The sequence below is a fragment of the Furipterus horrens genome, unplaced genomic scaffold, assembly GCF_987537825.1.
Source record: "Furipterus horrens unplaced genomic scaffold, mFurHor1.1.pri manual_scaffold_3, whole genome shotgun sequence".
Lineage (NCBI taxonomy): Eukaryota > Metazoa > Chordata > Mammalia > Chiroptera > Furipteridae > Furipterus > Furipterus horrens.
Window position 1 is genome coordinate 138,324,409 of NW_028327173.1, and position 288,358 is coordinate 138,612,766.

General features: G+C 41.5%; 4 protein-coding genes and 5 pseudogenes across 5 annotated transcripts; 7 read left to right on the forward strand and 2 right to left on the reverse strand.

Annotated features, from left to right (window-relative positions):
* The first annotated feature begins 20,681 nt into the window (after positions 1-20,681).
* Positions 20,682-60,619, forward strand: LOC150016105 (maestro heat-like repeat-containing protein family member 7; annotated as a pseudogene).
* Positions 60,620-82,084: 21,465 nt separating this feature from the next.
* On the reverse strand, positions 82,085-117,033 carry LOC150016106 (olfactory receptor 4Q3-like). Its single transcript, XM_090268326.1, has 4 exons — positions 116,974-117,033; positions 93,881-94,020; positions 92,144-92,263; positions 82,085-83,054 (listed from the first exon to the last, which is right to left on the reverse strand). Exons 1-4 carry the CDS (start codon positions 117,031-117,033, stop codon positions 82,085-82,087), a joined length of 1,290 nt encoding a protein of 429 aa, XP_090124452.1.
* Positions 117,034-121,583: 4,550 nt separating this feature from the next.
* LOC150016107 (hsp70/Hsp90 co-chaperone CNS1 homolog) lies at positions 121,584-140,683 on the forward strand. 2 transcript variants are annotated; one of them, XM_090270302.1, is made up of 10 exons: positions 121,584-121,694; positions 122,259-122,376; positions 123,363-123,524; positions 125,269-125,346; positions 127,028-127,152; positions 132,043-132,129; positions 133,765-133,979; positions 134,569-134,650; positions 137,418-137,500; positions 139,874-140,683. In XM_090270302.1, the coding sequence occupies exons 1-10, from the start codon at positions 121,584-121,586 to the stop codon at positions 139,974-139,976; spliced, it is 1,164 nt and encodes a 387-aa protein (XP_090126428.1). In that variant the 3' UTR covers positions 139,977-140,683. The 2 variants fall into 2 exon arrangements, with proteins under 2 accessions (XP_090126428.1, XP_090126429.1); XM_090270303.1 differs by lacking the exons at positions 133,765-133,979; positions 134,569-134,650.
* A 46,647-nt stretch (positions 140,684-187,330) lies between these two features.
* LOC150016108 (S-phase kinase-associated protein 1 pseudogene) lies at positions 187,331-188,027 on the forward strand (annotated as a pseudogene).
* Positions 188,028-235,066: 47,039 nt separating this feature from the next.
* Positions 235,067-236,464, reverse strand: LOC150016109 (ras GTPase-activating protein-binding protein 1 pseudogene; annotated as a pseudogene).
* Positions 236,465-239,967: 3,503 nt separating this feature from the next.
* Positions 239,968-242,019, forward strand: LOC150016110 (double-stranded RNA-binding protein Staufen homolog 1 pseudogene; annotated as a pseudogene).
* Positions 242,020-248,716: 6,697 nt separating this feature from the next.
* Positions 248,717-249,846, forward strand: LOC150016111 (proteasome subunit alpha type-1). The gene has a single exon (XM_090271894.1). It carries the CDS (start codon positions 248,764-248,766, stop codon positions 249,553-249,555), a length of 792 nt encoding a protein of 263 aa, XP_090128020.1. The 5' UTR covers positions 248,717-248,763; the 3' UTR covers positions 249,556-249,846.
* Positions 249,847-269,082: 19,236 nt separating this feature from the next.
* On the forward strand, positions 269,083-270,038 carry LOC150016112 (olfactory receptor 10G2-like). The gene is given in 2 exon segments (XM_090271895.1): positions 269,083-269,221; positions 269,224-270,038. Coding segments are annotated over 2 exon segments (954 nt in total).
* Positions 270,039-283,927: 13,889 nt separating this feature from the next.
* LOC150016113 (large ribosomal subunit protein uL6-like) lies at positions 283,928-284,702 on the forward strand (annotated as a pseudogene).
* The last annotated feature ends 3,656 nt before the right edge of the window (positions 284,703-288,358 follow it).

Sequence of the window (288,358 nt, forward strand, 5' to 3'; positions counted from 1 at the left end):
CCAGGTTTAAATGTAAATAAGGAACTTTCTCTCGCGGGTATAAGAGCATTTGTTTTCCTGGTGTCACTATGTTGCGGCATACATCTAGAGGTGTCGCACACACGCACCTGCGTGCCTCCTCTTCCAAAATCAAGTCCTTCAAAGCTTGAAGACGTCTAGAAATTGAAAAGGCTTTGCCAACTGGTGCTGGACTAGAGGGAGTTTTGAAGGGACTTGAAGCACCCTGCCACTGTACAGGATGTAGGTAACCCGGTTCGTCGTCAGCAGATTTCCACATGGTTTACAAAAAAAAAAAAAAAAAAAGTTTTTTTTTTTCTTAAATCCATGTTCTATCCACTTTCCCCCAATTCCTTAAGGAATTCACCTTAAGGAAATTACCTGGGTGAACTTTTTAGTGAATGTAAATGTTCCTTTATTGAGCATGAGACCTTCACCCATTATCCTTTATAAGATTATAAAGGGTCTTAAGTCTGAGAGGGGGGAATTGTTATTTTTTATCGTTATAAAAAATTAATTAATTTCAAAAAAAGAATAATATAGGAAAGGGTGAAGCCAAGGAACTTACATGCACGACCCATGCACGACCCATGGACATGAACTAAGGGGGATGGATTTGCTGGGGGAAGTGGGGTACTGGGCAGAGGGGAACAAAGGGGAAAAAATTGGAATTATTGTAACAACATAATCAATAAAATATACTTTAAAAAATAAATAAATGTTCCTTTATTACCATAATTTAGTCAATGTACTATGCTTGCTTTTTATACTCTTCTAATAGTTACAGCTACAGCTTTAAAATATTTTAGAGTATAATAGGTTTACTGACTGCTGTCTTCATCATGCAGGATTTTATTATTAACCATTTATTAAGCATTCACAACATCCTAGAAACTCTATGTATTATTGCCAGTCACTGCCTCTCAAGACTATTAAATATTTAAAGAAATAAATACTGCAAAAGCTACCATATGTAAAACAGTGACTGGTTGGCTAAGACCCTAAGAAAGGGCTGGGAAGGAAATAATTGCATCTGTAACCTTCCATCCCACGTTCTAACGTTCTCTGACAGGTGATTAATGTAGTGACATGATGCTTCAGGAAGTTGAGGCTTTAGAAATAAATTGTTCCAAAGTTACTAAAACTACAGTGGTAAGCCCAAACAAAACCAAACAATTTTAAAGAATTAACTTATTTCAGCTAAGTAAAGAAATTCTATCCTTCAACTGAATACAGCTATTCTGCACATTTTACCTATTCTCTATATCTTTATACTTATTCTGTTATAGTTTTAATCAACAATCCTTCCTTAAAGGGTTGAATTCTTTCCCATGACCAGTGCCCTGGTGTGAATTTCTGCCTGAATTTCTGCTTGATTAATGCTGTCTTCCTCTATCTACTCTATGTTCTGCATACCATATAGATATGTGAATAGAAAATATCTGTCAGAATCATGTCACAATTATGCAACCCCCATTATTATAGTACCTGGCTCTGTCATTCTAACTTCCCTAGGCTTGGTCTGTTGTTGCTACTGCTCTCTAGGCTACAATTACTTTCTCCCTCCTTCTCTCTTGGCATGCTGTGCTTTTGTGCATTGCATTACACTGTTCTGGCTCCATTTCTTCCTCACTGTGCTCTGCATCTGCTCTTAGGAGGATGGAAACAAATATTTATTAACCTCCTACTAAGTTCCAAACACTAGGCTATGAGATTCCCTTAAGATGTCCTTTTTAAGGCCCTCTGTTCTATCTGTCCATGGCGGCCCTGACTTCCAGGGGGTGCATCTCTTTCTACTCTCCTAGCATGCCTTTGAGCATGTTCGTAGTGCTTAATCAAGACTGCCTTTATCAGAGTTACTTACAGGAAGTGACTGAGTTTTGTATCAATGGATTCTTTTTATCCTAGACAGCTCAGGGCTGACCCACCAGTTTTTGTAAATCACTCTGAGCTATGAAAACCTCAAGAATGTGTACAGGGGCCAGGAATGGAAATGCAGATGGGCAAATGGGCTGAGTGAGGACTGTGGCAAATTGGTGACCCTTTGCCACCTAAAAGGGCATCTGTCACCCATCTCCAGCTGATTATTGTCATTTGAAATATCAGCTCACTGCTGCTAAATTTAATATTTTTAGAGCCCTAAGTCCTGAATTTTATGCCAAATCTCTCAATGTTTAATTGTCATCAATCCATTCAAGTTTTTTGGTATTCTAAAAACAAAAACAAAAACATGGCCCACCAAAATCATATCTGTTTTCTAGATTAAACCCAAGATCTACAAATTTGCTTTCTCTGGTTTCAAAGAAGGATATATAAGAGAAGGTAATAGAACACAAATAACTGACTGAAAGTGACCAGAGGAGAGGGGTGGGGGGATAATTGTGGAAAGCAGAAAGAAGGGGAAAGGACTAGACAAAGAACATGTATGAATGGCCCACAGACATGGACAACAGTGTGGGGAATGCCTGTGGGAATGGGGGTGGGATGGGTGGTGGAGGGCAAAGGGGAGAAAATTGGGACAACTGTATTAGAATAACAATGAAAAATTATTTAAAAAATAGAACACATCACATGTGAGATTAAATGGCAAAGCAGGGAGGGAAGCTGAGCAGTGGGACAAAAACATGATTTTCTCAAAGAGTCAGTGTTTGTGTCCCTGTGGAAGCCAGCTTGTACCTTTCTCTGCCCATCCCTTATCAGAATTTTCTGCTCACAACTTAAGCCAATTAGAATATTACCCCATCATCCCCAGCTAATATTTGGAATCTGATTGTAGCATGAATTTATCTCTTCTTGAATGTAATTGTTTTAGTTAGTAGCTCCAGGCTGGTGGGACAATCTGGCTGTGCCATCCGCCAACTCAGTGAAAGTCAGAGTGGGTTTGGTGGACCTGGCCGCCAGGGCAGTCCCTCCCTTCCCCTCCCTGCTTGCCATTCCATTTCTGTCTCCCCTAAACCACTCTCCTGAAGGGGATGACCCACCCACAGCACCCCAGAGGGAGTAGATGCTGTTACTTGGATGACGAGAGGCCATATGTTTACCACACAAATAAATAATGTAAGGTTTTCTCTTGATTTCTCTCCCTGTTATGTCTGCCTCTCTTAACCTAGCATTAAAAGATTTTGTGGAAAAGTTTATGTTTATCTTAAACATACCTTAAATAAAATCAATCAAATACCTTCCAGTATTTCTAGAATAAAGAGCCTAATTTTTGGTCACTCTTCATTCTACGTTACATGTTTATGTTTGCAAAGACTAAAGAGTAACTTAAGTCTTCCAATAAATATAAAAATATATGTTTAAAAACAAACTGATCATCTTTTTTCATGAAACCTAGATCATATTTTATTTCTAAATTATACCTATTTTTCCTGATTAGGAACATAACAGGAGCTCTTTGCCAGAAGTTTGGAAAACATTTTTAAAAAAGGATTTTTAAAAATCTTACTTTAAATATCCACAGTCTCACTACCAGGAAGTAACCTCATATACCACTTTTGTGTATTTTCTTCATCTTTTTTATTTTTTTGACATAGTAGGAATGATACTGTCTGTAATCATACTTTACAATTTATTACCTTGCCTTTTATCACTTAATATTATATTGCAAGCAGTTTTCTCTGGTCACTAACACTTCCTAAACATTTTTGTTGTTTTATCATATGCATCAACATTTATTAACCATTCCCTTCTTATGGAATGTTTGGAAGATTTCTAGTTTCTGGTCTTATAAATAACTGACATATTTACACTTGTTATTACTATAGAACAGATTCCTACAAGTAACATCATTACCTCGAAGGGTACAAACATTTTTAAGACCCTTTGATGCATATATCCAAAGCATTTTTTAAAACAGTCATGCCTGCCAATTTATACTATAACTAGCAGTAAATGGGAAAGCTTGCCTCAGGGAACTCTCACTAGCATTTTTAAATCTTTACTAATTTGACAGGTGGTAATCTTTTATTTGCACTTTTTTTATTGTTATTCTGAGGTTCACTCACTTTTTTTATTGTAGCAAAAAATACATAACATGAGATCAACCCTCAACATATTTTTAAGAGCACAGCACAGTATTGTTAACTCTAAGCATAATATTGTACAGCAGATCTCTAGCACTTTTTCATTTTGCATGACTGAAACTTTTTACCCATTAAACAATAACTCCCCATTTCTCCCTGTCCCCAGCCCCTAGCAACCACCATTGTAAATTCTACTGCTGTGAGTATGACTACTTTCCATACATCATATAAGTGGAATCATGCAGTATTTATCCTTCTGTCTTCTTTAGCAAATTGTCCTCAAGGTTCTTCCAGATTGTAGCATACGATAGGATTTCGTTCTTTTTATGGATGAGTAATATTTCATTGCATGCATATGCCATATCTTTCATACAACCCTGTTTTATTGAATTTTTTCTACTTTTTCTGTTTTCTATTTTGTTTATTTCTGCTCTAATCTTCATTTCCTTCCTTCTGCTAACTTTGGGTGTAGTTTGTTGTTCTTTTTCTAGTTCCTTGAGATGTAGAGTTAGATTATTTATTTGAGATCCTACTTCTTTTGAATGCAGACATTTATCACTAAAAAGGTCTCTCTTAGTCCTGCATTTGCTGCAACCCATAAGTTTTGGTACATTATATTCTCATTGGTCTCAAGATAGTTTCTTATCTCTGTTTTGATTTCTTCTTTGACCCATTGATTGTTCAAGAGTGGGTTTAGAACAGGTATTAATAATCCATGGACATGGACAACAGGGTGGAGATTGACTGTGGGGTGTGATTGGCAGGGCAGGGGACAGCAACAGGGGGGAAATTTGGGACAACTGTAATAGAACAATTAAAAAATAAATAAGTAAAAAGGAAAACAGGTTAAAAAAAGAGTGTGGGTTTAATTTCTGCATACAGCGTTTTTCAAGTTTCTAATTTTCCTTGCTATTGATTTCTAGTTTCATTTAATTATGATCAGAAAAGGTACTTGGTATGATTTTAATCTCCTTACACATGTTAAGACTTGCTTTGTGACTAAACATGTGATCTATCCTCAAGAATGTTACCTGTGCGCTTGATGATAAGGGTGTGTATTCTGCTGCTGTTCAGAGGATGCATTTACTTTTTTTAACAGCCACGTGGTTGGGTCATATCTAGTTTGTGGTCAATAAAATCTTACTAAGTTTTTGATTGACCATTTTTAAATTGAATCTCAGGCTTTTATCTGGGATTTGTTTCCTTCTGCCTAAAGAATAGCTTTTATAAAATATTTAATGAGAGTTTGTTAGTAGTAAGCTTTTTTAGTTTTTGTTTGCAAAAAAAATATATCTTTCTTTAATCTTCATTCTTTAAAATATTTACACTGAATGTAGGATGCTGAGATGTCTCTTATTTTATCACATCAAAGTTAATGCTCCATTTCCTCTGGCTCCCACTGATGCTATTGAGAAGGTAGTCTGCTAGGTTTTGGGTGGGTTAATCTGCATTTCTGGCTGCTTCTAAGGTCTTTTACTTTAGTGTTCTGCAATTTTACTATGACATATATAGTAATGAACTTATTTTTTTCTTCCTACTTGAGATTTATTGTGATTCCTAAATCTAGAGATTGGTGCTCATGAATGGTTTTGAAAAATTTACAGAAATGTTGGAAAATATTGCCTTTTCTTCATCTTTCTTTGTTCTTCCTCTGCAGCTCTGATTAGATTCAGGTTACCTCTCTCTCTGTCTTAACCTCCATAATATTCCCAGCTCTTTTCGTTTTGTTTTTTTTTTTTTTGTCTGTTTTGTTCTTTGTTTTTGTTTCTCTACGTTAATTTCTGGATAGCAGTTTGAGATCTTATCTGATTTGCTAATCAGCTGTGTCTAATCTTAAGCCTTATATCCTACTGTTGTTTGTTCATATTTTCAAGTTATTTTTTATCTTTAAAACATTAAACATATGAATCCATGTCTGATAATTTTGAATTCTAAAGATTTTGTGAGCCTGAGTCTGCTGTGTACTCTGTCAGTTTTCACTCATGGTGCCTTATTTTCTTACGAGTTTTGGGTCTATTGAAAATTTGCCTGGGAATTCTTTCTTTTTTTAAGATTTTATTTATTTATTTTTAGAGAGAGGGAAAGGGAGGGAGAAAGAGAGGGAGAGAAACATCAATGTGTGGTTGTCTCTTGCACACCCCCAAGTGGGGACCTGGCCCTCAACCCAGGCATGTGCCCTGACTGGCAATCAAGCTGGCAACACTTTGGTTTGCAGGCCAGTGCTCGATCCACTGAGCCACTCCAGCCAGGGCTGCCTGGGAATTCTTTAAGGTCTGGGTGCAACTATGATCCTCTTGAGGAAGCTTATTTTTGCTTCTGTTCCTCACCTTAGGGTACCACGTACTTTAAATTTCACCATTTGGAGTTTGGGGACCACCCAGACCGTATGAATTTGGACCAAATATATATGTCCCCCAAATACATATGTGTGAGGGACAGCTTGTGATTATTCATTTTCAGGGGAATTTTTTGTCCCACCAAGTGCAAATATCAAACCAGGTCAGTGGTTTTATTTCTCTTTGATTCTTGCAAGGGTGTAGCCTTTGGGGTACCATTCCATGAAGGTGTGTCCCACTAGAATTCCCCTTTGGGGGGCGGTCCTAGGCTTAAGCTCTTGTCATCATCACCTGTGTAGCCATCGTAATGGAAGCAAAATTCCTCAGGACAAAAGTCAGCCTTAACAATTGCTTCCCTCTCAGGGTTCCAGCGTTCATGTCAGTTTTTGGTCTTGTGGATTCTTTACTATTATACCAGTTTAGAGTTACGCTTAAAAGAGTATTTTTAGTTTATTCAGCATTTCAGTTGTTTTCAATTGCTAGCTTTTTTCAGTGTTTATAATCCATTATACTGCTGGAATTTTCCCCCAGTCTCATCCCCTACCATTTCCTACTGTACAATTTCTGCTTTAGCAACCCAGTGGTTCCCCCAGACTCACAGTGATGATTCTTGCCGCCTGTCTTTTCTAATGATGTTCCCTCCATACAGAATGTTCTTTCCCTCCCAATTTTCCCCACTTCACTCATCCTTCAAATCCCAGTGGCTGTGGGAACAGGACTCTTTTTATTGGCCAAGCTTGGGTTGCAGGCCCGCGCCTATTTGAAGAGGGGGATAGGTGGGGCTTCAAGGGTTCAGCTTCATCTAACTATATGGAATGGGTAACCCACAGGGAAGGCAGGAATTCTTTTACCAAAGGAAAGATGAGCAAACCTGGGGCTGACAAAATAGCAACTATCTACTACTATAACAAATGAGAGTTTCATTATAAATTGTGATAATGGTTGAAAAAAGAGAGTAAGCTGATGCACAAGAGGATCACAGTGGGACCCCCATTAACCCAAAGGTCAGGGGAGGCCTCTTTGTGGAGCGGAAGGCAAGCTTAGACCTGAAGGACAGGTGTGGGACCTGGGCAAGGGGACGTGGCAGTGAATTGGTCCAGGTAGAGGAAACTGCCTTGTGCAAAGGCCCTGAGCCTGGAAGCTTGTCTGGCCAGTGTGGCCAGAGCATGGTGAGTGAGGGAGAGCAGCGACAGTAAGGCTGGGGGTAGGGTCAGGGAGAGTGACCTGGCAAGACCTTGAAGGCGCTGACAAGGATGCTGACTTTATGCTCAGTGAAGAGGGGTGCCATTGAAGGGTCAGGGTAGGGGGAGCCCAGTCTGGCTGCCGGGAGAGTAAGGATTATAGAAGCCTAGTTGGGGAGGAGAGAAGGGACTGTGGGTCCCTAGGTATATTATATCTTTCTACTCCTTTCTTCCCTCATCGAAAGAACGACATGCAGAAGCCTTTGATGACGTGGCCTCATGCCTGGTGAACGTGCCGGGGAAGAAAGAGGATGGCTACAAAATGACTCTGGTATGCATCCTGCCCAACAAACAGCTGACTTCCTGGGATGCCCCCCAGCCCCCACTCCCCAGCCCCAGCCATCCCTCTTTCTATGCCCAGCTCCTCTTTTCTCCATGGTGTTCATCACCATCCGATGCACAAGATGCTTTCCTATTTTTATCGGTCTCTCTCGCTATATGTATCTCCTATGCACTGGGCATTTTCATCTGTCTTATTCCCAGCTGTATTCCCAGCATCTACTGTGGTGCCTGGCATATCAGAGGTGCTCAGTAAGTTTTCTAAACAACTGAATGAATTGTGAGAGGATCTGTACTGGAGACAGAAAGGCTGGAAATGGCCTGTTTCAGGACATAGGCCTGACGCAGGTCTTGGCCACGCACCAGGCCTCGGGAGGCCAGAGAAAGCCAGTGTCTGCAGGACTTGTTGAGGGCCAGTTGGGGCAGACGGGACAGGCTGGTGGACACGAATATGACACACAGAATGTGGGCAAGGCTGGCTGATGGACAGAGTCTGGAGGTAGGGGATCCACCCAGGTCAGGACTTACAGGGGGGAGGCCCTGCCCTGCCCTCAGGCTGATTCAGAGGCCAGCTCAATGCAGCATGTGGGTGGGGGTGGGGAGAAGCTGACAGAACTATGAAGAGGTGTTGCATTTGGGAAGCATCTGTCTTTACCCCACGGCATTGTTCCAGTTGTCCACCTTGCTCTTGCCACACTAGCCTTCTTCTGTTCCATACCAAACTCATTCTTACCTCAGGGCCTTTGCATTTGTTATTCTTTCAGGAAGGTTCTTCCTATATGATAGGACTAATAAAGCTGAGGTGAGGTCTGTGTTACATAATGTATGCACAGCACTGAGCACGGTCCCTGCACAGAAAGAGTTTGTTACTGCAATCACTTGGCAAATTTAGGTGAGCCCTTGCTATGTGCCAGGCACTGTTTCAGGCACTAGAGATACACTAGTGAAATGACATTCTACTTTGGAGAGACAGACAGACCCTCCTTCTTGTTTTTCACATGGCTACCTCTTTCTTGTCATTCAGGACTCAGTCTAAATATTATCTCCCCTGAGAGGCCTTCCTGGACAGTGTTCTAAGTGAGCCATCCCTCTCCCATCACTTTAGTAGCCAGAGTCATTAATCGCTCTTTAACAAACTGCCTCAACACTTAGTGGTTTAAAAGTTCACTCTGACAGCCAGGGAAGTAAGGATGGAAAGGGCCCAATTTCTCATGATTCTAGTGTGACTGGGCTCAGCGGGTGGTTCTTCTGCTCTGTGTGGTGTGGACAGAGATCACTGGGGGAGGGGGCCTGGAACATCCAAGATGACCCCATTTTCCCAAGTCTCTGTGTACCTGACGTTGCCATTCCATGGCAGCTGGGTTCCAGAGGGGAAGGGCTGCCAGTTTCTTTAAGGGTTAGGCCAGAAACTGCACAGCAGCACTTGCATGGCCTTCTGTTGGTCCAAACGAGTGGTGGGATGAGCCCAGAGCCGTCTTGATAGGCAGAGTAAGAAAGAACTTGTGGGATCTTGAACCCACCACACTGTTCATCTGATTACCTTGTTTTGCTTTCTTTACTATATGAAGTCATTTTATTCATTATTTTATTTATTTCATGTTTTTTTCTCCTTCTTCTGCCCTAAGATAAGGAGAATGAATAGATTAATTGGACATTAGTAAATGTGTTGCCTCTCTCAGGTAGCAGAGTGCCTTAATCTGATTAGGACATGTCCTTAAGAAGGGTAGATAGCAGAAGGCCCATAGGAGGTATTACATATGGTGAGATTTCAGCTTGAGGTGTGGGGGACCCTTTCTGTCCCCGCAGCCGCTGCTTCTCCCTTAGTTGACTGGCAAAGGGGGAGAATTCTGCAGCCCCTGATATCTGTCCTCTTCCAAACGCTGGACTTCAAGGATTATCCACACACCCCTGCGGTCACCTTCTCAAGGCTCACCCACTCCCCAGCTGTTCCCTTTGTGGGTTCTCATTTCTCTTGAGCAACACTGGGGCTGGCAGCTGGGGAGGAGCAAGCTGACATGCCTGCAGGCGGCGGGTGGCTGATGCAGGGGTAGGGACAGCCCCTGAAAGCTGGGTTCAGTGCGGCTCTCACCCTGTGGCTTTGCCCTCTGCTGCCCCCGAGGCTGAGAATGTCATCACCCTCCAGAAGAGCCAGGATGTGCTGGAAGGTGAAGGAGAGAAGAAGACTATGGTGAAGAAGATGATGGTGCGATAGCCACGTCTGGTCTGTGGCATTGGGGTGGGAGGAGCGGAAGTCCTGAGTCTACCCACTGATGAGACAGGGGGCTAGGCAGGGAGAGGAAGGACGAGGAGGCAGGGCACTTGGCCTTGAGTCTCAGCTCCACCTCTAGCTGCTCTCTGCCTGTCTAGAGGGAGCCCAGGCAAGTCATGTCCCTTCTCTGAGCCTCACTCTGCTCATCCGTGACAATGCCTGTGTCACTGCTTGGTGGGGGAGAACACAATCCAATGGTTTACTGTAGAGCATTGTGTACCTGGGAGCAGTTTTATTACTTAATACCAAAAGTTAGTTCTGGTGGGGAATTTTCTTATCATTTTGCTAAATACAGTCATTTCTCAGTTATCCACCAGCATGTGCTGGGTGGGGATAAGCAGAGAAGTTTCCAAAATCATACTTAGCTTTGAGTCCCTTAGAGAGGGAAAATATCCTTGCCCTTGATACCTTCATTTAACTAATATTAATTGAGCACCTATTGTCTGTAGGTAGTAAATCAAAAGTGAGAAGTAATTAGAAGAACATTTTAAAAGGAATTCAACTGGATTTCTCTCGAGGGTCCTTTGTGGTGTTTTTGCTTTGGGCTAGTAAGCTCGTAGAGCAGTTTTTACTGAAGTTCTCCATGATTCAACTGCATTCTCTGCTTCATATGGTCTTGGGTCAGTTGCTTCCTTTCTTAAGTGATCAAATTTGAAACAGATTCTATTTTTTGGATCCAAAAACTTTCCATTTCCCACATCACCATGTTCTGTTATCAATACCTGATCTTCAGAACCTTCAATTTTTACTGGAGTAAACTGGTCCAAGTTATATTGTGCAAATGCATGGGTTGCTCCTTCTCTGAGATTATCATTATTAAGCAGTAACTGAACATCGTTAAACACCTCATTAAATTCTCCAGGAGGGGCATGAATGATGAATTTTGCTGCGATACGTACCTTCTCCTCATCAGACAACTGCTCCTCCAGGTCCGCCATTTCCCTTCGGCGACAAACCGCGGCGGCAACGGCGGCCCTGCGCGCGGCTCACCCCCTCTTGAGGGTTTCAAAGGCTGGGAGATTTGGGGGAGGTCTAGGGGAGATCTCAATAGCATGTTCATTAGCTTTCTGCTGAGGAGCCAAAATGAGATTTATTTCCCTGACTTCATCTGTCCTTGGGTGTGGTTGGCACTAATTGGATTTCTGTTATCTATGTCAGTGAGTAGGGTGATTTAAGTTATTTATCCTCTGGTTAGGGAACAAAGGATTTCACGATTTACCAGATGGTTGTAAACTGCTTGGTCATTTAACTATCTCAGTTTGCCTGTTCCACTTGTCCTGGTCTACAAGCCTGTGTCAGAAGAACACTTAACTGCTTTTCACTGGTGCGTTGGCATGAGCAAGGGCCCCATTGGCTGGGAACTCCTGTGTCATCATGTCGACCTCACAAAGACTGTAGCACTGGCCTGGGCTTGGGGGAGCCTAGGTAACCTGAGAGGTGGCTCTGGAAACATTCCAGGAGTGGGGGCAGCCTTCACAGCCTTCACAAGGCAGTTACGGTCTTGACCCCACCCACCCTTCCTGGGTAAAAGTCTCTCTCCTAGGGTTTTAATTCCACAATTGGAACTTCATACCTTTGTCTTAAAGCTGAATTTTCTGTTACCACATGGATACTCCAGAAGGAGGTAAGGCATTGAACTTTACACCAGCAACTTCAAGCTCACGGAGAAAATTTTGTGAGTGTGGTGGGTGGGAGTTGGGGGCAGGTGAGGGGGAAGAGAGTGAGAAGAAGACTCAAGGAGGCAGGCCCATAGGTTGGGGGACAGAGAAGGCAGACAACCCGGAAGCAAGACTTGGTCTTTTTCTCAAGTCCCACTGCCCCCACTGTACCCTTACCCAGGGGGAGGAAGAGATGGTGAGGATGAATATTTATTGAGGGCCTACTGGGGGCCAGGCCCTGTGATCATCACTCTCTGCATTATTCACTTTGTTCCCTACAGTAATCTTGTGGATTGCATATTAAGATTGATGCTCATTGTGGTAAGGCTACGTGCCCAGGCTAACACAGCTGGTGGGAGACAGGGCAGGTTTTGAATTCAGGTCTATCTAATTCCAAAGCCCGGGGTTTGTGTATTATAAGCATTGGGAGACTTTTGTTGCTTTCATTGATCTCTTCCTTTTAGGATAGAGGCCTAATAGTGGCAGAGGGTTTAGAGAATGAGAACTGGGAAGACGTAGATTCACTCAGTGATTCATGCTTGGAGAATCTCTGAAATATTGTAGGGAAACCTGAGTGTAGAGGACCTGGGCTTGAATCCTGCCTCTGCCACTTGCTGGGGACTTTGCAAAAATCACTTTATATCTGTGAACAGTCTGAATTAATATGCCAGTAAATAAGGTTAATGACACTTACGTTGAAGAGTTGTCATTCATTCATTCATTCAATTTTTTATTTTATGAATATTTTCTGAACTTCCCCTGCGTGCTAGGCACTATGTCATGTGCTGGGAAAACAAGGGTAACTAGACAGCTAGACACTCACTAAGCTCATTTTCTAGATGGAGACGTATATGTACAAGTAAATAAACAGAGCAATCCTCTGATAAAAGAGTTGCTCATGTGAGGAAGGTTCCTCACCCACATTTGAGGGTCTCAGGAAGACTCCTTGAAGAAAGAGATTCTTAAGCTGGCATCTAATACGTGACTATATGTTAGCCAGGGGAGGTGATGGAAGTTTAGTTGGGTAGCCTTGGGTAAGTTTATAGGAAGAAAGAAGAGTATTTGCAAAGTCCCCAAGTCAAAAGGTTGGTCAATGCACTTGAGGCACTGGGAGAAGTTGTGAATGGCTTGAGCACGGGATGCAACTTAATTGAGAGTGACTCAAGGATTGCACCAGGGAAGGGGATGGATGTCGCTGAAGAGATGGAGGGGTGAGGCATGTGGGCAGAGCTTACTGGTAAAGGAAATACACATATCAGACAGCAGATCAGGGTGTCCATCCACCAGCTATGTGATCATCACTTTGGGGAGAGGAGGTAGGGAAGAGCTTGCCAAAAAGGCTGATTCCTGGGCCCCTTCAGAGCTACAAAGTAGAGTTTCTGAGAGCAAGGTCCAGCAATCTGTCTTTTAAAAAAATATATAAACTATATCCCGACCCCAGAGTCTGAAAGCCTATGAGAAGTCACAGAGGAGGTCCGAGAGGGAAATGGTGTAGTTGGATTTACAAGCATTTTTCCTTTATTTGAGAATATCAATATTTCCACTTAATTCCTGAAAGAGTCTTGACAGAAAATCTGTAGTTGGCGGTTCTTTTCTTTCAGCAGCTGAAAAATGTATAGCACTTCTCTTTGGCCTCGTGGTTTCACATAAGAAATCCACTGCCATTCAAAGGGATGTTCTCTTAGAGGTAATGTTCTCTGGCTTCTCTGAAGATTTTTTTTATTTCTCTTCTTTTTCTTTTAGTTTTCAGAAGTTTAATCATGATGTTTTGAAATGGATTTCTTTGGGTTTATCCCATTTTGGATTTTCTCAGCTTCCTGAATCTGTATGTTTATATCTTTCACTAAATTTGGTTTATTTTCAGCTACTATTTCTTAGAAATTTTTTTTTCAGCATTCTTTCTCTTCTCCATCTGGAATTCTCATGATAAAAATGATTATATATATATATAATTTCCTCCTACATATCTCTGAGTCTGTATTTTTTTCAGCCTGTTTTCTCTTTGTCAGTGAAATTAAGTAAATTTATTGATCTGTTCATCAAGTTCATTGATTTATTGTCTGTCATCTCTACTCTGCTATTGAGCTCATCTAGTGAGTTAAAAATTCTTTTTTAGTTATTGTGCCTTTACAATAACTTCTACTTTAATTCCAGTTATTGTATTTTTAATAACTTTATGTATTGATTGAGATTTTGTATTTTTATATGTTTTAATAATGCTCAGAAATTCTGTACTTCTGATTCATCTCAGTGTTGGCGTTAGTTGATTATCTTTTCTTAAGATAAGATTTTCCTATTTTTTGGTATGATGAGTGATTTTTGATTGTATCTTTGGTGCTCTGGACATCAAAAGTCTCTTGACCCTACTTTAATCTTCTGTTTCAGCAGGGAGTCAACCTTGGTCTGCTTTGTTCCTCTGGCACTGCTGGGGCTGCCTGTAGGGGCAGACGGTGCTTCCCTGGGACATATGTTGTCCTTGGAGATCCAGGAACTGTGGGACCTGGCAAGTTCTCTGCCACTGGGTAGAGGGCCCAGAGATGCAGGGCTCTGCTAACACTGACACTGAAGTTGGATTGGTCTGTCACGGCCTAGATGTAGATGAAGAGTAGGGATTTGGGCACCTCACTGGGACTTCCCCTCTATTGGACTTCTCCTTTCCTGATCTTTTGGTCAGAAAGCAAGCTTTTCTTCTCCTTTTTCTCTCTCTGTGCGCATGTGTGTGTGCGTTTGTAAGCATTCTTGGCAGAACTGTGTTGCAGGCCTCTCTGGTGCTCAGTCGGAGTTTTATGGGAGATAAAAAGAAAACCTGGGAGCACTCACTCTCATGTCATCCCTTAAGTCCTGAGGTTTCTAGCTAGTTCACTGACTTGTCTGTTGAGCTTTTTTCAGGGTATTTAGTTGTATTTAGGAGGCAGGAGTAGGGAAAAGTGGGTCTATCCCCTGTTGTCTGTTACAAGCATTTAAAAATTGTGATACAATACACTTAGCATAAAATGTATTGTTAGTAACATTTAGTACCTTCACAATGTTGGGTAACACCACTACCTAGTTCCAGGATATTTTTTGTCAGTCCAAAAGGAAACTGTGTACCCATTAAGCATCACTTCCCAGTCCCTCCTTTCTCTGCCCTGGCAACTTTTTTGTCTGCTTTAATGTGCTTTCAGCATCTCTAGATTTGATTATTCTAGTTATTTTATATAAATGGAAGCATCCAATATGTGACCTTTTGTGTCTGGCTTCTTTCACTTAGCACACTTTCAAAGTTTATGTTTAGCATGTATTTAATTCTTTTGTATGGCTGAATAAAATTCCGTTGTGTGGATATACCATTTTTGTTTATCCATTCACCAGCTGACAAACATTAGGGGTATCTCTACCTTTGGCTGTTGTTAATAGTGCTGCTATGAACATGTGTGTACAAGTTTTTGTTGGAACACCAATTTTCAATTCTTTTGAGTATATACATAAGAGTAGAATTGCTGGATTGTATGATAATTCTATGCTTAACTTCTTGAAGAATTACCCAGTTGGTTTTTACAGAGGTTACATGATTTTACATTCCCACAAGCAGTGGGATTCCAACTTCCCACATCCAATTTGAGGGCTCCAATTACTATACATCCTTGCCAACACTTGTAATTTTCCATTAAAAAATTATAACCATCCTAATGGTGTGAAGTAGTATCTCTTTTTGGTTTTGATTTGCATTTCCTTAATGACTAATGATGTTGAGCATCTTTTCATGTGCTTGTTGGTTATTTATATATATATATATATATATATACACACATTTATATACATATAAAATATTTTAAAAATATTTTATATATATGGTCTGTCCAGAAGATATCCAGCCATGTAATATGAAAAATAGAGACATTTATTGAAGAAGCTACAGGTTACAAGAGACATTGTACATAGGACAATGATGCCCCAGTTCCCTTCAAAGTAGGCACCTTGGGACCTCACACAGTTCTCCCAGTCACCATCAGCTGCCCTGTGGTATTTTCCTGAAACTCATTGGTTTTAGTTTTGGGGAAAGCCAGAAGTACCAAACCTGGGCTGTAGGGGGGGCCGAGTCACCTGGGTGATTTGATGTTTCACCAAGAACTCTGCACAAGATGTGATGAATGAGCAAGCACATCGTCCTCATGAAGCTGCAATCACCTGTTGCTCATAGCCGCAGCCTTCTGAGTCATGCGAACAGTTTCTTCGGAGGCGTGTTCAAGCTGAATGCAGAACCGATGCAGATTCATGCTCTAGTCGCTCAGTCACTTTGGATGTGACAGCCACGCAGCACACATGCTCACTCAGCGGTGGCTACCACCTTCACTGACTAGTGCAGTGCAGTCATCATCATTTACACATGTGTATTCCTGTCCACTCGCCTTGGCTACCAGCTTACATTGATGTTGCACAAACCTTTCTTGTTCTTTAACCATGGCTGGACTTTTTCCAGACGGACTATTTTTCAAGTGTATGTGTATGTGTGTGCGTGTGTGTATATATATATACCCCCCCACACACACACTTCCTTTGGAGAAGTGTCCTGTTTAAGTCATTCGCTGATTTAAAAATTGGGTTGTTTGTCTTTTTGTTGTTAAGTTGTTAGAGTTTTTTAATTTTTAGTTTTCTCTCTATATTTTTATTTATTGAATTTATTGGGGTGACATTGGTCAATAAAATCATAAGGTTTCAGGTGTATAATTCTATATGCATCAGCTGTATATTGTATTGTGTATTCACCACGCCAAGTGGTGAGTTCTTTATATATTCTGGATTCTAAACTCTTGTGAGATATATGATTTACAAATATTTTCTCTATTCTATAGATATTTCTCTTCTTAAAAGTATTTTTCTTTTTAAAAAGATTTTATTTATTTATTTTGAGAGAGAGAGAAAGGGATGGAGAAAGAGAGGGAGAGAAACATCAGTGTGTGGTTGCCTCTTGTGCACCCCAAACTGGGACCTGGCCCACAACCCAGGCATTTGCCCTGATGGGGAACCGAACTGGTGACCTTTTGGTTTTCAGGCCAGTTGAGAGTGTCTTTTGATGCGCAAGTTTTTGATATTAATGATGTCCAATCTATTTTTCCTTCTGTTGCCTGTGCTTTGGGTATCATATCTAAGGAACTATTACCAAATCCAAAGTCATGTGATTTATTCCCATGTTTCCTCCTGAGAGTTTTATAATTTTAGTTCTTACACTTAGGTCTTTAGTTTATTTGGAGTTAATTTCTGTATGCAGTGTGAGGTAAGGGGTCAAATCTCATTCTTTTTGATGTCAATATCCATTTGTCTCATCACCATTTGTTGAGGAGACTATTCTTTCCCCATTGACTGGAGTCAGCATTCTTATAAAAAATCAATTGACTATAAATGTGTGGATTTATTTCTAGGCTCTCAGTTTTATTCCACTTGTCTATATGTCTACCCTTAGACCAGTGCCACACTGTTAAATGTAATTTTTAATTTAAATTTTATTTTGTGTTGGTTTCAGGTATGCAGTTTATGGATTGGACAACCATATACTTTTCATAGTGTTCCCCTCCGTATTTCCAGGGTCCCACTGACACCATACAGAGTTATTGCAATATCATTGACTGTATTCCTTATGCTATACTTTACTTCCTATGACTATTTTGTAACTACCAATTTGTGTTGAATGCAATTTTAAGAAGATTTTGTGGCTCAGTTTGGAAAATGGTTTATTGGGTGCAGTCCTTAGATTCAGGGACCATTGTCAAGAGGGCAATTCTAAAACTGAGCCCCAAGGCAAGAGAGTTTCATTAGGGTCTGGGAGTGGTGATGGAGATGTGGCATGATATTTAGGAGCTTTTTTTGGAGCCAGAATGAGCAGAACTTGGCTAAAATGTGATGCAGCAAGTGAGGAAGAATTGTCAAGGATGATACTGTTTCTGGCTTGGATAGTGGAACCAGTTCCTTATAATGGAAGAAAATAGGAGGGTCCCGTTTGGGGAAAGGATAGCAAGTTGTGGTTTGGGTTTCCTAGGTCTGAAATGTCCTAATGCCAGATGTATGTGTGCACTGGCACATGTGCATGTGCACACACACTCACATGAGTGCCTTACACATTCCAGGCCCCTTCATCTGATAAACGTGTTCTCAGTGAGGAACTGGAAGATCCACTGATTTCATTTTCCTGAAAGCACCAGCAGGGGGCTGGAAGGGTTCACTGAGGTGGAGAAGACATGACGGGAATCAGTCCATGATTCTCTCAGTCTTGGATAAGACTAGCTGTTCCATGGCCATTCTCTGCCCTCCCCATTTGGGGCCCTGGGGCCCTGGGGCTTCAGGGCAAAGGCCAAAATATAGCATGTGCCTGTCAAGACAGTAGTGAGTTCCTTTAGTTCCTCTGGGTCCCACCCAAACCCCTCAAGAACCATCACTTCCCAAAGCACAATGACCCTTTAGCAGAGGGTGATGTGGGCTGCGTCAGTCATTGTAGTCAGCTCTGAAGTGTGACTTTTCTGTTGCAGAATAAAGGAGAATCAAAGGAACAGGAGAAAGTTGGGGGAGATCTGCTTTTTTCTCATGAAAGAGGGAGGGTCAGTCAGGGCTGGGACCTGCGGCTTTCTGCCCGTGACTGTGCCTCTGCTGTGTCAGAAGGGCGTAGATTACTCTCTTGGATAGCCCAGACCAGTTAGGCTTTCCAAAATCTTATGCACTGCTTCAGAGGCTTGACCTGATTCATATTTTTTTCCAGGTTGAAAATGCCTCTCTTTGATAACTATGGCATGTGTATGCATGCATGTGTGTGTGTGCCCTTGTGTGCGCAGGTGGAAGGGGTGATGAAGGGAAGATCCAGGGTTTTCTGGAGCCTGAAGCTTTTCATAGTTTTGAGGCTCCTCTTTAAGGAAAAGGAGACAAATTTGTGGATGCAACATTAAGTATAGTTCCTTTGTAAAGGGACTTATCAGGCAAGGAGCCCTGGAATTTTCGATTTCATTAGCTTCAGGGTAAAATTGCTTCTGGTGCCAATGGTGAGTGAACCTTTCCTACTTCTGAGGCAGGACGTGAAGCTGCTTCGTTGGAATGAAAGCAGCTCCCACTGTGCTCTGCCTTACTTTTCCCAATGCACAATGGGCCTTATTCCCCTCTGCCCACAGTGCCTGGCAGAGAGAAATAGAGCAAATGGCAATGATTTATAGAAAGCAGTAGGAGGGCTATTTGTGTGCAACAACCCTGGGTAGCAGGCTTTGTCTTCCGTATTAGCAATGAGGAGGATGAGGGTCAGAGGGGGAAAGTCTCTTACCCAAATTCACTAACACTAGTGAGAGGATGAGCTGGGACTTGAACCTGGGATAACGTGACTCCAAATCTACGGCCTTTCCAAAGCCAAGCTGTAAAGATGCACAGCAAAGTTTGTGGAGTAAGTGATTTAGTAAATAAGTGCATGAGCAAATAGTAAATGAGTAAGTGATGAAATCAGCTAGTGAAAGAATGGGTGAGGAAATGGAGACGAGATAAAAAGATGAAACAACAAGCTTACTTATGGAACATTTGACTTGTGCCAGGTGCTGTGCTAGAGTCTCGTGGATCTTATTGTCTAGTGGAGAAACCAGATATTATGTGCCAAGAAAAGGGAAGTGGACCAGATGCCTTGGGAACTTACAAGTGGACCTCGCTTATGTGGGGGACCTGAAGGCTTTTAATATTTGAGCTGAAATCTGAAGTGGTGGAGCTGTAGGTGTTAGGCAGGGCAGAAGGCTGGAGAAAGGGGTGCCCAAATGTGGAAGGCCCAGATCTAACCTAGGAGACTGGCTCTTTGAAAAAGCTCAAAGGAACTGAGGAATGGTGGAATGGAGTTGGGAAGGGAGTATGGAGGGTCAAGAAGGGTGAAAAGAGAGTTGGGGCCACACACAGAATGGTGCTTTGGGTGTTGCTAAGGGTTGAGAATGTTGTCCTGAAGACAATGGGAAGTTATGGAGGGTAGGCAGACAGTTGGCATAAAGAGATGGTCTTGGCTGCCCTGAAGGTCAGTGGAGTGGGTGACCTTCCTCTATTTGAGCTCCACTTCCTTAAGTGTATAATGCAGCAATAATATCTCACTTTGGGACTCTGTATGTGTACACCTGACTTGTAGACTTTGCTCAGTAAGTATTGAAAAAGCCACTCTTCACCTGACTTATCTCCTCCTGTGTCTCCTCCCAGGGACCCATTCCCGACTAAGAGCACCACGCATGCAGGCGAGCTGTGGTCTAGGTGTTGGGCAGGATAGTGAGGGGGCGGGGATTAGGGAGGTCAGCCAGCAGTCAGATTGCTGGGTTGAGGCGGGCTGTGTTTTTAATGATTGCCCCAGCTTGTCCTCTACGTAGCCAGCCCCACCCAGAATAGGCAAACCGTTAGGGACGGTGGGCAGCTCTGCTAAGTCTGCTTTGGGAGTCTAGGCCACAGTCCTAGCAAGTTACGGGTTGGTTGGAAGTGGAGTGACTCACAAGGAAGCTCCTCCTTCCCTTTTTCTACTTAATGTGGGAGAGGTTCCTCATTTATGGACTTCCTACCATGCACTTAGCACAGTGCTAGGTGCTGTGGATGCCCCAAGGACTAAGATATGCAGCTCTTGCCAGGGTGGAGCTCTGCCCAGCACGTGGCTGGCCTACTAATGGAGTCATTGGAATAAAGGGTGATGAATATTTTGTTGTGTAGGGTGGGGCTGGAAAAGTGGGCTGGGCGTGGTCATGGAGGTCCCTGTAAGTCACACAGGGCCTCATTTGAAAGATAGTGGGGATCCATGGAGAAATTTTAACAAGTGAGGCATTGCCTTTTCTCTCTCTTAGGAACACTGCAGAGAGTGTAACGGTCAGCTATTTGAGAGAAAGGGGCAGTGGCATTGAGGAACGTCTAGACCAGACATGGCTCTGAGTCCAAGGGCCAGTGTGGCCCTCGATGAAGAACCAAAGATGACACCGAGTCTCAACTCCACCGGGGCCCTAGGTTTAGGCTCTGGCACCATCTCTGGGCCAAACCCAGATACAGACCTTGTTCCTATCTTGAATCCACCCGGGAATCCTGGCTTGGCTCTTCTTCCAGACCTTAATCTAATTCCGAGTCCTGTCTCTGAGCCAGCCCCTGGCCTGGTGTCTGATAACAGCCCCAGGCCTGTTGACAGTGAGGCCATGGCTCCAGCCTCCCTCCAGATCACCACTTCCCACTCTGGTGAAGCTCTGGGCCTGGATAGGAATCACATCTCAAGGCCCAGCTCACAGGGGCCCCCGTGTTCAGCCTCAAACCTTGTTCTGAGCCCTGGCTCTACTGAGGCCCAGTGTCTGAGCTGGAACAACTCCTCGGGGCTGAATTCTGAGGAGGCCTTCAACTGCCACTCAAGCACAATTTTTGATTTGGGTCAGAGTAACTCCAATCTTCCCAGGCCTGAATCAGATCCACTTATAAGGTCCTATTCAAGAGAAGCCCTAGCTCTGGGCTCATGTATCTCCAGGCCAAGCTCAAAAGGCCGCCTTACTCAAGCCTCAAACTGTTCTCTGGATACCAGCTCCAATGACCTGCTCAGTGTGGGCTCAAGAGCTACCTCCAAGCTGGACCTGAATGTGGCTCCAGGTTCCTGTGGGACCCCAATCCCAAACACCAACGAGACCATCACTTTGGTTTCACATAACACCTCAGGGTCTGTTTTGAAAGGAGCCTTTGGTACAGCCTGGAACGCGAGTTCCAAGGGAACCATCAATGTGGCTTCAAATAGCAATGTGAAGTCTGATTTGAACATGACCGTCACTCAGGCCTCATGCTTGGCCCTGAGTCCTGGCTCCAATGATGATATTAGCCTGCACTCCAGCACCTATGGACCCAATTCCGCCTTTTCTCCACCCTCATACATGACCTTGATACTAGGCTCCAAGGAGACTCTGAGTCTGGGCTCCAGCGAGACTCTGAATCTGGGCTCCAGCCTCATCTTCAGGGACATGTCCACCCTGACACTGAGCAGCCAGCACGATTATTCTGAGGACAACACCATCCACACTGTGCCCCTGGAGGGAGATCAGCAGAGCTTGAGCAAGATGGCCGGTGCCGAGGTGGAGGACAACACCATCCACACTGTGCCCCTGGAGGAAGATCAGCAGAGCTTGAGCAAGATGGCCGGTGCCGAGGTGGAGGACAACACCATCCACACTGTGCCCCTGGAGGGAGATCAGCAGAGCTTGAGCAAGATGGCCGGTGCTGAGGTGGGCCAGTTCCCACTGTTGTTCCCCACCCACAACACCACAGACAAGGACACCAGAGCCTTCCAAAGTGTCCCTGAACGTGAGTGTGGCAGGGGTGACAGCCCTAGAGAGGGCACTGTCCTAGAAGAAACTTGTATTTAGACTTGTGGGGCAGGGAGGGGAGAGGAGAGGGGAAGAAAGGGAACATCAATCAGTGGATAACATGCAATATATTAATTATGCACAAGAGATTCAGTGCTCAGCCTCTGCTTGTTGAGGGATTTGGGACAAGCTATTTAATCTCTCTGAACTTCAGTCTCCTTAACTCTAACATCATTCATATGATAATACCTTTATTATGTCCAGATTACAAGTCAACTAACTATACCTTCCTTTCAAAATGTATGCCTCTTTCTTTTTTGATAAATTTCAGACCTGGCTTTCCAGATCAATGGAGGAGGCAGGCTCTAGGCTCAGCTCACCTCTATTATAGAGCGTTTGAGGTTCCCCACCTGAGCAAGGCCTTGGGGTCCTATCTGGAACCTTCACTCACTTCTGATATACAGGTGTTTTGGAAATGAATCTCCTGTTTTTGATGTTGTAAGGATCTCTCAATTATTTAGATCTCCAAATATTTATGTTTTGTTTGTGGACCAATACTATATTGCAATTAAAAAGTTACCATGGCTTTGCAAATATATATTCATATCTGGTAGGGTAAGAATCTCTTTAAAATGTCTCAAAATTATTCTGAGGATAACAGCAACCAAACCATGCTCTGATGTCTATTAGAAAGCCCTCATTCTTCCATATACATTTTATTTTACTTTTTAAAAGATTTTATTTATTTATTTTTAGAGAGAAAGGAAGGGAGGGAGAAAGAGAGGGAGAGAAACATCAATGTGTGGTTACCTCTCTCATGCCCCCAAACGGGAACCTGGTGTGCAACCCAGGCATGTACTCTGACTGGAATCAAACTGGCGACCTTTTGGTTTGCAGGCCGACGCTCTATCCACTGAGCCACACCGGGCAGGGTCCATATATATTTTAGAATATGTTTGTCTAGGTCTTCAGAAAAATCTTGCTGGCATTTGTATTGGAATGCTATTAATTTATCCATCTATTGAAGTTTTCCTTTATATAGGATATAGCTTTTACTAGAACTGAAAAATTCTCCATCCAGATCTATTGTATTTTTCGATAGGTTAATTCCTATGTACTTTATAGTTTTTATTGCTTGCATGAATCATATCTTATTTTTTAATACAATTCCTCTTTTGTACTGATGATGCTTGATGGTATAGAGAAATTTTGTTTCTTTATGTTGAACTTTTTAAAATACAACTTTATTGAGTTATAATTTAGATATCATAAAATTTCCCCACTTTAAGTGTATAATTTAATGGTACTAAAATACACACAGAATTGTGCAACTATCACCACAATCAACTGTAGAACATTTTCATCAACACCCCCCACCCCCCAAGAAACCCCCAAACCTCTTAGATATCATCCCAAACCCACTGTCCCCCAGTTCTAGGCAACCACTAATCTACTCTCTGTATAAATTTACCTGTTTTGGACTTTTCATATAAATATGTGGTCCTTTGTGATCAAAACACAGTAACCCCACTTAATTCCTTCCCCCTAATTTATATGCTGTCCTGGTAATGCATATTCATTATTTTCTTAATCCTATAACATCATTATTATTTTATGTAGTTAATGTTCTTATAGTTACCCAAATATTAATCTTTCTTTTATTTCATTGCTTATTGCATCTCAGACCTTCCATCTGACATTGATTTCCTATGGCTTGAAGAGCATACTTTAGAATTTCCTTTAGTGAATTCTGCTGATGGTAAACTTTTATCATTTTTTGTCTGAAAAAGATTGCCTCTAGTTCTCTTTCATTCCTTTAAAACATGTTAAAACAATGAAAACTTGAAGAAGAATTGAAAGCACAGTATAAAATTTTTTGTCTGTGAATAATTTGATTAAATGGCCAAGTGATGTCCCACATCCCTGAATTTTGTTTTTTATTTCTTACAAAAAAGAACAAAGGTTAACCATCAAAATCATGAAATCAATGTTAATACACTGTTACCATCTAATTCGCAGACCCCATTCAAATGTCACTGATTGTCCCGGTAATTTTTTCTGGAAGAAAAAGATCCAGTGCAGAATAACTCACTGCACTTTTTTGTCTAGTTTGTTTTGTTTCCTCAGTCCTCACCTCAGCCTTTCCTTGACTTTCATGTTCTTTTTTTCTTTCTGAACATGTGCTTCAATGAGCTGTCAGGCCAAGGGGGCAGCAGCTGAGCAGAGCTCAGGGCCTAGAGGGGAGTCACCCATGGCTCCCCTTTGTCACCTCAGGAAGCCTATTTTTTTCCTTTCAACCCTGAGAAAGTGTCAGAGGCTTGGCTAGCAGTCTTGTGGATGGTTTTCTGGGTGTACTTGGCCACCCCGTCCATGGCTGCAGCCTGGGCTACCCCTTCCACTTGTGCTTCAGGTCCTGCAAGCCCTTGCTGGCTATGGCTGCAGGGGGCCTCTGAGGAGTCAAGGGTAGCTGAAGCCACATTGGATCTCCGGACTTTCATGTTCTTGATACATTTGAAGATTACAGGCCAGCTGTTTTGTAAGTTGTACCCAAGTTGGGGTTTGTCTGATGCTTCCCCATGATCACCTCCGTGTCATGCGCCTTTGGCAGGAAGAGCATGGAAGGGGAGCTAGCCTTTTCTCATGGCGTCCCACGTGGTGGTGTGTGATTTTGGCTTGTTCCGTTACTGATGATGCTCACTTCGGTCACGTGAGTGAGATGGTTGCTGCCAAGTTCACCACTGTGAAGTCAGTATTTACCCCTTCGTAATAAATCTTGTGTGAGGAGGTTATCTGAAACTATGTAAATACCCCATTCCTCATCAAACTTTCTACTTATTCATTTACTTGTTTATATTAGTATGGAGTTGTGGCTTCCTAGTTTATTCAATGGACTGTATCATGTGTTGCTGCCATTATTTATTGTGATACCGAAACTTTCCCCAGTTTGACCAGTGGACTCCTCTTCAAGCAAGCTTTTGTGCCCTTTGACATAGCCTCATTGTTGCTTGAGTTCTCTTGTTGTCCGTTTCAAAATGTCTCTTCCTTGTCTTCTAGCTCATCTTCTATTTTTCCTGCCCAAGTCCTAGAATCAGCCCAAGGAGCCTTGTTCCTTTTAGTGGAGAATGGTACTTAGAAGCCAAGGTCTTGGTGCTGGCTGTATTTACTACTATTGGGATGTCTCTGCTTCTTTCTCTTGGCTTAATGCTCCAGCAGCCTCTGGTGGCCAAGAGGGCCCTGAAGTTCTAGGCTCTCATAGGTCCTCAGAAGGAGAAGACACACTTTCTTAAATAAAGAGCTCTATTGCCCTGCTCACCCAAGAGCCCATCCCTGGACCAGTCACTGTGGCTGTGGGCACAGGACTCTTTTTATTGGCCAAGCTTGGGTTGCAGGCCCGTGCCTATTTGAAGAGGGGGATAGGTAGGGCTTGAAGGATTCAGCTTCATCTAACTATATGGAATGGGTAACCCACAGGGAAGGCAGGAATTCTTTTACCAAAGGAAAGATGAGCAAACCTGGGGCTGACAAAATAGCAAGTATCTACTACAACAAATGAGAGTTTAATTATAAATTGTGATAATGGTTGAAAAAAGAGAGTAAGCTGATGCACAAGAGGATCACAGTGGGACCCCCATTAACCCAAAGGTCAGGGGAGGCCTCTTTGAGGAGAGGCAGGCAAGCTTAGACCTGAAGGACAGGTGTGGGACCTGGGCAAGGGGATGTGGCAGTGAATTGGTCCAGGTAGAGGAAACTGCCTTGTGCAAAGGCCCTGAGCCTGGAAGCTTGTCTGGCCAGTGTGGCCAGAGCATGGTGAGTGAGGGAGAGCAGCGACAGTAAGGCTGGGGGTGGGGTCAGGGAGGCTGACCTGGCAGGGCCTTGAAGGCGCTGACAAGGATGCTGACTTTATGCTCAGTGAACTGGGGTGCCATTGAAGGGTTAGGGTAGGGGGAGCCCAGTCTGGCTGCTGGGAGAGTAAGGATTAGAGAAGCCCAGTTGGTGAGGAGAGAAGGGACTGTCGGCCCCTAGGTATATTATATCTTTCTACTCCTTTCTTCCCTCATCGAAACAACGACATGCAGAAGCCTTTGATGACGTGGCCTCATGCCTGGTGAACGTGCCAGGGAAGGGAGAGGATGGCTACAAAATGACTCTGGTATGCATCCTGCCCAACAAACAGCTGACTTCCTGGGATGCCCCCCAGCCCCCACTCCCCAGCCCCAGCCATCCCTCTTTCTATGCCCAGCTCCTCTTTTCTCCATGGTGTTCATCACCATCCGATGCACAAGGTGCTTTCCATCTTTTATCGGTCTGTCTCGCTATATGTATCTCCTATGCACTGGGCATTTTCATCTGTCTTATTCCCAGCTGTATTCCCAGCATCTACTGTGGTGCCTGGCATATCAGAGGTGCTCAGTAAGTTTTCTAAACAACTGAATGAATTGTGAGAGGATCTGTACTGGAGACAGAAAGGCTGGAAATGGCCTGTTTCAGGACATAGGCCTGACGCAGGTCTTGGCCACGCACCAGGCCTCGGGAGGCCAGAGAAAGCCAGTGTCTGCAGGACTTGTTGAGGGCCAGTTGGGGCAGACGGGACAGGCTGGTGGACACGAATATGACACACAGAATGTGGGCAAGGCTGGCTGATGGACAGAGTCTGGAGGTAGGGGATAAGGACTTATAGGGGGGAGGCCCTGCCCTGCCCTCAGGCTGATACAGAGGCCTGCTCAATGCAGCATGTGGGTGGGGGTGGGGAGAAGCTGACAGAACTATGAAGAGGTGTTGCATTTGGGAAGCATCTGTCTTTACCCCACGGCATTCTTCCAGTTGTCCACCTTGCTCTTGCCACACTAGCCTTCTTCTGTTCCATACCAAACTCATTCTTACCTCAGGGCCTTTGCACTTGTTATTCTGTCAGGAAGGTTCTTCCTATAAGATAGGCCTAAATAAAAGTGAAGTGAGGTCTGTGTTACATAATGTATGCACAGCACTGAGCACGGTCCCTGCACAGAAAGAGTTTGTTACTGCAATCACTTGGCAAATTTAGGTGAGCCCTTGCTATGTGCCAGGCACTGTTTCAGGCACTAGAGATACACTAGTGAAATGACATTCTACTTTGGAGAGACAGACAGACCCTCCTTCTTGTTTTTCACATGGCTACCTCTTTCTTGTCATTCAGGACTCAGTCTAAATATTATCTCCCCTGAGAGGCCTTCCTGGACAGTGTTCTAAGTGAGCCATCCCTCTCCCATCACTTTAGTAGCCAGAGTCATTAATCGCTCTTTAACAAACTGCCTCAACACTTAGTGGTTTAAAAGTTCACTCTGTCAGCCAGGGAAGTAAGGATGGAAAGGGCCCAATTTCTCATGATTCTAGTGTGACTGGGCTCAGCGGGTGGTTCTTCTGCTCTGTGTGGTGTAGACAGAGATCACTGGGGGAGGGGGCCTGGAACATCCAAGATGACCCCATTTTCCCAAGTCTCTGTGTACCTGACGTTGCCATTCCATGGCAGCTGGGTTCCAGAGGGGAAGGGCTGCCAGTTTCTTTAAGGGTTAGGCCAGAAACTGCACAGCAGCACTTGCATGGCCTTCTGTTGGTCCAAACGAGTGGTGGGATGAGCCCAGAGCCGTCTTGATAGGCAGAGTAAGAAAGAACTTGTGGGATCTTGAACCCACCACACTGTTCATCTGATTACCTTGTTTTGCTTTCTTTACTATATGAAGTCATTTTATTCATTATTTTATTTATTTCATGTTTTTTTCTCCTTCTTCTGCCCTAAGATAAGGAGAATGAATAGATTAATTGGACATTAGTAAATGTGTTGCCTCTCTCAGGTAGCAGAGTGCCTTAATCTGATTAGGACGTGTCCTTAAGAAGGGTAGATAGCAGAAGGCCCATAGGAGGTATTACATATGGTGAGATTTCAGCTTGAGGTGTGGGGGACCCTTTCTGTCCCCGCAGCCGCTGCTTCTCCCTTAGTTGACTGGCAAAGGGGGAGAATTCTGCAGCCCCTGATATCTGTCCTCTTCCAAACGCTGGACTTCAAGGATTATCCACACACCCCTGCGGTCACCTTCTCAAGGCTCACCCACTCCCCAGATGTTCCCTTTGTGATTTCTCATTTCTCTTGAGCAACACTGTGGCTGGCAGCTGGGGAGGAGCAAGCTGGCATGCCTGCAGGCGGCGGGTGGCTGATGCAGGGGTAGGGACAGCCCCTGAAAGCTGGGTTCAGTGCGGCTCTCACCCTGTGGCTTTGCCCTCTGCTGCCCCCGAGGCTGAGAATGTCATCACCCTCCAGAAGAGCCAGGATGTGCTGGAAGGTGAAGGAGAGAAGAAGACTATGGTGAAGAAGATGATGGTGCGATAGCCACGTCTGGTCTGTGGCATTGGGGTGGGAGGAGCGGAAGTCCTGAGTCTACCCACTGATGAGACAGGGGGCTAGGCGGGGAGAGGAGAGACGAGGAGGCAGGGCACTTGGCCTTGAGTCTCAGCTCCACCTCTAGCTGCTCTCTGCCTGTCTAGAGGGAGCCCAGGCAAGTCATGTCCCTTCTCTGAGCCTCACTCTGCTCATCTGTGACAATGCCTGTGTCACTGCTTGGTGGGGGAGAACACAATCCAATGGTTTACTGTAGAGCATTGTGTACCTGGGAGCAGTTTTATTACTTAATACCAAAAGTTAGTTCTGGTGGGGAATTTTCTTATCATTTTGCTAAATACAGTCATTTCTCAGTTATCCACCAGCATGTGCTGGATGGGGATAAGCAGAGAAGTTTCCAAAATCATACTTAGCTTTGAGTCCCTTAGAGAGGGAAAATATCCTTGCCCTTGATACCTTCATTTAACTAATATTAATTGAGCACCTATTGTCTGTAGGTAGTAAATCAAAAGTGAGAAGTAATTAGAAGAACATTTTAAAAGGAATTCAACTGGATTTCTCTCAAGGGCCCTTTGTGGTGTTTTTGCTTTGGGCTAGTCTGTGGTTTAAATAAACCTCCCGACCATGGGGCTTCAGAGACGCAGCTGGTTAGAACGGGGGGTGTTTGGGTGGCTTTGAACTGAGGCTCCAGACATGTCTGAGCAGTGAGCTGGCTCCCTCCGACTGGAGGCTGCCAGAGCGTGGAGGTGGGGAGTTCTGCCCAGGCTGAGGGGCTGCTGTAGCTGCTCCTGGAGGGGTAGCCGCAGCCCTGGTGGTCTGCAGCGGCCTGCTCCCCTCATCGGCCCTTCTGTGTGCCCTGCTCAGAGGCAGATCCAGGAGGAGCCACTGGATTCCCTCTCCAGCCCCGTCCGCCAGCAGGCCATGGAGACCCTGACGCAGCTGAGGTGTCCACAGCCCCTCCCCGACCCCCATCTCCTCTTCTTCTTGCCATGGGCTCCGCCTCTGCCTTCTGGAGCCTCTCTGCTGTGCCCTAACCCCACTCCTGGGCCTTCTCCTCTCCCCGTGCCCAGTCCCTCCCAGGGCTGTCTGCCCTCCGCACCCACTTCCCTCCTCCCCCCACCTCACCTCACCCTTTGTGGATCTGAATCTCAGGCCCACGCCTGGCACCCCGTCGAGGTACCCTCGCCCCAGCCCTGCATTCATAGCTCCAGCCTCCCTCACTCTATGCCTTTGCTTTCTGTCTCCTCACCAGTCACAGCCATCCTGTGCTGGATCTTTGGGAAAGGTCAGAGCTGGTGAACACGTGTGTGAAGAGTGTGTTCTCCCTGCCTTCTGTGCAGGCCATGCAGGAGAAAGATGAGGCCAAGGCTGACACCGTACAGGTAAGCAGCGCCCTCCCCGGTAGGTCCTAGGGTGGTCCAGGGTCCTCAGAGTTAGGTACATGGTAGGACTCCCAGCAGGGAAAGGAAGGGTGCTTGCTCGAGTTGCAGGGCCTGGGGCAATGTGCTGACCCTCTCTTGGTATGAGAGGGATGTTTGGTGAGTGAACGGATTTTTGGAATAGGGATCAGTCCCTCATCTGGAGGGTTCTATTGACTTCTGAGCCCTGCCCAGTGAGAGGCAGGTGGGCAGGCATTGACATGGCCAGAGGAGGTAGCCAGGATTGACAGGAGGCTGGTTGAGGGCTAGGTCACAAGGAAGAAAGACTGGCTGTGGCCCAGAGAAGCAGGACCTCAAGGAGCTCAAACACATGAAAACCTTTCAACCTCTGCAGTTGTCCTAGGAGGAACGGTCAGAGGTGACCTTTAGTGTAGGGTGTAGGGTCAGTGGGGGAAGTCAAGGGAGTGGTGTTTCGGCTCAGAGTAAAGCTCATTCATTCATTCATTCATTCATCCTTTCATTCATTGAATATTAACGGAGGGCCTACTAGAAGCACAGGGGTGGGATAGAGGAGGGGCAGGGGTAGGGGTGACATAGACCTTATCAGAGAATTATGCAGTTAATGCAAAATTACAACACTGGTACATGCTGCGAGCAAGAAGTACTGCTGCTATGAAGAGCCTGGAATGGAGGGGACCTGGTCTAGGTGGGCGGGGGTTCAGGATTCTTGGTGCTGGAGCTGAGAGGTTAAAGAAGAGCTTGTTAGCTGAAGGGAGTGAGGCTGGTAGAAGGAAAAGCATGCCGGACCGAGGGAACAGCCTGTGCAGAGGCCTGAGGCTGGAGAGAACATGGTGACAGCAAGGATGACACTGAGGCGGTGTGGCTGGAGCCCAGGGTCGGGCGAGAGTGCTGAGAAGTGAGGCTGAGAGCTGTAGGGGCAGAGCATGCGGCGGTAAGAGGGCTCTGGGTCCCAGAGGTGGTGCCCTGAGATAAGACCCAAAGGAAGGGCGGGCAATCCTTGTTTGGGCCCAGGAAGGCAGAGGCCCCCTTGTAGTAACAGGTCCAGCCATCAGAGGTCAGCGCTACACAGTGCTGGGCTGCAGATGAGAAGGACCAAGGGGCGTAGCTGGACAGTGAGGTTTGCTTGGTCGTTGTGGTGCAACCCTGGTGTGAATGAACAGACTCAGGAAACCTGGGCAATACCAATGTGAGAGGCAGACATGGGGAACTGGCAGGACAAGGGAAGGCAGAGGAGAGCGGGCCTTTCCAGGGTGGCTCCAACCCATAGCTCAGCCTTGTGTATGTGTAATGCCTGCACCTTCCTAAAACCGAGGCCTGTGGTGTGATTGACAGGGGAGGAGCCCGGGCATGGGAGAGGTGGCGGCCCTGAAGAGGCGACTTGGAAAACCTATTTAAGTATAGCAATTAAAAAAAGAACCAGAGCACTTCCCTAGAGACAATAATAAAAGTTTACCTAGCTCTTAGAGTCCTGGAGCATTTTCCCACTCACCCTCTCATTTGTTGCTTACTTGGCCTATGGTAGATTCTTAGTGAATGTTGGGTGTCTGCTTCCTTCACTATAAGGTAAAAAGTGCAGGGATAATAACGACCAATTTGTGGATAAGGAAACTGTAATCCATGGAGGGGAAGTAATGTGTCCAGTATCATACGTTAAGTTAGTCTCGGGTGGGACCGAAGAGCAGCTTCCTAGGTCCACACAAGGGGTTGCCTGGGGTGAGGGTCTGCTCCAGAGGTCTGCTAGTAGCTTGGTCCTTCTCCTGTCTACAGACACTTTACTGTCATACCTTGGAAGCCCTGCAGACACTGCTCAATGCTCTCTTTGTTGAGTGCCCCATTGCTGCTGGACTGACGAGCATTTTGGAGGTGAGGGGACAGGGGAGAGGGGAAGGGTGGAGAAGAAAGGAGGATTGGCTTAGGAGGAGGGGGTGATGGGTGCTGGACCCAGAAGGAGTGATTTGATTTCAGGATGTGATCTTGTGTGTGTTCTGCCTCCCTGTCCCAGACCCGTGCCTCTTCACTCTCTCCCTCCCCTCCATACTCCCATGGTAGCTGCCCCCGTATCTTTGCTCTATTCATTGATGCCCCTGTCTTCTTCTTTGAGCCCCATGATTCTCCATTTTTCATCTCTCTCCTCATTGACCATCCTCCCTCTAGTGTTTCAGTCCTATTCTCAGCTTCTGGACCCCATGACTCCCTATGCTCTAAGAATAAGAGAAGAACTGTGGGGAGTGGTCTTTATGCTCTCCCCAGAAGCTGATCAGTGAAGACTGGGCTGCCCACCCAGGCAGTAGGGGCTGGCAGCCAGCCTGTAGCTCTGAGTCTTACCCTTGTCCTCACAGCCCCTGGGGCCCTGGATGAACTCTGGAAAGGCCCATGAACGAGCTCGTGCTGTGAGCAGCAATGTTTCTGTGTTGAAGCACACACTTCTCACCCTGCCTTACTCTGTGAGTGGCCTCTGGGAGATGGGGCGGGGGCGTCCTGGGGGGAATATTCCCAGTTCTGAGGGAGCCTGTGCACCTGTCCAAGCTGTCCAGAGATTCCCAGGTGGCCCTTACCATCCTCAGAGGGCTCCACTATCAGGGACAGACATTCCATCTCTTTTTACCATTTGCTGTATAGCATTATTGAACCTATAAGACTCAGTCCCTAAGATTATTATAACACAAATAGGTATGTTTCGGATTCACGGGCCTGGGGCTTCTGCTGGGAAGACTCACCGTTCGCATCGGGGATCCCGATGAGCATATTGGCCGGGAGGCTCTGGAGGGCATCGCCATCCTTTATACCATCCTGGACGTCCGAAAACGTAAGTCTAGAGCACCTCTGAAGCAAAGCTTCTGAGCAGGCAGGCATTCAGCTAGGCACTTGACTAAGGCAGTAGCAAGGCACTGGTGGGTGGGAGATGGTGAAGACCAGCACAGGTCTGATGGGGTATGTAGAGGTACAAAGAATTAGTCCCCACAGGACCAGGGACAAAGGCTATAAACAAACCTATTTTGATTGAAGCAATCCTTCTATCTAAGCTTTTCCTCATCCTTCCAAATGTAATCTGTGACTCTCATTTTCACATTCCCGTGGAACCATGTATACTCAGGCATGATAGCCCTAATCTCTTAGTTCCTGGTCTGTCTTCTCCACTAGACTATAATCTCACTTGAGGACAGGGCAAGGCTGTGTCTTGTTCACCGATGAATCCCCAAGGGTTAGCCATGGGCCAGGCACGTGGTGGGTGCTCAGTGAATATTTATGGAATGAATGAACAAAGAACAGATTGTATCTTAGAAGCACAGTGGTTCAAACCTGTAAGTGGAGAACATTCCTGGGATGTTCTTCCAGGGAGCTAGCGTTGCAGCATGGGCTGACACAGGTGCCCAGAAGGCACTGCACCTACAAGCGCACCGTATCATCGATTACTTGTGTCCTTCTTTTTCCCACAGTCCCAACACTGCCTCAAACCAAGGGTCCTTGGCATGTTGTTTAAACTGCCCTGGCTCTGGAGGCTGAGTGACCTGGGTACAAGACCTGGCTCTGGCCCTCCCTAGCTGTATGACCTCAGACAAGTACTTTCCTTGTCCAGGTCTAGATTTATTCATCTGTAGAAAAGGGTAAAATAGCATATAACTCGCAAGCTTTCTGAAAAATTAAATGAGATCATATATGTAAAAAGACCAGCTCAGTACCACACATTATAGGCACTTGTCAAATAGAGCTTTCTTTTTTCTTTCTTAAAGACTTTATTTCCTTGTTTTTAGAGGCAGGGGAAGGGAAGGAGAAAGAGAGGGAGAGAAACATCAATATGTGGGTGCCTCTTGTGCACCCCCAACTGGGGACCTGGCCTGCAACCCAGGCATGTGCCCTGACTGGGAATTGAACCAGTGACCGTTTGGCTCGTAGGCCAGTGCTCAATCCACTGAGCCACACCAGCCAGGGCAAGTTTTCTTTTCTCCATGCCTACAATGATGGTCTTATTAGTTTCAGGCCTTTGGGATCTGTCTGGTGTCCCTGCTTTTCTTGACCTCTAACATTTGGGACAAAGATTTGTCCCCTGGACTATTTTTGCTGCTGCCCAGTAACCACTCAGACCTCCTGAGTAATGGGTAAAAGTGATATAAGTCATGTTAATAATCAGCCTTAAGGTCAGGAATAGTATAGACCAAGTTAGTATTGCTAGATTTTACAAATAAAAACACAGAACACTCACTTAAGTGTGAATTTCAGATAAACAATGAATAATCTGATTGAAAGTATTATATATTTGAGAGATATTTTCACTAAAACTTATTTGTTTACCTGAAATTCATATTTAACTGGTTATCCTGTATTTTATCTGGCAAGCCTAGGCCAAATCCACTCTGTTAGATTCTGCAGGAGAAAAGTGGTTTGTCTGGACCCCCTGACCGTAGGAATCAGCAAAGCTAGAATATAAAACCTGCGTTTGCCTGATGCCAGGTCCCAAGCTCCTTCCCTTTACAAAAAACCCACGCACTTGGTTCATGTGGTCACTCCACCTGATGGACCTTTCTCATGCCCATGTCTTGCCTACACTGGCAGATCCAGGAAGGACCCAGGCCAGGCCATAGTAAGGGCTCATAAAATGCACCTGAAATGTTTTTCCTTCAATAGAAAATACAAACCATCATGTGCCAGATACTATTCCAGGCACTGAGACACAGCAGTGATGAAATAAATATAAAATCAATTAATCAAATAATCCACCCTGTTGAACTTACCTTCTTGTTGTCAATAGACAACAAAATATAAAAAGTAATACCTATAGTAAGTCAGATGATGATGAGTCCTAAAGAAAAAAGAAAGCAGAAAAGGGGAGTTGGGAATGCCAGGAGCAGGGGGATTGCCGATTAAGGGGCATTGCCATACGCCTACCGGAATGGCAAAAATGAAAGGGACAGTGCCGCATGCTGGTGAAACGTGAGCCACTGGAGCTCTCAGGATCTGCGGTGGGAGCATCACTGGCCTCCACCGCGGAAAGCTGTTTGTCAGTATCCCCTGAAGCTGAATCTATGTCTACCCAAGGACACAGCAATTTCTCTCCTAGTTATCTGCCTAGCAAATGTGTCCATGTAGTCAGCAAAAGACATGATTAGACATACTAGAGTGTTTATAGCAGCACTATGCACAATAGCTGGAACCAACCCAAATGCCCATCAGAGGTAGGACAGATACATAAATTGTAGTATATTCATACCATGGGAACTTGGGCAGCACTGAGGATGAATGAAGCAATGCTGCTTGCAACAGGGGCCATGAATCTCACCCACATGATGTTGAGTGAAGGCCAGACATCAAGGATCGCATAATATATGAGTCCATTTGTAGAAGTCCAACAGTAAGGTTATCTAATCTGTGGGCTGAGAAGTCGGAATAGTGGTTACCCCAGGGTAGGGGAGGGACAGAGTGGACTGAAAGAGGGCATACGAGGGGCTTCTGGGGTGCTGATCACATTCTGTTTCTTGACCTAGGCGCCAGTTACGTGGATAGGTTGAGCATTTGAAAATTTATTTAGCTGGGTACCTATGATTTATGCACTTCCTACAATCTATGTTTAACAAGAAGTTTTAGAGAAAGGGTGATCAGGCCTCACTGAGAAGGTCCTCTTCTTACAGGAGCCAGGGATGAGAAAGAGATCCCCAAGACGGAACTGTATGAGAGCAACAAGCGTTTCCTGGGGCCCTACAACCCCGTCAGCCCACGCCAGAACATTCTGCGTGTGATCACGGTGACTGCTTGCTGCCTGCCAGCCCTGGGCCTTCCCGGGAATGGGGGAGAAGGGCAGCACCAGCCTGCCCAATGCCCTCCCCTCCTCTCCCATCTTCCAGGAAGGCTTCCCTGACCACATGGGCCATCCTGAGTGCCCATGACCCCTCTGGTCTGAGCCACAGTGAGTGGGCTGAGTCACCCAGCTCTGGGGCCACGTTGCCTCTTGTTTTGCAGCTCCTCCCCAGAGGTTGCGGGCTCTCCCTGCTGACCTCTGAGTGTGCTTGGTGGTGTTTATGGATCTGTGTATGGCTCATTCAGGGTCTGTCCATGTGTGCCAGCATCTCTGTGCCTTTGTTTCAGGAATTCAGAAGCTTCCTGGGGCCCGAGGAGGTAAAGGACGTGTTGCTAGCAGCCCTGGAAGGGCTGAAGGGTGCCTCGGAGGCTCGGGGGAAAGACTCAGGGGTGACGATGCGGCTGGCCTCAGAGATGACACTCAGCTCAGCGCTGCATTGTTACGAAGACAGGACACTGGAAGTGGTAAGGCCCCTGGGAGTGGGGGCTGGGCTGGGAGACCCCACAGGGCCTGCTCGTCCCTCAGGTAAGGCAGGGGTGGTGGTGGCTGAGTTCAAGGCAGGGAAGAACTCACCCATCCAGTGTGGGGCAGCGGGGGTGGGCAGTGAAGACAGAGTAGCTCGCTTTCAGGGAAGGAGCAGGCACTCTGCCCACTTCCCAATTTCTCTCCTGTGTGTCCCCTTCTATCCTATCACTCCTTTCCTCCTCCGTCTCCCTGCCCCCACAACTCCCTTGGCCTCGCCATTGGCCCTCTGCGTGCTCATGGCTTCCCGCCGTCCTCCAGATCCCAGAAATCACGGAGGCCGTCTACGTGCAGCTGAGCCACATCCAGGAGCCACAGGCACAGAAGGTGGCCCTGCTGCCCGTCTCTCTCCTGGCCAGCTCCTTTATGCCCGAGGTCATGGACGCCCTGCTCCTGTGCCCTCTCCCACTAGACAGGTACCAAGGTGGGGGTTGGCCTCAGAGGGTTGAAGCAGCCCCCGCCCGGGCCTGGGACTCTTCTTCTACCCAGAGGAGTCCCTTGCCCTTCTAGACGGCCCCTCTTCTGTGATCCGTGGTACTACGACGACCATTAGGCACTTCCCAAACACTGCTAGCTGTCTTTTCTCAGCATTAATAGTGCAATAACCCCATTCTACAGATGAGGAAACTGAGGCTCAGGGAAGTTTCTTACCCTAGGCATCCACTGAGCCAGCAACAAAATGAGGACCTGAACTCAGATCTGACCAACTCCAAGCCCAGAGCTCTATAATGATGCAATAGAAAGGAGGCCGGAGTGACAGTCCTGACTCAGCTTTCAGCTGCTGTGTGGTCTTGGGTAGCCTGCTTGTCCTCTCTGGGCTTCAGTTTTCCCCCATAGGCCAAAGGAAGAAATAATCCCTGCATTCCCACTCCATATGGTGGTTGTGCCGAGTAACACAGCCAGTTGTGCCGGGTCCGTGCAGGAGGGCGCACTGTGCCCTCAGCCTTCAGGGAGCAGGTGGTCTGATGGGCAGAGGGGACTGTGGCCAATGGTGAGCTCATGGCCAGGAGAGACCAGTGTGACTGGTGCAGCCTCCTGGCCCTGGAAATGCTCCCACACCTTTGAATGACTAAATCAAGGCAGAAAGCGTGTGGTCCACATCTTAAGATGGTTGGTTGAGAGTGAAGGTAACAGAATTGTGCAGAGCTATGCAAATGGGGTGTGTCTCTAAGAAGGAGAGTTGGTGTCATTCACAGAAGCCAAGGACATCAGCGGTGAGGGCTGGGGTGACACATATCTGTCCTCCCACCTGCAAGAATTTAAACCTTGTGACTGCACTGCCCACCAGAGGGTTTGCTTCTTAGAGCCACTAGTCATGCAGACTCACAAGGCTGCGGAGGCCACACTTGAAATCAGAGTCACTCAGGATATAGGACAGGATGGCATCAGGGGCTCCTCTTTGCAGGAGACCTTGCAGCAGCCCATGAAGCTGGCCAGACGGAGCAGGAACAAAATTCAAGGAGGCCCTTGCTCTCAGGTGACCTGCCTGCCTGCACTTGTGTGAGCCTGAGAGTGAGGGACTCCTTACGTTTTGTGCCCTGGATGCTTCACTTCCCTTACCCCAGCCTTGGCCCTGGTTCCAAGAGTTGGTCTCGTGGGTCTCAGGCGGAAGGTGCGGGAGCTGCCTTATAGCTTAAGTGGCTCAGGCCACACGGGAACTAGCATTTCTTCTAACAACTCTATAGACTTGGCTTCCAGGGTCCCCACAGGGACAAGCACAGTCACCCCAGGAAGCTCAATGCTACAATGTCCCCATCGGTTCTTATAGTTAATTTATAGTTCCTCCCAGCTCAGATGCAATTTACCAGTTGGGTCACTTTTCCCATAAACAATGTTACCTAGCAACATAGTTGACATACTATCTGTATCAGGTTTCCAGGGGAACAGAGCTGGAAAGTTAATGGGAGGCTCACATGTTCCTGCAGAAGGTAGAAAGGGCTGGGTTAACCCTGTAGCTCACCGGCCCATCAGAATGCCCGCAGGCCGGTGCCGCCTGGCGCAGGCGCCTTCCCCTGCCTGGGGTACTGCCTCCTAAGGGACAGGGGCGTGGGCTTCTTGATATCATGTGACAGATGCAGGGTCCAGGCCCCAAAGGGCTCCTTGGCCTGGGGGAAGGAGCACAGGCTTTGGGACACCAGACCCGGTCACTTCTTGATGATACAACTCATGAGCTGTGTTGTCTTAGACTGGTGACTCCACGTCTCTGAGCCTCAACTCTCCATGTCTAAAATGGGAATAACAACCCACCTTGAGGGTCATTGTGAGAATTCAGTGACCCTGAATGTCTTAAATGTCTGTTCGTATCTGTATCCCCAGAGATATGCTTAGTGCCTGGACGATAGCAGATGCTCAATATTTGCTGAAGTAATAAATTGTATGTAAAGCACCTGGCATAATAGCTAGGAAATAGGGTTTTGTATCGCTGTTAGCCCCCTGCCTCATAGGGAGTGTTTTCTGGACCATTCCAGGAAATTGCTAGCATGCCCATGGGTAACAGTGGGAAGCTGGGTTGCCCCCGCGGGCCTGGTCCCCATAACTCTCTTACCCCCAACCTCCCAGCAATGGAGCAGAGATGTGGAGGCAGCTGATACTGTACAAGTACAGCCGTGATATCAAAAAGGTCCTGGACCTGCTCCTGCTCATCCTGAAGGAGGAGCCTGTCACCAAGAAGGGCGGGGCCTCCAGCAAGCCACTAGCGGTGAGCCCTGTCTGCCTGCCCCTTTTCTCCTTCCCCCTCCTGCTGGAGTCAACCCGCCCAGCTTCTAGGGTGCTGCTCTGCGAGCAGCTAGTTGTGTGGCCTTGGGTAAGTGTCTGTCTGTCTGCTCTTGACTGTGATCCATCGATGGCAGCAGTGCTGCTACTTACAGTTACGTCAGTGGCCTGGAATAGTAAACGTCTAACATTTACCTGGCACAGAGCAGATATTCAAGAAATTTCAACTCATATATTTAACAATTGTTTATTGAGCACACGTAAGTTCTGGAGACTCAGCAGAGAGCAAGACATTCTGAGGGAGGGAAACAAATAAGCAAAGATATGGGGAATGGAGGAGTGGGTGGTATTATCCTTTACAGAGGGAGATCCTCCTGTTTAGGAACAGTCTGTGTCTTGCCCAAGGTCACACAGCCATTGAGTGGTGGTGGCAGGACTCAAACCCAGATCCTGTGCTTCCCCATCGGATCTCTCTGCCTCTCTCTGCCAGCATCGAGCTCTATGGATCAGGCACCCCGTGCCCTCCCTGATTTCGGCATTTAATTCACTCCTCCCATGTATTCTCCAGTCACTCATCCATGCGTCTTGCTGAACAAGCATAGTTTGAGCATAGATACAGTGTGGGCAAATTTTTACCTTGTGGCATTGATACACCATTTGAGCAAGATTAAGCCAAGAGCAGAGCCTTATGGCACATCACCAGAGGCTTTTCTCTATACCGCAGACTGCTTTCTTTGAATAAAGTATTAGTTTTGGGCTGCTGACAAGTGGAAAGGCTTTGATTCCAAGAGACTCATCTTACCTCTGCCACTGCCTCTCTGTGTAACCTTGGCCAGTCACTTCCCCCTCCTTAGCTTTCATAGTAAGATCTGTCAAATGAGTAGTCATAACTCTTGCCTCTCTGTCTTACCTGTTGAGAAGAGTGAGATAGTGGATGCGTGAAAGGGTTTCCTAAGCCGTGAATTACAAATAAGGGCCGTTTATTGTTCTCCTCCAGCCCATATTATGTCATTTATTTCCATGGGAACAAGTCATGGGCTCTTTCACTTCACAATTAAATGGGCCAGCTGCATGGTGGCACAAATTTCAATCATTTCTTTAGGAAGCAGTCTCCCTTCTCCTTCATTCACTTCTCACCACATCTGTGGGGCTGGCTGGACGAGGCCCAGTGACCTCACCTTATGGAGGATGAATCTGAGGCTCAAAGGGGGGCAGGGAGCGGTGGAGCCAGAAAGAGCCATCAGGTCTTGTGACCCCAACCCATTACTGCCTGCTCCCTGCCCCCACATTGTCCTGCAAGTCAGGGAGGATTCAGTGAGCCAAGTGTGAGGGGTGGGCCCAGGCCAGGACCAGAGTGAATGTAGGTGGGGAAGTTGGAGGGGGACAGCGGTGAGTGCAAATTTGGTCCTTGGGAACCTGGTGGGACAAATGCCAACGAAGCCAAATTCCCAGGGCTTGGGAGGATTGGTGTCGGGGAGGGTGTGTGAGGCAGGTTGTCATGGAGTTCAGAACAGGTCCTTCCTGGCTCCTGCTCCAGGCTGCGGCTTGTTTCTTTTAGCTGCTGGCCACATGGGGAGGCAGTGAGGGCAGTCCACCTTAATGGCCCAAAGTAAAGGGTCAGCTGGTGCCCCTTTGCGGTCTTTGTTCCTGTGGTACAGAAGAGGAAGAGGAAGGGCATGCCACAGCCCTATCTGAAACCCTCGGTTCAAGACTCAGCCCTGCACCCCAGGGGCTAGGTGACCCTTGGGCAAGTCCCATCACCCCTCTGCTCTTGTCTCCTCACTGGCACAGTGGGATCAAGACCACCACCATGATCTTCCAGGGGTGTGTCAACATCAAAGAGGCAGGCTTTTGTTATTGCTCCAGTGCAGGGCTCACCCACAAAGCCAGGAGTGGGAGTCGGGATTCGGGAAGATCTGGGCTTTCCCAGGCCACGCCAGAGTAGAGCAAAGATCCAGGTCTGACCTCCTAGAGAAGCAGTCCACCCCCTGCCAGCAATGCTGAGACAGTGGGCCAGGACTTCCCACACGCCTCTTCTCTGCCCCCAGGCAGCCAGCGGCCTGTGTGAGCTCCTGTCCGTCGACAGCTGCCTGGACCATGTGAGGCGCATCTATCCCCAGCTGCTTCTGGCCTTGCTCGTTCAGGTGCATTACCACATCGGCCTCAACCTGTCTGGCCTCGTGGGTTCCCACAAGGATGCCAAGGAGGATGCACAGCTGTCTGCCTTCGTACCTGTGCGGTATGCTCCTGCTGTTCCTGGCTCAGGGAGGGCCACCCCCCAAGGGCCCTTCTGAAAGTCTTTAGGGCAATCGGTAAATAGAAATCAGCTGTGAGACTTGAAGAGAAAACAGAACCACACTTCTATGAGAGGCAATCATTTGTTCAGCAACTATTTGTGAGCCCTTGCTGTGTGTCAGACTCTGCTTAGTGCTGGGCTGCGGGAGAGAATCGGCCCTCCCCAGGGGGGTTTTATCTAAGGCCTGAACATCCAGTTTTAAATGATTAATTGGAATAGGTAATAAATGCACATGGTAAAAATCTCAAAAGATATTTTCTTCACCCAGTCACCCTCCCCAGAAGGACAGAGTTCTTTCATGACCTTCCAGAGGTGGTGTGTACAAAGATAAGCACACATTTATTTCTCTGTTTTTCCACCGATGGAACTGTGACCCTTAAACGCAGTTACACATTTTCGCTTTTAGCATATATTATGTCTTGGAGGTCATTACATATAGTGCCACCCATTATTTTTCACAGCTGCATGATATTTCCATGTAAAAAATTAATTTCAATGTTAATTTCAATGTACCGTAATTTATTTCACCAGAGTCCTCTTCATTTAGGCACTTTGAAGCCCTTTGTGATTACAAACAATGCTGCCATGAGTTTGCTTGTCCACATGTCTGTATGTGCACACATGCGATCGTATGTATAGGAGGAATTCCTGACAGCAGAATGGCTGCAGCAAAGAAGGTTTCTGCATCTAAATAGTCAGGTGGAATAGGAATGTGTGGGGAAAAGGGTTCTTGACCAGTGATGTGATGGAAGAGAAATTGCAATATATCCTAAAGCAACGAACTTGCCAAATAGCCTCCAACAAGGGCACCGCCACCAGTGGTGTATGAGTGTCTGTCTCCTCACATTTTGTCAGCACAATACTGTATAAAACATTTTCATCTCAGCCAGTCTGAGAACTGGGGGAAAAAAGGTACAGTAGTCCCTCTCTATATCGCAGTTCACTTATCGCAGCCTCACTGCATCACGGAATTAAAAAATATATATTATATTTAATTATTTATCGCGAATTTTTCGCTATATCACGGGATTTTGTGGTACTGTATACGTATGGTGTTAAAGTTACGTAGGTTTCAGAGTGTAGAATAAATATAAATTTCCTACTTCATGGGGGAGGGGGCTCTAGAACGTAATACCTGCGATAAGTGAGAGAATGCTGTATTTTGCTGCAATTTTAGTTTGTGTTTCTCTTATCGTGAGTGGGGTTGAGGTTGAGATGCTATTTGTGTTTTCTGTGAGCCACTTGTTCTTGTCCTTTGTCCAATTTTATACAAAACTGTTGGGAATTTTCCTTAATTATTTGTAAAAGCGCTTTACATATTAAGGACATTGCTCTTTGTCATTTATATTCTAGTTTGTTACGTGACTGGCAACTATTTTATTGTTTATTTATTTTTTGTTTGTTTGTTTTTGCCACTCAGACATTTTAAATGTGTGTAGACCAGTTTGTTAGCTTTTTCCTTTCTGGCTTCTCTTGAGTGTTATGCTCACAGAGGTGCACTTTGAGGGGCACAGGGCAAGCAGTTGTGCAGCTGGGCTTGGATTTGAGTCATGGTTCCACCACTTTGTGCTTTGCACTTTAGGGAAACTACCTTAACGTCTTGGTGGCTTGTTCCTTTGCCTATAAAATGGGGTAAGAGATTTCTACCCCGTAGGTGTGTTGTAAGGACTAAAGAGGATGGCATCACAGCAGGACACTGGCTCTCATTCCCCTGGCGCTCACAGGTGCTGCCATGAGGGTGTCACCCCTGACTCAGAAAGCTGGTGGCTGGAGGGAAAACAAAACCAGAGGAAAGTGGAGGGGGCAGTGGAGGAGGAAGAAGAGGAACACATCGTGGAAAAGTCCTGGGCTGCCGAGTGAAGGTGCAAACTCCGGACATGGAGGGCTTCAATCCGCTGACGCTTGCACCAGGGAGCTGGAAGAGAGCCTGAGCGCCCCCCCCTCACCTCTGCCTCGCAGGAGGCAGCACCTGAGACAGAAAACCAGAGGTGGGCAAGTGCCACGCTGAAGGGGACCAGAAAAGCCACAGGGTGGTACCTGGGTGGAGAGGGCTGCATGCTGGGTCCCACCTGGAACCTCCAAGTGTGACCTTATTTGGAAAAAGAGTCTTTGAAGATAATTGAGGAGCTTGAGATGACATCCTCCTGGACGAGCCAGGTGGGTCCTAAATGCAGCAGTAAGTGTTCTTACACGAAGAGGAAAAGACGCACACGGAGGGGAAGGCCACGTGAAGAGAGGCAGAGACCGGAGTGCCGCAGCCACAAGCCAAGGAACGCCATGAGTCACCGGAAGCAGGCGGAGGCCGGGACGGGTGCTCTCCTCGACCTTCAGAGGGAGCAGGGCCCTGCTGGCAACTGGATTTGGGACTTCTGGTGTCCAGAATGGAGAGAGAATAAATTTCTGTTGTTTTAAGCCACCAATTATGTGGCCGTTGGTTAGGGCAGCCCGAGGAAACTAGGCACCGGGGCGTGGAAGCCAAGTGGGTCGTGGGTGCTCCAGGCCCCGGTGAAGGAATGGAAAAGCTCTAAGGAGATGGCTAAGTGCACAGAGACTGTCGCACCCTCCCGTGAGGAGAGGTGGGTGGAGGCGATGAGTGTGGGCACCAGCTCTGTCACACAGACTTGGGTTTGACGGGGGTGGGGGCGTCCTGCTGGACCGGACACCATAGATAGAGCTTGACAGTGCATTGCGTGCAGTCCAGCTTCCATGCTCTGCAGCAGCCTCGGGCTCTGAAGCAGCTGGTGTTAGATCCTTGCTCCCTGCCCTCTTCCCACCCCCCATCCCAGTGCAGGAACAGGGCAACACTGGCTCCATTTGCTGGGAAAAGCCAAGAACCTTCCAGGAAGGTGAAGCTCGCAGAGTTGGTGTTTGGAGAGCCGAAGGAAATGCACCCCCTACCCCGCAGCTTTCTCCCAACAGTGTACCTCTGCCTTTTTACAAAGCAGCGCAGGCTGGCCTTCTTTGGGCTTTTCCAGGTGTCTCTTCGGGAGTGAGGTGGGGAGGAAGGGTGATGAAGAAGGTCATTTTTGTTAAACTTTGGAGCCTTATTGAGAAAGTGGTGAAGTGGGAGAAGACAAACTATGAATGACGTAGCTCTGTGTTTGGAAGTTTTGGCCTAAATCTACATTCTTTGTGGGCTGCACAGATGAGGTCAGGGGTCTACTGTGACTGTCTGAAACCTCTTAAGTCACATTCTTTTCTGTGGAGCTTCTGAGCCCTGAGCTCAATGCTGTCCCCAAACCAGTTAGCGAGAGACGACCAACTGCCACCGGACATGGAGGCACATAACAGAGAGCACACGCAGGTGGTTCGTTCTGTTTTAGTTAAAGGTGCTGCTAATACTGGAACTGGAAGGTATAACCTTCCTTCTCTAAACAAAATGCATAAACCTCAGCTTAGCCAGTGCTGGGAGTTTCAGGGGCAGAGGGAGGACAGTGGATGGGAGAGTTGGGGAGGGTGAGCCCTCGGCTGTTAGGGTGAACAACACCTGGGGTCTGCCCCACTGCATCCCCTCGTGTGTGTGTGTGTGTGTGTGTGTGTGTATGCATGTGTGTGCATGTATGCACGTGTGTGTGTAACTTGAAACTCTTAACGGCATGGCTGGTGAAGGACTGTCCCCGACAGCACATGTTTCAAAGAATCCGCACAAGGATTGCATGACTGGAATTTCTACACTGGACTCATATTCATTACAAAACCCCAAACAGAAAAATTCAGAGCAAATTCCTGAACATCACCTGAGTTCCAAAATGCTTTGATGCCTTGTCCGGGATGCTGAGAACCACCAGCCGTGGGCATCAGCTGAACTATGCCCACAAAACTGTGTCTTAAACTCTTAAAGCAAGGGTTTGGCTTTCTGGAAAACTGTGTTTAAATGTAAACTTTATTACACACATTGTCAGTTTTTATTTTACTAAAGGCTCATACACGCATGCACAGATCTACACGCGTGCATATCCAGACACACACATATACAAGATATTCCCATGAGCAGCCGGGGCCGTGGCAGGCATGCAGGAGGATGACAGCCCCTGGTGGAGCCCTCCTTCTGCTCCCTCGTACCGGGGCTCCTCAGGCCCACCCAGGGCCTTCAAAGCACAGACCGGCGTCCCAACCTGATAGTCCCCGGGTTGCGCAGGCTCCCCAGGAACTTTTGTTGTGCACCTAGACTTGGGACTCACTACTTAAGTGTCCTGAGCGAATGAAGGACTCAGGGTTGGACAGGAGACTGTGTGTGAAGGAGCAGAAAGGACTGTCCCATGGAGCTCCCCCCGCCATGGGCTTGATGGGGGTGGAGGGCAAGGTTGAGGCAGGACCTGGGCGGCGGGAGGCTCCAATCCAACCTCTCCATTCAGTAAAGAAACTCAGGGGAAAGGGAGGGTAAAGCAGCAGCTCCAAAGAGAGGGACATCTTGCTTCTGTTTACTTTCTTGTTCTCAAAGCTAATAATTGTTTGTAAAAAAGCCACTTTTTGTGGATCCACTGGACACCACTAGCTATTGATTAGCATGACAGAGAGGAGCTTGTCTGGCCAGATGGGAGCTGATGGTGGGAGAGTCCTGGGTGGAGGGCGGCCCAGCCTACTGGGGGGGGGGGGTGACATGAGGTCTCAGCTCTCTTATCTTGGCAGCTGGGTGGTCAAAGTGGTGAAAACCCTGCTGCTGAAGATGGGCTGCTCGTCCGAGGCCACCTTTCTGGATGAGCAGGGTGGCTGGGAGCTCATGGGACAAGCGGAGAACCACCACCGAGGAGTGTCCCTGCTGGCTAGGTGAGGCCAGGGGCCCCCAAGGCAGGCGTTGGAGGGAGGGGAGGGACCTCAGCGTCTTCAGACAGACTTGGGTTTGCATGTCTCTGGGCAAAACCCTTCCCTCAGTCCATCACCTCTCCTCTAAAACCAGCAGATCCTGTCTGCCTTGGTGGATAGACAATATAGATGTGAACGATGGTACATGCTCTTCAGAGCAAACTGCTTACCACAGTACCTGGCAAAAGCAGAGCACTTAGGTTGTTTATAAAGCACCTTTCCTCACAGCATCATGAATTTAATACCCCCAATGCTAAAGAAATGATGGGATGGCTGAGAGGTTCAGAGTGTGGCCTTGGAGGTGGTCTGCCTGCATCTGAATGCCCGCTTGCTGCGTTCCATCTGTGTGACACAGGGCAAGTTACATCCCTGTCCATGTCTCTGCTTTCCCTTCAGTAGTAAGGAAGTAATAATAGGACCCACAGCCAAGATTTGGGGTGAGGATTAAGTAAAGAAGTTTGAACAGCCCCTGGCATATGGTCAGAGCTCAGACACACAGGTTAGCTCTTACTATCGTTATGCTGCCTGGTGGGGCAGGAATTACTGATGCAGAGGACGATGCCAGAGAGGGACAGTTGTGTCCCAAAGGTCACACAGCCAGAAAGTGGCCAAGCTGGGAAATGACCTGCTGACCCCAACTGGGGCTCTTCTCTGCAACCACACACAGCCTCCCATGGGGTCAGGAGAGGACAGACACCTTGATTTTAAAGATGTGAGTCCTGCAGGAATGCCTGCCTCAGCCCTGCACCAAGTGCCCAGGATGGGGTCTCCTTGGGGTCTCAGGATACAAGCACATTTATTGAGCACTTACTATGCTTGAGGCACCATGCAAAGAGCTGTATGTATGTGGATTATTCCATTTAATTCTCACCGCGACTGATGAAATAGTACTACTGCTATCCCAGTGTTCCCAAAGAGGAAACCAAGGCACAGAGAAGTTAAGTGACTTGCCAAAGTCACACAGCTAGTGGTGGGGCCAGGATTTGAACCCGAGCTGCCTTACTCCAGTCTGTGCACAGCTGCCACACTTCCTGGGTTCGCTGATAATGGAGCATAGTGCAGTGGTCCCCAGACTTGAGCAAGCAGGGCTTGTTTCAACACTGATTGCTGGGCCCCACTCTCCGAGTTTCTGATTCAGTCGGTCTGGGATGGGGGCCCGAGAATGTGAATTTTTGACACGTATCTAGGGATGCTGATACTGCTGATCGAGGGGCCACGTTTTGAGAACCACTGACTTGGTACAACGAACAAGGCAGCTGGAGTGGGGGGCCCTGGGCTGGGGCGCCAGCTCTGCCATTTTTCCAGTTCTGTGATCCTGAGCAGGTTACACTCGAAGCCCCTGTCCCCTTATTTATGAAAATGGGAATAATAATAATGGTAATCTGCTCGAGGCTTAATGGGGAGGATCAAATGCAATAACAATGTGAAAGCACCTGGCTGCTGCCGGGCGCTTAGTGAGTGGGTCCTCACACCCTCTCCTTCCGGCCTCCTCCTCCTGGGGTGGTCCTGTTCAGTGGGCAGTCTGAAGCCAGGCTGTCTTACTGATTTGCCCTGTGCTGTTGGGCAAGCCACATTCCTACTCTAAGCCTCAGTTTCCCCATCTGTAAAACAAAATAGTTAAACTAGATGGCCTCTGAGGTCCTGTCCAGGTGGGAAATCCTGGGAATGCAGAAGCCCAGGTGACCCTGTCTTGTCCATGGTTTGCAGAGTCTCAGCCAGACTCCCACACAGCAGGCCTCCCTGGGGCCGGAGAGCCTGAGGGACTGTTCCCCTTCCCCACCTGCAGGGCCATGGTGCACTGCTCCTGCGAGGACCTGTGCCGCGTCCTCTACCTGCTCATCCCGCTCCTGGAGCGAGGCGACGAGAAGCACAAGATCACCGCCACCGCCTTCTTTGTGGAGGTACCAAAGGGGCACCGCGTGCAGGATGGGGCTGCTCCCAGGCCTTCCCCTGAGCATAGGCTTCAGTTCACATTAGCGGTCTTTTGTCCTGCGCAAATAGTACTTAACAATTGACAGCCTGTCGTGCGCATGATTTCTCGTGAATGTGAAGAGCTCCTTCTTCCCTCCCTTTTCTCCTCCTCTCTCCACTCCTTCACTCCATTCCACTCTTCTCAGACCCCTTCTGTTCCCCAGGCAACCGCTATCCTTTGCTGGGCATTTCTGTATGCCAAGCACCAGATTGGAGCTATAAACATACGTTTGACTCTGTCCTGCCCTCAATGAATCCTTGGTGCAACAAAGGAGCGAGATGACATCCTCGTTATAACATGCGGTGCTGTAGAGTGATGTGTGCTATGATGGGGATCATCAGGGAGGGCTTCCTTGAGCAAGTGATATCTAAGCTGAGTGAGTGTGTGTGTGGGTACTAGGAGGGGGTTGCTGGGGAAAGATTAGTCAGGACATGGATAGGGTCAGACCCAGCAGGAGAGACTGACTTATAATAATAGAACATGTACTGAGCACTTACTACCTTCCAGGCACATTCTAGGAGCCTTACACATACCGATTCATGTAATCCTCACACAATCCGGTGGTGCAGATACCATTCTATCTCCCATTTCAGAGGAATAAACAGGCACAGATTTAAATAACTTTCCTAAGGCCGTGCAGCCTGTAAGTGGCAGATCCGGCATTCAAACCCAGACATCTGAGCTCTTAGAACACTGTGTGTATGTGTGCGCGCGTGTGCGCGTGTGTGGTAAAATACACATGGGGCAAAAGTAGGTTTACACTTGTGAGTACATTATTTTTGTATTATTATTTATTAATTATTGTATTATTTTCCATACGAACAGCTGTAAGCCTACTTTTGCCCCACCATGTATATCATAAAACTTACTGCTTTAATAATTTTAACTGTACAGCACAGTGGCATTAAGTGCATTCGTAGTGTTGTGCAGCCATCACCACCATCATCTCCAGAACGTTTTCATCTTCCTTCCCAAACTGAAACTTCCCATCCACCCTCTCCTGGCCCCTGGAACCACCTTCTACTTCCTGTCTCTATGAATCTGCCTTTTCTAGGTTTTGGATAAGTGAAATCTACACTATCTGGCTTATTGTACTTAACATAAGGTTTTTAAGATTCACCGATGTTGTAGAATTTCGTTCCTTTTTAAGGCTAAATCATATTTCGTAGTATGTATATACCATGTTTTGTTTATCCATTCATCGGTTGACGGACACTTGCAAAACCCACTCTCTTAACCTACCCCTGTGTGCCTCTTTTGACCTGCCGATTGTCATAGAGCGGGTCAGAGCTATCACCGGGGTCTGTACAGTGGGGCTCAGAGGCAGGAGGCTCAGTTAAGGAAGGCTTCCTGGAGGAGGTGCCATTTGAGACAGGCCTTGACAGGTGAGCCAAGTCTGCCAGGCGGACAGGAGGCAGCATGGCATTCCACGTACTCCTTGCATATTTTCTGCCTCTGCAGAAGTCCTCTTCTGGACTGCGAGTCTGCAGAACAGGGGCCATGCATTGCAGCCCCAGACCCAGTCCTCAGAGGGCTCCCAGATGGGGAGATTGAATAGAGGAGTGAGGGTCGGAATGGACACTTTGCCTGGCTTTGCAGGCACCAGCAGAACATCACCTCCAGGATGATAAGCATGGGTCTTACTTCTAATTTTCCGCATGGTTCCAGTGTGGAAAGGGAAAATACCATTTCTTGAGGGCCTACTATGTCCCAAACCCTGTGCTGACCGCTTTCATTTGTTAGTTACCCTTCTAATCTGCACAGCAGTGCTGCAAAGGAAAACTTGTGATGCTCAAGTTTAGGGACATTTTTCCAGGTCACGCAGCTCAGGAAGTCCAGAGAGCTTCAGACCACGTCTCCATGACTGGCTCTCCTATTGCAATCAGCCTTAGTCTTAAGTGGCTGCCACACAGTTTCTTTGGGGAGGGGTGGGAAGTTGGACCTTGCCAGATCTCAGGGGATGCTCTTGTTTTCACCACAAGGTCATGGATTCTAGACTTAATCTTCCGCAGCATTCCCCTGGAACCCTGAGCAGTGGCCCTTCCTCTGGGAGCAAGTGTCCTCCCCTAGGCTCTCCTACTTCCCAGAAGAGGTGGTGGTCTGCTCCTGGCCAGAGCCAGGCCTGCTGCGTACACTCTGGAACTTTGATGTAGCTCAGATGTTCCTCCCTGGCTCCCCCGGCCCCTATGCTGTGAGTGTCGTGTGTGTACTTGCTTCTACCAATGGCCGGAGAACTCCTCTAGGGAGCTTTGTGACCTTGGGTGAGTCATGGAGCCTGCCTGTGCCTCGGTTTCCTCACCTGTAATATGGGGATAATGAACTGCCCATCTGATAGGGTTTCGATGAGGATTCAGTGAGTTTACATCCAGCACTCAGAACAGTTCCAGGACACAGGAAGTGCTCTCTGTGAGTCAACTCTGTTGCTATTATTACCACCATCATCATCTTTACTCTTTCCTGTATTTCTAGTGCCCAGCACAGAACCTGGTGCATAGTAGGCCTGAGTATCCTGTATGGATGGGTAGGAGCCCCTCTCCCCAGCTCTCTCTTCTCATTATACAGACACATGGTCTCACTAGTCTCAGTAGATATAGGGCAAGGTAAGAGGTAGGAGAAGTGTTTATTAGGACAACTAGGAGGAAATTGAAGAGCGGTGGTTGTGGTGGGTGGGGAGGGTGTGGAGGGAGAGGAAGGAGGTGAGAGTGATGCCTGGTTTGGGGCTGGGAAAAGAACTGGGGAGGGTGGGGGTTTGCTAACCCTGCAATGGGGACACAGGAGGAAGGGCAATTCTAGTGAGGAAAGGATCCAAATTTCATGTTTCAGGCAACAAGTGTCCCCTAAGCACATATGCCAAAACACAGCTGTCTCAAAGGGACCCAAAGGAGAAACACTCGTTTGTGTCCTCAAGGAAACCCACAATGGGAGAGGGCAGGCAGATACATTAGCAGAGGGGAGTCCTAAGGTCTCCATGTTCAGGGCCCTAGGGGGCCCAGAGAAGGGAGCCAGCTGCCGAGGTGAGTCTTGGGGGCACTGTCAGACATGGCTTCTCAGGGGCTGAGTTCTAGATGGAGTCATTCAAAGTAAGCATGGGCTAGAGCGGAGGTGGCTGCTGTGGCAGAAGGGCATCCTGTCCACCCTAAAGGGACAAAACAGTCTGGGTCATTCCATGAATGATGCGCAGCTTGTTTAGAAGCTGGTTGATAGTGAGTGTGGCTAGAGGGCAGGCAGGCACGAATGGGGCCCCAGAGCAATTAGGGTTGATGGTGGAAGGCAATGGGGGAGAATGGGGGCTCTGAGCTGGGTAGTGACATGTTCAACTCTGACATGAGGTGCTGGACATCCAGTGGAGGTGTGCGGTAAACTGTTGGTTTTCCAAATTGGAAGCTCCAGATGGAGGCTGAGCCGGAGGCACAGACTTAGGAGTTATTTACCCAGGGACAGCAGTTAAGATTCTGAGAATGGGGGGCTCACTGGGAAGAGTAGGCAGAAAGGACAGGGCACAGGGCCGTCACCACTGAGTGCCGGGTGGAGACAGAGGACCAGTGGCTATCACTAACCAAAGCTGGACCGTCCAATATGGTTGCCACCAGCCACATGGGACCTAGTGACCCTTGTAATGCAGTCTGAATTGAAAGGTGTTTGGAGTATAAAATTCACACCAAGTTTCAGTGTGAAATATATCAATAATTTTTATATTGATTACATGCTGAAATGATACTAGTTTGGATATACTGGGTTAAATAAGATGTATTAGTAAAGTTAATGTTACCTATTTCTTTTCACTCTTTTAATGTTGCTATTAGGAAGTTTAGGCCTGCATTGTGGCTTGCATTGGACGGTGCTGACTGGGCAGTAATTGTTCGTGCTCCACACCCGGCCCCTGGTCATCCGGCCTGTGCTACCAGTGCATGGGGACCCAGAGGGCTGCCTATCCCCTCCGTCCAGGGAGTAATCACTGTCCCTCCCTTAGCTCCTCCAGATGGAGGAGGTGCAGCGGATTCCTGAGAAATACTCTTTGGGGCGGATGGTGGAAGGCCTGAACCACCGCGATCCCATCATGAAGGTTCTGTCCATCCGAGGCCTGGCCACCCTGGCCCGCAAGACTGAGAAGGTAAGCCGAGGGTAGAGGAAAGCCCAGCCCAGCTGGACTCTGGGTTGGAGGAAGGACAGAGCTGGCTGTCATCGACTTTCAGATGCCGGTGACTGGAATCAGAATCGGAGCCTGTTTCTGTCCCTGCCTCAGTTGCTCCATCTGTAAAATGGATATCCCTTAATAATTCCCTAAATACTTCATTTGTTTTGAAGTAGTTTGTAATCCAGAGTTTTCACAATGTCCCTAAAGGCAGCGTGTGTGAGAGAGGGGCTGGGGATGGCAGTAATTATTCCTGCTTTACAGATTAGGAAACCAAGGCTAGGATTGTTGGGACATCATTAGCATTTCTTAAAGTGCTTTGCTTTTTTCTACCAAGCACTGTTACGGCTCATGATATATATATATATATATATATATATATATATAGCAGGAGAAATGACAAGATGTAGACTCTAAAGTTAACTAATAATTATACAATGAAGGGAGTAGACAGCCAAGTGCTTCGGGTATTCAGGCCAGGAAGGAGTCGGCAGAGCCAAAGAAGACTCTGAGGACAGCAAGAGCTTCAGTGAGGGTGTCCCAGGCTGGAGGGATGGCAGAAGCTAAGGCCTGGAAGTGAGCCTTGTTGCACTAAGTTCTTCTCGGTGAAGCAGAGGCTGGGTCTCCCACCTGTTAGCCCAAGTAGGAGGCCCCATCCCAAATGCTCCTGCCCCACAGACCACCAAGGTGCAGGCTCTTCTGCCGTTCATGGTGAAGGCTCTGAAGGATGTGGATGGGCTGCTGTTGATGGAGGCAGGCGAAAACCTCAAGACCATCTTCAAGGGGTTGGACCACAAGAAACTGAATGACAGCTCAGCCTATGTGGAGCTGCTGCAGATCCTGCTGCCACACTTCAGTGATGTAAGGGACCCCCTTGGGTGTGGGTGGGAGGGGTGGGAGTTGGCTATAGAGGATGGTTCTTTACTTCCCTGCAGGTTGCAATACCTCCATGGCCCACTGGCACCTGGGCAGTGCCAAGTGGGCAGGGCCAAGTCAGCCCAGGGGAAGGGGTACCTCATTCATCATTCCAACTTGTCTACATCTTTTTGTAATAGGTCTGCATAGAAAGGTCCTTTTCTAATTGTCTCGCATGGAGGGAGCTCTTCTTTTATAATCAAGTCTCCCAGTGACTTGCTTCATTGCTATTGGTCCACCTACAGGAGGTGCATTTCTTATTGGTCCAGGCAGAGGGCTCATTTTCCCACTTGACTCTAAGACATGTTTTGGGTGAGCAGGAGGCCTGGCTGGGAAGAGCGGGAGGAGCTCCAGACCTGGGCTCCAGCAGGGAGACACCAGCCCCAGATCAGGCCCACCAGGGGGCCTCTGCTCTTCTCTGTCTCTGTGCCTCCTGTGCCTGGAGGGCCACTCAGAACGAGTGGAAGGAAGGCCGTGGTGTGTCCCTGTGAGGCGCAGAGGCCCAGGCTGCCTCCTGGAGGAGGGAGCATGCCTAAGCCTCCACGTCTCTCCCAGTCACGAGAAGACGTGCGCTCCTCCTGCATCAAGCTGTACGGCAAGGTGGTCCGGAAGCTGCGGTCGTCGCCCCGCACCCCTGCCATGGAGGAACAGCTGATCAGCGCCTTGGTTCCCCTGCTGCTGACCATGCAAGAGGGCAACACCAAGGTGGGCCCGGTGAGTGCGCGCAGGCCCCTGGCCCTGCGTGTGCCTCTCCCTCTATGGAAACTGACCCGGAGTCACTAACCACTCTGGTGAGAAGTCTGTTTTCCGAAAGCACCTGTGTCAGGATTCCTCTTCCAAACACCAGCTGCGCTTGTCCACTTCAAATAGGAATTGATTCTCCAAAGTGCCGTTTCACACGACTTTCTTCTGGAACATGTTCTGGCTGTCCCGGAACTCCACAGCTCTGGTATTCTCTTTCTGTTGGTCCTCAGTGCTGCGTGAAGACCCTGTCCCGCTGTTCTTGCTTCATGGCGTGGGACTTGCCAAAAAGAGCTTATAGCCGGAAGCCCTGGGACAGCCAGCAACGGACGGTGGCCAAGATTTGCAACTACCTTGTGAGTGCTTCCAAGACGCCAGTGGTTCCTTCTGAGTATGTTGGAGGTGGGCAGTTCTTTCCTTTCCTCTTCTTTCTTTTTACATCTTGACTGGAAATTCCAATAGCACCCATGAGTTGTTGGCTCCTGAATGTTCATCTCGGTCTCTAACTTCTCTCCTTACTCCTAGTGTTCCCTTTCCAGGGGTTTACCACACACAACCCCCAAACTGAACCACACAAACTGTGAGCTCAGCATGTCTCTTCGGTACTTATGACTTTCTGTTGCAATTTTGCTCTGTCCCTCTTGAGCCCCAAAGCTGAAACCCAGAATCGGCCTAGACGCCTTCATCTCCCTCACCTTCCACACTGGATCAAACTTAAATATCTTAAATACGTCTGAATCTGATTTTCCCTCCCCACCCCCACTGTCACTGCCTTTAGTTCAGGTCATGGATGTCTCTCAGCTGGGACTTGGGTCTAGCCCTCCAGTGGGTCTCCCAGCTTTTATTCTCACCTTTCCAATCCATTCCCCACTCAGGCCACCAGAGTGGTCTGGTGAAAACACACATCTGTTTATCTTGCTGAAAGGGCTTTACCGGCTCCCTTTTCTACAACAGTAATTCCCAGAGTGTCTTGTCTATGACAACGGTTCTTTTGTTTCTTTTTATCCTTACCTGAGGACATGCTTATTGGCTTTTAGAGAGAAGGGAAGGGAGGGGGAGAGAGGAAGAGGGAGATGAACATCGATGTGAGAGAGAAACATCGATCAGTTGCCTCTTGTATGCACCCTGACAGGCCTGGCCCCCAGACCTAGGCACGTACGCTGACTGGGAATAGAATCCGAGATCTCTTGGTTTATGAGATGATGCTCCAACCAAGTGAGCTGCAGCAGGCAGGGCTGTGACACCAGTTCTATAGGATATGCCCTACTGGGGAGAAAGGACGTTCTCAGACGTCCCAAACTAGGTTTGCGAAACACTGCATTGTCATCTTCCTCTTGGGTATTTGCAGCACCATCAGCTCTTTAAAGTCTCTGAGATGTTCCGTGCTAAGGACACGTTTCATGGCTGTTTAATTTACGGTTTTCCAAACTTATCTGACCACACAGAACCCCTTTTCTAGGTAACACCTGAGAACATCCTAAGGTAGTAAAGTGCTGGGTATGGCCCAGTACCTACGCATAACATTTAGGAAGGTTTGGCATCTGGTCCCACTTACCCTCCCTGTTGTCATGGGCAGGGTTCCCCTGGATGCAGACTCTAAGACGGATTAGCACGCACGGGGTTTATGAAGGTGCACCCTTGGGGTTAACACCTGCAGAAGGGAAAGCGAGGAGCAGGAGTGGTAGAGCAGTCAAGTCTCCTCGTGGTTGCAGGGAGGCCTCAGCCAGCACTTCATGAGATTCCCCAAATTGGAGTCGGGGGTCATATCTTTACATCCTGCCTGTCTCTGGCCGCCAGTCCCCCTGGGAAGGGACGTGACCTTGGGTTAACGGTTTTCTTCAGCCAAAGCAATCTCCATAGCTGGGGGAATACATTTTTCAAACCCAAAGGGAGATTTGGACCGAGCATGTCAGTATTCCCCATACCAACCTAACAAATATATACAAAATATCAGATTGGGAAGATGTTTCAGGACCACCATTCTCAGGAAGGCTCAAAATCTCCTCACCCAGTGTCTAATATCGTTACCATCATTTTACACAGAGAGAAAACGCCCTGGAGGAAGTGCTTGGCCAGGGCGCTAATTCACATACTTGCAGTGCCCAGGGACTGGGCAGACATGATCACGAGTGACGTGGCAGCGGTAGTGCCTGTGGCAGCCTGCAGGGCCCAGTCCTGCTGAAAGCCTGAGTGGAGTGCTCCAACTCACTGTGCAGCCACTCTTGCCAGGTCCTCGCCTTCACAACAGAAGCTAGAAACCCAGATTTTTTTTTTTTATTAGAGAGAGAAACATTGATTTATTGTTCCACTAATTGATGCATTCATTGGTTGATTCTTGTATATGCCCTAACCAGGGATGTGACCCATAACCTTGGCATATTGGGAAGACATTTTAACCAACTGAGCTACTTGGCCAGAGTGAAACCCAGATTTGTATAAGACATTAATCAGTAATCAGTTTAGCTTGCTTAAAACACTGTGTGGGTCACCACTTGGCTGGTCACTTATGGCCCGTGCGCTGCCAGCTCGTGACTCTGCAGGATCCTCTGTCCATAGTTTTGCTCACGCGAAGGTTAAGTTCTACCGTTTGGTTTAGGAAGGGGTTGGGAACCTAGTCACCAATTCATTCATTCACTCACTCACTCACTCATCCATCCATCATCCAACAGTTTCTGGGCACCTGCAGCATGCCAAGTCCTGTGCAGGGCACTGAGGCCCTGAGTGCAGTGAGATGGCTCCTTCTCTCTGGGGAGCTTAGGATCCGGTGGAGGAAACGGGTATAAATAATTACAACACAATGTCATAGGTGCTGTGACAAAGATTGTGCAAGATGCTGCAGAAACATCACAGGTGCTGGGATCAGCTCTGCCTGAGGTTTGCGGGAGCTTCAGGGAGGAGCTGGCTTCTGAGCTGAGCCTCAAGGGATGAGAGGGAATTCCTCAGATGAAGAGAGGGAAGGGCGCTGCAGTTAGGAGCAACTGCTTGCATCAGGCACAGATCTGAGGAGAACTGGGCTACGTCCTGGGACTGGAGCATAACGTGCATGGCAGGTGAAGGCAGTGCAGAAGTTGAGGCCGAGAAGGAACATGATCATAAAGGCTTTGCATCATGCCCAGGAGTTCACTCCGTGATGTGGAGATTGTCAACAGGGGAGTGATCAGATCAGATTTCTCTTCATTTCCCACAACAGCCTCTTCGCAAGATGTCTGCCCCCTAGTTTCTACTTGATCAAATTCATCCCAAACACCACTGTCAGATTATTTTGCCCAAATTATTGCTTTGCCATCACCTTATCAAGAACGAATGTTGGGCTTTGGCTAGTGTGGCTTAACCCATTGAGCGCTCACCTTCAAACTAAAGGGCCTCTGGTTCAATTCCCAGTCAGGGCACATGCATGAGTTGCAGGCCAGGTCCCCGGTTGGGGACGCACAAGCAGCAACCACTTGTTGATGTTTTCCTCCCTCTTTCTCCCTTCCTCCCCCTCTCTCTAAAAGTAAATACATAAAACATAAAAATAAGACAAAAAAAATGAATGAATGCTGGCTTCCTATTTTCTAAAGCATAAATCAGCCCTCTGCCTGCTTGGCTTTTAAGGGCCTTTAAGAACTTCCTCACTTTCCGGTTTATTCCCACCTGCTCTGCAACTTGAATCCTTCACCCTGGTCAGACCTTTCTCCTTATCGATCATGTCCCTTGTACGTCATGTGCATTCTCGCCTCTGAATGGACTTGCATTTTAGAATTTTCCTTCCAGCTGCAGCAGGGGGGTGGGTTGGAAGAGGAGACACTCGAGGCAGAAAGACCACAAAAGTGATTTTTGTAATCCGCCAGGAGATGAGGCCTGGCCTCTGGGGGCTCAGGCAGAGATTTTCAGGAAGCAAGAGGCCAGGGCTTGGCTGCCTGACAGTCACCATTCCCAGCTTCGGGAGGAGTGGATGAGTAATTAGTTCTCATGAGGGCTCAGCACTTTGGGGGTTCTCTTTGTCCCAGGTGAACACCCACCGAGACAGCGCCTTCACATTTCTCAACCAGAGCCTGGAGTACGCCAAGAATTCCCGAGCCTCCCTGCGGAAGTCCTCCGTCATGTTCATAGGTAACCTACCTGGGCACTAGTGCTGCTCCTGGGGCTCTGCACAATCTCCAACTTGGAAGGAAGCTGCTAGCCCTTTGGGCACCTGGGTGGGTGCCTCCCCTGGGGTTTGAGGGTTGGTTAGCGGATAGTTGTGGTGCAAATTAGAAAGGTCTTCTCTCCTCTGAGATCACTGCGTGGACCACAGGCTGGATTCAGCCTGGAGTCCTTGTGCAGGTCAGAACCTTGGCAACTATACACAGCAGAACAGTTCCCCCTGGAGTGCAGCCTGGGCCCAGGTGCAGCGAGGCCCTGCCACTGTGGACGTGGAAAAGTGACGTCGAATCTCAGCTCCATGACCCCCCTTTCTGAGCTCAGTTTCCTTACCTGTGAGATGGGGAGCAACTACTGTTTCACATACTAGACAAGAATTTTTCTTTTTTTTTAATGTGAAGCCTGGCACGTCAAGGTGCTCACTCAGTGTTAGTTACCTTCATTCTCGCCACAGTGCCAGGCTCTGTCTCTGTGTGGAAAAAACAAATAGCAGATTCCCCTCACCCAGAATCCCCTGCAGGACCCTTCTGATGACATGCTGGGTATGTCTTCTTTCAGCTATACTCCTACTCCCCACAAAATAACTACACACCCTTCACCAAAGACCAGGAAGCCCTGCTGCAAAGAGGCTTAGAGAGGATGACGCTCCCAGCCCTGTACTTTGTAGAGTGATGTTTCCTTGACTTTCCTCAAATCAGTTGCAGTTTTTTATCCATCCATCCATCCATGGATCCCTTCAGTGGTTTGTGTAGCAAATGGTGGTTGACCGTCTACTCTGTGTCAGTCACTATGCCTAGTCCAGGCAAACAAAGAACCCTTCAGGGGGTGATGCCGTTCACATGATCAGTGATGGGACAGAGGAGTCATGCCCTCAGAATGTGGGGGCCTGTTCAGAGGCAGCTTCTCCCGGGGAGTGACATTACTTCCTAAATCTTGTTCCAAATTAATCACTTCTAAAGATGTTGGTGTTTAACACCGTGGGAGTCTCCTCTCTGCCAGGCGCTGTGCTGGGGGAACAGAGTTGAGCATTGCCAGCCTTGCCCACAGACAGCCCCCACTGTGGGGCAGGACTCCAGCCTCCATGGGTGACCGATCTTTTGTGAGCCTCTGAAGAAAGTTAGGAACACCTTTTCTAGGAAAATGCATATCTGCATACAGTTGTGCCCATGCTCTAGGATCCTTGGAGACTGCCCTCCCTCTCCCCCAGGGAGTTTAAGCTGAAGAAACCCCTGGTCTGATGGGAGAGTCATAAGTCACATGTAAAATACAACAGGCCATATACAGATAGAGAGAGACTCACAGGGACTCTGGGAACCCAGAGAAGCATTTAACCTAGCTTGGGGGCAGGGGCAGGAACGATTTCCTGGAGGAGCAACTATGTTGAGCTGAATATTCAAAAATAAATAAGAATTAGCCAGGTAAGAAAGTGTAGGAAGGGCCTTGCAAGAGGTATAGGCCATTTAAGGATCTGGTGGCACTTTGGGAGCCAGGCATGCAGGCTGGGGGCAGGGGAGGGCTAAGTAACATCGCTGAGGAGCTGGGTCTCAGCCCCTCCATGGGCCCTGCCAACTGCCTGCCTGGAGGGTATGCCAGGCACTTGGTGTCTTTCATGTTATTGTGGTTCCAACTCCCCAGAGAAGGGGCAGCTGGGGCAGCACCGCCTCCAGTCTCAGGTGAGGATACTAAGGGCCAGTCTGACTAAGTGACTGCCTGGGGCTGTCTGTCAGAGTTGGCTACAGCCCACATCCTGCCCCTGTCCTGGAGCCATCCCTGCCCGTTGAGCCTGCCACCTCTCTCAGGGCCTCTGTTGCAGGGTCAGAATGAAGTTCTCCTTTTGTGTCCTCATTTGCAAGGCTGGAGAAGGGTGGGGAGAGCTTGTCTGAGGAGGTCTGGTCCGAGGGTGAGATGGGGGTGGGGTCAGAGTAAGGAGGTAGGTATGCTCACCTCTCGGATTATGCTCAAGGGTCCCTGGTCCCCTCCATGAAGAACGTGATGACAGAAGAGCATCTGCGTGAAGTTAAAGCTGGTAAGTTGTGCTCTGCGTTGGTGAGATTTCAGGGGCGAGTGAGAGAATGGGTAGGCTCACAGTGGGTCATAGAACAGGAAAGGGATAGGTCCCAAGGGAAGGGTCCTCAGCTCAATCCAGTTAAGTCTTTATGCAGATGAGTACATGTTATGTACCATGGAGTCGCCAAGACAGAGAACATAGCCCCATCCTGATGGAGTTTATAGTGTAAGAAACCAGACTTCAGGCTTTGAAGAAGCTGGGAGGAAGGTAAGATGACGGGAGGTTGAACAACGGGTGCCGAAGCCCTGTCATGGAAGTGAGAAGGAAGGTAAGGTGTGAGACCCATGTGGAGACCTGGTCTTCACAAGTGGTCCCTTTCCTTCCCATGACTCAGCTCTGAAAAACTTGAGACACGACCCAGAAGCCTCCATATGTATCTGTGCGGCCCAGGCCCAGGACAACATCCTGGCCAGCTGTTGGCTGAACTCATCGCCACTGCCACATGGGGATTCAGCCATCATACATCGCGGGAGCCCTAGTGATGAGAACCTGCCCACTTCCAACCGGCGGCGCTCCTGGATCATGCGGGCACTGGGCTTCTGATCGATGTCCTTGAAGCAGTGTTTTGATATGATATGGTTACAATAGTTCCAAGTTTTTCCCGTTTACTCCCCTCCACCCAGCACCCCCGCCCCAGCAATCCGCCCCCAAGTCCATACCCATGGCTCATATGTACAAGCTCTCCCGCTTCACCCTTCTATGTATTCTTTTTATCCTTCTTCTTTTAATAAATAATTAATGATTTTAAGAATAAAAAATAACAATCCCTCCCTCTTAGATATTAAGACCCTTAATAATCTTATAAAGGATACTGGGTGAAGGTCTCATGCTCCTCTAGCTGCTTCAAGCTGGACATGGTCGTCATCCTACCTACCCTTGCGTCCAGAAATCCCTAATAAGAGTGGGGGTGTGGAGGGGAGGGTGGCCTTCCCACGTGGGGAAGGATCGTGCAGACTCCAGGTCAGTTGGCTGTCTCCGGACAACGGCGTGCTTGGTTAAACAGGCTGGCCTCCTTGTTGTATTCTGGGGGCAACGTATTTGGCAAAAAGGGTTAAAAGACATCATTCAATCCATAACCACTAGATGACAAAAGGCAGGGATTAATTTTTCAATGTTCCACATTAGGAGAAAAAAAAAAAAGGCTTCTTTGGAGGAAAGTGCTAGGCACTACTCACCTGTCCAAAACCCTTTTGCTCATTATACTTAGTTTTGGCTGAGGGAAATATTTTAGGTTTCCCCCCTCTCAGACCTCTGGGCCCTTTCAGTCCACGCCATTAGGATAGAAAAGAGAAACCAGTTTTAAAGTGAAGCCCACAGACCACCCCATTCTTCACCAACCCAGCCACTTAGTTCAGCCAAACCGTGGAGTCTCAGGAGGCAGCGCTGCAGACAGGATTAAGTGAGACCTATACGTACAGACAATCACTCGGGTAATGCGGTCATAGGCTTATGCCCTTTGAAAACAGAAAACACATGTTAATTTATGTATCATAACCTACAAACAAGTCTCTAAATCTGTAAGACTGTCTTATTGGAAAGACATCCAGTTGCAAGGCATTTGACATTCTTCTTGCCTGTAACTTAAATATCTCTGATGATACCACAGACGTGGTTTAACTTTCAAGTGAAAACATATTTTAAATGAAAAGAAACTTTAAAGACGGTTAGCTGCACTAATTTATAGTTTACCGCTGATCATTGTGGTTTTGCTTGAATAATGGTTTTTCTCCCTAAGATTACTCTCCTTGTCATTAAAGGGACTGCATTAAGTCCATTTTTAATTTATTCTGTTCATTTGCATAAACACAACAAGAGCAGCAAATGATTACTTATGTTCTTTAGTTTTCCTTTGCTGGAACTTACCCAAGGAACATTTAGGTTGACCTTCAGTCTGCTCTTCAGGGCACAGAAGCTGGGCCACATACCTGGCATTCAGCCTTGCCTGTACACTCCTGTCTTTTCCAAGTCCTTCTGGTTTTTCATTGTGCCTTAAGGTCCCTTCTAGCCATCTTTCAGGAAAACAGCCTTCGTTTCTTCCCTGGAAAGATTGCTCTGGACCGCACAACCAACCATGGTAGCAGGCCTTTTATCTCGCGGGCTTTTATTACCTTCAAAAGTCATTCCCAGATCCTCAGGGCTTTTTGGTAACAACCTGAGCCAAAGCATGTCTCTTTTGGGCTTGACATTCCAGTCACAGTCTTGGTCAAAAAACAAAACAAACAAATAAAAAAAATCACCCTCTATTCACAACTGGTCTTATTAATTTTCTGCAAATAAACTTATGTCATTACTTACTTCTTGAGAATGCCAAACTCTGGAAGGATCAGATAGGGAAAAAAATATCCAGTGTGAAGGAAAATCCTAGTCCTTCTAATATTCACTGAACTGGCATTTCCATTCTTCATATTTTCATTTTTGCCCCACTAAAAATTTTTTTGTCTGTTTTCCCATTACAGTTGTCTCAAAATTTTCCCCCTCTTGCTTCCCTGTCCCTGTTCCCTCCCTCTCCAACATTTAGTCCCCACTCAGCTGTCCATGTCCGTGGGTCATCCATATATGTTCTTTGACTAGACCCTTCCCCTTCTCTCTCGCGCGCCTCCCTCCTTGTTACTGTTAGTCTACTCCTTGTTTACATACCTGTGGTTCAATTTTGCTCATTTGTTTGTGTTGTTCATTAGTTTCCTGTAATAGGTGACAGCATAAGGTATTTTTCTTTCGTTGCCTGGCTTATTTCGCTAAGCATAATTCTCTCTAGTTCCATCCATGTTGTTGCAAACGGTAGAAGTTCCTTCTTTCTCTCTGCTACATAGTATTCCATTGTGTAAATGTACCACAGTTTTTTGATCCACTCATCTACAGATGGGCACTTAGGTTGTTTCCAGCACTTGGCTATTGTAAATAGTGCTGCTATGAACATAGGGGTGCATAGGTTCTTTTGAATTGGTGTTTCAGGATTTTTTGGATATAATCCTAACAATGGAATTGCTGGTTCAAAAGGCAGTTCCATTTTTAGTTTTTTGAGGAAATTCCAAACTGTTTTCCATAGTGGCTGCACCAGTCTGCATTCCTACCAGCAATGCACCATGGTTCCCATTTCTCTGCGTCCTCTCCAGCACAAGTTGTTTGTTGATTTGTTGATGATGGCCATTCTGAGTGGTGTGAGGTGGTATCTCATTGTGGTTTTTATTTGCATCTCTCTGATGGCTAGTGATGTTGAGCATTCTTTCATATGTCTATGGACCCTCTGTATGTCCTCTTTGGAGAAGTGTTTGTTCAGGTCCTTTGCCCATTTTTTAATTGCGTTGTCTGTCTTCTTGGTGTTGAGTCGTGTGAGTTCTTTATATATTTTGGAGATCAATCCCTTGTCTGAGATGTCATTGGCGAATATATTTTCCCATATGGTTGGTTTCCTTTTCATCTTGCTGATGTTTTCTTTAGCTGAGCAGAAACTTTTTAGTTTGATGTAGTCCCATTTGTTCATTCTTTCCTTTATCTCTCTTGCCTTAGGAGATATAGCAGTGAAAATGTAGCTACGTGGGATATCTGAAATTTTCCTGCCTATTTTTCCTTCTAGGACTTTTATGATATCACGGCTTACATTTAAGTCTTTGATCCGTTTTGAGTTTATTCTGGTGTATGGTGTAAGTTGGTGGTCTACTTTCATTTTTTTTTGCATGTCCCTGTCCTGTTCTCCCAACACCATTTGTTGAAGAGGCTCTTTTCACTCCATTTGATGTTCCTTCCCCCTTTGTCAAATATTAGTTGACCATATAGACCTGGGTTTATTTCTGGGCTCTCTATTCTGTTCCATTGAGCTATATGTCTTTTCTTATGCCAGTACCAGACTGTTTTGATTACCGTGGCCTTGTAATATCGTTTGATATCAGGTATTGTGATTCCTCCTGCTGTGTTCTTCTTCCTCAAAATTACTGTGGCTATTCAAGCTCTTTTTTGGTTCCATATAAATTTTTGAAGTATTTGTTCTAGGTCTGAGAAATATGTCACTGGCATTTTAATAGGGATTGCATTGAATCTATAAATTGCTTTGGGTAGTATGGACATTTTAATGATGTGGATTCTTCCCATCCATGAGCATGGTATATGCTTCCATTTATTTGTATCGTCTTTAATTTCTTTCTTCAGTGTTATGTAGTTTTCTGAGTACAGGTCTTTTATCTCCTTGGTTAAGTTTCTTCCTAGGTACCTTATTTTTCTTGTTGCTATGGTAAATGGGATTTTTCTTTCAGTTTCTATCTCTGAGTTTTTATTGTTGGTGTACAGAAATGCCTTCAATTTCTTAATATTGACTTTGTACCCTGCTATTTTGCCAAATTCACTTATTAGGTTGAGTAGTTTCTTTGTGGAGTCTGTAGTGTTTTCTATGTACACTATCATGTCATCTGCAAATAATGACAGTTTTACTTCCTCTTTTCCAATTTGGATGCCTTTTATTTCTCCTTCTTGTCTGATTGCTGTGGCTAGAACTTCCAAGACTGTGTTGAATAGGAGTGGAGAGAGTGGGCATCCTTGTCTTGTTCCTGATCTCAGGGGGAATGCTCTCAGTTTTTGCCCATTGAGTATGATGTTGGCTTCAGGTTTCTCGTATACGGCCTTTATTATGTTGAGGTATGCTCCCTCTATTCCCATTTTGCTGAGAGTTTTCATCATAAATGGGTGTTGTACTTTATCAAATGCTTTTTCTGCATCTATTGATATGATCATGTGGTTTTTGTCTTTCATTTTGTTTATGTGGTGTATTATGTTTATTGATCTGCGAATGTTAAACCATCCTTGCATCCCTGGGATGAATCCCACTTGATCGTGGTGTATGATATTTTTAATGTGTTGCTGGATCCGGTTTGCCAATATTTTGTTGAGGATTTTAGCATCTATGTTCATCAGTGATATTGGCCTGTAGTTTTCTTTCTTTGTTGTGTCTTGACCTGGTTTTGGAATTAGGGTTATACTGGCTTCATAGAACGAGTTTGGGAGTCTTCCCTCTTCTTGGATCTTTTGGAATAGTCTGAGGAGGATAGGAGTTAGTTCTTTCTTAAAGGTTTTGTAGAATTCCCATGTGAAGTCATCCGGTCCAGGGCTTTTGTGTGCTGGGAGTTTTTTGATTACTGCTTCAATTTCACTAGCTGTTATTGGCCTATTCAGACCTTCTGCTGCTTCTTGATTCAGTTTGGGAAGACTATAGGTTTCCCGGAATTGGTTCATTTCCTCTAGGTTGTCAAATTTCTTGCCATAGAATTGTTTGTAATAATTTCTTATATTCCTTTGTATTTCTGTTGTATCAGTTGTGATTTCTCCTCTTTCATTTCTGATTTCATTTATTTGGGTCCTCTCTCTTTTTATCTTGATGAGCCTGGTTAAAGGCTTGTCAATTTTGTTTATGTTGTCAAAGAACCAGCTCCTACTTATGTTGATCTTTTGAATTGTTAGTTTCGACTCTATGTCATTTAATTGTGCTCTGATCTTGATGATTTCCTTCCTTCTACTTGATCTGGGCTTTGCTTGTTGTTCTTCCTCTAGTTCTTGTAGCTGTAGGGTTAAACTTTTTATTAGAGATTCTTTTAGCTTTTTTAGGTAGGCCTGTATTGGTATGAACTTTCCTCTCAGGACTGCTTTCGCTGTATCCCATAGGTTTTGGGTTGTTGTGTGTTCATTATCATTAGTTTCCAGAAACTTTTTGATTTCTTCCTTGATGTCATTGTTAACCCATTATTATTATTTAGTAGCATGTTATTCATTCTCCATGAGTTTGAATGTTTTTGAGTGTTTTCCTTGAGGTTGATTTCCAATTTTAAGCCATTGTGATCTGAGAAGATGCTTGATATAATTTCAATTTTCTTGAATTTGTTCAGGCTTATTTTGTGTCCTACCATGTGGTTTATCTTTGAAAATATTCCATGTGCACTTGAGAAGTCTGTATATTTTTCTTCTTTGGGGTCAAAAGTTCTATATATATCGACTAAGTCCATTTGATCTAGAGTGTTGTTCAGTGCGTCAATATCTTTGGTGTTTCTTTGCTTCGAAGATCTGTTCCTTGTTGACGATGGGGTGTTAAAGTCTTCTACTATGAGTGTATTGCTGTCTATATCTTTCTCGGAGTCTTTTAAATTTTTTCTTATATATTTGGGTGCTCCTAAGTTGGGTGTATATATATTTATAAGGGTTATATCTTCTTGATGGACTTTTCCCTTAAGTATTATGAAATGCCCTTTTTTGTCTCTTTTATGTCCTTTGCTGTGAAATCTGTTTTGTCTGATATAAGTATTGCTATGCCAGCTATTTTTTTCTTTTCTTTTTTTTTAGCTTTTTTTTTTTTTCATGTCCATTTGCTTGAAATACTTTTTTCCATCCCTTCACTTTTAGTCTGTGTAGATCTGTTGTTCTAAGGTGGGTCTCTTGTAGACAGCATATATGTGGGTCATTCTTTCTAATCCATTCAGCTACCCTATGTCTTTTAATTGGAGCGTTTAATCCATTTACATTTAAGGTTACTATTGATAAGTACTTATTCATTGTGATTTTCCCCCTTTGTACTTGTGTTCTTGTCTGTCTCTTTCTGTTTCTTTATCTTCTTAAAGCAGACCTTTTAGCATCTCTTGCAATGCTGGTTTGGTGGAGATGTATTCTTTTAACCTTCTTTTGTCTTGGAAGCTCCTTATTTCACCCTCCATTTTAAATGAGAGCTTTGCAGGGTAGAGTATTCTTGGTTGTAGGCCTTTGTTTTTCATTGCTTGGAATATTTTTTGCCATTCCCTTCTGGCTTGTAGTGTTTCTGCTGAAAATCTGATGATAGCCTTATTGGAGCTCCCTTGTATGTTATTAGTTTTTTCTCTCTTGCTGCTTTTAGGATTCTCTCTTTGTCTTTGAATGTTGGCATTTTAACTATGATGTGTCTTGAAGTGGGCCTGTTGGGGTTCAACTTCACTGGGACCCTCTGTGCTTCCTTGACTTGCATGACTCTTTCTCTCCTCATGTGAGGGAAGTTTTCTGTCATTAGTTTTTCAAAGAGGTTTTCTATCCCTTGCTCTTCTTCTTCTCCTTCTGGAATTCCTATGATACGGATATTATTATGTTTCATGTTGTCCTGCAGCTGTCTTAGAATGTCTTCAGTCTTGTTCAGTATTTTTTCATTTTGTTGCACTGTCTGGGAGTTTTTGTCTACGTTGTCCTCTAGCTCCCTGATCCGATCTTCTGATTCCTCTAGCCTACTTTTAATTCCTTCTACTGTGTTCTTCAGTTCAGAGATCGTATTCTTCATTTCCTCCTGGCTCTTATTGATAGCTTCTATGTCCTTTTTCATGCTCATGTAATTCTCAGCAAGTTCCTTGTAGTTTTTTTGGAGTTCCTTGTAGTTTCCCTGGAATTCTTTGTAGTTTCCGCTGAGCTCATTCAGCTTCTCCATAATCCATGTTTTGAATTCCATATCTGATAGTTGGCTCCCCTCTATTTTACTTAGCACTCTTTCTGGGGTTCTACCTTTCCTTTTGATGGGGGGTTGTTTCTCTGTCTCCCCATTTTTGTGACTCCTGTTGTGTGTTGGTGCTTCTTAGAATGATCTGCACTTCCTGGATCTGCCCCTGTTGGCGTCAGATCCTGTATCATTCTGGGCCTAGGGAGCCTGTTGGAGACTTCCAGGGATCTACTGCCTTTGTCTGTCTTCTTTAGTTGTTAATCTACTCAATCTATGAGTAGCCATCAGGCTTAAGGACTATGGGTGTGGCAGCTTAATTCCTGTAGGCAGGGATTTATTTCCCCTCAGGCTGATGCCACTCAGAGGGGAATGGTCTGCCTGCAGTTCTGGGGATGAGTCAGCACTGGGACCTGGTCGGCTGCTCCTCCAGTTCTCCCCTCAAAGCCACAGCGTCAAACTCTCCCCAACTGTCTTCAGTCCTCTCTGCCTCCCCTCTGATTGAGCTCAGGGTAAGTGGGGGCCAAAATAGTTTTGTATGTGATTCACTTAAGAGCTCTTTTTCTCCTGCTGTTTCTCTCTGGCTAGCAACAGACCGTGTGGCTTTTCACTTGTCACAGTTGGATACTATTTTACTTTCCACTCTGTTGCTGTAGGCTGGGAAGCCCAGCTGTGGATTTAGACCCTGCCCTTCTCAAGGGGAACCCCCGGCTGCTAAGCTATTTCTCAGTCCCTTCAGCTGCTACCTGTGGGATCCCAGCCAGCCCTTCTGCGTCTCTGCACTCCCTACCAGTCACGTTGTGATGTTGTGACCTTTTCTGTCTCTCCATGGTTATAAGACTTCTTTCCAGCTGATTTTCATTTGGTTATTCCAGATGATTTCTCCAAAGTTAAGTTGTAAATCCAGACTGGTCCTGGGAGGAGGTTCGTGTAGCTTCCACTTACTCCTCCGCCCTCTTGGATCTCCGTCTGTGTTGTCCTTTATGTTATTTGTTTAATCTGTCTGGTTGTATTTCAGCTACTCTTTGGTGGGCCTTTTTCTCTTGTTAGTTGATTGAGAGTCACTCTGCCCACCTTGTCTTGAGACCTTTTGTGGTGGTGCTGTTAAAACGTAATCACACAACTCAGGCAAGAAACCCACACCCTCCAATATCTCCCCCAACTACAGCCTCACTATAGGTTGCAAATGAGCCCATATTAATATACTTGTGGAGATATTGGGACTAGTATTTCGTAGGAGAAACAGATAGCAGTTGTTTTAAATGAAGGAAGGGTAATTTTTCAGAGGGAAGTTGATAGAGTAAAAATATTAGCAGTTGGGATCAAGGCTATGTAAGACAGCAATTAACATATACACTGTATGTTTGAAAAGGAGGAGAGGGGAACAGTATGTAGTGAGAAAGTGGAAGTGTATAGTATTAAGATTATATAATCGGTATATGCTATATGTTTAGTGTGGAAGGGAGGATATAAACAACAGACATCCAGGTAGACAGACAGCCAAAAATTGAAGCAGAAGGCTGAGGGGGTTAGAAGGTAAGAAACAGATTGAGAAAGAATTTTTCAAGAATAAAAATACAGAGTAGAAAATAGCAGGACAGGAGGGAGTGAGGAAAGAGACAGAGAAAGTAGAGAAGAGGAGGGTAGGAAAGAGAACGAAAGAAGAAGGGGAGGGAGAAGAGAGGGAAATGGATTAAAATTTTTAAAAAATTAGAAGATTAAAACATGATATAAAATAGCGAGATAGAGAGAAAGAGAGAATATATAGGGAAAGGAATAAGAGATGGGAAAGGGAATAAAAAAAGAAATGAATGGAGAGGGGGGGTAAAATAAAGAGAAATATTAATAAAAGTACTTAGAAAGAAAGAAGAGAAGAAAGAAGAGGATGAGGGAGGGAAAGAACACGGGGGAGGGAAAGAAATTGAGAGGAAGAGGAGATATTAAGGAGGGAAAAAATTGAAATTGAAGAGTTGACAAAAGATAGGATGAAGGAGAGAAATAAAATAGGGAGAGAAAGGAGAGAAGGGATGGGGAGGAAAGAGAAAAGGGGTAAGAAGGGGATGGTGAAGAGGGAGGGGAATATATTAGAATTAAAATTAAAAGATCAGAAAATAAAGTGGACTAGGGAGGAAGAAAGAAAGAAAGACAGAATATATATAGGGAGAGAAGGAAAACAAGGGAAAGGGAAGAAAGAAAAACAAACGATGAGGGAAGGGGGACAAAATAAAGAAAGAAAGTTAATAAAATTGAAAGTGCTTAGCGCAGAAGAAGGAAAGAGAGAGAAAGGCAACAGAGGGAGGATGAGAATAGGGGGGGCGGGAAGGAGATAAGAAGAAGGGAATAGGAAGGAATGGGAAAGAACTTGAAATTAAAAAATTAACAAAGAATAGGATGAAGGGGAGACATCCTAAAGGGAGAGAAGGGAGGGAAGAAGAGGGGAGAAGAGAAGAGAGAATAAGAAAGGACGGGAGGGTCAGTAATAGAGAGAGTAAGAAATAAAAGAATGAGATGATTTTAATTCAATTCAACTTTTGGACACAGTCTCTGTTTTTTCTTTGTTGTTGTTTGTTTGTTTTTTGTTTTTCCTTCCGTCCTTCCTGGATCCACCCCTATTCAAAATTCAATGGGTTTCAAATCTTTTCTGGTTGGTTGGCTGGCTGTGAGAGGGTTCTGCTTGGTTCTGGGATTGCTAGTCTTTTATTCGTGGGCCTACTGCCGCTCTGCTGGGAGCTGCGTTTAGTTGTCCCCTCCTGTGGCACCCTCAGCCCTCCTCAGGCTTGTCCAGCTACTCCTTCTCCCTGTTGGTCCAGCCTGTGCCTGCCAGCAATCCCCGCCCTGCCTCTAGTCGTGTCTCTATTCCCAGGCTACAGCTTCTGCTCTCTTCCCTGTCTATATGCCTGCGCGCCCTACCTCTCTCCCTGTCTCAAGACCATCCCTTTGTTCTGCAGGACTCTGGCGCAGTCGGTCAAAGCACCGGGCCCAGTGGCACTCTCCTGTCCAGGGCCTCTTCCCTAGTCTGGAGCTCTGCAGTGGCTTTCCTGCGTGGGCTCCTCTCCTTGCCCCAAAACTGTCTCTATTCTGAGCTCCAGCTTCCGCTGGCTTCCCTGTCTATAGGCCTGCGCGCTCTATCTCCTTCCCCGCCCCAGCACCATCCTTTGTTCTGCAGGACTCTAGTGTTGTCGGTCAATGCTGCGCTCTCCTACCCAGGAGCTCTCCGCCAGTCTGGAGCTCCACAGCAGCCTTTCCCCGTGGGCCCTTCTCCCCGCCCTAAAACCGTCTCCACTCCCAAGCCACAGTCTCAGCTCGCTTCCCTGCTTACATGTCCTGCGTGCCCTATCTCTCTCCTAGCCCCGAACCCGCCCTTTGTTCTGTGGTATTCTAATGCCATCACTCAAAGCGCTGGGGCATGCACTACTCTCCTGCTCAGAAGCTCTCCCCCGGTCCGGAGTTCCACAGCGGCTTTTCTGCACAGCCGGTCTCCTTGCCCCCAAACTGTCCCTTAGTCCTGTAGGGCCCTAGCGCCGGTGCTGCGCGCACCCGGAATGCTGAGCTCTTGGTTGGAGGTTGCAGCTGAGGAGGTTTCCCTTTAGACTCAGATCACACAGTTTCTCCCAGTCCTGGTTGTTCACTGTTCTCTCCCTCCTCTGGCTTTTTCAGCCAAATCCTCTCCCTAACTCCCTATAAGAATTCACTTATCAGTGTGCCCCTAGCAGGGGGAGCCTCCAAGCAGCTCTCAGCTATTGAGCCCTCAGGCGTGGTACTGCAGATGACCGGGTCCGAAATGACTCAGCCTGCAGTGCGTGGTAAACCCCTCCACCCCCCTCCACACTGCTCCCACACTCTCCTCCCTGTTCACGCTATCGGAGATCCACACCCACTCAGTCACTCCTCTCCGCATTCGTTCCTGGAGTCTCTCCTTAACAGGAGTGAGCAGAGAACACTGTCCCTACTCCGTCGCCATCTTCCCCTCTCTTTTTGAGCTATTTTCTTTCTTGTTAAATTGAATTTACTGGGATGACATTGGTTAATAAAATTATATAGACTTCATGTGTACAATTCTAAAATACATCAACTGTATATTCTATTGTGTGTTCACCAACCTGAGTCAAGTCTCCTTCTATCATTATTTACTGCCCATCCCCGACCCCCGCCATTCCCTCTTCTGCCTTCTCTTATCCCCCTTTCCCTCTGGTAATTATCATACTGTTATCTACCTCTATGAGTTTAAAAATCATATGTAACTATTGTATTAGATTGCACTTCTCTGGATTATTACAAGAATTCTTACTCACTTAAATAATAGTCTTTCTCATTTATTTGCTGTTTTTCATGTTAACCTTTTCCTTTTTTCTTTGTTCTGGAGAACCACCCAAACTACCAACAGGCTTTGCATAAGAGAGAAACAAATTGTTAACGTATAAAACCAATGAAATTTCATGCATTGGAAGAGTCCACATAGTTAAAATGGCCAGAGCAATAGAGATTTAGTGCAATCCCCGTCAAAATTCCAATGGTATTTTTAAAGCAAATGATTTTTTTAAAAAATAATCAGATTTGTATGGAACCACAAACACCCTCGAAGAGCCAAAATAATCCTGACAAAAATAAATGAAGCTAAAGGTATTACACTCCCTGACTTCAAATTATACTGCAAAGTGCAAATAATTAAAACAGCATGGTATCAGCAGGAAAAGAAACACACAGACCAATGAAAGAGAATTGAGAGCTTAGAAATAAATGCATGTGCATATGGGCAAATAATTTTTGACAAAGAAGCCAACAACACACAATAGGGAAAAGAAAACCTCTTCAATAAATGGTTTAAAAAAATTGGAAAGCCAAATGTAAAAGAATGAAAATAAACCACTGTTTGTCCCCATATACAAAAAATAACTAAAAATGAATCAAAGACGTAAATATAAGACCTGAAACAATAAATCACACAAAAGAAAACATAAGTACTAAACTTATGGGCCTTGGTCTTAGAGAGGATTTTATTAACTTAACCCAGAAGACAAGGGAAATAAAGGCAAAAATAAATGAATGGAACCATATCACATTGAAAAGCTTCTGGACACACACAGGAGACTTCTGGCCAAGCTGGAGGCCTAGACTGACACACTCTGTCTCCCTCCACAACTAAGAAGGAATACAACTACCACAAAACCAGAAAAAAACAGAAGTTCTAGAAAATAAATGGAAGTCCAAAACATGAAGTTATAAAGAAGTAGTGCTCATCTGGACAGGTAGGAGGGGCAAAACCGGGGCAGAGAGGTAAAGCTGTGCTTGCAGCAGCAGCAACAGTGACAGTGGTGGGACGGCGGTAAGCACAGACACCTATATTTAAGGGGAGGTTAGAAGCACTGGGGGAGCACCCCTAGCTGCAGACCAGATCCTCCAGCTTGAGATTCCAATGCCGGGAAAGGCAGACCCCCATTGCCTTGGACTGTGAGGGCTGGAAGATGTGGGGATGGAGGAGGAGGCTCCCATTCTCTCAGCGGAGAATGAATGGCAGGAATCCATCTTGGACTCCCACCCCCACAGAAAATGCTACAGCATGGTGAGAAGTGTTGACTGGTTGTGATGAGTGCATGGGGCTCTGCCCCCTATAGCGTAAGAGGTGTGACAGCCCCACCCAGGAAGAAAAGCTAAACAGAAAACTGTCAGGATGGCACAGATCATGATAGAGATCCCAGTGAAGGAGCTGACCATCTAATGCAAATATCTAATCTAATGAAGCTGCAGATAGGAAATCTTTCTGAGGGACAGTTCAGAGCTCTTGTTATGAAAATGCTTACAGACCTAACAGAAGATCTTAAACAAGATGGAAAAGGAATGAAGGCTAGTTCTGTTGAAATGAACAAAGACACATACAAAACTAGTGGTGAGGGAAATAAAACCAGGGATCAAATCAATAAATCGGAACATAGAAAAGGAACAAACAGTCAACCAGCATAGAAAGAGGAAACAAAAAGTGAGGAAAATGAGGAAAGGCTCAGAAACATATGGAACAGCTATAAGTGGGCCAACATCTGTATCATAGGGTTGCTAGAAAGTGAAGATAAAGAACTAGAAATTGAAAAATTATGTGAAAAATAATGAAGCAGAACTTCCCAAACTTGGGGAAGGAAATAGACTTACAGGTCCAGGAAGCACAGAGAGTCCAAAAAAAACTGGACCCAGGGAGAACCACACCAAGACACATTATAATCAAATTGTCAAAAATTAAAGATAAAGAGAGAGTCTTAAAAGCAGCAAGAGAGAAGAAAAGAATCATGTACAAAGGGGTCCCAATTAGACTATCAGCTGACTTCTCAAGGGAGACTCTGCAGCAAGAAGGGACTGGCAAGAAGTATTCAAAGTAATGAAAATCAAAAACCTAAAACCACAAATATTCTATCCAGCAAAACTGTCATTCAGAATAGAAGGGCAGAGAAAGTGCTTCCAGGACAAAATAAAACTGAAGGAGTTCATTAGATCCAAACCACTATTATATGAGATATTAAAGAGAATGGTTTAGAAGGAGGATCAAAACTATGAACATTAAAATGAAAACTCATTACAACAACCAACAACAGAAGCTAGGGAATCGAAACAAAGGGAAACTAAGTAGGCAATGAGAGTGGAGAAAGAACTATAGGTATGGGGAACATACTGGGGGGAGGTCAGAAGGTGGGGGAAGGGGGAGAGAGAGGGAGATGGTATAGGAATTAAGAAGCATAGTAGGAGGGAATGGAATAGACAGGAAGAGGTTGAGAAGAACTATATGCACAACCAATGGACATGGACTAAAACGGGGGGACAACTGGAGAGAGGGAGGCATCAGGTAGAGGGCAGCAGAGAGAAGGGAAATTGGGACAACTGTAACAGCATAATCAATAAAACATATTTTTTAAAAAACTATGAACATTAAAATGAAAAATGTATCACAACAACCAACAACAGAAGCTAGGGAACTGAAACAAAGACAAACATAGTAGGCAACGAGGGTGATAAAAGAATTATAGGGATGGGGAACATTATAGGGGACGGTGAGTAGGGAGGGGGGAAGGGGGACAGGGAGGGAGATGGTACAGAAATTAAGAAGCATAGTAGGAAGGAGTGGAGTACAGAGGAAGATGTTGAGAAGAACTATATGCACAACCAATGGGCATGGACTAATGGGCAGGGACAACTGGAGGGAGTGGGTCACTGGGTGGAAGGGAACAAATGCAAAAGAAACAGCATAATCAATAAAGCATAATTTTAAAAAGGAAATAAATTCTCTTTGGTATAAAAAATTAAATTAATTATTAAGTGGATAAATTAATTTTTGAAGCTGGAGGTAAAAGCAAAAAATCAGAATCCGAGATGTGATCTCTAAAATTCCTAGCTAAGTCTTTTTGATATAATACCTGCAGAGCAACTTCAAAAGAATAACATTCTACTTAATCAAATGAGAAATACTCCATTTCCAGTTTCTAAATTAGGTTGGAAGTTTTAATACAACTAAAACATTCATTTCAATACATTTTTTGTGACTGAGAACAATATGTACAGTGGCCGCCTGCTTACCAACAACCTATGCTTATTAATCAACATTGGAGGAGTTTGTGTCCTAAGCCTTGACCTGCATGTAAAAATTCTAGTTTGCTTGCCAGTAAGGAATACATGAGGAGTGGTCCAACTATACAGAGAAATACTTTTTCCTATGTTGCTCTTAAGAGTTGAAAAGTTTAAAAATTATTAAAGCCTCTATCATCCTCAATCCATTTGCCTTGAAAAAACCCCAGGTAATTCTCTGTCTTTGCAATCACAGGTAAGAATTAGGAATAAATTTTTTTTATACAGATGTTGTTATAAATGGCATTTACAAAATAGGAGTCTGATACTGTTTTACAAATTATATGTAAGAAAGGCTAAGGCATATGGAGAAAACTATTGAATAAAAATAATCAGAAAGCATTCTTGAAATGGATGAATTATAAGACAACATCTTAAGTTTCTCAGAATAAAAATGGGTTTTCTGAATCATGCAAATTACTAGTTATTCTTCATCTTTTCTGGGAACATCTCTTTTCTGCATGGACAATGGAAAGAGCACTGCCCAGAAGCTGAATGAGTCAATTATGAGCACCCTCACCAGCTGATACCTTTGGCTAAATCTATTTATTTTTTCCTGAATCTCAGTTTTCTCATCTATAAAATGTGTGATAAAATTATTTACCTCACAAAATTGTTACAAAAATACAATGAGATTGAAAATATAACTTTTTTTTTGTATTTACAAAGTGTTTTGTAATAATAATTTGATCTATGACGTGGGATCTCTCTAGTAAGTAGAATTTGTAATTTGATTTAGTCAGCTATTATATAAACATTATATAATGTTCCTCTATATCCTTGAATATTATTTGAATCAATGAAAATTGCACTTGCCTCTTTCACTGGTTAAATGCCATTCCAGTTGGAAAACTTTCTAGCTGTCTTCTTGATCATGGTCCCACCACATGGATTTGGACAACCCGCAATCTTCTTGGATCAATAAAACTTTCTGAGATAGAAATGTTATCTATATCCAGATAGTCACACTACAAAATTGTAATATGTATAGTGTTGCTTCTTTTATGTATGTGCAGCTTAAGAAGAAGTCCTGAGTCTGTCTGCCCATCTGTTCCTCTCTCCCAGAATTTTATGAGTTTATTGTTATACCATTGCTTCTGAACTTGGTCTGCAAGAACTTTTTATGTTTCTGCTTCAAAGAGAGAGAAACTATAAGCAATCTTTATGACTCATCACAACCCTGAGGGAATAGTTGGGCCACTGATTGAGCAGCAGCTGGAGAGTATTGTTAGGCAGAGAAAGTACAAGGGTAATTACCACTAAATGACTCATCGTAAAAGTATAGGCTATTTGATAAGTAACTAAGTAATAAATATTGAGGCCATTTCTACAGTTTTGCACAATTTACTCAGGGAAGTGGAGAGGGTGGTTCTCAGTGTCACTATATTGAACAACTAACCCAACAACAAAATATTGGTTTATAAGACTTTTTAAATATTTTGCTTTATTTTAAAATTTGCTAAAGCTCAAGTAGGCAAGCAAAACTTTTAATTTAGTGGTGCTGTGAAGGTGCTGCCTCAGTCCTATTACATGAATGAGTTTCGAAGGTATTTACATCAAGGGAGCTTGCTAGAGATGAGGATTACACTTCTGAAATTCAGTGTAAAACTTATCACTGAATTATAGAGTGAACTTTCAGGTCAAGCCTAAAGTTCCATATGTTTGAATGGCACAACCATACTACAGAAAAAAATATAGTAACCCAAATAACATTCACCTTGCTAGTGATTTCCTGAGGCAAAGGTGATTATCATGTTGCAGCTTAAAGTGTTTTTTGTTGTTGTTGGAAACAGTTTATTATTGCAATAAATAAATGTATCAAATCAATACATTGCACCAGGTCTGTCCAGAAGGTATCCAGCCATGAAATATGAAAAACAGAGACATTTATTTAAGAAGATACAAAATACAAGAAAGATTGTACACAGGACAATCATGCATCAGTGTCCTTCAAAGTAGGCACCTTGGGATCACATACTGTTCTCCCAATGCCATCAACTGCTCCGTCATATTTTCCTGAATCTCATCGATGGTCTGAAATCTCTTCCCTTTCAAAGCTGATTTTAGTTTTGGGAAAATCGAGAAGTCACAGGGTGCCAAATCTGGGCTGTAGTGGGGCTGAGTCACCTGGGTGATTTAATGTTTCATCAAAAAACTCTGAACAAGACACGATGCATGAGTGTGTGTTGTCATGATGAAGCTGCCAGTCACCAGTTGCCCATAGCTGTGGCCTTTTGAATCATTTGAATAGTTTCTGCAGAGGAATGTTCAAGCTTAATGCAAATTTGATGCAGATTCATTGCTCTACTCACTCAGTCATTTTGAATGTGACAGCCACATAGTACATATGCTCACTCAATGACGTCTACCACCCTCACTGACTAGTACAGTGAAGTTGTCATTGTTCATGCATGCACATTCCAGTCCACTCTCCTTGGCTGCCAGATTACAAGGATGTCACACAAATCTTTCTCATAATATTAACAATGGCTTGACTTTTTCCAAACAGACCTCGTATGCACCCCCATGTTCATTGCAGCATTATTCACTGTAGCCAAGACATGGAAACAGCCAAAATGTCCTTTGACAGGTGATTGGATAAAGAAGATGTGATATATATATATATGTATATATATATATATATATATACACACACACAATGGAATACTACTCAGCCATAAGAAAAGATGAAATACTGCCTTTTGCAACAACATGGATGGACCTTAAGAATATTATGATAAGTGAAAGAAGTCAATCAGAAAAAGCTAAGAACCATATGATTTCACTTGTATGTGGGATATAAAACTGAAGTTCAGACACAGACAACAGTATGGTGGCTGTCAGAGAAAAGGGTATGGGGGTGGTAAAGAGTAAAACTGGCCAAATATATGGTGATATTAGATGATTTGACTTTGGGTGGTGGATACATCATGCAATAAACAGACCAGGTGTCATTGAAATGTACACTTGAAACGTATACAATCCTGTTAACCAAAGTCATCCCAATACATTTACAAATAAATAAGTAAATAATAATCATATAAAAGCCTTGAAAGTACAATATGACATTAATCTGAACTTTTTAAAAATAATTTGTTTGTTTATTTTATTTTTAGAGAGAGGGGAAAGGAGAAAGAGAGGGAGAGAAACATCACTGTGTGGTTGCCTCTCACTCACGCCTCAGACTGGGGACTTGACATGCAACCTAGTAATGTGCCCTGACTGGGAATTGAACCAGCGACACCTGGCTCGCAGGCTGATGCTCAATCCACTGAGCCACAGCAGCCAGGGCTTGAACATTTTTTAAAAACCTAAAAATGTGACTTTTTATATAGTTTTGAGGAAGCATATGCTATCACCAAACATGAAATGTCTTGTATTGAGGCTAATTTTAATATGAATGGGGATGTTTTTAGGGATTTGCTGTCATGTGACAGGGATCTGGAGTCAAAATTTCTAGTGCATCTTTCTGTCCTGTGGTTCTCTAAGAGTGAACAATTGTACAGTCTTCTTCCAACCTCTTTTTCCCTTTAAATTTAACAGATAAATTAACAATAATAGTAACATAAGCAGTCAATATTTATTTAGTTCTGAACATATGTAGACACACACATTAGAGGTTTACAAGTATTATTTTGTTTAGTTTTCCTGAGAATTTAATAAAGCATAAAACATTATTTATTTTACAGTCAAAAGGGCACTACGAGGTTAAGTTGCTTGCCCTCTAGTAAGTGGTGGAGCTGGACCACGATGAGACTATCTGACTCCAGAGTCCACACTTCTGACCTCACTGCTCTACTGCCCCCAGTCATCTGTGCTCACATACTGTCCTATTTGCTATCTACCTTCCTCTGGTGAATATTGAGAGGCCTTATGATTAGATATTTGGGTGATTTATTGCTGCATGGGGGAACACACAAATGACAAGATGTCTACCCCATTTCCAGGAATGTAATAGGCACTCAGCAAATAGCTGTTAGATTAATGAATGGATAATAAATTAATAATGGATTAATGAATGAGTAATGAATAAATGTTAAAACATACAAAAATCACTAGGAATTGTTTATTAGAGGAACTTCTCCCAGGAATTATATTTTTCTAAATTAGGGAGAAATGTTGTGATGGCATGCTGACTTCTCTCCTACAATACTTTCTAGTTTCTAGGAACTTAAAAGGAGAAATTTGCCAATGGGAGAAACTTCTCCTTCTAAAAACCCTTACCAAATGATTCCTTATAAAACTATATTGAAGGCTGCTCAGTAAATAACTATTTAATAAATATTTAGGTCATTTTCTCATGCTTTTGCATAATTTACTCAAAGTTAGATAAGTGAAGGAGGATGGTGGCTCAGTATTGCTGTATTGGACCACTAACCCAACAACAATAATAAATAAAACATTACTTTTCTTATCATTATTGGCTTTCTTACTATTATTTCCCTTACTATTATTGGCTCATTGATAATATGTAGTTTGGAGCTAAGTTGTATGTTTGGTCTTAGTAACCATCTGTTTTCAAAATATAAAGTCAATAATCTTCCCATGACCTCATAAATCTGACTTATCTTTGTCTCCTTTCAGTTATTTCAGTAGCCCATAGAACCATAAGAGCAGGAAGAGAGGGAAGATCCACCCCAAATATCTGTGGGACTCAGGGCAAGGATACAATTGGAGCTCAGATACATATGTCTAAAAACTATAAGTCAAGGTAATATAATTTAAGTATTCTGTCTAATAAAGCCTGAAAACATACTAAGAGAATAATGTTCTCTTAGTATCATAATTACTGGAAGTCCAGTTTCTAATTTCAAATCCTCACACTCCTTGAAATATATACTAGGCATGGTAATGTGGAAAGAGCAAGCTTTGGCTCTCAGTCTCCAGCCTACTTCTTCTCCTGGTTCCAACTCCCAATACAAGAAGTCTCTCATGTATGAATGTGGAGTCTGCATCTCAGATGTCCAGACTCTGTTCACACACTTAAACACAGTGCCCACAGCTAAAGGTGCATACACATCGGTATGATCCAACCTCAGGAAGATAGACCCAAGGAGGAGGCTCAGACAGACCCTGGAGGTGAGCTCGGGGCATTTGAGCAACGAACCCTATTGATAATATTAATCCAGTTTGAAAAACAGAATATTATTAGCTTATTAATAATGATAATTTTCATATAGAAAATTGATCAAGTAAGTATTGGAGGACTGAAAATGCAAAGAGGACTATACAAAGTTCTTCCTTTTCTGAATATTATGCTACCAATCCCAGCTATCCACAGGGCACTTAAAATGATTTGCAAAGAACTTAAATTTTGCTAAGAAAGAGGGATATTAAGAAAAGAGGATTTTTTCAGGCAACTTATACGAAAAGAAAGCCTATTCCAGCAATATGCCTAGTTGACTCACAGCATCATTTAAACCTTCCTGTAAACCCACACCCTACTTTCCATTTGGCAGTTTCCTACTGTCTACTCTTTTGGATATTCATTGCAGGCAATGGAGCTCTGTGGAAATGCTATGGAGTGAAAGAGAAAGAGGAGGGCATGATTCATATCAGAGATGCCACTCTCACCCTCACTCATCCTCTTAAGATATCACTCAAGTGGTAGTCTTGTTCCTGGTCTATGAGGAGTCCTTCTGTAGAAATCCATACATACATATATACTTATATGTATACATATATATATATAGAGTTTCTTAAACATAAAATTACTAGCTCCTAGCACAAAAATGAAAGTCCATTCTTTGTTCATATGTAAAGAAAACTCTTATATGTTGAAGGGTGTTGCAAACTACATAGTGAAATCCTAGTATTAGGTAGAATTTTAGATATTTTTTCCTGAGATATGTTTTTCAGCTAAGTAATCAGGAAAGTCTGTCATAGAAATTGATTAGGAAATAAAGCAAACAAATATAAAAATATTCCTAAAAGTCCATCACTATATTATTATTCAGTAAATAAATACCTTTCCATAGCTGTAAAGTAGCAAAGAGTCTTCGATCAGAAATAGATAACTTTAAATATGAATGTTTAAGAGAACATTTTTAGGGCCATCCTAGTTCTGGAGCTCCTATACAGATATGTATAGTCAGAACTAAGAAATTAACCTATGTATACTTAGAATAAACACTCTTTCTGGGGAGGAAAAAATATTAGCTTAATTTTAACTACCTAAAGTTACTGGCTTCCTTGGTTGAGTACACAAGTGATCTTGGGCAAGTCACTTAAGAAATTGAGTTCACTTGTAAAAATGAAGTTGAATATGATCTAGTCCTCAAATCACTTTTGAGACTCAGAGGTCATATCCATGAGAACCTGAAGGGCAGGGGCCAGGTGGAGGAGTACTTCAAAACATAGCTCATTTCATCCTTCTTTTTCTTTAGAGTTTGTAGCTCTTAAGCATTATAATCAGTGGAAGGCCAGCTTATCAAATTTCCCTCACTATAAATTCCACTCAATGAAAACTTCAAGGTGAAATGGGAAGCCTCACCTAGAGCAGTCTCTACAGCGGAATACTAAAAAAGCTTCTGTCATCTAATGCTCCCAGACTCTGTTTTCTTCACACATAAACTTTGTGAGTTGTTCGACTACACTTCTAAAATTTGGCACAATACAGAACACAATTCCTGGGTGAACACCACTACACAGGGTGGTTAGTGATGTTTTCAGGCTTTGGTAGAGACAGGACAAAAAAGGAACTTCCTGACACCAAGAATTCTTAAACCCTGGAGGAGTGGGACTCAAATGGAAATATGATAGCTTCTTTCATTTGAATAGAGTGTAAAAGTAAAATGAATTAAATAAAGGAAGACTATTAATTAGACAAAGAATAGAAGAGTTGATATTTCAAGGTGTCCTCTTGACTCTAGTACTTGATTAATTACTGTTGTTATTTGTGAGGCAGCAAACACTCCTGTATTCCCTGCTTGATATTTAATACCTGAAACAGTCACCTATACCTCCAACTATAATCAAGAGCAATGCAATAATCAAAAGCAATAATTTTTATTCTGGCTTTTCTTTTCTACCAAAGTCACCAAATTGGTTTTATGAATGTACTCAGGTACAGGATGAGTTTACAGTGTCCCAAGAAAGAGTATGTTTTCTAAATCACCTCTTCCTGCTCATCCTTTAATGTGGCAACAGGATGCCATGTGCTTTTTGCTCAGCTTCTTCATGGCTGTCTTCATATCAGCATTTCTGAGTGTATAGATGAGAGGGTTTAACATAGGTGTGATCACTGTGTAAAAGATGGAGAACACCTTATCCACAGGGAAGCTGCAGAAAGGCCTCAGATAGATGAATACGCATGGCACAAAGATCAGGCTGACCACTGTTAAGTGGGAGGCACAGGTAGAGAGTGCCTTGCTCTGGCCCTGGTGGAAATGAGTTTTCAGGCTAATGAGGATGACAACATAGGAGAAGAGCAAGACCAGGAAGCAGACAAGAGACAGCAGCCCACTGTTTGAGACCATCAGTACCTCTACCACATATGTGTCCATGCAGGCTAGTTTGATGACCTGTGGGACATCACAGTAGAAGTTGTCCAGTTCATTGGGGCCACAGAAGGGCAGCTGGATGACCAGTGTGACCTGTGTGATAGAGTGGATGAAACCCCCACACCAGCAGGCAAAAACCAACTGGCAACAGAGCTGGCGGTTCATGAATGTCAAGTAGTGCAAAGGATCACATATAGCAATATAACTATCATAGGCCATGACTGTCAGCAGAAGCATCTCGCTGGCTCCCAGAAAGTGCAGGAAGTAGATCTGAGCCAGGCATCCTGAAAAAGAGATGATTTTGCCCTGCCGTAGGAAATCCGCTAACATCTTTGACACAGTAACACAGCTCAGGCATAAGTCAATGAAGGACAGATGGCCCAAAAAATAGTACATAGGAGATTGAAGTAGGTGAGCATCAGCTCTCACTGTTACCACAATCAAGAGGTTTCCCAAGATAATAGCCATGTAAAACAACAAAAATATTAGAAAGAGAAATAGCTGCAGCTCCCAAGAGGATGACAGACCCAGAAGAACAAATTCTGTCACCTTTGAATCATTTTCTGTTTTTATGAAGTCAAGAATACCAAGTGACCTAAAAAAAAAAAAAAGGCAGTAAATTGGAGTAAAAGAGATCTATGTTAAACAAAACAAAAAAAAAAAGAAAAGTCATCATATTTTGAGTCTGGTGTTTATAAATCATACTCCAAGGTTAAAAAAAAGTAAGCAAGTTTTGTGAGGTTAGACATGTACATTTTTTGTATAAATAGAAACATTTTGCATCTCTTCCAACTCTTCTTGTAATGCTTTTAAATTGCATTTACAAGAAACTAGGAAGGGAGACAATGATTGGGCATGAGGTAATGAGAGCATGAAAATCACTCCATTTTTTAAATAAACAGAATTATATTCTTTAAGGACAAGAGTTCCAGAATGAAGTATCTGGATTTAATGCCCAGGTCTAACTCACCAACGGAGTGACCTCAAGCAAGATATTAAACCTGAGCTTTATTTTTTGTTTACTCAGTCTAATATAGGGATAATAATATCTCCCAAAGTGGCTTTGAGAATCAAATGTAATCTGCCTTTGAGCAACATATGCTTACTCCCAAAATGACTAAGTTCCTCAAAGTGAGGAAATATTCCTTAGTTGTCTATGTACTCACACCACAATGCTTACTGCATAATAATATGTCAAATTGAAGAAAGACTATTTTGTACTGTACATTGCACAAAGGTTAGTAGTTATTATAAATGTGCATGTTAAGAAATAAATTATTAAAGAAGAATTGAAATAAAACTCATGCTCTTTATTTATTATCCCAGGTGACAAATGTTGGGAAGTTTTTAGAGACTAAGAAAAAATAAAATCTTTACCTTTAAAGTTTAAAGAATCAGCAAACTCAAGATGAGTAGGACAGTTGCTGGAATACACTAATTACCAAAAGGCGATGATTCATACCATTAAAGCATGTACAAAAGAGGTTCACCATGACCCATTTTGTAGGAAAGGATAATAGGGGAAGTGGGAGGCATGCTACTCTTGGACTTTTCACCATAAATACACTTAAGGGAAACAAAGAACATAATAAGATACTATTTATCCATTACTCCTGCTCTATACCTACATTCACCCCCAAATGAGGTGGGAATATCTTGAGTTACAAATAAAAATATCAGAAAACATTGATACCTTTTTTTTTTTCCATTGAAGTATTTAAGAATTAGTAGGTGCTGTCTGTCCAGATTAGGAGATTTTCAATCTAGAACTAGCTCTAGGCAAAATATTAAGCAAGACAAAATTTGTATTTTTGTCCTCAGTCCCAGTTACCTATTCCATGTTGCACTTGGTTCTCTCAAATGATTCAGGGAAAGTTATCTGTTATTCAAACTAGGTGTCAAGGATTTACATAGACAATGCAGAAAAGTACTTGAATTTCAAAAAGAAAAAAAATTAATACCAAGAAATTTCTCTGTATACATTATTTCAAGATAAACAAGCAGAAGAGAGATTTTGGGCCCAAGAAACTTTTCCATTTGTGTGACCATCCTCTTCACCTGCCTGGAGAGCAAGGTTATGAAAGTTTTTGTGAAAAGATCCAAATGCAGCATGAAGAGGGGAGAACAAAACCAATCTCTTTACACAAAGACTCCTTGTGTAAGAGCGAGCAGCTCTTCTCTAGTTTTTCTAAGAGAACTCGTCGTCGTCGGCAGCCGTCCGTCTCGAGAGACGATGGTGTAGCTTCTTAAGAGTCTATCTGCACCGCCGAGAATGGCTGTGCAGTCCGACTCGGGAGTGACATCGTATCTGTCTCCTCCCGTGTTGAATCGACATCTTGCGATGACGCTGAAGCTACAGAGCCTGGGCAGGGTGATATGGAGGGTCTGCTGTTGCCCATGCAGCAGACCCCCCCTCTCTTCGCAGCTGAAGGGTCCAAGGGAAAGACGGAGTCAATACAGCTTGGCTTCAGGTGCGCCGCAGGAGTTGCCGGTGTTGACTACAACGTCAAACCGCCTTAGGGACTCCGGCTCCAGATTTTCTGTCGGGGTTTACTCCCTTAGCCTTTCCCCTGAAGAGGTATGCCGCAAGGCAGCGGAGGTTTTTTGGAGTCAGAGTTTTCCTTCTCTGATGTGCCCTGACTGGAAGATCGAACCAGCGACACTTAGCTCGCAGGCCGACGCTCAATCCACTGAGCTAAACCAGCCAGGGTTTTCAAAATATATAAAGAACTTATACTTCTCCACACCAAGAAGACAGACAACCCAATTTAAAAATGGGCAAAGGACCTGAGCAAACACTTCTCCTAAGAGTACATACAGAATGTGCATAGACATATAAAAGAATGCTCAACATCACTAGCCATCAGAAAGATGCAAATAAAAAGCACAATGAGATACCACTTTACACTAATCAGAATGGCCATCATCAACAAATCAACAAACAACAAGTGCTGGCAAGGATGTGGAGGAAAGGGAACCCTAATACATTGTTGGTGGGAATGTAGACTTGTGTAGCCACTATGGAACAAATTATGGAATTATCTCAAAAAACTAAAAATGAAACTGCTTTTTGATACAGAGATTCCTGTATTTTATCAAAAGAACCTATGCATCCCTGTGTTCATAGCAGCACTATTTACAATATCCAAGTGCTGGAAATAACCTAAGTGCCTATCTGTAGATGAGTGGATCAAAAAACTGTGGTATATATATGCAAGGAATACTATGCAGCAGAAAGAACAAAGGAACTCCTGTCATTTGCGATAACATGGATGGAACTAGAGAGAATTATGCTTAGCGAAATAAGTCAGTCAATGAAAAACAGATACCATATGATATCATCTACAGGAAACTAATGGACAACAAAAACAAATGAGCAAAATTTAACCAGGGTCATGTAAACAAGGAGCAGACTACCAGTTATCATGGGGGAGAGGGGTAGGAAGTGAAGGGGAGTAGTAAGGTGAAGGGTTTAGTAAAGGAATTAGTATAAATAACTCATGGACATGTACAATGAGGTGGGGATTAACTGTGGGAGAAGGGGTGGCCTGGGTGGGTGGGGGCGAGAAATGGAGGAAAAGTGGGACAACTGTAATAGAAAAACAATAAATAAACAAAAAATTTTAAAAGCATAGGAACAGAGGTAAAAGAGTAAAAGGTCAATAAATATGTACCTATCAATAATCATTAAAAGTAGAAAGGGAATAAATGTTTCAATCAAAAGCATAAGGTAGCTGAATGTATAATAAATCAATACCCACATATATGCTGTCTACAAGAGATCCACCTCTAAACAGAAGTTACACACTGAGTAAGAGTAAAAGAATGAAAAGTGATATCCCATGCATATGAAAATGTGAAAAAAATCTGGAGTAGCAATACTTCCACCTGACAATAAAGACTTAAAAACAAAGGCTAAGGTAAAAAGCAAATAAGGCCACTACATAATGACAAAAAGACAATCCAACAGAAGAATACAACTCTGGTAAACATTTATGCACCCAACATAGGAACACCTAAATATGTAAAGGAACTCTTGATTGACATAAAGGAAGATATTGGTGTAATATAGTCATCCTAGGGGGTTTTAACACCCCATTGACATCATTGGAAAGATTTTCCAGGCAAAAAGATCAACAAGAAAATGGTGGCCGTACATGACACATTAAATCAGATGGATTTAATTGATATCTTTGGAGTATTTCATCCCAAAACAGAAAAATATAGATTCTTTTTAAGTGCATATGAAACATTTTCTAGGATAGACAACATAGCAAATCTCAATATATTTTAAAAGATTGAAATCATATCAGATGTCTTCTCTGACCATAATGGTATGTAACTAGAAATGATACACAAGAAAAAAAAACTTGAAAAACTTACAAAACCATGGAGGCTAAATAACATGTTACTAAACAATGAATGGGTTAACAATTAGACCAAGGAAGAAATCAAAAGCTGCCTTGAAACAATAAAAATGAGAACAAAACAACCCAAAGTCTATGGGACACAGTGCAAACAGTCTTAAAGAGAAATTCATAGCCTTACAGACCTACCTCAGGAAACAAGAAAAATCTCAAGTAAACCATCTAAGTTTTCACTGAAAGAAACTGGAAAACAACAACATCAACAACAACAACAACAACAAATCCCAAAGGAGTAGAAGGAAATAATAAATAATAATGAGAGCAAAAATAAATGAAATAGATCATAAACAGTATAAAAGGTCAATGAAACCAAGCTTGCTGTGGAAAAGGTAAACCAGATTGACAAACCTTTAACCACACTCATAAAGAAAAAAAACAGAAAGGACCCAGATAAATAAAATCAGAAATAAAAGAAGAGAACTAAAAACAGACACCAAAGAAATACAAAGAATTGTAAGAAAATATTACAACCATATACCAACAAATTGGACAATTTGGATAAATTCCTGGAAACACATAACCATCCAAAACTGAATCTGGAAGAATCAGAGAATCTTAATAAACAAATTACAACTAGTGAAATTGAAGCAGTAATAAAAAAAACTCTCAACAAATAAAAGTCCTGGACTGGATGGTTTTACAGGTGAATTTTACCAAACATTCAAAGAAGAACACCTATCCTTCTCACTTTATTTGAATTCAACTACAGAAACCCAAAACACTAATTCAAAAAAATATAACACCTCTATGTTCATTGCAAAATTATTTACAATAGCTAGGACTTGGAAACAGCAGAACTGTCCATCAGTAGATGAGCGAATAAAAAATTTGTGGCATATTTACAGAATGGAATACTACACAGCAGTAAAAAAAGAGGAAAATCTAACCTTTTGCAACAGCATGGATGGACCTGGAGAATATTATGCTAAGTGAATTAAGCCAGTCGGTGAAAGACAGAAGCCATATAGTCTCACTTATATGTGGAATCTAACGAACACAGTAAACTAACAAGTAAAATAGCAACAGAAGCATAGCTACATGAAACAGACTGACTGACAGCTGCAGGAAAGAATTGGGGGGAATCGAGATGAAAGATAGTGAAAAGATTAACCAAAGAACATCATGCACAACCCATGCACATGGACAAGAATACGGGGATTTACTTAAGGAGGTAGAAGGTGGCGCAGGATGGTGGTAGATGAAGGCAGAAAAAGGGGGAACAACTGCAATAGAATAAACAATTAAAATAAATTTTTTAAAAAGGAAAGAAAAACACCCAAGCTCATTTTACAAGTCTAGCATTATCCTAATTCCAAACCAAAAAAAAAAAAAAAAAAACACTACAAAGAAAGAAAATTGTAGGCCAATATCCCTGATGAACAGATGCTAAGATTCTTAAAAATATATACACAAAATGGATCCAGCAATACATTAAAATGATCATACAACATGATCAACTAGGATTTATTCTGGGGATGCAAGGTTGTTCTATACTCACCAATTGATAAATGAGATACACAACATAAACAAAATGAATGATGACCACATGATCACATCAATAGATGCAGAAAAGCATTTAATAAAACTAGGCTCCTATTTCTGTTAAAAAAAAAAAAACTCTCAGCAAGGTGGGCATAGAGGGAACATACCTCAATGTAATAAAGGCCATATATGAAAGACACAGTCAATATTAAACTTAGTGGGCAAAAACTAAATGCGTTTTCCTTAAGATCATGAGAAACAGGGATGTCTGCTTTCAGCACCCTCATTCAATATAGCACTAGGTGTACTAGCCACAACAATGAGACAAGAAGAATAAATAAAAGGCAACCAAATTTTTTTAAAAAGGGAAAACTGTCATTCCTTGCAAAGTGATATGATTGTACATAAAAACCCTAAAGACTCCACCAAAAACCTATTAGATATAATAAACAAATATGGCAGGGGATACAATATTAATATTTAGAAATAAGTGGAATTTTTATATACCAGTAATGAACTATCAGAAAGAGAAATTAAGAAAACAATCCCATTTTCTATTGCAAAAATAAAATAACAAAAATAAGGTACCAAGGAATAAATTTAACCAAGGAGGTAAAGGGCCTGTGCTCATAAAACTGTAGGATATTGAAGAAAGAAACTGAAGAAGATGCAAATTAAATGGAAGCATATACCGTGTTCATAAACTGGAAAAAATTAAACATCATTAAAATGTCCATACTACCCAAAACAACCTATAGATTTAATAATTTTTTTATTAAAATTTCAATGGCATATTTTACAGATCTATAACAAATATTAAAAAAATTAATATGAAACCAAAAGAAATCCTGAATAACCTCAGCTACGCTGAGAAAGAATAAAGCTGGAGGTATCACAATACCTGATATCAAACTATATTACAAGGCCATTGTAATCAAACACCTCAGTACTGATACAAGAATGGGCATACAGATCAATGTAAAAGATTAGAGAAGCCAGAAACCAATGCATGCTTATATGGTAAAATAATATTTGATGAAGGAGGCAAGGGAAATCAATGAAGTAATGAGAGTCTGTTTAATAAGTATTGTTGGGAAAATTGGACGGATACATGCAAAAAAATTATACTGTAAGAACAGAGTTGCTCAGAAAGCCAAAAAGAAGTTTATTGAGGGAATCAGCAAACAGGGAGGGAGCCATGCCTTGAGTGGCTCCGACTCCAGACTTCTAGGGAAGGAGGGGTTTGTTTTATAGGGGGAAGGAAAAGGAAACTATTGAATTTAGTCATCATCTGCTTATCTCACAGCTGCAAGCATGATGGGCCGATCAAGGCCAAACGTGGGTCAGTTTGATGCACCCAGCTATTGCGGGGAACTTCCGGAACAAAATATCACTATCTTCCAAGCAGCTGCAGGTGGGCAGGGGGAGGGCATGGGAACCGAGGCTGTCATTCTAGCCTTTCTGTTTTAATAAAAGAAGGTGAGGGGTGGGGTGTGTTTTGGGGGGTGGCAGAGTGGGTTTGTGTGGCAGAGACCGGTTGGGAGAAGGGTCATCAAATCTCTCTTCTATAACAATTTCCTGCTGAGTTAGGGTGATGGGAGGGGGTTGACTGTTGGCTCGAGGGCCGTCTCTTGCCATGGATTGATATCTGAAAGATATTAATAATAGTATATTATGGATGGTAGAGACTGTTATGGATTGGGCCATTTTTTGAATAAAGTTAACTGGCAGTTTGAGGAAGCAAGGGCAAAAGGTGAGGAATAATAGAAGAAGCAGTGGGGTTATTAGAGGTAATAGGATTGCTTTGAAGGGAGAGAAGAAATATGAGAGGTAGTTTTTGAGCCAGGATTTTCCATATGCCCATTTCCTAGCGTGGGCAATAATGTCAATGTGTTTTTTAAGTACTTGTAATTTTTTTTAAATGCCTGTATTGTTAATGTAAAAAAGCTAGTTTTGTTTAGTATGGCACAGGTTTCCCTGCTTCAGCTGCGAGGATGCCTAGGGTCCTCCTGTTTTGGAGCATTACATCTGCTAGGCTGTTCAGGAATTTTTGTTGTTTTATTTAGAGCTTGGAGGGTGGCATTCTAAGTTGCTTGAAGAGATAGAGATTTAGTACTAATTTCTTTTTTAAATTGAGGTATTTTTATGAACCAGAGGAAACTTTTATATATGGAGTGCCCTATTCCTGGTTGTTTAAGGATAGGGTTTCTGTATGTATGTCCGCTAAACTCAAACTACTGCTGGTCTCGTTTGTGTTGGGGGTGGGACAAGAGGGAGGTCTCAAGGAAGGAGCCAAGGTTGGGGATTGCCTCGGAAGTGGCTATTTTCTGGGGGCTTAGTATAGAGGCATCTAGTGTTAGAGCGACTATTACGCAGGTGTTAGTCTAGTAAGGAGAGATTATTTGGTATGCTTGTGTAGCACATAGGAAGTGATAGCCCATCCCTTGAAGGGAAATAGCGGTGCTACATTTTGCTTTGGTGATGGCAATGTAATTGGGGTGAGTCTTATTTTTTATTGACTGGTATTAAACATTTTGGAGGATTTTGTGAAGAAATGTTTGGTTGTATTGGTTAAATTGAAAATCTATGATTTAGGAGAGGAAGATGGTGGAGGAGTGAGGGGAGGCTGCACTCTCAGGCTCCCGAGACCCGTATGTAGTTTGGACTAATTGCAGACAGAACATCTCAGTGAGCAGCTGGACACTGGCAGGAGTCAAGCCTTGGCACTGCTGGATTAGAAAAAAACCATCTGGGAACAACCTGTTTAGTGAAGAAAGTGAAAGAAGAAAAAGGGACAAAATGGGATTCCTGACTGGGGTGGCTGCCCGAGCCGTGGCTGAAAGAATACAAAGGCTTTTTGGCGACCACAGGTTTCCCCAGATGGAAGTCAGGAGGAGAGCGGATCTCTGCTGGCTGGCAGAGACAGGACTTGACCAGACAGCATAGGCGCTAAAAGACGGGAGACAGCGTGCTGCTGAGCAAGTGAAATCGTAATTATTTTCTTTATATTTTTCTCTTGTGAACTACAGGGGGGGGGGGAGTTTGGGATGATAGTACATTCTTGAGGAGCGCAGGCGCAGAGGTGCACGCGCTCACTCCCCAACCCTCCCCTTGGGTTGCGGGCGTGCATAGGGAAGTGCCATCATTCACTGACCCAGGTGCGCAGGGCCGAGAGTCCAGGGGCCCCTCAGACACACCCCAACAGACATAAGATCAGTGCCCAAACGGGCGCAGGGAGGGACCTCTGGATACACAGGAGACTGTGCGCAGTTGACCCTGGCAAGCTCCAATGGGAGCCAGGCCTGAGTGCCAGGCTGGAATGCAGAGCATTCTCTCGGGCTCGGCTCGTACCCGCCCAGGCGGGTGCAGGAAAGGTGGGCGGCTGTGGCGCCAGAACAGCAGGCAGCAGTGACTCACAGACACCCAGAGCGCTGCAAGGAGGCTAGCTCCCCGGCTGCCCTGGGTGAACAGTGGCACGTGAGGAACAGCAGGCAGCATCGACTCACAGACAATCACTCGGAGCACTGCGCTGAGGCTAGATCACCAGCAGCCTTGGGTGAGCAGGGGCGCACAAGTGCAAAAATACCTCGCTGACATCAATAGGCACCAATCGCTCACTTCCACTATACATGAGTGTCTGAGGCCCAGCACTGGCAGGCGAGACACCAACTCCTGGAGCACAGTGCAGCAGACCTGAGGTTAAATCCCTTGGCCACCTTGGGAAACTCGCAGGGCGCTACGCGACAGGCCTGAGGGGGCTCTTGGGCCACATTACCTGCTCACAGGAGTGCTTGCAAAGACACCTTGGCTACCTCCAACAGACACCGAAGGAACTCGCAGTGGGGGGCGCACTGCTGCAATGAACAGGAACCTCTGACCCACCTCATTAGACCCGCTGTGGATAAGAAAAACAAGACAACACACAAAGGCTGAACTGACATCTCCACAAAAGAATTCAAGATAAAGTGGATAGAGTGACTCTCAATCAACAAGCCAGTAGGAATATCCTAACAACAACAACAAAAAAAATCTGAAATATAACCAGACAGCATAAACAAACGATATAAAAGGTACTCCAAGAACATCAGGCTCAGGAGATCAAAGAGACTGCACCATTGAAACCCCCAGATCTACCATAAAAAATCTCATACCACAAAGGTGGGAAGGCAAAGCAGACAAATCCAAATAACAAAAACAAACAAGAAGAATCCAACATGGTAAGACGCAGAAACAACCTCTCAATGAAAAGAAAAGAGGAATCCCCAGAAAGAGAGGTAGATGGAATAGACATAGCCCAAATGTCAGACATGGAATTCAAAACCATAGTTTTGAATTCCTTCTAAGAGAACTATGCAGAAAATATTAAGAATGAGAGTAAAATTTGTTTTTCTCAAATAGAGTGTGTTATATTTTGTTAGTTTGCTTGTTTATTTTTGCCTCTTTTGAACTAAGAGAATTCTCAGAAAAAGAAACTTGACCAAAACAATAATGAAAAGTGATTTTTCTAGCTGGAGTTCAGTGTTATGTGAACTCCTTTTGAAGATATCTTATGTGTTTTCTAATTTCTTCTGAAACACCTAGAAATAGAAATCATTCATTGGAGATGGTACTCCTCATGGTATTTCCTATTGAGAATGGCATAATCTTTCTGCTCTAAACATATTTGGCTTTGTTTGAACTATTGCATTTTAAATTGCATGTGGGGAGAAATGAAGATTTCACAAAAAGCAACTAAAATAATTTGAGAAATGGAAAATAGGATCTAGGAGGGACCATTGTAGAATTAGATAATCTTAAGACAGTATTGCATAAATCAAATGTTTTCTATTATATAAAGTTGATCTTATCTTATCCACACCTTGTAATCACTTCGAAGGTAACACCAGTCCTAGAAATTCCCTGATGTTATGGGAATTTCATTGTTCTGCAAATGCTTCTAAGTGTATAAACCTAGAACAACAAAACTCTAACGATTTCTTAAATTTAAAAATGAGTGTCAGAGTATATAGAGAAAAAAAATACAGACAACAGGAGGTATAAATATGGTTTTAGAGACAGAAAGAGGAGCAAGGATGGTAAGTGGATCTTTGAATAAATATATCTGAGAAACTTTCATCATTGCATATAAGGAGCTATGTGGGTTTAAGGAAGGGATATGTTACCCTGTTATACATACCCCAGCCCCTTCATAGTTTCAGGCCAGCAAAATGAGAAATACTCAGATGACCATCACAGTTGCCAAGTCTGTGCCTAACTGCTTTCTTATAAGTCAAGCACTAATTGAGGGCTGACTGCACAGACTGAAAGAGTTCTTGTTTCTAGGGCTCTAACTGTGTCTGAGAGCTTTTATAGCCCTTGGGCCACTGCTCAGCTTAATGAGCCTTGTGATTCCCAAGGCTGCTGTTGTTTGAATTGACTGAATCTCAATTTTTGCTAGAAAGCTGACCTTAGTCCCTGCAGGCTCTGAATACTCAGACCTTATTGCATAACACAACACAACCCTTTTACCTACTGGGGATTGATTAATTTGATAGCATTTCCAATCATGGCAAATTTGACATTCATTTCAAAAGCTTTGCAAAGAAGACCGAAGGTAAGGCCCAGGATCTCCCCTCGATGGAAAGACTTATAGGAGATGCTCTGTATCTTAAGCTGGGACACAAAGAGCTATATCTTCAGGAAAGTGGAAAACAAAGCTAAGCATGTTTTCCACTGCAATTCTAGTGAACTATAGGGAAGGTTGCATTGACAATGAGTACAGTGGGAGGGAAAAAAAGTAGAGAAAATAATCCTTGAGAAGTTAGGGCCATAGGGAAATCCTGATAAATGCAGCAGCCTTAGTATATATAGTGGAAATTTCAGACTTTGCCTTTGCTTAAGGATGTCCTAACAAATAGTGTCCTCAAGTGCCTGACACTCACAAATCCAAACCCTCTGTGGAGGAAATCATGTTCTCCCAGGTCTTAGAAAACCCCACAAAGAACTTAGTAAGGGCAATGAGCAGACAAAGCCAGAAATAACTGTATTACTTTTCTGTTGCCACAGTAATGTAACAACTTACCAGAAATTTGTAGCTCAAACAAATAAATTTATCATCTTATGGTTATGTAGGTTGGAAGCTTGACAAGGTCTCACTGGGCTAAAAAATCAAGGTATAGGCAGGGTTCACTCCTTTGGGGAGAATCCACACCCTTGCCTTTTCCAGTTTTTAAAGGCTTTGATGTGAGAAGCTGTCAAGTTCCCTAGTGAATCTTATCAGAATTCTGCTATGTATCTCTCAGTTATCTAATCCACTGAGGATGTTTTCTAACTCCATACCCTTTTTTAGAGTACATGACTTTTAAGTTTCCTGAGATCAGATAAGCAAAGGGATCAAGAATAATTAGTAAAGGTTGGAACTATTTCCATCATAATGCCAGCACTCCCTGCCTTGGATTACTAAATTAATATGTTTATGCAGACACTGACTTTTCAAGGCCTTCTCTTTACAACCCTGAACCCTTTATTTGTTCACAATTCTTTCCACATTAAATTATTTGACATACCATTACAACTTATATATGATTTTTTTTTTTCAAAGCCAACTGCATCTCAAAGAGAGAAGCAAGGAGAAAGAAAGAGCATTAGGAATGGCAATGAGATAATCGTGCTCTTTTTTGGTTCTGAGTATTTAAGTTTTCAAAGGGACACGGCAAGGTAAAATTTTAAAATTATTGTACTGGTTCATGGTTCCCTCAGAGAAAATGAAAGCAGCAAGTAATTTTTTACTTTGAAATATGAGCCATGGTGTTTATTAACTGCCTTCAAACCCTTGTTAAGCTCACCAACCATTGAATCTCCCTCAATTGGGACTAAATCACTCACAAAGTAATATTTATAAGGCAAACATTATATATGTTCCAGATTTCAGGAAAAGTAAGAGCATGGGGCACATGGGAAAAAATATTAAAACAAAACAAAACTGAGAAGCTGATCTTATACATACTGTTGTTTATTAGTTTAGCAAGTTTCAAAGTGCAAATTCACCACTACAGGGTCTGTGCTTATTTACAACATTGAAAGAAATAAGAATTAACATTTTGAGCTACTTGTTTTGTGCCAGGCACTGTTCTAAGTTCTTTTCTTTAGGTACTACTCATGACAACCCAACAATTTCAGGTCAGAATTATTCTATGTCCAATTCACTGAGGATGAAATAGGCACAAAAAGGAACTTACTTAGAGATAGTATTTGATCCCAGTCATGCTAACTAACTACAGGATCAATACTTTTCTACTACCATAGAGAAGAAGAGCTAACAGAGAGATTGGGTTCAAACCTAAGTACTATCACTAACTGTGTGAGCTAATGAGGTATGTCCAGAAAGTATCCATCCATGTACTATGAAAACTAGAGACATTTATTAAACAAGATACAAGAAACATTGTACACAGGACAATGACTCCTCAGTCCCCTTCAAAGTAGGCACTTTAGAACGTCACACAGTTCTCCCAGCATATTCTGCACTGTTCAACACACTCTACAAAATCCTTTGTTGGAACTGCCATTAACTGCCCTGTTGTATTTTCCTGAATTTCATTGATGGTCTGAAATATCTTCCCTTTCAAAGGTGATTTTAGTTTGGGGAAAAGCCAGAAGTCACAGGGCACCAAATCTGGGCTGTAGTGGGGCTGAGTCACCTGAATGATTTGATGTTTCACCAGAAAACTCTTCATGAGACATGATGCATGGATGAGCATGTTGTCATAATGAAGCTGCCAATCAATAGTTGCCCACAGAGGTGGCCATTTTCATTGTACTACATCTCTCAACTGAGGACGAACATCGAGGTAGTGCTCCTTATTAATTGTTTGGCCTGGAGGTGCATACTCATGATGGATAGCACCTTCACAATAAAATAAAATAAAAAAAAAACACTGTTAACATGGCATTGATCTTACTGTGATTTTGCCACGCCTTCTTTGGGCGTGGAGAACCAGGTGACTTCCATTGGGATGACTGGGCCTTTGTTTTTGGATCATAGCTGTACACTTACTATTCATCTCTGGTTATGACCTTCTGAAGGAAATCTGGCTCATTGGTAGCAGTTTGAATGAAGTCATTAGTAACTGCAGCACATTGTTCTTTCTGTTCTGGTAGCAGAAGCCACAGAATGAATTTTGCCATGATGCATTTCATGTCAAGATCCTATGTCAAAATCTCAGACACAGTAGCTTTTGGAATCCCTAGATCAGCTTCTAGCTCTCACACTGTCAGCCACTGATCTTTGTTGATTGTAGCCCATACACGTTCAATATTCTTAGGTGTTCTGCTTGTTGCAGGCCTTCCAGAATGTGGGCCACTTTCAACAGATTCTTTACCATCTCTAAAGCATTCATGTCACACTTTTATTTGTGCTTCACCCATTACATTTGTCCCCAAAAGCCTTGTGAATCATCTGGACAGTTTCCACGGAGGAATGTTCAAACTCAGTGCAAAATTTGCTGCAGATTTGTTGCTGTACTGGCCCAATCATTTTGAATGCAATGGCTGCACAGTACACCTGCTCATTTAATGGCATCTACCACCCCCACTGACTAGTACAGTGAAGTTGTCATTGTTCATGCATGTGCATTCCAGTCCACTCTCCTTGGCTGCCAGGGTACATGGATGTCATGCAAAGCTTTCTTGTGTTATATTAACAATGGCTGGACTTTTTCCAGACAGACCTCATAGGCAAATTATTTGTCCTTTCTTTCTTGATTTTTTTACTCTATAAAATAGAACTAATGACAATACTTTTGTCACTGTGATGAATAAATGAGGTTAATCAAAATAAGATCTTATACATACTGCTGTATGTAACTGATTTCAGTTAATATTATAAATATCTTTCTTTTGTAAAACTATCGTTTACAAAAAATTTTGACATATTCTCCCAGTCCACTCTCACAAATTCTGTGATGTAGTTAGAGTGGATTTCTCACATTTGTTTCATAGATGAGACCCAAAGAAATCAACTAAGTTGTCCAATGTCACATATATAAGGAATCAGTTCTGCTGACTTCAATATCACTACTAATTCTGCTGTGATATGCTTCCTCTTATGGAAACCATGACATGTCCTATGTAGTTCTCTTCAGAACTACAGGACAATGTGAACCAAAAAGCTGTATTAATCTCAGAAATGAATATTATAGAGCACAAATGCAAGTAAGAGATCCACTTTTCAGTTTTTTAAGAAAATAACTACACAAATTACATGGAGATTTATGTTAAAATATTTAACAGGAGATATATGTTACTGAGTGAAAAAGGCATATCATGAAACACCAGTATATAAGCTTACTTAAATATTGAGTGATGGTATTATGGGTAACTTAGACTTTTTTCTTTTTTTATGTTGATATCTATTTGTTTCCTCTTTTTTTATGATAAGCATGTATACTTCATCTAATATATGAAGGACGAGAAGTTTAAAAATTAATGTTTAGGAAAGGATATATAATTTAGAGCAATGCTTTTAGACATGCTACTTACCTAATCTTACCCTCTACATTATGCATTAGAAAAAAAAATGCCACTAGCTTTAGTGAACCTTATAGCATATGCCTTTCCACAGCTTCTCAAAAGACTTTTTCATCGTGGTCACTTTGTGGGAAGGAGTACATTTGGCTCCCAGGTGCTTTTATTTCACTCAGAATCAGTACTTTCTCTAAAGGAAAGAGGGATTCTTGACAGCAAGCTCTAGCCTTACAGTTTTTGTTGCAGATGTTTGGGATAGAGAAAGAAAGGAAATAAAGAGACATATCATACAATAAAATGAATCTCTAATGAATCTACCCAAACAAGAAAAATTTCCCCAGGGACCTCCTATATTCATGTTTTTATCTCTCACCTGAGGTCCCTGCTTACCACTAGTACAAGAATAAATTTTCACTAAAAGGGGTTGAATTATTATGCTTTAAACACCTATCTTTTATTAACTTCTGTTTCTTTTTAACAGCCTATTTCAAATGTTCATATCTTTTAAAGACTATAAGCACACCCTTATTAGTGGCTCAGTTGATTGGAGTGTCGTTCCATGTACCAAAAAGTTGTGGGTTTGATCCTGGTCAGGGCACATACCTGGGTTATGAGTTTGATTCTGCAGTCAAGGTGCATGTAGGAGGCAACTGATCTCTCTCTCTCTCTCTCTCTCTCTCTCTCTCTCTCTCTCTCTCTCTCTATCTCTCTCTCATCAGTGAATATATCCTCAAGTGAGGATTAAAAAAGAAGAATATAAGCCATTTATTTATCAATATATACACTTTAAGTCATCTTAATAAAAACAAAGTCACTTTTTAGAAAATGATCATTTAACTGCCTCAGTAGAAGAAAATAATCCAGAATTGAAAGAATAACATTTTACATTAAATAGTTTAGTTATTCCACATTTTACCCAAATGAATGATGAAAAGAAAAAGGAAACTTAAGATCTATCCAGGGACCCAGAATGGTTCTATACATTATCCTTAAGTTTAGCTCCCAATAATAGAAACCCAAGTAACAGCAGCTTATGCAAAATACTTCATTCTTTTTCTCACAGGTAAATTGTAGAGATAAACAGTCCAGAGGAAGGCAGCTCTAAGATGCCAGCAGGGATTCCGGCTGTCCTGGCTTTTTGATAAAATCTCTTCAGTACATATATTCATGCTTACAGTCACTCTATCATCTGAAGATGGCAGCTGCAGCTCTGGTAGCAAAATCTTCTGATTGACTAGAAGTATGTCATACAACCCCTACATGCAAGGGAGGCTGTAATACTTAATTTTTCAAACTGAGCACATTGCCACCAGAATAGAATTGAGGTTGTATTAGTCAGGAAATAGGAAAAATGGATAGTACCTATGCAGCCCCACATGTGTTGGCCATAAAATAAGCAAATAAATATAGTGATGAAATTTTAGAAATAGCCACTTTCTCAGTGCAACATCTTCAGGATATTGATATTTAAACAAGTATTTATATCTAAATAAACAGAAAGATAGATGTATTTAGTGGATAGAAGAGTTTTGAAAGACAAAAATGTCAGTAAGAACAAAAAAATGAGGCCCTATAGAGCCTAAGATTTTAGTCAAAACTTATGAATGTGTGTGAAAAAATAAACATAGATCTGTTTCCTCAGTCCTCAACAAACAAAAGCAACTCATGTGATACTTTTAAAAACTGAATGCTTGGGGCAAATGACATGAGAAATATGTTAATATTGCCATTATCAAACTTATGTAATTGTTACTTCAAAAACAAAGGCAGGAAAGAAGATGGCGGAGGAGTGAGGGGAGGCTGCGCTTTCTGGCTCCAGAGACCCATCTGTAGTTTGGGCTAATTGCAGACAGAACATCTCAGTGAGCAGCTGGACACTGGCAGAAGTCAAGCCTTGGCAATGCTGGATTAGAGAAAACCATCTGGGAACAACCTGTTTAGTGAGGATAGCAGAGGAAAAAGGGACGAGATGGGATTTCTGACTGGGGTGGCTCCCTAAGCTGCGGCTGGAAGTGCACAAAGGCTTTTTAGCAACTCCAGGCTTCCCAAGAGAGGAATCAGGTGAAGAGTGGATCTCTGCCCACTAGCAGAGCCAGGAGAAGACCAGGTGGCATCTGGCGCTGAAAGACAAGAAACAGCATACTGCTGTGCATGTGAGAACGTGATTTTCCATTATTTTTTTTCTCTTGTATACTACGGAGAGGGGAGGAAAGGTTGGGGGTGATAGGACATTCTTGAGAAGCACAGGCGCAGAAGTGTGCTCGCCCATTACCCAACCCTCCCCCCGGGTAGCGCGGGTGCGTACAGGGAAGTGCCCTCATACACTGGCCCAGGTGCGCAACCAGTTCGCCGTTCATGCGTCTGGGTGCCCCTTGGACACACACCAACAGACATAAGATCAGTGCCCCAATGGGCACAGGGAGGGCCCACTGGGCACGCAGAAGACCGTGCGCAGACACCCCTGGCCAGCCCCAGTGGGCACCAGGCCGGAGCGCAGACCACTTGCGCAGGCTCTGCTCATGCCACCCAGGCAGGTGCAGAAAGAGCGGGCAGCTGTGACGCAGGAACAGTGAGCGGCGGCAACTCACAACTTACAGATGCTCACTTCCACTGAGCACAAGTGTCCGGGGCCCCGCCCCAAGGGGCGAGAAACCAACTCCCAGAGCATGGTGCAGCAGGCCTGAGGCTAGTGCACACACAAGCTCCTTGGACGGCTCCAAACAGGCGCCAAACCTGCAAAGATCAGGAACTTCTGGCCCACCTCATTAGACCAGCTGTGAATCCAGAAAAAGAAGACGACACACAAGAGCTGAACTGAGTAAAAACTTTCCTTTTTTTCCTTTTGTATATATATATATATATATTTTAAATTTTTATTTCTATTTTAGTTTTTTATTTGTATTTTATTTTAATTTTTTAAAATTTTATTTTTAATTTAATTTTTACTTTTATTAAATTTTTTTAACTATCTCTTTAATTTGTTTCATACCATCTCTCCTTCTCATCCTTCCTCTTTAATTTTTGTTTGTTTGTCTGTTTTGTTTAGCCTCCCCTTCACACTAAATAAATAGAATATAACTACTATATAGATCTAATACTACACAATTCCACTTTCTTACTATATTCTGCATTCTTCCCTCTTTTTATTTTATTATTATTAACATACAATGTAAATATTACCTACTGTCTTGCATAGTCTTGACACTACTTGCTACTATTACTAATCTATCACCCCCTCTCTCAAAAAATTATATTATTCCTCCTTAAAAATAACTCTTACCTATTCTTCCTATAGTATAAAAGCCCTAACCTCTCTACATTTATATTAATACTGGCTCATTTGCTGACAATAGCGGGATAGAAGGTGGGGGATATTTTTGAGGGTGTGGGTTTCCTGTCTGGGCTGTGTGTTTATGTTTTTAACAGCATCTCCACAAAAGAACTCAAGACAAAGTGGACAGAGTGACTCTCAATCAACTAGCCAGAGGGAAGATCCCACCAAAGAGCATCTGAAATATAACCAGAGCATAAACAAATGACATAAAGGGTAACCCAAGAACATCAGGCTCAAGAGATCAATAAGACTGCACCACTGAAACCCCCAGATCTCCTATAAAGAATTTCATACCACAAAGGTAGGAAGTCAGAGCAGACAAACCCAAAAAACAAAAACAAACAAGAAGAATCCAACATGGTAAGATGCAGAAACAACCTCTCAATGAAAAGGAAAGAGGAATCTCCAGAAAGAGAGGTAGATGGAATAGACATAGCCCAAATGTCACACATGGAATTCAAAACTATGGTGGTGAAGAAGCTCAATATACTCGATAACCTCAAAAACAACTACGACAACCTCCAAGGAAGTTACCAACAGCTTCAAGAAAATTACAGGGAACTTACAGAGAACTATACCAGCATAAAAAAGGACATAGAAACTATTAATAAGAACCAGGAAGAAGTGAAGAATACAATCTCTGAACTGAAAACCACAGTAGAATCCATCAAAAGAAGGTTAAACGAAGCAGAGGATCAGATCAGTGAGGTAGAGGACAATGTAGAAAAAAATTCTCGGACAATACAACAAAATGAAAAAAGATTTAAAAAGTACGAAGAAGATGTAGGGGAATTACAGGATAGCATGAAGAAAAACAACATCTGAGTCATTGAAATTAAAGAGGGAGAAGAAGAGGAATGAGGAATAGAAAAGCTGATAGGAGAATAATAACAGAAAATTTACCCAACCTGATGAGAGAAAAAGTTATGCAAGTTCAAGAAGCACAGAGAGTCCCAATGAAGAGGAACCCCAAAAATCCCACTCGAAGGTACATCATAATTAAAATGGCAACATTCAAAGATAAAGAGAGAATCCTAAAGCCAGCAAGAGAAAAACAGCAAATAATATACAAGGGAGCTCCGATAAGGCTATCGACCGATTTCTCAAGAGAAACACTACAAACCAGAAAGGAATGGTCAAAAATATTTCAAGCAATGAAAAACAAAGGCCTACAACCAAGAATACTCTACCCAGCAAGGCTCTCATTCAAAATGGAAGGTGAAATAAGGAGTTTCCTGGACAAAGGAAAATTAAAAGAATACATCTCCACCAAACCAGCATTACAAGAGATGCTAAAGGGAATATTTTAAGAAAAAGAAGGAAAAAAGAGGAGAGAAACACAGGTACAAAGGGAAATGAATAAATACACGTCAATAATAACCTTAAATGTAAATGGATTAAATGCTCCAATTAAAAGACATAGGATAACGGAATGGATAAGAAAACAGGATCCACATATTTGCTGTCTACAAGAAACACACCTCAAAACAAAAGATTTACACAGACTGAAAGTAAAGGGATACAAAAAAGTATTCCAAGCAAACGGACCTGAAAAAAAAGCTGGGGTAGCAGTCCTCATATCGGACAAAACGGATTTCAAAGCAAGGGCAATAAAAAGAGACAAAGAAGGACACTTCATAATACTTAAGGGAACAATCCATCAAGAAGATATAACATTGATAAACATATATGCACCCAACATAGGAGCACCCAAATACATAAAGAAAATACTAGAAGACCAGAAGAAGGATATTAACAGCAGCACACTTATAGTAGGGAACTTTAACACTGCATTATCAACAATAGACAGATCTTCGAAGCAAAAAAATACCAAGGATATACAGGCGTTGAACAACACACTAAACCACATGGACTTAACTGATATAGATAGAACTTTTCACCCCAGAGAAGCAAAATATACATTCTTTTCAAATGCACATGGGACATTTTCAAAGATAGACCACATGATAGGACACAAAACAAGCTTCAACAAATTCAAGAAAATTGAAATCATATCAAGCATCTATTCAGACCACAATCCCTTGAAACTAAAAATCAACCTTAGAGAAAAATATCAAAGATATCCAAACTCATGGGGAATGAATAACAAGCTATTAAATAATGAAAGGCTAACAATGACATCAAAGAAGAAATCAAGAAATTTCTGGAAATTAATGATAATGAACACACAACAGCCCAAAACCTATTGGACACAGCAAAAGCAGTCCTGAGAGGAAAGTTCATACCAATACAGGCATATCTGAAAAGGATAGAAGAATCTCAAATAAAAAATCTAACCCTAAAGCTACAAGAGCTAGAACAAAAACAACAAACAAAGCCTAGGGCAAGAAGAAGGAAGGAAATCATCAAGATCAGAGCAGAATTAAATTACATAGAGACCAAACAAACAATTCAAAATATCAATGAAACTAGGAGCTGGTTCTGTGAAAAAATAAACAAAATCGACAAGCCTTTAGCCAGGATCATCAAGAGAAAAAGAGAAAACCCAAATAAACAAAATCAGAAATGAAAGAGGAGAAATCACGACTGATACCACAGAAACACAAACAATTGTAAGAAATTACTACAAACAACTGTATGGCAAGAAATTTGACAACCTAGAAGAAACAGACAAATTTCTAGAAACATATAACCTTCCAAAACTTAACCAAGATGAAGTAGAAAGTCTCAACAGACCAATAACAAAGAAGGAAATTGAAATAGTAATAAAAAATCTCCCTGCACACAAAAGCCTTGGACCGGATGGCTTCACAGGCAAATTCTACAAAACATTTAGGGAAGAACTAACTCCTACCCTCCTCCAACTATTCCTAAAAATCCAAGAAAAGGGAAAAGTCCCAAGCTCTTTCTATGAAGCCAGTATTACCCTAATTCCAAAACCAGGTCAAGACACAACAAAGAAAGAAAACTACAGGCCAATATCACTGATGAACATAGATACTAAAATCCTCAATAAAATATTGGTAAACAGGATCCAGCAATACATCAAAAAGATCATACACCACGATCAAGTGGGATTCATCCCAGTGATGCAAAGATGGCTTAATATTTTCAAATCAATAAATATAATACATCACCTAATCAAAATGAAAAACAAAAATCACATGATCATATCAATAGATGCAGAAAAAGCATTTGATAAAGTACAACACTGATTTATGATGAAAACACTCAGCAAAATGGGAATAGAGGGAGCATACCTCAACATAATAAGGGCCATATATGTGAAATCTGAAGCCAATATCAAATTCAATGGACAAAAACTGAAAGCATTCCCCCTGAAATCAGGAACAAGACAAGGCTGTCCATTCCCTCCACTCCTATTCAACATAGTGTTGGAAGTCCTAGCCACAGCAATCAGACAAGAAAAAGAAATAAAAGGCATCCAAATTGGGAAAGAAGTAAAACTATCATTATATGCACATGACATGATAGTATACATAGAAAACCCTATAAACTCCACTAAAAGACCACTCGATATAATAAGTGAATTTGGCAAAATAGCAGGGTACAAAATAAATATACAGAAATCTAAGGCATTTCTGTACACCAACAATAAAATATCAGAGACAGAGAAAAAAAAGAAAATACCATTTACTATAGCAACAAGAAAAATAAAGTACCTAGGAATAAACTTAACCAAAGAGATAAAAGATCTATACTCTGAAAGTTACATAACATTGAACAAAGAAATTAAGGAAGATACAAATAAATCGAAGCAAATACCATGTTCTTGAATGGGAAGAATCAACATCATCAAAATGTCCATACTACCCAAAGCAATTTACAGATTCAATGCAATCCCTATTAAAATACCAATGACATATTTCACAGACCTAGAACAAATATTCCAAAAATTTATATGAAACCAAAAAAGACCCCGAATAGCAAAAGCAATCTTGAGACAGAAGAACACAACAGGAAGAATCACAACACCAGATATCAAATAATACTACAAAGCCACTGTGATCAAAACAGTCTGGTACTGGCATAAGAACAGGCATATAGATCAGTGGAACAGAATAGAGAGCCCAGAAATAAATCCAGGAATCTACGGTCAATTAATATTTGATAAAGGAGGAAGGAACGTAAAATGGAGTGAGAAGAGCCGCCCTCTTTAACAAATGGTGCTGGGAGAACTGGACAGGGACATGCAAAAAAATGAAACTAGACCACCAACTTACACCACACACGAGAATAAACTCAAGGTGGATCAAAGACTTAAATGTAAGCCATGACACCATAAAAGTCCTAGAGGAAAACATAGGCAGGAAAATTTCAGATATCTCACAGAACAATATCTTCATGGATACATCTCCTATGGCAAGAAAATAAAGGAAAAAATAAACAAATGGGACTACTTCAAACTAAAAAGACTCTGCTCAGCAAAAGAAAACATCAACAAGATGAAAAGGAAACCAACCATATGGGAAAACATATTTGCCAATGATATCTCAGACAGGGGACTTATCTCCAAAATATATAAAGAGCTTATATGACTCAACATCAAGAAAACAAACAACCCAATTAAAAAATGGGCAAAAGAACTGAACAAACACTTCTCCAAAGAGAACATACAGAAGGTCCATAGACATATGAAAAAATGCTCAACATCACTAGCCAGCAGAGAGATGCAAATAAAAACCACAATGAGATACCACTTTACACCAGTCAGAATGAGCATCATGAAAAATCAACAAACAACAAGTGCTGGCGAGGATGTGGAGAAACGGGAACCCTAGTGCACTGTTGGTGGGAATGCAGACTGGTACCGCCACTATGGAAAACAGTATGGAATCACCTCAAAAAATTAAAAATGGAACTGCCTTTTGAACCAGCAATTCCACTGCTAAGATTATACCCAAAAAATCCTAAAACCCTAATTCAAAAGAACTTATGCACCGTTATGTTCATAGCAGCACTGTTTACAATAGTTAAGTGCTGGAAACAGCCTAAGTGCCCATCTGTAGATGAGTGGATCAAAAAACTGTGGTACATTTACACAATGGAATACTATGCAGCAGAGAGAAAGAAGGAACTCCTGCCATTTGCAACAACACGGATGGAACTAGAGAGAATTATGCTTAGTGAAATAAGCCAGGGAAAGAAAGGAAAATACCATATGATATCACCTAATACAGGAAACTTAAGAACAACATAAACAAACGAACTAAATAGGACAAGGAGCAGAATAACAGTCAATTTGGGGGAGGGGGAGGAAGAGAAGGGGCATAAGTGAGGGAAGGATTTAGTCAAGGAATGTCTATGGAGGACTCATGGACATGGACAATGGGGGGGATATGATTGTGGGAGAAGGGGTGGGCTGGGTGGGGGGGAAAATTGGGGAAAAATGGGACAACAGTAATTGAAAAATCAAAAAATAAAATTAAAAAAAGAAGTAAAAAAAAAAAAGGCAGAAAAATTTTTACCCAAAGAGAGTTTTTGTCAAGTCAAATATGATGTGAATTAGAGTGTGGGTGTTACGGCTACATAGGCGAGATTGAACACTCTGAAGCGGTGTATAAAGTTAAGCAAAGGATTTTTAATAATGGCCAGGAGTTGGGCAGACCCTGAGCAGGTCTCTAACATGCTCCAACCTACAATGGAGTCTAAACGCTGGGTTTTTATACTGGTGCAGTCTCTTTGTTTCTTCTTTGGTGGGAAACAGCCTTAGGAAGAGGGGGCTGGGCAGGACTGCAGGAATGTCTTGGCAGTAACAGGAACAGAAATTCACAAGGCTATAAGGTTATCTTCGGTGGCAGCATAGCTTTTCAGCCAGGGACGAACTCCCTGTGAAGCAATTTATTTTCAAAGGGCTAGACATTCTGCAAAGCACAACCTTCACAAATGTTATAAACCAGACACAAGCAAGCAAATGGGAGGTGATAGAGGCTGAGGTGCTTTTAGCTTGTAAATCACTAATTGCTATAACACTCCTTCTTACATTCCTTTTTCCAAGGCCTTTTAGCAAGTCCTTGCTACTTCTTACAAAGAATATTTAAAGCCCTTACATACTTACATATTGAAACCTTTTACAGGGACTATCTGGTGCCCCTACATGGGGAAACCCTTCTTTTTGGAAGATACTGAATTACCAAACCCAGTCTGGCTCTGATTTCATGACTTCCTCCCAGAAGTTTCTCAATGGCTCATAGCCTCTGGAAAAGTAGATCCGACCATTTAGATAGAAATCAACCTTTCTCTTTCTTATTTCTTCTCCGTACTCCTGATCTCAGTGTGAAGGTCCAATTCCCTCAGTAAGAATATGGGTCCCTCTTCAATCTTCCTGCTGCAAAAGAGCTTAATTTTAAGACCATTGGGAAGGCTGAGAGGAAAGAGATATAAATGGTGCAAATAGTGGGTCACTCATTGCCAGAAAGAAAGTGCTCTTGGAAGAGTATTATAATGACCTTCCTTGTCATTAAAGGGACTGCATTAAGTCCATTTTTAATTTATTCTGTTCATTTGCATATACACAACAAGAGCAGCAAATGATCACTTATGATCTTTAGTTTTGCTTTGCTGGAACTTACCCAAGGAACATTTAGGGTGACCTTCAGTCTGCTCTTCAGGGCACAGAAGCTGGGCCACATACCTGGCATTCAGCCTTGCCTGTACACTCCTGTCTTTTCTAAGTCCTTCTGGTTTTTCATTGTGCCTTAAGGTCCCTTCTAGCCATCTTTCAGGAAAACAACCTTCGTTCCTTCCCTGGAAAGATTGCTGTGGACCGTACAACCAACCATGGTACCAGGCCTTTTATCTCGCGGGCTTTTATTACCTTCGAAAGTCATTCCCAGTTCCTCAGGGCTTTTTGGCAACAACCTGAGCCAAAGCATGTCTCCTTTAGGCTTGACATTCCAGTCACAGTCTTCGTCAAAAAAAAAAGAAAAAAAAAAAAAACAACCCTCTATTAACAACTGGTCTTATTAGTTTGATGCAAATAAACTTATGTTATTACTTACTTCTTTAGAATGCCAAACTCTGGAGGGATCAGATAGGGAGAAAAATATACAGTGTGAAGGAAATTCCTTGTCCTTCTAATATTCACTAAACTGGCATTTCCATTTTTCATATTTGCCCCACTAAAAATTTTTTTGTCTGTTTTCCCATTACAGTTGTCTCAAAACATTCCCCCTCTTGCTTCCCTGTCCCTGTTCCCTCCCTCTCCAACATTTAGTCCCCACTCAGCTGTCCATGTCCATGGGTCATCTATATATGTTCTTTGACTAGACCCTTCCCCTTCTTACCCCCTTCTCTCCCTCCCGCCTCCCCCCTTGTTACTATTAGTCTACTCCTTGTTTACATACCTGTGGTTCAATTTTTCTCATTTCTTTGTGTTGTTCATTAGTTTCCTGTAATAGGTGACAGCATAAGGTATTTTTCTTTCGTTGCCTGGCTTATTTCGCTAAGCATAATTCTCTCTAGTTCCATCCATGTTGTTGCAAATGGTAGAAGTTCCTTCTTTCTCTCTGCTACATAGTACTCCATTATGTAAATGTACCACAATTTTTTGATCCACTCATCTACAGATGGGCACTTAGGTTGTTTCCAGCACTTGGCTATTGTAAATAGTGCTGCTATGAACATAGGGGTGCATAGGTTCTTTTGAATTGGTGTTTCAGGATTTTTTGGATATAATCCTAGCAATGGAATTGCTGGTTCAAAAGGCAGTTCCATTTTTAGTTTTTTGAGGGAATTCCAAACTGTTTTCCATAGTGGCTGCACCAGTCTGCATTCCCACCAGCAATGCACCAGGGTTCCCGTTTCTCAGCATCCTCTCCAGCACAAGTTGTTTGTTGATTTGTTGATGATGGCCATTCTGACTGGTGTGAGGTGGTATCTCCTTGTGGTTTTTATTTGCATCTCTCTGATGGCTAGTGATGTTGAGCATTCTTTCATATGTCTATGGACCCTCTGTATGTCCTCTTTGGAGAAGTGTTTGTTCAGGTCCTTTGCCCATTTTTTAATTGCGTTGTCTGTCTTCTTGGTGTTGAGTCGTGTGAGTTCTTTATATATTTTGGAGATCAATCCCTTGTCTGAGATGTCATTGGCGAATATATTTTCCCATATGGTTGGTTTCCTTTTCATCTTGCTGATGTTTTCTTTGGCTGAGCAGAAACTTTTTAGTTTGATGTAGTCCCACTTGTTTATTCTTTCCTTTATCTCCCTTGCCTTAGGAGATATATCAGTGAAAATGTTGCTACGTGGGATATCTGAAATTTTCCTGCCTATTTTTTCCTCTAGGACTTTTATGGTATCACGGCTTACATTTAAGTCTTTGATCCATTTTGAGTTTATTCTGGTGTATGGTGTGAGTTGGTGGTCTAGTTTCATTTTTTTGCATGTCCCTGTCCAGTTCTCCCAACACCATTTGTTGAAGAGGCTCTTTTCACTCCATTTGATGTTCCTTCCCCCTTTGTCAAATATTAGTTGACCATATAGACCTGGGTTTATTTCTGGGCTCTCTATTCTGTTCCATTGATCTATATGTCTGTTCTTATGCCAGTACCAGACTGTTTTGATTACCGTGGCCTTGTAATATAGTTCGATATCAGGTATTGTGATTCCTCCTGCTGTGTTCTTTTTCCTCAAAATTGCTGTGGCTATTCAAGCTCTTTTTTGGTTCCATATAAATTTTTGAAGTATTTGTTCTAGGTCTGAGAAATATGTCATTGGCATTTTAATAGGGATTGCATTGAATCTATAAATCGCTTTGGGTAGTATGGCCATGTTAATGATGTTGATTCTTCCCATCCATGAGCATGGTATATGCTTCCATTTATTTGTATCTTCTTTAATTTCTTTCTTCAGTGTTATGTAGTGTTCTGAGTACAGGTCTTTTATCTCCTTGGTTAAGTTTCTTCCTAGGTACCTTATTTTTCTTGTTGCTGTGGTAAATGGGATTTTTCTTTCAGTTTCTCTCTCTGAGTTTTTATTGTTGGTGTACAGAAATGCCTTCAATTTCTTAATATTGACTTTGTACCCTGCTATTTTGCCGAGTTCACTTATTAGGTTTAGTAGTTTCTTTGTGGAGTCTGTAGTGTTTTCTATGTACACTATCATGTCATCTGCAAATAATGACAGTTTTACTTCCTCTTTCCAATTTGGATGCCTTTTATTTCTCTTTCTTGTCTGATTGCTGTGGCTAGAACTTCCAAGACTATGTTGAATAGGAGTGGAGAGAGTGGGCATCCTTGTCTTGTTCCTGATCTCAGGGGGAATGCTCTCAGCTTTTGCCCATTGAGTATGATGTTGGCTTCAGGTTTCTCATATACGGCCTTTATTATGTTGAGGTATGCTCCCTCTATTCCCATTTTGCTGAGAGTTTTCATCATAAATGGGTGTTGTACTTTATCAAATGCTTTTTCTGCATCTATTGATATGATCATGTGGTTTTTGTCTTTCATTTTGTTTATGTGGTGTATTACGTTTATTGATTTGCAAATGTTAAACCATCCTTGCATCCCTGGGATGAATCCCACTTGATCGTGGTGTATGATCTTTCTAATGTGTTGCTGGATCCAGTTTGCCAATATTTTGTTGAGGATTTCAGCAACTATGTTCATCAGCGATATTGGCCTGTAGTTTTCTTTCTTTGTTGTGTCTTGACCTGGTTTTGGAAGTAGGGTTATACTGGCTTCATAGAACGAGTTTGGGAGTCTCCCCTCTTCTTGGATCTTTTGGAATAGTCTGAGGAGGATAGGAGTTAGTTCTTTCCTAAATGTTTTGTAGAATTCCCCTGTGAAGCCATCCGGCCCAGGGCTTTTGTGTGCTGGGAGTTTTTTGATTACTGCTTCAATTTCACTAGCTGTTATTGGTCTATTCAGACTTTCTGCTTCTTCTTGATTCAGTTTGGGAAGACTATAGGTTTCCCGGAATTTGTCCATTTCCTCTAGGTTGTCAAATTTCTTGCCATACAGCTGTTCATAATAATTTCTTTCAATCCTTTGTATTTCTGTGGTATCGGTTGTGATTTCTCCTCTTTTGTTTATGATTTTATTTATTTGGGTCCTCTCTCTTGTTTTCTTGATGAGCCTGGTTAAAGGTTTGTCAATTTTGTTTATCTTTTCAAAGAACCAGCTCCTACTTATGTTGATTTTTCGAATCGTTAGTCTCTATGTCATTTAATTGGGCTCTGATCTTGATGATTTCCTTCCTTCTACTTGATCTGGGCTTTGCTTGTTGTTCTCTCTCTAGTTCTTGTAGCTGGAGGATTAAATTTTTTATTAGAGATTTCTCTTTTTTAGGTAGGCCTATATTGCTATGAACTTTCCTCTCAGAACTGCTTTCGCTGTATCCCATAGGTTTTGGGCTGTTGTGTGTTCATTATCATTATTTTCCAGAAACTTTTTGATTTCTTCCTTGATGTCATTGTTAACCCATTTATTATTTAATAGCATGTTATTCATTCTCCATGAGTTTGAATGTTTTTGAGTTTGTTCCTTGAGGTTGACTTCCAATTTTAAGCCGTTGTTACCTGAGAAGATGCTTGATATACTTTCTATTTTCTTGACTTTGTTGAGGCTTGTTTTGTGTCCTATATGTGGTCTATCTTTGAAAATGTTCCATGTGCACTTGAGAAGAATGTATATTTTACCTCTTCGGGGTGAAAAGTTCTATATATATCGACTAAGTCCATTTGATCTAGAGTGTTGTTCATTGCCTCAATATCTTTGGTGTTTCTTTGCTTTGAAGATCTGTCCATTGTTGACAAAGGGGTGTTAAAGTCCGCTACTAGGAGTGTGTTGCTGTCTATATCTTTCTTGGAGTCTTTCAAATTTTTCCTTACATATTTGGGTGCTCCTAAGTTGGGTGCATATATATTTATGAGGGTTATATCTTCTTGATGGACTTTTCCCTTAAGTATTATGAAATGCCCTTCTTTGTCTCTTTTTATGGCCTTTGCTGTGAAATCTGTTTTGTCTGATATAAGTATTGCTACCTCAGCTTTTTTTTCATGTCCATTTGCTTGAAATACTTTTTTCCATCCCTTCACTTTTAGTCTGTGTAGATCTTTTGTTCTAAGGTGGGTCTCTTGTAGACAGCATATATGTGGGTCATGCTTTCTAATCCATTCAGTTACCCTATGTCTTTTGATTGGTGCATTTAAGCTGTTTACATTTAAGGTTATTATTGATAGGGACTTATTCATTGTCATTTTCCCCCTTTGTACTTGTGTTCCTTTCTGTCTCTCTCTGTTTCTTTATCTTCTTGAAGCAGACCTTTTAGCATCTCTTGCAATGCTGGTTTGGTGGAGATGTATTCTTTAACCTTCTTTTGTCTTAGAAGCTCCTTATTTCACCCTCCATTTTAAATGAGAGCTTTGCAGGGTAGAGTATTCTTGGTTGTAGGCCTTTGTTTTTCATTGCTTGGAATATTTTTTGCCATTCCCTTCTGGCTTGTAGTGTTTCTGCTGAGAAATCTGATGATAGCCTTATTGGAGCTCCCTTGTATGTTATTAGTTGTTTCTCTCTTGCTGCTTTTAGGATTCTCTCTGTCTTTGAATGTTGCCATTTTAATTATGATGTGTCTTGAAGTGGGCCTGTTGGGGTTCATCTTCACTGGGACCCTCTGTGCTTCCTGGACTTGTGTGACTCTTTCCTCGTGTTAGGGAAGTTTTCTGTCATTAGTTTTTCAAAGAGGTTTTCTATCTCTTGCTCTTCTTCTTCTCCTTCTGGAATTCCTATGATATGGATATTATTACGTTTCATATTGTCCTGCAGCTGTCTTAGAACCTCTTCAGTCTTGTTCAGTCTTTTTTCATTCTGTTGTACTGTCTGGGAGTTTTTGTCTACGTTGTCCTCTAGCTCGCTGATCCGGTCTTCTGCTTCCTCTAGCCTGCTTTTAATTCCTTCTACTGTGTTCTTCAGTTCAGAGATCGTATTCTTGATTTCCTCCTGGCTCTTATTCATAGCTTCTCTGTCCTTTTTCATGCTGGTGTAATTCTCAGTAAGTTCCTTGTAGTTTTTCTGGAGTTCCTTGTAGTTTCCCTGGAGTTCTTTGTAGTTTCCGCTGAGCTCATTCAGCTTCTCCATAATCCATGTTTTGAATTCCATATCTGATAGTTGGCTCCCCTCTATTTCATTTAGCACTCTTTCTGGGGATTCTACCTTTCCTTTTGATGGGCGGTTGTTTCTCTGTCTCCCCATTTTTGTGACTCCTATTGTTTGTTGGTGCTTCTTAGAATGATCTGCACTTCCTGGCTCTGCCCCTGGTGGCGTCAGAACCTGTATCAGCCTGGGCCTAGGTAGCCTTTTGGAGACTTCCAGGGATCTACTGCCTTTGTCTGTCTTCTTTAGTTGTTAATCTACTCAATCTATGAGTAGCCGTGAGGCTTAAAGACCGTGTGTGTGGCAGCTTAATTCCTGTAGGCAGGGATTCTATTTCCCCTCAGGCTGATGCCACTCAGAGGGGAATGGTCTGCCTGCAGTTCTGGGGATGAGTCAGCACTGGGACCTGGTCGGCTGCTCCTCCAGTTCTCCCCTCAAAGCCACAGCATCAAACTCTCCCCAACTGTCTTCAGTCCTCTCTGCCTTCCCTCTGATTGAGCCCAGGGTAAGTGGGGGCCAAAATAGTTTTGTATGTGATTCACTTAAGAGCTCTTTTTCTCCTGCTGTTCCTCTCTGGCTAGCAAGAAACCCTGTGGCTTTTCACTTTCCACAGTTGGATGCTATTTTACTTTCCACTCTGTCGCTGTAGGCTGGGAAGCTAAGCTGGGGGTTTAGACCCTGTCCTTCTCAGGGGGAACCCTCGGCTGCTGAGCTGTTTCTCAGTCCCTTCAGCTGCTACCCGTGTGAGCCCAGCCAGTCCTTCTGCATCTCCACACTCCCCACTGGTCACGTTGGGATGTTGTGGCCTTTTCTGTCTCTCCATGGTTATAAGACTTCTTTCCAGCCGGTGTTTGTTTGGTTATTCCAGATGATTTCTCCAAAATTAAGTTGTAAATCCAGACTGGTCCTGGGAGGAGGTTCGTGTAGCTTCCACTTACTCCTCCGCCATCTTGCATCTCCGTCTGTGTTGTCCTTTATGTTATTTGTTTAATCTGTCTGGTTGTATTTCAGCTACTCTTTGGTGGGTCTTTTCCTCTGGTTAGTTGATTGAGAGTCACTCTGCCCACCTTGTCTTGAGATCTTTTGTGGAGGTGCTGTTAAAACGTAATCACACAACCCAGGCAAGAAACCCACACCCTCCAATATCTCCCCCAACTACAATCTCACTATAGGTTGCAAATGAGCCCGTATTAATATACTTGTGGAGATACTGGGACTCTTATTTCATAGGAGAAACAGATAGGAGTGTTTTAAATGAAGGGAGGGTAATTTTTGAGAGCGAAGGTGATAGAGTAATAATATTAGCAATTGGGATCAAGGCTATGCAAGACAGCAATTAACATTTACACTGTATGTTTGAAAAGGAGGAGAGGGTTCCAGTATGTAGTGAGAAAGTGGAAGTGTATAGTATTAAGATTATATAATAGGTATATGCTATATGTTTAGTGTGGAAGGGAGGATAGACACAACAGGCATCCAGGTAGACAGACAGCCAAAAATTGAAGCAGGGGGCTGAGGGGGTTAGAAGGTAGGAAACAGATTGAGAAAGAATTTTTCAAGAATAAAAATACAGAGTAGAGAATAGCAGGACAGGAAGGGAGAGAGGAAAGAGAGAGGGAAAGTAGAGAAGAGGAGGGTAGGAAAGAGAACGAAAGAAGAAGGGGAGGGAGAAGAGGGGGGAATGGATTAAAATTTTAAAAAATTAGAAGATTAATACATGATATAAAATAGTGAGATAGAGAGAAAGAGAGGATATATAGAGAGAGGACTAAGAGATGGGAAAGGGAATAAAAAAATAAATGAATGGAGAGGGAGAGAGGGGCAAAATAAAGAGAAATATTAATAAAATTAAAAGTACGTAGAAAGAAAGAAGAGGATGAGGGAGGGAAAGAACATGGGGGAAGGAAGGAAATTGAGAGGAAGAGGAGATATTAAGGAGGGAAAAAATTGAAATTGAAGAGTTGACAAAAGATAGGATGAAGGAGAGAAATACAAGAGGGAGAGAAAGGAGAGAAGGGATGGGGAGGAAAGAGAAAAGGGGTAAGAAGGGGATGGTGAAGAGGGAGGGAAATAGATTAGAATTAAAATTAAAAAATTAAAAGATCAGAAAATAAAGTGGACTAGGGAGGAAGAAAGAAAGAAAGACAGAATATATATAGGGAGAGAAGGAAAACAAGGGAAAGGGAAGAAAGAAAAACAAACGATGAGGGAAGGGGGACAAAATAAAGACATTTAATAAAATTGAAAGTGCTTAGCGCGGAAGAAGGAAAGAGAGAGAAAGGCAACGGAGAGAGGACGAGAATAGGGGGGAGGGAAGGAGATAAGAAGAAGGGAATAGGAAGGAATGGGAAAGAACTTGAAATTAAAAAATTAACAAAGAATAGGATGAAGGGGAGACATGCTAAAGGGAGGGAAGGGAGGGAAGAGGAGGGGAGAAGAGAAGAGAGAATAAGAAAGGACGGGAGGGTCAGTAATAGAGAGAGTAAGAAATAAAAGAATGAGATGATTTTAACTCAATTCAACTTTTGGGCACAGTCTCTGTATTTTATTTTTGTTATTGTTGTTTGTTTGCTTTTTGTTTTTCCTTCCTTCCTTCCTGGGTCCACCCCTATTCAAAATTCCATGGGTTTCAAATCTTTTCTGGTTGGTTGGCTGGCTGTGGGAACTTCCTGCTTGATTCTGGGGTTGCTAGTCTTTTATTCATGGGCCTACTGCTGCTCTGTTGTGAGCTGCGTTTAGTTGTCCCCTCCTGTGGCACCCTCAGCCCTCCTCAGGCTTGTCCAGCTACTCCTTCCCTCTGTTGGTCCAGCCTGTGCCTGCCAGCAATCCTCGCCCTGCCTCCAGTCGTGTCTCTATTCCCAGGCTACAGCTTCCACTCTCTTCCCCTTCTATATGCCTGCGCGCCCTACCTCTCTCCTTGTCTCAAGACCGTCCCTTTGTTCTGCAGGACTCTGGCGCAGTCGGTCAAAGCACCGGGCCCAGTGGCACTCTCCTGCCCAGGACCTCTCCCCTAGTCTGGAGCTCTGCAGCGGCTTTCCTGCGTGGGCTCTTCTCCTTGCCCCCAAACTGTCTCTATTCTGAGCTCCAGCTTCCGCTGGCTTCCCTGTCTATAGGCCTGCGCGCTCTATCTCCTTCCCCGCCCCAGCACCATCCATTTGTTCTGCAGGACTCTAGTGTGGTCGGTCAACGTGGCGTTCTCCTACCCAGGAGCTCTCCACCAGTCTGGAGCTCTGCAGTGGCCTTTCCCTGTGGGCCCTTCTCCCCGCCCTAAAACATCTCCATTCCCGAGCCACAGCCTCCGCTCGCTTCCCTGCTTACACGCCCTGCGCGCCCTATCTCTCTCCTAGCCCCGAACCCACCCTTTGTTCTGTGGGATTCTAGCGCCATCACTCAAAGCGCCGGGGGCATGCACTGCTCTCCTGCTCAGAAGCTCTCCCCTGGTCCGGAGTTCCGCAGCGGCTTTTCTGCACAGCCCGTCTCCTTGCCCCCAAACTGCCCCTCTGTCCTGTAGGGCCCTAGCGCGGGTGCTGCGTGCGCCCGGAATGCCGAGCTTTCTGTCGGAGGTTGCAGCTGAGGAGGCCTCCCTCTAGACTCAGATCACACAGTTTCTCCCAGTCCTCGTTGTTCACTGTTCTCCCACTCCTCTGGCTTTTTCAGCCGAATCCTCTCCCTAACTCCCTACGAGACTTCACTTACCAGTGCGCCCCTAGCAGGGGGAGCCTCCAAGTAGCTCTCGGCTATTGAGCCCTTGGGCATGGTACTGCAGACGACTGGGTCCCGGAATGACTCAGCCTGCAGTGTGTGGTAAACCCCTCCACCCCCCTCCATGCTGCTCCCACACTCCCCTCCCTGTTCACGCTATCGGCGATCCACACCCACTCAGTCACTCCTCTCCGCATTCGTTCCTGGAGTCTCTCCTTAACAGGAGCAAGCAGAGAACACTGCCTCTACTCCACCGCCATCTTAGCCACCTCAGGAAACATTCTTTATAGTTTATATATTCACCTCCTTTTGTTTTAATCCCAAGTAAGTAATTGTGTATTATAATCAATATTGGAATGTGCCTGTGAGCTCATTTCTTACCCTCCCTATTGATTTCTATACTTGTAAAACTCAATAAAAGGAGAGGTCCTTGAGCTGCTCATTGCTGACCTGCCAGAGCATACGGCAGCCTTCCAACTGACTCATTCTCCCTGCTGGAATTACTTCTGCATCTTCGACTATATTTAATACAACAAACACCAAGGCCCCCGCCACGCTCATTATAAATGCCACCTGGCTTACCTCTCTCCACTGAGTGTTTCCTTGTGGGAGAGGCCCCAGGGTCGGGGGCAGTTGTTGCTCTGTGCCACGAGTCTTCGAGTAGAGCATGGCCTTCCTTGTTGACTCAGTCAGCATTTACAAACTCACACAGGCTATCTGTCCACATTTTATAGGTGGGGAAGATGAGGCTCAGAGAGGTGTGGTGGCTTGCTCAAGGCCACACAGTAAGTTTGTTGGCAGTTTCGATTTTCCCTCCCCAACAGGGAGAGCATAAGAACAAAAGGAGAAGATGATTTGGGTGGTTTCTGAGGGAGGAAAAAAAGAGACACCTCCCACCCCATGACATCATGCATATCCCAGAATCTGAATCTCTGAGTCCTACCCTCAGATCTTTGCACGAAGATTGGTTGCCATTCATTTGGGCAACATTTATTGAGCAGCTAACCTGGACCAGGTTTGCTCTGGGTGCTGGAGATACAAACATAAACGAGACCCAACCCCAGACCCTGGGCAATTTATGGTCTGATGCAATGGTTTCCCCCAAGGGCGTGATTTTTGATCCCCTGGGAATATCTGACAATGTCTGGAGACAGTTTTGGTTGGTATGACTTGGAGAAAGAGATGCTAATGGCATCCGTGGGTAGAGGCCAGTGATATTGCTAAACATCCTAAAATATTTACATAGGAAAGCCCCCACAGGGAAGAATCATTCACCCCAAATTGTCAAAAGTGCCGGCGTTGGGAAACTTTGGTTTAATGGAAGTACAAGAGATATAAAGACACCAACAGCCCAGCAGGTCAGGACTGTGGTGAAGGGAAGCATGGAGCTGTGAAATCCAGAGGAGGTATATAGACCAGCTTGGGGTTGAGGTGCTCCTCCAGTGGGTTTGGAAAAATGACCACATGGTGGGTGTGTATGGAGAACAGGGCACATGGGGCCAAGGCCCGAGTGCAGATACATATGTGCAACCAAGCCCAGTGGGAGGGAAGAGGAGGGCAAGTGTTGGCCACTGTGGCCTTGGAGGCTGTGTTAAGCAGGGAGACTCCATCCAGAGAGCAGTGGGAAGGCATCATGGGGAGGGGAGAGGCAAGCAGGGGAGAACTGTGGGCATATTTCTGCTTTAGAATGCTCCCTCCTCATGGGGATACAGGAATTCGTAGGCATTGCTGGTGGGAGGCTAGATAAGTGCAGCCATTCTGGACAGGAATTCTGTCTCTCTTCAGTCATATTAACTTTATGTATACCCAATGACCCCGAAATTCCACTTGTGGGCGCACATCTCAGGGAAATCCCCTCATTGGTCCGCAAAGAGCAATGTATGAGGAAGTCTATCACAGTTATTTGTGGTGCCTGGGAGAGTAGGAGAGTAGGACCTGGGTATCCATCCTCAGGAGTGAGTGGGTGCCATGGAGTACCACGGAGCAGTTAGAGGCAGTGGGGGTACATGTAACACCGTGGATGGAACCTAAAACTTAGTGCTGAGTGAAAAAAGCATGTTAAAAAATGTATGGCCCTGGCTGGGTGGCTCAGTTGGTTGGAGCATTGTCCCGTACACCAAAAAGGTTGTAGGTTTGATTCCCAGTCAGGGCACATACCTGGTTGTGGGTTCAATCCCCAATCCGGGTGAGTATGGAAGTCAACTTATTGAGGTTTGTCTCTCACATCTATGTTTCTCTCTCTCTCCATTCCTCTCTCTCAAATCAATAAACATCTTCCAATGAGGGTAAAAAAAGAAGTATGCACAGAAGTTGCATTTTGCAAGAACATATACAAGTTGAAAATACACGTTAAAGCCCATTAGATACACCAGGCAGAATGGCCATCATCAACAAATCAACAAACAACAAGTGCTGGCGAGGATGCAGAGAAAAGGGAACCCTAGTGCACTGCTGGTGGGAATGCAGACTGGTGCAGCCACTATGGAAAACAGTATGGAATTACCTCATAACTCTAAAAATGAAACTGCCTTTTGAACTAGCGATTCCACTGTGAGGACTATACCCGAAGAATCCTGAAACACCAATTCAAAAGAACCTATGCACCCCTATATTCATAGCCACACTGTTCATAATAGCCAAGTGCTGGAAACAACCTAAGTGCCCATCTGTAGGTGAGTGGATCAAAAAATTGTGGTACATTTGCACAATGGAATACACTATGCAGCAGAAAGAAAGAAGGAACTCCTGCTGTTTGTGACAACATGGATGGAACTGGAGAGAATTATGCTTAGTGAAATAAGCCAGGCGATGAAAGAAAAATACCATATGATATCACCTGGTACAGGAGACTAATGAACAACACAAACAAATGAACAAAATTGAACAAGGAGCAGAGTAACAGTTATCAGGGGGGTGGGGGGAGAGAGGGAAGGGAGGTGAGTAGGGGAAGGGTTTAGTAAAGGAAGTAGTATAAATAACCCACAGACACAAACAACGGGGTGGGGATTGACTGGGAGAAGGGGTGGGATAGGTGGGGGGTAGCAATGAGGGAAAAAGTGGGCAATTGTAATAGAAAAACAATAAAAATAAAATAAAATAAACACATTAGAGTGGTGAGAGGGGATGAAGAGGGCTCTGGGGCAAAACAGGAATAATGAAAAAAATGAGCAATAGAAAGCTCACCCTAAGTGGAATGAAAGGGTGGGGCAGCAGGTGGCGGCAGTTGTATGGACAAGAGCTTCATCTCCAGGGTTTTAAAGGCTGGGAGTTTAGGCGAGGTCTTAAGGGAGAGCTCAGGAGAATATCTGTCAGCTTTCCCAGGTGTATCCTTTCCGGGTTGTGGTCTCTGTTGATTGGTCAGCATCAGGGCAGGGGAGTCATTAGTCATAGCAGCTGGACCTGGCATCACCCACCTGGTTTTGTTGCTTTTCTGGGGCTGGAGCTGAAATACAGCTGAGGCCTAGATGTTATCTGTAGGGACGTCACCTTCTGTATCTGGCTGTAAATTGCTTGGCCAGTTTGTTCAGCTATGTCTCAGTTTCCCCATTCCACTTGCCAAGGAATTTTCCTAGCTTCTCACTATCCTGCCTCATCCCAGGTAACATTGACTCCTCTGTGCAGACCTGTAAGCAGCCCTGGTTTCCCCTGGTCTGCGGCCTGTCTGCCTTTCCTTCTGGACCAGGCTGTGGGCCTCCTGACGCTTAGCACCCAATGCGGGGCTGGCAGCCATTTGCTGGGTAACCCAGTGTCTGCAGAAAGGCTCACCTGGTCTGGAGACATTGTTTCCATCTCAACTGCGGGTGGTAGGGGTTGGTTAATCTTGGAAATATTATACAACATGTCTGATTACATCACTTATGTCCCCCAAACTCTCCAAAAGGTCCCATCGCACAGAGGAAAACCCCAGTCCTCCGAATCACGCCCATCATCCCTCCCTCTTCACCTCCTTTCTCATTCTGCTCCCTGAAGCTCCCCTTGCTGGGGCTCCGCCCTGACTGTTCTCTCCACAGGGAATGCTCCCATCCCCCACCCCGACACACATATCTGGGCCACTCCACGCTTTCTTTGCTTGAATGCCTGTCCACCAGTTTAAACGTTTACTCCCATAGCTCTTGCTACCGCCTGACAAAGTCTCACATCTTATTTATTTATTGTCTGTCTCTCCTCACTACCTTATCAACTCCTAGGAGGCTGGGATTTTATCTGCTTTGCCCAGCCCTGTATACCCACAGAATACAACCGTCCTGGAAATCCAGAAGGAGCTTAGGCAATATGTGTTAACCTGCTGAACAAGCGAACGAATGAGTGGACAGTGGGGCGTTGGGGGAAGCCGGGTTTATCCACCACCACAAAAGCATTCGGGGGGCGGGGCTGCGGCTGAGGGGGTGGCGGGGAAGGGCTGGGTGGGACAGGTGTCAGTCCGAGGGACGATTGGAGCCAGGTTGGCCACGCCCCCCGTACCGCGGAACACTAGGCAAGCGATCGGGCGCCACCCGGAGGATTTAGGGAAGGGCCCTCGCGCGGCCGGAAACCGGGGAAACCGGGTTGCAGTTTCCGGCGGCGCCGGGACCGCGAGCCCGTGGCTGGAGAGCTGAGGAGCTGTCATGGGGCGGCCTGAGCCGGACCCCGCGTCCGACGACACTCAGGACTCGTTAACGGAAAAATCCCCGAGCCAGCCTTACCGTGGCGGCTTCCACGAGGACCACTGGGAAGAGGTAGGCAGGCCTGTGGGCTCCTCACCGTGTGAGGGCGTCGTGCGGACTTAGCGGCTCCCTCAGCTCCTAGACCCCTGACGCTGCCAGCAGACGCGTGGTTTCTGCTCGAGTGTTAACAGTCGGCCTCGAGGGATTGGGGGCCTTCTTACTCTGTCAGTGCACTCAGGAGGACAGGTTTAGGAGTCAGGCCTGTGACTCCTCCACCCACTGGCTCTGCTACTGGGTCGGTCACTTAACTTCTCTGATCCGTCTCCTGGATCTATAAATTGCCCTAGGTATAGCACGAATGTGATGGGGTTGTGGCGAAGATGAAGGAACATTGAGCGCTCAGTGAAGATGTGTACTGCCACTCTTGTAAGAATGTCATAAGGGAAAGACTCTTTAGAGATCATTATTCTACACTCTCATTTATAGATGAGAAACTGAGGCCTGGGTAGGGAGCGACATAGGCAATCATGATGTTTTGCACATCATAATAAGTAAGAAAATTTTGATGTAGAGACTTGGATCTACTCAGTGGCAAATCCCATTTCTGTGGTTCATTCTTCTGTTAACAATCTCTAGGAATTTGAAAAGATCCCCCTATTTATGAAGAAAGCACCATCAGAAATTGATCCCAAGGAGAATCCTGATTTGGCTTGCCTCCAGTCAATTATTTTTGATGACGAGCGATCTCCAGAAGGTATCTTCCATGACTCTTAACATTTGTTCCGTGTCTATTGAATTGAGGTAAAGAGTGAGTCGTTCTGTCCCTGGCCGGTGTGGCTCGGTTGGAGCGTTGTCCCATAAACAAGGGGTTTCGGGTTCTATTCCATTCCTAGGTTGCGGGTTCCGCAGCGTCCAGGTGGTCCCGTGGGGGTCCAAGTGGGCCCATCGGGGCACGTGTGAGCGGCAACAGATGGATGTTTCTCTCTCCCTCCCTTCCCCTCTCTCTAAAATCAATAAGCATGTCCTCAGGTGAGGATTAAAAAAAAAAGTGAGTCGTTCTGATTTATAACACGTAGTAGTTAGCCTGAGATAACCTGTCACTATTTATTCCACATCCAGTTTTTTGGACACCTACTAAATGCTAGGCATTAAGGATACAGGGGTGAAGAAGACCAGTCTCCAAGGTCATGCTCCAGTGGGTAACCAGATTGTCCTAAAGAATCAGGACAAACCTGTGTGATATGTGCCAACATGTAGCTGTATACAAGGTGCTGCTGGAACACTGAAGGCAGGGAGGTAGGGGTGGGCTCACAATGGATCAGAAATTTGAACTGAGTCTTAACAATTTTGTAGGCTCTTCCTAGGGTGAGGATGGAATTTGCATTCCAGGGAATAAAATAACATAAGCAAAAGTAAAAGTATAATTTCCCCCCATCTCTTCAGTAACTTAAAAAAAAAAGTTCTTCAAAAACTAGGGTACGTATACCTTTTTTCCTGTATGTTTTCTTTTTTGTAAGCACTTAATAATCTACCTTGTAAAATATTTGGAATTGATTGTAGTATTAAGTACACATGACTTTATTTCTCCATGTTAATAAGCAGGTTTATAGAATTTTTTGAATTTTGTTTCCCTATTGGTTTCTTCTACTTGGTTTATTATGTTGCATTGTTGCATGATTTAGAATATTTTTAATGAGCCTTTTAAAAAATAGGAGATAATGATTATTTCTCTCTTTGCAGAACAGGCCAAGACCTATAAAAATGAGGGCAATGATTACTTTAAAGAAAAAGACTATAAAAAAGCTGTGATATCATATACTGAAGGCTTAAAGAAGAAATGTGCTGACCCTGATTTGAATGCTGTTCTTTATACCAACCGGGCAGCAGCACAGTACTATTTGGGTAATTTATTCCATTATTGAGTGCTTTCTAAAGAGTTAACTTATGATAAAGGCATTATTATGGTCAGTGGGGAGTTTGAGAATGTCAGGAAGAAGAGCTGCTTATCCCAGATACCTAGGATCGTTTACTCTAATTGAATTCTGATCTTCCAGGCAGAGTTGGTGAAAAGGGAAACCAGATAGATTGCATAATTTTTGCTATCTGAACAAATGGGTGACATCAAATACTTTAGTATATGAGTTGGTATGATCTGGGATTTTTTAAAGCTCACATGCTTCTATTCCCTCAAAAAAAATGTCCCATTCCCTCCTACCCACCCCCGCTTCCGGCCTTCTCAAGGATGCTTTTGTGGAAGGATTAAGGTAATAGAGAACTTTGTGTGAGAGAAACTATATTATCTAAGGGAGAATTTCTCAAAGAGTATTCTGTGGGACTCTTGAAGTAAAAAATATTCTTTGCACAAGTAAGTTTGGAAAGTGCTGTTTCTCTGTGGGGGATTTGCAGTGCACATTGGTATGTTAAGGACTCTTAGATAACCTACAGCAAAGAACCTTACCCCATGATTCTCAGGGTCTGTAAACCACCTCTTCAGGTAACACTTGCAGTACTGTTCTGCAGATATGACCTTGGGAAACACTGCTTATTTGCTAGTGACTAGTCTTCATCATTTTAAACCCACGTTTCTTATCACAGTTTAGAGAGGACCTGGGAATGACCCCAGGCATTCTGAGGGGCTGAGAGAGAATAAGCCTTGCAGTCTAGCTGGGATGAGTCTGTTGGGACTCATCACCATTTGAGCAGAGTTCCTTCTCAACCATTGTCTGCTCTACCTGTTTTCTCATTTAGTCTGTTTTATTATAAAATCCTAAGAAAATAAGAGTGGTATAGCACTTCAGAGATTATTTGGGCCAGTCAGTGCCTTCATTTTGCATGGGCCCAGGGAGAGGGACTCCTTGGTTAAAGCCTGAACCTGGACTAGAGACCCAGTCTTCTAATTTCCGGAGGAATATATTTTCTTCATTCAGCAGACAGACAGTATGCTGTGCCAGGTACTGGCATCACAGAGATGAGTAAGACCTGACTTTTACTGTGTGCTAGGCACTGTACTGCGAACAAGAGCTACATAGCTCCTTTCCTTGGTGAACTTAAAAGGTGTCATTTATAGGGCTAACATGAGCAAGCACCTTGCAAGAAAAAAACCTGTGCGTGTACAGGGACACTAGAGGAGCAGATGCATAATAGTGAGAGCCATTCTTTGTATATGTCACTGGTAGGGCTTATAAAGGACTTTGACATTTGTTATCCCTCTTGACCTCATAGCAACTATGTAAGGTAGGATAACTTAGAAGAATATTCATGGGTCACAATGTACCCACAAAGTTCATGCTAATTTGCTCTCTAATTTACCATTGGAGTACCCTTTTCCCCTATCTGGATATTATCAATCTTTGCCAGTTTCATGTTAATTTTAATTTCTCTAATCATCCATGATGTGGAGCATCTTTTCATGTGCTTATTAGCTAGCCATCTATAGTTCTGTGGATTGGTTGCCTGATAAAAACATTTCTAAGGCTTTTGATGAGCATAATTATGGATATTTTTCTAAAAACAGTTGCTCTGATTTACATTTATCCAAGATTGTACAGAGTGTCTTTGTCTCTACGCACAAAATTTTGGAAATATTCTGATTTTAAAACTTGTTGGTTTTTTTTTTTTTTTTTTTAACTAAATGGTGTTTCATTAGGCAATTTTTGTTCGGCTCTCAATGATGTGACAGCTGCCAGAAAACTAAAACCCTGCCACCTCAAAGCAATAGTGAGAGGTAAGTTTTGTACAGTATGATTAGAAATAAGGAAAAGTTAGTACTTACTGTGCCAAAAGTTGAGACATTTTAAGCTTTGATATTAAGGTGCTAAGAAACTAATGAAGTCACCTTATTTTTGCAATCTTGATATTAAGTTCCTTGTCCTTATCAATAACAACATTCCATTTTTTTAAAGAATTCCCCAGAGAATAATCTAACCCTTTGTGTTTTAAGAATTTGTAGAGAAAATGAAATTCCTCATTTCAAATTAATAAAGAATAAAAATTAATTAAAATAAGGCAGTTCCAAAGCCACATTCTAATTTTTTTGCAAACGTTTTTTTATTGAGCCCTGACCAGTGTAGCTCAGTTGGCTGGAACATCATCCTGTAAACAGAAAGGTTGCAGGTTCACTTCCCAGTCAGGGCACATGTCTAGGTTGCAGATTCGGTACCCAGCCAGGGCACATACAACAGGCAACCAATTGATGCTCCTCTCCCTCTCTTTCTCCTTCCCTTCCCCTCTTTCTTGAAAATCAATGAGCATGTCCTTTGGTGAGGATTAAAAAAATTTAATTTTGTTGATTGAAAGGCGAGATATTAAAATGCCATGTTAATGTTAATTAAAAGATAAGTTATGCAACCTGTGCTAATAACTCTGATGCTGAAATGTTCCCAGGTTATTTTTTCTCTTGTAGTCTGACCTTTCTATGTAATAATAGTGTTTTATTGCTTTTATACTTCACCGTTTTTTGAGAAGTTTAAAGGTGCTTTGCAAACTTTAATTTATTTCTCAAGTATTAATTTTCCCTATATCCCCATGGACCAACGTAAAATGCTTTATCGAAATTATGCTTTAGCTATTTAGATATTTATGATTGGAGGTGGTAAGCAGATCCATGCTCATAGGGAAAGAAGGTACTGAATAAAGATTGGCAAGTAAATTGAGTATAGTCCTGTGGAATTGGCCTCAAGTTGGGCGTCTGTAATCCTTCATTGAATTGTCAGTTTTACCTTACTATGTGATCTTAGCAAGATACCCACTCTGAGTATCAGTTCATTCATCTTTGAAAGATGAAGTTGGATTCTGTTGACATGTAAGCACTTATAGTTCTCATATTTTGAAATTCTATGGAAAGCCCAAAGAGGCTAATGGGAGAAAACTGAGCATGATTAAAGGAGAGGCAGCTTAAACTGGTAGACATCAAGAACAATTTCAGGAGAGGCCTAATGTCTTTGGTCTTGCCGCTGCTTTGATTAATGGCTGAGGCAAACTGTACTTTCAAACTCCATTTAGAAAAAACACCTGAGACAGGCTTTATTCTTCTCATTTGCAGATAAAGAACCCGAAGCTCAGAGATGCTCAGTCCTTTGTCTAATGCCTAGTTGGTTAATGACAGAACCAGATTTCTAGCCCAGATCTGTCTGATTCCAAGGCTTTTGCTTTTTGCCACTAAGCTGTAGCCTTTCCTACTTTGAGTCCTTAAGACTAGGGAGGCTCACAGGAGTTTTGAGCTGAGTGCACTAGAGATCTTACTGATCTAAGATATAAAAAATAGTCTTTCTAGTTTTGGGAATGCAGTACAAGGGACTTTCCATATAGGGTGCTGGCTGGTAGGTAGTGGAGGTGGGGATTCCTCTTCAAGGGGGGCTCTTCCTATGCATGTTGTCCATGGATCCTAAGGGTTCTGAGTTCTGCAGGTGTCTTATGCCATCTGGAATTAAAAAACTCTGCCGAGGCTGTGCACTGGTGCGATGAGGGGCTGCAGATAGATGCCAGAGAGAAGAAGCTTCTGGAAATGAGGGCTAAAGCAGACAAACTAAAGGTTGGTGGCAAAATCAGCAGCCATTTGACATTTAGTCAGCATTAATGAATTAATTAGTATTCCTCAGATTGTGTCTTTTGGTCATTGTAAACTTTTTCTTCTTTAAAAATAAAACCCATGAACCAACAAGTTTTAACCAAGATGTCTGGGCCCTTGCAGAGCTGCCCAAGCAGGCCGTTATCAGTCATGATGTCCAGGTCAACAGATCCTCATCAGGCAGGTCCACCAAAAGATCCAGCATAGAGAGAGCCACCAGCATTCCTGGAGGACACACCACAAGCAGCGTTAACCCAAGCTCTATCTCTAGTTGTCACAGAAACAGAGACAAGAAAGGAAGCAATATCAACAGATGAGCCGACTCTACAAATGACAAGAGTAAAAGGGAAGAGACACAGAGCCACCTGGAAGTGAGTCAGGTGAAGAGACCTGTGATATTATTAACTGACACAAAGGAAATTAGAGATCATCTACTAGAGAGAATTGATTCTGTCCTTGGTGCAGTTGATAGTTTGGCCAAGTTCATGGAGGCTAAGTTTAAATCACTAGAAAAAAAACTAGATAAGTTATAGACTGATTTGTCTTTTTATGTATTCCAGACCAATACCAGGTACTCCAACTAAGAGGCGGTATCCAAGTCTTCCAGGTGAAAGCAACCCTCTGCTGTCACCACTTCCTTTTGCTTCGCCCTCTCATGCACTCAGTGAACCTCTTAACAAATGGGATGGTTGGTAATTGCTCAACAAACACAACAAATTTAAATGCCTAGAAAGATGCTGCAGTATCTTTACCTCAAGTGGATAGTATCCTGCCATGAGAGTACATTGCCATGTATAATACCACCATTATCAATAAAAATAAGTCAATGCAAATAAATAAAATAAAAATACATTGAAAAAGGAAGAACTAAACCAAGAGAGGAAGAAATCAGAAATTGCTAGGGGAGGAAAAAGACATACTCTTTCTCTTCGTTGTCTGGAACTTTGAACCCTGCACGATACTGTAGTTGAAAAGTATGAGAATTGAAATGACAAATTCACTAGGGAGCTTAATGGCCGAACTTTGAAGATAGGTCATTTGCGATTACCCAGTTTGAGGAACAGAAAGAAAAAAGAAAAGAATAAAGGTGAAGTGAGACTGAGACACCTGTGGGGTGTCATCAGGCACATCATCATAGGCATACTGGGAGTTCCAGGAGAGAGAGAAAGGGGCAAAAGAATATTTGAAGAAATAAGAACTGAAAACTTCTCAGATTTGATAAAAACAGTAATCTACCCTCCCAAGAAGCTTAACAAACTCCAAGTAGGAAATACTTAAATCTATACCCAGACACATCATAGACTGCTGAAAGTCAAAGACAAAGAAGAGAATCTTAAAAGTATCAAGAGAGAAGTGACTTCACATATAAGAGACCCTCAATAAAATTAAAAGCTGATAGCTCATCAGAAACCATGGAAACCAAAAGGCAATGGGATGACGTTCAAAGTGCTGAAAGCAAAAGACTCAACCAAGAATTCTATATCCAGCAAATCTACCCTTCAGAAATGAATGAAAGGAAGAAGTAAAAACTACCTCTGTTTGCAAATGATATTGTCTTAAATATGGAAAATCCTAAGGAATCCACTAAAAGAACTATTGGAACTCAAATTAGTTCAAGCTGGTAGGATATGTCAATATACAAAAATTATTTGTATTCTATAGAGTTTTAATGAACATTCCCAATATGAAATTAAGAAAACAATTTTATCTATAATAGCATCAAAAAGAATAAAATACTTAGGAATAAATTTAACAAAAGTAGCATAAAACTTATACTTTGGAAATACAAAACATTGTTGAAAGAAACTAAACTGAAATGAGTGGGAAGACATTCCATGTTCATGGATGAAATCTTATATTGTTAAGGTGACAATACTCTTCAGTGCACTCTGCATCAAAATTCCAGTTGGCTTCTTTGTAGCATATTGACAAGCTGATGCTAATATTCATATGGAAATTCAAGGGACCCAGAAGAGCCAAAACAATCCTGAAAAATAAAAGAAGACTCATACTTCCTAATTTTAAATCTTACTACAAAACTGTAGTACTCAAGATACAGTATTTCCTCACTTACTGCGGATATTACGTTCTAGAACCCCCCCCCCCGCCCCCACAATAGGTGAAAATCCACAAAGTAGGAACCTTACATTTATTTTAGTATTTATATATATTTTAAGGCTTTATAAACCCTTCCCACGCACTTATAAACCGTTCCCAGTCCCTTATTAACCTTTCCCACTCCCTTATTAACCTTTTCCACACTTTTATAAACACTACTTTCATTCTTAAACATATTCTACACTCTTAAACCTACGTAACTTGAACAACATATGTATACAGTACCGCAAAATCCTGCAATATAGCGAAAAATCCATGATAAATAAATAAACATAATTTTAAAAATCCTGTGATACAGTGAGGCCGCGATAAGTGAACCGCAATATAGAGAGGGACTACTGTGTTGTGGTACTGGCATAAGGATAGACATATCGATCAATGTAACAATTGGGGGCTCAGAAATCCTCATATTTATAAACAATTGATTTTCAACAAGAGTACCTAGACCATTCAATGGAGAAGGAATAGTCTTTTTAACAAATGTTGCTGGGACAACTAAAATTCTAAAACAATGCCAGTGTGATATAGAATGGTATGACTATGTTGGAAATCAGTTTGGCAGTTTCATATACCTGTCCTGTGACCCAAGAATTTCACTCCTAGGAATCTACCTAAGAGAAATAAAAACAAGTTTATAGAAAGACTTGTATAAGAATGCTATAGTCTGTTTTTATTTATAATAACCCAGAAATAGGCCTTGTAGCCAATAACAGGAGTGTAGATAAACAAAGTTGTATATTTATACCATGGAATATTACTTGGCAATAAAAAGAAACAAACATACAGTGTTGAGATGGGAGGGAGACCGACTGCAAAGGGGCATGAGGGAACTTTTTAGGGAAAGAAATATTCTCTACCTTGATTGGAGTATTGAGCTCTCAGGGTATATATTTGTCAAAACTTATCAAAGTTTGTAAATTATAACTCAACAGAGTTGATTTAAAAAGAGGGAGCAGTTGCAGTGGCTGCTGTGGCTCAGTGGATTGAGTGCCAACCTGCGAACCAAAGGGTCACAGGTTCTATTCCCAGTCAAGGCACATGCCTGGGTTGCAGGCCAGGTCCCCGGTTGGGAGTGTGCAGGAGGCAACCACACACTGATGTTTCTCTCCCTCTATTTCTCTCTTCGTCACTCTCTAAGAATAAATAAATAAAATCTTAAAGAAAAAAAAAAAGAGAGAGGGAGCAGTGAACTCCATAGTTCAGGGCTCCTCTGACCTGACCTGGTGGTTATTCCACTTTATGTGGGTTACTGAGACCCAAAACTTCAGGAGATACAGCAGAAAGCCATATTCACCCACTTGCATTCTGTAAATCAGTAAAACATGAGACACAGTCTGAGTCATCCTTAATAATCCATCTTAATCATTCTCTAATGTGGACCAGACAGTGGTCAAGTGTAGCTCAACTAGGAAGGTGGAATTGGGTATAGTTCTAGTGGTATCCATGAGTGGGGCACTCTTGATAGTGTAATCAAACTTGCTAACAGCAGAAAGGATTTTTGCAGCCCTCTTGGCAGACTGGATTGGAGAAGGAATGACCAAGAATTATCAGCCATTATCTCCCTGAAAGGGTAGGCTGTCCACAAGAAAAAAAAAAAAAACGAACAAAAAGAAACTAGCCTTTCTGGGGCATTTGTGGGGAAGTTGATGAATGGTTGGTGCTATATTTTCAAGCAGTGGTCAGAAAACTGATCCACAGGCCAAATAGAGGCCTGTTTTTGCACATGCTATGAACTGAGAATGTTTTTCACATTTTTAAAGGGTTCTAAACAGCAACAAAACCAGATACTAGATGAGAGAGACCACACATGGTCTTCAAAGCCTAAAACATTTACTCTCTGGCCCTTTACAGAAGGAGTTTGCTGATCCCTATTAATCACAATCTTGAGGGTAAGAGCAGGATCAACTGATTTGGGGTAGATTAGCAGGAAATGGAAATTAAATTATCTTCCTGCCAGATTAAGTAGACTGGTGGCATTTTTCTCTTGTGGATTATATAATAATTGTGAAAAAGACAGAGCTTCTGATAAGTTCTTGCCCTGGGTTTTCCCATCCATACCAATGAAACTAAAATGCCCCATAGTTGGGGGGGGTGGGGGGATGCCCTGGCTGGGTGGCTCAGTTAATTGGAGTGTTGTCCGTAGACCGAAAGGTTCTGGGTCTGATTCCTGGTCAGGGCACAGGCCTAGGCTGTGGGTTCAGTGCATGGTTGGGGTGCATATGAGGTCACCAGTCAATGTTTCTCACATCGATGTTTCTCTTCCTCTCTCTCCCTTCCCCTCTCTAAAATCAATAAGCATGTCCTCAAGTGAGGATAAAAAAAAAGAAAGAAAAAAAGAGGCCCCATAGTGGTATCCATGCAATGTCAGTCCCTTTACCAAGAATGCCCTTTCTTCTTCATCTGGTGGACTAGACTCTTCCTTGCCTGTTTAAACCCACCTTCTCAAAGGTGCAGAATTAGTCACTCCTTCCTCTGTATTTTAAAGCACTTGGTTCACACCACCAGGGACTGTGAGCTCCTTGGGCATGGAATTGTAGATTTTTAAATTTCTGCTGTCACTGGTCCTGACACCCAGACATGTGCTTTTAAAATGTTTATTGAACTGAATTTAGCTACTGGTGTCCCTTGACACAGGAGCCTGGATTGCATAGAGTCAAGAGATAGTAATTTAGGAACAGGCTAGGGTAACGAGGAAGCAAATTCCCTGGTGATGATTGGTCTGAATTTCATTTTCAGCGAACTGAACAGAGGGATTTGAGGAAAGCAAAGTTGAAAGAAAAGAAGGAGCAGGATCTGAATGAGGCTTTACTCCAGGCCATCAAGGTGAGTTCTCAAACCTTAGGCCCTTATGGTCTTGTCAAATCCACTGATCCTGAGGCCTCTTGGGAACCTTTCTTGGGATGCTTTACCTGAATGGATTTGTTCATTTTCTCTCTGTGTGATGAAGGGGCTGTGGAGTCAGACTCCCTGAGTTCAGTCAGCTCTCCCACTTGTGTACATGTGTTGGTCTCAGGTAACCTATCCTGAATAGTTGCTACGGGTTAAGCATCATTTAATCTTCACAGTTGCATTCTGAGGTAGGTTTCCTGGCTCCTGTTTTGCTAGGTGATGATGTGGTCTCACAGAGGTAAAGAAACCTCACGTAGCTAATGTTGGTCAGTCAGGTCCTTGCTGTAAATGAATGTAGTCTGATCTAAACCTTGCTTTTACCTGGTGAGCAAGTCACTCGGTGAGCCTTGGATTACTTGGTCTTGGTGTTGGGTAGGTTCTTGGTTTCATTCTTTGGTGAGTTAAATTACGCACCCATTTAAGTGACTTGTTGACTTTGAGAACTTCACACTACTCAGATGCACTCCACTAGTCCCCCCGCCCCCACAACAAGCAGTCTGTTCACACATATAAACAAGTTAAACAAAATGGAATACTCCTGATTCTCCATCTAATTCTCATTCATAATCAGAGATTTGGTCATTTTCTAAAATGTAGAATATTGAAATGCCCAGGCATTTGCACACACACCTTATTTTGGTTCTCTCCTTTAGTCTTAACTGCATCTCAAAAACCTCACTGTACAAAAGACAGTGTATACACAAAACCACACATACTATTACCAATAGTTTAAAGCAGAGGTCAACAAATTGCAGTCCTGCCTGTGTGTTTATGTGGTACCTGTAACTGTTTCACACTACAAGGCCAAAGTTGAGTAGTTAACTTCAACAGAGACCATTTGAACCACAAAGCCTCAAATATTTCTTATCTGACCCTTTAAGGAAAAGTTTGCCAACCCCTGTTAGGAGATCCTATCAAAGGCAATTTTGAGTGCATGTAATTTTCTTCTCATTTGTAACCTTAGGAATCTCCATACACAAACATAAGAGGTGACTCTACTATTCAGACTTCAGATTATCCTTAGTTCCATGAGACAGTCAAGATTAAATCAGTGTGCATTATCTTTAGTATTCCATGTCCTAGCTAAACAAGCATTGTCATTTTTGTACATGCCACACTCTTGATCTTTTCTGTGCCTTTGTACATGCTGTTCCTTGGGGCAGAATGCCCTTCCACCTTCCCCCACTTCTACTTCTCTGCCTTACGAAGTCTTTGTTTAAGGCCTAGAGTTCCCCAGTCACCTCCAGCTTTCAGACTGAACTAATTATTCATGGTCTGCAGTTCCACAGCTTTACTTCTTACTGTATATTGTACTTATTTCCTTAGGTCTCCCCACTAGACCATGAGCAAGGTCTTGAGGGCAAGAACCGTGTCTAGTTCGTCTTTGTTGTGGTACACGTCGGGGGAAGTTGAGTTAAACAGATGATGCCTACTATGTGCCAGGCCTCAGGGATAATGAAGACGAATCAGGGAGCTCGCAGTGTTGTGGTTTCCCTGTTTTAGTGAAATGTGTTTGCATCTTTCCACACAATAAGGTTTCTTTGTGTTTCTGTCTTTACCGCAGGCTAGGCTAGGAACATCAGGCTAGTTGCTGAAGCTGCCAGTGAGGATGAAGATTCAGCCTCAGAAGGTCTAGGTAAACTGCTGGATGGGCTCAGCTTTGAGAAACCCTATGGAGCCAGGTTGAGTGTAGATGACCAGGGCCGACTGAGCTGGCCTGTGCTCTTTCTGTACCCAGAGTATGCCCAGTCGGACTTCATCTCTGCTTTTCATGAGGACTCCAGGTACTTACTTGCCCAAGAACTTCTGCTCTTGCTAGCATGCTCTTTTCCTGCTGTCTCTGCAGGAGGGACAGGTGGATTTTGGTTGAGGAGGGAAGAGAATAGTGTAGAGGGTTTCAGTCTGGTTTGGCGTAATCTCTATCCTGTAGCTGATTGTCCTTTTGCTAACTACCCTTGCAGGGACAGACACAATCTCACCATTGTACTGACGGGGCTGGTACGGTGTTTGTACATATCTGGTGAGATGTGAAATAATTGTAGGTGGTATATGCATAGTAATTTAAGTGTATTTTATTAGACAATATATAACTAGAAGTTATAACGTGATTTCCTAGGGTTAATGCTTAGAATGTGGCTGAATGTGAGGAATGTTGTTAAGCTTGAGTCAGACTTAAATTTAAAGAAAATTACTATGTCCTAATAGGACAAGTGATACACATACACAGTTTGGGCACTGTTGTAAAAATGACTTACATTGCATTTCATGTTCTGTACATTCTTGTTATCTCTGTGATTTGGTGTCTGGGGACTATGATGTGGGAAAGTAGATCATGAGTTATTGATACCCAGAAAGTACATGTTATATCCTTAGGTTTATTGATCATCTAATGGTGATGTTTGGTGAAACGCCCTCTTGGGACTTAGAGCAGAAATACTGCCCCGATAACTTAGAGGTAAGAGAAGTTTTATTTTGTTCCTCTATGGGATTTTTTGCGGGGGTGTGGAGGTTTCATTGCTTTTTAAAAAAATTGTGGTAAAACAGAACATAAAATTTACCATTTGCCATTTTATGTTCTGTATATTTACCATAAAATACCATTTTTAGCTCTTTTTAATTAGTTATATAATTATTATTATAGTTCAGTAGCATTGAGTACATTCACATTATTATACAACCATCACCACCATCCATTTCCCTTTTCATCATCCCAAACTGAAACTCTGTCCCCATTAAACAATATAACTCCCTATTTTCTCCTCCAGCCCCTAGAAACCACCATTTTACTTTCTGTCTCTACTAACTTGACTATTTTAGGTACCTCATATGAGTGGAGCCATATAATATTGGACTTTGTGTCTGGCTTGTTTTACTTAGCATAACATCCTCAAGACTCATCCATGTCGTAGCACGTGTCAGAATTTCCTTTTTAGGACTGAATAATATTCCATCACTGGGATCAACAAAATAATCCCAATTACAGTACAAAGAATTTATCTTCTAACCATTTCAGAATAAGATGCCGACTGATCCCCCATCATCCCTGAATACTTCAGTTTCTATTTCCCACAAACAAGGGTATTTTCCTTCAAAATCCTAATCAACCATCAAAATCAGGAAATTAACTTTGATACACTAGTACAGTGATTTTCAACCGGTGTGCCACAAGAATTTTTAAAACATACAAAGAGGGGCACTGATCTCTTTTCCCTTAGATTGTCAAATAAAAAAATGACAACAGCCAACACGATAGCCATCCAGTGTGAATCAATCAAAATTATACCTATTTGTTTGGTGTGCTGCAAAATTTTAGTAATTAGTTTATGTGTGCCATGAGATGAAAAGGGTTGAAGATCACTGCACTAGTACCACCTAATCCTCAGACTCCATTCAGCATTTACAGTTTGTTCCAGTAATGTCCTTTGTAGCAAACAGACCTGTTCAGAATCCCACATTGTATTTTGTATTTAGTGGTCATGTCCCTTTAGCCTCCTTCAGTCTATTGAGGAGTTTCTCGGTCCTTCCTTGATTTTCTTGATCTTACTACTTTTGAAGAGTACAGACTAGGCATTTTGTGTAAAGTCCATCTGCGTGGGTTTGTCTTTGTTTTTTCCTGACGAGATATGGATTATGCATATTTGACCAGAATACCACAGAAGTGATGCGTCTTGTTGCATCCTGTCAGCTGCTCTTAATTTCAATTTGTCCCATTACTGATGACATTCATTTTGATCACCTGATTGAGGTGGGGGTCTGACAGTCTTTTGTACTGTAAATCTTTTTTTCTTTGTAATTAGTAATTTATAGGGAGGTACTTTGAAATGATGTAAATGTTCCATTGTTTATCAAACCTTCAACATAATAATCTCTTCATATCAGTTGACTTATGGTTTCCTATTTTATTCATTGAGTTATAATCTATTACTATGATTAGGTTATACTCATATTATCTCAGATTTGGTCAATGGGAACCCCTCTAAATTTGTTTCTGTGTCCTTTTGACTTGTTTCCATTTTGTAAGCATTTCTTTGCTTTCTGGCACAAGCTGTTCTAGGCTCAAATTGTGCTTTTTTTTTTGTCTCAGTTCTGGAATCAACCATTTTTCCCCAAGCAGTCCTGGTTGTTTTTAGTAGAAAAGTGTATTTGGAGCCAAGATCTGTACAATATGGGTGTGGGCGTGTAAATGTGTGTGTGTGTGTGTGTGTGTGAGAGAGAGAGAGAGAGAGAGAGAGAGAGAGAGAGAGAGAGAGAGAGAGTAGGGATGGGGAGAGAGAGAGAGAGAGAGAGAGAGAGAGAGAGAGAGAGAGAGAGAGAGAGAGAGAGAGAGAGAGAGAGAGAGGGAGAAAGAGAAAGAAACATGAGGTCTCACAGGTATCTTCAGTTCTAATCCAACACCACAGGCGCTCTTTTCTTCCTTTCTATATTTGTAATAGTGGCTTCTACTATTATTCATATATTTATTCATTTGATCAGTCCCCCTCCTGTCACTACCACGATCCCCTCTTCCATGTAGAATCTTCTTCACCCTACCTAGACTTTTGACTCGCACATCAGGCTGCTGCCCCAGTGTAAGCGGGGTGCCTCTTCCTACATGCACACCGTTCAACCACTCTGCACACATACCCCTTATCCTTCTTGGGTTCTCACTCCCCGTGGCAGCCTGCCCCCTGCCATTTGTGGTTGCCTTTCTCACCTTCATTGGTCTCTGACACTTCATATTGGCTGTCCCCATGCATGGACACCCTCCTCACCCAATGTGGGATTGAGAGCTATCTTACGAACATAAGATGAGCCTTTGTTCTGTCTTTGGAAAATGGAGCCAATAATACCCTTTTTATTTTTATTTTTTAAAATTATTTAGTTATTTAGAGAGAGGGAGAAAAACATCGATGTGAGAGAGAAACATCTCTGTTACCTCTCGTACATATGCCAACCAGGGACTGAACACACAACCCAGTCATGTGACCTGACTTGGAATCAAACCAGCGACCTTTCACTTTGCGGGATGATGCCCAACCGAGTCACATGGGTCAGGGCCGATAATACTTTTATTAGTATCTTGGGGGAGGACTGAGTACTTTATATTCCACTGCTCTGTATGGGAGGCATTCAGCTAATAGCAGTCATATCTCTTTAACTTACCCTAGACTTGACCTCAACATGCCTGGTGCTGCTGCAGCCCTTTGTTTGATCTGACCTCTGCTCCTCTGTTAATCTTGCAGGTCTACTTTGAGGATGAGGACAGGGCAGACCTGTACCAGGTGCCTTCCAAGAGTACCCTGCTGGAGGTGCTACAGCACCCCCGGTGAGTCACTTCATGGGGCTGAGTAGAACAGGGAAGATGCCCAGCCATCATCCCTGGGGTACTGCCGGTTCTCATTCCACTGCCAGTTGTCTCGCACTTCCTGCCCTCTGCCCTGGACACAACACCGTGAGATGGCACCATGGAGACTGCCCTGGCCATTTGCGAAACAGGTGGCAGTGTGATGACTGAGCTCATTGCACTGCAGCCATGGTACCCTGAGACTGGGAGAAGTGAATGGGACTAGTCTAAGGAGGAAAAAGCTGTCTGGCTCTTGTACCTAAAGACAGCAGGGTGGTTCTCCTGCTCTCAATTGTGCCTTGTCCCCTGATTCTGTTATATGGAAAGAGCACTGGCTCTTGAAGTCCTGGCTGTGTGACTCTTTAGGTACCCACTGCCTCTCTGGGGCGATTTCCTCATCTCTAGAGTGGGAATAATAACTGTTGCCTATATATTTCTCATGTATTTGAGAGCTGATGAGAGAGCAGGAGTCAAAGTGCTTTTGTAAGCTGTAAAGGACGGTCTTGTGCTAAGGACAGTACCTTCGTCAGTAGCAGTAGCAGCCAGATGGATTTGGCAGTTCTTTCTTTTGCTTTGGGGTGTTTCTGGATTGTCAAGGAATGCCCTCACTAGATGTATAAATTGATTCTTGGACTAGTTTTCCCTATCTTTGAGCAAAGCAAATGCTCCTGTATTCAGGCTTAATGAGCCCAGTATGTTAGGGGAACGAGGATGGTTGGGTGTGGTGGGAAATGAGGCTGGAGAGCCAGGTGAAGGCCATGTGTGAAGGCCTTGAATGTTCTACTGAAGGAACATGACCTGTGTTCTGATGGTGGCGTACGGGGCCGCAGAGGGTGTTTGTGTTGGTAAAATTTACAGTGATGTACAGACTTGGAAGAAGTGTTGTATTGGTTGATGGTGGGGCCTGAAATAGGGGATGGATTGGAGACAGGTTTAGGAGGCGGATTGGGTGAGAATTGGTGATGTGACTGACAGGGTAGGGGTGCCCCACTCGTCTTTATGCTTCTGTTTTGGGTTGGCAGACGGGAGGTGACGATTTCTTTAAATATGATCAATTACTTTGCTTGGCAGTGGTTTTTTTCTGGCTCCAAATCTTTCAATTTTATTGACAAATTTTTAACAGTTTTCTCAATTACTAGCAAATTATCTAGATTCTTTAAAGGCCTGAGGTCCACTCTCCCCCATCTCCAAAAGAAAAAAAGAACAAAAAGGGGGTTGGGGGCGAAATCTAACCAGAAAGCAGACTGATTTGTGGAGATGAACCAATTTTATGCTTCTCCAAAAATGTAAATGTGGTTGGAAGTTATTGCTTTTTAAATGACTAGTATAGTTAGTAAGAGGCTACCCAGGACAGATTTCCAGCAATTCAGACCCTATACATTACTGGAAATAAACTGGGACCGACCAAGATTGGGTGGAGCCAAGATACAAGTCTCTCTGTCAGAGGCAGATTTAACAGTGGGTACACGGGGCGCGCGCCCTGGGCCCCGACTTCTGAAGTGTCCTGCAAGTTTACAACTTGTATGTAATTAAAATTGCACACATGAAACCAAACTTGGTGTCATTAGAAAAAAGTGTAAAGTTGGGGTTTTGCGGGGCCCTTCAGAAGTCGGGGACCAGGGTACGTGTCCGGTGCACCTGCCGTTAAATCCGCCTCTGTGTCTCTGTCCAAATCAAGCACACCGGGTAATGCTAACACCCCTCAACCTGGGAGGCCGAGGCCTTGCCCGTTTCTCCAACCTGCCTCAGTCCATTTGCTTTATGCCCAACAACAGCAAATATTCTGGTGACCTGCACTGCCTGGCTTAATTCCCCCAGGCCCATCATGACCCACTTCCTGAATTAAGTCAAGTTCAGGCATGACATCTTCCAGGAAGCTTTTCCTGATTCCCTTTTCCCATAGAGGGAGTCACACCCCTTGGACTAAGGGTGTACCTCACAAATGCTTCTACAGTTTTGCCTTGCTGTCGTTCATTGATTATTTATCTCCCTCCCTCCAGGACTCGAGAGCCAGGACAACGGTTTTTGTTTGTTTTGTAAAGTCTGTTTTCAGCACAGTGCCTGGCTTACCCTGGACATTCACTATTGAATGAATGAATGAAAGCATGTCCTTTTAGTTTTATGTCATGTTTAGTCACAGACAGTCAGTGCTAGAGGACTGGCCCAAAGATTCTGAGGGGGCAGGGTTATGCTAATTTGCCAGATTTATAAACAGCCCAACAAATAAATGTGCTAAACTTGCATTTTAATGTTGAACTCACATCCAGAGGTTCACCTTGAATGTTGTTGGGAAGGTCCATGGATGATTAAGATTGCAATTCAATTAACCCCTCTTTTTTGTTGTATTCACTGCAGGTACTTTGTAAAAGGCCTGACACCAGCATTTCTGGTCTGTGTGGGATCCTCCCCTTTTTGTAGAAATTATCTCCGGGAGAGAAAGGTGCACCAGGTAAAGTGACTGGGCCAGGCTGTGGAGCCAGGCCCCCTGGATCCCCTTCTTGATCCTCTTCTGCCTGGAATATAGCACACTTGTATCAGCTGGACATGCTCCTAGAATCCAACATTTTTTTCTGTTATCCTGGGGACAGTCCTTCCTCAAATTGTAGGCAGGGAGGAGCTGCTGACTTCCCTGAACTGCAGCCTCCCTGGTCAAAGTGCTGAGCCTGAGCTGGTCTTCACTCTCCTCTGTTGATACAAAACTCTGTGCCTTGGTCATGACATCCTTGGACTCACTGTGCGCTGTGTTAACCAGCCTCTCTCTCTGAAGGGACCATCTGTTGCAGTTACCATAGCAACTGACCGAATGAGCTCATTGGACTGACTCAAGATCCAGTGACCTGGTTCTGAACCTTTGTGGAGTTAGAGGCTTTAGAGAAGCTAGCCCTCAAACTGCATGTACATACAAACCATGCATGTAATTTTAAGGCATTAAAGCTGAGAGACTCTGGCCTCTGGTTATTTCATGAGCACGGAGGGTTGCTCTGTGGGGATACTGTAGATAAGCAGTTCTCAACCTGTGGGTCACGACCCCTTTGGGGGTCGAACGATCCTTTCACAGGGTTCACCTAAGACCATCCTAAAAAACATATATAATTACATATTGTTTTTGTGATTAATCACTATGCTTTAATTATGTTCAATTTGTAACAATGAAAATACATCGTGCATATCAGATAACTTACAATTCATAACAGTAGCAACATTACAGTTATGAAGTAGCAATGAAAATAATTTTATGGTTGGGGGTCACCACAACATGAGGAACTGTATTAAAGGGTCGTGGCATTAGGAAGGTTGAGAGCCACTGCTGTAGATGCTTTGGGGTGAGATGGGGCCAGGAAGGCCGGGTCCTGTTTGTGTATCTATAAAAACCTACAATCTGGGATCCTCCAGAGCCCCTAACAGGTTTGCCATTTTTCCTGATCTTTGTAATATGGAGGACTGTGATATTCTTGGACAGTGGACTCTGCATTCTTCCCAGTTTTCACATTTTAGGATTTTGTGTCTTTGAAAGTGGAAAGTCTTTGCATGTTGAGTCATTGTCATAGGTTGTATCTAGTGGGTTTTATATGTCCTTACCTGTAGCCATGTGACTTCTTGCAGTGCCCACCCCATCCCCCATGGAGGAGTGCACTTGCCTGAAGAGCCATGGTGTGGAAGGTTCATGTTCTCTTCTGCCATGAGAACACATTTCCCAGGCTGGGGCTGTTCCTTCAGCCTGGGTGCCAGAATGGTAAGACACATGGAGCAGAGCTACAGCAGCTGCCCTTCAGCCACTGATTGCAACATGAATGAGAAAAAAATGTTTGTTGTAGTAACAGCACTGAGATTTTGGGGTTGTTTGTTACTACAACAACGCTAACTAATACATCATTAAACTGAAACCAGCTGCTGTCCTTGAGATGGACTGCTGTGGGATTTTGTGCTGTGTGCTTCCTTGTCTTTGAAAGGCAACTTGCTGTGGAATATTTACAAAGAACCATGCAGTCGTGGCCAGGAAGCTGAAGTTCAGCCTCCATCCGAAGCCTGGCTGAAGCCATAGTGAGGCCGTTGTCCCTCACTTCCCAGCTAGAGACTCCTGCTTGGTTCTCTTTGTAAGAACTCAGCCATTTTGTGTAAGAGGCCTGACATCAGTTAGCAACGACCCTAGCAGGCATTGTGACATTCAGTTAGCAACAACTCTATCAGGTATAGCAGGGTTCCCTGCAGCAGCTGCCTTCAGTCACCTCACTGTCTTGGGCAAAGCAGGTTCCAGTGGGTCACCTTACTCCTCTGTGAAACAGACTGATTATTCTGCCCCCTCCCAGGACACTGTGAGGCTGAGATGAGATGACAGAAGCGACCAGACTGTACCATGAAAAATATATGCACCTGACAAGGGTCGTTCTATGACCTTCGTCCCATCATAAGGCTCCTGGCAGGCCAGGTCATTAGCCAACTTCTGTTCTCCTTTCCTGTCAGTCCCTGCCCATCCCTCCAGGTAAGGGTGAGGACAGAAATGGAAGAGACTTAGAATGGCAAATTGTTAGACCAGAGGTAGGATCCTAATGGCTGTTGACTTGCTGTGACTGTAAAGGACTGTGCTAGGAGCTGCCTTCATCTGTAAAATGTTTCACTATACCTACCTCATAGGTGTGTCTCTGGCACTTCTCTGCAGGTACTGTATCAAAGGGCTCAGTCAAGTGCCTGGCACATAATTATTCAATAACTAGCTCTTAAGCGATCCAGGTGTACAACTATGCAGACTGGTAACACTAGACCAGTGGTTCTCAACAAGCGTCATTGCACTGAGGGGACATTTGCTTATGTCTAGCGACCTTTTTCTTCATCACAACTTGGTGGGAATGCTACTGGCATCTAGTGAATTGAAGCCAGGGATGCTGCTAAACATTCTATGGTGCCAGGATGCCCCCGCCCCCCCCCCAAATAAAGAATTGTCTGTCCCAAATTGTCAATACTAGTTTGAGAAATGCTGCACTAAACCTTCCACAAAGCACGCTCTCAGTGGGCAGGGGCCAGATGGAGATTTGTCTGACACATAGTGGGAGCTCAGTGAGGGTGAGTGTGCTGAAGAATAAATGGATGACTGGAAAAAAAATATATCAAGTCCTGTTCCGAGGCACCACTTGTGCACACACTAGCATCCAAGCTCAAGCCCAGTGTGGCCCTCTTACACATCCAGGGAGGCTCCTGGCCTGCCAAGGCCATGGGCTCTGCCTCCTCTGACTTCTGCCATTCTCTTTGGTCTCCAGGAGAGTGGAACAGGCACAGATTTAGGAGCAGGCCTGCAAGGCAGGGCTCTCTGCAGGCTGCACAAGACTGGCACATGTACACCCCACTGCCAGACCCCACAAGTCAGGGTCAGGGTTTTGCAGGGTGGGGCTGCAGGTGCAGATGCTTCCAGCTGAGCTCACCTGGGGCCACCCTGGCCACCTGCCCATGTCTGAGACTCTAGCAGAGCTGATTCACAGCTCCTGCAAGGACTCAACCCTCCTCCACCTAATTTTACAGATGAGGAAATTGAGGTCCAGAGAGGAGGAGGAGCAAGGCCAAGGCACCAGCATCCTTAGCACCCATGACTCGAGGCAGAACTTTTTCACCCCTGAACACGTGATGGATGCGGGCCATGAAGTTGAACAAGGCATTGGTTGGAAGGGGTGAAGTGGGAAGCCCCTAAGCAAAGGCAAGGAGTCTTGCAAAGGCATATTCCAGGGGCAGTGCATAGGCTGGCCTGGCTTAGTATAACAGCTGCCATCTACAGAACACTTAGAATGTGCCAGTGTTGTAGGTGCTTTATGTGAATGGCTCACTTAATCCTCCCAACACCTCTAGGAGGCAAGTAGTTTCATAGCACCGTTTTACTGATGAGAAAAGTAGCAGAGAATGGCTAACTTGTCCAAAGTCAGCTAGCTAGTGAAAAGTATAGCCAGAACTTGAATTCAGGACTCCCCTAACCCTTCAGGAGACATTAATAGTAACAAGGCTGGCCCCTGCATTCAAGGACTTGGCAATAGGCTCAATGGCCCTTGTCAACTCACTCCAAGATTATGGTCAAGTCTTGGCATTCAGTCATGCAATGTTCCCAACTTGTCTGCCTGGGTAGAGGAAACTACAGCCTGAAGAAACCCTTACCAGAGCCCACAGTTGAACTCCATAGCACCTGACACCCTACCAATGGGGCTCCTGTCACCCCACAAAATTCCTAGGTGAGCCTAGTCAACAACTTCTACCCTTGCAAATGGGACATCCTCAGTTAGCATTAACTGGGAAGTGCCTCCTCCTCGCTGTCTTGGTCCTACACAGTTTTAATTAGCCAATGGCAATTAAGCTTTCACCATGGAAGCTCATAGCAGCCTTGAGAGCTGCAGGTTTAACAGGAGTGGACACCATGCCTACACTAAAGTGGTGACTTAATGTCCTGGCCCACATGCGCCACCTGCCCACCTACTGTGTGTAAAGGGCTAACTGATCTAACAAGGGCAGCTGCCACTTACCAATCAACTGCTCTGAGTTAGGCACCGTTGTCCCCATTTTACTGACCAGGAAGGGCTTGGAGTATGAGGAAGGTCATACCTGCACAAAGTCACATGGCTATCAAGTGGCCCAGTAAGTTGCTCTTGAGTCTATAGTATGGGTCACTAAGATATAAGCCATTATTTTCAATTAAGTTAAGGACCTTGATTTTTTTCAAATGTTCCCTAAGTTTGCAATATCATAAAAATGTTTTCCCATTTTCCACATTATAGAAAACTATCCACAATTATAAAAACTCTTCCTAACTCTAAGACAAAGCCTTACCTGTCCTTGGAGGCATAACCATCCATTCTAAAAAGACATTCTGCCTCTTTGGTGTAGAAATGGAGGGTGGGAACTCTGTGAAGGGGCCCGGCACTCAGGTAGTTAAGGAAATGACAATTTCAACAGATTTCTGCAAGGTCCTTTATGGATAGCTCAGCAGGTGTTTCGTCCATTAAAACACAGAATATTAGTGGAGCCCTGGATTTACATCCTGAGCTTGATTTATATGATGGTTTTATTAGGCATCAGCCTTTGTATTAATTCTGCTAAATATTTCCCAGCAAGTTGTTGCTAGAGCTCGCCAAGGAATGAGCAATAGTACAGCCTGTACCTGTTATTTTGCAAGCATTTCCATCTCATCAATTTATGGCAAGTGGTAATACTGGCAAGTTCAGGAAGGAGAAAAGGTTCACAATTTGAATATTTCCATCTTTTCCTCTAAGGAGGTGCAACCACTCCACAGGCGTTACTTAGTTCTTGTTGGTGGCATTCCCAGGAAGGTTGTAAAGCATCACAAGAAAACAAGATCCAGGTCTGGAGATAAAGTTAGCAGCACCTGAGCTCCTATTGGGGGCACTCCCGAAGCCATCTGGTATGAGGGAAGTGTTTTCTGAGAGCATTTCATATAAGGGAACTCAGCCAACCTCCAGACAACACTGGGAGCTGGGTACCATTATCATGAGGGCTACTTACAGATGAAGAATCTGAAATATACAAAGGGCAAGTAATTTGTCTAAGGTCCTAGAGGTGAATCTAGAATTATGTGTCTTCTGCTCTTTCGACCAAATTATACTGCCCCTGGCTACTAGAAGAAACACTGGCTTAAGAATCAGGACACCTAGGTTTCAGTTCAACTTGACCTTGGGCAAATCACTGCACTCCCTGTATTTGTCTGCTTTGGAAAGTATCTGTTTCATACTTTAAAGGCTTTTCTATATCAAAGGCTGATCCAGCCAGACCTCTCTTAATACAATGAGATCAACTGGAAGTAGCCCAGTTTAGGGATGTGGCACCTGGCCTACAGTCAGGCCTTTTGTCAGTCAGATGGTATATGGCCGGTGAATTCCCACGGCAGGCCTTTTTCCCATCTGCGAAGGTTGGACAGGCAGACACCAAGTGGTCCCTCTGCTCTAAAGTTCCATAGTTCTACATCCTCAAATCATTCTATAATTCACACATTTATGAGTTAAAAATTAATTGGTTTTTAAAAGTGCCAGCCTTCCATACATGTGATTGTAGACACAAATTTAACTATATATACATATATATGCACCCATTTGTACAAATTCTATTTTCTCACCTATTTTAGGCAAACTTGGTTAGACAGAAGTAATTGTTTTATTTGCTGAAATCACTTCCATGCAGGCAGAGGCCATGTGGTGTGTTGGGGAGGGCAGAGGTTTTGGTCAATACTTGGATTCTAGCTCTGATACTTAAGAACTGTGCATCCTTCAGTAAGTTGCTTAAACTTGAGGTTGCTCATTGGTAAACTGAGAGTAACAGCACCTCCCCTGCACAGTCTCAAGGTCTGAAAACAGTGTAGAAAAGGGCCTCATAGCACAGTGGCACATGGCAAGCCCCCAACAAAGAAATGACCAGACCATGAAAAGCAGAGAGCTCACATTAGTCTAATAACGTATAACCAAAATCACTCAAAGAAACACTCAACTACAAAGTGGGCTCAGAGAAGGCGGCTACCACACAAAAGGAGCTCTCGATGGACTCTGCACATCAGAATTGTCCAGGAGCTTTAAAATTCCCGACACCTGGCCACACCCGTCCTTAAGCAGAACCTCTCTCTGGGTGGGACCCAGGTGGTTCCAATGTTCAGCTTCAGCCAAGGTTAAGCTCCCGCGCCTCACAGTCCAGCCTTTCCTAGGTTTGCTGTCAGAATCTGCATCTCCTGGCCTGAATGCTGGGCCTGCGCTCGTGGCAGGCCTGGGAGTCATTAGAGTTTGGCACATGCAGTAATTAGGAAACCAGACGGTGTGTGCTTGGGGTGGGGTTACTCTAGCAGTAACCAGCTCCTGGGAAGCTGGCCAAGACAAGAACTGCAGTACACTTGGAATCTGCCTCGGACCCTGGTCCTGGGGAGCTGACCATCAACAAGAGGCTGGCCCACCAAACAAGGAGCTGAGTGGCCCCGAACAAGAAGGAATTGCCATCAGGACTGAACAGGAGAGTGCTAGGAAGCCAGACAGAAAACCACTTCCAGGAGCCATCAGGTGCATTTTTAGGAGGTGGTGGCTTTGACCTTGCCCTTGTTAGATTCCTGTTAGATTTGGACAAGACCCTAATCTGGTGAGTAGGAGCAACAAAAGCAGGCGGCACTACAGTAGTGGCTTAAGTCTAATCCTAGTTTTCCACACACTTCAGGCAGAGACCTTAACATTCACCGCTGCCATGGCTCTGCACTGAGGACAGGGCCGCCACGGCACTCAAAGCCTGCTGTCCCCGATGTGTGTGGGAAGAAGACTTTAAAACACATTTTTCCAGACACCCATTTTTATTTTTTCCTTTTGGAATGGGAAGTAGAAATGGTAGAAAAAGAAACCGAAGACCACTGTACTGTAACAACATAATTAATAAACTCGTCGGCAGCCGTCCGTCTCGAGAGACGATGGTGTATCTTCTTAAGAGTCTATCTGCACCGCCGAGAATGGCTGTGCAGTCCGACTCGGGAGTGACACGGTATCTGTCTCCTCCCGTGTTGAATCGACATCTTGCGATGACGCTGGAGTGTCCTCTCCAGTGAAGCTGAAGCTACAGAGCCTGGGCAGGGTGATATGGAGGGTCTGCTGTTGCCCATGCAGCAGACCCCCCCTCTCTTCGCAGCTGAAGGGTCCAAAGGAAAGATGGAGTCAATACAGCTTGGCTTCAGGTGCGCCGCAGGAGTTGCCGGTGTTGACTACAACGTCAAACCGCCTTAGGGACTCCGGCTCCGGATTTTCTGTCGGGGTTTACTCCCTTAGCCTTTCCCCTGAAGAGGTATGCCACAAGGCAGCGGAGGTTTTTTGGAATCAGAGTTTTCCTTCTCTGATGTGCCCTGACTGGAAGATCGAACCAGCGACACTTAGCTCGCAGGCCGACGCTCAATCCACTGAGCCAAACCAGCCAGGGTAGACTACTACTATTATAGTAGGGAGGGAGAAGGAGACATGAGGAAATTTGCAATCGCTGCCAAACGATTAGCTCCACCGGCCCCTCCCCCCTTCTATCTTGGAAAGCCACAATAGCTCTTGCCGCCTCCATGGCTGACGCAGGTCCACTTACTCCTGCCTGACCCAAACCTTCACCAAAAAACAAAAAAAAACTGTAAAAGGGTTTTTCCTATAATTACCTAAAAACTAAGGTTCTGTCTAATAAAATAATTATATATTGTCGCATATTACTCAAATACTCAACTAATGTTCAACAATTCATGTCTCTTAATGCTAAGAACTGAATTTTTGTCAGCCTATATTAATGTTATATACCTTTTATAATTACTTTAAATAAATAGTCAAATATTATTTCATAATATATATTCCTTGGTTGACAAAATTTTCAGAATTTAAAATTTAGACTTTCTTACAGCCTTGAGGTACTTCAAAGGGCCCTTAAAATATCTCAAGAAGTTATTATTTTCTTCTTACCAAAAAAAAAAAAAATTCTGGACCAATCAGGCTTAATACATTTTAAAATACTTGGAAAGCTTTGTCAAATAAGGAAATTCTACAAAAATCTCCAAAAGCTACAAAGTTCTAATATACTTTCATTTATAATTCTAATGGAAAAATAAGTCTTTAAAATAGTGACTAAATTCTAAACCTAAGAACTACTGAAACCTAGAAACAATAGGATAATTAAACTGGTATTCAAACCCATACAAAAAACAGCAGAGGTGCCTGCCTCTTTTCTAGCCTCTGTGAAGTTGTCAGGGTCACTAGATAATGAAAGCACCCCACTTTTAAGCACACTAAAGGAATGCAATAATCACCAAAAATAAAATTGTTTCTCTTTTTCTAGCAGAAATGGGAGGACACTCTACACTCCCAGGTCCCTGCCAGGGAATAGCTGCCACTGTTTAACCCCTTAATTATAGAAATAGACTTGTCTCTGCTTTACACACAGAAAATCCTAGGTTTATAACATCATCAAAGATGAAATATTATTCCAGCAAAGCCCTCTAACTGGATGTCTCCACAGTCTTACAGACTCAAAGTTTAATTTGTGAGTTATTATGTAAATCAACCATTTTGCACAAGTTTGCTCATGCAGGTTTATCTATCTACCTGAGAAGCCCTGCACCCACTTCAACCAGGGAACCAAGTCTTACTGAAGGCTTGGAAGACTCAAGACCCTAAATATCTTCCGGCTAAACAATAGACTGACCCCTATGATGTCCTGTTGCAGACCCGTATTGACCAGGAAATCCTGGCCCAACACTCAGCCATGGAATTGGCCATACTGTGGCTGGGGAAAAGACAGAATGCCCTAGTCACTAGACAACAGCTCACCAGTGACCCAAGATTCTTGAGGCTATGTATCACCCCACTAAAATGGAATTCTAGTCAGCATTCTTGGGCTGACATACAACATCATTTAGGGGGTGCCTTTTCCACCAACCTGAAAGGCCAAATTAATTGGCTGCAATTTGAACTCCATTAACAACTTATGGACATTAAGCAGCTCACCAAGCAAGAGGTTTTCCAAACCCTCCATGATAATCTTGGCTGGCCAAAGCCAAAAAAACTGGTTTGATGGACTCAACCTAAGAGTGTAGTTCCTAGGAGCCGCCAGTGTTTACTAATTCTAATAATATGCTGTACTTCATTGCATTTGCAAATTATTTTCTCAGGGTCATAAAAAAGACCAGCAAATAGCAACCTTTATAGGTATTACTACTATAGCAGTATTACCTAAAAACAATGAGGGAGGTATAGATGACTGGTCTGCATGGCAATGGTGAATGTAGCTCATCCCTGGTTTGGAAAACTGACAGGCATGAGGAAGCACACAGGAGCCAGGCCTGCAGATCACCTTACCTGTTGGACGCAGGCCTGCATCGTATCTATACTGCTTAAAAGCTTGCTTTTGCTTTGCTATATATCTTCTTCACCCTGAGCTGAAAAACAACAGATGTTTAATGTATAACTTTAAAGTAACTTCTCAAAGTCTATTCTAAACTGTTCTAAGGAGAGGATGTGACCAGATCTCTTATCCTTATTGTTTCCTTGCATGTGCAACATTCTTTTCTTTATTATCTATAAACAAAAATCATCTAAAGCAAGCTTATCAAAGATATTTGTAACTTTATTTGATATGATCTTCCCAGAAAAGTATAAAAGCCTGTCTAGGCAAGGGTCATGGCACTCTCAGTGATTTAGAGAGTGGCTGCTCTGTCCCGTTTCGCCACTGAATTAGTGCAGTCCGTGTGATTTTGTTCATCGCATCCACAACGCATTACTCATTTATTAAGTTAACGAATGTTTGAAGAGTTGTTACTGTGATGCAGACAATATTCTTATTATAGAGACATAAAAATGTTCACTTTAATGTGCACAGAGAACATCATCCTACGCTTGACAGGTAAATTCCCCAAAACTAAACTGTAAGATATATTCCGTCTTCTTGTTCCATATAGGGGGTCATATGTAACACTCTCTCATCCTCCTCATTTCTTTCTTCCTGTAAGAATTTATTGAGAACTTGTGGCCAAGATGGAGGCTTAGACAGACATGCTCCATCTCCCTCAACAACTCGAAAGGAATACAACTACCTCAAAACAAAAAATAACCAGAAATTCCAGAAAATAAAACTACATGGAAGCCCTACGTATGAAGTTATAAACCAGCGGTGCTTGTCCGGATGGATAGGAGGGGCGAAATTGGAACCGGAATGGAAAGGTCCAGCGGCGCTGTTTGTGGTAGCAACGGGGATAGTGGCGAGGGAATTAATTCTGGCTGCAGTCGAGTCCCGGCTTGTGACTCCAATGCTAGGAAAGGCATCTCCCCCACCATTGCCTTGGATGGAGAGGCCCAGGGGGCAGGGGGACGGATCCCTGTCTCCCAGCGGAGAATAATGACAGGAATCCATCTTGGACCCCCACCCCCACACAAAGTGCCACGGCGCAACGAAAAAGGTTGCGGACCACTGCCAATTGCTGGGTAGTGATGAGTACATGGTGCTCTGCCCCTTATAGCCTGCCCAGGAAGCGAAGCAAAACACAAATCTGTCAAAAAAAAATGAAGCAGACAATGACTGAAATCCCAGTGAGGCAGCTCATCAGGCAGCAGATGAGGAACCTGACAGATGAACAAATAGGAAACCTTTCAGAGGCCTGGTTCAGAGCTATAGTTATAAGGTGGTTTACAGAATTAACAAAAGATTTGGAACAAGACAGGGAAGGAAAGAAAGCCACTCATACTGAAACAAACGAAAACACATACGAGACTAGTGGTGAAAAAATAAAATTCAGAGATCAAATCAACAAACCAGAACATAGGGAAGGAACAAACAGTCAACAAGTGCAGAAAGAGGAAACAAAAAGTAAGGAAAGTGAGGAGAGGATCAGAAACCTCTGCGACAGCTATAAGAGACCAAACATTCGGATTATAGGATTGCCAGAGGGAGAAGAAGAAGAACTAAAAATTGAGAAATTATGTGAAAAAATAATGAAGCAGAACTTCCCAAACTTGGGGAAGGAAACAGACTTACAGGTCCAGGAAGCACAGAGAGTTCCAAATAAACTGGACCCAGGGAGAACCACTCCAAGACACATTATAATCAAATTGTCAAATATTAAAGATAAAGAGAGAATCTTAAAAGCAGCAAGAGAGAAGAAAAGAATCATGTACAAAGGGGTCCCAATTAGACTATAAGCTGATTTCTCAAAGGAGACCCTGCAGGCAAGAAGGGATTGGCAAGAAATATTCAAAGTAATGAAAAATCAAAAACCTACAGCCACAAATAGTCTATCCAGCAAAACTGTCATTCAGAACAGAAGGGCAGAGAAAGTGCTTCCAGGACAAAATAAAACTGAAAGAGTTCATTAGATCCAAACCACTCTTATATGAGATGTTAAAGAGACTGGTTTAGAAGAAGGAGGATCAAAACTATGAACAATCATCTATAGATGAATGGATCAAAAAACTGTGGTACATTTACACAATGGAGTACTACGTAGCAGAAAGAAAGAAGGAACTCCTACCATTTGCAACATGGATGGAACTGGAGAGAATTATGCTTAGCGAAATAAGTCAGGCAACAAAAGAAAATTACCTTATGCTATCACCTATTACAGGACACTAATGAACAACACGAACAAGTGAGCAAAATTGAAACAGAGGTATGTGAACAAAGTGTAGACTAACAATGACAAGGGGGAAGAGGGGAGGGAGAGAAGGGGAAAAAATGGGAAGGGTCTAGTCAAAGAATATGTATATATGACCCATGGATATGGACAACTGGGTAGGGACTGACTGTGGGAGGAAGGGTGAGCAGGGAGAGAAAAAGCAATAGGAAAAAGAAAATGTGGGACAAATGTAATAGATAAACACACAAACAATTTTTACTTTTTTCTCTTTCGCTCTCTAGTGGGGGGAAGAGAGAAAAAAAAAGAAAAAGAAAAAGAAAATATAAAGAATGTAAACGCAATTCCAGTGAATATTAGAAGGACAAAGATTTTCCTTCATGCTGTATATTTTTCTCCCTACCTGATCCTTCCAGAAATTGGCACCCTGAAGAAGTAAGTAATGACATAAGGTTCTTTGCATGAAAATAATAAGACCAGTTGTTAATAGAGGTCTTGTCGACCAAGACTTTGACTGGAATGTCATGCCTAAAAAAGACATGCTTGGGCTCTGGTTTCTACCAAAAGCCCTAAGGAACCAAGGGTGACCTTAGGAGGTAATAAAAGCTCACAAGAAAAAAGACCTGGTACCTAGGTTGGATGTGTGGTCCATGGCAATCTTTCCAGGGAAGGAATGAAGGTTGCTTTCCTGAGAGATGGCTAAAAGGGACCTTAAAGCACAACGGAAAACCTGAAGGACTTGGAAAAGACAGGTGTCTACAGACAAAGCTGAATGGCACATGGCTCAACTTCGGCGCCCTGAAGGGCAGACCGAAGGTCACCCCAAATGTTTCATGTGTAAGTTCCAGCAAAGCAGACTTAAAGATCAGAAGTGATCATTTGCTGCTCTTGTTGAGTTCATGCAAAGGAACAGAATAAATTAAAAATGGACCTAAAACAGTCCCTTCAATGAAAGGGGGGGGTAAGCTTAGGGAGAAAAATTGTGATCCAAGGAAAATCACAATGCCCATTGGTAGACTATAAAGTAATACAGCTAACCATTGTTAAAGTCTCTTCATTTAAAGTTACCTTGCATTTGTAAATTAAACTAGATCTGTGACATCATCAAAGATGCTTAATTTACAGGCAAGAAGAATGTCAAACACCTTGCACCTGGATGTCTTCCCATTAAGACAGGCTTACAGAACTAGAGAATGGTTTATGGGTTATACTACATAAACTAACATGTGTTTTCTGTTTTCAAAGGGTATAAGCCTAGGATCTCACTACCTGAGTAGTCGTCTGTACGTATAGGCCTCACTTAATCCTGTCTGCATCACTGCCTCCTGAGACTTAACGGTTTGGCTGTACCAAGTGGCTGGGTTGGTGAAGAATGGGATGGTCTGTGGGCTTCACCTTAAAACAGGTTTCTCTTTTCTATTCCAATGGATTGGACAGAAAGACCCAGAAGTCTAAGAGGGGGAAAACCTAAAACATTTCCCTCAGCCCAAGCTAAATATAGTGGACAAAAGGGTTCTGGATGGATACAATATGCCTGGCACACCTTCCTCCAAAGAAACCCTTCTTTTTTTCCCTAACTGGGGACATTGAAAAATTAATACCTGCCTTTTGTCATCTAGTGGTTATGGATTGAATGATGCCTTCTAACCCTGTTGCCAAATCTGTTGCCCCCAGAATACAACAAGGATGCCAGCATGTTAAACAAAGCACGCCGTTGTCTGGGGACAGCCAGCTGACCTGGAGTCTACAAGATCCTTCCCCATGTGGGAAGGCCACCCTCCCCTCTACACCCCCACTCTTATTAAGGATTTCTGGACACAAGGATAGGTAGGACGACGACCACACCCAGCTTGAAGCAGCTAGAAGAGCAGGAGACTGTAGCCCACTGTCCTCTATAAGATTACAAAGGGTCTAAAGTCTGAGGGGTGGGATGCTACTTTTTTATTGTTATAGAAAACAAATCAATTAATGAACTAATCCTAAAATAATGGTAACATAGGAAAGGAAGAAACTGGAGAGATTGCATGCAGAAACCATGGACTGGGGAGGGGAGGGATTGCTGGGGGTGGGGGGTGCTGGGCGGGGGGAAGCAAAGGGGAAAAAATGGAACTACTGTGACAATATAATCTATAAAATGTAATAAAAATTTGAAAAAAAACTATGAATATGAAAAGGAAAACTGCATCACAAGAACCAACAACAGAAGCTAGGGAATTGAAACAAAGGAAAACTAAATAGGCAATGAGAGTGGAAAAAGAATTATAGGTATGGGGAACATATTGGGGGAAGGTCAGCAGGGAAGGGGAAGGGGGAGAGGGAGGGAGATGGTACAGGAATTAAGAAGCATAGTAGGAGGGAATGGAATAGACAGGAAGAGGTTGAGAAGAACTATATGCACAACCAATGGACATGGACTAAAAGGGGGGGACAACTGGAGGGAGGGGGGCCACCGGGTGGAGGGGAGCAGAGGGAAGAGAAATTGGGATAACTGTAACAGCAAAATCAATAAAACATATTTTTTAAAAAAGGACTTACATCTTCCTATTAAAAAAAAAAGAATTTATTGCTTTTTGAGCAGACATTTCCCTAGAAATCATGCTTTCAAAACCCAGCTTATCAAGGAGACATCTGCAACCCCATCTGTTACACAAGTGTCTCTAAATATGGTATTTCTCTGGATGACTTGAGACAAATCAGGAGGCTAAAGTTTTATACAGAAATGAACACATAGATTCTTTCTTTCATTCAGGATTTATACATTCAAAACCAAATTTCAGATGTAGTTAAGAAAGTACAGCGACAGACCCTGTTTTTACTCTCACCATTAAAGCACCTCTTATGAGCCATGTTTACTTGTTGTTTTGCTGTGTTCTTAAAGTTGGTTTGGATGACTTTCATACCAACAAGAGTGCCTGGGGTGAGGGTTGGGTGACAACAATAGTGAACTGGATCCTGGTCCCTAAACTAAAGTGGATCATCAGGTCAGACACTGAGCACACAAGCTTCTCACTGCTTCTCAGTTTGTGCTCAGCTCCCCCTGCAGTTTCTGTCACTGTGTCACTCTGAGCACAGTAGTACATTGCAGAATCTGACACGTGGGCTGAGCGTTTCTCCAAGTGGAAGGAATTTGGTTCTTTGCGGTATGTGGCTTCAAAACCTTTGTTGCTTCCCTTACCATTGGACGTTGCGACTTTCAGGAGGAGCTGTGGACCTTCTCCAGGATACTGAACATACCAGAAGAGAGCGGGGTATCCTGTGGTTTCATAGGAGCAGTTCACAGTCAGGGAAGCCCCTTCTGAGACAGTCACTTGGCCCTTTGTCTGGGTCACTGAGTCTCCATTGCTTCTTCCTGAAAAAAATAACAATAAAGGTTTTGGTTACCTTGGGCATGATCTGGGGCTTTACCACTTAGAGAAAATCATGCTTAAAGATATCCAACATAATAGAAAGGAAGGCTTTAAGCTTTCTGTCCCATTTTACATACCAAACATTAAGAACAGCATAATCACTGATCCTGCAGAAGAGTTCATTTTGAGTGTCTCTGGTGTCCTTGGGTCTTGACTTCTGAGAGTGAAGAATGGTTCATTTAAGGTCAGAGTGAAAGGATGAATGTGAGTGAGCTCAGAATTTAAGCAGATGTGCATCTGTTAGGAAAATGCGCCCCCTTGTGGGCAAGATACATAACTGGTGGGAACGTTAACCAGTTCTCTCAAGTCAGTCTTGTATCTTCACCTTTGGCTTTTCTCCTTTCTTTAATGACACCTGCTAACTGACAGATGGTCCTTTGAAAATCAAAAGAATACACTGAATTTCAAATAAGGTTATTTTTCCTGGCTTGAAAGCTTCATACCATGATATTTCTGAAAAGAATTCAACTTAACTTTTGCTTATTTAGCTATGTTTAGCCTTCTTGTAATACATTGAGATATTATATAAGCAATGTGTAACATAAAATCAGATGAATAACAAGACAACATGTTTAATTATTAGTAGATGCTTTAGTATGGCAGAAAACCATTTTTTACCACTCTATTTCCACACCTAAAGCAATGTTGGATGCTTCACAGCAAGTGATCAAAAAATATTTCCTAAGGTCATACATGAATAAATAAATGATGGATTTGTTTCAGGAATTTCTGCTACTTTAAATACAACTTGGATAGGACATCCATTGAAAGAAACGCAATTTAATAAGGGTTTTCCAGGGAATAAAAGAAATTTTATATTACATATACATTGACTTAAATGTGAAAAATATATAACTCTTACCATTGAAGAAACATAAAGTTCAAGTTATTGAATCCCTATAAAATGATTAGGCATCACTCTCTTCTTCCTTAGGCTTTTAATAATTCTCATATAATCCAATTGACCTAAGTGCATAAGGCAAAGTGTTCTAACTTTCAATAGAAATTAAGCCTCAAGTATGTTCTCTGCATATGTCCACCTGTCCCTGACACTGCCCAACATGGTTCAACATACTTAGTTTTACCACATGACATAATACATACATAATATAAATTTGCCTCCAAAAAGAAAAGAATGAGCTAAATCTCAGCTTCTAGGACTGGTATGAACATATCTGCTGATGTACAGAAGCATTTTATACTGAGGGTGAAACTTTTTTTTAATACAAGTTAGTTGGGATGATCAGATCATAAATTCCTAACTGGGTAGGTCATGATAGGTAGCCTCACCTCAGGCATATAACTTCTTTCATAAAAGTTTTTATATTCACTTTAAGCACTTTTTGTGTGTGTACGCTTGCTTAACACACCTTTGAAATGAGCCGTATCAGCCTTAACTATCTTGTAATTCTATTTTACCTTGCTTTCTCCCACCTTCATGTAATCTCCCTTATCTTTCCTTCTTAATTTCAAATGCATAAAAGAAACTAAACTTTTATTTTCAGAAGCATTTATCTCAGTCTGCTGAGATCTTGCTTCCAGATGTATCCTAGTATGACTCAAAAAGTTTTTATAAAAATTCAAAAGAGAAGGTAGTAGGTGATCAAGTACACATTTGAAGATCTCTCCACTTTACAAAATCATAATCTCCAGAATGAAGGTCTGGGAAGTTAAAAATCTCAGGTGCTTTATGATGTAGCCAATTTTATACAATTTACAAAATAACCATCGGGAACCCTGAACTAAGAGAACAGTCTAGGTCTCAGTGAAGCACTTCAGGAGTCAGCAGGGGAAAATGCCTCCATTTTCACAGAATTTTAAAGTCATTTTCCTCTTGTGGTACTACTGATGTCACAGTAGCAAAAAAAATTTTTTTTTGCTTACTCTCACAATTTATCTTATAACAAAACATGCTGAATGTTCATAGGACAAACTAGGGAAAAGGATACCTTTTATCTGTCAAATTCTACTAACATGTGTCTGAACACAGAAGCATGTTTTCAAGGTGCCTCTTGGAAAATGCACTCTTTACAAATTCAGCAAAGGCAGCTGCATTAAGGTGTGAATAGTGACAAGCTTCAGACCTGAGTAGAAAATTTGGGTCTAGATATTGTTTAGATTCATAATCACTTCTATTTTCATTTTTTTAATTTTATTTTTACTGTTTTTCTATTAGAATTTTTCCACTTTTTCCCTCATTGATACTCTCATGCAGCCAACCCCTTCTCCCACAGTCAATCCCCACCTCATTGTCTGTGTCCATGGGTTATTTACACTAGTTCCTTTACTAAACCATTTCCCTACTTACGACCCCTCCCTCTCTGCCCCCTGATCACTGTTACTCAGTTTCTTCTTCAATTTTGTTCATTTGTGTTGTTCATTAGTCTCCTGTACAGGTGATATATGGTATTTTTCTTTCATTGCCTGGCTTATTTCACTAAGCATAATTCTCTCTAGTTCCATCCATGTTGTTGCAAATGGCAGGAGTTCCTTCTTTCTTTCTGCTACATAGTTCTCCACTGTGTAAATGTACCACAGTTTTTTAATCCACTCATCTACAGATGGACACTTAGGCTGTTTCCAGCACTTGGCTATTGTGAACATATGGGTGTATAGGTTCTTTCGAATTGTGTGTTTCAGAATTCTTCAGCTATAATACTAGCAATGGAATCGCTCGTTCAAAAGGCAGTTCCATTTTTAGTTTTTTTAGGAAATTCCATACTGTTTTCCATAGTGGCTGCACCAGTCTGCATTCCCACCAACAGTGCACTAGGGTTTTTGTTTCTCCACATCCTCACCAGCACTTGTTGTTTGTTGATTTGTTGATGATGGCCATTCTGACTGGTGTAAAATGGTATCTTATTATAGTTTTTATTTGCATCTCTCTGATGGCTAGTGATGTTGAGGATTCTTTCATATGCCTATGGGCACTCTGTATATCCTTCTTGGAGAAGTGTTTGTTTAGGTCCTTTGCCCATTTTTAAATTGGGCTGTCTGTCTTCTTTGTGTTGAGATATGTAATTGCTTTATATATTTTGGAGATCAATCCATTGTCTGAGGTATCATTGGCAAATATGTTTTCCCATATGGTTGGTTTCCTTTTCATCTTGCTAATGTTTTCTTTTGCTGAGCAGAAACTTTTTAGTTTGATGTAGTCACATTAGTTTATTTTTTTCTTTATTTCCCTTGCCTTAAGAGATGTATCAGTGAAAATATTGTTATGTGGGATATCTGAAATTTTCCTGCCTAAGTTTTCCTCTAGGACTTTTATGGTGTCACGTCTTACATTTAAGTCTTTGATCCATCTTGAGTTTATTCTGGTGTGTGCCCTAAGTTGGTGATCCAGTTTCTTTCTTTTTTTTTTTTTTTTTTTTGCACATCCCTGTCCAGTTTTCCCAGCACAATTTGTTGAAGAGGCTCCTCTCATTCCATTTTATGTTCCTACCCACTTTGTCAAATATTAGTTGACCATAGAGGCTTGAGTTTATTTCTGGGCTCTCTATTCTGTTCCATTGATCTATATGTCTGTTTTTATGCCAGTACCAGGCTGTTTTGATTACCATGCCTTATAGTATAGTTTGATATCAGGTATTGTGATTCCTCCTACTGTGTTATTCTTCCTTAAGATTGCTGTGGCTATTTGGGCTCTTTTTTCATTCCATATAAATTTTTGAAGTATTTGTTCTAGGTCTGTGAAATATGTTGCTGGTATTTTAATAGGGATTGCATTGAATCTATAAATTGCTTTGGGTAGTATGGACATTTTAATGACGTTGCTTCTTCCCATCCATGGTATATGCTTCCATTTATTTGTATCTTCCTTAACCTTTTTCTTCAGTGTTATGTAGTTTTCTGAGTACAGGTCTTTTACCTCCTTGGATAAGTTTATTCCTAGGTACTTTATTTTTCTTGTTGCTGTGGTAAATGGGATTTTTCTTCTAGGTTCTATCTCTGCTATTTTATTGTTGCTGTACAGACATGTCTTCAATTTCTGAACATTGACTTTGTATCCTGCTATATTGCCAACTTCACTTATTAGGTCGAGTAGTTTTTTTCATGCAGTCTATAGGGATTTCTATTGTACACTATCATGTCATCTGCAAATAATGACAGTTTTACTTCCTCTTTTCCTATTTGGATGCCTTTTATTTCTCTTTCTTGTCTGATTGCTGTGGCTAGAACTTCCAAGACTATGTTGAATAGGAGTGGAAGGAGTGGACATCCTTGTCTTGTTCCTGACCTCAGGGGGAGTGCTCTAAGTTTTGCCCATTGAGTATGATGTTGACTTCAGGTTTCCCATATATGGTCTTTATTATGTTGGGGGATGCTCCCTCTATTCACATTTTGCTGAGTGTTTAATCATAAATGGGTGTTGTACTTTATCAAATGCTTTTTCAGCATCTATTGATAAGTTCATGTGATTTTTGTCTTTCATTTTTTTATGTGGTGTATTATGTTTATTGATTTGAGAGTATTAAACCATCCTTGATCATGATGCATGATCTTTTAATGTGTTGCTGGATCCCATTTGCCAATATTTTGTTGAGGATTTTAGGATCTGTGTTCATCAGCGATATTAGCCTGTGGTTTTCTCTTTTGTTGTATCTTGACCTGGTTTTGGAATTAGGGTAATACTGGCCTCATAGAAAGAGTTTTGGAGTCTTCCTTCTTCTTGGATTTTTTGGAATAGTTTGAGAAGGATAGGAGTTAGTTGTTCCCTAAATGTTTTGTAAAATTTGCTTGTGAAGCCATTCAGTCCAGGGCTTTTGTGTCGGGAGTTTTTTGATTACTGCTTCAATTTTTTTTTTTTATTAGTTGCTCTGTGCTTCTTCTTGATTCTGTTTTGGAAAATTATATGTTTCCAGAAATTTGTCCATTTCATCCAGTTTGGTGAATCTCTTGTCATATAGTTGTTCATAGTAATTTCTTACAACCCTTGGTATATCTGTGGTATTTGTTGTGATTTCTCCTCTTTCATTTCTGATTTTGTTTATTTGAGTCCTCTCTCTTTTTTTCTTAATGACCCTGGTTAAAGGCTTGTCAATTTTGTTTAACTTTTCAAAGAATCAGTTACTGTTTTGTTTTGTTTTTATCTTTTGAATTGTTTCTTTAGTCTCTATGCCATTGAATTCTGCTCTGATCTTGATGATTTCCTTCCTTTTCTTGTTCTGAGCTTTGTTTGTTGTTGTTACTCTAGTTTTGTAGCTGTCCGGTTAGATTTTTTGAGATTCTTCTATACTTTTTAGGTAGACATGTATTGCTATGATTTTCCTTCTCAGGACTGCGTTTGCTGTGTCCCATAGGTTTTGAGTTGTTGTGTGTCATTATCATTTGTTTCCAGAAACTTTTTGATTTCTTCCTTGATGTCATTCTTGACCCATTCATTATTTAATAGCATATTATTCATTCTACATGAATTTGAATGTTTTTGAGTTTTTTCCTTGAGGTTGATTTCCAGTTTCATGTCATTGTGATCTGAGAAGATGCTTGATATAATTTCAATTTTCTTGAACTTGTTGAGGCTAGTTTTGTGTCCTACCATGTGGTCTATCTTTGAAAATGTTCCATGTGTACTCAAAAAGAATGCATAGTTTACTTCTCTGGGGTGAAACGTTCTATATATATCAACTAACGTCATTTGACTTAGAGTGTTGTTCAGTGCCTCAATATCCTTGGTGTTTCTTTGCTTTGAAGATCTGTCCATTGTTGATAATGGGGTGTTAAAATCCACTACTATGAATGTGTTGGTGTTGATATCCTTCTTATAGTGTTCCAAGATTTTTCTTATTTATTTGGGTGCTCCTATGTTGGATGCATATATGTTTACAAGGGTTATACCATCTTGGTGGATTCTTCCCTTAAGTATTATAAAATTTCCTTTTTTGTCTCTTTTTATGGCCTTTTCTGTGAAATCTGTTTTGCCTGATATAACTATTGCTACCCCAGCTTTTTTTTCATGTTCATTTGCCTGGAATACTTTCTTCCATCCCTTCACTTTCAGTCTGTGTAAATCTTGTAGACAGCATATATGTGGGTCATGTTTCTATATCCATTCCTCTACCCTATGTCTTTAGTTTGGAGCATTTAAACCATTTACATTTAAGGTTCTTATTATCAGGTATTTATTCATTTCCCTTTGTACCGGTGATCTTCTCCCTCTCTCTTCTTCTTCTTTTCATTGCAGCATTCTCTTTAACATCTCTTGCAATGCTGGTTTGGTGGAGATGTATTCTTTTAGTCTTCCTTTGTCTGGGAAACTCCTTATTTTGCCTTCTAGTTTGAAAGAGAGCCTAGCTGGGTAAAGTAGTCTTGGTTGTAGGCCTTTTTTTCCATTGCTTGAAATATGTTTCCCATTCCCTTCTGGCTTGTAGTGTTTCTGTTGAGAAATCAGTTGATAGCCTTATCGAAGCTCGCTTGTATGTTATTTGCTGTTTTTCTCTTGCTGCCTTTAGGATTCTCTCTTTGTCTTTGAATGTTGCCATTTTAATTATGATGTGCCTTGGAGTGGGACTTTTTGGGTTCATCTTCATTGGGACCCTCTGTGCATCCTGGACTTGCATGACTCTTTCTCTCATCAAGTTAGAAAAATTTTCTGTCATTACTTTTTCAATCAGGTTTTCTATCCCATGCTCCTCTTCTTCTGCTGCTTTTATTCTTATGATATGGATATTGTTTCATTTCATGTGTCCTGCAATTCTCTTAAATCCTCTTCGTTCTTTTTTAGTCCTTTTTCATTTTGTTGTATTCTTTGGGAATTTTTTTCTACTTGTCCTCTAACTCACTGATTCAATCCTCTGCTTTGTTTAGCCTGCTGCTGATTGATTCTATGTTCTTCAGTTCAGAAATTGTATTCTTGATTTCTTCCTGGTTCTTATTGATAGTTTATATGTCTTTTTTTATGCTGATGTAGTTCTCAATAAGTTCCTTGGAGCTTCCCTGGAGTTTCTTGTAGTTCCCCTGGAGTTCATTGTAGTTTTCTTTGAGTTCATCAAGTTCATTGAGCTTCCTCATTACTATTGTTTTGATTTCCATGTTTGATAATTTGCTTGCTTCTATTTTATCTATCCTTCCTTCTGGGAATTCCTCCTTTTCTTTTGGTGGTGTGTTGTTTCTGTTTGGTGGGGTGTTATTCCACCTCCCCATTTGGGGCACCGGTCTTGTTTCTGCTTCTTAGATTGATCTGCTTTTATTTTCTACTTTTATGATGTTACCTTCTTGTATACAGTTGTTGAGCTGCTGCCTCCAGCTGATGCCACTTTAAGGAGAGCAGTCTGCTTAAGTGATTTCTCCTGTAGCACTTGGGGTGATTCTGTACTGGGCCCTAGTCCACTGCTCTCCCAGCTCTTTCTCGAGAGCCAGCACCCAGAACTTATTACAAAGTGCCTCTAGTTCACTTCACCGTACTTTGGCTTCAGCCAGGGGTGAGTGCATTCCCTCTTGCAGGCCAGGGGCGGGTTGACCCCATGTGCACTGAGGTGGGTGGGTCCCAAACAGATTGGTTGCTCCCTGTTCCCGCAGAGAGGAAGACCTCTGTGCACCCATAGGCAGGTTTTTTGTGGGCCTACTGGGGCAGCCAGCGTGTTGGTTTCATGCCTGTTGGGGCAGGCCCAGGTGCCACCTGTGCGCTGCGGCTGGCAAGTTGGTATTGCACTGGTTGGGGCGGGGCCACGGGCACCTGTCCGCAGCAGTGGCAGGCGCACTAGTTTTGCACCTGTTGGGGTGGGCTGGGGGTGCCTGCGTGCAGTGGCCAGCAAGTTGGTTGAGCACCTGGGTAGACAGACAGACTGGGGAACTTTCATGTGTGCACTGGCAGGACCCAGGGGGAGGGTTGGGGAGTGGGTGAATGCACTTCTGCACCTGCATTTCTCAAGAATCTCATCCCATCCCTAGCCTCTCCTCCCCTCTCTGCAAAAAACAAAAGAGAAAAAGAAAAAGAAAAAACACATTCAAACACACACAGCAGTACGCTGTTTCTTGCCTCTCAGAGCCAGATGTCACCCGACCCACTCCTGGCCCTTCCAATGGGCAGAACCTCGCTCTTCTCCCAATTCCTCTCTGGGGAAACCTGAGGTCACTAAAAAATCTTTGCATGCTGCCAGCCACAGCTCGGGGAGCCAAACCAGTCAGAAATTCCATCTCGTCCCTTTCTCCTCCGCTATCCTCACCAGACAAGTCTCTCCCAGAAGGTCTTCTCTGATCCAACAGTGCCAAGGCTCAACTTCTGCCAGCATCTAGATGTTAACTGAGATGTTCTATCTGCAATTAGCCTAAACTACAGACACATCTTTGGAGCAAGAAAGGCCAGCCTTCCCTCACTTCTTCACCGTCTTCCTAATCCCTCTCTATTTTCTTATACCCTATGTCAAATCTCTGTGAGTGAGCAGCCTCTTCCTCCCTTTTCCTGGTTCTTTTGCCTCTAACTTTCTCGACCTGAAGTCAACGGAGGAATAAACAAAGTGAATGGTCTTACTATCCATGATATACTTTACTTTTCATGTCAACCCTGTCCCTTGTGCTACAACAACCCTCCATTTGTCTGAGGAACTCTATCATCCACTCGATGAGCTCATAAGTACATGAATGTCATTGAAGAATAGTAGCAGCAGACATTGCAGAAGGAACCAGAGGGAGATTCCAGCAGGCTGGCATTAACTCTACTCAGATGAGTGCCACTTTGTTCTTTTTATTAGTTTCTTTATTCTTTCCTTTTTAATTGCCTTTTTATTTTTATTTTCTTCTATTTTTCTTTTTTCTTTCATATCTCCTTCCTTATCTTACTTTACTTTTTACTTCTTTCCTTTTTTTCTCAATCGTTTCCCTTTTTCTGTGTCTTTTTTTTCTATTCCTTATTCTTATTTACTCTCTTCTTTCCTTTCATATTATTTTTCTTTCTTTTATTTATTCTCATATTCATTTTTTTTCTTTTGTTAATCTGAGGGGTTTTTTTCTCTTTTGTTGTTGTTTGTTTTGTTTTAGTTTTATTTTGTTTTTCTCTGTCAGCAACTGTACAATATGGTTGGCATTTGAGCCTCTTAGTCAGCCACAGGCTTGATAGATATGCTTAAGTATGACAGATGCATAGAGGAAGAAGTAAAGGCTGTGCTAAATGAAATGAAGGAAAATCCACACAAAACTAATGGAGAAGAGAAGGAAACCAGGGTTCATATCAATGATTTGGAACATAAGAAAGAAAAACCGGCCAATACAGAATGAGGAAACAAGAATTGAAAAAAATGAGAGGCTTAGGAACCTCTGGGACATCTTTAACATGCCAACATCCAAATCATAGGGTTGCCAGCAGGAGAAGAGAAAAAGCAAGAAATTGAAAGCTTATATAAAAAAATAATGAAGGAAAACTTCCCAAATTTGGCGAAGGAAATATACATACAAGTCCATGAAGCACAGAGAGTCCTAAACAAGCTAGACACAAAAAGGACCACACCAAGACACATCATAATTAAAATGCCAAAGGTTCAAGATAAAGAGAGAATCTTAAAAACAACAAGAGAAAAGCAAGAGTTACCTACAAAGGGGTGGCTATAAGACTATCAGCTGATTTCTCAAAAAAAACTTTGCAGGCAAGAAGCAACTGGCAAGCAGTGTTCAATGTGATTAAAAACAAGGACCTACAACCTAGATTACACTATCCAGCAAAGCTATCATTTAGAATGGAAGGGCAGATGAAGTGCTTCCCAGACAAGGTAAGGCTAAAGCAGTTCATCATCAGCAAGCCATTATTATATGAAATGTCAAAGGGACTTACTTAAGAAAAGATCAAAATTATGAACATTAAAATGACAACAAACTCACAACTATCAACAACTGAATCTAAAAAATAAAAACAAAATCCAACTAAGCAAACCAGAATAAGAACAGAATCATAAGTATGGGGATCATTTGGAGGGTTATCATCTGGCAAGGGGAAGGGGGGAAAATGGGGAAATGGTGCAGGGATTACAAAGCATAATTTGTTGGTACAAAATAGATGGGGAATGTTAAGAATAATATAGGAAAGGGTGAAACCAAAGAACTTATATGCAAAACCCATGGACATGAACCAATGGGGGTGGAATTCCTAGAGGGAAGGGGGTTACTGGGCAGAGGGCAGCAAAGGGAAAAAAATTGGGAGTACTGTAACAACATAATGAAATATACTTAAAAACAAATAAATAAGTAAAAATAAAAATGAGCAGAGGACTTGAATAGACATTTCTCCAAAGAGGATGTGCAGATGGCCAATAGAAACATGAGAAAGTGCTCAATATCACTAAGCACCAGAGAGATGAAATTAAAACTAAAATGAGCATCACCTCCTACTTGGCTACTATCAGTAAAATAACAAATAACAACTTCTGGCGAAGATGTGGAGAAAAGGGAACCTTAGTCCAATGCTGGTGGGAATGTAGACTGGTGTAGCCACTGTGGAAAACAGTATGGAGTTTCCTAGAAAAACCAAAAATGGAACTGCCTTTTGACCCAGCAATCCCACTTCTGGGTATATATCGCAAGAAACTCAAAATACCAACCAGAAAGAATATATGCATTCCTATGTTCATAGCAGCATTATTTGCAATAGCCAAGATCTGAAAACAGCCAAGGGCCCATCAGTAGATTAGTGAATAAAAAATATATGGTACATTTAAACAATAAAATTCTATGTAGCTCTTTTAAAAAAAGATATCTTACAATTTGTTACAGCATGGATGGACCTGGAGAATATTATGTTAAGTGTAATAAGCAGTCAGGGAAAGACAAGTACCATATTATCTCACTAATATGTGCTATCTTACAAACAAAATAGAGGCACAAATACATGGAACAGATGTCAAAAAGGAAGGGGTAGGGGGAATCAGATAAACAAATATTAAGAAATTAACTAAAGAATATATACAAATAGCCCATGGACATAAACAACAGTGTGGTGAAAGCTGGAGTAAGAGAGGTTGAGGCAGAGGAGGTGGGCAAAGTGGGGAGGGAAATGGGGGCCATCTGTAATAGTGTCAACAATAGAAAAAACAACTTTTAATTCTAAACATCCCTTAAGTAAAGGATTGACAAAGTATTTTCTCATACATGAAAAATTTAGGTTAACTTTCTGCTTCTGTTCATCTGGAACTCAGATAAATATGGAATGTCAGATGTATTACTCAATAACATTGTTATTGCCAAATGATTTCTAGTTGGTAAATTGCATCTAGACTGTAAATGAACTTTGACTACTTGGTAGGAAGTCATAGCTTTGGAGCAGTGCTTTTGATGCTGTTACAGGAGATATTGGTTCCTTTTGGGACATGGGACATCTAAGTCTGTGTGCTCTATTTGGTCTTGTTCTCTCACACCTGAGCACTTGATATGGGAGAATAAAAGGGGAAGTTGCAAAAAAGGATAGTCCCCGAACTCCTTAAAAACACTCCTAGAGAGACTTCCAGCCAAGATGGAGGCCTAGACTGACACACTCCGTTTCACTCCACAACTAAAAAAAACTACAACTACCATGAAACCAGAAATAATCAGAAGTTCCAGAAAATAAAGCTACATGGAAGTTCAACATATGAAGTTATAAAGAAGCGGTGCTCATCTGGATGGGTAGAAGGGGCGAAGCCAGGGTAAAGAGGTCAAGCTGTGCTGGCAGTGGCAGCTGCAGTGATGGGCAGTGGGACAGCGGTAAGCACAGACACCTGTATTTAAGGGGAGGCAAGAAGCGCCTGGGGAGCACCCTTGGCTGCAGACCAGACCCATCAGCTGGTGATTCCAACACTGGGAAGGCAGAACCCCGTTGTCTTAGACTGTGAGGGCCGGAGGGCATGGGGATGGAGGAGGAGGCTCCCGGTCTCACAGCGGAGAGAGAACAGCAGGAATCCATCTTGGACCCCCGCTCCCACACAAAGCACCACAGCATGGTAAGAAGGGTCACCCAGTTGTGATGAGTGCACAGGGCTCCACCCCCTATAGTGTAGCCCAAGAAGGAAAGGTAAACCAAAACTGTCAGGATGGCAGGGATAATGATACAGATCCCAACCACACAGCTGACCAGAAAGCAAATACGTGAATTAACGGATGAACAGATAGATAATCTTTTTGAGGCTCAGTTCAGAGCTATAGTTATAATACAGCTTTCAGAAATAACAGCAGGACTTAATCAAAACAGGGAAGGAATGAAGGCTAGTCAGGCTGAAATGAATGAAAACACATACGAAACAAGTGATGAGGGAAAGAAAACCAGGGATCAAATCAACAAATTAAAATATAGGGAAGAAGATTGTTACCAGAAAGCCCTGAGGAACTGGGAATGACTTTCAAAGGTAATAAAAGCCCGTGAGATAAAAGGCCTGGTACCATGGTTGGTTGTGCGGTCCACAGCAATCTTTCCAGGGAAGGAACGAAGGTTGTTTTGCTGAAAGATGGCTAGAAGGGACCTTAAGGCACAAGGAAAGACCAGAAAGACTTGGAAAAAACAGGTGTGTACAGGCAAGGATGAATGCCAGATATGTGGCACAGCTTCTGTGCCCTGAAGAACAGACTGAAGGTCACCCCAAATATTCCTTGGGTAAGTTCCAGCAAAGCAGAACTAAAGATCATAAGTGATCATTTCCTGCTCTTGTTATGTTTATGCAAACGAACAGGATAAATTAAAAATGGACTTAATGTAGTCCCTTTAAAGACAAGGAGGGTAACCTTAGGGAGAAAAATTATTATTCAAGGAAAATCACAATGATCAGTAGTAGAGTATAAAACAGGGCAACTAACCGTCTTAAAAGTTTCTTCTCCAGATTTAGAGACTTGTTTGCGGGTTATGTTACATAAATTAACACGTGTTTTTTGTTTTCAAAGGACATAAGCCTATGATTGCATTACCTGAGTGATTATCTATACGCATAAGCCTCACTTAATCCTCTCTGCAGCGCTGCCTCCTGAGACTCAACGGTTTGGCTGAACTAAATGGCTGGGTTGGGGAAGAATGGGGTGGTCTGTGGGCTTCACTTTAAAACGGGTTTCTCTTTTCTATCCTAATGGCTTGGACAGAAAAGGCCCAGAGGTCTGAGAGGGGGAAAAACCTAAACTATTTACCTCAGCCCAAACTAAGTATAATGGGCAAAAGGGTTTTGGACAGGAGAGATGTGCCTAGCACACCTTCTTACAAAGAAGCTTTTTTTTTTTTTTTTCCCTAATATGGAACATTGAAAAATTAATCCCTGCCTTTTGTCATCTAGTAGTTATGGATTGAATGATGTCTTTTAACCCTTTTCGCCAAATCTGTTGCCCCCAGAACACAACAAGGACACCAGCCTGTTAAACCAAGCACGCCGTTGACCAGAGACAGCCAACTGACCTGGAGTCTGCACGATCCTTCCCCATGTGGGAAGGCCACCCTCCCCTCCACACCCCCACTCTTATTAGGGTTTTCTGGACCCAAGGGTAGGTAGGACGACGACCATGTCCAGCTTGAAGCAGCTAGAGGAGCTTGAGACCTTCGCCCATTGTCCTTTACAAGATTACAAAGGGTCCTAATATTTGAGAAGGGGGGGATAGTTAATTTTTATGAACCACGGGTACGGACTTGGGGGAGATTGCTGGGGGAGGGGGGTGCTGGGTGAAGGGGAACAAGGGGGAGAAAATTGGAACTGTTGTAACAATATAATCAATAAAAAACATTAAAAAAAATAAAATATAAAATATAGGGAAGGAACCAACAGTCAACCAGTGCAGAAAGAGGAAACAAAAAGTGAGGAAAATGAGGAGAAGCTCAGAAACCTTTGGGACAGCTATAAGTGGGCCAACATCCAAATCATAGGGTTTGTCAGAAGGTGAAGAAGAACTAAAAATTGAAAAATTATGTGAAAAAATAATGAAGCAAAACTTCCCAAACTTGGGGAAGGAAACAGACTTACAGGTCCAGGAAGCACAGAGAGTTCCAAAAAAACTGGACCCAGGGAGAACCACACCAAGACACATTATAATCAAAAGGTCAAAAATTAAGGATAAAGAGAAAATCTTAAAAGCAGCAAGAGAGAAGAAGAGAATTATGTACAAAGGGGTCCCAATAAGACTATCAGCTGATTTCTCAAAGGAGACTGCAGGCAAGAAGGGACTGGCAAGAAATGTTTAGAGTAATGCAAAGCAAAAACCTACAACCATGATTACTCTATCCAGCAAAGCTGTCATTCAGAATAGAAGACAAAGAAAGTGCTTCCAGGACAAAGTAAAATTGAAGAAGTTTGTTAGATCCAAACCACTGTTATATGAGATGTTAAAGGGACTTGTTTAGAAGAAGGAAGATCAAAACTATGAACATTAAAATGAAAACTGTATCACAACAACCAACAGCAGAAGCTAGGAAATCAAAACAAAGGCAAATTAAGTGGGCAATGAGAGGGGAAAAAGAAATATAGGTATGGGGAACATATTGGGGGGATGTCAGCAGGGAGGGGGAAGGGGGAAAAGGGAGGGAGATGATGCAGGAATTAAGAAGCATAGTAGAAGGGAGTGGAGTAGACAGAAAGGTGTTGGGAAGAACTATATGCACAACCAATGGGCATGGACTAAGGGGGTGACAACTGGAGAGGGGAAGTCACAGGGTGGAGGGGAGCAGAGGGAAAAAAATTTGGGACAACTGTAAAAGCATAATCAATAAAAATTTTTAAATGTTTGGATATTTTTATCTGCAGGAATATGCTTTTTAATGTTTAAGAGGAATGTGTTTAACTCTGTATATTTCTCATGCTGTCTGACCTAGTCACAAAAACGGGGCAGAATTAACTGTCTTAGAAAATAGTAACAATATGATAAAGTACAACACCTATTTATGATAAAAACTCTCAGCAAAATGGGAATAGAGGGAGCATACCTCAACATAATAAAGGCCATATATGAGAAACCTGAAGCCAACATCATACTCAATGGGCAAAAACTGAGAGCATTCCCCCTGAGATCAGGAACAAGACAAGGATGTCCGCTCTCTCCACTCCTATTCAACATAGTCTTGGAAGGTCTAGCCACCACAATCAGACAAGAAAGAGAAATAAAAGGCATCCAAATTGGAAAAGAGGAAGTAAAACTGTCATTATTTGCAGATGACATGATAGTGTACATAGAAAACCCTATAGACTCCACAAAAAAACTACTCGGCCTAATAAGTGAATTTGGCAAAATAGCAGGATACAAAGTCAATATTAAGAAATCAAAGGCATTTTTATACACCAACAATAAAAACTCAGAGATAGAAACTGAAAGAAAAATTCAATTTACCATAGCAACAAGAAAAATAAAATACCTAGGAATAAACTTAACCAAGGAGGTAAAAGACCTGTACTCAGAAAACTACATAACACTGAAGAAAGAAATTAAAGAAGATACAAATAAATGGAAGCATATACCATGCTCATGGATGGGAAGAATCCACATCATTAAAATGTCCATACTACCCAAAGCAATTTATAGATTCAATGCAATCCCTATTAAAATACCAGCAACATATTTCACAGACCTAGAACAAATACTTCAAAAATTTATATGGAATGAAAAAAGAGCCCGAATAGCCACAGCAATTTTGAGGAAGAACACAGTAGGAGGAATCACAATACCTTATATCAAACTATACTACAAAGCCACGGTAATCAAAACAGTCTGGTACTGGCATAAAAACAGACATATAGATCAATGGAACAGAATAGAGAGCTCAGAAATAAACCCAGGTTCATATGGTCAACTAATATTTGACAAAGGGGGAAAGAACATCAAATGGAGTGAAAAGAGCCTCTTCAACAAATGGTGTTGGGAGAACTGGACAGGGACATGCAAAAAAATGAAACTAGACCACCAACTTACACCATACACCAGAATAAACTCAAAATGGATCAAAGACTTAAATGTAAGCCGTGATACCATAAAAGTCCTAGAGGAAAAAATAGGCAGGAAAATTTCAGATATCCCACGTAGCAACTTTTTCACTGATATATCTCCTAAGGCAAGGGAAATAAAGGAAAGAATAAACAAATGGGACTACAGCAAACTAAAAAGTTTCTGCTCAGCTAAAGAAAACATCAGCAAGATGAAAAAAAAACCAACCATATGGGAAAATATATTCGCCAATGACATCTCAGACAACGGATTGATCTCCAAAATATATAAAGAGTTCATACAACTCAACACCAAGAAGACAGACAACCCAATTAAAAAATGGGCAAAGGACCTGAACAAACACTTCTTCAAAGAAGACATACAGAGGGCCCATAGACATATGAAAGTATGCTCAACATCACTAGCCATCAGAGAGATCCAAATAAAAACCACAATGAGATACCACCTCACACCAGTCAGAATGGCCATCATCAACAAATCAACAAACAACTTGTGCTGGAGAGGATGTGGAGAAATGGGAACCCTGGTGCATTGCTGGTGGGAATGCAGACTGGTGCAGCCACTATGCAAAACAGTTTGGAATTTCCTCAAAAAACTAAAAATGGAACTGCCTTTTGAACCAGCAATTCCATTGCTAGGATTATATCCGAAAAATCCTGAAACACCAATTCAAAAGAACCTATGCACTCCAATGTTCATAGCAGCACTATTTACAATAGCCAAGTGCTGAAAACAACCTAAATGCCCATCTGTAGATGAGTGGATCAAAAAACTGTGGTGCATTTACACAATGGAGTTCTATGTAGCAGAAAGAAAGAAGGAACTTCTACCATTTGCAACAACATGGATGGAACTAGAGAGAATAATGCTTAGTGAAATAAGCCAGGCAATGAAAGAAAAATACCTTATGCTATCACCTATTACAGGAAACTAATGAACAACACAAACAAATGAGCAAAATTGAACCAGAGCTATGTAAACAAGAAGTAGACTAACAGTAACAAGGGGGGAGGTGGGAGGGAGAGAAGGGGGTAAGAAGGGGAAGTGTCAAGTCAAAGAACATGTATAAATGACCCACGGACATGGGCAACTGAGTAGAGACTGAATGTGGGGGAAGGGAGGGGCAGGGTACAGGGAAGCAAGAGGGGGAAAAAAGTGAGACAACTGTAATGGAAAAACAAACAAAAAAAATTTTTTTAGTGGGGGAAAAATGAAAATATGAAGAATGGAAATACCAGTTCAGTGAATATTAGGTCAAAGATTTTCCTTCTCGTTGTATATTTTTCTCCCTATTTGATCTCTCCAGAGTTTGGCATTCTAAACAAGTAAGTAATGACTTAAGTTTCTTTGCATAGACCTAATAAGACCAGTTGTTAATAGAGGTTCTTTTTTTTTTTTGACCAAGTCTTTGACTGGAATGTCAAGCCTAAAGGAGACATACTTGGGCTCAAGTTGTTACCAAAAAGCCCTGAGGAACTGGGAATGACTTTCAAAGGTAATAAAAGCCCGCGAGATAAAAGGCCTGCTACCATGGTTGGTTGTGCAGTCCACAGCAATCTCTCCAGGGAAAGAACGAAGGTTGTTTTCCTGAAAGATGGCTAGAAGGGACCTTAAGGCACAATGGAAAACCAGAAAGACTTGGAAAGGACAGGTGTGTACAGGCAAGGATGAATGCCAGGTATGTGGCCCAGCTTCTGTGCCCTGAAGAGCAGACTGAGGGTTACCCTAAATGTTCCTTGGGTAAGTTCCAGCAAAGCAGAACTAAAGTTCATAAGTGATCATTTGCTGCTCTTGTTATGTTTATGCAAATGAACAGGATAAATTAAAAATGGACTTAATGTAGTCCCTTTAAAGACAAGGTGGGTAATCTTAGGGAGAAAAATCATTATTCAAGGAAAATCACAATGATCAGTAGTAGACTGTAAAGTAAGTCAGCTAACTGTCTTAAAAGTTTCTTCTCACTTAAAATATGGTTTCACTTGAAAATTAAACCATGTCTGTGATATCACCAAAGAGATTCAAGTTGCAGACAAGTAGAATGTCAAGTGCCTTGCAACTGGATGTCTTCCCAATAAGACAGTCTTACAGATTTAGAGACTTGTTTGTAGGTTATGATACATAAATTAACATGTGTTTTCTGTTTTCAAAGGGCATAAACCTATGACCGCATTACCTGAGTGATTGTCTGTATGCATAAGCCGCACTTAATCCTCTCTGCAGCGCTGCCTCCTGAGACTCAACAGTTTGGCTGAACTAAATGGCTGGGTTGGTGAAGAATGGGGTGGTCTGTGGGCTTCACTTTAAAACTGGTCTCTCTTTTCTATCCTAAAGGCTTGGACAGAAAGGGCCCAGAGGTCTGAGAGGGGGGAAACATAAACTATTTCCCTCAGCCCAAACTAAATATAATGGGCAAAAGGGTTTCAGACAGGTGAGATGTGCCTAGCACACCTTCCTCCATAGAAGCCCTTTTTTTTTTTTTTTCCTAATGTGGAACATTGAAAAATTAATCCCTGCCTTTTGTCATCTAGTAGTTATGGACTGAATGATGTCTTTTAACCCTTTTTGCCAAATCTGTTGCCCCCAGAACACAACAAGGATGCCAGCCTGTTAAACCAAGCACACCATTGTCCGGAGACAGCCAACTGACCTGGAGTCTGCACAATCCTTCCCCATGTGGGAAGGCCACCCTCCCCTCCACACCCCCACTCTTATTAGGGATTTCTGGACCCAAGGGTAGGTAGGATGACGACCATGTCCAGCTTGAAGCAGCTAGAGGAGCTTGAGACCTTCACCCATTGTCCTTTACAAGATTACAAAAGGTCTTAATATCTGAGAGGTAGGGATAGTTATTTTTTACGAACCATGGGTATGGACTTGGGGGGGGATTGCTGGGGGAGGGAGATGCTGGGTGCAGGGGAGTAAAGGGGAGAAAATTTGAACTATTGTAATAATATAATCAATAAAGAAAAGCTGGGGGAAAAAAAGAAAATCATGACATAGGAGGAAAGTGATAAAAAAAATAAGAGAAGAAAATAAATAAATAAATATTGGATGGGTAAAAGCAATGGTTATGGAATCAAGTACACGTGCAGCAAGCTAGGATCTTTGTTTTGCCATTACTTTTAGAATGAATCAACCATATCTGTGGATATTTAGCAGATTAGGATAACGGACTATCCTAAACTCAAGTTTTCTGTATAGAATATTAAATATACTAGTTGAAAAATCAAAAAAAAAATAGTAACAATAAATAAAGCAAATTCTCCTTCCTTGCTCTCAAGCATTCTTCAATGAGGTTTTTTTTTTTGAAAATTTATATTCTGTTTGAATTTCAGAGTTTACAGAAGCTTGAGAATCACATGTTTAATCCAATTATTTTTAGATGAGGAAACCGAGGCCTGCAAATCTTGCAAATTCCTCAAAGTCAGCAACAGGAATACAGCAACTGTTAGATGGATCCTCACTTCTGGCCAAACCAATGTTTTTTGCACTTTTACCCCTTTCAAATAACCAGCAGGTTATTTTGCCAAGAGCTGAGGTAAGCTTTGGAGAGACAGCACAGCCAGCAGCTCTGTTGACTGGGAATGGTTAGCAGGGTTTGGGTGCAGGAAGTGGGTGACAGGGTCCTGCTGTGTGTCTGCAGCACAGAAGTAGGTTGCTGAGTCTGCAGGCTTGGAGGCTGTGATAGAAAAGGAAACTTTTTTATTGGTGGTATCAAAGGTGGCCCTCAGTCTTCCTGTCTGTTTTGTTCGCTCATTTTCACGTATTAGTAGCAAGAAGATAAGACCTCTTCCAGGATCTTGTCGGTACCAATGAAAGACTGTTGGAAAATAATTTGTATAGCTACAGGTCAAAATGACCTCTTCGCCCTCCTGGATGCTTAGGGCTGGAGGATTCTGTTCCATTTTTTGGCTGTTCAACCCTAGGTAGAAACACAATGCCAGAAAAAGAAGGCTTAGTCACTACAATGACACCCTTCCCACAACCCCAGATATAACCAAAGATGCAGCACAATGGATCCTGGCCCTTTCCCCTCCATCCAGTAGGCTATGTTCCCAGATTTTTGTTCTCATCACCAGAAAGCCCCCAACTTACAGTCCACTTGAAGCCACAAAATCACCAAAACCACTTGCAGAAACAGCCCCATTCTCCTCCCCAGCTGGGACCTGAAATGTGAGCTCAGTCCCTCAGTCAAACAGCTATTCTCTTTAGTTGGGTGGTGTTACTAGGGTTGTTCTTCTGTTGGAGGAAGTTTCTGCTTCATACCCATCCAATCAGTGACAAGCCTGTTCAGTCTTTTACACACACCCACAGGCTTAATCCAACTTTCAAAGTGAACTTTGTTTCAAATCTGGGGGAGATCTGAAGAGATAGAAAATACCACCATCTTGTGTTCAGAAGGCTTTTATAAAACAGTACAGTAATGAAACATTCTGTAAACAGTGCTTCTCAGACTTAATGTGCAGGGGGATAACTTAGAGACTTTGTTAAAATAAAGATCCTATTTCATTAGGTCAGGGTGGGACTGGATAGTCTGTATTTCTAACAAGCCTACTGTTGATGTTGGTGATGCTGGTTCTCAGATCATACTTTTAAGTAGCAATTGTAGAAGAATGCTTGAGTGTCAGTAGTACATGAAAACAGAATTGGCAGTGTTAAGATTTGATACAGGACAAATGATCAAGTACATATTCCAAGGTCTCCATTCCAATGCCCAAACTATTTTTTTGTTCCCACAACAGTTGCCTGAGGTTTCATGAGCTCTAGATAATATAAAGCATGGGAGAACACCTGTCTCAATCCTAGGAAATTTTCTCAAATCCAACAAGTGAATCTCCTCTCTTCACCCTTATTAGTCTCCCCACAGGTAGGAAAATTATATTTCAAAAGGTCTTTCTTTTTTATTTTGTTGGGCTAGAATAAGTAAATACTCTGTTTAAATCAGTACAAATCCCCACCCCAGGCAGAATGCTTTCTGAGATGCCTTGCAAATTGTTTTTAATATACAGCATTTCTCTGATTGCTTATATCAGAATTTCTTTCTTTTCTACTTTGTTAATGCCAAGATCAATGCATTGTAGTCATATCCTCAAATACCTTTAGGCCATTCTCTGATCTAAATAATAGATGGTGGCTATGGACAGACATAAATGTAAGAAAGAGAGAAAGAAGAGAATGGGCTAAAGTATAATAAGAAATAAAGCTGGAAGGAGAGTTTGGGTCTAGAAAGCAGAAGATTTTTGAATGCCTGAATTTGTAGGTTATTTAGTAGCGAAAAACTACTGAGGCTTTTGAGCAAGTGACTAATATTATGAAAATAGAGCTCTATACATTTAATCTGGCTGCTTATCTGCAAGAGTAATTTGGGGAGGTAGATTGATGGGCATTGTGGAGTAATCTTTAAGAGGCTGTGTTCCAACCGCCAACTGACCTGGCTTTGAAACACAGCTCTTCCATTTAATCTCACACTGAGTTTGAGCAAGCTACTTAACGTTTTCAAGTACCGATTTTCTTGTCTGTAAAGAAGGGATACAATCAAGATGTTATTAAGAGGAATACATGGACTACTGTATGTAAAATGCTTAGTTTGTATATCATATACATTTCAGACTCAAAAATGTGAAATACTAATGTAGGAAAAAGAATGTAATGGAAACTGTACTAGTTAGGAAATTATTACTGCCTTCTCATTGTGAGGTACAGATGACTAAACCAGGGGCACTGAACCTCAGAGCTTGGAGGAGTTTTAGAGAATTTAGAGAAAATGATGGATTAGAGACTTTAAATTAAATAAGATTCATATTTTGGGAAATATAGAAAATAGTATAAAAAAGAGAAAAATCACCACTGATCCTATTAAGCAAGGATATACATTATTGTAGGAGTGGGAACATTTTCCCTTATTCCCTCCTATGTTCCTTGGCTGGCCTAAAATTCAAATTGACATAAGACAAATTAACAGGAGAAAAACAAATTCTGTATGTATGGGAGGCCCATAAAAATATGACACTTCCTGGCTTTCAGGTAATGGAGACTTGGATACCATTCTGAGCTAAGGAGAAGGGGATAGAAATCTGAGGCCTCAAAATGAGGGAAAATAATTCACAGAAAGATGAGAGGAGCAAATGTTTGGTAAACAAATGTTTGCCGTGCCATGTAAATAAATTTTTCTGATATAAAAAGTTGTCTCTGGTAATAGCTCTCTTTCTGGTACAGGCCCCCCTATCTAAATTATCTTAGGCAGTTAAGGGGAAGGTTAAAAACTCTTGCTGAGTCTGCTGGGCCCAGGTTGTTCAGTTCAAAATAATCCATATGCCAAAATAGAACATTCTGGGATAACATATTCTGTCCCCCATTATCAAGAGCTTGGCGTATTACGTTCCAGCCTTTACACTGTTCATAGTTTCACTAAGTAGCACTCATACCAGTTAATATCTTAATTCTTTTTAATTATTATTTTAAAGTCATCATTATAGACTCTTTATAAATATCATTACTTTGTTATATTGTATTCTATTTGGGTTATTAAATCTTTCCCTTTAAGATTAGATACGTTGGGGATTACATCAAACTTAAAAGTTTCTGCTCACCTAAAGAAAACATCAGTAAAATGAAAAGGGTACCAAAAATATGGGAAAACATATTTGCTAATGATACCTCAGACAAGGGTTTGATCTCCAAAATATAGAAAGAGCTTATATGACTCAACACCAAGAAGACAGACAATCCAACTAAAAAATGGGCAAAGGACTTGAACAGACACTTCTCCAAGGAGGACATACAGAGGGCCCATAGGAACATGAAAGGATGCTAAGCATCACTAGCCATCAGAGAGATGCAAATAAAAACCAAAATGAAGTACCTAGGAGTAAACTTAACCAAAGAGATAAAAGACCTGTACTCTTAAAATTACATAACATTGAAGAAAGAAATTAAGGAAGAAACAAATAAATGGAAGCAAATACCATGTTCTTGGATGGGAAGAATCAACATCATCAAAATGGCCATACTACCCAAAGCAATTTACAGATTCAATGCAATCCCTATTAAAATACCAATGACATATTTCACAGACCTAGAACAAATACTCCAAAAATTCATATGGAAACAAAAAAGACCCCGAATAGCAAAAGCAATCTTGAGACAGAAGAACACAGCAGGAGGAATCACAACACCAGATATCAAACAATACTACAAAGCCACTGTAATCAAAACAGTATGGTACTGGCATAAGAACAGACATATAGATCAGTGGAACAGAATAGAGAGTCCAGAAATAAACCCAGGCCTCTATGGTCAACAAATCTTTGATAAAGGAGGAAGGAACATAAAATGGAATGAGAAGAGCCTCTTTAACAAATGGTGCTGGGAGAACTGGATAGGGACCTGCAAAAAAATGAAACTAGACCACCAACTTACACCACACACAAGAATAAACTCAAGATGGATCAAAGACTTAAATGTAAGCCGTGACACCATAAAAGTCCTAGAGGAAAACATAGGCAAGAAAATATCAGATATCTCACGTAACAATCTCTTCACGGATACATCTCCTAAAGCAAGAGAAATAAAGGAAAAAATAAATAAATGGGATTACATCAAACTGAAGAGTTCCTGCTCAGCAAAAGAAAACATCAGCAAGATGAAAAGGAAACCAACCATATGGGAAAACATATTTGCCAGTGACATCACAGACAGGGGACTGATTTCCAAAATATATAAAGAGCTGATACGACTAAACATCAAGAAAACAAACAACCCAATTAAAAAATGGGCAAGGGACCTGAACAAACACTTCTCCAAAGAGGACATACAGAAGGTCCATAGACACATGAAAAAATGCTCAACATCATTAGCCATCAGGGAGATGCAAATAAAAACCACAATGAGATACCATTTTACACCAGTCAGAATGGCCATCATCAACAAATCAACAAGCAACAAGTGCTGGTGAGGATGTGGAGAAACGAGAACCCTACTGCACTGTTGGTGGGAATGCAGACTGGTGCAGCCACTATGGAGAACAGTATGGAATTACCTCAAAAGATTAAAAATGGAACTGCCTTTTGAACCAGCGACTCCACTACTAGGATTATACCCGAAGAATCTTGAAACACCAATTCAAAAGAACTTATGCACTCCTATGTTCATTGCAGCACTGTTTACAATAGCTAAGTGCTGGAAACAACCTAAGTGCCCATCTGTAGATGAGTGGATCAAAAAACTGTGGTACATTTACACAATGGAATACTATGCAGCAGAAAGAAAGAAGGAACTCCTGCCATTTGCAACAACATGGATGGAACTAGAGAGAATTATGCTTAGTGAAATAAGCCAGGCAAAGAAAGCAAAATACCATATGATATCACCTAATACAGGAAACTAAAGAACAACACAAACAAAGGAACTAAACAGAACAAAGAGCAGAATAGCAGTCAATAGGGGGGAGGGGAGAGGGAGAGAAGAGGGATAAGTAAGGGAAGGGATTAGTCAAAGAACCCGTATAAAAGACTCATGGACATGGACAACGGGGAGGGATATGATTGCGGGAGAGGGGGTGGGTTGGGTGGGGGAGAAAAATTAGGGGAAAAGGGGACAACTGTAATTGAAAAACCAAAAAAAAAAAAAAAACCACCCAAAATGAGATACTACCTCCCACAGGTCATAATGACCGTCATTAACAAATCAACAAACAAGTGTTATTGAGGATGTGGAGAAAAGGGAACCCTAGTGCAGTGTTGGTGGAAATGCAGACTGGTGCGGCCACTGTGGAAAATAGAATGGAATTTCCTCAAAAAACTAAAAATGGAACTGCTTGTAGATCCAGTGATTTCAATGCTGGGATTATATCTGAAGAATCCTAAAATACCAATTCAAAAGAACCTATGCACCTCTGTGTTCATAGCAGCACTATTTACAATAGCCAAATGCTAGAAACAGTGTAAGTGCCTATCAGTGAATGAGTGGATCAAAAAACTGTGGTACATTTACACAATGGAATACTTACACAGCAGAAAGAAAGAAGGAACTCCTACCTTTTGTGACAGCATGGATGGAACTTGAGAGTATTATGCTTAGTGAAATCAGCCAGGTGGCAAAAAAAAAACCATTTTGATCTCACCTAATACAGGAACCTAATGAACAAAACAAACAAATGAGCAAAATAGAACCAGAGGCATGGAAACAAGGAACAGACTGACAGTGACCAGAGGGGAGTGGGGAGGGAAAGAAGAGGGAAAAGAAGGGAAAGGGTCTAGTCAAAGAACTAATATAAATGACCCATGGACATGGACAACAAGGTGGAGATTGACTGTGGGAGAGAGAGGAGGTGTGCAAGGCAAGGTAGAGCAATGGGGTAAAAATCGGACAACTGTAATAGAACAACAATTTTAAAAAAAAGAAAGATTAGATATATTGGTTTTCATATAAGTAACTTTTCAAATATATTTGTAAATAATTATTTTTCCAATATAAAACATTTTAACAGGTTGTCATATATACAGTTATTAGAATTATCTAAATATCACTTATAAAAATTATTATATAATGTTAGATGATTCTATAAAATAAACTCACACATTGACAATAACCCTTGCAGTCCAAACACACCCTCCATTGATTGTACAAATCACAAACACATTTCAAGAGACACTTAAACCAAAGTAACTGACCAAATACATTTATTCATCGAGTAAAACAAATTTAGTATATTCATGAATAACACAATTTTAGGTGCAATTTCACATGCTTTCATATACCTTCCAGTGCAGCTTCCATAGTAAAGTGTCTTAGTGCACGCCATTTTCATATCACAGGTGCATCATACATCATACTTAAGACTATTTCACTTCATAGCTAAATTCATTAATATACATTGTAAGTGAACATGAAGCCAAAATTTAACCTTAATGATGAAAAGTTTTAACAATTAAAAAAATTCTTGAATACATTCTAATTTGTTTAATCACATCAATACTTCCACCTCTTACTAGTTGTTATCAAAATAATAATTTAAACATTAACTCCCCAAAATGGAAACTAACCTTACTAAAATATTAACTAGCATTGTAAGTAATAATAAAATCACCTTGTAAGCCAAAAAGTAATTTGAGAATCATTGCCAAATTTAAAATATCAGTGATCTGAAGATAAGCTTGAGGCCAAAAACAGTTATACTAAATTGTAAAATACAATGTAAAGTATGTGCAGTAATTTTCTTGTGAAAATACAATGAATACTTGTAAACAATTTTTTTTTATTTTATTTTTTGGTTTTTCAATTACAGTTGTCCAATTTTTTCCCCATTACTCCCCCCCAGCCCACCCCTTCTCCTACAATCATATCCCTCCCCGTTGTCCATGTCCATGAGTCATTTATACACGTTCCTTGACTAAACCCTTCCCTTACTTATGCCCCTTCTCTTCCTCCCCCCTCCCCCTCTATTGACTGTTATTCTGCTCCTTGTTCTATTTAGTTCATTTGTTAATGTTGTTCTTTAGTTTCCTGTATTAGGTGATATCATATGGTATTTTGCTTTCTTTGCCTGGCTTATTTCACTAAGCATAATTCTCTCTAGTTCCATCCATGTTGTCACAAATGGCAGGAGTTCCTTCTTTCTTTCTGCTGCATAGTATTCCATTGTGTAAATGTACAACAGTTTTTTGATCCACTCCTCTACAGATGGGCACTTAGGCTGTTTCCAGCATTTGGCTATTGTAAACAATGCTGTTATGAACATAGGGATGCATAAGTTCTTTTGAATTAGGGTTTTAGGATTTTTCGGGTATAATACTAGCAGTGGAATTGTTGGTTCAAAAGGCAGTTTCACTTTTAGTTTTGTTTTTTTTTTTTTAATGTTTTTTATTGATTATATTGTTACAACAGTTCCAATTTTCTCCCCCTTGTTCCCCTCCACCCAGCACCCCCCTCCCCCAGCAATCCCCCCCAAGTCCATACCCCTGGTTCGTAAAAATTAACTATCCCCCCCCCTCTCAAATATTAGGACCCTTTGTAATCTTGTAAAGGACAATGGGCGAAGGTCTCAAGCTCGTCTAGCTGCTTCAAGCTGGACATGGTCGTCATCTCACTTTTAGTTTTTTGAGGTAATTCCATACTGCTTTTCATAGTGGCTGCACCAGTCTGCATTCCCAGCAACAGTGCAGTAGGGTTCCCATTTCTCCACATCCTTGGCAACATTTGTTGTTTGTTGATTTGTTGATGATGGCCATTCTGACAGGTGTAAAGCAGTATCTCATTGTGGTTTCTATTTGCATCTCTCTAATGGCTAGTGATGTTGAGCATTTTTTAATGTGTCTATGGACCTTCTGTATGTCCTCTTCGGAGAAGTGTTTGTAAACAATTAGTTTTTATGCATTGAGGACTTTCCTGAAGACAGATTCCCTAAAGAAAATTACAGCAAAGAAAATGAATGTGTTTATATTAGTCATATTTTTAATTACTTTCCAAAACAGCTTACAAATTTAATCTTCCAATAAAGTACCTCTATTATTTTTAATATGTTTTATTGATTATGCTGTTACAGTTGTCCCAATTTCTTTTCCCTTTGCTTCCCTCCACCCGGCGACCGACCTCCCTCCAGTTGTTCCCCCTTTTAGTCCATGTCCATTGGTTGTGTATAGAGTTCTTCTCAACACCTTCCTGTCTACTCCATTCCCTCCTACTATGCTTCTTAATTCCTGTACCATTTCCCTCCCTTTTCCCCTTCCCCCTCCCTGCTGACCTCCCCCCAATATGCTCCCCATACCTGTAGTTCTTTTTCCACTCTCATTGCCTACTTAGTCTGCCTTTGTTTCAATTCCCTAGCTTCTGTTGTTGGCTGTTGTGATAGTTTTCATTTTAATGTTCATAGTTTTGATCCTCCTTCTCCTAAACAAGCCCCTTTAACATTTCATGTAATAGTAGTTTGGATCTAATTAACTCCTTCAGTTTTACTTTGTCCTGGAAGCACTTTCTCTGCCCTTCTATCCTTAATGACAGTTTCGCTGGATAGAGTATTCGTGGCTATGGGTTTTTGATTTTCATTACTTTGAATATTCCTTGTCAGTCCCTTCTTGCCTGCAGGATCTCCTTTGAGAAATCAGCTGACAGTCTTATTGGGACCCCTTTGTACATAATTCTCTTCTTCTCTCTTGCTGCTTTTAAGATTCTCTCTTTATCTTTAATATTTGACAATTTGATTATAATGTGTCTTGGAGTGGTTCTCCCTGGGTCCAGTTTTTTTTTTGTAACTCTCTGTGCTTCCTGGACCAGTAAGTCTGTTTCCTTCCCCAAGTTTGGGAAGTTCTGCTTCATTATTTTTTTACATAATTTTTCAATTTCCAGTTCTTCTTCTTTGCCGTCTGGCAATCCTATAATTCGAATGTTCATTCGCTTATAGCTGTCCCAGAGGTTTCTGAGCCTCTCCTCTATTTCAAGCACCCTGTCCAAGTTGTCTTCTTTAAAAATATTGCTATAAAATTATTCCTATAATTTCTTAATAGGCTTTTTAAGTTGTTTACTTTTTAATGACTATCAGTTATATTGTGAACCATGTTATTTTTTTCTGTGTAAATTTACCTACTTAAATATTAATGTTTTATGTATATACAAAAATTTATTAAAATCATTAACCTGATGTCAAATTAGCAGTAAATTAACAGTAAACTGCAATTTTGGTCAATTTTATAGAATAAATTAGCTTTTAATATTTATGTAATCAAACTTATTTTCCCTTGATTTCTTCCACTGTTTTTAAGTTTAAAAGTTATTTTTCATTCAGTTACTTATATTTTTAGTAATAACTTTGTGATTTAATAACTATAATATCTCTGGAATTTATTTTATCATGTAAGGTTCTTTATTTCTTTAATTCAGTCAATATTTATTGATTGCCTCATGATTTTGCAATACATTTTTTCAAATATTCAACTTTGGTTAATTGGGAGGAAGATGGCGGAGGAGTGAGGGGAGGCTGCACTCTCAGGTTCCCGAGACCCGTCTGTAGTTTGGACTAATTGCAGACAGAACATCTCAGTGAGCAGCTGGACACTGGCAGGAGTCGAGCCTTGGCACTGCTGGATTAGAAAAAAAACATCTGGGAACAACCTGTTTAGTGAGGATAGCAGAAGAAAAAGGGGCAAAATGGGATTCCTGACTGGGGTGGCTGCCTGAGCTGTGGCTGGAAGGACACAAAGGCTTTTTGGTGACCACAGGCTTCCCCAGAGCAGAGTCAGGAGGAAAGCGGATCTCTGCCCATTGGCAGAGATGGGACTTGACCAGGTGGCATTGGCACTGGAAGACGGGAGACAGTGTGCTGCTGAGCAAGTGAAATCGTGATTTGTCCCTTATATTTTTCTCTTGTGAACTGCGGACGGGGGGGAAGTTTGGGGGTGACAGGACATTCTTGAGGAGCGCAAGTGCAGAAGTGCGCTTGCCCACTCCCCAACCCTCCCCTTGGGTCACACGGGCACGCATAGGGAAGTGCCCTCATTCACTGGCCCAGGTGCGCAGGGCCATGAGTCCAGGTGCCTCTTGGACACACCCCAACAGACATAAGATCAGTGCCCCAACAGGTGCAGGGAGGGCCCACTGGACATGCAGAAGACTATGCGCAGTCGCCAATGGCCAGCTCCAGTGGGCGCCAGGCCGGAGTGCCAGGCCAGAGCGCAGAGCACTTGCTCAGGCTCTGCTCGTGCCTGCCCAGGTGGGCACAGGAACGGTGGGTGGCTGCAGTGTGGGAACAGCGGGCAGCAGCGACTCACAGACACTCACTTCTACTGAACACAAGTGTCCAGAGCCACACCCTAAGAGGCAAGAGACCAACTCCCAGGACGTGGTGCGGCTGGTCTGAGGCAAGCTCTCCAGCAGCCTTGGGCGCTCATGGTCCCTGGAGCAAAAGCACCTCACCTGGTTCAATAGGCGCCAATCGCTCACTTCCACTGTGCACGAGTGTCTGGGGCCCAGCACTGGGAGGCGAGAGACCAACTCCCGAAGCGCTGTGCGGCAGGCCTGAGGTGGGCTCTCGGGTACCTTGCGCGCAGGGGCACCTCAGCTAGCTTCAACAGGCACCAAAGGAATGCGCCGTGCCGGCCACCGCTTGCACACTGCTGCTGCAAGGAATAGGAACCTCTGACCCACCACATTAGACCAGCTGTGGACGCAGAAAAAGAAGAGGACAAACAAAGGCTGAACTGAGTAAAAACATTCCGTGTTTTTTTTTTTTTCCTTTTTCTTTTTCTTCCTGAAAGGGGAAGGGAATGAGGGAGGAGAGGAAAGGGGAAAAAAAACAAAAACTATATCTATAATTTGTTACATACAATCTCTCCTTCTCATCCTTCCTCTTTAATTGTTGTTTATTTGTTTGTGGCTCTAGTTTAGCCTCCCTTTCACTCTAAATAAATAGACTATAACTACTATATAAATCCAATACTATACAATTCCACTTTCCTACTATATTCTGCACTCTTCCCTTTTTTTCTTCAATAGTTATTAACATACAATGTAAATATTACCTACTGTCTTGCACAGTCTCAACTATTATTAATCTATTATCCCTTCTCTCAAAAATAATGTTTTTCGTCCCTAAAAACAACTCTTATCTATTCTTCCTATAGTATAAAAGCTCTAATCTCTCTACATTTATATTAATACTGGCTTGTTGGCTGACGATAGTGGAATAGGGGGTGGGGGATATATTTGAGGGTGTGGGTCTCCTGTCTGGGCTGTGTGTTTATGTTTTTAACAGCATCTCCACAAAACAACTCAAGACAAAGTGGATAGAGTGACTCTCAACCAACTAGCCAGAAGGAAGATCCTAACAAAGAGCATCTGAAATATAACCAGACAGCATAAACAAATGACATAAAGGGTACCCCAAGAACATCAGGCTCAGGAGATCAAAGAGACTGCACCACTGAAACCCCAAGATCTCCCATAAAGAATCTCATACCACAAAGGTGGGAACTCAAAGCAGACAAACCCAAAAAACAAACATAAACAAGAAGAATCCAACATGGTAAGACGCAGAAACAACCTCTCAATGAAAAGAAAAGAGGAATCCCCAGAAAGAGAGGTAGCTGGAATAGACATAGCCCAAATGTCAGACACGGAATTCAAAACAATGGTGGTGAAGAAGCTCAATATACTCAACAACCGTAAAAACAACTATGACAACCTCCAAGGAAGTTACCAACAGCTCCAAGAAAATTACAGGGAACTTGCAGAGAACTACAGTAGCATAAAAAAGACATAGAAACTATCAACAAGAACCAGGAAGAAATGAAGAATGCAATCTCTGAACTGAAAAACACAGTAGAATCAGTCAAAAGCAGACTAAACGAAGCAGAGGGTCAGATAAGTGAGTTAGAAGATAATGTAGAAAAAAATTCTCAGACGATACAGCAAAATGAAAAAAGATTGAAAGTGTGAAGAAGAGGTAAGGGAATTACAGGATATCATAAGGAAGAACAATATCAGAGTCATTGGAATTAAAGAGGGATCAGAAGAACAAGGAATAGATAAACTGATAGGAGAAATAGTGACAGAAAATTTCCCCAACCTGACGAGAGAAAAAGTTATGCAAGTCCAGGAAGCACAGAGAGTTCCAATAAAGAGGAACCCAAAAAAACCCACTCCAAGACACATCATAGTTAAAATGGCAACATTCCAAGACAAAGAGAGAATCCTAAAAGAAGCAAGAGGAAAACAGCAAATAACATACAAGGGAGCTCTGATAAGGTTATCGACCAATTTCTCAACAGAAACACTACAAGCCATAAGGGAATGGTCAAAAATATTTCAAGCCATGAAAAACAAAGGCCTACAACCAAGAATACTCTACCCAGCAAGGCTCTAATTCAAAATAGAAGGTGAAATGAGGAGTTTCTCAGACAAAGGAAGACTAAAAGTATACATCTCCACCAAACCAGCATTGCAAGAGATGCTAAAGGGAATGTTCTAAGAAAAAGGAAGAGAAAATAAGAGGACAGGAACAGAGGTACAAAGGGAAATGAATAAATACATGTCAATAATAACCTTAAATGTAAATGGATTAAATGCTCCAATTAAAAGACATAGGGTAACGGAATGGATAAGAAAACAAGACCTACATATTTGCTGTCTACAAGAAACACACCTCAAAACAAAAGATTTACATTGATTGAAAGTAAAGGGATATAAAAAAATATTCCAAGCAAACGGACCTGAAAAAAAAGCTGGGGTAGCAGTCCTCATATCAGACAAAACGGATTTCAAAGCAAGGGCAGTAAAAAGGGACAAAGAAGGACATTTCATAATACTTAAAGGAACAATCCATAAAGAAGATATAACACTGATAAACATATATGCACCCAATACAGAAGCACCCAAATACATAAAGCTAATACTAGAAGATCACAAGAAGGATATTAACAACAACACACTCATAGTAGGGGACTTCAACACACCATTACCAAAGGACATTGTTCTCTGCCTTTCCTTGTGTCTGCTGACGCTATCCCTCTCTCGTCAGCCTCGGCCCGCTCTCTCCTTGAAACTGAGCACCATGCCTTCAATTAAGTTGCAGAGTTCTGATGGAGAGATATTTGAAGTTGATGTTGAAATCGCCAAACGGTCGGTGACTATCAAGACCATGTTAGAAGATTTGGGAATGGATGATGAAGGTGATGATGATCCAGTTCCTCTACCAAATGTTAATGCAGCAATATTAAAAACAGGTCATTCAGTGGTGCACCCACCACAAGGATGACCCCCCTCCTCCTGAGGATGATGAGAACAAAGAAAAACGAACAGATGATATCCCTGTATGGGACCAAGAATTCCTGAAAGTTGACCAAGGAACACTTTTTGAACTTCTTCTGGCTGCAAACTATTTAGACATCAAAGGTTTGCTTGATGTTACATGCAAGACTGTTGCCAATATGATCAAGGGGAAAACTCCTGAAGAGATTCACAAGACCTTCAACATCAAAAACTACTTTACTGAAGAAGAGGAAGCCCAGGTACGCAAAGAGAACCAGTGGTGCGAAGAGAAGTGAAATGTTGTGCCTGACACTGTAACACTGTAAAGATTGTTCCAAATACTAGTTGCACTGCTCTGTTTATAATTGTTAATATTAGACAAACAGTAGACAAACGCAGCAGCAAATTAACTGTATTAGCAAAGTATTGTCCTCATTGCATGTGTAGTTTGGATACAGATTCCAAAACTATGGCTGCTGAGTTTCTTCCAGTCTGGTCAAAAAGTTTCTTTTCTCTTTGCTCTGAATAAAACTAAATTGTGGGTTCTCTATAGTGAGTGGCAATTTGGGCTTCCCCTCTTTTTGTAAAGTGATTTCTGTCTAGTTTATTGTCCAGTTAACTTTGTTTAGTGACCTTTTAAAAGTTGGCTGTTGTAAATAAAACAACTTGCAAAAGTTTTCTGAAATAGAATTAACAATGTATTATCTTCTTGAGTTGGGAGCTGGTAAAGTTCTGATTTAAGTTATCAGGATGTCTTCCAGCTCCCTGAAATCAAGGAGTACCACTGATACAGATTAGCCCATATGTAGCAGGGCTCCCTTAATTGGATCTGAGGGCTTGTTTTTGCATTTTTGATCCTCTCAACTTTGAATATGTTGGCCAGAGACTCAGTTACTACTCACTTTGTGGTTTGGGGGGAAATATAATTAGTTAACTTTTCAATTAAAAAAGACAACCCTAGTGGTATGTCATCTCTTTATAATCAGCGATCCTATATGGGGAAAATTATTCACATTACGTGCATGTAAAGAAATTTTAACCTTTAACATTAAAGCCTGTGACAACCCAGAAAGCATCCATCATGAATGCAAGATACTTTAAATAAAAAGTTAAGTTACATAGTAGGTATTAAACAGTTTGCTTTTGTGTACTTAAACATGTCTCTTCACTTAATATTAAATGAGTTAAATGTATATACAGTTTAGCTAGAAAAGACTTGCAGGCATTCTAGCTCACTGGAGGCTGCTGACATAACAGTAGGGCTCTGATAGACTTTTATCTCTTCTTTGTCATTGGAGGGTTGGCTGGAGCCAGTGTTTCAGTTCTTAAGTGGTGTGCTCATGTGCACAGAACTGCACTGCCATTGTTTCCAGCCTCTCTCCTCCCTTACAGTAGAAGGAAGTTTCCTTGATGGCTCACAAATTTTTAATTTTTTTCTTTCATCTGTTTCCTTTTTTCTTCCTTTCCCAATTAGCATCATCTGTATTCACATGTAGCCTTATTGTTGTATTTTCTTTGTGTTTACACTGAGTTGTTCTGGCTCAGATTATTGACAGCAGTTTGCCTCTACTTAACCTTTTACTTGCCCCAGATCTACTTTACTTAATAAAGTCCCATATGCTGTATCATAAATAAATAAATAAATAAACACACCATAGACAGATCATCGAAGCAAAGAAACACCAAGGATATACAGGCACTAAACAACACACTAAACCACATGGACTTAACTGATATATGTTGAACTTTTCACCCCAAAGAAGCAAAATATACATTCTTTTCAAATGCACATGGGACATTTTCAAAGATAGACCACATGATAGGACACAAAACAAGCCTCAAAAAATTAAAGAAAATTGAAATCATATCAAGCATCTTTTCAGACCACAATGCCTTGAAACTAGAAATCAACCTCAGAGAAAAAAATCAAAGGCACCAAAATTCATGGAGAATGAATAACATGCTATTAAATAATGAATGGGTTAACAATGACATCAAAGAAGAAATCAAGAAATTTTTAGAAACTAATGACAATAAACACACAACAGCCCAAAACCTATGGGACACAGCAAAAGCAGTCCTAAGAGGGAAGTTCATAGCAATACAGGGATATCTGAAAAGGATAGAAGAATACCAAATAAAAAATCTAATCCTAAAGCTACAAGAACAACAACAACAAACAAAGCCTAGGGCAAAAGGAAGGAAGGAAATCATCAAGATCAGCGCACAATTAAATGACGTAGAGACTAAACAAACAATCCAAAAAATCAACAAAACTAGGAGCTGGTTCTTCGAAAAAATAAACAAAATCGACAAGCCTCTAGCCAGGCTCATCAAGAAAAAAAGAGAGAAGACCCAAATAAACAAAATCAGAAATGAAAGAGGAGAAATCATGACTGATACCACAGAAATACAAACAATTGTAAGAAATGACTACAAACAACTGTATGGCAAGCAATTTGACAACCTAGAAGAAATGGACAAATTTCTAGAAACATATAACCTTCCAAAACTGAATCAAGAAGTAGAAAGTCTCAACAGACCAATAACAAAGAAGGAAAGTGAAACAGTAATCAAAAATCTCCCTGCACACAAAAGCCCTGGACCAGATGGCTTCACAGGTGAATTTTACAAAACATTTAGGGAAGAATTAACTCCTACCCTCCTCAAACTATTCCAAAAAATTCAAGAAGAGGGAAAAATCTCAAACTCTTTCTATGAAGCCAGTATTATCCTAATCCCAAAACCAGGTCAAGACACAACAAAGAAAGAAAACTACAGGCTAATATCACTGATGAACATAGATGCTAGAATCCTCAATAAAATATTGGCAAACAGGATCCAGCAACACATTAGAAAGATCATACACCACGATCAAGTGGGATTCACCCCAGGGATGCAAGGATGGTTTAATATTCGCAAATCAATAAATATAACACATCACCTAAACAAAATGAAAGACAAAAATCACACGATCATATCAATAGATGCAGAAAAAGCATTTGATAAAGTACAACACCCATTTATGATGAAAACACTCAGCAAAATGGGAATAATTAAGGCTATATATGAGAAGCCTGAAGCCAACATCATACTCAATGGACAAAAACTGAAAGCATGCCCCCTGAAATCAGGAACTAGACAAGGCTGTCCACTCTCTCCACTCCTATTCAATGTAATGTTGGAAGTCCTAGCCACAGCAATCAGACAAGAAAAAGAAATAAAAGGCATCCAGATTGGGAAAGAAGTAATAAAACTATCATTATATACAGAAGACATGATAGTATACCTAGAAAATCCTATAAACTCCACTAAAAGACTACTAGATATAATAAGTGAATTTGGCAAAATAGCAGGGTACAAAATAAATATACAGAAATCTAAGGCATTTCTGTACACCAACAATAAAATATTGGAGACAGAGACAAAAAAGAAAATACCATTTACTATAGCAACAAGAAAAATAAGGTACCTAGGAATAAACTTAACCAAAGAGATAAAAGACCTGTACACTGAAAATTATACAACATTGAAGAAAGAAATTAAGGAAGATACAAATAAATGGGAAGCAAATACCATGTTCTTGGATGGGAAGAACCAACATCATTAAAATGGCTATACTACCCAAAGCAATTTACAGATTCAATCAATCCCTATTAAAATACCAATGACATATTTCACAGACCTAGAACAAATACTCCAAAAATTCATATGGAAACAAAAAAGACCCCGAATAGCAAAAGCAATCTTGAAACAGAGGAACACAGCAGGAGGAATCACGATACCAGACATCAAACAATACTACAAAGCCACTGTGATCAAAAAAGTCTGGTACTAGCATAAGAACAGACATATAGATCAGTGGAACAGAATAGAGAGCCCAGAAATAAACCCGGGCCTCTATGGTCAACTAATATTTGATAAAGGGGGAAGAAACATAAAATGGAGTGAGAAGAGCCTCTTTAACAAATGGTGCTGGGAGAACTGGACAGGGACATGCAAAAAAATGAAACTAGACCATCAACTTACACCACACACAAGAATAAACTCAAGATGGGTCAAAGACTTAAATGTAAGACGTGACACCATAAAAGTCCTAGAGGAAAACATAGGCAGGAAAATTTCAGATATCCCACATAACAATATCTTCACGGATACATCTGTTAAGGCAAGATAAATAAAGGAAAAAATAAACGAATGGGACTACATTGAACTAAGGAGTTTCTGCTCAGCAAAAGAAAACATCAGCAAGATGAAAAGGAAACCAACCATATGGGAAAACATATTTGCCAATGACATCACAGACAGGGGACTGATCTCCAAAATATACAAAGAGCTTATACGACTCAACATCAAGAAAACAAACAACCCAATTAAAAAATGGGCAAAGAACCTGAACAAACACTTCTCTGAAGAGGACATACAAAAGGTCCATAGACACATTAAAAAGTGCTCAACATTATTGGCCATCAGGGAGATGCAAATAAAAACCACAATGAGATACCACTTTACACCAGTCAGAATGGCCATCATCAACAAGTCAACAAACAACAAATGCTGCCGAGAATGTGAAGAAACGGGAACCCTACTGCACTGTTGGTGGGAATGCAGACTAGTGTAGCCACTATGGAAAACAGTATGGAATTACCTCAAAAAACTAAAAATGGAACTGCCTTTTGAACCAGCAATTCCACTGCTAGGATTATACCCAAAAAATCCTAAAACCCTAATTCAAAAGAACTTATGCACCCCTATGTTCATAGCAGCCCTGTTTACTATAGCTAAGTACTGGAAACAGCCTAAGTGTCCATCTGTAGATGAGTGGATCAAAAAACTGTGGTACATTTACATAATGGAATACTATGTAGCAGAGAGAAAGAAGGAACTCTTGCCATTTGCGACAATATGGATGGAACTAGAGAGAATTATGCTTAGTGAAATAAGCCAGACAAAGAAAGCAAAATACCATATGATATCACCTAATACAGGAAACTAAAGAACAACACAAACAAATGAACTAAATAGGACAAAGAGTAGAATAGTAGTCAATAGGGGGGAGGACGAGGGAGAGAAGGGGAATAAGTAAGGGAAGGGTCTAGTCAAGGAACGTGTATAAATGACTCATTGACATGGACAACGGGGAGGGATATGATTGGGGGAGAAGTGGTAGACTGGGGGGGGGAGCAACGGGGGAAAAATTGGACAACTGTAATTGAAAAACCAAAAAATAAAAGAAAAAAAATATTCAACTTTGTGCTTCTCAAATTAGAGCACTCTCACCCTCCAGACAAAACATGAAATAATTTTGATACACTATCTGGAAGCACTTTTATTTTTATTACTGAAAACTGGAGACTGAGCCAGCTGGTAAATTATTTAAAAGATTATGTTGCACCAAAATTAGCATGGATATATTAATGTATGGATAAAAACCTTAAGATGAGAATGATGGAAACATTCTTCCTTCCCATGGCCTAGTCTTATTTGTTTCATTGACTCACATGAAGGACAAGAATGAACATATATCATCAAATAGCAAATACCATTAAATATTGCTTTTCCTGTTGCCAAAATCTGAGACAATTCCCCACAAAAATAATAATAATAATACCCTCACCATCCTGATGAAACCTCAGGACCACTAGTAAGATTCCTAGAAGCTTTGCCATTATTCCTGTCTTTTTTGCCATCCCCTCCCCCATCAAAGGACTCAACTTTGAAAGTGATAATGACCTAGAATCTCTCTTTTTTAATTCAGATATCACAAAAAATAGTCTATCACATCCACCCTCTCCTCTACCATCATTTCCATCTCCTTGCCATGCCATCCACAATAGGGAGTCGGACAAAAGAAAGAACAAAGAGGGGCAAGAGAGAGATCTAAATTCAGAAGTGATATGGAAACCATCTCATAGATGCTTCAATGGCCAAAGAACTGTTCAAATTTTGTGTGACAATAAATAATAACCTGACACTTTGGCTAAATTTTTCAAAAGCTGAGAAGCCTGTTGTCCACATTGACTGTGTGCAGTATGCATGGAAAGGTGTGTACTGTATATGTGTGTGTCTGTACACATGAACTAAGAAGCAGCAGTGAGCTAAGCAATAATAACATAACTACCATAGGTTAACTTATTTGCATAATTGAGCAGCTCAAGGAAGAGCTGCTAGGATAGAGTGATGAAGACATTGCACTGTATTCCCTTTTGTACTTTTTAAATTTCAGACCATGTAAATAGAATACTTATTTCTAAAAATGAGATAAAAAAACTTTTATTAATAGTAAAATAATACATGGGTTTGCCAATACCCTTGGAAAATAATAAAATAAAATAAACATTTTAGCAAGCACTTTTGGGCTTCCTCCTAGGCTTCACTTACACCCTTCAGGGGGATACTGCACAGGTGCAGCCCTGTCTGCCTCACTGTGTCACTCAAGACACAGTAGTACACAGCGGTGTCTCTCAAGGAGGCCTGGGGAAGGCTCAGCATACTAGTCTTCCGGTCGGCAGCAATCAGAAGAGATGCCACTTCATTTGTCTCATTTGTCTTATACCCTCTGATAACAAATTTTGGTCCCTAATTAGGGAACTGTTGGTACCAGAAGATATATTCACTTGTAGCAATGTTGCTGTGGTTACAGGGTATGTTCACTTCTTGTCCTTCATATGAGTCCATGAAGATGGGCTGGGTCACCTTAGCAAAGCTCAAAGTACCTGTGGGAATAAAAGCACAATATTAGCTTGTATCCTCAAACCAAGGTGAACTGAAGGTCCAACTGAGCACCCTCCAGATTCTTTCTCACAATCAAATCCTCCCTCACCCCTACTTCACCACCATATACAGACACCTATAATTTACTTCTCATTGCATTTCAGGACTACTTTTATGTATATACAGTATTTCTCCTAAGGAATCCCAGGAAAACATGTTCAGATATGACAGGTCTAAATTCTCTGCCTCATGAATGGGCCTTAGGTTCAGTAACCCAGACATCTTTATTGCCCTGAGACATCCTTCACATAAATGCTAAGAAACTGCCTGAAGAGAAATAAAACCCCAAAGCCATCCCTCGACATCCTGGATAAAGAGCAATGGTAGCAGGCCACGTTGTAGATTCCTGTCCAGACCCAGATCCCAATGCCTCTAATCCCAAAATAACTTACCCAAGATCAAAAGCACAGTCACTCTTGTCACCTGCTTCATATTCTAAGTGTAAACAAGGACCCAAGGTGTAGGGTCTGTTGCTGTGTCTGAGCCTGGACCAGAATAAGAACCACAGGACAGGCACAGCAGCAACAGCCAGAGCCCACACTAGCAGCTCTCACCCAGAGCTGTCCTCAGAAGCAAGCCAATAGCAGGGAGACAGCTCCTCAGAATGGGCTTCCCCTCAAGGTTCAACTGAGCACTCAGGAAGAAGGAGGTAAAAACTTACAGCATAACAGCATAGCAGACTGGATTTCCTTTGAGATCTTTGTTAAGGTCTAACCATTTACAGATTTATGAGAGAGACTCTGGGTCCCTCAGAGTGGATGAAGAAACTATTCAGACACTCTCCATCTGAGGAAGGAAGGGAGGGGTTGTCTCTAGTGGAAAATCGCCCCCGTTTCTTTATTAGCCAGGGTTTTTATCCACTTTCCACATGCGGAAGTACTTAAGGAAAATATGCAGCACTTCCCCAAATGGTAGGGAGTGAAAGGGAAATGCAGATCAATACAGGGTTGAAACATCCAGGTATTTTACACAAGGTCAAAAGCACTTCCTCTTACTTAATCATTGTGTTCTTCACATTTTACTGACAAGGATTTGAGGCTTTTCAGAGAAAAATAGAGTAGGTTCCCTTTTCCTTAAAAGCCACTTTGGATTTCTATTCTATCTTTAAAATTCTCCGAAGGGTGGGATTCAGAGCAGGCCTGGGAGACAACCTGCTGGCTAAGGGCCCAGCTGGGGGCGGCTCCACACAGTGGTCAGAGTCTCTTAAACCAAGCCTGTCTGCTTCCCACACCTCCCCCTGTCTGTCTGTCCCCCACAGATTTGGTCTAAATGAAGCAACTACATCAGAGGGTAGATTCCATCAGACTCCTTATTCCCCATCACTTTTCCACAGTCCCAGAAGGTGGTCATCAATTGTAATGTCTGACACTCGTGGACCTCTAAGAATAACCCTTCCAATCTAATACTTTATGTCTGAAAATCTCCCATTGATTTCTATGCAATCATATGAAATAACAAATCTTAATCTATTTGGCAAAAGAACAAATGTAGTCTGAACTTGGTCTTGTATCTCCTGATTCCCTAGTGTCTTACAATCTCACTAAGTCCACATCTAACATCTGCTTCCCAGATCTCACATAACAAATGTTAAACAAAGAAACAGATTCTACACTAGTCCCTACTGACAAACAAAGGTAGGACATTTGATGTGGAATTTTTCCCCTAATCAGAAAGGAAGTGAAGTAAAGAAGAAAATGCACAAGTTCATTGTCAAACAAATAAAAATCCATGTCCCAGCTCTGCCAACTTATGACCTCAGGGAACTCACACTTCTAAACCTCGGTGTCTTCATCCGTAAAATGGGGACAATAATACCCACTTCAGAGTTGGCCTATGGCATATAGTCAACTGTAAATTATAGTTCCTTATCATTCCCCTCCTTCTCCAGTAAATGACATGCAAAGTACCATAGCCAGCATTGTAGAAAGCAGTGTAATAGAGTCATATATGTTTATATCCATATATGTAATTCACTCTTCTTTTAAGAAATATCCAATATAAACTTAATAACAGTAACACAGAAGTTTTTAAAAAAATAGCCATTCAAGAAAAGTAATAATGTTAATTGAATCAGTAAATTGTGGTAATCAAAACATCTTACATATTCACATTAATATGGAAAAGACGGTGATGTGTTGAGTTCTTTGATCATATAATATGAGAAATGAAAATCACTGGAAAATATTTGGGCCCCTGGCCAGTGTGGCTCAGTGGATTGAGCACCAGTCTGTGTGAACTGAAAAATCACTGTTTGATTCCAGTCAGGGCACATGTCTGGGTTGGAAGCCATGTCCCCAGTTGGGGACATGCAAGAGGCAACTGATTTACGTTTTTCTACCTCTCTTTCCTCCACCCTCCCTCTTCCTCTAAAGATAAGTAAATTAAAAAAAAATTTTTTTAAGAAAATATTTGGGAGGTTTCTCTTCTAGTCTTAGAAGTGCTCAATGTATTTTGAATGAGCATCTTTTTCCATTTCCCCATGCAAAAGTTTAGTGAGTGCTCATAACTTCTACTAACATTTTGACAAAGTAGATATCACAAAGCATGGAATAAATAACGAGCTTATTTTTAGTATAAAGTAGGAGAGAAAAGGAAGTATTTATGAGGAAGCTAAAGAGGCTAGGACACCTTGTACAGAAATAAAATATAAAGGGTTTACACTTTAGAATCAATTCATTGTAATGGTGATTCCATGCAGTAAATATACTTATACAGAAGAAATATTTCACAAAAGTCAATTGGTGTAACTTATAGAATATCATATTCCTTTGTTAAATGCAATAGATGGTAGCTTGGCTTGATCAGGTGGACCATAGAATCTATTTTTTGAAATGGAACAAACACTGAACTAGGAGTTAGACCAAATGGATTCTAAACAATTTTCTGGACTTTTTAGTTATGCAATTTTGTGCAAATCACTTATCCTCTCAGAGGCATGCTTTCTTTATCTCTACAAGAAAGATTATAAAGATCAGTTAAATGAGCATAAGAAAGTCTTTCTGTGTTCTATACAAATACAAACTACATTTAACATAGGTTTAACATAATGAGCTATATTAATCACAAGACCAATATGATCCTACCTTTTTAGGCCAACAAATAAAACACAATGTTTCTGTGTTGCCATATTACCTACTTAAGAAAATATTACTAGGTATCAAACAACTAGAGGAAGAAACATTAGAAGTTTTTCTATGGCACAGCCTTTGGAATAAAAGTGTAGACATTAATGGTTCTGGTCCATGTGGGTTGAATTTTGTCCCGCCCCCCTCCAAACCAAAAACAACAAGAAGTATGTTCAAGTCCTTGAATTTTTAACAATTCAAACAGCTATAACTCAACAAAGGATTCCCTGCTCAACACAAAGCACACCTGAACGATCCATGCATTAACAGATTTAAAGGTGGACAAGTAGGAACAAAAGGGGAAGGCAAGAACAAAGAAGGGCTCAGAGGAGCTACAGGTGCATCCCTGCAACCGGGAGCTCAAGTCGACGCAGCTGGGACAAAGGAGGAATCTGCTTGTGGCTGGCACTCTCTTCATCTGGGAAGAGCAAATTGATCTGGTGGTCATTCCTGCAGCAGTCAGCAGTATGAGTTGCAGCTGAGCCCAGAGACCTAAGAAGGACCCAGTATGGGGGTGCGGCCACAGATGTTGGGCAGTTGGCATTCCACTCAGAGAAACAAAACCATGGTATTTCACAGAGCTAAAAAAAAAACCTTGTGATTTGGCGCCACCCACTGGAAAATAAAATAAAGATTTCTATTACATACTAGAGAAGTGCCACTCATAAGTAGATGCCTATACAGAAGGAATCCATCAAATACAAAGAGTAACCAAGGTAGCAATTCAGCTCAGAAAGGAAATAAAAATATCCAGAAAACAAACGTAAAAACATAGAAATATATGATGTAAATGACAGAGAATTCAAGATTGCAATTCTGAAAATACTCAACAAGATGCAAAACAATAAAGACAGGCTAATTAATGTGCTCAGAAAACAAATAAACAAACAAAATGAGTACTTGACCAAAGACATTGATACTTTTAAAAAGAACCAAACAGAAATTCTGTACATAAAGAACTCAATAAAAGACATTAAAAATGAACTAGCAAGCATAGAAAATAGAGCAAACCAGATGGAGGAAAGGATTCGTGGTATCAAAGATAGAAATCTAAAAATGACTCAGAATGAAGAAAAGAAATACTTGACAATAAAAAGAATGAAATAACTCTACAAAAACTATCTGATTCCAACAGAAAGAGCCACATGAGAATAATAGGCATACCAGAAGAAGAAGAGAGAAGGGAATGAAGAGCCTAGTCAAACAAAAAGATAATGAGAACTTCCCAAACATATGGAAAGAGCTAGACCCTCGAATCCAAGTAGCAAAAAGAACACCTAGTTACCTCAATCCAAAGAGGTCTTCTCCTAGGCACATCGTATTAAAATTGTCAAAAATTAATGACAAAGAAAGAATGCTCAAGGTAGCCAGGTAAAAGAAGAAAGAAACCTATAAAGGAAAGCCTATTAGATTATCACCAGACTTCTCAGTACAAACTCTACAAGCCAGAAGAGAGTGGAACCAAATATGAGAACTACTAAAAGAGAGAAATTACCAACCAAGAAAAATACATCCAGCAAAGTTATCCTTTAAGTATGAAGGAGAGATAAAGACTTCTCCAGACATACAGAAACTGAGGAATTTATCACCAGAAAACCTCCATTGAAGGAAATACTAAAGGGGTTTATTCTACCTGAAACAAAGAACAAAAGTTCACAATACTATAAGAAAACCAGGGTTCAAGTCAATGATTTGGAACATAAGGAAGAAAAAAACAGTCAACCAGTGCAGAATGATGAAGAAAGAATTGAAAAAAATAAGGAAAGCTTTCCAAATTTTGTGAAGGAGATAAACATACAGGTCTGGGAAGCATGGAGGGTCCCCAGTGAGCTGGACCCAGAGGGGACCACACCAGGATGCATCATGATTGAGATGTCAAAGGTGAAAGATAAAGACAGAGTCCTGGGGGTAGCAAGAGAGGTGAAGAGTTGCCTATAGGATTATCAGCTGATTTCTCAGAGGACACTTTGCAGGCAAGAAGGGACTGGCAAGCAGTATTCAATGTAATGAAAAGCAACCTACAACCAAGATTACTCTATCCAGCAAAGCTATCATTTGGAATGGAAGGGCAGATGAAGTGCTTCCCAGACAAGGTGAAGCTAAAGGAGTTCATCATCACCAAGTTATTATTCTATGAAATGTCAAAGGGACTTACTTAAGAAAAAGAAGATCAAAACTATGAACACTAAAATGACAACAAACTCACAACTATCAGCAACTGAATCTAAAAAATAAAAACAAAATCTCACTAAGCAAACCAGAATAGGAACAGAATCATAGGTATGGGGATCATTTGAAGGGTTATCGGTTGGGAGGGGTGAGGGGGAGGAATGGGGAAATGGTGCAGGGACTAAGAAGCATAATCGGTTGGTACAAAATAAACAGGAGGATGTTAAGAATAATGTAGGAAAAGCTGAAGCCAAAGAACTTATATGCACAACCCATGGACATGAACTAAGGGGAGAGGAATTGCTGGAAGGAAGTGGGGTACTGGGCAAAGGGGAGCAAAGGGAAAAAAAATTGGAACTACTTTAACAACATAATCAATAAAATATACTTTAAAAAATCATTAAAAAAGAAAAGAAAGAAATTGAAGAAGCTACAAAGAAATAGAAAAATATTCCATATTTATGGATTGGAAGAATCAAGTAAATTAAAAGTGCCATAATTCCCAAAACGATATGCAGATTTTATGCAATCCCCATCAAAATCCCAATGGCCCTTTTTAAAGAAATAGAACAAAAAATCATCAAATTAGTATGGGACCACAAAAGACCCTGAATAACGAAAGCAATCCTGAGGGAAAAGAACAAAGCCAGAGGTATCACACTACCAGGCTTCAAATTATACTACAGAACTATAATAACACAGGGGAACAATTTTTAACATAATTCCTATTGAGCACGATTTTTCAGCTGTTTTAGACTTAAATAGGCATGCTGATTCCAAAACTGCAGTTAGTTTTCTTTTATCACATCAAGTTTTTTCTCTACAGCTTATCCTAATGTGACCACTCTAGGCTGGATCGAGTCTGGATCGAGGGAAGCACTAGTGCTCTCCTTTTGGCTGAAAGCAAACCTCCCTCGAGTGGGGAGGTGTGAGGAACGACCTTGGAGACCAGCAACAGGTTCATATTTGTTACAGCTATTCAGTTAAACAAGACACCATATGGTGAGAGGTTGTGTGCCCCTCTATATAGTGAATCGTATTCCAAAATGTAGTCCAAGTTCTTGTCTGTATACAAGGAGTTAGCAAAATTTATTTTTTATTTACATAGATACTTATTTCCTTTTCTTCAGATTATGTCTGCCTTTGCTATTTCTCATTGTAAGTGCCTAAAAACCCCGATTCATTTTGTTATATCTGTGGCAGCTTCACCATTCCTAGTCAAAGGACAAACAGTGCATTTGTCAGGAAAGCCTATTTTGCGTATTTTAAAGTAAAACTTGGTGATCAAGATAAGTCTTGGGTCCCACACAAGGTGTGCAAGCAGTGTGTCAAGAGTTTAGAGATGTGGATGAAGGAGACATGATAAATTGCCATTTGGTATGCCTATGGTTTGGTGAGAGCCCAGAGATCATTCAAGTGACTGTTACTTTTGTATAGTAAAAATGTCAGGATATAACAAGAGAAATTAATGTAAAATAGAGTATCTTAGTCTACCATCAGCTATACCCCCAGTGCCTCATTCAGCTGAAATCCCAGTGCCAGTTTTTATTGAACTACCCTCTTTTGAAAAATAAGAGTATGGTGAAGAACTAAGTAACAGCAACAATGAAGATTTTGAAATTGAAGATGACTCAGTTCATAAGGGATTTGATCAGCATGAGTTGAATGATGTGGCACGAGATTTGGGACTATCCAAAGAGGCTTCAGAACTGCTAGCATCAAGACTGCATTAGAAAAACTTGCTTGAAAAAGGAGCGATGGTATCCTACTTTCAATCAAGAGAAAGTGCATTTCTGTAGTACTTTCAAAGTGACAGTGGCTTTGTGCATTGCATACATGGTTTAATGGAGGAATTGGGAATTCCAATCTATAATGTAACTTAATGGTGACTGTTCATTGATAGCTCAAAGCGGAGCTTGAAGTGCGTCCTCCTCCACAATGGCAGTTTATTTGGTGCAGTCCCAATTGGCCATTCAGTTTGTTTTCATGAAGAATATGAAGACATAAAGAGAGTCATTGATCTGTTGCAAAATCACAAGCACAGTTGGATCATCTGTGTTGACCTTAAAATGGCCTGCTTTCTTCTTGGTCAGCAACGTGGATACACCAAGTATCCCTGTTTTCTGTGTATGTGGGAAAGCAGAGCTCATGAGAAGCACTGGGTGGAGTCAAACTGGCCTCCAAGACCTGACCTCAAACCTGGTGATCCAGACATTCTACATGAGCCACTTGTTGACAGAAAGAATATTCTATTCCCACTTCTGCACATGAAACTGGTTCTCATGAAGCAATTTGTTAAAGCTTTGCCAACCGAAGGAGAGTGTTTCAAGTATCTCATTTTGGCATTTCTTAGCCTGTCATTTGAAAAGATAAAATACCTTAATATGTATGTTTGGTAGCATAACTTTACTACTTGTACACAATTTGACTTACAGTAACAATATACAGCCTTTATATGAATAAAAGAACTCTAAATAAACAGTATATTTCAGTAACTTTTTCTTTATTTTTCTTTGTATGCACATTTTGTATGATTGGGGGGAGAAAGGGAGAGTATCCTGTACCTTAAAAAGTTGACGTGATAGAGAAAAACTGGGTCATTTTTGGATTCAGATGCCAAAAGTTAGTCAAAAACAAGTGTCATATCTAACTCAACAAAAATTGTTCCCCAGTGTAATCAAAACAGCATGGTATTGGCAGAAAAACAGGCACACAGACCAATGAAACAGAATTGAGGGCCTAGAAAAAAAAAACCACATATATATGGGCAAAAAATGTTTTACAAAGGAGCCAGAAACACACAATGGGAAAAAGAAAGCCTCTTTCATAAATGGCAGTGCGAAAATTGGAAAATCACATGCAAAAGAATAAAACTAGACTACTATTTTTCAACAGTTATAAAAAATTAATTTAAAATAGATCAAAGATCTAAATATAAGATTTGAAACAATAAATTACATAGAAGAAAACATAGGTACTAAACTTATGGCCCTTGGTTGTAGAAAATATTTTTTTTAATTTGACTTCAAATGCAAGAGAAGTAAAGGCAAAAATAAATGAATGTGGCTATATCAAACTAAAAAGCTTATGCTCAGCAAAAGAAACTAAAAATAAAACAAAAAGACAACCAATTGAATGGAAGATGCAACAGCTCCAACAAGGGGTTAATATCCAAAATATGTAAAGAATTTGTACAACTCAACACCAAAAAAAAAATTCAATTTAAAAATGAGCAGAGGACCTGAACAGACACTGCTCCCCAACAAATACATGAAAAGATGTTCAACCTCACTAGCTAGTAGAGAAATGTATTTATACAATGGAAACTACATTTATGTAAAAAACATGCATTCATATACTGAACACTGTATGAGATACTACCTCACACCTGATAGAATGGCTATTATTAACAAGACAAGTAACAACAAGTGTTGGAGAGGTTGCAGAGAAAAAGGAACCCTCATTTACTGCTGTCAGAAATGTAAAGTGGTACAGCCACTAAGAAAAACAGTATGAAGGGCTCTCAAAAACTTAATTGAGTTAACATATGACCCAACAATCTCTCTTTTGGGTATCTATCCAAAAAAATTGAAAGTATTTATTCACAAAGATATATGCACTCCTATATTCATTGCAGCATTATTTATGGTGGCTAAGACATGGAGAAAACCCAAGTGTCCTTTGATAGAGAATTGGATAAAGAAGATGTGGTACATATATACAATGGAATACTACTCAGCCATAAGAAAAGATGAAATACTGCCAATTGAAACAACATGGATGAACCTTGAGAATATCATGCTAACCAAAATAAATCAGTCAGAAAAAGCTAAGAACTATATTAGTTCACTCATATGTGGGATATACAACTAAAACTCACAGGGGTTTGGCAGTGACTGAGGAGCAGGGGGTAGTGGGAAGTAAAAGGAGCCAAATGTATGGTGACAGAAGATAATTTGACTTTGGGTGGTGGGCACACAATGCAATATACAGATTATGTACCATAGAAATGTACACTTGAAACATATGATTCTATTAACTAATGTCAACCCAATAAATTTAATTTTTTTAATCTACATAAGTGATTTCACAAATAAACTTTAAGATAGTAAAATGTACAAAAAAACTGAGGCACTCAAACACACTCTCAATATCTTTCTAATTTTTTAAAATTGTAAAACACATCAAGAAACTATGACTGTTTATGCCATGACTGGATGTCCCTTGTATTTTCAAAATTTTCAACAATAATTTGCTTTTGCTTTTATTGTAAAAAACAAAAATAAAGTGTCCTGAGCCAGAAATGAGGAAATGCACATTGAGGGCTTCTAAGGGTCATCACAGGATAATAAAAGGAATAGACTTTTAGTAAATAAAATTGTCCTTAGCTCAAAGTAATCTGCATACTACTGAGGCACATCTTGGGATGGTTCATTCTGAACTGCCACAACACAAACACATACACACACATATTGCACATATTTGGGTGCCCTTGGTGTTTTAAACTTATATTATTTTCCAAATATTTTTGCCTATCAATAAATATACATATAATTTTAATTATAATGCCTCAAAATATTCCATGATAGAAAAACACTATTCTGTAACTTATTAATCAATTTATCTAATATAAAATGTTTGGATTTTAGAAAAAATACTATGATAATCACCTGTGTATATAAGTCTTTATCTAAACTTCTAATTGTTTCTTTTTATTTCTTTTTATTTTATTTATTATTTTTTATTGTTGACACTATTTTTTCTGCCTTTGCTCCCCTCTACCCAGAACCTACCCCCGACCCCAGCCTTCACCACATTGTTGTCTGTGTCCATGGGCTATGCATATATGTTCTTTAGCTATCTCTTCCAGTCCCTCAACCACTCACCCTCTAAGATCTGTAAATCTGTTCCATGTATCCATGCCTCTGGGCCTATTTTGTTCATCAGTTTATTTTATTCATTAGATCCCACATATAAGTAAAATTATATGGTATTTGTCTTTCTCTGCTTATTTCACATAGCATAATACTCTCCAAGTCCATCCATGCTGTTATAAAAAGTAAAAGTTCATTTTTACAGCTATGTAGTATTCCATTGTGTAAATGTACCACTTTTTTCATCCATTAATCTACAGATGGGCACTAGGACTGTTTCCAGATATTGGCTATTGTAAATAATGCAGTTATGAACATAGAGGTGCATATATTCTTTCTGAATTGTGTCTCAGGATTCTTAGGACATATTTCCAGAAGTAGGACCACTGGGTCAAACAGCAGCTTAATTTTTAATTTTTTGAAATAACTAATTACAGTTTACATCCAATGTTATTTTGTATTAGTTTCATCTGTACAACATAGTGGTTAGACAATCATATATTTTACAAAGTGTTCTTAATATTTCCAGTACCAAACTGACACCAAAAATAGTGCCATATCCAATTATTTCTTTTTTATTTTTACTTTATGGATTACACTAGTACAGTTGTCCCAATTTTCTCCCTTTACCCCCCTCCACCCAGCATCCCTGCTCTCTCTGGCAATCCTTCCTCCTTTGTTCATGTCCATGGGTCATGCACATAAGTTCTTTGGCAACTCCATTTCTTATTATTGCTCTTAACATCTCCCTGCCTATTCTGTAACTACCAATTTGTACTACTTAATCTCTTCAAGTTTTCCCCCATTCCCCCAGACACCCCTCCTAACTTCCCACCACCTCAAAGTTCTCCATATCTATGATTCTGTTTCTGTTCTACCTGTTTGCTTAGTTTTTTAGATTCAATTTTTGACAGTTATGTATTTATTGCCATTTTAATATTCATAGCTTTTGTCTTCTTTTTCTTAAATAAGCCCCTTTTACATTTTATATAATACAGGATTGATGATGATCAAGTCCTTTAGCTTTACCTTATCTGGGAGGCACTTCATCTGCCCTTCCATTCTAAATGATAGCTTTGCTGGATAGAGCAATCTAGGTTGTAGGTGCTTGCTTTTCATCACTTTGAATACTTCTTGCCAATCTCTTCTAGCCTGCAAAGTTTCTTTTGAGGAATCAGCTGTCAGTCTTCTGGGAACTCCTTTTCTCTTGCTGCTTTTAAGATTCTCTCTTTATCTTTAACCTTTGGCATTTTAATTATGATGTGTCTTGGTGTGGTCCTCTTAGGGTCCAATTTGTTTGGGACTCTCTGTGCTTCCTGGACTTGTGTGTCTATTTCCTTCACCAAACTAGGGAAGTTTTCTTTCATTATTTTTTCAAGTAGGTTTCCAATTTCTTGCTTTTTTCTCCTTCTGGAACCCCTATGATAATGAATGGTGAAATACTTGAAGTTTTTCCGTATGCATCTTACACTATCCTCAATTTTTTTGAATCTTTTTTCTTCTTGCTGTACTAATTGGATATCCTTGCTTCCTTATGTTTCAAATTATTTATTTGATTCTCAGTTTCATCCATTCTGTTATTGATTCCATGTAAATTGTTCTTTATTTCAATCAGTGTCTCCTTCATTTCTGATCGGGTCATTTTTATGCTGTTGAAATACCCACTGGGTTCCTTAAGCATTCTTATAACCAGTGTTTTGAATTCTGCATCTGATAGATTGCTTATTTCCATTTTGTTTACCTCTTTTTCTGGAGTTTTATTCTGTTCTTTCATTTGGGCTAAATTTATTTGTCTTCTCATTTTTGCAGGCTCCCTGTGTTTGTTTCTGTGTATTAGGTAGAGCTGCTATGACTCCCTGATCTGGTTGCAAGGCCTAATGTAGTAGGTGTCCTGTAGGATCCAGTGGTACAGCCTCTCCTATCACACAAGCCAGGTACTTAAGATGTGCCCTCTGTGTAGGCTTAGTGCTCCTTCCTCTTATAATTGAGTCTTGATTGCTGTCAGCAGGTCAATGAGAAGGATTTACCCAGGCTATACAGCTAGTTGGACTGGCTATGACCACTGGCCAGCAACCACCTCCCTCCATGGCTTGTGGAGGTGATTGGGTGGTGGTGTTCCAGCATGGTCTGTAACTGTCTACCAGTTGCGCAGGCTCTGAGTTTTCCTGGGTGATGCAGGCTATGGTCAGCCACCATCTGTGTTCTGCCTGGCGCCCCTTGGTTAAGCTATAAAGCAATCTTCAGGTGGTGCCAGGCCTGGGGCCACTCAGTAAGAGTTATGGGGGACTGGGCTCAGCTGTTGCTTGTTTGAGCAGATTTAGGAAGGTCTGAAGCCTGACCCTAGCCCAGACTTTCATATGGAAAAACCACTGTTACCAGCTTGGGTGGGCCTGTAAGTTGGATAGGGCAGAGCCTTGGGTAATTGTCAGGGTGGAGCTATCCATGTGAGCCAGGTTGATGGAGACTCAGATATTGTGCTGCTGTACTGTGGCTCTGTGTAGGGGAGGGCTCAGAAAAAGAACAATGGTTACTCTCTGCAGTTCTGTATGGGAGGAAGCTGTCCCCCAGTTCTCACCCTACTGCCAGACACTTCAGTTCCTCCCCATATGCCACTGGTGTCTTTCAAGATGCTGTCCCATTGCTGGATCCCAGAGGGAATGAGTATGAGCAAGTCCATGTGCAAGGCCCTTTAAGAGGAGGGGCCTGAGAATCCCACAGTTTCTCCCAGGGACCCAACTCCCAGAAGTTGCAACCAGAAATTGTGGTGACTTATCTTCCTGCCCTGAAACTCTGGGCTGAGTGTCTGCTGTGGGGTTGAGATCCCTTACTCACGAGAATCCCTCTGTTTTATTTCTACCACATGTTGGTTTGGGACCAGCGCATTATGCATCTCTGCCCCCTTCCCCTCCTACCCATCTGGATAAATGTGGTTTATTTAATTTCTTAGTTGTCGTACTTCTGAGGCAGACCACCCCCAACACCCTGGCTCCGTGGAAACTGTCCAGCAGAGGTCTCAGGATCATGAATGAGGCGCAATAAAGTAACCCAGACACTGTGTTTTGTCTGGGAGGAGAGAAGATGGCAAATCTCTCTAGTGGAAAAGAGCTCCAAGCTCTCTTTTCCCATGCCTTTAATTGAGTAAGGTTTGTATGTGAGTGTAAATCACCAATCAGCTTCAAACAGTTGGATTACTATCAACAACTACTGATTATAGATAACAATGAAAGGAACACAATGAACTTTCTGGGTCAGGGTCCAGTGAACATTCTGGCATCAGATGACTACCAGGTGTAGGATTTCACATGTTTTCCAGATTTCTCAATGTTACATTTTGTTTATAGCTAACAAAGATAAGAAATGCAGAGCAAACTTCAAAGCATAATGTACATTCTTTAAATCTAATTCCCACAGGAACCCTCTGAGTGTGCTTTCAGGTCATGTCTGCCTCGGGCCTTCCCAGTCTTTGGTCAAGTCTTATAGGCCTTTGAGAAGGGCGTAGCTTGCAGCCGGGCTACAGTTCCTGATACCACACAAAGTGGTCCCCCACAGATTTTCATACAGCTCAATTTTCTGATGGTTCTGAGTGATATTTGTTCTGATCTTTAGCTTTAATTTTGCTGTGGTTGTGCAAGGAGAGCCATATTTACCTATGCCTCCATCTTGTAAGGGGCAAGGAAACTGGTGACTCTCAAACCAGTAGGAAATAATTAGCAGCAAAGGACAAATGTAATCTTGAATTAGGGGGTCTCCAAACCAGAGTTAACAGTATTAGCACACTTATAAGTCAGGAAGGGACATTCCTGCATCTCAGCACAAATGGCTACCTCTGAGATCAAAGGGGAGAGATATTCATCACCAAACACAGGGAAATGGGACAATGTAGCTAGACAGCCCAGCAAACGAGTTAGGGAAATTTCAAATGAGAGCTGGAGACAGACCTATATCCAGATCACCCTTAGTTAATTATTACCCTCAGTTAATTTAGCTAATCTTGTTAGATTGTAACTCCGGAGTATCTAGCATAGAAAAATGGAGAAGAAGAAGGAGAGGGAGGGAGGAAGAGGGATAAGGGGGAGAAAGGGTGAAGGCGGGGTTTTACTCACATTAGGATAAAAGCAGCCTTCTCCGTTTGTAGGTGCTCACCTTTGATTTGGCTGCGCCAGAGCTGCAGATCTGTGAATCAACAACTGCCTCATCCACTGCTTAAGTTCTGTGTCCTGGTGTTTTTATTGTGAGCGTTTCTCACAATCTTGACCTGAAGTCCAAATTATTTTTTAGACTATCTTCTACAAAGGGGATTTTCTGGGTTAAAGAGTAAGGATACTTTAAGACTCTTGGTAAACATTAATTTACTCAATATTTATGGAATCTCTATTTGTGTTGAAATCTAACAGCACCCCTCTGCAAGCTCCCCCATTCCAGTTCCTCAACAGTAGAATGACTTGAGTTCTTAAGCAGACACCAAACTCCACAAGTACTAATTAAAAATTAGAAATGTGAAGAAACACAACAAAGGAACCAATTAAATAAATTATTGATAGGTTAAGCACTAATCAGAGACATGATAGAGGGTCACAGGCCTGGTAGTTCTTCCTTAACAAGGGGCTATGAATAGTAAGTTTCCTAACACATGCTTGGAGTTGTTTTTTAGAGATAAGAGCCCCACCAGAGGGAAGCTGCTAACAACAAAGCACAGAACAATTTTATTAGCAGATTGAGATGTACCTTTTAGTTTTTCTGCAGTAAGAAGTCAAAAAGATAATCACTTAGATTTAGAAAACAACGTTTCAGTATTTCATTTTGTTTAGTAATGATTTAGATACTCAGTGAATTTCATTAGAACACTAGGTATACTTAAATTCAGCTTTTAGTTAAACTTGTTAAATTAGCTCTCCTAAGGGTGGATGCAGAGTTGCCCACCCCAAGGTATGCAGTTTTGGATGTTGATTTTAAGCTGGTTGTTAAGAAACAAAAGACTCAGGAAAAGCCTTTGACTTGCCCCCTTTATCTTCCTAAAAGGAACTTAGGTGAAGGACCTGCTCTGGAAAGGGAGAGATCATCACAGATATCTATAGTTTACTGTAAACTAGTGTGTGATAGAGAAGAACCTAGCAAGGCCCATTTGATCAAAGTCATCTCTGTGTCCCATTGTGAAAGATGATCGAGCACACATTTGTTTACTAAACATTTGTTTCTATCTCTTTGTGAATGGCCTTTCTGCCTTTTGATGTCCCAAACCACAGCCCCTTTTTCCTCCTAAGATTCAGAATGGTATACAAACCTCAACTGCCCAATACTCTTTTGATTCTATTGTTACAGTACCTGCAAGTGTGCATTCATATAATAAACTTTGTATATCTTCTCCTGTTGATCTGTCTCTGTTAACTTGATTATTAGCTCAGCTAGAAGAACTTAAAAGGTGGCAGGGGGAAAAATTTTTTTTATAGCTTCCTCAGCTGTCTCTAATTATTTCTAGTTAAAGATTAAGAAAGAATGTAGCCATGTCTGGGAACATGAAGGCATCCCTGTAGGACATGTTTCAGGGAATATATTACTTGAAATAATGGAGCAATGTAATCTGTTAGGCACAGGATGAATAGATCTGTTTTTCTGCTCTTAAAGTAACATCGCTGATTCACAGTCCCAAGATGGGTTGCACAACTTTGGTTTGTTTACAAGCAGGAAGACCCTTTGACCCCAGTAACAAAGACCAGCACAGGATGACACCAGGGGATAAATCAGATTAAGGAAATCATTGAAGATTACACAAAACTGACCAATCAACACAGCCCATAGCCCTGAACCATTTACTCATGGTTTTTACATTTAATAGCCTCCAACTGTAAGCCACCAAGGAGTTCGGATCTTCCAGCATTAGCTGCCTTCTTTGGTGCCTTTGAAATAATATCTACTTTCTTTCACTGCTTCCAGACAAAGGACAAATTCTCTCATGCTGGTGTCAGTATAATTGGTTGTCCATGTATTGGGAAAATGGACACCACTTCAGGTTCTACAACAGAATCAGGAACTGAGCTGGACCCTAAATATTCAATGATAAGACCCAGTGGTCAGGTGAGAAGGAATAGAATTTTAAAAGCAGTGATAGTCCTCATAATAATTCCTATGAGAGAGTGAAAGGGGGTTCTTTCATGTGGCACCTCGACAATTAATATTGAGAAAAACAGGTCTTTATTTACATTTCAACCTGGGGAAGGCAGTGAGCATTTCAGCTCAGAGCTCTATTCTCCCATGGGCCCAGCACTTCCCTTGCTCTCCCAAAAGGCTATAAGCCAAAAACATTTCCAGAAGTTTCCCATCCCTTATCTGTCAGCTCTCTCCTTCAGGATCTGGGGGTACAATGTCATCAGGAAATCGTGTTCCATGTTGTACTGGATCATGCATAGTTCTCTCTCTGTCCCTTCAAAGCCATATGGAACCCCTCTTCTAACACCTTGCAAACCATGTGGAGTTCTCTCTCCTTTCAAAGCTGCATGGCTCTATTTTCTGCAAAATGGCTGCCACCTTATTTTTAAATCCCTGACTGTGGCCTGTGATGCAGTGGGCATGGTGACCAGTTCTGACCATTCACAGAATCTTGAGCAGGCCCCATAAGCTCTTTCCTCACCATTCCATAGTCAAAACCCTTCCCATCTCCTTGGAGCCTTGGAAAATCCAAAGATATTTGCATAACTAAGACACTAGCTACCAGCCATAGATGTGCAAAGGCATCTTGAAAGATGTTCCCTTATTCCATTCCCAAACCACAGACTCTGGGGATTTGGGGGCCCCTGCTCTGTAACAATTGGTAAAGCACAGAGTGTCACTGGAAAGAGACTAGGAAGGTCCCTAGAGCAGGTCTGTCTTGGGCCGGCCTGTAGTGTGTGAGTTCTTGACTTCGTGCAGCAAAGGCTTCACTATATAAGCCCAGGTGATTTTGAGAGTACATATATTAAAGCTGGGGACAGTGAAACAAAGGAAGGGCTTAGGATAGAAGAAGCAACAGCAGAGAGCTGAGGTGGTGCTCTGCTTTGGCTATCCATGCTGGGCTGCATGGACTCACTGAGAAGTAAAAGTCATAGTGACAGAAGTGGGCCAAGGAGGGGCTGCTGTCAGCTCACTGAAAAGTCAGAGAAAAGGGGGCCTCGGAGACAGGTTCAAGGGGTTAGCCTGGGATGAGCTGCCACTGTCTACTGCTCCCCGAGTTCAAGTCTCTCTGGGATCTTTAGAGCTTAGGAGAAAAAGAGGCCAAAAAGACACACATAAAGGAAGAAGGCATGGGCAGCTCTAGAGAGAGAATATGCCTGGTCCTTCATCTTGAGGGTTTTTAAAGGTGGGGATTTCAGAAGAGGTCTCAGGGAAGGATCTCAATAGAATATTCATCAACTTTAAAGGTGTGTCCTTTCAGGATCATGGTTTATACTGAAGGTTGGCACTAGGGATGGGGGCCAGTAGCCATTACATCTGGTCCTGTTGTCGGCCATAATGTCACTCCATCTGGTGTGGCTGCTTTTCTGGGAGTGGAGCTGAAATTCACCTGAGGCCTAAATGTCATCTCCAGTTTGACCAAAATTCTGTCTCTATGGTCACAGACCTGAGGTTTTATTCCTAAGATTATTTGATGTAGGCCAGAACCTCATTGTCCCAAGTGACCAATGCTCAAAGAAGTGGTTGTGCAAAGGCTTGTATGGAAGTCAAAGGAGGTTATTCTCCAGCCCCTCGTTCCTCTTCCAATGGTGTCTAAAATTATATGACTAGTAATATGCTATGAAAGAAAGGTAAGGGAGGGTCCAAAACACACAACCAGCAATAGGAAAGGTCCAGGAGTTTAACTGCATAACCAGAGATATGTTAGGAGACAAAAGGTCACCCTGGGGGTGAAGTCCTTGTTATCCCAGTTTTGCCTGTTGCTAGGCACCCAGGGCTTTCCTCCTTGGTGACCTTCTGTACCTGGCCCATGGTCCTTTTGCTCAGTCTGTCTAACTGCCTACCACACAGAGGCACATACAAGAAGTAAAACCACTTTGGTTGTGGTCCCCAGCAGGGTTTTCCAGCAGAAGTGACACTTGAACTCAAACCAGGGAAGAGGAAGAATGACCCCAGTAAAGACTGGACCAAGTGAGAAAAGGAAGAAGGAACAACATCTGGACAGACCTGGAAGCAAGAGAAGATGGCATTTAGGTAAACAGGGGTAACTTTCCACCTCAAAGTAAAACAGGCCAATTACAAGGACCAAATTACAAAACAGAACTTCTAAGGAAACATAGTTGCTGCCCTTGAGCCATCTCAAAAAATGGGGAAAATATCAATCCCTATTTTCCTACATGACTCTCCTCCCATCAACCATCACAAATAACCACTGAATGATGAAAACAAATGCCAGAGGGCTTGTCTGACCTTGGAGAGTCTCCTGGGAAGGAAATATTCTTGAGAGATGTGCATCTTTGACTAAGAAATAGTTCCATTTAGGTAAGGAAATTATATCAACACCTTTCAAGTCTGAGCAATGACTGGATGGGAAGCTATATTCCCAATGACTAGAACAATTCATGGTGCATAGTGGGAATGTTACAAATAAGTGTTGAGTAAATAGATAAATGAATGAATAAGTTGTAATTGTATAAACATCCTTCCTTCTCTTGTCATATTTGCATAAAACCTATTTTAAAGTATCAAAGGCAGAGATAGAACCAGGTTCATGGTGTTGTGTGCTGAGAATATTTTCGGGGTATGAATTCCTTTTGGAGAGAAGTAGTGATGGAGGCTGAGGATTTACCTAGAGGTATGGCAAGTATATATTTAAATCTAAAATGGGGGCAATGGTTTTATGAACACAACTGTTTTTCAGGGAATAAAGTTATACAACACTTGTCACTTACTAAGCAAGCAATTTCCTTGCTCTAGTCCTGCATTTTAAAAGGCTCCACCCTGGCCATCCTCCAGCTGCCCCCACCCTACGCCCTATGAGAAGTCCACAGTGTCAAGAATACATGACCCTCTGGACTCTAAGTGCCTCTTTTAAACCATACTCTGGGTACCCAGAATCCCAGAATTCCCTGCACACATGTCTCCAGATCCACCTTCATGGTCTGCATGGGCTTCTTTCAAGGGCCACCTTCTCAGATGCAGACATCCCACCAGTGTTCACAACCTTAAACCTCAGGGGTGATCAAGGAATGGCTGTTGGCAGGGGCTGTAAACATGTGGGCTGAAGTGTCCATATCCTTGTATGTAAAGCCCCTCAGGTATGTGATAGAGTTAGGGGTCAAAAAGAAGGGGAAGATCACAAAGTATAAGCCAGTGGCTGGCTGGTGACATTCTCCAAAGCAGCACATTCTAACAAAGAACTATAAGAATAGAATTCAAAAATAGATCTGACTTCCAGTCAAGATGTAGGCATAGACAGACATGCTGTGTCTCCCTCCACAACTAAGAAGAAGTACAACTACCTCAAAACTAGAAACAACCAGAAGTTCCAGACAATCAAACTACATGGAAGTCCAGAAAATGAAGATATAAAGAAGAAATACTCATCCAGACAGGTAGAAGGGGAGGAGCCAGGGCAGAGAGGACTCGGTGTGGTGGTGACAGCAGCAGCAATAGCAGCAGGCCAGTAGAAAGTGCAGTTACACATTTTAAAAAGTCAGGAGGGACACCTGGGGACCATTTCCAGCCCCTCACCAGACCACGCAGCTCACTGTCCCAGCACCAGAGAAAAATCAAGCCTCATTGCTTTTGACTGTGCAAACCAGTGGGGGTTGGGACGGAGGCAGAAACTGCCGGTCTCTCAGCAGAGTCTGCTTGTTGAAAGGGCCCCCATGGACCTAGAACATCCACAGACCCACCCACTCTGGGAACAACAGCCAGAGCAGCAGCTAGAGGGGTGCCAGTCTGGTGCAGAAGTGGGAGATGTGCCTGGAAAAGGGGCGAGTGCTGGGCAAGCGGCATTGTTCCTTCTCAGACCCCTTCCCCGAATACAGAGCCACAATGTGGTGAAACAGGTCGCCCATTACTGACAAATACCTAAGGCTCCGCCCCTTACAACGTAGTATGAGCGACAGTTCTCCCTGGGACACGAAAGCAAACACAGGAGACTTCTGGCCAAGATGGAGGCCTAGACTGACATGCTCTGTTTCCCTTCACAGCTAAGAAGGAATACAACTACCGCAAAACCATAAATAACCAGAAGTTCCAAAAAATAAATGGAAGTCCAATGTGTGAATTTATAAAGAAGTGGTGCTCATCCAGACAGATGGGAGGGGCAAAGCTGGGGAGAAGAGTTCAAGCTGTGTTGTCTGTGGCAGAAGCAGCGATGGAGGCAGGACAGCTATAAGCACAGACACCCATATTTAGGGGGAGGCAAGAAGCACCTGGGGATTACCCCTGGCTGCAGACCAGACCTGTCAGCTTGTGATTCCAAAACCAGGGAAGACAGACCTCCATTGCCTTGGACTATGAGGCCCAGAGGGGGTGGGGATGGAGGAGGAGGCTCCCAGTCTCTCAGCAGAGAGTGAACAGCAGGAAACTATCTTGGACCCCCACCCCCGCAGAAAATGCCACAGCGTGGTGAGATGGGTCGCCCGGCTGTGATGAGTGCACAAGGCTCCACCCCCTATAGCATAGGAGGTGTGACAGTCCTGCCCAGGAAGCAAAGGTAAACACAAAACGATCTGGATGACACAGATTATGATAGAGTTCCCGGTGACGCAGCTGACCAGACAGCAAATATCTAATCTAATGAAGCAGCAGATAGGAAATCTTTCTGAGGCTCAGTTCAGAGCTTTGGTTATAAGAATGCTTACAGACCTAACAGCAGATCTTAAACAAGACAGGGACGGAATGAAGGCTAGTCCTGCTGAAATGAACAAAAACACATACGAAACTAGTGGTGAGGGCAAGAAAATCAGGGATCAAATCAACGAATCAGAACATAGGGAAGGAACAAACAGTCAACCAGTGCAAAAAGAGGAAATGAGAAGTGAGGAAAATGAGGAGAGGCTCAGTTAAAGGGACTTGTTTAGGAGAAGGAGGATCAAAACTATGAACATTAAAATGAAAACTATCACAACAACCAACAACAGAGGCTAGGGAATTGAAACAAAGGCAGACTAAGTAGACAACAAGAGTGGAAAAAGAATTATAGGTATGGGGAACATTTTGGGGGGAGGTCAGTGGGGAGGGGGAAAGGGAGATGGTACAGGAATTAAGCATAGTTGAGGGAGTGGAGTAGAGAAGAAGATACTGAGAAGAACTATATGCACAACCAATGGACATGGACTAAGGTGGGGGGGACAACTGGAGGGAGGGAGGGTCACTGGGTGGAGGAAAACAAAGGGAAAAGAAATTGGGACAACTGTAATAGCATAAACAATAAAGCATATTAAAAATAGATCTGGTTATATATGAAAATTTAGTATATTACAAATGTAGTATTTCAAATTTATGGGGTAAGAGTAAATTTTTCAATAAATGGTACTCTTACTATTGGCTATTCACTTGGAAAAAATAAACAAATGTAAGAACCTATATAAAAATTTATTTCTTTTGAGACATACTCCTTTGAACCAAATTAAAGCTGCTTTGCAGAATCATCCCCTAGACACTATTAATTGGCCAAATGTGCAACCCAAGCTGGGGGCTCATCCTAGCAGCCACCACTAATTAGTCCAGGCATGAGCACCTGACTCACACTGAGTCAACCAGAGCCCTTCCCAGGATATGAGAGAGAGAGAGAGAGAGGGAGAGAGAGAGAGAGCAAGTCTAGTCCCTCCTAAGGGTGTGCATAAGAAGATGTGAGCATAAGAGATGTAACCAGAATTTGAATCCTCCCTTGATTCAAATTCTCCTTCTATTATTCTGTCTCTGTCTCTCTATCTCTCTCACACACACACACACATACCCTGTCTGTCTCCCTCCCTCTCTCCTTTCTTCACAGCTAAATTACCTCTACTCCCTCATTTCACATAGGATTGTGTGCAATTCTCTCACTTAGCACTTACCAAGCTGTTTTTGAGTTGTTAGTTTACTGTTTATTCCTACATCCAGCACTTTTTCTGACAGGGACCATTTTTTAAATTAGGTCTATCCTGTTGCTGAAATCACAGTCTCATGCCTCAAGGAGCCTACAGGCTGGCAGAGAACTGGAGTACAGGGAGTATGCACCCCAGAGACAGATTGCCTGGATTTCAATGTGCCATTTAATTATTTTGTTACTTGAGTGAGATACTTAAATTCTCAGTGCTTTCATTTCTTCATCTGTAAAGTGAAGCTCTTGGTAATAGTTGTGGGAATTGAATGGGTTCATAGGTGCCAAGGGTAACTTTTGTCACCTCTACGATCAGTGCTTAACATAGTACCTGGAACATAAGGAATTAATAAATACTTGTCAAATGACCAAATTCTGTGGCTTTACATTGTAATTCAGTTATAGTAAGTGACATTACCTGGAATTACACCACCCTCTTGTGGAGGGAATAAAGGGAATAAAGGCTTCAGGAAAATGGTGTTGACTGCACTCAGGTTTGCATTTAGCTCTCCCTGCAGACCCTATCACTGTGAGTCTCCCAGCACAGAAGTACACAGCAGAGTCACTCCCCAAAACAGATGATTTCTTCAGGTTGAAAGAGGTTTGGCTCTTATTAAGTTCAGCCTCAAAACCAAAGCTGCCTTTAACCGGGGTCTCCCCCGTGATGTATTTCAGGAGGAACTGGAGACCTCGGTTGGGATATTGAACATACCAAAAAAGATAGGGGCTCCCAGAAAATGAACAGGTGCATTTCCCAGTCAGTGGACCACCTTCAGCAACATTGACCTGATTATCCGGCTGAGTCATCGACTGAGCTCTCAGTCCACCTGTAAAATTAATCCACACTGCATCAGTAAAACTGCTGAAAGGAATGTAAGTGCATAATCAAGTGGAAAATGGGAAGGGACTATTACTCACTCAGTGTGAAGAGAATTGCAAGGATAGAGATGCACACAGAGGCCATGGCTTAAGCTGAGCAGGCTGGAGGCTCCTTTCCAGCCCACCTCAGCTGGAAATGAGGAGGCTCATGGAGAGGGACCAGCACCCCTGTGTCAGCACAACATTTTTAGAAATGGTTCTTCTTCAGGGAACCTGGTGCTTCCTGTCCCCTTTGTTGTCTCCCTGTTGGGCAAGCTCTGGTTTCAGGCTCCTCAAAGCTCTGTGGGGAGCAAGACTGCTGCACTTCTGGCACCCAGAACAAGCCTCACACTGCAGCACCTCCTAGAGCCCAACCACAGAACTGAGTGGGTGACCGACTACTACCAAGCAGCCAGAGCTTCCAAATTTTATCACAGGACCAGACCTCTTGATATTTTCACTTTCCCTGGGGGACAGAAAGGAGAGTTTGATACTCTAGAAGGAAAAGCAGAAGTTTGTGAATCAAAGTGAAAAAAATGCATGCTGAGTGGATCACATTTTAATTTATTTGTGCTCTGTTAAGATAATATTGAGACAGAAAAAAGGGAAATAAAAATTTTAATGGGAAAATAAATAGAAAGAAAAACAGAAAATGTAGTTTGGGGTGAAGAGGGAAAGAAAAATAAAAATGAAAGATTAAAAAGGCAAAATGAGCCCTGGCTGGTGTGGCTCAGTGGACTGAGTGCCAGCCTGCAAACCAAAGGGTCACTGGTTCTATTCCCAATGTGGACACATGCCTGGGTTATGAACCCGGTGCCCAATTGGGGGTGTGTGAGAGGCAGCCACACAAGTATGTTTCTCTCCCTCTCTTTTTCTTTCCCTTCCCCTCTATTTAAAAATTAAATGAATAAAATCTTTTTTTTTAAGGCAAAATAAGAAAAAAGAGTAAGGCAAAAGAAGATAAATGATAAGAAAGAATGAGAATCTTGGTATTCTCTTTAGAAATAATTTAGAGCTGGCTTCTTATATAAACTTCTTTGACCAAGAAATAACTCAGGTTTTCCTTTAAGCTGGACCAATTGGAGCCCCTCTCTATGATCATCTTTAATGATTTATACAGAAAGTACTTGAGCCTTCTCTTGAAACAGTTTGAGAGAGAGAAAAGTGAAGAACAGTCGGATGAACACTTGTCCTACTAAACAATAGATCATAAAGAAAAAAATCTCTGAAAGAATTGCAAAATAGAGACTTTCCATATGGAGAGGCTACTTAAAAGAGAATTCAAATAAAGTGCAAAGAGAGTCTGGTTCACCCACACTCCCACTGTGTCACCCCACTGACTGCCATCTCTTCCCCACCCATGTGAACGCCCTGCAATGCCTGGTGGACCAGCTCAAGCTAGAGGCCTCTGTGGAGAGGATCAAGGTCCCTCAGGTGGCTGCAGAGCTTCAACAACACTGCATGCAGAATGCCTGCAAGATATCCTGCCACTAGGTGTTCCAGAGGGAAGCAACCCCTTCCAGAAACCCAAATCCTGTGTGTTTTACTCTGAAGACCAGAAAGAAGTTTGCTAAGCAATGCCTTCAGGCGCAAAGTGATGAATGACTGCCCCCAAGTCTCAAAAATTTATTTCTCTAACCAAATGATTTTTAGATACTTCAGACCTTTCTTGTGACCTAGTCCTGTAACCAAAATTCTACAGAAATTGATGAGTTTCAACTCATATAAAAAATAAAGTTTAAAAAACTGGGTGACGGAGTAGACAAATAATAATGGCCCAGTTTGTTGAAGTGCTTTATACTTAAGACAAATATACCACCAAATATATCAAAATTCTCTCTTTCATAAGTGAATTACTAGCGATTCTGTACCTGTAATATTATGTATGTCTTATTTATTGGATGTTTACATTTGGGGAAGGAAAACATTTTGTCACCAGTTCAATTTCTGGTCAGGGAATATTTGTAATTTGTTGTTCCTAAGATTTTTACACCGTAACAAAATGTGTTCTTTTCAAATGAATGTACAATTTCTAAATGAAAGAAAGCCAGTGTAAAATTGGGGCGGGGGTAGGTTTTATTAATCAAATGTCTTGATTTTTCCAGGTGAGAAGATTGTTTTACTTTTAATGCTAAGCATAAAAGCATTTCATAACAAAATTGTTTGGAAAGATTAATGTGTCATGTATCAGATTATCCCATTCTGTATACAAAGCAGATGTGATCTTTGTCTTAAGTTCTTCTACTTTATAGTTATGGTTGTGTTACTAGTGGAAGTGGGGTTCTTGTGGTGTCACAAGGAATGCATTCCAGAAGACTAACAAAAAAGAATGAAGTCTGGTGATAACATTTATTTATGGTGCCAGATGCAAAATCATAGGAGTTTCCCTGTGTTCCCAATGTCCCATCTCAATCTGGCTGGCCATGGAAAAAGTTCAACCTTGTCTTCACCAAGGCCAAATCAAAGGCAGTGTCCAGAGTTTGTGTGTCATATTAAAGATTAGTCCTTTGGAACCTGTGCAGTCTGCCACAGGCCCCAAGAGGCTACTAGACCCAGGTGGTTGCTATGGAGAGAACACACACAAACGAGGCTAGTGTGTGTCACTCACTGGGCTAGAGAGGGAAAGGCTTCATTAGCTGAGATTATATTATCTCGGGCTTGGGAAGGACCAGGTGCTTTTTTAAACTGACCAATCAATTTCCCAAGCTTTAGCAGGCTTGTGATGGGTCTACCTCCTAACCAATCTATTCCCTTTCCAGGTTAGACTAAAAGACCTCTATGGTCTCCATATTGGCTCCCAGTGAGCATGTGTTTACTTCCCCCTCCCCCACAGAAGTCTGGCCAGTCGACCAGGAAGATTGAACTGGTCCTTCCTCCTTCTGCAGGAGAGTGAGGGATGTTTATTCCCTTGTCAGAGAAAACTTCCATCCCCTGACATGTGTGAAGCTGAGGTCTCTGGTAGAGCAAGCAGGCTTCTTAATATCTGACTCCCTCTGCTCCCTTTCTCTATTAATATCTTGCTACCTAGGCTACTTGTTGTACTTTAAAAAATACTACATTATTTCATGTCTTTAAACAATGTTTAAAATTTGCCCTGTCTGGTGTAGCTCAACTGGTTGGGCATTGTCCCACAAAGTGAAAGGTCACCAGTTTGATTCCTGGTCAGGTTACATGCTGAGGTTGTGCGTTTGGTCCCTGATTGACGTACATATGAGAGGCAACCAACCAACGTTTCCCTCTCACATCAATGTTTCTTTACCTCTCTACATTCTGATTATTCTGCCCAACTCTCCAATTTATATTGAAAGAACCTTCAAGTTCACAGAAAATAAACTTGAACTGTTTCCCCAAACCATTATAAATGAGGCACAGTGGTGTCTATTTTGAGATCTGCCAAATGTGAAACATGTGAGCCAATGGGGAATGTTCCCAAAATCATGCAAGTGGAGGTCTCTCCTCTTCTACAGGGTTCCTTCCCTCCAAGAGGTACAACTCTTCACTCCTTCTTATTTGACTGCCATTGACACATGCACATCAAAACACAAGGGTGCCAAAGGAGCTTTAATCTGAGACTCCAGGTACTTCTCTTAGCCCTGGCTGGTTTAGCTCAGTGGATTGAGCGTCGGCCTGCGAGCTAAGTGTCGCTGGTTCGATCTTCCAGTCAGGGTACATCAGAGAAGGAAAACTCTGACTCCAAAAAACCTCCGCTGCCTTGCGGCATACCTCTTCAGGGGAAAGGCTAAGGGAGTAAACCCCGACAGAAAATCTGGAGCCGGAGTCCCTAAGGCGGTTTGACGTTGTAGTCAACACCGGCAACTCCTGCGGCGCACCTGAAGCCAAGCTGTATTGACTCCGTCTTTCCCTTGGACCCTTCAGCTGCGAAGAGAGGGGGGGTCTGCTGCATGGGCAACAGCAGACCCTCCATATTACCCTGCCCAGGCTCTGTAGCTTCAGCGTCATCGCAAGATGTCGATTCAACACGGGAGGAGACAGATACCGTGTCACTCCCGAGTCGGACTGCACAGCCATTCTCGGTGGTGCAGATAGACTCTTAAGAAGCTACACCATCGTCTCTCGAGACGGACGGCTGCCGACGACGACGACGACGACGGTACTTCTCTAAGCCTGCCTACTGCCCTTCCAAAAAAACTATTTATAAACATCAAAACTCTGGAAATGTCAATGATTTCCCAGGAAACAACAGGGTATAAGTCATGTAAAATAACGAGAAAACCCTTTGCAAATATCAGACTCTGAAATGTGGATTGTATTCATTTTAGAGGCATCAGAGAAAATTAAGCACAAAATAAAGTTTTTGGAGCAAGGAGGAAAATCAATGGTTTTTATATGAAGCTTTAACAAAAAATAGAGCCCAACTAATAAAAATCAAATTTTTCACATAAAAGTCTCAAAAAATGGGGAAATCCATAATTTTACCTTGTGCTCTGCTAACTCCAAATAAGAGACCATAAATCAATAACCCTCATATCTCATTGAACTGAAGAGATTGTTTAGTTTTTCAGGGTTTAATACCTCTCCTCACCCAGTTTTCTCATTGTTTCGTTGTGTAATAATGGATCAGGCTACATCTGAGGTGTGTTGTTACATTCTAGAAATTATATTTTTAAAGAAATATAAGCCAGTTGGGAACTATTCAAAGTATACAATAGAGAGAGGAATCTCTATATACAAATTCTTGGACTTGAGTGTAAAGGGATTTTACTGTCCTGTGGATTCTTCTCTCCTTGTTACCACTGAACAGAGAACTTCATGGTATAGAGTGTGTCTGAACTCAAAATTTATTTAATAGTGTCAAATGGAAAAACTTGGGTAACACTGAATTAGGAAGGAAGCAGTTACAGCTACTCTCTTGTCCACCTCCTATAAAGGCTGTGCTCTCTCCCTATTTCTGTTCAGCTCTTCATGGGTTCTCTGCCTCTGTGTCCCCCACAGCACAGTAGTAAATGGCAGCATCTGCCACCTGCACCTGGAGGATGAGCAGTGAAGAAGAGAATCGCTCATACGTCATGTTGTAGCGTCCCTGCTGAGAAGGTCTTGAGCCCTTTACAAGGAGTCTTGGTGCACATCCTGGGAAATGAAGGTACCAGAAGAAGTCGTAAGCACTGGATATAGAGTGATTACAGGAGATTTCCACCACAGCTCCCTCTGAAGATACCACGGAGGAAAGCTGAAATACTTGGTCCTTGCTCTCTGCAACTGCAGAAAACAGATAAAGAAGGATGTGAGTTTTATGCTGCTATTTGCTTGTCAATAGCCCTTTAGGTACAGTGAAAATTAATAAATCTGGGTTGTTGTTTTTTTTTTAATTAGTCCAAAATTTAAAGGAATGGCATACGCTTTTCCAAGACCAGTCAGTGAAGGAGCCTACTTACCCTTCCAGAGAGAGCTGAAGAACAGCCCCAACCACACCACTTCCAGGGTGCTCTGCAAAGCCATAGCCATACCACAGCTGGTCTCAGGCCTCAGCTGTATGTGTGATACTCCCTGGCAAGCTGATTTAAGGCCTCATGTTTTGCATTTTTTTCCTTTGCCTCAATGACATCATCATCCAGAATCTATGAACTAGAGAGTGACTAAAGTTGTGAGGCTGCTTAAGAGTGGCTTCAGCTGTGCTTTGTTCTGAGCAGGCAGTCTTAAAAGGTGATGTAGCCTTTCAGAGGTCACCACAGTTGTGTAAATTTAATCACTGAAGAATCTTGCTTCTCTGAAGGTGATAAAAGGAGTCACCTAATTGCTGAAAGACTTCTTCATTATTCATATTAAAGTGATTTATTCACACAAGCAGTATACTGAACTTATCACATATGATATGACGACATATTATATTAACATGTTAAAAATGATTATGAAATCTTAATAACTGATAGATGAAAGATTAATTTTTTTAAGGCACAAAAATTACTATGTAAAATATTCATCAAAATTTGTCTCCTTGTATCCAGGGTGGTCTCTGGAATAAATATACAAAGAAAATCTCAGTTATAATTTTCTGTAACCAAAAGGACCTGGGGTCAAGGAAGACCCAAAAACTGCATTTGGAGATGATCTCTTTGGGATGGTACCTATCCTCATTTTGTAGACTGAGACTGTCCCTTTTGTTATTAATGCAGGAATAAATAGTTATCCCTCTGGATTTTGTTGTTTTATACAGACTTTTTTGGTATTTTATTTTAAAAAGAAGAGTAAACGAGGTTTGTGGCACTTCAAAGTTTATACAGTCAAGTTTTTAATATCCACCACCACCTAGTGGACTACATGGGAACTGCTGGAAAATCATTTCCCCAAGCAGCCTGTGAGTTTTAGCTTTGCACAGCTTGAAAAGATTTCATTCCCTTTGTTTTGTTCAAATTCTCATTCTTAGTCAATTTCCATAGAATATAAAGGTTATCCACAGGAAATAACTGCCTTCTTAGAAACTTTCTGGTTACACAAAGATGTTCTTCATTCAGGTGAGTGGTTATTTAAACACATACTCCCATGAAATGAAATATTTCTTTCTCATCCTAAGATGGTTGTTTGATTTATTTCCTTTCTTTTTTCTTCATTTTTTAAAAATAGTCTAACATGTCAGGAGAAATTAGTTTCTTCTTTAATCTTTTCTTTTTTTCACTGGGATATTCCTTAATTTTGATATGATTGTTCGAGTCCAACAGGGACCTTTTATTTATATTTGTAACCCCCAAAAGCTTCCAAAAAATACAAAACTCCAATATGGCTGTAAAATTAGGATAAAAAAATCAAAAACAAGTGAGCATAGGTTTCTTTAGTGAAAGGACTAATATAGCAACTGTGATTAAATTGAGCTATAAAATACCTGACAACTGAAACAAAAGGAAACACAAAGGAAATTTAATTATACAAATAAGATGGTTAAGTGAGCAAGCAACTTCTTCCTGAAGCCAAGTGGTATATAGCTATAGATAACTTAAAACTATTTTTAGATCACTGGGTATGTACATCTGGTTTGAAGTTTCTAACTACTGCAAAATATTTTAGCATGTGTTTCCTCCACATTTACTTATACAGTTCCCTAGAGGTGGAATCATAAGCTCTCTCCAACCCCACCTACACAGCAATGAACATAGTTTTATATTTCTCCTCATTAAATATGTGAGAATTTCTTTGGGGTATGTATCCAGCAAGAATTGTCCAATCATAATGTATAGGCATAGTCAGTTCCACTAATTAAACATTCAAACTAGTGATAGCCATTTATACTTCTACCAGCAGTGCATGAGCATTCCAGTCTCATCAATCCTCCTCAACAATATCTGGTATTATAAAAATTATTAAACTGTCTCAATTTTACCAATATGCAGAGAATAGAGTCTCATTTTAATTTGTATTTCTCTATTAGTGAAATTGAGCCATGTGTTTTCCTTTCCAATATTATCTATTCAAATGACTTTCCCAGCTAAAAGTGCCCTAATCTTTCACCTAGAACTGACCTGGAAGATGTGAACAAAGAAGTGAAAGCTAAGGCAGAGTAGTAATCTGCCTGGCTAAATATTGAAGGAGTGCCCAAACCTGCTCACAAAGCCTATTGGCAAAGGGCATGAAGCCTTTTGGTTCCAGGCACTTAAGAAAGTTTCTGTTCACAATCACTAGCTGACCACTGAGTTAATCAAGCAGAAATGCCATAGCCACATGACAAAAATACAGACTTCACAAATTAATTACGGAAAGTCACTAAACAAACTGACAGCAAACATAACAAAAAAAATAGCAATAACAGCAAACCTCAAGTGAGTAGAAGAGGTAATTTACAAGGCTGCCATATTACATTATTTTAGATGTTTATTTTCAACAAAAAAATGATACTACATGCAACAAAACAAGAAGATATAGTCCATACTGAGAAAAAAAGAGTCAATAAAAAAAAGCTTGAAGAGGCTACATATTGGACTTAATAAGCAAAGATTTTTAAATCAGCTATTTTCAATATATTCATAGAACTAAAGTAAATGACCTATAAAGAAATAAAGAAAAGTACATGAATTATGCCACACCAAATAGAAAATACCAATAAAGAAATAGAAATTATTACCAAAACAAACAAAAATTAATAAATTTAAAAGGATTGAAATTATACAAGCAATTTTTTCCTACCACAATGAAATGAAATCAGAAATCAATAAAAGAAGATTTGGGACCATCACAAATCAACACAGTTGAAATCTGTGGAAATCAACACAGTTCTAAATTCAACGATAAAAAAAAAAGAAATTACAAGGAGAAGTAGAGAATAATTTCAGATGAATGAAAACAAAAACAATAAAACCTCACAACAAAACATATGTGATGTCATGGCTGGTGTGGTTCAATGGATTGAGCACTGGCTTGCAAACCAAAATGTCACTAGTTTGATTCTCAGCCAGGACACATGCCTGGATTGCAGGCCAGGTCCCTGGTTGGGGGTGCATGAGAGGCAACCAATGGCTGTATCTCTCACACATCCCTGTTTCTCTCCCTCCTTTCACCCACTCTCTAAATATAAATTTTAAAAAATATATTTTTTAAAAACTTATGAGACAGAAGAACACAGTAGGAGGAATCACAATACCTGATATCAAACTATACTACAAAGCCACTGTAATCAAAACAGCTTGGTACTGGCATATGAATAGACATATAGATCAATGGAACAGAATAGAGAGCCCAGAAATAAACCCCAGTCTATATGGTCAACTAATATTTGACAAAGGGGGAAGAAACATAAAATGGAGTGAGAAGAGCTCCTTCAACAAATGGTGCTGGGAGAACTGAACAGGGACATGCAAAAAAAATGAAACTAGACCACCAACTTACACCACACACCATAAAAACTTAAGATGGTTCAAAGACTTAAATGTAAGATGTGACACCATAAAAGTCCTAGAGGAAAACATAGGCGGGGAAATTTCAGATATTCCACCTAGCAATTTTTCACCAATACATCTCCTAAGGCAAGAGAAATAAAGGAAAGAATAAACAGATGGGACTACATCAAACTAAAGAGTTTCTGCTCAGCAAAAGAAAACATCAGCAAGATGAAAAGGGAACCAGCCATATGGGAAAACATATTTGCCAATGATACCTCAGACAAGAGATTGATCTCCAAAATATATAAATAACTTACATGTCTCAGCACAAAGACAGACAGCCCAATTTAAAAATGGGCAATGGACCTCTCTGGAAGGTCCAGAGAGTATGGAATTTCCTCAAAAAATTAAAAACAGAACTGCCTTTTGAACCAGTGATTCCACTGCTAGGATTATACCTGAAGAATCCTGAAACACACAATTCAAAAGAACCTATGCACTCCTATGTTCATAGCAGAGCTATTTACAATAGCCAAGTGCTGGAAACAGCCTAAGTGCCCATCTATAAATGAGTGAATTAAAAAACTGTGGTACATTTACACAATGGAGTACTATGCAGCAGAAGAAAGAAGGAACTCCTGCCATTTGCGACAACATGGATGGAACCACAGAGAATTATGCTTAGCAAAATAAGCCAGGCAACAAAAGAAAAATACCATATGATATCACCTGATACAGGAGACTAATGAACAACACAAACAAATGAACAAAATTAAACAAGGAACAGGGTAACAGTTATCAGGGGGAGGGGGGAGGGAGAAAGGGGGGATAAGTAGGGTAAGGGTTTAGTAAAGGAACTAGTATAAATAACCCATGGACATGGAGAACGGGATCGGGATTGACTGTGGGAGAAGCGATGGGCTGGGGTGGGGGGAGCAATGAGGAAAAACATGGGACAACTGTAATAGAAAAACAATAAAAATAAATTTAAAAAAACAAATGTAAAATATCAAACTAGCAATTTTTAGAAGATTCATTACATTCTGAAATGATATTGCAGTTACACTAAGAGAAAATATATCATTAAAATTAAAAAAAAAACTTATGTGATGCAGCTAAAACTATATAGAGAGGGAAATTTATAGCTATAAATACCTATTTAAAAAAAGAGAAAATCTAAAGTCACTAACCTAACTTTACATCATAAGAAACTAGGAAAAGATATATTTGCCAATGATACCCCGGACAAGGGACTGATCTCCAAAATATATAAAGAACTTATATGACTCAACACCAAGAAGACAGACAACCCAATTTAAAAATAGGCAAAGGACTAGAACAGACACATCTCCAAGGAGGACATACAGAGGGCTCATAGGCATATGAAAAAATGCTCAACATCACAAGCCATCAGAGAGATGCGAATTAAAACCACAATGAGATACCACCTCACACGGGTCAAAATGGCCATCATTAACAAATCAACAAACAAGTGTTGGCAAGGATGTGGAAGAAAGGGAACCCTAGTGCAGTGTTGGTGGGAATGGAGACTGGTGCAGCCACTATGGAAAACAGTATGAGATCTCCTCAAAAAACTAAAAATGTAACTGCCTTTTGATCCAGCAATTCCATTATTGGATTATACCCAAAGAAACTGAAACACCAATTCAGAAGAACCTATGCACCTCTATGTTCATAACAGCACTTTTTACAATAGCTAAACATAGAGGACAGCCTAAGTGCCCATCAGTGGATGAACGGATCAAAAAACTGTAGTACATTTACATGATGTAGTACTATGCAGCAGAAAGAAAGAAGGAACTCCTACCTTTTGCGACAACATGGATGGACTTGGGGAGTATTATGCTTAGTGAAATAAGCCAAGCAGAAAAAGAAAAATAGCATATGATCTTGCCTAATACAGGAACCTAATGAACAAAACAAACAAACAAGCAAAATAGAACCAGAGGCATGGAAACAAATAATAGACTGACAGTGGTTACAGGGGAAGGTGGAGTGGGAAAAGGGGAGAAAGAAGGAGAAGGGTCTAGTCAAGGAACTAATATAAATGACCCAGGACATGTACAACAGGGTGAGGATTGACTGTGGGAGACCTGGGACATGGGCAGAGCAGGGGAGAGCAATGGGAGAAATATGGGACAACTGTAATAGAATAACAATAAAAAATAGAAAAAAATAAAATCAATAAATAAATTTTTAAAAAATATCTTTAAAAAAGGAATGAAGGAAAGTGAATATTGGATCGTCAGGAAGAAATAAAGAACTCTGAAGAAATTTTGTAGGTAAATAAAAATAGTATTTAAGAAAAAAGAAACTAGAAAAACACACTAAACTCAAAACATGGATAAGGAAGAAAATAATAATGATTAAAGCAGAAATAAATGAATAGAAACTATGAAAAAAATAGAGAACAACAAATTAAACCAAAAATTGGTTCTTTGAAAATATCAATAAAAGTGACAAACCTTTAGCATATTGACCAAGTAAAAAGAGAGAACACTGAAATTATTAAAATCAGGAATGGGAATATTACTACAAACCTTTAAGAAAGAAAAAGGATTATAAAAGGAACACTATAATCAATTATAAGGCAGCAAATTTGGTAATCTAAATGCAATGGAGAAATTCCTAAAAAGATATAGACTGCCAAATAAAAAAAATTAAAGAATAAAGTTAAAAGTGATATTTAAGAAAGAAATTATAAATTATTCTTTTTTATCCTAACACAGGGGCTTCTTTTTATTATTGTGTGCATATTTATGTGCACAAGCCATGCTATACCTTGGTTACATATAAGATAACTTATTTTCTTATATCATACAGTATGTTGGAAAAATCTTAATTATATTGCCTTTATAATAAAAATATATCCCATTTCAGAGACAAGATTTTTTCTGCCAAATTCATTGCTATATTGGTTTAAAGAAAACATTCATATTGGCACACAAACTATAGTTACCACATTTGAAAGCTATACACTAAGTGTTTAGCTTCCCACTTCAATTCCATGTTAAAAGGCAGCAGGATAAAGTTTTCCAACAGAAGGGAGAAGCCGGTCAAGGTTATCTGTTGTTCTCCTCCAGAACTATGAAGATTTATTTAGAAATTTTAAAGGTAACAAAGATTTATGACTAATGCCTTTTAATATATATGAAAATAAATTTAACAAAATATTGATAATGGGATGAATTAAAAAGATATAAATTACCATAACTGATTCAAGAAGAAATAGAAAATCTGAATACACCTGTAACAAATAAAAAGATTAAATTAGCAATTTTAAAAATATCTCACAAGGACTCCAATATGGTGGCAGAGTAGGTAGAAGTTACACTCACCTCCTCCCAAAACCAAATTGGAATTACACTTAAATTATAGATCAATCAACCTGAATAACCAACTGAGGACTAGGTGAATAAAAGTCTTACAACTAAAGACATACAGAAGAAGCCATATTGAAACTAGTAGAAAGAGTGGAGATGTGAAAAGGGATGGCCCCACACTCACATGTAGCACTTGAGAACTGAAAGGGATATCTCAGCTGCAAAGATCCCCCAGAGGAGCGAGGGGTCTCAACCCCATGTGAGGATGGCCTGCCTGGAGGACAAGAGCCAGGAAGAGGAGTCCACATAACATCTGGCTGTGTAAATCAGTGGAGATTCCTTCCATCAGAGAGGAACAGCAGTTTACTAGAAATTCAGGCACTGTATTAAAAGGTAGGTGCACAAAATCTCATTTGTGGGCACTCGCCATGGCCTCTGGCAGAGGGAGGATGGGTCAGAGTAAACTGGATTCATATAGGGAAATATTAGGTTGTGTGGCTTTGGGGAGCAGACTGGAGGCGGAACCACCATTGTCCCTGTGCTGGGTCTCTCTCCTACACTGCCCACAGATGCCACCTTTTCTGGATCGAGCACTCCCCTCCATACTGGCCTGTGGGTAGTCACTGTCCTCACCCTCCTGACTTTCTGTGACCCTGCCCTGCCACAAAAAGATGCTCAACATCACTAATCATCAGAAATATGCAAATTAAAACCAAATGAAATATCACCTCACATCTGCCAGAATGGCTTTCATCAATAAGTCAACAAACAACAAGTGTCGATGAGAGTGTGAAGAAAAGGGAACCCTCATGCATTGTTGGTGGAAATGCAGATTGGTGCAGCCACTATGGAAAGCAGCATGGAGATTCCTCAAAAAATTTTAAAATGGATCTGCCTTATGACTCAATGATGCCACTTCTGGGTATATATTCTGAGAAACTCAACACACTAATTTGAAAGAATATATCCACCCTATGTTCATTGCAGCATTACTTATATAAGCCATGAAATGGAAGCAACTTGAGTGCTTATCAGTAAGCTGTGGTGCATATATACAATGGAATATTACTTTGTCATATAAAAGAATGAAATCTTACCATTCATGACAGATATTGTCACAATGGATCTAGAGATGTTGTGCTAAGTGAAATAAGTCAGACAGAGTAACAGAAATACCATATGATTTCACTTATATGTGGAATTTAAAGAGCAAAAAAAGAAAATAGAAACAGACACATAGATACAGAGATCAGACTAATGGCAGCCAGAGAGGAGGGTGTTGAAGGCTAGGTAAAAAAGGTGAAGGGATTAAGAAGTACAAACTGATACTCACAAAATAGTCAAAGGTATTTAAATTCAGCATAGGGAATTCTTTCAATAATATTTTAATAACTATATATGGTGCCAGGAGGGTACTTGAAATATCCGCGGGGACCACTTTGTAAAGTATATGATTGTCTAATTATTATGCCATGCACCTTAAACTAATAGAAAATAATACTGAATATAAACTGTAATTGAAAATAATTTTTTAATTTCACAAAGAAAACCCCAGGTCCAGATGGTTTCACTGGTAAATAGTACCGAATACCTAAAACATGAATTTCAATCCTGCACAAACTTCCAAAACACTGAACAGGAGGGAATGCTTCCTATCTTACAATTATAAGAAAAAAATGCTGAGAACTTCAAGAATTCTTCCCAAGACTAATTCTCCTAAAACTTCATAGACTATTTTCATTCTTCTTTCCTGACTTTTCTCCCTTTACTTGGGCATCCCATAACATTCCATTTTCAGACCTCTACTTCCTACTCATTATCTTTTAGCAATACCTATCATTTCAAAGACAAAACTTTGAGGAAACGTTTACTTTTAAATAACTAACCTGACAGGATTCTGAAATCAAAGCCATAGTTCTAAGAGCTTTTTTTTCCCCATTATTTTCCCAGAATTCACTTTTAAAGGCTAAACAGTTCTCTGGAGTGTGACTAGATTTTGCAATTCTCTGCCCCGCCCCCAGATGTGTTCTGTGTGCATAGCTTGGTTCATTGCCACATTAATTCACTTATGAAACTTAATCACCTTATAACCACAACAGTTTTAATAAGGTCCACTGGGGAACCCAGCTTCCTTTGTTAACTGCTATTCTTACCACAGAGAAGCATTTAGAGACCAGAGCGTAATCAGTGAAAGCAACAGTTATAATGAAGGGCTAGAGGTATCCTCTGGTCTACCTGTGATGTTGGCACGGGCCAGAGGAAACAGGAGATTAATTTAAAAGTTGAATTTTTCCTCTGGGCCATCTGAATAAGCAGTCCCTATTGACCTGTAATTTGTCAAAAATAATCAAACTAGGCTTCTGCCTTCCCTGAACTTTGTGTGTTTCTGTTACAAACACCTAACCTCTTGAGTGCCATTTGACCCAACAAAGCAGAAGCAAATTACTACCTACAACCCTATTCCTTTGTGCATAGCTCCCTTCATTGTTAAGAGAAAGCAGTGTGCAGAGAGACTTTTTAATCTAGATTGTGGTTAACTACTTCACCAGGGCCCTATGTGGGTAGTTAGTCCATACAATTCACTTGTTCTTTTCATTTCCAGCTGAATTGGTCTGTCATCTTATGCCCAACTAGGGATGAAGTTTAAGATAATAAATTCTTATCACCTAAGAAATTTGTCACTGGAAGAAGTTTTAGAGTCTACCTGCTGTAGCCCATTCATTTTATGAGAGAAAAGTAGGCTCTCCAGGTTATGTGGCTAGCTCAAGGTCATGCAGACAGTTTGTGATTGAACCAGATCTAGAACACTAGTCTCCTATTCAGTGCTCTGACAAAAATTGTAAGAGTGTCTGCCACTTGAAAAGAAGTCTGGAAAAATAAGAGATTACTTTAATTAAATTTTGGTTAGGAAAATATAATGCCCTATTATTTCTTCCTTTGAAATTTTGAAATCTCTGACAGTTTCCATTTCCTCTTCATTCACATTGCCATTGATCTTATTCACTCATGCTCCTAATGCTTCCACAGCCTCCTTGCTTTGGCTTCCATATTCCAGTCATTCTTATTTCTAATCTATGCTGCCTATCACTGACAAATAATCTTCCTAAAAAAAGATCATGTCCCTGGCAGGCGTGGCTCAGGTGGTTGAAGTATCCTCTCGTAAACTGAAAGGTCACAGGTTCAGTTCCCAGTCAGGGAACATGCCTAGATTGCAAGTTCAGTCCCCAGGTGGGGCGCTTGCAAGAGGCAACCAATGGATGTGTCTCTCTCACATCAAGGTTTCTCTCCCTCTCTTTTCCTCTCTCTAAAATTAATAAGCATGTCCTCAGGTGAGGATAAGAAAAATATGTTATTATATGATAGTTACACTTCAATAAGATTGTTATGAAGAAGAGAAAAGGCTTTCTTAATGAACCATTGTGAGGTCACTGGTGACCTTTAAGGGAACAGGTTCCATGGATCTCAAAATAATATTATGCTAAGCGAAAGAACCCAGACCAAAAAAACAATGCATAGTGTCTATTTACATAAAATTCCAGAAATTCTGGGAAGGGCAACTAATCAACAGTAATTGTAAAATTACTTTTAATTATATTTTGTTGATTATGCTATTATAGTCGTCCATTTTTTTTCCCCTTTGTCCACCTTCACCCAGCCCACTGCCCACTCCTTCAGGCAATCCCTACCCCATTGTCCATGTCCATGGATCATGCATATATGCTCTTTGGCTACTCTATTTCCTATGCTTGTATTTTATATCCCCATGACTATTCTGTAACTACCTATTTGTACTTCTTAATCCCTTCTCCTTTTTGCTTAACCCTACCACCTCTCCTCCCATCTGGCAACCATCATAATGTTCTCTGTATCTGCTTCTGTTTCTATTCTGCTTGTTTATTTTGGTTTGGTTTTTTTTTTTTTTTTTTTTTAGATCCAATTGGTTTTTTTATTTTCTTCTAGAAATATTTTAATAAAAATTGGCCATTTCCAAGAAGCACCACTGCATGTCCATCAATAAAAGAGAACCACTAATAAAATAGAAAACTTACCATATCACTATGACTTAAGAAAAAAGAAAGACTAGCTGACACACAAGCACATCAGCAAAGTCCAATATTAAAATCACATTTCTTCTTATGGACTGGTAAAAATTCTGAAGATATCAAAATAAAATGCAGAGCTATTTAAGTCAAATGACCTCTATAGAAGGTCCTCAAAGACATTCCAATTTGAGGCTCATTTTCAGGATAAGGCATAACAAATGGATAGAAGACATACAAGGTGAAAAGAGGGAATCTACAATTCCCAACATACTCTGAACCTGAAAAAAAACAAGTCTAGACTTTTTAAAATTATTTTTCTTTAAACAATTGCCAAGGCTGAACTCAAAGCTAAATAGAAGGCACAACAGTTTTGCTCTGGTTTTGTGTTATTTGGATTGTGAGGGTGGTTTTAGTATACTGTTTTTTTTTTTTTTTATAAATACAAATTAAACATGAAAAAACTCTACTTCAAAAAACTAACAACTCAAGAAAAGCATATCAGTTGCATTCTAAACATTTAAAACCTATCTCACAATTTAAATTTCAAGGTAATAACAGTGGATTTTAGAAATGTTTTGTGATATTATATCAAAAGAAAAAATACTATACCAACACTTTTTATTCAGTTTTTAACCATTCCAGAGAGAATCAAAATTGTCAGTTTTTCAATGGCAGTTTCTGTACATCAGATGGTAGTCATGACTCTCAAAAAAAGAAACAATTCGGGGTTTTTCTGCCTTCAAAATGTTTATCAACCTGGCTGCTGTGGCTCAGTGGATTGAGCATTTGCCTGCAAGCCAAGTGTCACTGGTTCGATTCTCAGTCAGGGCACATGACTAGGTTGCATGTCAGGTCTTCAGTAGGGGGTGCCAGTGAGAGGCAACCACACAGTGGCATTTCTCTCCCTCTCTTTCTCCTTTCCCCTCTCTCTAAAAATAAATACATACATACATACAAATAAATAAATACAAATAAATAAATTTTAAAAATATTTATCAAATCTTTTATTTCTCAAAGGCTTCGAAACAGGTAGAAAATAAGAAATATCTCAATGAATAAAAAATACCAAATGTCAGTAATAAGTGAGACACATTACTTTGGGGAAATGGTTGTTTAAAAAAAACCAGTCTGTATATGCAAAGTAAAGCAAGGAAATTCAGTCTTCTTTTTTTCTTCTTTTAAAATCCATTTTTTCTAAAATATCATTCCACAAAAATGGAAGTGAAGGATTAAAAGGTGAGGAGAGGAGAGGGAAGAGGAGGGAACACACATCATCAACACAAAAAGTAGAATTGTATAAACTTAAACAGTTTATAAGAGACCAGGGTCATACTGCAAGATTCCAAAAGGCAGTTAAAGAAGTTCACCATTCTGCAGGAGCGGAAGTTGATACCTGCTGCAGTGAAGCTCAGTGAAGAGCAATTCACTGGCCTAGAGCAATTCCCCATCCCACTCCAAATCCTGGTTTCTGCACCATGATTTCATGGGAGGGCCTCTCATTCCATCACCCAATCACCCAGGACACCTCGAGGGCCTCCAGGTATCCATGTGCATTTATCTCACTGGCCCCCTTCCCAGGCAGCTCCAGTCTTCTCTTCCACATTCGCTCAGACCTCACCTCTGAACATGATGATCCTATTGCTAAGGACTTTTGGACAGTCTCAGAATCATCAAACACAACAAAATTAAAATTGGATAATTTCCCACCACTATTAACGCACAGCTCCTCCACATTCCCATAATTTTGAAAGAAATCTTTAAGCTCTGATTTATCCACCTCATAAAGCACTTTGCCAATGAAGAGTTGGTGACTGTCAGGGTGTCTCACAATTCTTCGGGGTTCACATTACTTTGATCACCAGATTCATGGAATAGTCTAGGTCCCCTCTGGGGAGGAATGTTTATTTGTTGTTCTTGAACACCTTGACACCTCTGAGGCCTCTCCAGTGGAATCTGAGATTCAGGGTTAGACTCCAAGCAAGGCTGGGAAGCTGGTACTTTAACAACATGGGGTAGTATCACAGTAACTGGAACAGCTCCAGTAAGTGGAAGGTTCTTACTGGTCACAGATGCCCAGAAAAATGTCCTCAAGTCTTCCTGCACTGTCTGAGCTATGTCTGTATGTGCTGGAGAAGAACTCTTTGAGCATCATCAGGAGAAGTTTCTTCCGATACTGGCTCAAACTTTTCCTCTTGGATTACAGATACAGGTTCTTGGTCCAGTTCTGGTTCGGGATCAGGTTCTGGTTCAGCAACAACCTCTAAATGTTATTCCGTCATTGCTGACAGTCTGATCATAGAAAGTTTCATAATCATCAGGTATTACCTCAGGCGTCTACTGTCTTTCTTCACATTCATCTACTTTCCCTCAGATTCCTCTTGAGGCTCAGTGACAAAACCACCAAATACCTCATCTTGGTATCTGAAAATATCATTGTGAACATAGAGCTTATTTGCAACAGAGCCCTCAGCACAAATGTCTGCAAGAATCTCAAAGCCTCATTGTTACTAGAGAGCAACCCCATCACCTGGACCACCATACCACTATTCAGAGTAGCATGAGCATCAACATGATGAATCTTAGTGTGACAGTTGGTGAAGTTCTGTGATATCACTTTCTTAGGGATTTCTTTCTGTTCATAGACCACATCTGCTGGCTTTCCATTTGAATCCAATCACCCATGGACATAAGAAGAGTTCTTTCCATAAAATCTGTGTAGCATGTGTGGGGCCTGGTTCAGCAGCGTGTAATACTGTCTCACAAATTCCCACCCAACCAGCAGGGGAATAGGCTCCTCCATAATCATTGCTTTGGTCAATTCAACCTGCGCAGCTCAGCAGAAGAGCTCAATTGTTGATAGATATGTATTTGTTGGCATTTTATTCATAATTTTTTCTTCTTCTTAAAGAAGACCCTTTAACATTCCATAAAATAATGGTTTGGTGATGATGAACTCCTTTAGTTTTTTCTTGTCTTGGAAATTCTTTATCTGCCCTTCAATTCTAAATGATAGTTTTACTGGGTAGAGTAATTTTGGTTGTAGTTCCTTGCTTTTCATCACTTTGAATATTTCTTGCCACTCCCTTCTAGCCTGCAAAGTTTCTTTTGAGAAATTAACTGACAGTCTTATAGAGGCTCTCTTGTGGGTAACTGATTACTTTTCTCTTGCTGTTCTTAAGATTCTCTCTTTATCTTTAACCTTTGGCATTTTAATTATGATGTGTCTTGGAGTGGACCTCTTTTACTTCATCTTATTTCAGACTCTGTACTTCTGGGACTTTTATGTCTATTTCTTTCACCAAGTTAGAGATCTTTTCTTTCATTACTTTTTCAAATAGGTTTCCAATTTCTGGCTTGCTCTCTTCTCCTTCCAGCACCCCTATGATGTGAATGTTTGTACACTTGAAGTTGTCTCAGAAGCCTTATACTATTCTTTTTTTTTTTTTGTATTCTTTTTATTCTTGCTGTTCTGATTAGGTGTTTTTTGCTTACTTATATTCCAAACCACTGATTTGATTCTTGGCTTCATTCTCTCTATTGCTGATTCTCTGTAAATTGTTCTTCATTTCAGCTGTATCCTTCATTTCTAACTGGTTCTTTTTTTATGGTTTCCATTGCCTTTTTTATGCTCTTGAAGTTCTCTCTGAGTTCATCTGCTCTTCCCATAAGTTCATTTGGCATTTTTATAGCCAGTGTTTTGAACTCTGCATCTAGTAGCTTGCTTGTCTCCATTTTAAGTTCTGTTTCTGGAGTTTTGTTCTTTTCTTTCACTTGGACCATGTTCTTTGTATCTTCACTTTGGCAGCTCCTTGTGTTTGTTTTTATGTATTAGGTAGAGCTATTATCTTTCCCAGGATTGATAAAGTGGCTTAATGTAGTAGGTATCCTGTAGGTCCCATTGGCACAGCCTCCCCTATAGCCCAAGCTGGGTACTCAAGATACATCCACTGTGTGGGCTGTGTACACCCTACTATAGTAGTTGAAACTTGATTACTCTTGGCATGTCAAAGGTCAGCCACTGCATGTGTTCTGTCCGGGGTCACACAGCATAAGCTACAAAGCAATCTGTGAACTGCTGCTGATTGTGCTCGACTGACTTGGAGGTGCCCAGATGAGGCCAAGCTATGAAACAAGGCCAGCTGCTGCTATTGCCAGGCCTGGGGCAACTTAACAAGAGGTATGGGACTCACTGAAGCCAGATGCTTCTTGTTTGAGAAAATTTAGGAAAATCTGAAGCATGAACCATGACAAGTCATTCACATGGAAAAGACACTGGAAACAGCTTGGGTTGACTGCAAATTGGGTGGAGAAGGGCCTCATGGAATCACCAAGTGGAGCAAACAGTGTGAGCCAGGTTAGTGGAGTCTCCAATATAGAGTTCGCCTGCATGCTCTGTGGCTCTGTTGGCAGAGGGCTCAGAAAAGAAACAACAGCTTCTGCCAGCACTTCTGTCTGGGAGAAAGCTTCCCCCTACCTCTCAACCTGATGTCAGACAATTCAGTTGCTCCCTGTATGTCTCTGTGCCTTTCAATCTGCTCGCCTTGCAATGGAGCTCAGAGCAAGTAAATCTGAATAAGTCTGTACATGGGCCTTTTCTGAGGAACTTCTATGGGTTCCAGTGGCTTCTGTCTTCCAAAGCCTTAATCCCACTAATTTTTACTGCCAGAAGTTATGGATACTTATTTTCCTGACACTGGAACCCTATGCTGCTGGTCTGTTGTGGGATTGAGAGTCTTCACTCCTCGGATATTCCTGACAATTTTTAACTGCCACATGTGGGTGTGGAACCAGCCTATTCCTCATCTCCACCCTTCATATCAGTCACAATGTAATTTGTTCTTTAATTCCATAGTTCTGGGACTTACATTTAGCCTTATTTCTGATGGTTCTGAATGATGATTGTTCAATAGTTTAATTAATTGTGCAAGGAGGTGATCTGTCTTTACCTACACCATCATCTTGACCAGAAGTTGATCATAAATTTAATTTAACACCATGTCAAATTTCTCTCAGATATAAGTCCTGTTTGCTGATGTCATTTACTTTGCTGTGCACTCTGAAGCAAAGGATTCTGATGTAAATTGGTCTCTGATCTCTTCTCATAGCATCTGTTACAGCACAGAAATATGTGCCACTCTGACAAGTCTGCTTCTCCAAGGAGATTAGATGTCTAGGGGACATTCCAGTTTTCATGAGAAAAATCCCAGCTACTACATGTCCATTATTTGAATTCCTCAGAAAATGGAGCCCTGTCCCCCAACTTCCCCTGGACTGCTGGTGTCAAAACCTGGTGTCATTGATGATGGAACTGTGGCTGCAGGACTTTGAGATGTTTTCCTGTTCCTGAAGTATCATCAGGGAAGTCTATAGAACTTGAAAGATAACAGGTCTGCACACCACTGATGGAAGAGAAAAATAAGATTGATGGAATAATGGAAAGATTAGTAGGTGACTTTCATACAAAAAAATTGAAAATAGCCAAATTAAATGTAAGAATTTTATCATATTTAATTCTGAACATCTAATAACTGAACTCATTTAGCACCAACACCTTCTCAAAAAGCAATCCTTCATATTGTCTTATCTTAAATCTAGCTCTCCTCCATTTCATTCTGGAGTGAGAAAAACTCCTTCACCATGGGGAACCAGTATGGACAGTGCTTCCACAGAGACAAAGGCTTTTTAATTTATATTAAAAGAGGAGAGAAATTATTTCTTCCCCAGGCTCATTGGCTCACTCTATCCATCAGTGGGGAAGAAAGGTCCAAATTGAACCAGTTCCTTCAGAGCTAGCACAAAGATCTCTTAAAGTATGTAGCGAATCAACAGTTTTTCTTAAATTTTATTTTATTAATTATTCTATTACAGTTGTCCTGATTTTTCCCCTTTTGCCCCTCACCACTCAGCACCCCCTACTCCCTCAGGAAATCCTCCCACTATCGTTCATGTCCATGGGTCAGGCATATAAGTTCTTTGACTACTCCATTTACTATACTGTTTTTTACAACCCCAAGGTTATTCTGTAACTACCTATTTGTACTTCTACATCCCTCACCTCTTCACCTATTCCTCCACATGGCCCTCCCATCTGACAACCATCAAAATGCTTTCCAACTTCCTGCCGGGCTGCGGGCGCCGGAGCGGGCTCTCCGGCATTTCCGCCCGGGGCGGCCGTGTCTGGTCCAACTATCCTTTCCTCTGACCCTCGGCCCAGCGGCGCCCGCCTCCTCCACGGCCACTCCGACTCTTCCTTCCCGCCGTTCCTTCCCTCTCTCCCTTCTTCCTTCCTCCTTCTCCTCCTCGCCTCTGCCGCCGCAGCCGCCCGGGACCGCCCCAGAGGGGACGAGCTCCGGCAGCAGCCAGACAGCATAACGCCTACTGTAGAGCTAAATGCACTGTGCATGAAACTTGGGAAAAAACCAATGTATAAGCCTGTTGACCCTTATTCTCGGATGCAGTCCACCTATAACTACAACATGAGAGGAGGTGCTTACCCACCAAGGTACTTTTACCCATTTCCAGTACCACCCCTACTTTATCAAGTTGAACTTTCTGTGGGAGGACAGCAGTTTAATGGCAAAGGAAAGACGAGACAGGCTGCGAAGCATGATGCTGCTGCGAAGGCTTTGAGGATCCTGCAGAATGAGCCCCCGCCGGAGAGGCTGGAGGTGAATGGAAGAGAATCAGAAGAAGAAAATCTCAATAAGTCTGAAATAAGTCAAGTGTTTGAGATTGCACTTAAACGGAACTTGCCTGTGAATTTTGAGGTCGCCCGCGAGAGTGGCCCGCCCCACATGAAGAGCTTTGTGACCAAAGTGTCAGTTGGGGAGTTCGTGGGGGAAGGTGAAGGGAAGAGCAAGAAAATTTCAAAGAAAAATGCTGCTATAGCTGTTCTCAAGGAGCTGAAGAAGTTACCACCGCTGCCTGCAGTTGAGCGGGTGAAGCCCCGAATCAAAAAGAAAACAAAACCCATAGTCAGGGCACAGAGCGGCCCAGAACACGGCCAGCTGATGAACCCCATCAGCAGACTCGCCCAGATCCAGCAGGCAAAGAAGGACAAGGAGCCAGAGTACATGCTCCTCACAGAGCTAGGCCTCCTGCGCCGCAGGGAGTTCGTGATGCAGGTGAAAGTGGGGAATCACACCGCAGAGGGAGTGGGCGCCAATAAGAAGGTGGCCAAGCGCAACGCAGCGGAGAACATGCTGGAGATTCTTGGTTTCAAAGTCCCACAAGCTCAGCCCACCAAACCAGCCCTCAAGTCAGAGGATAAGACACCCATAAAGAAACCAGGGGATGGAAGAAAAGTAACCTTTTTTGAACCTGGCTCTGGGGATGAAAATGGGACTAGCAATAAAGAGGACGAATTTAGGATGCCTTATCTCAGTCGTCAGCAGCTGCCTGCAGGGATTCTTCCCATGGTGCCCGAGGTTGCTCAGGCCGTGGGAGTCAGTCATGGACACCACACCAAAGATTTTACCAGGGCAGCTCCGAATCCTGCCAAGGCCACGGTCACCGCCATGATAGCCCGTGAATTGTTGTATGGGGGCACCTCGCCCACAGCCGAGACCATTTTAAAGAATAACATCTCTTCAGGCCACGTACCCCATGGACCTCTCACGAGACCCTCTGAGCAACTGGACTATCTTTCCAGAGTCCAGGGATTCCAGGTTGAATCCAAAGACTTCCCCAAAAACAACAAGAACGAATTTGTATCTCTTATCAATTGCTCCTCTCAGCCGTCTCTGATCAGCCACGGCATTGGAAAGGACTTGGAGTCCTGCCACGATATGGCCACACTGAACATTATAAAGTTGCTGTCTGAGTTGGACCAACAAAGTACAGAGATGCCAAGAACAGGAAATGGACCAATGTCTGTGTGTGGGAGGTGCTGAACCCCTTCTGGCCATGAAACATTATAAAATCCCCAACATATACTGAAAATATCGAGACTGCTTTGAAAATTTGGAATTTCTGATACCTCCAGTGGGCCGAGAGACGTGATGGGTAAAGAACTGGAGACAGCAGTGGTGACAAAGGCGGGAGGCCATGGCTGCGCGCATGTGCTGTGGTTTGTCCCTACATGGCTGTGGGGGAAGGTGGGGCCTGCCAAACACCCTGGCTCAGTTGCAAAACCAGCAGGTCCATGCCCCCGGCACGTTAGTGCTTGGCTTTGGGTTTCTTTTATTGTTGTTTGTATTTTTTGCTGTGTGAAAGAAGAAAGCAGAAAGCATGACCCCTTCTCAGACTGGCTCACTCAAATACTTTGGGACAAATCCTGGACACCCACGCCGGAGAGAGGCCTTAGACCAGCCAGCCCAGAGCTGCAAGCACCAGAGAAAAATCAAATGCTTCCTCCTCGGCGCAAGCTAACCTTTCCAGCGTGCTATGGCTCACCGCCTCCCGCGGTACTCACACCATCACCACTGCTTTCTCTTCCAAAAGAGATACATATTCTTAGTTTTATTATTTCCTTTTGATTGAAATGACACTATATAAATTTTCATTTGAGTTTCTCAATTGTATCTAGTTACATAGCACAGTTTAGAACCTTTCAAGGCTGACTTTATCAGTAATTTAACCGGCAGCAATTAAATCCATGTGTATGTGGTTATACCTTTTTATTCTATTGGACTAACCCAGGACCATTTCAGTGGTGCAAATTGTGTGCCCTCTGGTTTAGCTGAAACAGTCCTGGACTTCTCAGAAACCTTGATGAAGTCTCCACAGTTGTATACATTGGACAATTTAGGGATTTTAAATTTTAAGTGATCATTTGGCTCCTTTTCTATTTCGTTTTTGTTAATGCAACAGGACTTAAATGAAATTTGATCTGTTTTAATGGTTATTAAAATCGTGTGTATATAGATATGGCTCTTGAGGACACACAGCTTTCACTACACTACAGGATGTGATCTCCATGTAGTACATATCAAATTGCAGATTGGTTTTCCTGAGTGCTTTATACTGTTGACTGCATCTCCATGTAGGGCTGCGAAGAATGGCCTATGTGTATCTCTAGAACCATGATGCTTTTGATATTGTGTTACCGTGCACGGAAGCGTGTGCGGTCAGGTCCTGTGCGTGGCCCAGCTGGAAAGCACGGTAGCCTTGCGAGTTAAGTACTGCTTCAATTCATTGTTTAAGCTGGAATTTTTCTCCCCATGGAATGTAAGTAAAACTTAGTGTTTGTCACCAATAAATGGTAATACTAAATTTCTTTTTGTTAATTTATTCTCAAATGCCACTACTGCTAGGTTGGGTCCCCTCCCAACCTGCCCCCGATCCTTTTTTTTTTTTTAAGAAAAATAAATTTGTAATGCTTGTGATTCCATTTAGGCAAAATTCTGAAGGTCTGAAATAACTATATCAAACTGTTGATCAATAAACAGTTACTAATGAAAAAAAAATGCTTTCCATATCCATGGTTCTTTCTCTGTTTTTGTTTCTTTAGTTTGGTTTTTAAATTCAATTGTTGATAGATATGTACTTTGTGCCATTTTATTGCTCATAGTTTTGATCTTTTTCTTTTAAAGATTTCATTTATTTATTTTTAGAGAGAGGGTAAGGGAGGGAGAAAGAGGAAGAGAAGTATCAATGTGTGGTTGCCTCTCACACACCCCCAACTTGGGACCTAGCCCACAACTCAGGCATGTGCCTTGACTGGGAATTTAACCAGAGACCCTTTGGTTCACAGGCCAGTGCTCAATCCACTGAGCCACACCAACCAGGGCTTTGATTGTTATAATACTCTTTAATCCACATCTTTTATAATTCCTTCTGAAATGGAGAAAATAAAATATTGTTTAAATGCAAAATAAAAAACTCTGATTTGGACATTAGTAACTGGTTTTCTGTTTAAATAGTTCCACCTTTTTAATGTTGATCCTTGGATCTTTTTAGTCTTTTCATTCTCTGTAATTTTTCATGTGTTCTTTTCAATACCTTTGTCTTCCTTTGGCCAAGTAAGGAGAACTAAGCCTACTTGCCATTTCTACTTTAATCAGTAATTACCACAGCACTATAGCACTATATTTGAACTTGTTCCAAAAAAAAAAAAACAAAAACACTTATTATAGAATAAAAGTAATTATTTTTAGTTAATATAAATAAATAGCATAGTTTAAGACATATGACCTGATATTAACTTTAAACTTAAAATTTTGTATCATGAGAATAAAAAAGTGTTTTGATTGTGGTAATCATGTCACAATATATACATATATCAAATCATCACACTGTTACCTTAAATACATGCAATTTTTATTTGTCAATTATACCTACTGAAGCTAGGGGGAAAAGAAAATATAAAAGTTTTTAAGGAGTTGTATCAAATCAAAGTAAGTTAGTCTTTGGTTCTATTACTGCCCTGCTGAAGTAATAACCATTGAGTGAAGACCTATTTTGTGAGTCAATATATCTAAAAATTTGGATTCTGCTTCTTTTTACTCTTTTGATGAATACAGCTATCATAACTCTGAGTACACTTGGACAAGTCACTTGATTTTATTTTCATTATCTGGAAAGTAGTAATAATTTTATCCCTTAATTATTGTGATGGTTCATTTTCTTTGTCAACTTGGCTAGGCCATGGCATCTAGTTGGGTGGCCAAATACTAGTCTAGATATTGTCATAAGGCTGGTTTTTTTTTTTCCAGATGTGATTAACATTTAAATCAGTAGACTTTGAGTAAAGGAGATTACCCTGCATAATATGAATAGGCCTAATGCAATCAGTGGAAGGCCTTAAAAGAAAAGACTGAGGTCCCCAGAAGAAGAAATTCTGCCTCCAGACTGTCTTCTGACTCAAGATTGTGAGACTGACTCCTGCCAGAATTTCCAGCCTGCTGGCCTGCCCTCAAAACTTCAGATTAAGTAGGCCTCACAATCTCATGAGCCAATTCCATAAAATAAATCTCTCTCTTTCTCTTTCCCTATACATACAATTCATTTTGATCAATAGATTAGATGATGATAGATAGACGATAGATAGATAGATAGATAGATAGATAGATAGATAGATAGATAGATGATAGATAGATGATAGATCTTATTGGTTACCTTTCTCTGGAGAACCTAACTAATACAACTACTTTCCTTGTAATGGTCTTAAAGATGGGAATGTGGTTTAGGTTTAGGAAATTTAGGTGTATAAGAAGACCACTGTTTATTATCACTCTTAAGGGATAAACTTCCTTTGAAGATCTCATTATGTCCTCTCTTCCACCCTCAAAACCAGCCTTAAACAACTAACAATAAAAGTAAAGCAGAAAGAGGTTAAGAAAACTCATATAATCAAATCTACTTAATCAAGCTAGTAACTTTATTAAACTCTGGCTCACTTTTAAAGGCTTTCTTGTTGATAATAGATTTTCCACTGCCATCAAACACTTACCATAAACTCCTGTACATCCTCTAATGATTCATTTCTCCTCCTATAATGTATTTTAGAAGCTTAGGCTGTAAAATCATAGAGCACAAAATCCTGCACAGGATGGATTTCAGGCTTGAAAGCTTTGGGATTTTTATCTACCTGACATAAGATTTTAAAGGGATCACTGTATAACTATAATTGAACCTGCCATCAATGCATGCTTAGGGGTATTATTAAAAGTTTTCCATTTCAATGAATTTCTAGTGATTACTCTCATTCGTTTATCAATTTAATAAGTGGACAATAAAACAAACAGCCTCAAACTATGGAAGAGTTCCAGACTTTGGCAATTACCATGACATTAATTTGTTTAGCCACTATACCAACCACTGCAATACACACTAGGGATTCAAAGGTCAGTGGCAAGCAAAAACTCACACATGAATATTAAGTAAATTGGTACCAAACCATGAACTTCCAAAATGCCCAATATATAGCCTAGAACTAACAGTGTTCAGAAATATCTGATTCAACACCTCCTCATTTGTCTACTGATTAAATGAAAGTTCAAAGAAAAATATATATATATAAACCACACTTTACCGACTGTCTGCATGAAGTAATATCTTTCAATAAGGCAAAAATATCAGGAGGTTTTTAACCAGTCATTTATTTTCTCTTTTAAAATGTTATTTCTTTATTTTGAGAGAGAGGGGAAGGGAGAAAAAGAAGGAGAGAAACATCAATGTGTGAGAGATACAACTATCAGTTTCCTCTCACATGCCCTCAACTGAAGACCTGGCCCACAACTCAGGCATGTGCCCTGACTGGGAATCAAACTAGCAACCTTTCAGTTCACATGCCAGTATTCAATCCAATGAGCCACACCAACTAGGGTAAGGTTTTAAATCTCCTTAAAAGAAATATGACCACTTAAAGCAAAAAAATAATAATAGTACATTGTGGGATTTATAACATGCAGGAGTAAAATATATAAAAATAATAATAAAAAGGTTCGGAGAGGACTTCTGGTCAAGATGGAGGCATAGGTAGACATGCTTCGCCTCCTTGAACAACCATAAAAAGGATCACAACTAACCTCAAAACAAAAAACACCCAGAACTGCCAGAAAATCAAAACTGTTTGGAAGTCCAACAACCAAGGATTTAAAGAAGACATATTTATCCAGACAGGTAGGAGGGGCAGAAATGGGGCATCAGGGTGGAGAGGACATGGTATGGTGGTGCTGGCAATAGCCAGTGGAATGAGCAGTCCCACATTCATGTGTGCTGGATGAAAGTTGGGAGGGATACCCCAGAAGCACACAATCCCAGCCCCCAGCCAAATGGCACAGCCCAGGATTCCAATATAAGGAAAATAAAGCCTCACAACTTCTGACTGTAAAAGCCAGTGGGAGGTGGGGTGGCAGAAAAAAACTGCTGGTCTCACAGTAAAGTCCACTTTAAGGGCCTGTATGGTCCTAGAACTTATGCAAACATACCCACTCTAGGAACCACCACCAGGGCAACAGCTAGAGGGGTGCCAGTTGCATATGGGAAGTGAGTGAAGTGATAAGAAATGGGGCAAGTGCCAAGCAAGCCTCCAGTAACCAGGCAGTGACATTGTCCCATCTCTGACCCCTCTAGCACATACAGAGGCACAAAGCAGTGAAGTGGGCCACTTTACCATGGCGATTAACTAAGGCTCCACCCCTTACAATGTAATAGGTACACCAAGACAGGGAGTCAAAGCAGCTATGCCTAATACACAGAAACAAACACAAGGATAGTGTCAAATTGAAGAGCAAAGAAATATGATTCAAATGAAAGAAGAGAACAAAACCTAGAAAAAGAACTAAATGAAACAGAGATAAGCCCAACCTATCCGATGCAGAGTTTAAAACACTAATGATAAGAATGCTCAGAGAACTCATAGAGTACAGAAAAAGCATTAAGGAAAGAAATGAAGGCTACACTAAGTGAAACAAAGAAAAATCCACAGGGAACCAACAGTGAAGGGAAGGAAGGAAGCCAGGGTACAGATCAATGATTTATAACATAAGGAAGAAAAAAACAATCAACCAGAACAGAACGAAGAAACAAGAATTCAAAAAAAAAAAAAAAAGAAGAGAGAATAAGAAGACTCTGGGGCATCTCCAAAAGTGCCACCATCTAAATCATAGGGGTGCCAGAAGAGGGAAAAAAAGAGTAAGAAATTGAAAACACATTTGAAAAAATAATGAAGAAAAACTTCCCTAATTTGGCAAAAGAAATAGATATAAAAGGCCAGGAAGCACAGAGTGTCCCAAACAAGCTAGACCGAAAGAGGACAACATCAAGACACTCGTAATTGAGCTCATGGACTTTCAGCCAAGATGGAGGCCTAGACAGACACACTGCATCTCCCTTTACAACTAAGAAGGAATACGACTATCTCAAAACTAGAGACAACCAGAAGTTCCAGAAAATTGAGATGCATAGAAGTCCAACATACAAAGATATAAAGACGAAATACTCATCCAGACAGATAGGAGGGGCAGAGCTGGGGAGGAGAGGATTTGGTGTGCTGGTGGCAGCAGTGGTGGCAGTGGCAGGCCAGTGGACACATAGTCACGTGTTTTTAAAAGTCAGGAGGGTCACCTGGGGAGTGCTCCCAGCACCAACCAGATCCCACAGCTCACGGTCCCAGCAATAGGGAAAATAAAGTCTCATTGCTTCTGACTGTGCACACCAGTGGAGATTGGGGAGGAAGAAGAAAGAGCTGGTCTCTCAGCAGAGTATGCTTGTTTAAAGGGCTCCCACAGTCCTAGAACATCCACAGACCCAGCCACTCTGGGAATGACAGCCAGGAAAACAACTAGAGAGGTGCCAGTCCCATACTAAGTGGGAGAAGTGCCTGGAAAAGGGGCAAGTGCTGAGCAAGTGGCATTGTTCCCTCTCAGACCCATTCCCCACATAAAGAGCCATGACGTGGTGTGACAGGTCGCCCTCTACTGACAAGAAAACCTAAGGCTCTGACCCTTACAACATAACAACAGTGACAGCTCTACATAAGACACAAAGGCAAACAAACACAGGAGCCTGTCAAGATGAGGAGACAGAGAAGTATGGCCCAAAAGGAAGAATGGATCAAGGTTTCAGTGGGAAAACTAAGCGACGAGGAGAGAGCCAACCTAACAGACACAGAGTTCAAAACACTGTTGATAAAGATGCTCACAGGATTGACAGATATGCTTGAGTATGGCAAACACATAAGGGAAGAAGTGAAGAATACGCTAAATGAAACAAAGAAAAATCCACACAAAACCAATGGTGAAGGGAAGGGAACCGGAATCTAAGTCAATGATTTGGAACATGAGGAGGAAAACAACAGTCAACCAGTACAGAATGAGGAAACAAGAATTGAAAAAAATGAGGAGAGGCTTAGGAACCTCTGGGACAACTTTAAATGTGCCAACATCCGAATCATCGGGGTGCCAGAAGAAGAAGAGGAAGAGCAAGAAATTGAAAGCTTATGTGAAAAAATAATGAAGAAAAACTTCCCAAATTGGGCAAAGGAAATAGACATAGAAGTCCAGGAAACACAGAGAGTGCCAAACAAGCTAGACCCAAAGAGGACCACACAAAGACGCATCATCATTAAAATGCCAAAGTTTCAAGATAGAGAGACTCTTAAGAGCAGCAAGAGAAAAGCAGAGAGTTTCGTGATCTGCCGCTTTGCAGGAGGCGACTTCTAGGTCTCCGGGAACCATGTTTCGCAACCAGTATGACAATGATGTCACTGTTTGGAGTCCTCAGGGCAGGATTCATCAAATTGAATATGCAATGGAAGCTGTCAAACAAGGTTCAGCCACAGTTGGTCTAAAATCAAAAACCCATGCAGTGTTGGTTGCTTTGAAGAGAGCACAGTCAGAGCTTGCAGCTCATCAGAAAAAAATTCTTCATGTTGACAACCATATTGGTATCTCAGTTGCGGGACTTACTGCTGATGCTAGGCTGTTATGTAATTTCATGCGCCAGGAGTGTTTGGATTCCAGATTTGTATTTGACAGACCTCTTCCTGTGTCTCGTCTCGTAGCTCTAATTGGAAGCAAGACCCAGATACCAACGCAAAGATATGGCCGGAGACCATATGGCGTTGGGCTGCTTATTGCTGGTTATGATGGTATGGGTCCTCATATTTTCCAAACCTGTCCATCTGCTAACTATTTTGACTGCAGAGCTATGTCCATTGGAGCCCGTTCTCAATCAGCTCGTACTTACTTGGAGAGACATATGTCTGAGTTTATAGAGTGCAATTTGAATGAATTGGTTAAGCATGGTCTGCGTGCTTTAAGAGAGACACTTCCTGCAGAACAGGACCTAACTACAAAGAATGTTTCCATTGGAATTATTGGTAAAGACTTGGAGTTTACGATTTATGATGATGATGATGTGTCTCCATTCCTGGAAGGTCTTGAAGAAAGGCCACAAAGAAAGGCACAGCCTGCTCAACCTGCTGATGAACCTGCAGAAAAGGCTGATGAACCAATGGAGCATTAAGTGATAATCTCCCGGTCTATATATGTATTATCAAATGTGTAAGAATGCAGGAACATGCCCTGATGACAATAATCTATACTTTGAACCAAAAGGTGCAGTGGTGGAATAGTATGTTTTAGAATCAGTCCAGATATGAGTTTTTCCCAAGCGACTTCACTGAAACCACATAATGGGATGCATTTTTCTTTGAGAGGGTCTGTATAATCATTTTCTAGACAGTATAGTAATCTGTACTAATGTTTTTATATGGAAAACATAGTGTCTTTGTGGTTTTAAAGACAACTGTGAAATAAAATTGTTTCATCTGAAAAAAAAAAAAGAGAAAAGCAGAGAGTTACCTACAAAGGGGTGACTATAAGACTATCAGCTGATTTCTCAGAAGAAACTTTGCAGGCAAGAAGGGACTGGCAAGAAGTATTCAATGTGATAAAAAGCAAGAACCTACACAACCAAGATTACTCTACCTGTCAAAGCTATCACTTAGAATGAAAGGGCAGATAAAATGCTTCCCAGACAAGGTAAAGTTAAAGGAGTTCATCATCGCCAAGCCATTATTCTATGAAATATTAAAGGGCCTTATTTAAAAAAAATAAGATCAAAATTATGAACATTAAAATGACAAGAAGCTCACAACTATCAACAACTTAACCTAAAAAATAAGAACAAAATCCAACTAAGCAAACCAGAACAGGAACAGAAACATAGGTATGGGGATCATTTGGAGGGTTATTAGCTCGGTAGGGGAAGAGGGAGAAATGGGAAAATGGTGCAGGGATTAAGAAGCATAACTGATAGGTACAAAATAGGGAGAAGTTAAAAATAATATAGGAAAGGGTGAAGCCAAAGAACTTATATGCATGATCCATGGACATGAAGAAAGAAGGGTGGCATTGCTAGAGGGAAGGAGGGGACTTGACAGAGGGGAGCAAAGAGGAAAAAATTGGGACTACTGTAACAACACAATCAATAAAATATACTTAAAAAAGAAAAAATAATAAAACAAACAAACAAACAAAAAAGGTCTATATGGGCCCTGGCTGGTGTGGTTCAGTGAATTGATCACTGGCCTCTGAACGGAACGGTCGCCCATTTGATTCCATTTCAGTTCCAGTCAGGGCACATTCCTGGGTTGGGAGCCAGGTCCCCAGTTGGGGGTGCATGAGAGGCAACCATACCTTGATTTTCCTTCCCTTCCTCTCTAAAAACATAAATAAATAAAATCTTTTTTTAAAAAAGATATGTATGGGTCTGTCTGGAAGGTATCCAGCCATGTGATATGAAAAATAGACATTTATTAAAGAAGATACAAGAAACATTGTACATAGGACAATGACATCTCAGACCTCTTCAAAGGAGGAGGCATCTTATGACCTCACACAGTTCTCTTAATCTCCATTAGCTGCCCCATTACATTTTCCTGAATCTCATCAATGATCTGAAATTTCTTCCATTTCAAAGGTGAGTTTAGTTTTGTGAAAAAGCCAGAAACCATAGGGTGCCAATTCTGGGCTTGTAGGGGGGCTAAGTCACCTGGGTGATTTGATATTTTGCCAAACAACTCTGCATAAGACGTGATGCATGAGTGAGCACATTGTTGTGATGAAGCTGCCAATCACCAGTTTTCCATAGCTGCAGCCTTCTGAATCACCCAGATAGTTTCCATGGAGAAATGGTCAAGCTTAAGGCAAAATTTGATGCAGATTCATTGCTCTACTTGCTCAGTCATTCTGAGTGTGAAAGCCATACAGTACACATGCTCCCTCAATAGCATCTACTACCCTCACTGACTAATACAGTGAAGTCATCATGGCTCATGAATGTGCATTCCAGTCCACTCTTCTTGGCAGCCAGGTTACATCAATGTCATGCAAACCATTCTTATTGTATTAATAATGGCTGGACTTTTTCTGGACAGACCTCATATTCTAAATGCTACAGAAACAGCTAAAAAAAAAGTGGTATAGTTTTTAAAAAGTGGTATAGCTAATAAGATAATAGTAGATGTAAAATATTTAACTCAATCCAAATTCAAAAAAGAAAAAGAACACAGGAAAAAATGAGGGTAAAATTTAAACCAAAGCCCATCAGTAATTATACTAAATATAAATGGTCTAACTTGTATCCAGGATATATGAAGAACTTACAACTCAACAATAAAAAGACAACCTAACTTAAAAATGAGCAAATGATTTGAATAGACATTTCTCAAAAAAAGATATACAAATGGCCAATAAACCCATAAATGTATTTTCAACATAATTAGCCTTCAGGGAAATAAAACTTAACACCACAATGAGATACCACTTCACATTCTTTGTAGTAACTATAACTGAAAAAACAGACAATGACAAGTGTCAAAGGGTATATAGAGAAATTAGAACCCTCATATATTACTGATAGGAATGTAAAATGGTTCAGACAATTTGGCAGTTCCTCAAAATGTTATCAGAGTTATCATAACCCAGAAAATTCACCCATATACCCAATAGAATTGAAAACATGTCCATATAAAAACTTGTACACAAATATTTATTGCAGAATTATTCATAATAGCAAAAAGTAGAAACCACCAAAATGTCTATCAATTGACAAATAGATAAAATATGGCATACCCATAAAATGGAATATTAATAAGTGATAAAAAGGAATGAAGTACTAATATATGATACAACATGTATCCACCTTTGCAGTGTAAGATATGGAGAGACTGTGCATGGAGTTTGATGTTGAGGAGAAAAGGGTATGGGGGCAGCAAATGTTACAGCCCCTGGTGGGCCTCCACCAGTGCAAGGCAGTAAATATGCAGAAGGTTGTAACCATTATAAATGCTACCAACATAACAAGGGTCCTCCATGCAATTACTAGAATCACCGGAACATAGAGAAGGCAAAAAAATGAGGGATGGTAAAGTGATTCCAAAGGCCAGACCCTACAAAGCCAGCCCTACCTCAGACCATAGTTCTCACCTTAGTACCTGTGGAGACTCTATGAGCATTGACTACATTATTCCAGCCCTCCTGTGCAGGAAGAAGTGATGGAGGGCGCTGACAACCAGGGTGCAGGAGAACAAGGTAGACCAGTGAGACAGAACATGTGTTGGGATTATAGATCATGATTCCTCAGGGACCCTCCTTGCCAAAGACAGCATAGTGAGGACAGCAATAAAGAAGAGAAGGAAAATCAAGAATATGAGACCCAAGGTCAGGATTCACCTCACCATTAGTACCACCACAACTTCAATTACCTCCATAGATGCCCAGAAAACCCTAACCTACCACATGACAAAGACACAGAAACAGCCGATTCACCAGCTAAGAATTTGTCTCTGAGACTGATCAGGGCCTGGCCTGAGCAAAGGTCACATTACTGCCTTGACCATCATCCTGTTCAGTTGTCCATGAAGAAGAAATGAATATACAATTCCAGCAATAAGAAATAAACAAAATATTGGAGCTGAAGAACTAAGTTCTTGCTTTTTGTCCATTGACCAAATAACCAAAACTATCTGCAGTTTTGGGGTTTTTACATTACCCACTTCTGTTGTGGTTAATGACAAATGTATGGGGTTTTCTAGGCATGGTGTCTCTCAACACACCTTTAAAAGATTTTTAATTTTTATTATTTTTATTATTTTTTTTATCCTTACCCAAGGGCATTTTTTCACTGCTTCCAGAGAGAGAGGAAGGGAGATAAAGAAACATTAATGAGAGAGAGAAGCATCAGTTGGTTGCCTCCATTACACACCCAGACCAGAGATCAAACCCACAACCCAAGTATGTGCCCTGACAGGGAATCAAACCCATATCCTTTTTGTTTATGGGACAACACTCCAGCCATCTGAGCCATGCCAGTCAGGACCACCTTCAAAGGTTTTAAATTGTTTCATATCTTGTCAAGTTGAAATTTTTAAAAACCTCATTTTTAAGTTTTAATAAAAGTTTATGTCTGTTTTTTAAAAGAGTCAACTGTGATGTTGTGATTTATAATAAGAAATATATATTTGATCTTCATCCCCTTTTCTGGAAACTCAGAGGTTTTACAGTCTTTATAAATGTCTTTTATTGGCTGTGTGGTAAGTAAAATTTCAAGGAATAGCCCCAAGATTCCATGCCTGAAACCCCAGAACCTTGAATGTGATGAAATATTACTGTATTGATTATGTTATATGACACAGCTGAACTTTAAAAAGGGAGATACCTAGGTAAGCCTAACCTAATCACATGAAATTTTATTTATTGTAAAAAAATAATATTTATTTACAGTTATAACAATTATGCATTAATAACAAAGAAGCAGTAATATGATTGCTTTATGATAATTTGAGTGTAATTGATATGATTGCTTCACAGTAGCCTAGCCTATACACTAATGAGTGAATTATTATAAAGTTTTTAGGGCATGCAATATTATAATCTTATTCATAATACAGTATTGGAAACATTGTTACAATTTTAAAAACCCTCTTGTGATGATAGGCTGATATGCTGTTTCTTTGATTATAAGAAAGAGAATACTGGATGGTAATTCTTTGAAAGCAAAGTTATAAAACTGTACAAGAACTAACACATTATTACTTTCATATTAAATACTCATGTCGTCGGCAGCCGTCCGTCTTGAGAGACGATGGTGTAGCTTCTTAAGAGTCTATCTGCACCGCCGAGAATGGTTGTGCAGTCCGACTCGGGAGTGACACGGTATCTGTCTCCTCCCGTGTTGAATCGACAGCTTGCGATGACGCTGGGGTGTCCTCTCCAGTGAAGCTGAAGCTACAGAGCCTGGGCAGGGTGATATGGAGGGTCTGCTGTTGCCCATGCAGCAGACCCCCCCTCTCTTCGCAGCTGAAGGGTCCAAGGGAAAGACGGAGTCAATACAGCTTCGCTTCAGGTGCGCCGCAGGAGTTGCCGGTGTTGACTACAACATCAAACCACCTTAGGGACTCCGGCTCCGGATTTTCTGTCAGGGTTTACTCCCTTAGCCTTTCCCCTGAAGAGGTATGCCGCAAGGCAGCGGAGGTTTTTTGGAGTCAGAGTTTTCCTTCTCTGATGTGCCCTGACTGGAAGATCGAACCAGCGACACTTAGCTCGCAGGCCGACGCTCAATCCACTGAGCCAAACCAGCCAGGATATTAAATACTATTCACCTTATATCTATGTAAGGATAGGCTATCCACTTCTACACAAGTCTTGCACACGATGCTCTATACACTGAATACTTAGGTCATGATGATGGAGATGATGATGACACCAAAACATCTCACACAGTTCTTGCTTACACGCACACACCACAGATAAGTTTATTAACTGTACGGCATGGTGATTATTTACTATTCATTAAGTGGAAGTTAATCATCATGAAAGCCTTCATCCTTGTTGTCTTCACATTGAGGAGGAGGAGGAGGGGTTGGTGTTGCACCTCAGGGGTGGCAGAGATGAAGGCAGTGAAAAGGGAGACAGGAGAAGCAGGCACACTTAATGTAACTCTAGGGAAATATAATATATTATAACTTCGGTCTCCTTTGCCTTTTCATTTCTCTAAAAATGTTTCTATCCAGTATCAACTCATCTTCCACCATTTGTTTTAGTTTCAGTGCCTGTATTAGAAAGGTCCATGTGGCAAAAAAAAAAAAAGTCAAATTAGTCTTGAATAATTTGAACCCTTCTGCCTGATTGTCCAATGTCAATTTTTTTGGCACTACTATGTTTTCTTCCTCATCATCTGGCACTGGCTTAGAAGCACTCTTTTTCATCAAGTCATCTTCTGTTAATTCCACTGGTGTGGTGTCTATTAGCTCTTAAATTTCTCCAATCTGTATCTTGAAACCCTTCTCCTTCCTTTTCTTTTTCTTTTTATTTTTTTGTTCCCATATCCACAATCTCTTTTTCTCTTATTTATGTTTGTTTCTTTTTAATTACATATATTTTATTGATTATGTTATTACAGTTGTCCAAATTTCCTCCCTTTAACCCCCTCCACACCTCACTCCCTCAGTCAATCCCCACACCTTTGTTCATATCCATGGGTCATGTATATAAGTTCTTCGGCTATCCCATTTCCTATATGTACTTTACATGTCCATGGCTATTCTGTAACTACCAGTTTGTACTTATTAATCCCCTCACCTCTTCACCCATTCCCCCACACCACCCTTCCATCTTGCAGCCATCAAAATGCTATCCAATGGAACCAAAAAAGAGCCCAAATAGCCACAGCAATCTTGAGGAAGAAGAGCACAGTAGGAGGAATCACTATACCTAATATCAAACTATACTACAAGGCCATGGTAATCAAAACAGTCTGGTACTGGCATAAGAACAGACATATAAATCAATGGAACAGAATAGAGAGCCCAGAAATAAACCCAGGTCTATACGGTCAAGTAATATTTGACAAAAGGGGAAGGAACATAAAATGGAGTGAAAAGAGGCTCTTCAACAAATGATGTTGGGAGAACTGGACAGGGACATGCAGAAAAATGAAACTAGACCATCAATTTACACCATACACCAGAATAAACTCAAAATGGATCAAAGACTTAAATGTAAGCTGTGGCACCGTAAAAGTCTTAGAGGAAAACATAAACAGGAAATTTTCAGATACTCCGCGTAGCAACCTTTTCACTGATATATCTCCTAAGGCAAGGGAAATAAAGGAAAGAAGAAACAGATGGGACTACATCAAACTAAAGAGTTTCTGTTCAGCAAAAGAAAGCATTAGAAAGATGAAAAGGGAACCAACCATATGGGAAAATATATTTGCCAATGATACCTCAGACAAGGGATTGATCTCTAAAATATATAAAGAACTTATATGACTCAACACCAAGAAGACAGACAACCCAATTAAAAAATGGGCAAAGGACCTGAACAAATACTTCTCAAAAGAGGACATACAGAGGGTCCATAAACATATGAAAGAATGCAACATCACTAGCCATCAGAGAGATGCAAATAAAAGCCACAGTGAGATACCACCTCACACCAGTCAGAATGGCCATCATCAACAAATCAACAAATCAACAAATAACTTGTGCTGGTGAAGATGCAGAGAAAAGGGAACCCTGGTGGGAACGCAGACCGGTGCAGCCACTATGGAAAACAGTATGGAATTTCCTCAATAAACTAAAAATGGAACTGCCTTTTGAACCAGCAATTCCATTGCTAGGATTATATCCTAAGAATCTTGAAACACCAGTTCAAAAGAACCTATGCACCCCTATGTTCATAGCAGCACTATTTACAATAGTTGAGTGCTGGAAACAACTTAAGTGCCCATCTGTAGATGAGTGGATCAAAAAACTGCGGTACATTTACACAGTGGTGTACTATGTAGTGGAAAGAAAGAACGAACTTCTACAGTTTGCAATAACATGGATGGAACTAGAGAGAATTATGCTTAATGAAATAAGCCAGGCAACAAAAGAAAAATACCTTATGCTATCACCTATTACAAGAGACTAATGAACAGCACAAACAAATGAGCAAAGTTGAACCAGAGGGCATAAGCCTATGATCTCTTACCTGAGTGATTGTCTATACGTATAGGCCTCACTCAATCCTGTATGCATCGCTGCCTCCTGAGACTCAAGAGTTTGGCTGAACTAAGTGGCTGGGTTGGTGAAGAATGGGGTGGTCTGTGGGCTTCATTTTAAAACTGGTTTCTCTTTTCTATCCTAATGGCTTGGACAGAAAGGGCCCAGAGGTCTGAGAGAGGGAAAACCTAAAATATTCCCCTTGGCCCAAACTAAGTATAGTGCGCAAAAGGGCTTTGGACAAGTGCGACGTGCCTTGCACACCTTCTTCCAAAGAAACCTTTTTTTTCCCTAATGTGGGACATTGAAAAATTAATACCCACCTTTTGTCATCTAGTGGTTATGGATTGAATGATGCCTTTTAACCCTGTTGCCAAATCTGTTGCCCCCAGAATACAACAAGGATGCCAGCCTGTTAAACCAAGCACACCATTGTCCAGGGACAGCCAACTGACCTGGAGTCTGCAAGATCCTTTCCCATGTGGGAAGGCACCCTCCCCTCCACAACCCCACTCTTATTAGGGATTTCTGGACCCAAGGGTAGGTAGGACGATGACCATGCCTAGATTGAAGCAGTTAGAGGAGCACAAGACCTTCGCCCATTGTTCTTTATAACATTATAAAGGGTCTTAAGTCTAAGAGGGGGGGATTGTTATTTCTTGTTATAAAAAATTAATTAATTAATTTTTTTTAAAGAATAATATAGGAAAGGGTGAAGCCAGAGGACTTGTATGCACAACCCATGGGCATAAACTTGGGGGGATGGGATTGCTGAAGGAGGCCGTGTGCTGAGCAGAGGGGAGCAAAGGGGGGAAAATTGGAACTATTGTAACAATATAATCATTAAAATATACTTTAAAAAATGCTATCCATATCCATGATTCTGTCTCTGTTCTTCTTGTTTCCTTAGTTTGCTTTTTTAGATTCAATTGTTGATAGATATGTATTCATTGTCATTTTATTTTTCATAGTTTTGATCTCCTTTTTCATAAGTAAGTCCCTTTAACATTTTATATAATAATGGTTTGGTGACGATGAACTCCTTCAGTTTTTTCTTACCTGGGAAGATCTTAATCTGCCCTTCAATTGTAAATAATAGCTTTGCTAGGTAGAGCAATATTGATTGCAGGTCCATGCTTTTAATGACTTTGAATATTTCTTGCGAATTCCTTCTAGCCTGTAAAGTTTCTTTTGAGAAATCTGCTGACAGTTTTATGGGAACTCCCCTGTAGATAAATAACTTCTTTTCTCCTGCTGCTTTTAAGATTATCTCTTTATCTTTAACTTTTGGCATTTTAATTATGGTGTGTCTTGGAGTGAGCCTCTTTGCATCCATCTTGTTTGGGACCCTCTGTGCTTCCTGGACTTGCATGTCTATATCTTTCACCAAATTAGGGAAGTTTTCTTTTATTATTTTAAAATAGTTTTCCCATTTATTGCTTTTTCTCTTCTATTTTTGGTGCTCCTATGATGCAAATGTTGGATCTCTTGAAGTTGTCCCAGAAGCTGCTTATACTATTCTCATTTTTTCAGATCTTTTTTTCTTCCAGTTGTTCTGACTGGCTGTTTTTTGCTCCCTTGTGTTCCAAATTATTAATTTGATTCTCAGCTTCATCCACTCTACTGTTGCTATCCTGTAAATTTTTCTTTGTTTCAATTAGCAGATCCTTCAATTCTAACTGGATCTTTTTTATGCTGTTAAGGTCCTCACTAAGCTCCTTGAGTATCCTTATGACCAGTGTTGTGAACTCTGTACCTGATAGGTTGCTTATTTCCATTTTGTTTAGTTCTTTTTCTGGAGTTTTGTTCTGTTCTTTCATTTGGGCCATATTTCTTTGTCTCCTCATTTTGGCACACTCCTTGTTTTTGTTTCTATGTATTAGGTAGAGTTGCTATTACTCCCTGTCTTGTATGGCCTAGTGTAGTAGGTGTCCTGTAGGATCCAGTCACACAGCTTTTCCTACCACCCAAGCTGGGTACTCAAGATGCACCCTCCATGTGGGCTGAGTACACCCTCCTCTTGCATTTGAGTCTTGATTGCCATTGGCAGGTCAATGGGAGAGATTTACCCATGCCAGTCAGCTGCAAGGACTGGCTATGACCACTTACCACCAATCTCTCTGCCTTCTGTGGAGGATCAGCTCTGCATGGGCAGGGTGGTGGTGCTCTGACATTGTCTATAGCTATCCACTAGGTGTACTGGCTCTGGGTTTTCCCAGGTGGTGTAGGCCAAGATCAGTCCCCACCTGTGTTTTGTCCAGGACCACCCTGCCTGAGCTATAAAGCAACCTAAGATGGCTGCTACTTGTGCAGGTCTTGGAGATTTCCAGGCAAAGCCAAGCTGTGAATCTAGGCTGGTTGCTGCTAGTGCTGGGTCCAGGGCCACTTAGCAAGAGGTACAGGGTCTTGGGCATCAATTAGGCTGGCTATTGCTTATTTGAGAGGAGTTAGGAAGTTTTAGAAAGTTGTGAAGCATGAGCCAAGACCAGCCATTCATATGAAAAAGCCACTGTTAACAGCTTGGGTGGGCCATTAAGTTAGGCAAGGCAGGGCCTCAGGGAGTCAGAAGGGCAAGGCAAACAGTATTATCCCGGTTGATAGAGTCTCAGCTACGACACCCACCTGCCGGCTCATTGACTCTGTAGGGAAGAAGGTTCAGAAAAGTAACAGTGGCCTCTGCTTGCTGTTCTGCCCGGGAGAAAACTGTTCCCCAGCTCTCACCTTGATGCCAAACACTTCAGTTTCTCCTCATATGCCACTAGTGCCTTTCAAGTTGCTACCCTGGTGCTGGACGTTAGAGGCAGTAAGTCTGAGTAAGCCTATATGCAGGGTTCATTAAGAGGAACTGCTTAGGACCCCAAAAGTTTCTTTCACTGACTCAATCCCTGCTGGTTATTGCAGACATGTCGGCAGCCGTCCGTCTCGAGAGACGATGGTGTAGCTTCTTAAGAGTCTATCTGCACCGCCGAGAATGGCTGTGCAGTCCGACTCGGGAGTGACACGGTATCTGTCTCCTCCCGTGTTGAATCAACATCTTGCGATGATGCTGGAGTGTCCTCTCCAGTGAAGCTGAAGCTACAGAGCCTGGGCAGGGTGATATGGAGGGTCTGCTGTTGCCCATGCAGCAGACCCCCCCTCTCTTCGCAGCTGAAGGATCCAAGGGAAAGACGGAGTCAATACAGTTTGGCTTCAGGTGCGCCGCAGGAGTTGCCGGTATTGACTACAACGTCAAACCGCCTTAGGGACTCCGGCTCTGGATTTTCTGTCGGGGTTTACTCCCTTAGCCTTTCCCCTGAAGAGGTATGCTGCAAGGCAGCGGAGGTTTTTTGGAATCAGAGTTTTCCTTCTCTGATGTGCCCTGACTGGAAGATTGAACCAGCGACACTTAGCTCGCAGGCCGACGCTCAATCCACTGAGCCAAACCAGCCAGAAGTTATGGAAACTTATCTTTCTGGCAGTGGAACCCTGAGCTCAGGGGCCTGGCATGGGACTGGGGCCCCCCAATCCCAAGATATCCCTCCTGAATTTTTATCGCCGCACGTATGTGTAGGACCAGCCGATTTCACATCTCCACATCTCCAACCCTCGTTCCAGTCTGGAAGGATGTTGTCAGACTTCCATTCACCTTGATTTCCAATGGTTCTGAGTGATAGTTTTTCTATAGTTTAATTGTAAATTTGATGTGGTTTTGCAAGGAGGTGAGCTGTGTTTACTTATGCCTCCATCTTGACCAGAAGTCCACAATGATATTTTAAATGTACATAAATTTTCTCTGTGGCAGAGGAAGAAGGTAGCAGATGAATTCCAAAAATTATAAACATGAGAAGGACTTGAAGTGCTGTTGCTGGTTTAAAGATGTAGGGGATTACATGAGAAGAAATGCAGGTGACCTTAAGAAACTGAAGATACTCCTGGCTCATAAAGAACATGAAACAGAATTCTGACAATGATAGAAATGAATTTGGACAGACACTGAGCTCCAAATAAGAACTCAGCCAACCAAAACTTTGACTTGTGATATCCTACGCATGGATCCAGTTGCAACTGCCTTCACTTCTGACCAATAAAACTAAGTAAATATATGGGTGTTGTGATCATTTGTTATGCAGCAGTAGAAACTAATATTCCTTTAAAATATTCCATTGATCATAACTTACTTAAGATTGTTGCCCATGTTTTGCCCTAATGAATAATGATACTATATAAGTGCTCCAAAACCAAAGCCTCTAACCCTAACCCTCTTTTCTAACCTGCCTCTCTTTAAGTGAGAGCTCAAAAACACAATTATCCAGTTAAGGGAATATGAACATTTTAATGGCCTTGACTCACAATGTTAGATTGATTTTCAACATAATTATGCCCATTCAAATTCTATCTCAAAAGTTTACCTAACAAGCCCTGGACAGGTTCCTCAGCTGGTTGGAGCATCATCCAGTACAAAAAAGGTTGCAGGTTCAATCCCCATTCAGGACACTACCTAAGTTGCAGGTTTGATCCCCTGTAGTGGCACATATGGGAGGCAACAGATTGATGTTTCTCTCTCTTTAGAATCAATTTTTTAAAATCTTCAAATGAGAAGTAAAAGGCAAAGTTCACCCAAAGAGAATTGTGTTTCATCTTTGATACCAAACAAGTTATGTAACACATGACTGACTACACCTTATTTCAATTTGAGCAGCTGTCATTTTTGATACCCAAATAGTCTATAATTTGATCTTCTGAGCTTTGATCACCTCTGTCTTGTGTAGGAACAAAGCCACAACAGTAATTATTTATTCTCTAGACCTAGCTGACAGTAGGGCTGTAATGCTTAACAAACTTCACTAAAAATTTGAAGACAGTATAAAAGAATTACAATGCAAGAAAGAAAACTCTTAATATGGACTGCTAATCCAAGCGGTCTGGTTCTAAAACCCCCTATCTTAACTCATAGCAGGCACACACTCTGGAAGTATAACTGCTCACTGCCATGGCTGCCTTTTGAATTTTGGTGCAGCTGAAGGAGCCTCATAGTCACTGTGTCTCTCACAGCACAGAGGTAAGAGGCAGAGTCTTTTATCTGGAGCTCCTTCAGAAGAAGATAACTGTATGTATCAGAGCGACTAAGGAATGAAGAAAAATGACCTCTTTCTTCCAAACCATCCAGAACATTGTAAGAGAGAAATATGGGTGTTCCGCCATCACGTTGTTGGTACCAGGACAGCCCGTTGAACCCAGAGGTCTGGTATGTGCAGTTGACCTGGACAGAGGCTCCTTCCATAGCTGTTACCTCAGCAGACTGCTGTACGTCTTGTCCCTCAGTGCCTATGAGAAGACACATGACCATAATCAAGGCAGCACTCCTGGAAGCTATGTCATTATTAAAAAGGTTAGTTTCGGCAAGACCAGGCGGCAGGCCAGGGTGCAGAGGTGGTTTCGGCACAGGGCATAGAGTGACCCAAAGTGAGCCATCAGCAAATACTGCCTATCATTTATAGCCCTATTGTATCACAGGAAAGGCAATAAATACAGTGTAAAAGCTGCTTGCACCTAGAAGAAAGAAAAAAAAGGTTAGTTTCTGTAGTCACAAAAACTACCATTGGTAGAAGAGTTCCTTAGACAGAAATAAACTGTGGTAAAAGGAGAAGGAAAAGGACAAGGATAAAGACAAGGATGAGGACAAAGACAATCAGCACCACATAAGGAAAATGTACATCAGGAAAGATTCTTTTATTACAAGTGTGAAAAGTTACAATCACTTAATTTTGAAAATTCCCAGCTATGTTTCCTATTTACTTGAGACTTACCTCCCACAGTCTTAAGAACATAAAGAAGGAAAACTCCCCACATTTGCAGGAGGACACCATGAGCCAGGCACTGCATCCCGTTCCTGAGCCCCTGAAGCCAGCAGAAGTTCACTCCCTCCCTCCTGCGGGTGAGGGATGAAGTTCAAAAACCCACAAAATACACAAGGGGAGGAGTTCCTTTCCTGAAGGGGTGAGTTTAAGTTTCTACCCAAGCTGCTCTGTATATTCACATGAATATTTTCTACAGACAAATCCACAGATTTTAGTTCAAATGATTCTGTGAAACATCAAACAATAAAATTGTGTAAAGAACAGAGTCGAGAAATGGAAAAATGACATAAAGCGAAGGCAGAAGTGGTCAATTTCTCTATACTGGGCTTCTCTTCCTGTGCACATGTTATGTGTGTATGTGTGTGTGTGTTTGTTTGATAGTAGTGACAGTGGTGATTTTGGTGACATTACAGCAGAGATGGGGGAGGTTTTCTACCATCTAAATGTATCTCCCAACAGTCAATGAGATTTTTTTTTAAATTTCTAAATACAATATATGTCTGTACATATGTATGAATACAGAGAAAGAAATGTGAAACAGGAAAGGAAACTATTAACTTTAGTTACTTCAGAAAGTTGAGATTTAAAGGAAATGGTGAAACTATTAAGCTTTTTTTCACATCTTTTTATGTAACAAAATGAGAATTTGGGGAAAAAAGGAAATGGAAGGGAAGAAAGGAAGAAAAGATGAAAACTACAAGGAAAGGAAGGAAGGAAGAGAGAGAAGAAGGAAAGAAGGAAGCTATACTTCAATCTATTCCCAATTACCACAAAATGAAATTATCTCTTTCACATTTAGTTTTCCCAGGTCAATGTACCCCTCACCTACAGCATTTTTGCTAAAGGAGTTTATATACCTCATGGGCCCTCTGGATTGATTGTTTCTATTTGCTCCATATAGCAGACACAGTATAGTACTTGGTTTTAACACAGATAAATACTGTCATCTTGTGGCCAGATATAGCTTTGCAATGTTAAACACATACACACCAAATGCTAAACATTTTCTTCCTTAGTAATTTCTAATTAAAAGGAATTTTAAGAATCATTTATTCTTTATCCAGTTTCATCATTTGACAGTGGAGGCTCCTGAAGCTTATATCACACTCCAAGCTTAATTTCTCATTTCTAGCCAATTCCCCAGTATTACTCAAATTAATGTTAATTTTTTTTTTCATCCTACCCCAAGAACATTTTTTTTTCATTGCTTTCAGAGAGAGAGAAAGAGAGGGGAAAGAAGGAACGGGAAGGAGCAGGGAGAGAGAGAGAAAAGAAAACATCAATGTGAGAGAGAAATATCAACTGGCCACTTTCTTGTACACGCCCTGACCAGGGACAGACCCGAAACCTGATTATGTGCCCTGACCAGGAATCAAACCTGTGACCTTTTGGTCAACCAGACAACACTCCAACCAACTGAGCAACGCTGGCCAGGGCAGAATAACATTACTTTTATAAGATAAATGAATACCCAAAGCTACTGGCATTGTATATGTACACAAATGTAAGACTCAATTTGATATCAAATCAACTCCTGATAACTTTAAATTGGAGGTTCATATTTGAAAGCACAGGTTTTTTGGTTTTTTTTTTCTTTTCTACTCAGTGTTTAATATATGTGGCGATTTCTCTTACTCACTTACTCAAGTTTTTCTTTAGACCCTACTATGTGCCAGGCAATGTTCCAGTGTTGGGGATCCCATAGTGAGCAAACCAACCTTCTCTGGTGAAGCCTACATTCTAGTGAAGGGAGACAAACAATAAACAAGTTTATTCCCCATAGCCTAATTTCCAGGGATCTACTAGAAACATTATCTCTCAAAACAAAATAATAACGATTTGGGTAGGGAAAATCTCATTAAGGAAATACTTTAGAGTAAAATTTCCCCTGAGGTTAGAATTTTTCTGCAAATCTCTTGAAAGTGGGTTTTGTTTTGTTTTGTTTTCTCTCTCTTTTATTCAGAGCAACAAGGCAACAAGTGATTAAAACAAATGTAAAATATGACTCAAGTGATATAAAAGTCACACTTTTCAAAGAGACCTGAAAGGCAGGCACTCTCAGAGATTCTGAATACTTGATTGTCAGGTAATCTCCTAAAAGACTTCTAAAGCCTCTCCCAAACATAGGAGCCCTTTACAATAGGCTAAGCTGAGTCTCTGAAGGACATTCTCTCTGCCTGACCATCCACTCAAGGACAGCCCGCCTCCTCCGCGATTTCACTGCTCTGTTTATGTGAGTCCAAGAGAATGGAAAAGCAATCCTGAAACCAGCTCCTTTCAGAATGAGGTCACTAACTTTGAAACTTTAAAATATTCTGTTATTTTGTTCAAATGTTAATTTAACCAGTCTCTTTTCTCCATCTTCTTCCTCAATGCCTTACCAAACTGTTAGAATTAAATTCCTTCCTTCTATATGTATGGAATTTCTGTTTTATATTGATAAAATGACTCAAAAAGATCTTAACCTTATTTGCTTTTCAGTTTTTCTCTTTTTTATTTTTTAGTGCAATGATAAAGGGCAAAATTGAGCAGTGAGAAAGTCATAGAGGTTGTGAAGAAGATTTTTTGGTAATTGTGCAAACATGGGCCAAATTGGTAACCTTTTCTTTCTCCAGTAAAAGGACTCTAAGTGCTTTTCCTTAAGCAAGTTCCTTTTTTTTTTTTTAAACTTTTGGTAAAAAGGCAAGAATATCCTGTTGTGGAAAGAGATAAAATATGTCTAGGTCACTCCAAACTCTATTCATTTCCCTTACTCTGCCCTAGTTCTACCAGGATGTCTAACAATGAATGAATGTCAAGGAAGAGGAATCTTTCTAGGAGCAGATTTGGGTTGGGTTTTCTCCCAAGAGTAAATAGAAGTTCTTTGATCCTAATATGTCTAACGCAACACTGGACCAGTCTTCATTCCTCACCTTCAGGATCTCATAACTGTTCCCTGATGGCCCAGATCCCAAAGTTCACTGCAGAAATCAAAAGTTTTGAACAATTGAATGTGCTCACCCCAAACTGGCCTGATTGGGGGCTGGGGGTTGAGGGAAAGGTGCACAGAAAGCAGCCTATTCCATGACCCCATGGCTCTATAGAGCTCTCTAAAAAGTGCTCTTGGCAATTCCCCACACATCCTTATCCTCTCAGCACCGCTTTTCACCCTGTCCCTACAGCCTCTGCCTAGAATTTCCAGGATAATTGCTTTTTAAACATGTATTGTTTATATTCTAATGCCACTGGGCCCTTATTTTCAGGTAGCTTTTATATTGAATTTAAACTTGTTCTATTTTTATGTGCTTTTATATTTAAATTCCAACTATTTTACATGATTTTAGCAACATCAAATAGTCTAAAACTTGAAAAAATTTTAAATACTTTGCCCTGGCTGGTGGTTCAGTTCATTGGAGCATCATCCCATACATCAAAAGGTTGTGGGTTCAATTCTTATTCAGGGCACATACCTAGGTTGCGTGTTCGATCCCTGGTTGGGGTACATATGGGAAGCAACTGATGTTTCTTTCTTCTCTCTCTCTCTCTGAAATCAGTAAACATATCCTTGGGAGAGAATTTAAAATAATAATAATAATAAGTAAAATTTTAAAAATATAATATTTTTCTATCTAATTAGCCAGGATAGATATACTAAAATTATTTTCATAGTGACACATAAATCTAGTAGAAGGAGAAGGAGGAACAGCAGGGACTATGGGAAGGGCACTGTTCTTTTCTCCAAAAATCCACCTTCTGGCTATCTATTCTACCCACCTTTCTGCACCACAGACTGTCCTCTTCCTTGGGGTGTCCTAAATACCACACCTCAAGTAAAAAACCTCAATTTTCTGCCAAGTCAATCTATAAAAGTAACCTCTTCTCACACCCACCAGCTGTAACGCACCTCTGTTTCCTGGTCCTGCCTAAGCAAGGCACCCAGAATCTAGAAGGTAAAAGGATCTTTCTCCCAACAGGTTACCTGGGAGAAGTGGAATCAGATTTATGCACAATAAATGGGAAAAATAGGCTGGCAAAGCAGGTAAATTAGGGAAAACTTTTCCACCATACATAAATATACATTATGGAAATCCTTCAAATAATTCCCCAAGTAGTACACTATTATCACCTTTGATATACAATTGATTTTCATAAAACATTTCAGAAATGTATTATTTGCCTAAGTGGAAATACACTGATATTATATATTTGTAACGGTAAAAAAATTACTTTTATTCATTAGTAGTATTTTATGAATAATCTTAATTCCAACTCTTTCTATATCTTTTCTATAGCCTAGCTAAAGAAATAAGAACTAGTCTTCCCATCCATTTTCAAATAAACTAAGGTGCACTCCTGAAACTCTGAATCTCATGCAGTAAGGTATCTGGTATTTCTTCTATCTTTGTAAGTAAACGGCATGCTTAACATTATCTATGGGCCTTAAAAAGAGAGCCATATTAAGTATTATTATTACTATTAATAGCTACTAAATGTTAATATAGGAATTAAGTTACCTTAGAAAATAACCAATATAATATCTCTTGGAGTTTTCTAATGGAGATTAAATTGGTAAACCTACAAATACTCACGTTATTTGTACTTACTCTGTTGCCATTTTAATTGCTTCCTGAAAATAATCATTTAAATTGCAAAGATATTATATAGTTAAATGGCAGATAAATGTATTTTAAACCCTAGTATGGGGATATTCAACAAAAGGAATGACATGAACAGATTTTATTCTTCTGTCTTTTCTTATCATCTGCATTAGGTATTTCAATTTTTTTTTAAGATTTTGTTTATTTATTTTAGAGAGAGGGGAAAGGATGGAGAAAGAGGGGAAAGGAGGGAGAGAGAGGGGGAGAGAAACATGTGCAAGAGAAACATCACTCAGTTCCCTCTTGAACGCCCTCACCGGGGGCCTGGCCCACAACCCAGGCATGTGCCCTGACCAGGAATCGAACCAGTGACATTTCAGTCTGCAAGCCAGCACTCAATCCACTGAGCAACACCAGTCAGGGTGCTGAGTCACACTAGCCAGGGTGGTATTTCAAATTCTTTCAAGGTATATATATCACACAAACTAAAGTTCAAGTCCAGCATTAATCAGTGCTTTTATAATAAACAATATTTCATCTATAGCTATGCCAGAAAATCCAACCCAAGCCAATGGACCACATAAATCTATCAATCAATATAAACAATATCCTGGAGCAATAAAAAACAAAAATGTCCATTTAGTTTGTTATAATTAAACTAGACACATATTGCATAAGAATGAAATGGTCTTTTGCCAGCCAAGTGGGCTAAGGGTCAGATGTAAAAGATCAAGCAGAGAAAGAAGCACTGTGCTCAATCAGTGGGATTTGGCAACACCCATTCAATCAGCCATTCAGTCATTCAGAACATAATTATCACTTGTACAGTGCTAGATGGGATGACAAATGGAGGAAACGTTAAGAAATTAGGCAATGGCAACATAATATGATACATGCTCCAGGAGGTGTAAGCATGGTCCTTGAGAATCAGGAAAGCCGTTTTAAAGAAAACATGGCGAAGGGAGCATTAGGTAGGTGAGGAAGAAGTGAAGGGAGCCTGTGCACAGGAGCATGCTACTGAGAAAGCCCTTTGGAGTCCTGTGCATCTGAACAATAACAAATAATTGTAAGGGGTGAGGCTAATAAATGAAAGTGGTGTGGTGGGATGGTAAGGGCCAGATAAATGAATATTTTTGCATGCTATTGTGAGAAGATGGAATTTTAGCTGAGGGTAAAAAGAAGGCACTGCAATGATGGTAAGTGGAGGGAAAAGTAGATGTAGTAATTGTGGGATACTCATTCCACACTGCTCTGACTCAATATTAGTCCCTCTTTGGTGAACACTTTTTGGTTGGAGTTATAAGTCCTTCTCAATCAGTTTCTTGATCTGTCACATTCCACTTCTAAGTATCTCCCATAGATAAGTTTCCATCCATCTAGGAAACGAACCAGCCTCTTGACTTTCTCTTATCAAGTAAACCAAAATAACTAATGACAACACCACTTCTTCTTTTAAAAAAATTTTTTAATAGTATTCAGTTTCTCTCAGAATTCTTAGGCATTATTCATCAGACAAAAGAATTCTCTCTGTGTTGTATTTCCCTTGTCTGGTTTCACCGTTCATCTTAACAGACTACAGAAAGACATGGGAAAGACCAAAAACACATCCCTGGACACCGTGGTGAGAAATTTCATTCTCCTGGGTTTATCTCACCCCCCAAATATGAGGATCCTCCTCTTCCTGATCTTCTCCATCATTTACATCTTGACTCAGCTGGGGAACCTGCTATTCTGCTCACTGTGTGGGCTGACCCAATGCTCCAGGCTCACCCCATGTACGTTCTTCTGGGTGTACTCTCATTCCTGAACATGTGGCTCTCCTCAGTCATTGTTCCTCGAATTATTCTAAATTTCACTCCTTCAAGCAAGGTCATCCCATTTGGTGGTTGTGTAGCTCAGCTATATGCCTTTCATTTCCTGGGCAGCACCCAGTGCTTCCTCTACACCTTGATGGCCTGTGATAGGTACCTGGCAATATGTCAGCCCTTGCACTACCCCATGCTCATGAATGGTAAGCTATGCACTACCCTTGTGGCTAGAGCTTGGGTGGCTGGCTCCATCCATGGATCTATTCAAGCCACCCTGACTTTCCGCTTGCCCTACTGTGGGCCCAACCAGGTGGATCATTTTTTCTGTGACATCCCCACAATACTGAGACTGGCCTGTGCTGACACAACTATCGATGAGCTTGTGACTTTTGTGGACATTGGGGTAGTGGCTGCCAGTTGCTTCATGTTAATTCTGCGCTCCTATGCCAACGTAGTCCATGCCATCCTGAAGATATGCACTACAGATGGGCGGCAATGGGCCTTCTCCACCTGTGGCTCCAATCTAACTGTGGTCACAGTCTACTATGTCCCCTGTATTTTCATTTACCTCAGACCAGGATCCAAGAGTCCTCTGGAGGGGGCAGTGTCTGTGTTTTACACTGTTGTCACTCCATTACTGAACCCACTCATCTACACACTGAGGAACCAGGAAGTAAAGTCTGCTCTGAAGAGAATAACAGCAGGTCGAGGGGCTGCAAGTGAAAATAAGTAACTGCAAGCTGAGGAACTACCTATATCTCCATTGCTACCCTCTTTTCAGCTACTGCTGCATGTGCCAAACATTCAACAAATAGATGTTAGTTTAAGCTCAACTGAATGTAATTTTACTATGAAGAACCTCTGGTGCTATATTTAACCTCAATAAATTGGCCAGAACTGTTTTACTCTTTTGTGACCCATCTCTTGGGAGAAAGCACATTCTACAAAAAATGTCAACTATGAAGAATAAATGCTCTATCTAGGTGGGAAGGGGATTATTCCAGACAAATTTAAGGGAAACCAGCATGATGCTGTCCCATCACCTTTCATGCATTTGCTTCATTCTTAATTTCCCAAACCACTAGACATTCAGAAATGGTTTGCTCACATCAAGGCAAATCTATCCTCTTAAGCTCTTGGTGTGAATCTGTGTGTGGATTGTCTGTGTTTTTTTCCAGACTCTCTCTATCCCCCATACAGTAATTAACCAAATTTTATTTACTCTGTCTCTGGAATGTGTCTCTGGCTTCCTAAGTGGTCCCCTTGTCAACCCCATCCTCATCCATATCGATACCAGAGTTTTCTTTCTGAAAAAAAAAAAATAGCCAGGAATATTCACTGGTTCTCTACTGAACACAGGTAGGTAAAGCCAGACCTCATCGCTTGGAATTCAAAGTCTTCCACAATCAAATCCCAGTATATCTCCTAAGATATCTCTACCTCTTTTTCCCTCCTGGTCCCATGAATTTTTTAAATGTTTTACTTATTTACTTTTAGAGAGAGGGAAAGGGAAGGAGAAAGAGAGGGAGAAAACCATCAATGTGTGAGAGACACATTGATTGGTTGCCTCCTGCATACCCTAAACTGGGGACTTGGCCTACAACCCAGGCATGTGCCCTGACTGGGAATTGAACCAGCAACCTTTCGGTTCACAGGATGGACCTCAACCCACTGAGCCACACCATCAGGACTAGCCCCATTAATTTACTTACCATTCTTTACACATTCTCCTTACTTTGGATCCTTTGAGCCTTTACTTAAGATATTCCTATATCAGAAATACTCTTTCTACTAGTAAACTGATATTTTGTGCTTCCTTCATGGCCCAGGAAAAATTCTTATACCTACAAGAAGTTGTCTCTGATTCTCCCAGTCAGAATTTACCTCCTCCTCCCTGCATTCCTATAGTCCTTTGAATTTTATAAGAGGACTTATTATAGGCTAGCCTGTATTGTAGTTTAGATCAGAGTCCCTAGAGAGCAGAAAGAATGTTTTCTTGGTGTTTGTGTTGCAGCCCACTTTTACCTAATATCTACCAGTAGGCCCTGTGGTAGAGATGACTAACTGTCTACCAAAATCCATTCTCTTCTTCCATAGTCAAAGAGCTGTAGCTAGAACATGGCTGCCCCACCATGGATGTTTCCCAGTCCCTTCCCTCTTGCAGCCAGGTGTATTTATATATCTAAGTTCTCCCAAAGTGGATATGAAAAGAGTTTTTGTATATGTTTGGTACTTCCAGACCTGGCCCTCAAAACTGGTCTAGCAACATTTCCATGTTGTTTTCCTGCTCTGAGGTGTAATGGCATATGACAGGAACCCAGATCCATCAGCAGTACTTTGTAAGCAAGTGAAAATGAGTCATCTGCCAACCTGGAACATGCACCTCAGAATTTTAAGTGAGAGGAAAATAAGCCACTGATTTGTTACTAGGTTACTTTGTTATAGTAGCTTCACCTCCTCCTAATTAATACTTTACTTAATCGACAACTTTTAATAATTAAAACAGCACCAGGAAAGTCTTTTGAATTGCATTTGAATTCTCCAAAGCATCCAAGAAAGCTTTTGGTCAGTTATCAGAATATCAAAAACCAAAGATCTAGATGCTACCCAGTCAATCATTCATTGGGCCAATCAATTAATCATGCAATGTCCTTCTAACCAAGCCATGGTAAGGTAAATAACCTTGAATTATCTGTGTGACCTGTCCTCGGTCTTACTGGAGGAACAAGAAACCATTTAAAAGAAGTTAAAAACAGAGAACTCAAGTACAGGACAGTATAAAAGCAAGTGTCAATAGCTCCTTCCTGAAAATGAAGAACGAGATAGATGTGTTCTTTTATTGAGTTTTTTCACTCAATTAGAGGTGTAAGATTATGCTAGACTAATTTTTCTTGCAGATTTTTTATTGTGGTAAAATACACATAACGATGATCGTATTAACCATTTTTAAATGTACAGTTCAGTGGTATTAAATACATTCACATTGTTGTGTAACCATCACCATCATCCATTCCCCCTAAATCCTTTCATCTTGTAAAACTGGAACTCTATGCCCATTAAACAATACTCCTCATTCTCCCCTTCCCTCCAGCCCCTGGCAATCACCATTGTATTTTCTGTCTCAATGATTTTTACTTTAACTACTCTTACATAGCTCATATAAGTGGAATCATGTAGTATCTGTATTTTTGTGATTGGCTTATTTCACTTAGCATAACACCCTCAAGTTTCATTCACACTGTAGCATATTGTGGAATTTTCTTCCTCTTTGAGTATTAATGTTTCATTGTATGTATATGCCACATTTTATTTACCCATTCATCCATTGATGAATACTGGAGTTGCTTCTACATTCTAGCTATTATGAATAATGCTACTATGACTATAGGTATTCAAATATCTCTTTGGGACCCTGCTTTCAATTCTTTTAGGTATATATCCAGAAGAATTGTTGGATCGTGTGATAATTCTATTTTTAATTGTTTTAGGAAACTGCATGCTATTTTTCACAGTGGCTGTACCTTTTCCATTCCCACTAACTGTGCACAAGAGTGCTAATTTCTCCATATTCTGGCCAATGCTGTTTTCTGTTTCTGTTTAAATTGTTTGTTTGTTTTTTTATAGTAGCCATATTAATGGGTATGAAGCAGTATCTCATTGTAGTTTTGGTTTGCATTTCCCTAATGATTAGTGATGTTGAGAATATTTTCACGGGCTTTTTGGCCATTTGTATATCTTCTTTAGAGAAATGTCCAATCAAGTCCATTGCCCATTTTTGAACAGGGTTCTCTGGTTTTTTGTAATTGCTTTTTAAGAGGTATGGACATTAATCCCTTATCAGACATATAATTTGAAATTTTTTGTCATTCTCTGGGTTATCTTTTTACTTCATTAATAGTGTTTATTTTTTAAGATTTTATTAATTTATTTTTAGAGAGAGGGGAAGAGAGGGAGAGGGAAAAAGAGGGAAACATCAGTCTGTGAGCGACACATCGATCAGTTGCCTCCCTCACACTCTCAACCAGGGACCTGGCCCACAACCCAGGCATGTGCCCTGACCAGGAATGGAACTGCCAACCTTTCAGTTTGCCAGCCAGCACTCAATCCACTGAGCCACACCAGCTGGGGCTGTTAGTAGTGTCTTTTGATGCCCAAACATGTATAATGTTTATGAAATTTAATTTGTCTATTTTTTTATTACCTATGTCTTTGTTGTCATAGCCAAGAAATCATTGCCAAATCCAATGTTGTGAAACTTTTGTTTTATGTTTTCTTCTAAGAGTTTAATTGGTTTAGTCTTGCATTTAGGTCCTTGATCCATTTTGTGTTAACTTTTGTACATAGTCCTCCTTTATTTATGTGGAATATATTCCAAGACTCCCAGTGGATGCCTAAAACTGTAAATAGTACCAAATCCTATATAGTCTAGGTTTTTAAAATATATATGATAAAACTTAATTTATAAATTAGGCACAGTAAGAGATTAACAACAATAACTAATAATAAAATAGAACAATTACAACAATATACTGTAATAAAAGTTATGTGAATATGGTCATTTTTTCCCTCTGATAACCAATCTGATAACCAAGATTGCTACTAAGTGACTAACAGGCCGGTAGCATATACAGTGTGGCCACACTGAACCAAGCAAAGATTTCTGTCCAGGCCAGGATAGAGCAGGATGGTACAAGATTTCATCATGCCACTCAGAACAGTGTGCAATTTAAAACTTATAAATTGTTTATTTCTGAAATTTTATTATTTAATATTTTTAGACCACTGTTGGCCATAATTAACAGAAATCACAGAAAACAAAACAATAGATAATGGGAAACTATACTGTATATAGTGTTAGGTAAGCATCCAACTTCATTCTTTAAATGTGGATATCCAGTTTTTCCAGCACCATTTGTCAAAAAGACTGTCTTTTCCCTGGTGAATGGTCTTGACACCCTAGTCCAAAATCATGTGACCATATATGCAAGAGTTTATTTCTGGGTTCTCTTCTGCTAACTTCAGGGTTAGTCTGTCCTTCTTTTTCTAGTTCCTTGAGGTACAGTTATGTTGTTTACTTGAGACCTTTCTTTTGTCTTGATATAAGCATTTATTACTGTTAATATTCCTCTTAGAATACATTTAAAAAAATAAAATAAAATAAAATAAAACATTCCTCTTAGAACTGCTTTTGCTACACCCCAAAAGTTTTGGTATATTATGTTTGCATTTTCATTTGTCTCAAAGTATTTTTTATTTCTCTAAAATTATATCTATTTACATTTTATGCCCCAAAACACTAATATTTCATTTAAATTCATTAGCTTCTTAAATTATATAGAAAACAATATTTAGAGTTACAAAGTAGTTACAATAATACTAGCTTTTACACCAATAATTGTTTGTATCTCTAAATATATTAGTCTCTAAAATCATAAAAAACAAAAAGTACAGTTACAAACTATTGTTGTAATAATACTAGCATTTATAATTCCTCTTTGTACTTACCTGTATTTAGATCATTTTTTTTCCGGATAGCTTTTAGTTACTGTCTGGTGTCCTTCCATTTCACCCTGCAGGACTCCCTTGACCATTTCTTGCAGGGAAGGTCTAGTCAAACTCTCAGCTTTTGTTTATCTGAGAATGTCTTAATTTCTCCCTCACTTTTGAAGGACAATTTTTCTGGATATAAGATTCTGATTGACAGTGTTTGTTTTTTTTCTTTTAACACTTTAAATATATTGGCCCACTGTCTTCTGGCCTCCAAATTTTCTGATGAGAAATTTGCTTATGTTATTAAGGATTTTATTAAGCATTCCTTGTATGTTATAATTTACTTCTCTCTTGCTACTTTCAACATTTTGTCTTTGGCTTTTAAAATTTGATTATAATGTGTCTCAGTGTGGATAGCTTTGATTTATCTTACTTGGAGTTCATGGAGTTTCTTGGATGTTTATACTCATGTGTTTCATCAAGTTTGGGAGGTTTTCAGCCATTATTTCTTCAAATATAGTCCCTGTCCCTTTTTCTCTCTTCCTTTTCTGGGATTTCCATGATGTACATATTGATTCATTTGAGATTGCCACATAGGTCTCTTAGACTGTTCACTACTCTTCAATCTTTTTTCTTTCTTTTTTAAAGATTTTATTTATTTATTTTTAGAGAGAGGGAAAGAGAAGGAGAAAAACATTGAAATTAGAAATACCAATCAGTTGCCGCTTGTACACGCGCCAACCAGGGACTGAACCCGCAACCCATGCACGTACTCTGACTGAGAATAGAACCAATGACCATTTACTTTGCAGGATGACACCCAACAAACTGAGCCACACCAGTCAAGGCCATTCTTTTTTGTTTGTTTCTGTTTCTAGGACTTGATAATTTCCATTGTCTGATATGAAGTTGACTGATTCTTTCTACCAACTGTTTTAATCTGCCTTTGAATCCCTCTAATAATTTTTTTAATTTAATTATTATAACTTAAAGCTCCAGAAATTTTTTTGTTTCTATCTAAGTTTTTTATGTCTTTATTGCTATTTCTATTTTGTTCTAAAATTGTTTTTTCAACTGTATTCCACAGTTTTCTTTAATGCTTTGGGCATTTTGAAACAGTTGTTTAAAGTCTTTGTCTAGTATATTTTCAAGAACAGTTTTTGTTGACTTTTTTTTTTTAATGGACCATACTTTCCTGATTTTTTGTATGTCTTATGATACATTTTTGAACACTGGACATTTAATCTAATAATGTGGTAACTCTGGAAATCAGATTCTCCCACTTCCCCAGGGCTTGCCAGGTTTGGCTATTGGTTTTGGGATTTTTTGTTGTTGTTTATGGTTTGGGTTTTTTATTTTTTAGAGGAGAATTTTGTGTGTCTGTGTGTGTGTGTGTGTGTGCATGCAGGCGCATGTGCATGCATACATGTAGGCTATTTCTGCCAAGAATTAGCCTGAAATGTAAACTTAAGATAGTCTCAGCCCTGGTTGGTGTGGCTGAATGGATTGAGCAATGGCCTGTGAACCAAGAGGTCACCAGTTCGATTCTCAACCAGGGCACATGCTTGGGTTGTGGGCCAGGTCCCTGGCTGGGAGCATGCAGGAAGCAATCAGTTGATGTTTCTCTCCTTCTTTCTTCCTTCTTTCCCCTCTCTCTAAAAATAAATAAGTAAAAATCTTTTTCCTTTTTTTTTTTCTTAAAGATTCTCTCAGGCCTTTTCTGAGGCTCTCCCTGGGCATGCACAATCACTTCCTAATTTTCCCTGTGTGTGTAGTTGCTTTTTAACATTCTTGTCTTAATGTCTGGCTCCTGTAAGGGTGAAAAAAGCAAAACAAAAGTGAAGTAAGAGAGAAGGGCATAAGCCCTTTAAATCCCCTTGAATTTACTTCAGTTGAATTTGCAAATATAGGAGGAGGTGCAACAACAATAGCTGCCCATCTCTTTATCCACATCTCTCTCATCAGAAACAATAAAATTGCCAATTGTGACTTGAGTAAAATAATGTTAGGTAGAAACCAAAGTTAATGGATATGTCTTTTGTTTAACACTTAACCTCAAGGACCTCATTATTGTTGCCAGAGCAGATGAGATGCTGTTGAGCCCGTAAAACCTTGGACTTCTTTGCACATTTAATCTATAAAACCTAACTACTCTATTAGGGGTATGTGTATTATTACTAATTTAACCAATAAACATGACCACTGTTATGGAAAAGAGTAATTTTTGTGGAACAGATCCAGCAGGGTGTCAAGTGAAACTATGATACTAGATTAAGTCATGAACAGCTTAAGAAATCATGACGTTGTACCTGTGCAGCCCTATTTCACAAAGTACTTCCTCACACACATTCTGGTTGCAATATACAAACCTAGACCCATAAAATTGAACAGTGCCCTTTCTGAAACCTATTTCAACTGAAATTATGCTTTCTGGAAAAGTATAAACAGCAAAATATCAGAAAAGACCAGGCTGTGAAAGTTAAGACAAACATTTTCACCTGGCTCCATTTACTCACACACACCCTTTTTGGCCAGTTCTTCTCACTAATTAATCATAAACATGTTTTGCTTCTTCCCTTGATTACCTCTATTCACCTGTGGTTCAAATTTGACCTGCTACCTATCTTTTGTAAACCTGCAAGCTGAGAATGATTTTTATATTTTTTAAAATAATTTTTAAAAGCAAAAGAAGAATACATTTTTATGAAACACGAAATTTACATAAAATTCAAGTTCTGATGCCTACAAGTAAAGTTTTATTATAATGCAGCCATGCCCGTTTTATTTTATTTATTAAAGATTTTATTTATTTCAGACTTCCGGCCAAGATGGAGGCCGACTGACACGCTCCATCTCCCTCCACAACTAAGAAGGAATGCATCTACCACAAAACAAGAAATAACTAGAAATTCCAGAAAATAAAGCAAATGGAAGTCCAACATATGAAGTTATAAAGAAGTGGTGCTCATCTGGGCATGTAGGAGGGGCGAAGCCGGGGAAGAGAAGTCAAGCTGTGCTGGCAGTGGCAGCTGTGGCGACAGTGGCAGGAGGGCGGTAAGCACAGACACCCATATTTAAAAAGAGGAGAGAAACACCTGGGGAGCACCCCTAGCTGCAGATCAGACCCATCAGCTCTCAATTCCAATGCCAGGGAAGGCAGACCCCCATTATCTCAGACTGTGAAGGCTGGAAGGTGTGGGGATGGAGGAGGAAGCTCCTGGTCTCTCAGTGAAGAGTAAATGGCAACAATCCATCTTGGACCTCCGCCCCCACACAAAATGCCACAGTGTGGTGAGAAGGGTTGCCCAGTAGTGATGAGTGTATGGGGCTCCACCCCCTATAGCATAGGAGGTGTGACAGCCCTGCCCAGAAAGCAAAGGTAAACACAAAATTGTCAGGATGGCACAGATCACGATAGTGATACCAGTGATGCAACTGACCAGCCAGCAATAATCTGATCTAACGGATCAGCAGATAGGAAATCTTTCTGAGGCACAGTTCAGAGCTTTGGTTATATAAAGCTTACAGACCTAACAGCAGATCCTAAACAAGATGGGGAAGGAATGAAGGCTAGTTCTGCTGAATGAACAAAAACGCATACAAAATTAGTGGTAAGGGAAAGGAAACTAGAGATCAAATCAACAAATCAGAAATAGGGGAGGAACAAACAGTCAACCAGGGCAGAAAGAGGAAACGAAAAGTGAGGAAAATGAAGAGAGGCTCAGAAACCTATGAGACAGCTATAAGTGGGCCAACGTCCAAATCATAGGGTTGCCAGAAGGTGAAGAAGAACTAGAAATTGAAAAGTTATGTGAAAACATAATGAAGCAGAACTTCCCTAGCTTGGGGAAGGAAATAGACTTACAGGTCCAGGAAGCACAGAGAGTTCCAAAAAACTGGACCCAGGGAGAACCACACCAAGACACATTATAATCAAAATGTCAAAACTTAAGGATAAAAAGAGAATCTTAAAAACAACAAGAGAGAAGAAGAGAATTATGTACAAACGGGTCCCCATTAGACAATCAGCTGATTTCTCAAAAGATACTCTGCAGGCAAGTAGGGACTGGCAAGAAATATTCAAAGTAATGATAAACAAGAACCTACAACCATGATTACTCTATCTAGCGAAGCTGTCATTCAGAATAGAAAGGCAGAGAAAGTGCTTCCAGGACAAAGTAAAACTGAAGGAGTTCATCAGATGCAAACCACTGATATGTGAAATGTTAAAGGGACTTGTTTAAGAGAAAGAGGATCAAAACTATGAATATTAAAATGAAAACTGTATCACAACAACCAACAACAGAAGCTAGGGAATTGAAACAAAGGCAATCTAAGTATGTAACAAGAATGGGAAAAGAATTATTAAGTATGGGGAACATATTGGGGGGAGGTCTGCTGGGAGGGGGAAGGGGAGAAAGGGAGGGAGATGGTACAGGAATTAAGAAGCATAGTAGGAGGGAGTGGAGTAGATAAAAAGATGTTGAGAAGAACTATATGCACAACCAATGGGCATGGACTAAGCAGGGATGGACAACTGGAGGGAAGAGCATCACTATGTGGAGGGGAACAAAGGGAAAAGAAATTGGGACAACTGTAGCAGCATAATCAATACAGCATTTTTAAAAAAATTTTATTTCTAGAGAGAGGGGAAGGGAGGAAGAGAGTGAAAGAAACACCAATATGTGGCCTCTCATGCACCCCCAACTGGGGACCTGGCCCACAACCCAGGAATGTGCCCTGACTGGGAACCAAACCAGCAACCCTTTGGTTTACAGACTGGTGCTCAATCCACTGAGCCATACCAGCCAGGGATCAGCCATGCCCTATTTAAAGTATATTGTTTATGGCTGCTCTCATTTGCAATGGCAGACTTGAATAGATACAACAAAGACTGCATGGCCTTCAAGGACAAAAGTAGTTATTATCTGTACTTTACAGAAAAAGCATTCCAACCTCTACACTAGACACTTCAACACCAAGGTGACTTGAGAACTATAGTATTCACCACAAAAGTTTGGGAGCAGGAGGAACAGATCACATTCAGGGTATTCTCTTAAGACATAGACCAACACTAGATAGTTAAAGAAAGTTTGAAAAAAGGGTTCAAACAGTTTCCAGGATCAGACAAGCAGAAAAGAGGTCAGACCAATCTAAGTATTCAAAGAAACAGAACTAAGAAATATTAATAAATATCACTGCTCAGGGAACATGACTTAAAATATTGTACATGATAGTTGAATTGGATGACTCCTCGTGACCCTCTAACCCTGAGATTCTATGTTTCTCCTAATCTATGCATATCTATGTTAGTACCTTAGTAACTCACAGAAATAGTTTCATGAAATATGAACGTGCTAATAAAAGAAACATCTTTTGGACTTCTGGCCAAGATGGAGGCATAGACGGACACGCTGCGTCTCCCTCCACAACTAAGAAGGAATACAACTACCTAAAAACTAGAAACAACCAGAAGTTCCAGAAAATCAAACTGCATGGAAGTCCAGCAAACAAAGATATAAAGAAGAAATACTCATCCAGACAGGTAGGAGGAATGGAACCAGGGCAGAGAGGATGCGGTGTGGTGGCGGCAGCAGTGGTGGTGGCAGCAGTGGCAGGCCAGCAGTAAGTGCAGTCACACGTTTTAAAAAGTCAGGAGGGACACCTAAGAAGTGTTCCTAGCTCCTCACCAGACCTAGCAGCTCACTGTCCCAGCACCAGGGAAAATCAAGCCTCATTGCTTCTGACTGTGCAGACCAGTGGGGTTTGGGACGCAGGCAGAAACTGCCTGTCTCAATGGAGTCCGCTTGTTTTAAAGGCCCCCACGGTCCTAGAACATCCACAGGACCCACCCACTCTGGGAACGATGGCCAGAGCAACAGCTAGAGAGGTGCCAGTCCCATACAGAAGTGGGAGATGTGCCTGGAAAAGGGGCGAGAGCTGGACAAGCGGCATTGTTCCCTCTAGACCCTCTCCCACATACAGCACTACAACGTGGTGAAATAGGTCGCCCTATACTGACAAATCCCTAAGGCTCTTCCCCTTACAATGTAACAGGAGCGACAGCTCTACCTGTAACGTGGAGGCAAACAAACACAGGAGCCTGTCAGAATGAGGAGACAGAGAAGTATGGCCCAAAAGGGGGAACGGATCAAGGTTCCAGAGGGAGAACTAAGCGATGAGGAGATAGCCAACCTAAGAGATGAGGATATAGACAACCTAACAGATGCAGAATTCAAAACACTGGTGATAAAGATGCTCACAGGCTTGACAGATAGGCTTGAGTATGGCAAACGCATAAAAGAAGTGAAGGCTATGCTAAGTGAAATGAAAGAAAATCCACACAAAACAAATGATGAAGGGAAGGAAACTGGGGTTCAAATCAATGATTTGGAACATAAGGAAGAAAAAGCAGTCAACCAGTGCAGAATGAGGAAGCAAGAATTGAAAAAAATGAGGAAAACTTTCCAAATTTTGCGAAGGAGGTGGACATATGGGTTCAGGAAGCACGGAGGGTCTGGAGCCTAAAGGGACCAAGATTCCAAAGGTGAAAGATAAAGAGAGAGTCCAGAGACAGCAAGAGAGAGGTGGAGAGTTGCCTACAGGGGGGTGCCTATAGGACTATCAGCTGATTTCTCAGAGGACACTTTGCAGGCAGGAAGGGACTGGTAAGCAGTATTCAATGTGATGAAAAGTAACAGAACACAAGAGAGACCAACCTTAGTAGTTACCTTCAGTGGGAGCCACAGCCCTTTTCCCAGTTTGTAAGGACACTGGAAGAGTACATCTACAAATAAGCAGGCAAATAATAAATTAAGTTTCATTAGTTTGGTCCTTCAGCCAGAACTGACTAATTGGGTCCTCCACCATGAACTCTTCAAAAGGACTACTGCAGACCCCATGAGACCCCAAACCATTGAAATTTTTCTAGGAACAGATTTATATCTCTTCGCTCAGATTGCAAAAGGATTTTCTGTGGACACTGACACCTCCAGATGAAGATGATTTTCTCCCCCAACTAACACTTACCATTGTCCCATCGCATTTTCCAGAGTTAAATGTCATGTACAGGACTTGATTACTGATATAGAGAGATGCTGAAAAGAGAGGGAGATATTCTCAAATATAGATGACCACAGAGTAAATTTCAAATATAGATAAATGTTGGACCCGAACATTGTGCAAAGGGTTTCTTCATTCTCAATCACTTTATCTCTCAACATCTTTTCTTGTTAAATTAGTCAATATATTTCTTTCTGCTCTCACAGAAACTTTCCTCACTGTTCAGCTAAGTCTAACAATGCAACTACAATTAGCCCATTTTATATTGGGATGACATCTCCCAAGCCTTTCATTGGCTACATCTTTCTCTAAAGCTACCCTTCTTCAGAGATTCATTCACTGCCTAAGAAGGTAAGAATATCTTGGAGTTCTGTGGTGGGTCCATCTTTACTCCTTGCTGTTTGATTCCTATCAGGTCCTTTCTCCCACCTGTAACACAGGTTCTCTGCCCAAAATGTGAAGGATGGATTTGAGTAAAACTGTAATCTGATTTCTGTGTTAGTGCATATTTTAAACAGACAATTCATTGCTAATAAGGATTTTGTTGTTTTTTAATCCTTGCCTGAGGATATGCTTATTGGTTTTAGAAAAAGAGTAAGGGAAAGAGAGAAAAACATTGGTATGAGAAAGAAACATCAGTTGGTTGCCTCCCATAAGTGCCCCAACTGAGGATTGAACCTGGAATACTTAGATATGTTTTCTGCCCAGGAATCAAACCCACCACCTTTTGGTGTATGGGATAATGCTCCAACCAATGGAGCCACCCAGCCAGGGAAGGCTTTTATATTTTAGTGGAAACTTATAATCTCATTTCTCACACTTAGTAACTCAAATTTTTCTTATCTCATTGTACATATATATATATATATATATATATATATATATATATTCATTCCAATGTTACTTCTCTTTAGATTATTTTCTGTTTTACTTATCTTGTTGTAAGATTCAAAAAATGGTGAAAGATTATATGGTCCCTGAATATTTAATATGCTTTTTATAAATTAAAGGAAAGTTCTTTGAGTTAATTTTCAAAAAATAATAAAAAATATTTAATTTTTCTTCACGGCCATTTGAGAGACAGATGACTTGAGTTAGGCATGTAATTTGGGATCAGAATTAAGGACAGCATTATTTTAATTTCAAAACCAGATAAAGACACCATAAAGAAAGAAAATTATAGGCCAATATCCCTGAAGAACATAGCTGCAAAAATCTTCAACAGAATATTAGCAAAAAGGATCCAATAATACATTGAAAAGATCATACACCGTGATCAAATGGGATTTATTCGAGTATGCAAGTTTGGTAAAATATCCACAAATTTTAAAATGTAATACACATGCTCTGACTTATTGGCTTAGTTGGCTCAGCATTATCCCACAAAGTAAAGTGTCATTGGTTCAATTCCCAGTTGGGGCACATGCCTGAGTTGTGGGTTTGGTCCCTAGTTAGGGTTATTGCAAGAGGCGACTGATCAATGTTTTTCTCACATCGATGTTTATCGATCTTCTCTTTATCCCTTCCTTCCCTCTCTCTAAAAATAAATAAAATATTTAATAAACGTTTTAAAGATAAATGTTATACACCACAGAAACAAAATGAAGAATAAAAATCACATGATCAATAAGTGCAAAGAAAGTCTCATTTACAATTGAATCAAAATTTTAAATACCTAAGAATAAATTTAACGAAGGATGTAAAAGACCTGTATTAAGAAAAATTATAAGACACTGAAGAAAGAAGTTGAAGAAGATACAAATGAGTGAAAGTGTGTACCGTGTTCATGAATAGGAAAAATTAACACCATTAAAACATCCATACTACTCAAAGCACTCTATAGATTCAATACAATTCCTGTCAAGACACCAATGGTGTATTCCAAAGAACTAGAACTTTTATTCCAAAAATTATCTGGAACCACAAAAGACCTTGAATAGCCACAGCAATCTTGAGAAAGAAAAACGAAGTTGGAAAAATCTTGCTACCTGATATTAAACTATATTACAAGGCCATAGTAATCAAAACAGCATGGTACTGGGCTCTCTCTTTGCTGCATCTACTGCATGAATGAAGACCATTCTCAGCAATCAGACTATGGACATCCCAGAAAATGTTGACATCACTCTGAAGGGATGCACAGTTATTGTAAAGGGCCCCAGAGGTACCCTGTGGAAGGACTTAAATCACATCAATGTAGAACTCAGTCTCCTTGGAAAGAAAAAGAAGAGGTTTAAGTCTGACAAATGGTGGGGAAATAATAGGGAACTGGCCACCATGATCAAGGATTTACACTAGGCTTCCATTACAAAATGAAATCTGTGTACCTTCATTTCCCCATTAACATCATTATTCAGGAGAATATTTCTCTTGTTGTAATCAGAAATTTCTTGGGCATGCCCTGACTAGTGTGGCTCAGTGGGTTGGGCATCATCCTGCAAACCAAAAGCTGGCAGGTTCGATTCCTGGTCAAAGCACATGCCTAGGTTGTGGGCCATGTCCCCAATCAGGGACATGTGAGAAGCAACCGATTGACATTTCTCCCCCTCTTCCTCTCCCTTCTTTTCCATCTCTCTCAATAAATAAATAAATAAAATCTTTATTTTTTTTAAAGAAAGAAAAAATTTCTTGTGCAAAAAATATATCTGCAAGGTTTAGAACAGGTGTTGCTTGTTCAGTATCTCAAGCACAGAAAGATGAGTTGATTCTTGAGGGAAATGACATTGATCTTGTATGAAATACAGCTGCTTTGATTCAGCACATCACAATAGTTAAAGATATCAGAAAAAAATTGGATGCTATATACGTTTCTTAAAAAGTAACAGTTCAGCAGGCTGATGAATAAGATCTAAGTTATCCAGCCATAGGAACAGCAAGAAACAGCAAGATGCTGAATGATTCCTCACTTATGTGTGATATTATGAAGATGCAATAAAAGCCATGTATTGAAGAAAAACAGCCTGGTACTGACATAAAAACAGACAGATAGATCAATGGAACAGAATAGAGAGCCTAGAAATAAACCCACGTCTTTGTCAAAACAGAGAAGGCAAGAACATACAATGAGGCAAAGACAGTCTGTCTTTTCAATAAATGGTGTTAGAAGAATTGAACAGATATGTGCAAAAAAATAAAACTAGACCACTTTCTTATACCATGCACAAGAACAAACTCAAAATGGATTAGACTTAAATGTAAGACTTGAAACCATAAATATCCTAGAAGAAAATATAGGCAGTAAGAGGTCAGATATTTCTCATAGCAAAATTTTTTTGTGTGATATATCTCCTCGAGCAAGGGAAATGAAAGAAAAAAATAAACAAAGGGGACATTAGACTAAAAAGGTTTTGTACAGCAAAAGAAACTATAAACAAAACTCACCGAATGGGAGAATATATTTGCCAATGATACATCTGACAAGGGGTTAATATCCAAAATTTATAAAAACTTATAAAACTCAACACCAAAGAAAACAAACAATCCAATTAAAACATGGGCAAAGGAGTTCAATAGACACTTCTCCAAAGAGGACATACAGATGGCAAATAGACATATGAAAAGATGCTCAACATCACTAATCATCACAGAAATGCAAATTAAAACCACAATAAGATATCACCTCACACCTGTCAGAATAGCTATCATCAATAAATCAACAAACAAGAGTTGGCAAGGATGTGGAGAAAAGGGAATCCTCATGTGCTGTTGGTAGGAATGCAGATTAGTGCAGTCACTGTGGAAAACAGTATGGAGTTTCATCAGAAAATTAAAAATGGAACTACCTTATGACTCAGCAGTTTCACTTCTGAGAATATATTCAAAAAAAGCCAAAATACTAATATGAAAGAATATATGTCTCTCAATATTTATTGCAGCATTATTTCCAATAGCCAAGATTCAGAAGCAGCCCAAGTACCCATTGATAAGTGAGTGCATAAAAAAAGCTGTGGTACATTTACGCAATGGACTACCACTCAGCATTAAAAAGAAGGAAATCTTACCTTCTTGTAACAGTTTGGATGGACCTGGAAAGTATTATGGTAAATGAAATAAGCCAGTCAGAGAAAGACAAATACCATACCACTTCACTTATATGTGGAATTTAATGAACAAAATAAACTAACAAACAATATAAACAGAGGCATAGATACAGAGAACAGAGATTCGCTTCTCAGCTGCTTCCAGTCTAATAATAAGCCCGTCAAGGACTAGAAGAGGCATCTCCCAAATATTTTCTTTAAAAAAAAAAGGTTTGGCCCTGGCTGGTGTGGCTCAGTGGATTGAGCACCGGCCTGCAAACCAAAGTGTCACTGGTTCGATTCAAGAGGCAACTACACATTGAAAAAAGAAAGATTTTATTTTTAGAGCAAGGGGAAGGGAGGGAGAAAGAAGAAGAGAAACATCAATGTGTGGTTGCCTCTCACACACCCCCAGCTAAGAACCTGGCCCACAACCCAGGCATGTGCCCTGACTGGGAATCAAACTGGCGACCCTTTGGTTTGCAGGCTGGCTCTCAATCCACTGAACCACACCAGCCAGGGCTAAAATCTTTTTAACAAAGAAGCAATTAGTCAAGTTGAGTGTGTTTTTTATTTCCTCCTATTTATACACAAAATTAGGGGGAGATGAGCCAACTGAAATTTGTTTTAATTTTTTAAATATGCTTATTTATTTTAGAGAGAGAGGAAGAGGGGGAGAGAGACATCAATGTGAGTGAGAAACATCAACTAGTTGCATCCCATACACACCCCAACAAGGGATCAAACTCACAACCTAGGTATGTGCCCATACCCAGAAGCGAAGCTCCAACCTTTTGGTGTAAAGGTCAACACTCCAACCAACTGAACCACAGCAGCAAGGGCAAGCCAACAGCAATTTGAAAGACCCTTAGAAGAAAGCACTCAGCTCTGAAGATAATGTGGACCATGTCTTGTGCCTTCTTCCTATGATAAGCCCCAGAATCCCCCTCATTGATTCCTGAATAGAACATGTATTAATAGCTATGAGAAGGGGATGAGATTGTTCTAATAGCTCTCTAAAAGGAACCCTCTAGCCTAGTTGATTGGCTCTCTTACTGAGAGGGTGCTGAGCCTGAGAAAGAAAATACCTACCAAGAAGGACTCCTTATGGTTCATTTGCTCTGAACTTAAAAACAGATCTTAGCAGCCACTGCTAAACAGGGTCTTCTCATGCACATCAAACCTCAGGGAGAAGCCACACTAAATTGCCTGCCTGTCCACACTGTGTTCTTGCCATCTGAGCCAATCTTTATAAAGAATTTTCTGGGATTATATTTCAACCCAAAAGCCTAAGACTTTCCCCACCCAATCAGTGCTGTGCAACTATATCCTTTTTGCATATTCACTGACCAATCAGAGTGGCTCCATTATGACCAATCAGGATGGAGCTATTTGAACCAATCAAGCTGAGAATTTGGAGTCCTTATTTGTACAGAATGGACCCATCAGGGGCCAGATCAGGGACTTCTCTATATATAAGTCAGCTCCCCCCTGATTTAGAAAGCACACTTCCTTGTTCCCACCAAAGGTTGTGTTTCCCAGTGTAGCGCAGGAGCCCAAAACCAGGGAGGTGCTTAAGTGTTCACAATACTCTAAGAAAACCACCTGGTGGACTAGCAGATGTGGACATGCTGTTCATTACTCACATTACAAGAGCAGTACACCAATAGCAATGTGTCGGTATGAGAGAGACCAGCACTTCCTCAGGTCTGAGGCTTATTGTAAGGGGTCCCAGACAAAGGAGGCCCATATCCTACATGTGACTCTAAACCAGCAGTCCCCAACCTTCTTGGTACCAGGAACCAGTTTCATGGAAGACAATTTTTCCATGGACAGGGGGGTGGATGGTTTCAGGATGACTCAAGTATATTATATTTATTGTGTACTTTATTTCTATTATTATTACATTATAATATATAAGGAAATAATTATATAACTCACCACATGCTAGGATTAGCATGTGGGCTTACCAAAACTGTGACTGAGACAAGTGTGCAGTGCGGGGAAGAGGAGCAGACAGAAGTGATAAATACAATAATGGGCAGCCACATGCGGACTAAAATAAGTGACAGATTCTGACCTAAAGTCTGCCACCAGATGCAGCTTAATTGTCACTTGCTACTCACTGATAAAGTTTTGATATGAGTCTGCAGGCAATTGATTTATTATAGTCTCTGTGCAGTCAAACCTCTCTGCTAATGATAATCTGTATTTGCAGCCACTCCCAGTGCTAGCATCACTGCCTCAGCTCCACCTCAGATCATCAGGCAAAAGATTCTCAATAAGGAGTGCACAACCTAGACCCCTCAGCATACGCAGTTCATAGTAGGATTCTTGTTCCTATGAGAATCTAATGTTGCCACCAATCTGACAGAAGGTGGAATTTAGGCAGTAATGCCAGTGACAGGGAGCAGCTATAAATACAGATGAAGCTTAGCTTGCTTGTCCGTTGCTCACCTCCTGCTGTGCAGCCCGGTTCCTT

Excerpts from the sequence above, each read along its gene's own strand:
- LOC150016106 (XM_090268326.1), bottom strand. The coding sequence starts at position 117,033 with ATGCCCAAGGGCTCAATAGCCGAGAGCTACTTGGAGGCTCCCCCTGCT. Across the intron at positions 94,021-116,973 it reads CCCCTGCTAGGGGCGCACTG|CTTAAGATACAGAGCATCTC; the intron begins GTAAGTGAAGTC and ends TTTGTGTCCCAG. Across the intron at positions 92,264-93,880 it reads ATCAAATTAATCAATCCCCA|CGGGTCTAATGAGGTGGGTC; the intron begins GTAGGTAAAAGG and ends TCTTATCCACAG.
- LOC150016107 (XM_090270302.1), top strand. The coding sequence starts at position 121,584 with ATGGGGCGGCCTGAGCCGGACCCCGCGTCCGACGACACTCAGGACTCG. Across the intron at positions 133,980-134,568 it reads GCTTTTCATGAGGACTCCAG|GTTTATTGATCATCTAATGG; the intron begins GTACTTACTTGC and ends TTATATCCTTAG. Across the intron at positions 134,651-137,417 it reads ACTGCCCCGATAACTTAGAG|GTCTACTTTGAGGATGAGGA; the intron begins GTAAGAGAAGTT and ends TTAATCTTGCAG.
- LOC150016111 (XM_090271894.1), top strand. The coding sequence starts at position 248,764 with ATGTTTCGCAACCAGTATGACAATGATGTCACTGTTTGGAGTCCTCAG.